A 288,358-nucleotide genomic window follows, 5' to 3' on the forward strand; every position below is an offset into this window, starting at 1 on the left:
AGAAAGAGAGAGAAATTCGTAATTTAATGTAACAGCGCCGATTTTCTTTTTTTTCCCTTTTCTTCATTTGGGGATTCCTTCGATTCATTCATTTAGGTATGTTATTTTTTATTTTTTTTTAAATAGTAGTTCGTTCTTTTTAGTCTCTTTATCATTTTTTTATATTTAGTTTTTTTTTTATCTTTTCCACCCATTTTTTTATAAAATATCATTTTCTTCCTATTTCTTTGAGCCATTTTTATATGATAAAGAGCATAATATTTAATTGTGTTTGCTTATCAATTCATTATTTTAAATCCTAAATAACTTTAGTTATGTTTAGCTAAAAATTTTATATGAATAAAATTTATATTGAAACAAATTAAACAAGATTTTTTAATTATATTTTAACTTATAAATTGAGAATAAAATACAAAAAAAAAGTGATTAATGAATAATAAGTTACTCCCTCCATTTTTTTTATTTGTCTATTTTATTTTTTGTATAGTTTTTAAAGTAAAAATTTTAAACCTTAATACCATTAAGTACGCCTCATAAGAAAATATAAAAACTAACAAGATCTAACAAGATTGTAAAAATTGAATATTATAAAAATTGTAAAAATTATATATTTAAAAAGTTTTACATTAAAATCTAACAAGATCTCACATAAATATATTTTATCTTTAATATATATTTCAAAACCCAAATTTGAAATTTTTTCTTATAAAATATAAAAACTTAAAGTGAATAAATAAAAAAAAATTATAAATTTTAATGTAAGAAATACTTTTATGAGATTTAAGTTGAATATTGTGGGTAGAATCATATAAAAATAATAATAGCCCAAATTCAATTGAACAAATAAAAGGCACAAAGGTGGGTCCCATTGGCCATTTATGTGGTGGCATGCATGTGGGACACAATTTATCTATGGAGAAGCAAGTAATATATCTAAGATTTGGTGCTTATGCTAATCATTATTTTGAGGAGTATATTTTTATTATTGATACTTTTTGTTTGTTTTTAGTAATTAGTAATACATTATTTATATTCTTCCATAATGTAGTTTGTCATGTATTGGATATACCATGTGGATTGTTCCATTGTCTATCTTCTTCTAATATTAACGTCCTTGTTTAATAATTGGAGAGGAAAAAAAGGTAAAACAAATGAGCAAAAGAGATATTAGTAATTATATGTGGAGTTATTCAAATTTAATCTGATTAGTTTAAATTAAGTACGTTTTTTCTAACTCAAAATAAATTATATATAAAATTGAAATTGGATTGACAAAATTTTTACATCAACAGTAAACATATAATCTCAAATTGAACGCATTTGAAATATCGTATTTAAGATCCACTCAAACACTTGAATGTACACCTATTTATACTGATCCGGTGTAATAACTTAGATTATGAATTTGTGTGTATAATGAAAGAAATAATATGTAATTTGTTTTTTCACATATCTCAGACTATTTTACACTTGAATCTCAATTCTTAACACTTGTCTTGTATTCTATCATATTTTCAAATAGGATGTAAGATGTGAATCATCGTTTTATTTGTAAGAAAATTCAAAAGGAACATAATTAATAAGTGAAAAATAGTAGGATTTATAAACCATATGTATTGGTGTATTTTTGATTATTTTCATCATGTACTTGCAAGTAAAGTGAAATTCTAAAAAAAATCACAAAAGTTTAAAAGTCCAATTGAAAATTAATTGTTCAAAAAAAACTCCAAAAATTTTATATAAAGAGACAAAGAAATTTACCCTAATTAAAACATTACATAACTATTTTTGTCACCTCATTTTTATTGAACTAAACTTATTTCAATCAATTCTTTTTATCCTATAATAATTACCAATAATTATTGAATTTAAAATAATTTTGTTTTAAATTTTACTTATTCACTACACTAAACTTGTTCTTTTACCTAATAACGAATTCAAATTAATTTTATCCACTAAACATTCACAATTCATCTCATGTGTGTTAAACCATTTCAGTTGTCATCCTTATGTGTTATGCTTACGTCACACAATTCAATATTAGTAGACTTTTATTTAAAGACCCGAACCTTAATTTTCTATCACAAATTATTGTATGAAACAGTCTTCCCAAGAGACGCGCCTCATAGAAGGTTAAATGACCCATTTAATACATACTATGAGAATATGAGCTTCTTGTTTGAGGTTGTCTCACCGAGAAACGGTCCTGTATTATAATTTTTACCATAATATGTGAAAATCTTCAACAATGGCTTATCATCAAAAAATAACTTTCACAAATTCATTTTGCCCTAATTTATCAGTTAGGGCTACAAGGATGAGATCAACCAAGTCATAAGAGTGTTCTCTTTTCACCTCATTGCTTTATTACTCCACATAAACATACCCATTGCCCCATATGCCCTTACTAAGCCCTAAGCACCATAAGAATAGTTGTACAAAGAACAGAACCAGCTAGAGTGTGACTTTACATGATCTACCTTTCACCCTTAAGAATTTCCTAAAAGAAATTACTGATAAAATAAGTAATAAATACGGAAAATTTTTTGAGTCGAAACGAGTACTTTTATCTTTTTGCTTTGCTCTGTCGTGACTTCCTACGTTCCCCAAAACATAGGAAGCGTCCACCTTTGCTCGCCCGAACAGGAGATCCTTGGTTTACCTATTAACACGACGAAAGAATTATGTATCTTTTTGAGTATATACAATTTGATATATACAACAAGAACAGCCAACATTGGAGTGAAATTTGAATAGCAATTTACCTTTCCTCTTGAATTTTGGGTATTCCAACATAGAAGCATGTTACAACCGGAAGTTCCAGGCCCCGACTCGTATCCCCTATGAGAGTAACCCCAAAAAACAAAAAGGAAAGCAATGAGTATTAACTTGCAAATAGCATAAAGTAAGTGGACTAATGTTAGAGGTGTCCAATCAAGTCATCAGGTTGTATTCGGGTCACGTGTTTCAGGTCGGGTCAAAATCGGATCTTGTGTCTACATTGTTTTTTATATAATTTAAAATTCATTTTGAAGTCAGGTCAAGTCGGGTTTATTATAAGATCGGGTAAATATCGGATAATCGAATGTGTTTCGAACACCAACATAATAAAAGGGGGATAAAGGAAAGATAACTCACTGATAATCCTTGCTAAGATTGGAGGTAAAGCCACTCTGATGCAGCAAGCTGGGGGATATAGGAAGAGGGTCGACCCTTTTACCAGTCTGATCGTTCTGATAAATCTTTACGTCAATTCCCTTCAAAGCATTGATTTCATGGTTGAGTTCATCATCCCAATGGCTGGAGGTCAACTCTGCAGGATCCAAAGACTCCGATTGATTTTTGCTGTAAATGCCCTCTTGAGGCAAAACCTGATTTTTCTCGGGTCTTAGACGACTTATTGACCGTGGTGTGCTTCTCTCGGCAGCCTGCAACCAAGCTGATTCAAGCCTTTGCTCACGAATGATAGACTCGATTCTCTGCGTTGGAAACTCATGTCTCCTAACATTAGCTTTGTTATCATTCGACTGGTCCAAAATGCTTGGTGACCGATTATCTAATAACAACGATGAATTTGACCCTCCATTCAAGTTTGCTCGAGGAACTATAGCAAGCTCCCGATGTGAGTCAGAATTCGCAAATCCTTCTACGTCCATATTGTTCGCAACGCTTGATTTGTTCTGCTTTTGTCCTGCCATATTTGGTGATCTAACTGTATCTGCACCACCACTGTCCGGCAACAGAATCATCCTAACCTCAACACTTCGTTCAAGAACCATTTCGATTGCGTTAGTGATACTAATAAGAAACCGTTCAGCTCTTGACTTGACGACTTTGTCCCGGAAAGCAATGTACACGATGACAACACCTAAAATAAACCCTCTAGTTAGAGGGAACTAACATAAAATTATGCATGCACAATGACAACAACCTTTCCACCAGTGGCAGATCCAAAAAAAAAAAAAAGGTGATGTTAATAAAAAAATTATATGAAACAGCAAAACGCAAGTACTGGGTTTCGAACTCTGGTGTTTCCATGAGAGAAAAATAGCACTAACCAACTTATCTAGGATATATTAAATATTACTGATTTTATTTTAAATTTAAGTGATATCAACTGACCTCCATGACCTCACATTGTTTCCGCCAATGCTTCCCACAAACCATTTACGGCCCGTTTGGTTAGTGGTACTAAATAGTGGTAATGGGAATAATTTATAGTGTAAAACTTCATCAAAAATTCCACGTCACTCCCATGGTTATGAAACTTTGATCATAAAAAGGTTTTTTTGTTACGAATTTCCATTACCACCTAATACCACCTCTCCCAATGGTAATGCATTGGAATGAATTTTATGAAGAAAATGAAGTATCCAAGAGATTTTTTAACCAAAACTACATCGGCTTTCATTCGCATAACCACTATTTAATACCACGTAACAAAAGGGCCGCAATACCTTTATGTGACTCCCACCTAGGTGGGGTTCGGGAAGTCAGATGTACGCTACTTTACCCTTATTAGTGATAACAAAGAGGTTGTTCCCGATGTACGCTACTTTACCCTTATTAGTGATAACAAAGAGGTTGTTCCCGATTATATAAGTAGTACATTAACAAAATAACCGTGGAAACATTACAAGTTATATATAGAATATAGATATCAGCAACATACCTTCAGCTTCAGCTATTGATAGTAACCTTCCATCACAATGAAGCAGCTGCCGCAGAGTCTTAGAATGGCACTTTTCAATACATTGCAGCCATAGATCATCCAGTTGATCCATGTTTGCTTGTCCCATGTTCATGCCTACGCCAATAAAATCACCGTGCGAAGCAGAGCTATCTAAACTATTTACGGAACGCTTGTGTGTGGGTTTTGGGTTCGTACTCATGCCACCAGTAAGCAAGTACGGCTCCTCAGGGTAGCCGGAGTTTTGATTACCCTCTGAAGAAAATAACGGTGGAGAAGCAGATCTTCGTATCATATACAATGAATCAGACATCTTCTTTCGCCCAGAAGCATCTCGTGAAGCAGAAGATGGATCCTCCTCGGTCGTTTTTGAGCTCTGCTTCTTGCTACTTCCAGATAGAGTAAACTCGGGTGAAGTAACAGAGCCAAGTTGTAATAATGTGGCTGTAAACCATGTTGAACGTTCACTCGAAGCTCTCAACTGCTTTTCGGATTCAGAAAGAAGCTTTAATGCATGCTTTAATTTCTCCAACTCCATTTCCGACACTGCGGATATCCACACAACCAATAATAGTGATTGTTAGTGAGACAATTTTCAGATTCGTATTGAGTTCAGAATTAGTGTAACATAATTCGCTAGCTAATTCACTTTTTGAATTCGTGATTCGCTCAAATTTGCCCAAAAATAGCCCAAAACCGACCATGATTCACGAGGAGATTAGCGAATCATGTGACAATGTTAAGAAATGATTCACTAATCTCCTTACAAATCGCGAATAAAAAAAGCGAATTATGGTCGGTTTTGGGCTATTTTAGAGCCATTTTTGGCAAATCACGAATTCAAAAGACGGTTTTGGGCTATTATAGAGTCATTTTTGGCAAATCGCGAATTCAAAAGACGATTTAACTGACGAATTATGTTACGTTGGACAAGACCGTAATCAATAACAGAACTAAAAAGATTTCCCATCAGAAGTCCAGGAGATGAAAGCTAATAAATGTCAAACAAGTCTAGAAGAACAAACATAAAAAATCATCACAATTAAAGGTTATACAAAGAAAATGGAGATTTTAAGTATTTCTAAGTTACTTGCACACCGAACCAATATCACATGATTCACTAATCTCTTTGCAAATCACGAATAAAAAAAAGCAAATTATGGTTAGTATTAGGCTCTTTTAAGGTCATTTTTAGCAAATCCCGAATTCAAAAGGCGAATTAACAAACGAATCATGTTACACTGCACCGAAGAGTAGCAAATGATGCTCTCATGTTGACACAATCCAACTAAAGTAATACAACAGACTAATAGTAAGATTGTATGATATTTACCGTCAGATAAGAAGCAAGTTCAGGTATGAAATGTCACATTCTCAATATAAAGCGAGTTAAAGCTGTACTTTGTTTACGTTAGCATGCAAGTGAAGTTCAAATTACTACGATGAGAAGCATTATAACATGAAATGACATGAAGGCACAAAATTACCATCAGAACAGATGGCACAAATTCCGTATCATCTTTCAATTTTACAATGAATTACCATAAAAATTTAATGAATTTTTTTTCCGAGATTAGAATTCAGATACAGATTAAGAAAAAGCGAGATCTAAAAACTAGGATGTAAGCACTCACAACTTCGGCAGCCAAAAGATGAGGTACTGCATTTGGCATCTGCGAGTTGGTAAGACCCGGCAATGATATCCATAATAAGACTGGCGAGTTGAGACATCAACACTAATGGATCGATTCCAGAATCCATCAACTCTCTGGCCCTGTTTACTGTCTCAGCCGTATTCGAGGACATAGCCAACTCCAATAGTTCAAGTAGTTTGTCATCTGATATAACCCCCACCTGTACCATTAAAAGTTCCATAAAAAAAAGGATCATAAAAAAAAATGGCATATAACTCGTGCAAGTAGAGCAACACTTTTGATTACTTGTTGAGCTTTTTCTATATGAATCACAGTGCAAAAACAAGACCGCATCACATAGCATCGCATTGTAAAGTTTCAAAAAAACTTAACCAATGCTTCCCGCATTGTTAAGATGTGAAAAACCGCGTCGTTTTCAAGAAAAGGACCACTTCAAGGGATATCTCACGGTTTCGCCCGATATTTTCTATTATGAACAATACCACATCACCATGCCATTACCTTGATTGCCAGCATTACCACAATTTCGTAAAAAAAAACCGCGTTTTTTTCTTAAAAAAAAAGGACCCTTCAAGGGATATCTCATGGTTTCGCCCATATTTTCTATTATGACCAATACCACATCCTCATGCCATTACCGTGATTGCGACCTTTACCGCAACTTTGCACTATATATGACGAATGATTTATAAAATTTACAACCACAAGTACACATGGAACGTATTTGTAGAGAAAGCTTTATATCCTTCATCTAAAAATGCAACTTATAGCTGCAAATTGTGCATATATATCAGTATATCACGAGACTTCTCTTTCTGACAGTTCTTTATGTGTTGTATAGAAATAAGTCATGTAAAGACCATCTCAAGCAATCAAGCGATAAACATCTACTTTACGAATAATTTAATTTAATATACATTAACTAGCAAGAAATTGCAGGAAAAAAATACTTACAAGTTCATTAACAAGAGAAGTAGTTATTCTTTTGCCAAGCAAACTCAACTGGTCTAACATAGTTTCTGCATCTCGAAGTGAACCATCAGCATTCAAAGCAATCAATTCCAAGGCATCCGAATCAACTTCAAGACTCTCTTCAGCCGCAATTTTCCTTAGTCTGCTAATAATATCGCCGTCTTTAATTTTGTTGAAGAGATACTTCTGACACCGTGATAACACTGTGCGTGGCACATTTTCAAGATCGGTAGTTATGAATATGAACACAACTTGAGGCAATGGATCTTCGAGAAACTTCAAAAATGTCGACCAAGTCTTAGACGGCAGCAAGTGGCATTCATCAATTATCAAAACTTTGTACCGAGAGAAAGCCGATGAAGGACCGGTCAATAAGCTTTTTAAGAGATACCTAACTCTATCGAACGCCTTCTTACTTGTGCCGTGAACCTCCATCAGATCCTTACTCCTGCCGGAGATAAAATCCGTGCAATCCCTACACATTCCACAAGGTTTTGTTCCCTCCGTTGCCAAACAGTTCAAAGCGGCTGCGAAAATGTTTGCAGTCGATGTTTTACCCGTGCCACGAGGACCTTGGAAGAGATAAACGGGGGCAACCCTACCCCTTGATATTGAATTCATAAGAGATTGTACAACGATATTTTGCCCAATCAGTTCGTCAAAAAAGATGGGACGGTATCTTTGACTTAAGCTCCGTATATTTTCTGATGAGCCTTCCTCTTCACCGTCCCCGCCGGCAGAAATGAGGCTCAAACCATCTTGACTCCTACAGCTAGCAGACCACCTCCTCCCATCCAAACGGCTCAACCCTTCCAAACTTAGCTCCCCGAAATTTGTAGAAAGCTCATCATCACTATTCCCTGTTCCTGGGGAAGAATCACCACCACCATCACAACTATTGTTGAGCAAGGGAAGATGTCCTTGGGCCATTTGAGAAAGGATCTTTTGTTTCTTTGCGCGTGATACAGATTCTCGATGTTTGTGACTATCTTTTTGGCTACCGCAAAGTAACCTACCGCCTTTTCTCCTCAACGTATCAGAAAGAGAAGGCGAATAGCAACTACCATAAGACCCTTTATGTTTAGGAGTCTTTTTCGACCAATAACAAGGAATCCCACAACCTTGACGACCAGGCAAATCTAAAGCATCATCCTCATTATCATCCACATCATTACAAGACATTGTCGTCCCATCCCATGATCCTACAGTACTAGGATTCCTACAATTCGCTAACATTCTGTTGAAAGAACTCGTTGACAACGCAGGGGTACTCAGACTATACGAGGAGTCATCCCTTCGACTACCTCGTAAAAACCCATGCTTCTGCCTAAGCCTTGAAAGCAACGGGGATTCAACACGACGCAATTCCTCAGACACACAATATCCCTCCGTGTCATCAGATTGATCAATCAAGCTACCATAATCATCCCGATTCAAAACAAACCCACTTGAAGGGGCACCCTTTAATGCCCATTTCGAGTTCCTATCAACTAAACCAACGGGTCTTTTCTGCTTCGGTTTTTGCAAATGTTGTCTTAGAACAATAGAAGAAGCAATTTTCCTCGATTTTTTCTTACCAATAGCCCACCTAACCATCGTGGGTGACGCCATCGATCCAACCGTCGTATCCTTACATCGAAAAGTAGTTGAATAGTGCCGGTGGTGTCTATTCCCTCGACGATGATCTCCTATACAAGTATCACTCTTGGAATCACCACCGGCATTTCGACCATCACTCAAGCTTTCACCAACACTACCACCAACAACACTCCCAGGAAGAGAAGATCCATCATCAACATAACTATTATGATTATTACTAACAAGACCAGAATCTAAATTAAACCTACCCAAACTTTTCTCACTTGAAGACCTATCACTCCTCCAATTATAAAGAAAAACCCTTCTCTCCTTTTCTCTATCTTTTTCCCTATTTTTGTCATCCTCTTTCTCTCTTTCCCTCCCATTACTGACATTCTCCTGAACTATTTGTTGCAAACTAGGACTAACATCATCATTTTTAGCAGTTAAAAATTCATGATTAGTATTATAAAGATAATGGAGATTATCATTGCTATTGAAAATAGAGGGTCCCACAGATCTAGATGAATTTAAAGGGGATTTCCAAGAAGAAGTAGTACCAGGATCACGCAATACTCTTGCTGCTTTCCGGATTTGGGTCAATTCTTTCTTCAAATGCAGCTTGCTTGGATCATGCACTCTACTATTCCCAGCCATTTTTCTGCTTTTTTTCTTCCTTTTTCTTGTTTTCAACTAAAATCCTGTGCATTTAAACAAAAATGCAAGCTTTTCTCAAGTACCCATGAAAGGGATTTGCATTTAAATCCAATTTAAACACAACCCATCTCAATCGTGATTCGTGATCAAAAAAGGAAACAAAAAAGTCCCCTTTTATGATTTTTGACTTTTTACACTCAAGATCAAAACTTTCCTAAAAAAATCCTTTATTTCTAAGAATGGAACAACATTGAGAAAGTAAGAATCATGGGAAGATACTATGAGATTATGGGGAAGTAATGGGTAAGCAGATCTATAAAGTTTTCATCTTTAAAATTAATTATTTTTGAAATTAAAAAGTTTAAACATTTTAAGTCATATGAATGAATGAATGCTGACAGATATGAAAAGGGCAATAATTTATGAAGAGGAAAGGTGATGATTGAGGAAGAAAGGGATGGTAGATTGGTACTACTCCACAAGCACTAAGGAGTAGTTTCTCTCTCTAGATTCATAGTTTTTTTCCCTTTCTCTCCCTAGGGTTTATTAAGTTGTTGGCGCTCAATTGTTAAAATTGGTTGGATTTGGAAGAATGCAAGGAGATTTGGAGGGTCTTTGTCTTGTGGGTATGTGGATTTTAACTTGTTTTGACTGAAATCAAAAAGGGTGGAAAAGGAAATGAAATTCAAAGACTGAAGAAAGAATCATACTGTAGTCCATATCCCTCCAATTTAGGGGAACTGGTCTGTAAGGATGTGATATTCACCAGAGCAGGAATCTTTCTACTAGTTTTTACCCTGCCTTTTCTTTTACTTTGACATTTTTAGGGGAGACTAACGGTAATAAAAAGTTCTTGTAATATTGATAGATAATATTTTGACATACTTCCTCCGTTCCATAATTGTTGCTACATTTGCATGGACACGAGAATTAAGAAAAGTGATTGACTTACACTGTAGCTAATTGTTTACTTTATAGAATATTGTATTTTATTATTGTTAATTGAAAAAGAAAAAGGAAAAATAAATTGTTAGGTTACTTTATAGAGTATAGTATAGTATTTTATTATAGAGTATAGAGTATAGAGTAGGATAAAAATAGGGGTAGGTAGAACTTTAAATGATTGTTTTATTACTAAAAACGGAAATGTAGCAAGTAATATGAAATTGCCAAAAATAGAAAATGTAGCAAGTATTATGAAACGGAGGAAGTATTTGAATATGTTTGTTCTGATTTGGTTTTTTTATTTGAATGCATTATTATTTATATCATTATTATCATCTTACTCAGTGTAAGTCATACCCAGTGCATTACTATTTATGTGTGTGATATTAGATGATAATAAAAATTTTGTGAATTTTTTTTTAATAATTAAAGTTTTATAATCGTATAATTAATATTGTATATTTTATGAAAATTAGCAATGAAAAACATTTTCATTATCATAATTTAGTAGAAACAATCAAACGAAACGTTAATGTACTTTTAGTATATTTACTCTGGTGAAGGAGTATTCTACTCTTGTATAATGAACTACTATCAATCTATCATGATTGATGATAAACGAATAGTACAATAATATGTTATGGTTATGTTTGTTCTATTTCAATTTAATATAGTCTTAAAAAAATTTATTTCAATGCAATGCATTACTATTCTGAGACGTGATATTAAACGGTAATAAAAAATTATTATTAAAATTTTATTACCATAAAAATAGCATATTTTATGATAATCATCACTAAAAAAATATTCCCATTGCCATGAATTTTACAAACAACCCAACATATCCTTTTTACTATATTTCTAGTGAAAAAGTATTCTACCATTTTATAATGATAGGCTCATAGTACAATAATAATATTATGATACATTAGTAAGATTTTTTCATCTTCATAGTTATCAAATTCATTTGGGGATTACAAATACAATTTAACTGTGGTTGCTAAGTGATTGATGGCTAATTAAAATGATTGATTTAAACACATAATTTTATTATCTATTTGACCTACTGATTTACGCTAATGGTGACAAACTTAAAATATGATTCAAAATAATAAGTTGTTTCAATCATCTAATTTACCAAATATTATCATTAGATGATTTGAACACCTAAATTGAAACATGATTTATTTTTATGATCTGAAGCTAAATTTGAATTTGTTAGGTCAAAAAAATAAACCCATGATCCCTTGTTGTAACACTTTTGAAGGCCATAACTTGGGCAATGAAGTTCAAAATTACGCAAAGCAGCTTATGAGTTATGACAATGCATAGTATGTACTATGTAGTATTGACATAAAAAGATTCACTTAACCTTCAAAAATTCCCTCTGAAGGAAAATACTACTTAGAAACTTTAATCATTAATCATTTTCAAATGACTATCTCTAAAACCCCAACGACTCAATTGGTTCTTAGCACGAAGAGGAGATAAGATCAATAATTTAGTAGTGCAAATTTTCATAAAACGGATCGTATTATTTCTATGGTAATAATATTTTAACCATAAAAAATATTTTTTGTTTACAATTTTAATTATCACCTAATATATCTTTTTAAATGGTAATACATTGATATTGTTTATGCGAAGAAATCGAGTCAACTTGTTTTTAGAGGGGATGGGATTGTTTACAAAAAGGATTTTGTCGCTGAAGAGTTCAAATACTCGAATTGGGTTCGGTTATTGACCTGCAAAACGAACAGTCACTTGTTCGGGGGCTGTTTCTCGAAAAGTCCCTCCGATGCTCAAGTCAGTGGTCGGAAATATGAAGCAAGAAATGAATGCAAGTAGTTTAGAGAGAAAAAAAAACGTACTATAAATGATAATAAATAAGGGTATTTATAGAGCAATAAATGACCTTGGTGGACTGATCAAGGAGCATTTTGGTAATTTCACCCCTTGCAATAGGTTTTTTGGAGATTTTGACTGACTTTCAAGATCTTTAGGTTCTTTAGCTTGACCCATCAAATTGGGACTAGTTGATATATGAAAGTTAGGAAGAAAATAAAATAATTGAAAAATAACAAATACAATCTAATAAACATTAACATTGTCAAGATATTTTCTTACCGAAATTGTTCAAACTTTTTATTATAATTTTCACAATTTCATTGTGACTTTTAAAATAATTGCTAAGGTTATAACTTGGGATATAAGGCTTAAAATAAGGAAAAGCTTGCACCCATACGACCGTATACTAAAAATAGTTGATCAATGGTTTGATAACATTTTGCCTAAAATAGATATTTGGACCTTCAAAATGAATTTCAAAGAAAAAAATCAATTATACTTGGGTTATGGAGTCAAAATTTTGTTGACATTTAAGGTGGAGAGGATAATTACTCTCCCTTTTCTTGTCAATTAGGAGCAAAGACAAAAATTGTTATCTTTTAAAAAAAGGATATTAGTAATAAATGAAAAGAAATAGCCAATTGTGTAGATAAAATTATAAAATAGTTAAAGAGCAAGAATGAGATTAAAAGAAAATAAAGATCTGTTATCTAAAAATAGAAGTAATACAAGATGAGTAGAACAGATCAAAAATGTAAAATAAGTGGGATGGAAGAAGTATTTGTTACCTCTTCTTTAGTTATTATTACATGACGCTTTTTAAATACATCAATTATTGAACGTCCAAAGAGTATAACTTGATTTATAGTTTGTTTTTTATTTTCTTTTTGAAATACAGTAGAATGAATGAAAATATAGAGTCATTTCCCAGAATAATGTTTAAAAAAAAAAATTTCCCACTTTACCTAATTTGGGAAAGTATTTCCCAGAATACCGTCCACGTGGAAAAGTTTTTTTTTTTTTTTTTTTCAGACCAAACCGCCACTTGAAATGGCGGTTTACATAAAGCACAAAAACGCCACATGAAGTGGCGGTTTGGTCAAGGCAAACCGCCATCTCATGTGGCGGTTTGATCCCTGGTAAACCGCCGCTTCATGTGGCGGTTTGCTGGTGGCTTGCAACAATTTTTTTTTTCTTTCATTTCCCCTAAATAGTGAACGTAACCTGCATTAAACTAGTTCAATATCATCTATTCCATATTAATCAATTACAAACCAGCTTGATTTGAAAAAATTAATTATGAAAATAATGCGAAGATATATTACAATCATGAACATACAAAGTTAAAATCATACAAGAATATACAAGAAGTTAAAATAATATAAGAATATACAAAGTTTGTTAAACTACAACCCCCGGCCCCTTTTGTTTTGCGCACCGGTGGATGATGATGGTATGAACTCGTCAACCTCCGCAATGACATTAAGAGTAGGAGCTCGTCGTTGACTAGCACGCTGATATGTGATAATCCTTTGCGGAGGCGATGGATGTGGCGGAGGAGTGTTGATGGAAGACGGGGGAACGAACGGCGACATAGTAGCGGATGTCGATGGCGATCTGGAAGACCGACCCTGAGCAGATGAACGCTGGTGGCCTCTTGTGGACCGAGAACTGGATCCTCCGGAAGAGCTACCTCGATGGGTTGAACTCCTTGGAGAAGGAGTGTGGAATGTGTCATCTACGTCGCCAATGACGGGTGGAGTCGGTATGAGGTACTCATAACCCGCTTGACTCAATGCATCGGTCAACGACGCATTAATGGAGCCTAAGGTCTGAGAACAAAAATTAGGGTTTTATTCATACCTTAAATGAGGATGAAAATGAACTAGTACACAAGGAGAAGATGAGAATGTAGTTGATTAGCTTAGTTGAATGAGAGGAATTGTAAATTTGAAGTAAATGAGAGTGAAGAATTTTTTTTTTTTAGCAAAACCGGCAGCAACTAAGAATGGAATGGAATGAATGAAAACTCACGACACTGTGGCTGCTTTGTACTGCTACCAAACCGCCACTTCAAGTGGCGGTTTACTTAACATATTTTTTTTTTTTTTTAAAAAAAATTTCCACTACAAAACCGCCATCTCAGATGGCGTTTTACTCCAGATGCATGAATAAAACCGCTACTTCATGTAGCGGTTATATTTAAAAAAAAAAAAATTTCTCAAAGCTATCTTACGTGGACGGTAATGTGGGAATTAGTTTTCCATTTCAAGCAAAATGGGAAATACTTTGTATAATTGCATTATTTAGGGAAATGACTCGAAAAAATAATATTAATAGAAAATTAAATTGATAGCTTTTTTAAAAAAATAATACTTATTTTCTAATCTTCAACCAAATATTGACTTGATTCTTGTGCTATGTCCGCATGCATTTGATAGATGTATTGATTATTTTTTCATGTTCTACCTTTTGAGAACATTTTTTAGGTTTGAGGTTGTTCCTTCTCTTTTCCTTTGTGATCACATCAAGACTTGCTTGTCTCTTCTAATTGCCTGGTTTCTTTGTTCTCTTCTTCTAAATTTAGAGTTGACATATAAAGATACAAAGATCGTTTGGTAAATGACTGTTGACTTTTTAGTGGGTTTATTTGATCAATTAAAAATGTTGATTGTTTTGTTAGCTTTTAAGCCAATTGTATAAGTCAACTGTTTAATGAAATATTAGGTAAAATTAGTATTCATTGTTGGGTGTTTATTAGAAAAAATGTGTCAACAAGCCATAAGCTATCAGGTCTAAAATTTTTCATTTTGATCGCCATTACCAACCAACAAACCAAAATCAAAAGACAACAAAAAACTCATTTACCAAACAACTCCATAGAATTGACTATTGACCATAAACTACACATATTTCAGGTTGAATTATTTTTGGATTGTCTTTAATTAATGTACTTTGGATAAAAGACTATTTTTAAAGACATTATATCTTAATTATCGTGTGATTAATTTGAGATTGATTTTTTATAGGGGAAAAAGTTCAGTTGGCGATTTGTTCTGTCGTAAAACCAAATCAAACCAATTTAAATTCCCTTTTTGATTTTTCAATCAAAATCCAAACCAAAATAGGTTATAATCCAAGCCAAATCAAATCTATCAAATTAGAGTTAAGCTTTTTCAGTCTAGTCTAACCTAAATTTACAACTTAAATACAAATGTAAATTGCAAATCGAATAAGAAAACCAAAATATTAGATATAAAAAAAAATTCACAAGTTGGGATGGAAAAAAGAAACTTGAGAATTAAAAAAAAAAAAGAAAAAAAAAAGAAACTTGAATTGTTGATTAAAGGCTTATTTTCGTTTCTAAGAGCGCTAAAATTTTAAATTAGTATCGCCCACTACAGTGAACATGAACTCCTATTTCAATTCAGTACGCAAACTCGATTTTCTATCTTTAGAAGACTCAAACCTATTCCAAACTAAAATTTTCAGTTTAAAATTTTTTAATCTAAATCCAAACTAAATTATGATATGTCCAAACCATATTTCATATTCATTTTGGATTGATTTGCTTTGCGGTTTTTATCCAACTAATTTTTAACATTAATTTATTACTTTATCCGTTCCATAATATTTGCCATACTTTCCTGTTTCATAATACTTACTACATTAAATTATTATATACTAGTATAAAACCCGTGCAACGCACGAGGGTTTGTAGAACGAATTTTTTTAAAAACGTAAATTTTAAGTTATTGTGCAATTGCAATTATCATTATAAAATTATAGTAAAATACATAAAATGTAATAATGTATTCAAAATGTTTACAATAATATAATAGCTCGACAAATAATTATAGAGTAAAGTAATAAAAAATAAGAAAATTTACCTAAAATAATCTAACGTTTTATTGATTTTCCTATAATAATTTAAACTTTTGATTAATCATGAATAATTTCAATTTTGACCGATTTTTGCAGGTTAATTGTTACAAAAAAGAAAAATAAAATTAAAATATTAAATATTAAATATTAAAAGTTAAAATAAAAAACTTACTTTATTTCTTTTTAATTTTATTAAATTTTTCCACTTTATAATTTAATTTTGTATTTTTTTTTATGCAAAATGACTTGTTGTGTAGATAAGAGATTACTTTGGTACATTCTTAGCAAGCACTCCTTATATTAGGGATTATTATGATTTATCAAAAGTTGAGATTATTGTAGGAAATCAGTAAAAAAATTGAATTATTCTTAGGTAATTTTTCCAAAAAATTAATAAAAAAAATATTATTTCATATTAACATTATAAAATTATAGTGATTTAAAAAATATAATAATAATATATTTAAATTAATATAACAACATAAAAAGTCAATAAATGATTAAATGATAGAGCAATAAACAAACAATAAAAATATAGTTGTATATTATCAGTTTATCACTAAGAAATTATAGTAATTTAAATAAAATGTAATAATATATTTAAATTTTTTATAACACAATCACTCAAATTCAATAACAGAGTGATAAAAAACAAAACAAAAAATAACATTGTGCATTGTTATTATGAAATTATATTAATTTAAATAAAATATTATACTCTATATGTTTAAATATAACAATAATTCGATATGGACAAAAAAATATACTCCCTTCGTTCCTATTTGTTCTTCCTATTTGGGTATTTCACAAAGATTAAGAAAAATAGAATCTTTGGTGGTAGTGGGTATTATTTTAATTATATAATAGTGGGAAGTAATGATTGTATTGGAAGTATGAGGTTGTAGTGGGTATTATTTTAATTAAATAGTAGTGTGAATGAAGTAATGATTATATTGGAAGTATGAGAGAGAAAATAATTATAAATAAAAGAAAATGGGTACATTAAAAGAAAAGGGGGATTTTAAGGGGTAAAAGTGAGATAAAAACTTTCTAAAAATAGAAAGTATTCTAAAGTGGAAGAACTTTTGAAACTACCCGTTATAGTAATGTGGAAGATCAAAAAGGAACGGAGGGAGTACTACATTAAATATTTTCATTGCAATTATCAAGAAAGTTTCATATTATTACTGAAAATATTTATTTTGACTATTTAATTTATGTTATTATGTGTTAAAGGGAAATAGTGAAATTCTACGTCTTTTATTATAGAATTATGACAATTATCTAATCATTTTGATTGTATGATTTCAATTACCAAAAAGTTTAAGAAACATTATTGGAAACTAAATTTTTATTATAGAAACAATCTAATCATTCATATTGTATAATTTTGCTGCATTTGGCAAATGGTTGTTAGACTGCCATTTGTCATTTAGCAGTAAAATTATAATATTGTATTATGTCATAAAATAACTTACAAGTTATCATATTTACCCATATTTTATTCTTACTATGTATATCTCATTTACTCTTCCACATTTATCATTATTTATGGACAGTAATTAAACTTTTTTATCAATCAATTATTTTCTTAATACTTATGTGATTTGTCAAGCTGGTTCGAGTATATTATGAAACGGAGATAGTATGTCAAATTAAACAATTGCAATTCTCCTTCCATCCCTAATATTTTGCTATATTTTACGTTTTCACATTATTAAATGCTCTGATTCAATCATTAATATATATAATTATACATAATAAAAATTATATATAGTTGATATTAATAATTTCCTACTCCACATTAAGAAGAAGTAAATAATATATTAAGTTGTTTTAACTTATAAATTAAAAATTAAAATACAATTATAAGGTTGATTAATGAACATTTTGTAATAAGTATTGTTACAAAATGTAAGGAATAAAGGGAGTATACCGTAAATGCTACTTCCTTCGTTCCTAATTGATTAATTGACACGATAATTAAGAAATGAATAAAGAATACCAAATTATGTGGGTAAAATTAAAAGTGAGAGAAAATAAGCATGAATTCTCAAATGGGGCAGTCTTACGGCGAGACTATCTCTATTGAGTTATCTCAATGTACACTTACTGTTTTAAAATGATCACTTATAATCTTAAAATGATCACTTACAAATTTAAGGTAATCACATTTATAGTATAGGGTGATTACTTATAACCTTAAAGTGATAAATTAGAGAAATTGACTAATTATATGAGACTCGTTTCATGGCGAGACGGTCTCACAGAAGACTTGCTGGAAGATGAGAGAAAATGTGTGAATAAGAATTTAAAGGGCGTGGAAACTAGGGGTGAGCAAAGTCAGATATTCGATCCAAAACATATAGTTGGATCCACTATTGGATATCCAAAAATTGGCATATATGATATTCGATATCCAATATAATCCGACTCAAATATTCGAATCCAGTATCCGATAATATTCGGATATCCGATGCCAATGAGAATAAATTAAAAAATTCAAATGGGATATCCAACATTCGAATTTAGTCAAAATATTTTTTTAAAATTTTGTTTAATTCTTATTAATATCGAACATTCAAATGTAATTGTAATATACAAATATTCGATATTAGACAACTAAATATGTTGGATATTTGAATATCCTAATCTAAAAAATTTGACCAATATTTGAATTTTCGAATATGTATTAGATCTGAATTGTAATTTCGAATCGAATATTTGATCGAATTTTCGAATCATTATATAGTTGCCTATTCCTACTAAAAACATTATAAAATTAAGGAAACAAAATAAAGTAAAAAATGTGATAATATTTAACCTGTCTTAGTTCATTTTATCATGAGATAAACTTAAAGTAATGGTCTATTTTAAAAAAAAATTGTTAATTGATTTATTTACATTTGTTTTCTAAAATTATTTAATTATCTTTTTAAATTTTATTTAGTTAAAATAATTATAATTTGGGTAGACCAATATTAACGTCTCATTGTGAAAATAGGAGTAGTAGAAAATACAAAGTGACATAGTGATGGAAATTTGTATGTATTAATGTGGGTTGGTTTTTCCTTTAAATAAAAGTCTAACAAGAATAGGATCAAACATAATACTGCTCAAATTCAAAGGGGAAACGGAAGGAAGTAGGAACACAAGAGAAGAGGTGAAACTCTTAAAAACCCTAGTTCAATTTCTACTGATCTACTCCTATCATTTTAATCCTATTTTTTTCAATTCATTTGTGCATTTTACTCTTCTAAACCCTAATTCATCTTTCGTTGTCTCGATTGCTTCATCTTTTATTGTTTTTGTCCATCATTCTGAAAACTTAGTCGGACTTTACTTGAAAATTCTACTCGCTCATATATTTTTAGTTCAATTGAGAGAAATTAGAGATTGCGATAATGGAAGGAATGCCGCAAAATACACCGAAAACGGTCGAAGAAGTCTTCATGGATTTCAGAGGAAGACGCGCTGGTTTGATCAAGGCTCTCACTATTGGTCCTTTTCTTCTCTAGCTTTCACTTAATTTTTCATTATTTTTAAGTATTTTATTATTCCTCTTATCATTTATAATTAATTTAGTAGAACGTGTTTATTTTTTCTCGCAGACGTTGAAAATTTTTATCAGCAATGCGATCCTGGTTAGTCTTCTAAGCCGCTCTGTCGCTCTGATATTTGGTTTTTTTTTTTTTTTTTTTTTTTTAGTTTTTTTAATTAGAGTATTGCTCTTTTTTGGTTTAGAATGTCTGTCTTTTTAATTTTTGTAAATCAAACAATTGCTTTTTGCTCTTAGTTTTTTTGTGTAGGCCTTCCATAAGTTATTATTGTTAGGTTTCACTTTATTGAAGTTATTAATTCTTACATTAAAGATTGATTTGTTTTTGAAAAGTGATATTTTCTAGTTGAAACTGGTTTATCGCTGTGAGATTTTGTGCAATTTTGAATTCCATGTGTTCAAGATCACGTAGTTTGAGGCTTAAGCTGTTCTGGTCTTCTGTGGTTGAAACCGATTTCCATCTGAAGTATTGGAAGTTGACATACTGATAACTCTTCCTTGTTTTTAACTGTAAAATTTCAGTGTTTTTCCCATTAATTGTATTGCCCTTGTTTGGATTATGAAGAGGAATCTAGGGAGCAGTTCCTTGTGCGTAGCAGTTGCGGTCATGCTCCATAGATAGCTTATTGCACTTAAAAATTGTTTTGCACGTGCGTTTATGTGGTTCAAGTGGATCAATGATGGTCTATGTTTACCGCGTGTGATGTTCATGCGGTCATTCTCTTTTTCCCTCTCTTTTGTAGGGCGGAGTGGGAGGTTAATAAATTGTGAGAATTTTTGTTTGGAAAAGGGACAATCAGTCTGTATGTGGCTCATTAACTTTACTTGCTTTTTTCTCGAAAACTGCTAAATTTCAACTCCAAGCCTTTCTTTTTATATCACTGGTTCAGGTGAAGGACATCACATTCCCAGAAATGGATGCAACTAGAAATAAATCATATAGGTAGAATCATTCCTAGTATTAGCCATTAGGGATACTTTACATCTGCTGATGGTAATAATATTAAGGGGTACAGACTACAGAGTCTTAATAACAGTACCAGACTTTAGTTTGACATTGCATTTGATGCTGATGCAGCTACAATGCCTACCCATATTTTGGGATTATGGCTTTTTGAAAATTGTGCATTGTTGTATTAAATTAATGAATCTTACTCTCATCCAATATTCCTATCGGCAAAGTTTTTGAAAAATACTCTAAAGAGATGTTATGTTTGTATGAAATACGAACGCATGTATATTTTAAAGCTTGAAATTGATCACACAGAAGCACATTTCAACAGTCTAGTATAGTGCCAATATTCTTGCTTTCTAGATGTCTGTTAACTTAGTGCAAAAATGCAATTTTGACCGCAATTACAAAAATGCAGTAGTCACTTAGATGTACATGTCAATGGTCTAGTATAGTGCCAACTGCACCTTGCTTAAGATTTCCTGTCAGCTTCTGTAGCTCAAGTATGACCAGGGGTTTGCATCGTGCCTTGGAAAATTTGTTTCAATTTGTTTGATTTTTGAAAATGGCATCTTTTTTAAGCTTGTGGTAAGCATATTATTGCCTCCCTCCCATACCTAGATGCACTTCGCGTGGTTATTGGTAGTTTTGAAGTGTTTATTATGAGTAAGTGAGTATTTGGGTGCTTGATACGCTGTATAAGAGACGAATGTTAGAGCTGCAATCAAATTTTAGAATATATTTTAATTTATCTTAAATTAAAGTAACATTATCAGATTTCTATATTGCTCATTGTTTCTGTTTCACTGATCAGCTTATGTTAAGTTGTTGTACATAAATATTTTTGCTAGTTGTCTAATAATTGTACTTTCATGTAACATTCGATTCCATGTAAGAGTTGGCATTGTTTTTTTCTTCAGAATCTGATGCGAATTCAAGCCAATCAAGATTTTTAGATTAGGTCTAATACGTTTTGTTCATGATACAAACTCATGGATAGAATATGTTTGTCATGCTAAAATTCCATTAAATTATGTGGTTTTGTATTGATATTTGTATTCCACGCTAAATCAAAGGCTTTTGAGGAAAAAAAAACCATTTGTAAATTAAACCACCAGAATATAAAATTTGGAATATTGATTGGTTTGCTAGGAGCTAAAGATGTGGTTTCTAACTAGAACATAATTAAAAAAGGTCCACCGTGTGTAGAAAAATGAATATCTAGACATGCTATGTTTCGTTTCTGTTTTCAAATTTCCTTATATATTAATGTATACATATTCATATTATATGTATAAATGAATTTCTCACTGTTGTTAGGTCTATTCATTGTTTACAAGGTTTATATCCTGCAAATGAGTTAGGATCCTCCTCAATGGAGAGTCCATTACCTAATTTAATGGTTGAAATTGCTTGATGGAGAAAGATATTGGGGATTTTAGGATTTTATTTTTCATTCTGAAATAGGTTTGAAAATCTTTGTGTAGAAAATGGAGAGGAAGTTATGGATTGGATCCTCATACTATATGAATAATGTGCTGCATGCCAATATACACATGAAATTTTATGTAGTACAGAAAATTGCATGTCATTCAAAAGAGATGCTGACTCTTGATTGGATTTATGTGTAAACTCTATTAGGTTTGATTTTAATATACTTCTGATGCGCTTTTGTCCTCCCATTTACTATTCATGTGTTCTTAATCTAAAATTAAGAAAAGATTGACTGTACTATCATTGATATTTGGAAAACAATTTTCGTCGGATAGCTGGGTTTTGATTTATACTTTCATAACACAACTTTTCATACTTATTCATCAAAAGTAGTAAATTATATGATCAAAGCTTTGCCTTGGAAACCTTGATTCCTTGAATAAGCTCATGGGCAGGACAAAAGAAACTGCTGTCAGTATTTTATACTATATATTTTTGAGTCTCCTTTTGATAAAAGAAGAAATTTATTTGAGTTTTCTCGACGTTCCTTGACGAAGAAATATTTTTGGGGTTGTAATATCGTATTTGGTTCTTAGTTGTACACTGGTTCCTCATGTCTGAATGAATATTCAAAATATAAGATGATACTTTACTTCATCTTATCTTAGCTTCACTCTTTCTAAGTGCTTTAAAAAAGAGTGTTGTGGGGGTAATATGAATTGGAAAGTGCTGTTTTGTGTTGTTGCCTTCTTGGTTGATAACTTCTTTTATTGTTACAATCTAGCAGTTATATGCTGGAATCTTTTTCAGTCAATCCATGAGACTTTGTCAGCTTAGTTTTTTGGGAGTTCATATGGTTGAAAACTTATCTGGTAAACTTGAGTGCTATGCACTTGATGTATGCCTGTAAATTTGTTGGATATCCAATAATATCACAGAAATAACTCTTCGATTAATTATTTGCTTCACTTATTTTTCTTAGATTCCTGATGAACTTTGGATGTTTTCATTTGTGATTAGAATTCTTTTTATTTATTTATATTTTCCCTTTCAACTTTATTGAAATGCGTTGTTGGTTTACCTTGCAGAGAAGGAAAACTTGTGTTTGTATGGACTTCCAAATGAAACATGGGAAGTTAATCTACCTGTAGAAGAGGTACCTCCTGAGCTTCCTGAGCCAGCATTAGGTATCAATTTCGCTAGGGATGGCATGCAGGAGAAAGATTGGCTATCATTGGTTGCTGTTCACAGTGATTCGTGGCTACTTGCAGTAGCATTTTACTTTGGTGCTCGTTTTGGTTTCAACAAGAGTGACAGGTATTTTTTAGAAATATTTTACCATAGATCGTATTATGTGGGGATGCTTCTTATCATTTATGTTAAACTCATGCCCTGTTCTAAGAGCTTGAAATATGCTGTAACCTCTGTTCGTGTAGCAGACTACATCTGCGTGGTTTTGATGCTTTGGTATCGTTATTGTCATGTACTGTCAGAACAGAAAGACTAGGAACTAGTTATTTGCTTGAGTTGCAAACCTAATCTTTTTGTTTTGGAAAATTTAAACGGTTCTTGATGTACATGTGATTGGCTGCTGTAACTATATAAGATTAATCACTGTGGTTAACACATTGAAAGTAGCTCTTCTCAACTTGTAGCAGATCCTTGTGGTGAATACATCTAAGTTGGGGTGTGAATATAATGGTAGTTTTGTGTTGGATGAGTCACTTTATTTGTATTATTTAAACATCATTTACCCGGTATCTTCTTTGTGGAAAGTTTGTACGTTTATCTTGTTAAATGTCACTTATCTATTAGAAAATGTTGGATCTTGTAAATATTTTCTAAGCCACAAGCCACAAGCCACAAGCCACAAGCCACAAGCCACAAGCCACAAGCCACAGCATCTTTATAAGATAAGATGCTGTACATTAACAAGTCTTCACATGTACAATATTTCTAGAAATTGTGCTTATTTATTAATTGGTTGTTGGATTGTGGCATGGAGCTCCATTTCCTATCTATCATAGTTTATTTCTATGACATTATAGCCTGGAAGATGTGTCCTCTGTATGGAATGATTACAGGAAATCAGACCTATTATTATGACAGTCTTGTTAATTTTCAAGGAAAACTAATTTCTATTTTACATATTTGTGGATAATTGAAAGTTATGTTTTTCATTAATTTATTTTTTGACGTCATGTTGTGACTTTTGACACCTTTTAAAGCTGGTCCATTTACTGTTAGATTTGTTAAATTAATTTCAAGCCTGTATTGATAGGCGATCTACTTTTGTTGTTTAACGGAAACACTATCAAACAGTATCTTAGTGAAACATCCATCAAACAGATGCTGCTGACGTGATCCATAAATGGCTTGCAGTGATACCAGATTAGCTTTATGCTTGTTGGGATTTTTTACTTATGTTTTTGCTGCTGATGGAACAGTTGAAATGTTCCTCTCTTTTTGATGAGATCTTACTTTGGTTCAAATATGCTTAAACATGTATTTGGTTATCATTGAAGATTAATTTCTTAAGCTTGTTCATTTCGTCATTGTGACTATTCATTATACTACATGCTTAAACATGTATTGCAATCTAAAAGGCTGCAACTGAATATTTTACAAGAAAAAGTAAGAAAGTGGTGATCAAGTGAATGTTCGTTTGGATTAAAAATTTCATAGAACAATTATGATGAGAGGAACTGACCAGGCACAGTTTCTTTATGCGGTTGAAGTAAGATTATCTATATGGAAAAGGATTTGGTGCTTTTGATTGTGAATTTCAAGAACTTGGAAAGTGCTCTGTTTGCTAACGTCTACTAGAACCACCAGTTTGCGTTAAATGTTGCAAACATTCAGTTCAAAGTAGAATTTCTTTGACAGTTGACTAGTCCATATACTATTTGATGCAGTGATTAGTATTATGATGCCAATATTTTTTTGAAGTTTAAGAATTCATTTATTCTAATTGTTATTTGGACTATTGTAGCTTCACAAAATGGATTAATTTTATGTCAATTTATGTATTTTTTTTTTCACTTTGACAACTTAAGGAGCCATCCCTTTGGATCAGATTAGAATACAGTAACTTGGTTTTTCTGATTTTACCTGTCTAATAGAGCTTTAGCGCTTATTCTGTACTGTTTTAAATAACATTATTTTCCTGTAGCTCTGTTTGATGGATGTGTCACCAAGTTACTGTAGCTAGCCATGATTGCATTAAGTAACTGATGGAAGGGACCTGATTTGTTTAACCTGGCTACTTGTAGATGCTTACCAGGCATTATTCTATTCCAATTTTGATGAGATGATTTATTTCTGAACATCTTCATATTGTTACTAGCATTTGGTACCCCTGGATATGTTAAACTTGTGTTCGTTTGAGTTTTGCTAGATAAAACTTGACAATGTTAAATTTCGTTTGGGAATTGGTTACAGGAAGAAGCTATTTCAGATGATAAATGATTTACCTAGTGTCTTTGAAGTTCTGAACGGGAATACTAAGCAATCAAAGGATCATCCTGGCACTCACAACAGCAGTAGCAAAATTAAATCTAGCGGAAAGGTTGCAACACACTAGTACTTACATACATTTCAACAAATTACGTGTCATGTTTCTGATCACGGCAAATTTTCTTCTCTTACTTTCATTTTTGCAGTCAAGACAGTCAGAGAACCATACTAGTAAGTCTGTGAAAATGCCTATGCCGCTGAAGGAAGATGAGAGTGGTGGGGAAGAAGAGGATGAAGACGAAGAACAAGGATTGACTCTTTGTGGAGCTTGTGGTACCAATTATGCTGCTGATGAGTTTTGGATTTGCTGTGACGTGTGTGAGAAATGGTTTCATGGTAAATGTGTAAGAATCACACCTGCAAAAGCTGAGCATATCAAGCAGTACAAGTGCCCCAGCTGCAGTAACAAGAGAACTCGAGTTTGAGGACTTGTCGGCAGGAAGAAGCAGGTTTCCGGGTTCACTTTGTCTAATCACGGTTCGTACAGCTTATTGATCGAATCTAAACTCAAGATCTTGTAGACTTATTTCCGTTCGCTGTTAAGATCAAAGGAGGTCAGCAGCAATCCATTGGGGATTGAATGAAATTTTTAGATTATGTTCCTGGATGGGAATCAAGAATTGTTTGTTTAGTTTTTTTTTTTCTTTTTTTTTTCTTTTTTTTTTTCATGAATGTTTAGAAATTGTTTCCCTGAATGGATGCTGGCGTATTGACTTACTAGAGGTTTATGTCTTATGTTTGTGTTCATTTTTTCTTAGCATGCCTTTTCTGCATTCTCAAATCATCCAGTGCATTAATCTTTACCATTTTAGAAATGCTTTGAACATCAATATTGAGTTTACACTTGAATTTTAATGCATTTAGTTTGTTCGATCTTTTGGTGTAACATAAAAACTTGAGTTTGTCTGTTTTAGATTCTTAATATCTATTTTCTGTGTTTTGGAATTAAAAGATTGTTTTTTTTTTTTTAAAAAAATAATTGTAGTGTGTGGGGAAATAGAAATGCAAAAATTAGTGGATTAATAGAAGAAATATATGGATGAGATAATGATATTGAATTATGGGGATGTGATTAGAAGAGAGAAATGCGAGATTAATGTAAAAAGAGAAGTTGTTGCAAATTGAAGGAGATGAATGAAAAAAATAAATAAATTATGAAGCAATGATTGAATTACTCAAAAGAAAGTAATCCTACAAAATCAATCAAATTTAGTAAACTTTAATTTTAAGTTTGAGATTATTATCGGTTATAAATAAATAATTTTTAATTTGTTTTAACATATATAGTTTTCAATCCATTTGTTATTACTCTTTAATTTGTTTTATATTTTTATTTGAAATTTGGGAAGAAAACGAGACTTAATACCATACATTAGATACTTAGAGATGAATCAAATGATATAAAAAAAATATTCTACAGATTAAAGTATAAATATAATAATAATGTCATTAGATTACATTGGGTATATAAAGCTTTATTTTTTTTAAAAAAATTTACATTTGGGATAAAATAAGTTTGTTTTTATACATTAAAGTGTAAGTAAATAATGTCATTAAATATTATTCATAATAAAAATAGAATAATTCAAATAGAAGTAACACTGAAATTTTTTAAATAGAAAATATGACGACAAAAGAGAACACGAGTATGAAATATTTTAGCATTTTGATCATTTTTAATAATTAATAAAAACCAATATCAACATCTAAAGCTAAAACAATATACATATATATATATATATATATATATATATATATATATATATATATATATATATATATATATATATATATATATACATAAATATATATATATATATACATAAATATATATATATATATACATAAATATATATATATATATACATAAATATATATATATATACATAAATATATATATATATATACATATATATATATATATATATATATATATATATATATATATATACATATATATATATATATATATATACATATATATATATATATATATACATATATATATATATATATATATATATATATATATATATATATATATACATAAATATATATATATATATACATAAATATATATATATATATATATACATATATATACATATATATACATATATACATACATATATACATATATATATATATATATATATATATATATACATATATATATATATATATACATATATATACATATATACATATATATATATATATATATATACATATACATATATATATATATATATACATATATATGTATATATACATATATATGTATATATACATATATATGTATATATACATATATATGTATATATATACATATATATGTATATATATACATATATATATATGTATATCGTGTATGGTATGGAAATCTATCCCGTTACTCTCCAAAAAGTTATTGTTTATATTTAAATTTTTCGATCTTACACGCTGAATGTTAACTAGCTTAGTTAATAAAACTTGACACTATTTTACAACAATTGCATCACCAATAGTCATTGCAGGTGCAAGAACCATCCTTAAAGCAATGAAATCTGTTATTATCTCTCACAATAATCTCTCTTCCCTCCAATTTTGATATAATCTTAACAACCATATGACAATCTGAACAAATTCTCAAGTTCTTGATCACCCTAATAACAGATCTTGCTTCACTCACAAGAAGAGCATAGCAAATAGCCAATTTCTCACTGTGGGCCCCAACCATTTCTTCTTTTTCTTCTTCTTCAATGTCTGTTAATGTACAACTTATATCAGGAACATACCCAAATTCTCTCATTTTCCTCCTTAGCTCAGATAATAATCTGTAAATATCAGCTGTTCTTTCATGTGATCGATCTCCTGCGATAAACTCGTGCATTTTCCCATCGTATTCGACTAAACTCCATCCTACTGCCTTCCTTACACCCTTTTGATTCATCTTTTTTCTGATTCTTTCAACATCTTTCCACCTATTTGAACCGGCATATAGATTCGATAGCAATGTATATACACCCGAGTTGTTGGGTTCAAGCACGAAAAGCTTGTTCGCAGCAAATTCGCCTATGTCAACCCTCTTGTGAATACGACTGGCGTTAAGAAGGGAACCATACACCCCTGCGTGGGGTTCCATCGGCATCCTGTTAATCAATCTTAGAGCTTCGTCTAGCTCACCTACTCGACCTAAAAGATCAACCATACAAGCATAATGATCCACCGATGGACAGTTGATTGAATCAAATATTTTTCGACCTACTTCTAACAATCCTGCATGGCTGCACGCTGTGAGTGCAGCTATGAATGTTACACGGTCTGGTTTGATCCCGTCTAACTGCATTTCACCCAGAAGTTCGATAGCTTCGATGGCACTACCCTGAGTTGCAAAACCAGCTATCATTGTATTGTAGCAAATTACATCTTTCACTTTCATTTCTTGGAAGATCTTAACAGCTTCTTTCATATTACCACATTTCGAGTACATATATATCATCGAATTGTACCCCGAAATGCTAAATCTAATGTTCATCTTGGAAACGAGACTTACTATCCAATTACCTAATTCCAAAGCCCCAAGATGCCCGCAAGCAGATATCACACTACTCGTTGTCACCTCATTCAGTTTAGGGTGTCCAATGGCGACTAATTGCTTGAAAAGTTCAATGGCTTGAAGTGATTGTCCATTTTGGGCATAACCAACGATCATAGCGTTCCATGAGACAATATCCTTGTTACTCATTCTGTCAAAGAGATCCCTCGCAGAAGCGAGATCTCCAATACGTGCATATGCAGAGATAAAAACATTCCAGGAAGCGGAGTTTGCCTGCGATCCTAATCGATCAAAGATATCTTGGGCAGCCTTAATTTGTCCACATTTGGTATACATATCAAGAAGGGCCGTTTGAAAGTAACAGTTAGTTTCGATGTTTCTATTGTCGAGCATTCCTACAAGAGTTTCTGCAAGGCAAGGATCACCCTTTGCAGAACACGACGAGAAGATTGTTATCCATGTCCTTTCGTTAGGATCGACACCAGTCTTTAACATTACATCAAACAATCTCAAAGCCTCTTCTTCAAACCCATTTTGTGCATACCCAGCTAACATTGCATTCCACGGCACAACATTTTTCTCCGGCATGTGATCGAAATACCTCCTAGCTGTATCCAAATCCTTCATCTTCGAATACCCAGTAATCATACTAGTCCAAGTAATCACATTTCTGTCAGGCATTAAATCAAATAGCTCCCGTGCTTTATCATACAAACCCCACCTCCAATACCCAGAAATCATCAAATTCCAATCCGCAAAACTTCTATCAGGCATTTCATCGAACAGTTCTCGGGCAACACCCAGATGACCAGATTTTACATACGAATTCATAACGGCATTACGAACTACATCATCATCACTAAACCCCAATTTGATGACATGAGCATGTAACACAATACCATATTTCCCAGCAGATTTAATCAAAATTGGGTACACAAAAGCATCAGGCAACATGTGATCCCTCAACATTTTTCGATAAGTTATGAAAACTTGATCATGGGCACCCAAATGGAAGAAATACTTGATCATGGAGGTGCATAGAAAGGAATTATGACATGTTGAGGAGTTGAAAATGAGGTGAGCATAAGAAATTGGGGCTCGAATTCGAGTGCATTGAGTGATGAGCAAGGAAACCCAGAAACTGGTTTGATGAAGGGAATTAAGAATGATCTGAGCATGAAGCTGTTTAAGATGGTTAAGGCAGCATAATCTACTTGCTGCAGTTGTTAAATATGTGTACATAGGAGATTAATACTATTCCAAGGTAGTGATGGTGGCCGTTAATACTTGAAACTTTTTAATTAATTGAACTTTAATTTGAATTTAAATACTACTTTCTCAGTTTGTCTCGGTTAGGATTATTTTCTATTTTGGATTATCTCTTGTATTTTGTATTATTATTTTTTGAGTAATAAATATGTTTGGGACAAATTTTTTGGAACACTAAATAAATAAATGAGGCAAATTAAGTGAAACGGAGGAGTATATAAGTATAAAATTATAGTGATATTTGGCAAACCTTTGGTAGTTGGTAGCTGATTGAAGTGATTGATTTAAACATTTGATTTTATCAATGGGTTTGACCAAAAGATTTTAAATACGTTGCTAATTTGTTTAAATCTCGACCTAAACCTACCGTAGAGTCAAATCTGAATATGAGTTGTAGTAGCTATATTCTTTTGACAAACCTATTATTAACTTTAGATCCATTTTAGACTTTCATTTGATTTTTTTTTTGGTATGGATTCAACTTATTGATTCATTTTGATGCTTATAAAATGTGTTAAAAGCATGGACACTTAGATTAAAGTCCATTTAAAATTTTTGGAGAAATTCCACATGGTAGCATCTAGTTTTCATGAAACGCCAATGGTAACACTTTTGAAAGATTTTTCCGTATGGTAGCATCCAATTTATGCACTATCTAATTGCCGTAATATTTTCCGTTAATTTCTGTTTAATTCATTATTTTGTAAGATTTTTATAAATGGTAGCATTCAATTTATACTCTCAAATGTTTAATTCACCATTTTAACGTTTGATTCACCGATTAATTTATCAACGCTCTTAAATGTTGTAAAAATTTTATTTTCATTCAAATTATTGGCATTATAAAGTTCAGATGATGTATTATAAACACTAATAAATAATTCAAAAGACGCATTTTATAAGCTCAAAAGGTGCATTTCATAAGTTCAAAAGGTGCATTCCAAGCACTAATACATGTCTACTTAATCGTTACAACATTTAAGGGCGTTGATAAATTAATCGGTGAATTAAACGTTATAATAGTGAATTAAATATTTGAGAGCAAAAAAAATCTTGCAAAATGATGCATTAAACGGAAATTAATAAGAATTTAATACGGCAGTTAGATAGTGCATAAACTGGATGCTATCATGTGGAAAAATGTTACAAAAATGTTACCACTAACGTTTTATGAAAACTGAATGCTACCATGTGGAATTTTCCAAAATTTTATGTCAACTAGACCTTGTGAACTTGAGTTTAACTCTCAATACATATAAAGTAAACGAGTTTGAGTTTGTTTCCTTAAAATTATTGTGATTTGTGATGATCGTTTTACATACCTTTGACTAAGTTGCTATGGTCTCCAAATGTATTTCTAGTTATACCATACTTATTATTCTCAATCGTTTAAACAATTTTATCATATTTGTGGTTGTAATTTAGGGGTGTTTGGCAAATTAGCTTATTGAGCAATTTTAGCTTATTTTGGTATTAATAGAGGATTGGGTGGTCAAACCAGCAAACGCTAGTGTTTGATGAAATAGCTGGTTGAAACAACTTATTGATACGAATAAGTTGTTTTTGAACAAGCTGCTTATAGCAGCGGGTTCAAAATGAGCTAGTCAAATCAGCCACTATAATCAGCTATCAACTATCAGCTATCAACGAATTACCAAACACTCTCTTAATATTCTTTGTTTTAATCTCATTTATAATTCATTATCTTTTTCATCTTATTCTATATTCACAAACTAATGACTCAAATATATTTACTGATCATCTAAAAGATACTTTTTAAAATACCATAATTGATTCAATAAAAATACTCAAACCAATTTAAAAATGTAATTGTTCCAACAAGCTTAAGGATTCAAGAAAACTTAAAAATTAGTTTGCATCAAAGTGACAATAATAAGAAATCATTAGAGTGAATTGAGTTTACTATAAATAGTAATGACCATTCTGGAACCAAGAAAAACAACTTCCAAAGAAGGAAATAAAGTAAGAATAGTGGGTGTGATTTTCAGTTAATAATTTCTAGAAAGAAAAAGAAAAATAAAAAATTGATACAGGGTTTAGTTGGCTGGCCCCCTAACATTCAGTCTTCCACCAACCAAAAATAGATACTCTTACTACCAAAAATAGATACTTCAAGAAATTTTGAGTTGGATCCAATCATTAATTACTCACTAATTACTAATTACTAATTACTAATTACCAATTACTAATCACCCCTTAATTTCACATTCTTTTACCCAAGATATTACCACAGTTGTATATTACACAAAAATTAAGAAATTATGAGACTATTTAAAAATTTAGGAATTTATTAAGAGTACTGAAATTTGAAATGATATTAACAAAATTAAAATAAGTGAACAAGATAGACTATAAAGAAAAGTGTTGCAATTTTTTCTGGACATAGGAGTACATCTTTATTACTTCCTCGATCTATATATAACATTAAATTCGTCTCTTTTTTCCAATAAAATTTGCTTTATATTTTTATTTTTGGTCATGATTAATGATTCACGTGTCTTTTTGATTAATTCTCATTTATATATCTAACTTAATTTTTTTATTTTAATTAACATATTTTCCTACTTTCCTATAAATTATACATTTTTATCACTTTTCTAAGTATGCTTACCAAATTAATGTACTTGTGAAAAATTAGTGGAACTAATCTTTGAATATCTTCAGGTAGAAATATGATGAAAATGTAAAAGTAAATCAAGAGAAAAATATACGAATAAGATCAAAACTAAAAATAAAATGTAATAAAATCAAATAAACAACGCAATAAAAGTCTAAAAAATATGACAAAAAATAGTAGTTTGTGCAAAATTAAATCATAAATTTTAGTGTCAGACGATTTCACCATGAGACATTTCTCATACATAGGTTAAATTACCCAATTAATACAATTATTAGCATATTAGCTTTCTATTTGAAGTCGTCTCAAGAAGAGACGATATCTCACAAGAGTAGCTTAAAACAAATTTATGCAAATGAGTGCTTCGATTGAAAACAAAATGCGTATTCCAGAAAAAGAATCTTGATCGAACAAATTTGGGTTATATTCATCAACAAACCCAAATTCAAATCCAAACTTATTCATCAGAAAAAGCATATCGGCTTCGTATTTGCACGCCTGTCAGGTTGCACATACATTTAAGATCAACAAGTTTAGCCTTATTTACAAGGTGAGCTTCTATTATGATTTCGATTTTTAAATTTTAGTATGTTTAAACTTATTGCAAACTAAAATATTATATAATCAAATCCAAAAAATTTATAAAAAATTCAACCCATAAATCTTAATTAAATTTAGATTTGTTCTATTTATGTTTTATATTGGAATAACCACCACCCATTAGTACAAAGTCTTTGTTTAATTAGAATACATAAATAAAAAAGTTGCTAACTAATTAAATTAAATCATGACAAAATGCATGCCTTATATAATCCTATACATAAGCCTTTAGCCATCTAGACCACATATATAGAATTAAACAACATCATAAATCTTATAATTCAACTCTTAGCAATAAATATAAACAATAAATTAGTTAAACTCCACTTAAACTATTATACAATTATCTCTCCATATAATAACCTATATAAATCATCATATTCAGTACATCTCACTCATAAAAACTAAAATCAGAGTTTGAAAAATAAGTTACGTTGTACTATGAAAAAGGTTATTTGAAGAGATTGCCGAACTGGTCTCTAGTATTTGTCTCTGAGTATGTACTCCAATCCCACAATGCACTTGCTGAAGGCAACTGCAGATTAGTCGATTCGCTACCAACTGCCATTGGTGGCGGCCCTGGCACTGGCAATGAAGTGTTATTGATTAATGCTGCTTGAGCCGGTGAAAATAGATAATTGGAGAACAAAAATGGCAAATTGCTATTGTTAGGAGACTCAAACTGAATCTGTTGTTGTTGGTGTTGTTGTTGTTGAAAATATTGGTTAAAGCATACTTGTTGATATTCAACTAATCTTTGAATATCTTCCACACTAGAGGTAGAAATGGGCAATGGGGTAATCACACCATGGCTCACTTCTACCTCTCCACTCCTGCCGCTGCCACCGACACTGACACTGCAACCACTACGTTGTTGTGGTTGTAGGTCTGATTGCGGTGGTGGGGGAGTAAGTGAGTGTTGTAGAGCTAATGGACTGATTGCAGTGGTCCCTACTTCAGTGCTACTACTAGCATCCGTCTCGCTCACTTTCTCCATTTGTTGTTGCAAATACGTGGTTTGAACTCGAAAGGCGGTGCTATACGATGTCGTTTTAGATGAATTTGATAGTTTTGATTGTAAGTTTCCATTTCTTATTGATGGATGATCTTCTACTCCGGCTCTCTTATACACCCGACATAACGATATCTCCACCTGATTTTATTAACAATTTAACATAAATAACTTTTTTTTTTTGAAAATAAGGAAATTACATAAATAAAACGCTGTAAACAAGGAAGTCAAAGACCGCCGACATAAAAAACTCTCGAAAAAGAGGAAAAATCATTGAAAATCATGTCCAAAAGACAGGTCACTCAAAATAAAAGCATAAAAGTGGACTACACATACAGACTCCAATTCATTACAAGCTTAATCAGGCCATTACGCCCTGCAAGGCTATACATACACCAGCAAATACATGAACAAAACTCTCACGAGACTATTAATTTCCATTGTTCTACACCATAAGATAAATAAATATATATTTTGTTTTTTACTCCACTTTTTATTTAGTGAGAATCTATCATTAATGATAAATATCAGAAACTGATAGAAATAACAGGAATTAATTTAAGCTTCATTCATGTCTTTCACTATATTTGCGTGACCCAACACCAGTAAATTAAATATAGTACTCATTTATTACACTTCTTACACTACTTAGATTCTGTCTTTTTTCTTTCTGTTATTTCCCAATTTAGGTATCTCAATCTCTTAAATTTTTTTAAAAATGGGTTGGGGTGGTTTAAATAAGGAGAAAAAAGGTAATTAATTCACATACAAACTCAAAGAAGATTTAATAATAAAACCAATTAATAGTTTTAGGAGAAACATATGATCATAAATTTGAGCTTGTACAAAAGACTCACACAAGAAGAGTGTTGACTGCACATAAATCTATTAAAATTTCATCCTAACACCAATTGGTAATAGGAGAAATAGTTTATAAAGCTTATTCAAACTCCCTCTAATTGTTAGACATGGGATCACATGCGAATTATTTTTCTAATAATATATTCTCTTTTCTTTTTCTGATGTAGGACAACTTACATATGGGTAATAATAACCAGTTTAACACAATTATTTTAATTCTTCACTTTTGTTTACACTTAGGTCTAATTAGGGTTTTTTTCATTTGTCCTTAACTCTTCATTTCTAATTAAAAACAATTGGAGTATCATCTAGTGATTCTCAATTTTCACCATTTATAAAAAAAAAATTAATTCACTCTTTTTATTATTTATTTGTATATAAAATTAGAGTCGGTTAGATGAATCAATATAAAGACGGATAAATTAAACATAATGAAATAAATAGTAAAAATAAAACCTTTTGATAGCGTTGAGTATCATGATGAGGAAGACGGTATTCATTCATAATCCAACTACTACGAATACCCTTGGGTGCTTTACCGGAGTAAAATACAAGTGTTTTCTTAAGCCCGATAGCCCGATTTTGGTCTCCTCGGATCATGCGATCCGCCCCGGTGGCTTTCCAATACCCGGAAGTGGTTACCCTATTGGGTCGATCTCCATTTCTATACTTCCTATCTCTTGGTACATAGAAGAACCATTCTTTTTCTCCAATTGCCGCCAAACCTGCCATTAACCCATTTTATTTATTTCTTATTAATCATACACTAATCGCTAAATGATCGAGTATATAATATATATAATATATTAACATACCGTGAGACTCAATCATTAACTAATCAAAGCTTTTGTTTTAAAACCATTTTCAATCATTAATTTGTTGAGCTATTGATTGAAATTAATCCCAATTAGGTTTTTTAACCATTGCCCACTAAATGAATGATAGAGTATATAACATATTAAAATATCTTAGAAATATCAATCATTATCTAATCAAAGCTTTGTTTTAAATCGATTTTCAATCAATAGCTTAGATTTTGTTGAAATCTTATTATTTTCAATCGTCAGACATCAACTTAAGTTTTTAATATAATGTTAAGGAACAGACTCAACTAAAACTCAAGTTGATGATTGAGGCCTCAAAATGTATCATATACTCTAATACGCCCATTTACGAGAGCCTTTTGAGCTAGAATTGCGGATGCAACAGGGTTGGTTGAGATTTTGAACTGTATCCTTTCGTCACGCTGGCTCTGATACCATATTGAGAAATCAACTCAATCAAAAATTTAAGATAATATTTGATGCAAGATATGATATACTATATACTTTAATATATACTCTATCACAAAATTGGGGTTTTCTTAAGTTTATGTATGTATATATTTATTTGAGTCTACAACCACGGCTTAATTTTTGATTGTAGTTGAAGTGTATGTTATATAATAATAATATATGTAAGGGGGGAAATAAATGAGAAGTATAAAAAGATATGTATATACCAGGGAGTTCCCAAGGGTCAAAGCGATAAAGATCAAGAAAAGTGATGAGTTCAACATTAAATTTTTTGCCCTCAATCTTACGGCGAAGGTAGAACTCAACAAGTTCTTCTTCGGTAGGGTGAAAGCGGAAGCCGGGCATGACCATGTCGTGTTCGTGCTCGTCATCCTCTTCTTGTTGTTGTCCATGATGATCTTCTTGCTTGTTGTTGTCGTTGCTAAAACTATTGTTGTTGCGACTACAATTATTAATATCAACATTTGTAAGATTCATGGTTATGGCAATTGCCATAAAATGAAGGCAAAAAATTAAAAAAAGGAGAAAACTGAGCCAATGATCAAAGATTATCTTTTTGGTTTACTAAGCTAAAGAGGGTTTTATACTTGGAGAGTTGGAGTTATTGTACTATGAGTGGTGGGCCCATGAAAAAAAATAGCGAGAGCACATATTATTAATTGATACATATTAATTCACCACTCTCACCATAATTTTCTGTCATGGGATACACTGGGTATAATAATGATATTAATTCAGCATTATATATATATTCCTTCAATTTATTACTAATGTCCCATTTGCTTCTTGAACATTGTTCATCTTTTACTTTTAATTTGTATGTTGTTATTAATTTATAAGTTAAAACATAGTCAGGTGGGATCTTGTCTCAATGCAAGAATTATTTAAATCAAATTTTTCATAATTTTTAATTATGTACAATTAGAGATATTAAAGATTGAGTAAATGTATTAAATAAAATGCATAAAACAAATGTGATATTAATAGTGAATTGAAATATATATATATATATATATATATATATATATATATAAATATACATTTTTTGAAACTTGGTGCCCTTACGTGTGGCACTGGAGTAGGACAGAGTAAAAATATACCATATTGGGAATCTTTATTTAAAATTTTGGAAATTTGAGGCTTATAAACATATGAATTAAACAAAAATACAATGTAAACTAGTGTAAATCAGTATTTGAAATTTGATCTTAATTCAAGGGATTCTATACAAACAAACATCTTACATATCAGTAGAACTATTTAGAGAAAATCTAGGTCCACCGTTTTCTATACTATAATAAGAGTAAGATTAAGTCTAGTATGAACTTGGTCCACACTAATATTTACACCCTCTTTTTTCACTCCACTTCACTCTTCCACTCTATTTCACTCCACTCTTATACTTTTATACTTCACTTCATTCAACTCTATTCTTATATTTTTATACTCCACTTTACTCTTAAAAAATTTTAAAAATTAAAAGAAATAAAAATTTTGAAAATTTAAATTTTAAAATTTAAAATTAAAATTAAAATTTTAAAAACAAAAAATTTTAAAATTAAAATTTTAAAAATTTTAAAAATTAAAATTTAAAAAAGAAAATTAAAAGAAAAAAATAAAATTAAAATTATATTTTTCAAAAAGTTTTTTTTGAGTTATTTTAAAGTATGTAATAAAAAGTGAAAAGAGTCAAAAGAGTAAAAATATAAATATTAAAACTTAATTTATACTATTTTATTGTGCACCAAATTCACACAAAAATTCGTGTAAGAGCAAATAGTTGAAACTAAAAAGATCCGTACAAAGTTAATAGTAGAGAAAAATAAAAGTCATGAAAGAAACAAGTTTGGCTGACGTATTTTCTTCTACAATCACTAGGAAGGAAGAAGAGAGAAGAAGTTAGAAAAAAAAAGTGATAAAACTGTTATCTTTTGGAGATTGTTATACTTTTGTTTTCTTATTTTGTCTTTTTTACTTTGCATTGGTTTCCTTTTATAAAATATATTATGTTTTTTTATTTCTTATCTATATATTTAAACTATTTTATATTATCCTTCTATGTTATTAGGATTCGGGTTACTGATATCGGATACTGCTATGTGCCCAAGTGTCGGATACGTCTAAATATTTAATTTGACGCCTAAAATGAAGTGTCTAAGTATCATACCAATGTCCGAGCATGAAGGATCGGACACGAATACGTGAAGCAAAATAAGGAGACCGAGTAACATATTTATCCATAAATTTTAAATAATTATGCTATTTTTTAATGTATATACAATAATTCTATAATAATTTATTTGATTGGAAAGTATAGTAAGAGAGTTAGTAAGTAGAAAGATCTACATAGCTTTGAGGGCCTACCAAAAGAAAGAGGAAGGTAATGGGTTAAGGATGTGTTTTTAAGATGAAGAAAAGGACATTACACAGGGTTGACAGGGTGGTCACAGCTTCTTATAACCATGGCTGCTCTCTATTCTCAAACACACTTGCAATTTCCTTCTTTTTCTATTTTTCTTTCTTATTGATTAAGATTTTACAATCTTGTAGCAATTTCAAATTGTGCATTAATTATCATATAGCTTTATAGTTCTTGGCTGGATCGATCTAGAATAATTTTTATAAATTAACCAACTTAATATAAAACTAAATGATAAAAAATAAATTTTGGAAAACAAGTTATAAAATTGTAAATACTTGTTTTCTTTATATTTATATGTATATTTGTTGAAAACTAACTTAAATCACAATATAAAATAGTAAAACCTAGTTTAATTAAAACACAAATATTTACCTCAAAACATGTAGATTTTGAGGAAAATTTATAATGAATATTATCGCTGATATTATTAAATGATAAATAATAGTAGGAGATTTGTAAATAATAGGACTTAAGGTCTAAATAACTCTGAAATTGAGTTACAGGCTCAAAACATCAACCCCACGTACCACACATAAAACGTTAGTATTCATCTAACAACGCATAATGTATGCGATAAGATAAAAGTTGATCATTTTAACAATGCTCGAATAGCCTCCTTAGTTATTCGCTGTTAGACATTGTTGGAGAAATGGACTGCACCATACCGACTGAAAGCATAATCTGATAGAAAACAGTCAAAACGAAAAATATAATTTCTTCATTTTTAAAAATTTCACCTTCCAATTTATTTTAAACTTTTCATTTTTTATATATGTTTGGTATCATCCATGAGTCATTATTTCATGCAAAATATCAAAACAAATGAAAACATTGATAGATATACGAGTGGGAAGTGGCCAGTGTATTTGTTTCTAATAAATAAATTAGAGTAAAAAATTTAATCCTGACAATTTGCATCGCAAACATATTTAAACATATCACATGATATATGTGCCTTTATTTTAATAATGACAAATATATTATATTTCTCATATACATGACTGCACAACTTCAATTTATCAATACGATGATTAAAATATTCCTTAGATATAATTGTTCACGTTCAAAAATTTACATACATGTATTAGATTAATTGTTATTATATTATGTGAAAATATTTTACAGTGAGAGAATTTCAAAAAAAAATTTATATGCTAATAATTTATATTAATTGAGTTGCTTAATAGATATATGGTGCATCTCACAGTAAAACTGTCTTATACAAAAAATAGTGATTACGTAAAGTTATTTCAATATATAAGATCTTGGTTGATTCACCTCAATGTAATTTTTTTAATATGAACCTTTTAATTTATATAATTTTTATTTATGCACAATTTGAGATAATTAGAATTGAATATGTTCATTGGCAAACTTCTAAAAGTCAAATGTTATTATAATCGTGTATAAAAAGGAGCAATAAATATAATATCTTAGAGCTTTAAATATATATTAATATATTAAAATTTTTAATTGAATTGATTCTTAATAACAACAAAAAAATCTAACATAAATAAAATGTACATTTTCTTGATCAATGATACAATAAAACTTACTCTTTTCGGCCATTTTGCCTGTTACTTTTAAGATGAAGATTGAAACATTAGGTATAATGGATTAAAGTTTTGAGAAACTTAAAAATAAAAAAAGATATTACAAGTAAAATTAGTGGGTTCATATTAAAAATATAAATTAGGCAAATTTATTGAGATTGTCTAAAATAAAAGGGACAAATTAATTAGGACATAGATAAAAGTGTTTATTCTGATCGATTTCAAGTCAGATGTTTCAGGTCGATCTAAACTTGAGTTTAAGTTTCTACGTTAGTTTTACATAATTATATTTTTCTTAAGTCGGATTAAAGTCAAGTTCCAAACATTTCTAGATAAGAGTACATCCGTGTACGTTGGAGTTTGTGGATAGAGGGAGGAAAAATAAAATTTCTAATCAATCACCATGATTTGTGAATCACTATAAAAAGACAAAACATATACCCATAAAGTAAATAAAATAAATTAAAATCCTAAAAGCACCATCCTATCAAATTCTTCCATATACGACTGATTTTTTAATATTACAAATCATTACTATTACTTAGACTACCTTGGGAAAAAGGATGAAAAAGTCGCAATAAATAATAAAAAATTTAAGTTAATTATGGTAATTTGTAAATTATTATAAAAAAAAGAAAAATAAAATAATCAAAACAAAAAAAAGAAAATAAAATCATTAAAGTTATAAAGCTATAAATAATTGTCATCTATATATAATTTATCAAATTCGTACATCACGATTATTTACCTAGCAAATCTTAATAAATAAGAACTAAAACAAAGAAAAAGTGTATATTCCCTGAAAAAAGGGCAACATACAGTTGAGTGACTGATGAAAAAACAAAGTAGAAAAAAGGGCGGTCATCTTTTGTACTCCTGAGTTGTGTCATTGTGTGTTTCGTTAAACACTTACGTTGCATTGGGATTTTGAAGCTCTGCTTTCTTAGGATTAGTACTTCTATCTCTAAAAGTTTACCACTAACACATTATTAAAGGGAGTTACTAAATTTCGCCACCCTTTTCATTTTATCGCCACCCCCTTCCCACGAAATTACGTATTTGCCCCTGAAGTTTAAAAAATTATAAAATTACCACTCCTTACAAATTTCTTATTTATAATAATAATAATAATAATAATAATAATAATAATTAACTTTTTATATTCTTTAAAAAAATATAAATAAAATTAATAATAATAATAATAATAATAATAATAATAATAATAATAATAATAATAAAATTAAAATTAATAATTAAAAAAAAAAAAAAAATTGAGTCGCCCAGAATTGGGCGCCTGAACCATGGTTCAGCCGCTCAAAACCGGGCGACTGGACCCCGGTTCAGGCGCCCAATTTTGGGCGACTCAATTTTTTTTTTTTTTTTTTTTGCTTTTTGGAAAATAATAATAATAATACTAATACTAAAAATAATAACTTATAGATTAATGTGGCCTATTAGCTCAGTTGGTTAGAGTGTTGTACTAATAACATAAAGGTCACAGGTTCGAGACCTGTACAAGTCATTATTTAATAATTATTAATTTTTAAAAAAGTTTAATAATTATTAAATAATAACTTGTACAGGTCTCGAACCTGTGACCTTTGACCTTTATGTTATTAGTACAACGCTCTAACCAACTAAGCTAATAGACCACATTAATTTATAAGTTATTATTATTATTATTAGTATTATTATTATTATTTTCCAAAAAGCAAAAAAAAAAAAAAAAAAAAAAAATTGAGTCGCCCAAAATTGGGCGCCTGAACCGGGGTCCAGTCGCCCGGTTCTGGGCGGCTGAACGGTTCAGGCGCCCAATTCTGGGCGACTCAAAATTTTTTTTTTTTTTTAATTATTAATTTTAATTTTATTATTATTATTATTATTATTATTATTATTATTATTATTATTATTATTATTATTATTATTATTATTATTATTACTACTGTTATTATTATTAATTTTATTTATATTTTTTTTAAGAATATAAAAAGTTAATTATTATTATTATTATTATTATTATTATTATTATTATAAATAAGAAATTTAAAATGAGTGGCAAAATTGTAATTTTTTAAAAATCAAGGGCAAATTCGTAATTTCATTTGGAGGAGGGGTGGCGATAAAATGAAATGGGTGGCGAAATTTAAGGATGCTATTAAATGGCTATTAAGAAAATAAAGTATGGATATAATCAAAAGGAAAAGTATATGTGTTGATTAAATTTTAAAAAAAGATAAAATCATTATTTAAAATAAAAATATTATAAAAAAATAGACAGACCAAAATAAAAGTTTTACTGTCATAGGACAAAGAGAGTATAAATAAATAACGCATGTTGAATGAGACCGTTTCACCATGAGATGCACCAATATGATTAGTAGTTTATTTTTTAAGTGATCAGTTTAAGATTATAAATGATTATTTTAAGATTATAAGTTATCACTCTAAGACTATAAAAAGTAATCACTTTAAATTACAAGTTCATTTTAAATTTGTGAGTGATCACTTTAACATATTTTAGGCCATTAAATTAAAATAGCCTCACAAAAAAACCGTCTTCTTTTAAGAATTTGTGATAAATATATTGCACAATATCACACAAAGGGAGATTGGGATTTAATACAAGTCTAGAATTGAGTGGCGGCCTTGTTTGGCTGGTGGTAGGAAATAGAATGAGCGGCCCCAACCCAATGCATTTCTTTAGTTGCCCCTTGCCCCTTGCTGTTGCTACTCTCCCTTTGTCCTTCCCATTTTATTACCTTTTATTTTTTTAATCTTATTCAATGCAGTTAATCAGTCATTAATATTGTAAATTATATTACATCAAAAATTATAAAAATTTAATATTTATAATTTTTTCATTGACACAAATCAAATAAAATTTCATATAACTATTATTTAGCTTATAGATTAAGAATAAAATAAAAATTAAGACCATGCAATGAATAATACTTGAAAAAATTTGTTGTAAAATGTTAGGGATAGAGAGATTACTTGCTACTTAGTTGGTCGCATGAAATTTGCTCTATTTTTCTTTTTAGTTGGTCTTATTAAATTTATTTTTTTTTTATTTTGTCCACGATACACACTCTTTATATAATTTTTATCCACATAGTTAACATACCCTTTTTAATGCATCCACACATCTCCCTAGATTTATCAAAATGATCGAAAGGGTTTCTGGTTGGATCATTTTCAATCGATTTATTTTAGGTCCACTCAACGGGTCAAGAACTATTATAACCTTTTCTTGTCATCTAATATTTTTGAAAAATATAAATAATGTTTTTTGTAGAAATTATTTTTTAAAAAGGACCAATATATCGATTTTGGGTTACAATAAAGAAAAGTTGAATCAAAATTTTAGAAAATTGACTATAAATATAGTGGTTAGAAAAGGTAACGACACTCCCAAAATTCCGCACAAGGCAGGGTTCGGGTGAGATTTTTTTCCTGAAAGACGTGAATAAATTATACCTGTTCTCCTCAATGAGGGAGTAAAGAGGACACACGCAATCAAGGAATCCCTTAGTTGATACCAACGCATAGTAAGGATCAAATCTCAAACCTTCTGCTCAACATGCATATGCAGATATGCTCTATCCTATAAATATAGTGGTTCCCGACAAATGATGATGACATGGACTAAAATTGCTGATGTAAAACTGAAAACTAGACAAAACGATCTTGTTTAGATTTCAGTCGATTTGACCTTGTTTTTTCAAATAATAATAATAATAATAATAATAATAATAATAAAATTACAAAAAATAAATAAATAAATAAACAAATAAATAAATAAAATAATAATAATAATAATAATAATAATAATAATAATAATAATATTAAAAAAATAAATAAATGATTTCCAATTAATTTTAAGTTGGGTTAAAATTTGAATATTTCTCCCCTTTTACTATAAAATACCACACGTATTCATTTTTTTAATTGATTTATCAATTATCTATATAGCAAATGGAGACAAATAAAATTTCTTTTCCTCAATAAAACTTCCTTTCGCTATCGCCTTTTTCCAACTTGCATGCGTATTGCGTGGCTATTGGCTAGTATTAACCATCTAGATAGAGATGGAAAGCCAATGTGTAGGGATGGTCATGGGGCGGGTTTGGCCAGACCCGGACCCTTTTATTTTTTATGGATCCAGACCCTTAGGGTCTAAAATTTTCAGACCCAGACCCAAACCCTACGGATCTGATAGGTCTAGGGTCCTTAATGAGTCCTTAATAGGTCTTATACAAAGCCTCTTTAATTTGTCAAAATTGTATCTTTTGCGAGTCTTTTTGTATTTTTGTGAGCAACTTATTATCGTATTGCAAACACTTGTTCGAGTCCATAAAATTCAAATACAAAATAATTACTCAAACGTAAAAACACTTGTCTAAATACATGATTAAAAATCAAATATAAAAGACTAAATGAGAAACATAGTTAATCAAGTGAATGAGAAAAAAATTAGGGACTTAGGGTTACTGGATTGAGAATGAGAACTTGAGAAGGCAATCAAGTGAATCAAGTAATCAACTGCTCAAGGGCCTAAGGCATTATATTATTATATATTAATAATAAAAAAATTAATATTAGAATTTAAAAATCAGAAATTCATAATATAAAATTTAAAAGTTTAGGGTCCGGGTCCTCACCTTAGGACCCGGACCCGGACCCGTCAAATATTTTTTAAATCCAAATTCGACCCGGATCTGATGGGTCTCAAAAATTTAGACCCAGACCCTTAAAAAAGGGGCGGGTTTGGAGCGGGTCCAACAGGGTCCTGGACCCATGACTATCCCTACCAATGGGTGCGGATATCCTTATTATACTCCTATATCCATTTAAAAATATTATAATCATCATCCAATTAATATAAAAAAAATTTCACAAATTCTTGTATAAGACGGTCTCACCGTGAGACGTGTTTCATACTTGAGTTAAATAGTCTAATAATAAAAACTTTTAGCATAATAAACTTTTTATATGGACTCATCTCACGGTGAGACAATTTCATAAAATTTTCAATCAGAGGTCTATCCAAATTGGTACATATCTAAAACCATTCTGGTACTAGGATCGTTGAGGGATATGATTGAAATTAGTAGGACCGGATTGTAAGATCGTGTGAACCTGCAAACACACATTAATATGATTTGGATACGTGATTACGAATTATATTTTTGTAAAAAGTTTTAAGGTGTAAATAAAAACATATTTGACTTTGTCTATTAATATTAATATTGAAGCAAAAAATTATTAATATTTCTCCAAAATTTAGTATCCAAATAAAGAAAATTTTAGATCGTTTTTCTTAAAATATTACTCCATTATTTTAACAAAAAAAATCCATTATCTTAAAATATATCTTTTTTTAAATCTTTTAATTTGTTAATCCAAACACATTAGTACAATTTAAATCACCTACATATCAAATAGACAATCTAAATCTCTTAAAAACGATTAGAAAGACAACTTTAGCAATCTTATTTATAATTTAGACAAAAACATTAAAAAAAATACTTTTTATATCTCTATAAAAAAAACACCATATATTAAACTAAAATATACGAGAGTATTTGTGAGGGTGTTACAGATAGTAAATGAGAAAGAATTAAAACGAAAAAGGCATCGGTGGACGGTCAAAAAAATCGCCGACCAAATTCATTTGTAAGGTTGTAAAATGTGATAAGTGGAGCCAAAATGGCCCTTTTATATGGTGTATTTGTCGTCAAATGTCATCCATGATCGACAAATTTTACAAGCAAACAAAATCCGACTTTTGACATTAAATGTCACTTCTTTGTTTTGCAGCAAAATCTTTATATAAACTTGATTGATTCTATTTTTAACTCAGGACTCTTTAACCGCACTGCACTTTTTATTATTGGTATGAGTTATTATTTTTCTTTCCTCTCCAAACTTTGACCATAGTTTTGTATGAGTGAAATACACTGGGTATGATGTTGATGATGAAATTTAATAATAGTAAGTATTTTTCAATTATTGTACTTAATTGTACTTATTAAATAAAAATACTTATTATTTTAGTACCTTTTAATATTGCTATAAATTAAAATAATATAGACCAAGTTCATACAAGATTTTCTCTTAATTGCATTTTATATATCGTAATAGGTGTATATTCAGGTGTTCAAGGATTTCATGAGTTATATGTAGAGCTGATCAATTTTTATTTTTGTGTGTGTATAAATATCTTGATAATCTATTTTAATTTTTATATCTTTAATTATTTTGGATGAAGTCAAGTAATACTTAATTTGAATTAATCAAATTACAGTAAATTTCATGTCCAATTAAAAGATATCCAAGTTGGACTTAGGATGAATTACTTTGAGAGAAAATATGTAGAGAAATGGGAAAAGTTGACTATTATATATAGTTAATGTACTTACTTTTAGAAGTAAAGTACTTTTAGAAGTGCTTTGTTTGGCTAGCATGTTTTTGGTTAGCTTTTTTTTTTTTCATTTTTTGAAATTTTTATCCCTTTAAAAAAGTTAATTTAAAATTAAAATTGAAGTTTCAATCAATTTGGCTCCACATTCCCTTCCCAACATGGTCTCCATTTTCCCTAATAAATTTTCATCTATAATATTAAGAAAACTACTTAAAATTGTGTCCATGAAAATTTATTTTCAAGATAATATTTTTTGCCAAATTAAACATCTTTATAATATTAAATAAGCTGATTGTGTTGAAAATTTTAAAAAATAAAATTATTTTAAAGGTGAAAACAAAGTCATTGTATTCAATAGAGGATCTATGTATGAGATTGGAGATACTCATACTACACCATAAAAAATAATCACACTAAATTCTCAAGAAAACTAAAAATTTTTGAATAATGCAAGTATAAATATATCGTGACAGTCCCTCTATTTTTTTTCGTGCCATTATGATCTTATTCAATCCTCCATCATTAGTGTGTGAAGATCTCCTTAAAATCTTCTAAAAGACAAAACATTAAATGAAAAGCCGTAGAGAAACAATGTCGCTACAATACCACTACTCTAATGATATTATTAATAAGTACTTTAGCCGATAAGGCATAGAGATTTTAAAAGGAGTAAAAGTTTTTCTTTGTATTTAATGTTCCTCCAAGTAGCCAATAGGAGGTCGTCACACACTCACACTCACACTCAAATGTATAATTGATTTTACAGGAAAAGTAAAAAACCACATAGGGATTAGGGAATGGTAGATAACAGTAAGATCAAAAAAGGCATCCTTGAGCATCATTAGGGTGCCTGAACTCGAAGTCAATTATGAGATATAAATACTCTTCCATTCATCACCTTCAAGATAACCAACTTTTATTGGAGACTTAATTCTCCATTATCACTTACACGAACAAATTGCTCTCAATCATTGACATTAAGTACTTCATTTATTCTTGTAAGAGAAGATACATTTACTGATGCCTCATGCCATAAACAAACTCTAGTAAAACCTCCTCCAAGCGAAGACCACAATTTGGGATTGGAATTGGGCTTGTTAGGTACCCAACTTATATTCTCATTTACTTGAGCGTTGGAGCAGGTCCCCGGAGAATAATACCTTTGGACTCTCTTAGTACGCTTAATAACTTGTGCAGATCCGATCAGTGGAGTGATCTTATTTCAAAAAATATAAGATAACAAAGACAAGCCTCTCAATTAACAATCTCTCTCCAACGAACAACCCTAGCACTAAGTTAGTCTTAATTAATAGTATCCGATCCTTAACAAATTTGAGACAAGAACATAATTAATAAAATTTGACCTAATAAATTTTGTTTGGCCCAATATTTCCAATATTTTTTAAATAAAAAGCTCATTACATGATTGGTCGTTGTTAGTCGATAGAGAATGGAGATGGTAGGGTAAGAATGAAGTAATAATCACCGACGCATTGAATAGCAGTTGGAGGGTAGTTATTATATAGTGATAGGGTGGTGCTATTGGTGTCTTTGTTTCTTGGTGCTATTCAAGTATTCATAAGTAATGTGGCTTAAATGGACTACTACATTGTTCATATATTTTTTTTTCATATTATTCGTTATATTTATAGTATTTTATATACGTAAAGATAAATTTTACATTTTATTTTTTATGAATATAAAAAAAGTTAAAAATATTTTAATGTATGTGTACAATTCAATATACATTTTTTTTAATAATTTTTTACAAAATATATATCGATATAAAGTTCAAATTATACTTGAAAAATATACAAAAAATGATCAAATGTAACCAACATTGTAAAATGAATGAAGTATAAACAATAGAAAAAATTGTCGAAATTAATGCAACATTTCACTTATTCGTTGCAAATAATTCCACATTTGGATTATTACTTAATAATCAAACATTTGATATCTATTTTTTCCCGGCGTATCTAATGATTTAAAATACCATAATAACCTCACCTCTTTCCGCCCACATTGGATACAATGAGAACAAATACATATTAAAAATAATAATATTTTAAGATAATCAATAAGTAGAATTATTCATAACAAATGAAACATTTGGATTATATTTTGTTAAAGTAGGAAATGAACTAATTTTAAAAAAAATCCCAAATAGAAGCATTTCATTCATGAAAATAACAAATTTAGATGAACGTGATTTTGACCTGACAAACAATAATTAAAGGCCCCACTTAAACTGTTGTAATGTTGTATTATGAAAATTGGGTCTCTACTCTCTAGTCTTTCCCCACAAAATTAAATAAAATGTCAAAAATCTTTGACTCCCTAACTTGACCATTTTATGGTATATGCCATTGACTACCTAATTTTTTAAAAGTAATTCAATGCGTCGCAAAATTAGTAAAGCCACATTTTCCAAAATAATTGTGTGTAACAAAAATATTTTACTTGTATAAGATGCAATTTTAATTTTATATAATTATTTACCAAAAATTGTCAAAAATAATCTTATTTTTCACTCATTGGCTATCAATAATTTTAACTATTCATTAATTTCTAATATCACCACTTTTAATACTCACTCCAATTCACATTAATTGTCCCAATTATTTTTTGACATTATTTATCGATTACTCTTAATTTTGTATTTTATTCTTAATTTAAATAAAATATAGTCAAGTGAAATCTTGTTTGATTCGTCTCAACGTAAATTTCATTAATATCAAATCTTTTTATCATTTTTAATTATGCACAATTAAAGATATTTAAAATTTAATAAATGCATTGGATAATGTACTAAAACTAAATGCAACAAGTGATGTGAATTAGAGGGAGTATGTTTTTACTCTCAGTATGTAGGAGGGGAGGGGTGAGGCTGGTGGTTCAAATCACCGGATATGTTGGGAGAAAATACAATGCAAACTGTTTAATTTTGTTGTGCTGGCCTCAAATAAAATATATAATATATTTTGTAACTTTAAGTGAAAGCTTAAGCTCATAACATGTTACAGCCTATAGGAGTATATTTATATCATTTACTTCCTAATTTTCTCATACAAGGATAACCGTTAAAATTATTTATTTATTTAAGAGCACGCTCAGGAAGGAAAATTGAATTTAAGACCTGAAAAAGGTGGGTGATATTTGCTCCAATCGAAACTACAATTTGTGAAAATAAAATTTTTAAATTTAATTAATTAGTTAATTTGTTTCCAAACTTATTGGGTTGTGAGTTAGCACAATAGCACACATTAAAGAAGGAAGACAGCAGCATGAATGCAAGTATCTCGTGAGTGTTGTTGTTTTGGTAATGTCCTGAAAGTTGACTGTGATCTGATCTGCTACTTATATCTTGTCTTTCACGGACTTTTTTTATTATTTCTGCTGCCCATCGCCTATTTCATTTCCATGTTGTCAATTGTTTCTCATGTATTCGCTAATGTCCATCATATATTAATGGAAGCTAAGATTTAAACTTAACTAAGCCCTAAGGTCAACTCTTCTCTCTATAAAATCCACAATTTTATGATCTTATGGACACTCTATTCATCATTTTTGTCTCTTTTTAAATTTATAATTATTACGCTCCTTCACTTTAGTTTAGTTGTCCTTTTTAATTTTAGCACAAATATTAAGAAAATAAAAGAACCATCTAAAATAGTAAAGTCATGAATAATATTAGGTATTTTTAATATTAAGAATTAGAGGGAGTATATAATTACTTATAATTACTTATAAATTTATTATTGGGCTTGTGCACAACAAGATTTGCATAAAAGCAGAATTAACTGCACACAAACCAGATGAAGTTTCATCTTAAAACCAATTGGCCTGGTAATTAGAGGAGTAGCCCATCAAACTTATATATTAGTCAATTTTTCTCTAATTCTTCGATGTGAAATCACATGCATGTGGATTATTATTCCAACAATTATTAATGCATGTGGGTTATTATTCCAACAATTATTAATTTTCGACCTGTATTTGTAGGAATTTAGACGTGATTAGCAGACTTTTACTCATTTAAAATATGATCATTTCAAATTCTTGAAGATTTTATAGGTGAATTCTACAATTTTCGGGTATGATTTATATTAATTGGAGATGTTGAGAACGTAAAATATTGTTATTATAATATTAATCTACAAGTTTTAAACAACACGTATACAATACGGAACAATAACTTGATAGTCATCGTATATGGATGGTTCTAATTGATGGAAGAATTAAGCTTAGCTAAGGTCAACTCTTCTCTCAACATGAACCATAATGTTATGGACACTCATATTTATCATTTTTGTCTGATTTCCAAAGTCAAAACTATCATACTGTAATCATTTTCTGAAGTGATATGTTTTAATAATAATGAGGCCAAGGGTAGGGTAAATTATATATTTGTCATCAAACAAATGGATCATTTTTTGTGTGTATAAAATGAGGTCCATATTATACATTTATGGACTTGAAAATTTGAAATCAATAAGCTAATTTATCAAAATAATGTACAAAATAAAATAAGTTTCAATTTATTTTCAAAAATAAGCGAATAGATACTTTATTTTTTAAAAAGCAAATGAGCTGTTTGCAGTTAGTAACTGCGAACAAGTGTTGACTTGTTTGACCTGCGAACAACTACTTTTCCTAATTATTGAGTTGTTTTTATTTGATATATTTGCAATAGAGACATCATCATAAGTTATTACAAATCAATGTATGTTTTAGGCGGGATGATTCATTGCCAAAAATCTGAGCATTCGTAAGTCAAAGCTTGGAAATTATGATAAACTAAATAAACATATATATATACAACTAAATATATACAAATATTTGAAATATACAACTAAATAAACATATATATATATACATACATATATATATATATATATATATATATATATATATATATATATATATATATATATATATATATATATATATATATATATATATATATATATATATATATATATATATACATACATATATATATATATAATGTACATACATATATATATATATACATACATACATACATACATACATACATATATATATATATATATATATATATATATATATATATATATATATATATATATATATATATATATATATACATATATATATATATATACATACATATATATATATATATATACATATATATATATATATATATATATATATATATATATATATATATATATATATATATATACATACATATATATATATATATATATATATATATATATATATATATATATATATATATATATATACATACATATATATATATACATACATATATATATATACATACATATATATATATACATACATATATATATATATATATATATATATATATATATATATATATATATATATATATATATATATATATATATATATATATATATATATATATATATATATATATATATATATATATATATATATATATACATACATATATATATATATATATATATATATATATATATATATATATATATATATATTTATATATATATATATACATACATATATATATATATATATATACATACATATATATATATATATATATATATATATATATATATATATATATATATATATATATATATATATATATATATATATATATATATAGTCAATCCAAATACACAAAAACCTAAAGCTCATCACCCTCATCTACCCTATCCAACTGAGTTGGTCTCCTAAGCCTCCTACGGAAGTAAGAGGTACGGAAGTAAGAGGTGTTCGTGTGTCGCTCTGGTAGAGAAGGGGACTCGTATTGTGATGGCTGGGATGGCCCAGCCTGCGAGATCCCCTCAACGTCACCGGGGTACGTAAGGTCCATCTCCTCCAAATGTAAGTCATAAGCAGGAGATGAGACGTGCACATCGGCGGTAGCCGGTGATGACTCCCAGCGACTTCCGGTATAGAGTGCTGGAACTGCGTGCCGACGAGCATGCCTTACGCAATCTCCCTCACCGGCTCCTCTTGGCTATACCGCATCACGGCTACCGCACCTTGTGCCTGCAATTAATATTTAGTTAATGTAATATTATATTATGTAATCGGCAACTTAATCATTTAAATGCAAATGAAGACTTACAAATTGGGTTATCATAGGCGCAGCAGGAGCATAATGTGACGCTGCGATGATGCCACGTGGTTTCATCCATCGGCGAGTGATGGAGAGGAACCACGACATGTAGTCTGGTGTAGTAGGTGCGCCAACAACATCGATCGGCGCACATTGGGCTAGCAACTCCAGTCTATGATCCCAACGAACGATGTGGCGTCCGTTGATCTCAGTCCAGTTCGCCATACCCCAATTCTTGCGCGAAATCAGGTGCAACTCGGGTTTAGTGTCACAAGGCGGTGGAATGCCCTGTACCAACCCATATTGGTGCAGTACGCGCTCCAATAAATATACTTCGACAATGTCGAAGCATATGAGTGACACAGAAATCCTCCACACACAGAAACTGTATATGCTTTATGGCGTATGCTATACTATCTACCAATTAAGTATAGAAAAGTTTTTTCCTAGACTAAGATAGTCCCCTTTTCTAAGTAGTCATACTTCAAGTAACCAATTGACCATATCTTCTTCAATTGTCTTAAGATACTTCATTACAAGATTCAAGATCCAAATACGAATAAAAAAATCATCTAAGCACAATGATTTGACCAAGTTGGGATGATGCTTAGAATCATCCACAAGCGTATGCTATGTGTTCTTGGTCTTGAAGCACATAGCATGAAGGAAGTGTTTGCTTGCGATAGACATGATGGAGGAGAATTTTTTTTTTTTTATTATTACAGTGTAGGCTGAGATAAGGAAAAGACAATGTGAGAATTAAACCCATAACCATTCTTAAAAAGTGTTACTTCTCTCTAGTAGCGGATCTAGATATTACATTAAGTGGGTTTAAAAGTCGGTGTCGAAGTTAATAATAAAGTCTATGTTATGTAATATAAAATTATTACCATTAGTAATGCACACCACTTAATTTGTCAATTGATGTACTGCTACCATAAATAAATATATATGATTCATATACTTTGAAACATCAAATAATTATTATTTGACTAATTAAAACTTTAAATTTTGGCCATTTTTTTTAGAAAAATAGTAATTTGTATTTGCCCACAAAACATAATTTATTCAATACAAAAAAGTTATAGCTTATGATGCATTAATAAAATTAATTGATAAATATCATTATAATTGTATACTACTTTCAATTTTAGATATTTTTTTTAATAATTTATTTGTCAATTGGTACAATAATACAATTCTTAGTTTAATTTTTATCATGCCTTAACAAATATACTCAAATTTTCAATGGTCGAAAGAATTAAATGGGGTCAAATAACCTCATAACCTACTATGTACTTTCGCCCCTGCTTCTCTCCAACTAACACAATACCAAATTTTTAGAGTAGAGTGCGTTTAAAAAAGCTTTTATACACTTGGGTGCAAGACATGGCCTGTTTCTGAATATTTGGCAACCATAAGTGATACTAAAATAAGGCCCAATTGATACAACATTTATTATCATCTAATTAACAAAATACTAATTTATTTTACAATAAGTCTTTGTATGAGATTGTCTCATTGTGAGCCGGGTCCATACAAACAGCCTAAAATTAAACTTATATAACAACTAACTAAATAAAAACAATTTTTTCATTAAATTTTAAGAATTTAAAAATTGGGCTAGTTCATATTAAGCCGTCTTACGGTGAGATAGTCTTAATAAAAAATTTGTCTTTTTATTGAAAAATGAGTTGATTCTTGTTTCCTCTAATATTTTCCTTTTTTGTTCACACTCTTTTACAGTTACACTCTTTTAAGAGATCAAAATATGAACAGTTCGTATTGTATGAAACCGTCTCACGGTGAGACGACCTCAAAACAAAAAGCTCATAAGCTAAAAGTTTTTATTATTAGACTATTTAATTCAAGTATAAGGCATATCTCATTATGAGACCGTTTAATATGAAATATTGAATAAATGTATAGTAAATATAGTAAAACAAAATCCAATAATGAAACAATAATACACAAAAAAATACCAATTAACCATTGTAAATTTAATTTAAATTACTAAGAAAGAAGCAATGAAACCAATAGTCTATCAATTTACCTTGAATGCAATGTTGTAGTAACGTCAACTTTTTAATGGACTTTTTCTTAACATCGATTATAAGTTCGGCCGGTTTGTCCAAACTTTTTAGTTTTTCTTAAATTAAATACATAATAAAATTGAGAATATCATCTATTATTCATATTTTGATCCCTTGAAATTCAAATGATAGAGGAAATTTAAAAAAAAAAACACTTTAATTCTTTAGGGTAAACCAAAAGGAAGTAAAAAAAATTAAAAAATAGTTATTCTTGGATGTTAAAAGCTATACCCATGTTTGGTTTTGAAATGTTAAATTATAATTTATAAAAATAAAAAATGAGTCTATTAGTAGTTTTTAGTTTGTTCTTATTTACTTCTTTCTTTAGTTAGTTTAATCATGTTTAAGTTCAATTTGTGCATTTTCATGAATAGTAATGGTGAATGGTTAGTTCTCTAACTAGGACTATGGGCTTTTCCATTCACTAATCATGTTAGATGACCAGTTATAATCAGACCATAAAATAAAACTTAATGATTTATAGTTAGAAGCAAGAGTTCTCTTAGAAATTCGTAGAAGGAAGACTGGGTCATGATATTGAGTTCTCTTTTGAGAGAGACTAACATCATACAAATACTTATAGCTCCTTGTGGAGGCAATCCTATACTTGTCGCTATACTAGATATTAGTTGGAGAATATGGTGAATTAATAATGTGTTTGATAAAGTTACCTAGAAAACTATCTAGGAAACTCTTATCAAATTGGAGTTTTTTCACGGAGCCATGTATGCTAATTTGCATTCGTCTAAAGATTTATCCATATTTTGATTATCTTCTTGTTAAGTTGTTGTTTGATTGTTATTGTTAATCCTTCTCTAATTTTTGTTTGATTTCTTTGCAAGAGCATTCACTACCTATTCTACCATTTACTCCATCAAATAGTGGGACCTCAATATGCCAATCCACCCTTGTTTGGACAATTTAGTTCACCTAGTGGATATAAACCATGCCATGGGATTAGACTTCCCACGACCAATACCTAATACCAAATCCACCCACATCTGCCCAAAATGAAATTTTATTTGATGGGTTGGATGAGGAATGTTCGGCCCATATATAGAGCATTTGACGGGAAATCTCGACTTTGCCAAGATGTACCTCTTTAAAAGCACATTAATCTTTAAAGCTAAAAAATTGTATAAAGTTATAGAATCCAAGAATGTAGGAAAGTCTTTGCCACATTCACCCATGACCCAAGAGAGATAAGGGAATTTAGAATTTAGAAGATGCATGAAATTGATTCAAGAAAATGTTGAGAGTCTGTCCTCACCATTAGTATGGGAAGACGAACCATTTGAATGCCTTTTTCTGCAATGGTAAGTATTAGCCAACAAATTCATGGCCTTTTTAATTCTAATATAGGTGGTCATTGATTGATTGCCAACTACTAATTTCTTTAATCAAATATGAATCAGGATTATGTTATGAAAATGTAAATGATGTGTTAATTAAATTGCAGTAATGTTAATGAGTATTGAAATATCTACCTGGTTGGGTCGCTGATAGGTCGTTTTACTACCAAAAATAATTCCTAATTCACCTAACTAGTATAGTTAGGAAAGTAGGGTCGAACCACTGTGGAAGAACAAATGAAGTTACAATTTAAATTAAGTTCACTATTGTTAACGATCAAATGTTGGATTTTTGGTTATCTAAGTAGAACGCAAAAATAAGAGATGAATAGAATTCAATAATTAAAAACCTAGGGCTAAAAGGATCCACTATGCATAGATCATGATTCATGAACAACAATTGGGATAGGAATGAATATAGGCGAAGGAAGATGTTGCTCTCGCAAACAAATTCGACAATTAAACAATAAAACAAGCTATCGCGATTAAAGCTTAATTGTTCAAAGAAGGAAATCGTTCACTCAAACTCGCAACTCTCGCTTATAGAATTGAGCGAATAAAACTTGCAAATTGGCCAAACATGCAATCAATCTAGAACCCATCAATTGAATCACCTAAACAAACCAAATTTAAATCCTAAAATCAAACAAGAATCATGACCTTTTGCATAGTTTCACCAAACCCTAGAAATAAAACTACTCACTAAGCATATTGAAACTAACAAGAGATTCAACAATGAAATTCATGCAGAAAATCAAATTTAAATTTAATAGAGAAACAAGCATTCAAAGATAACAATAATAACCAAGAACAAGAAATTAGAATTGAAATCAATACCTTCAATATAATTAAAATTACAATGTCGAAGCGTTGATTAACAATCCCTCAAAGCAAGTAATATGATAAATCTCTTTCACTACCAAACCCTCAAAACAGAGAAAAAAACTTAACCCCCTGGAAATTCTCCTCAAAAGCTATTTATATCCTCCTCCAAAGAGATCGGAGGATACGGAAGTTACTAAAAAAAAATAACTGCTTGACCCGGCCGGGTATGTGGAAACCCGGGCGGGTGCGAAGCATAACTAAATCTCAAAGGTCAAAAATTTTCTAAGTCCAGGAGTAAACCCGGCCGGGTATGTGGAAACCCGCCCGGGTACGCAGCTGAGCATTTTAATCTTCAATAGAGGCCTGGCCGGGTATGTGGGAACCCACCCGGGTATGAGAGGCTCACCCGGCCGGGTATGTGGGAACCCACCCGGGTATGAGAGGCTCACCCGGCCGGGTATGTGGAAACCCGGCCGGGTGCGTGTGGCAACTTTTTCTTCCAAATAACATCTTCAAATTCTTCTAAGTATCAAGTGCAAACCCGGTCGGGTATATGGAAACCCGGCCGGGTATATGGAAACCCGGCCGGGTATATGGAAACCCGGCCGGGTATGAGAGGCTCACCCGGCCGGGTATGAGGAAACCCACCCGGGTATGAGACCTGGTCAGCACAAAAATGACCTTTGAGTAGCTTATGACCTTCCAACTTGCAAATCTCGCTCCAAGAGTCGATTCCTAGCATAATTAGAGCTTTGTACCTACAAAATAGATAAGAAACAAACACTCCAACCAAGCATAAAAACCAATAGAAAATTGAGCAAAATACGCGAGAAATGCTATGAAAATACAATGGGGGCATGGTAGAAAATAATATATAAAATACACACATCAGTCGCAACAGGTCTAACTGATCCCGGTAGAATCGTAGACCGATCCCGGTATGTTTGCGTGTTTGGCGTGCAAAATTCCATCGTGATCCATATGCAACATCTGGTGGGGGTTGTTGCGGAGGACCAGCTTCACTACGACCAACGCTTCTGTAAAGTTGGCCGATACGAATATGCTCCCACGCCCACAGCTAACAATTGCAAATGTAATTAGTATATAATTCACCAAATGTGGATTAGAATTAAATGTTTTTGTTATTACCCGTAATATGGCTAATGGTCCTGCAATCTCCTTGACGTTCTTCTGGGCAGCACCACATAGCCTCCTGTACAAGTATCGTAGGGCTGCGGAGCCCCAACTATACTCGGCGATGCGCACCCAGGGGTCATCCAGTAATGTCAAAAATAGGAGCTGAACTTGGTTGTTTGTTTTATCAGCAAATAAGACAGCTCATATCAAATACAAGAGGTACACCTCGAAATGGTGCCCTCATCAGCACCTTCGAAAGATGTGAGAAGGTCTGAACCAACTATGTACACCACAAACCGCTCCCCCTAATGACATCCGCTGGAGGGCGCTCTCCTAAGATGCGGTGAACCATGTCATGCCAGCTTGATAGCTGGCGTCCGCCGGTAAACACGGCACGTCCCTCGATGGGAAGCCGTGTTAGTAAGGCTACATCAAGTAGTGTGATGGTAGCCTCACCGAAAGGAAGATGAAAGGTGTGCGTCTCCTGACGCCATTTCTCTACCAGTGTTGTGATAATAGCATGTTCAACTCTACTGTACACAATGAGGTGAAAGTCATACAACCTCATGTGCTCAAGGTACGGGATGATCCTCTCATTGATCACCCATGGAACGGAATTTGGATGCCTAGTGCCTAACGTGTCTGTATCGGACGCCTATGAAAATAGACATTTAAATAAGTTACTTGTATGTTATCATTAGTAAAATACCCACGTGTCTATCAGAGATAACGCATAAAGCCATCCTCTGTGTGACATGCTCACAAATACCATGAACCACGACCACGCACCTATACACTCCTTCTCAACCAAGGCAAACCCTAATGGAAAGATTTCCTTATCACCATCTTGGGCAATGACAGTCAATAAGGTATGACGATACTTACCATACAAGTGTGTGACGTCAATGATAATAAGAGGTTTACAGTGATTGAAGCCCTCAATGCAAGGTTTAAAAGCCCAAAAGACACGTTGGAAGGTTCTAACATTAGGTCGCACATATACACCCGCGCCATTGTCTTCCTTAAAAGACTACTCAACTACTAGGCCCGGGTTAGAATGTTGCAAAGCTTTTAAAAAACGTGGAAGAAGTGAGTAAGAACCTTCCCAAGTTCCATATATGGGCAACAAGGCTTGTTGCATAGCACACCACGCTCGCTTATAATTCACTTTTACACCAAAATGATCTTTAACCATCTACCGTATGATAGATACCTTAATGGATTGATCTTTAGCAATTCAATGTCTAATGACATTGTTAATGACAGAAGATGTCAAGTGAATGTGTCTAGTCGAGACAGTGTCACTACCCAAAACGCAAGACCCATGCTTACTCTTGTACGTAACAATATGCCATGAAGATGAATATGAATCGAGTGTAGCCCTAAGTCTCCACGAACAGCCCCGCTTACACTTCAAGGTAAGGATGGTTAGGTTTGAGGTCTCCGTTTTATACTCCACATTTCTACGAATATGATACACTCTAATAGCTTCCAACAACGCTTCCTTACTATCAAACATCATACCCTTCTCCAACTCCCCTTCTTCGGTGTAAGTGGTATCACAAGCCCACGTCCTCCAAGAGTTGTCCTCCACGTACTCATCTAAAGGTGGACATAGGGCACAAGGTGTAGGAGCAATAGGAATGTTGCCTAGGATCATGTCATTTGCTAGCGCATCCTCGTCGACATCCACATCATCCTCATAAGGATTTTCAATGAGCTTATTACTCTCATTTCCATCATCCCAAGGTCCCATCTCATCACTTTCTCCTAAGTTAACCATTGAATCAATTGGAACTTGATTCATAGGGGGTTGAGAAAGAGTACAAGATGGGGAAGGAACAAAAAGATTTTGAGTTTCTTGAGTTGATATAGGCAAAGGGGTAGGAGTAGGATTAGAAGCAACTACATTTCGTAAGGGTACTTCTTCTACGTATAACTCTAAAGAAGGAATTTTGGTGGACTTTGAATGCTCCCACATAGCATCTTTAGCCTCATCATCCTCAACAGGAAAGACTAGCAATTTTCCACTCATGTCATATTTAAAGCTTATATTTACGGTACTTCTAGTGGGGTTCAATCTAATCTTAGAACATATAAAACGTTTAAACTGATTCAAATCCATGTTCGAATTGCATACAAACAACCTACATCTTCCCCTAACATAATGAACTTTGCCACTACTTTCTCGAATAGAACCATTTCAAAAACATACTATAGTGACGCGAAATGATGCAATATCTATATGAATACAAATAAAATCAACATCATCATCAACTTCATGCCAATACAAGTACATTATATTCATTTGATTATAATCTTTTTGGTTTATAAATTAATAAAGTTTATAATGTAACTAAGTTCATACATATATAATGCACATAAAATTCAACTAATAAATCAATTAATAACAACATAAAATTTTCTAATAATATATAATGTACACAAAGTTCAAATAATAAATCAATTAATAAATTCATAAATGATATTTCAAATAACAATATTAAAATTTCTAATAATATATAATATTCATAAAATTCAACTAATTCAATATACTCATCAACAACAATACTTCAAAAAACAACAACATAAAGCTATGAAAACAATTAAACATTACCTTGAACAATTATGGTTGATTAAGAAGAGTGTTGATTTTAGAACTAGTAACCTACACTTGAGAAAATAACCGAACTTCATTAAAACCCTAAAAAAACGATATATATACTCAAAAAAATGCATAAAAGTTTACCTTTGTGCAAGTTAGAGTATTCCAGACTAAATTTGAAGTGCCAAATTGAAAGAGGAATGTAAGAATTGATGGATTGAAGCTAGTCTAATAGTGATTTTTGTAAGGGGAATGTTGAGTTGTTTAAGATAGGGTTTTGAATTTGGGAAAAATGAGAAAGAAGGGAGCTGCTGGTGTAATTATGGGTGATGCTGTTCGCAGTTAGTAACTGCGAACTGCGAACAGGGTCAAACAAGTCAACACCTGTTCGCAGTTACTAACTGCGAACAGCTTCTTTACTTTTTAAAAAATAAAGCATCTATTCGCAGTTAGTAACTGCGAACAGCTACGAAACACAGGTTTGGGAATAACACGCTTATTTTTGGAAATAAGTTGAAACTTATTCTATTTCATGTATTTTTTTGATAAATTAGCTTATTAATTTTAAATTTTCTATGGACTTTGGCCTGGCCAACACTATTGAGAAAAGCCCTTTAATGTTTCTATACACTCTTGCAATATACAAGTTTTCAAATGAGACGGTTTCATAGTAAAACTATACTTATTGTGTTAAGAAAATTTGAAATAGATAAGATTATTTATTAAAAAAAAGCACACAATGAGACACATATGAACTTATTTCCATTTATAAGCACTTAATTCCCAAAACTGAGGGTAGGGGGCTGTTCGCACTTACTGCGAACAAGTGTTGTGATCCAAAAAATCAAAAAGGTTGTTCGCAATTAGTAAGTGCGAATAGACTGTTGAATTTTTTTAGACCAAAAGCCCTGTTCGCAGTTACTAACTGGGAACAACATCTGCGAACAACATTGAACCCAAAATACAAAGGAGACCTGGTCAAACATGCTCTGTTCACAGTTACTAACTGCAAACAGAGGGCTGACCCTGTTTGACCAGGTCTCCTCTGTTCGCAGTTAGTAAGTGGAAACAAGTGTTTTGACTTTTTTTTACCAGTTTCTTTTTGTTCGCAGTTACTAACTGCGAACTGCTCCAAATTTGAGCTCTGGGGGTGGAGGCGCTTATAAATGGAAATAAGTTCATCCGTGTTTTATCGTGTGCTTTTTTTTTTGATAAATAATCTTCTCGATCTCAAATTTTCTAGTTTTAAAGTGATTATTTATAACCTTAAAGTGATCACTTATACAGTTTTAAAGTTATTACTTTTATAGTTTTCGAGTGATCACTTATAACCATAGAGTAATAACTTAAAGTTTTAAAGTGATCCCCTTTTATAGTCGTAGAATATTTACTAATTATAACATTAAAATGATCATTTATAATCTTAATTTAATTAATTAGAGATATATGTTAATTAAATAAGTTCGTCTTATGGTGAAACAATTTCATACAAAACTTGCTGCAATACACTATACTTTAATGTGCCTTGGTCTTTCTCTCATACTCTATCTTCATGACATCACAAATTATTTAGAGAGATGGTATTTTTTAGAGATCATTTCTTTAACCCGTCCCAATATTTACAAAAAATAAAAAAAATATAGAAAAAGATAAACACCTACTTGACTTACTATAAATACTTACTTCACATACTATAAAAAAGTAACAAAAATTTAAGTATAAATGATACAGCTATCAAACCCGACATATCTAAATCTGAATATGTGTATCAATTAGGTTCAGGTCTATTTAGACACTACTTTGACTCAACCCAAAATTATTCCTAATGGGTACAAATTTAAATGTCATAGTTCGGGATTCAGAGGTTTTGTTGTACCATCGACTCAAAACTTCTAAGTGTTTCCCATTTTTGACCAAAGCAATTTCAAGTCTATTTTTATTTTTAAAAATGCTACAAGAATATTCAGTTGGCAAGATTTAGTTGTGCATCATATTTTACCACTTTTTATATTTCATTGGTTCCTTAAAGAAGTTTTTAATTTTTATTTTGTGTGAATTATTTGTTTTTTTTATAATTTATTTTATTTATATCACAAATTTTTGCTCATTCTCATTTTAATATTTTAATAATAGTTATGGTCTCTACATATCATCCACTTAATTTATTTTAATATTTTTTATGGTTCCCACATGTTTTCAACTAACTTTATAAAAAACTTTTTTTATTAGTTGTGGTTTCTATATTTTTTCACTAATTTTTTAATATTTATGATCCCTATTTGTCCTCTATCAAATTTATTATTCAATAAAATAATATCTCCACTATCTAAAAGATTTTATTTTACATTATACATCATTAAATCTAAAATTATCAAATAAATTGTTTCTTTCAGCTAATTTACCAAATATTAATATAAACTAATTTGAGCAATTAATTTTCTATTTATATCAAAATAAATTTAAAGTATAAACTATTTTATTACTAAATCTCTCTTTTCATTAGTCAAGCTTACTTGTTCTCCTAAACATTCCATTTTCATTCCTCAATAAAAATGTCGTCAATCCCCCCCACCACCGCCAACAATACACCAGGCGTGTGCATAACAGGAGCAAATGGTTTCATAGGCACATGGCTCGTCAAAACACTCCTACAATCCGGTTACACCACCATTCACTGCTCTATCTTCCCCAATTCCTCTTCCTCTCATCTTCTCTCTCTTTCCCCTTCCTCATCCCTCAAAATCTTCCACGCTAACCTCCTCGATTACGACGCCGTTTCGAGAGCAATCGAAGGGTGTCATGGTGTCTTCCATGTCGCATCTCCTTGTACCCTTGAGGACCCTTTGGACCCGCAATCTGAGCTAGTGGACCCAGCTGTGAAGGGTACGCTTAATGTTCTAGAAGCTTCTAGAAGACATGGGGTGAAGCGTGTGGTCATTACTTCTTCAATCTCTGCTATGGTTCCTAATCCTGCTTGGCCCCCTTTTTTACCTGTCGACGAATCGTCTTGGACTGATGTTGATTACTGTCGTTCTCGTCAGGTTTCATCTCTCTTCATTTTTCTGGGTTTTTCTTTGTAGAGAAACTTATACGAAGTCTTAATTTTAATCTTTGTTTATCAATTGATTGATTTATTTGGTTGTTTGAGTTTTTTTCTTAGGCTGAATTTAACTGAATTGAGTGCTGACCGATAGTGATAGTAGTTGAATTCGACTGGGCAATGTTAGTAGCAATTAGAGGAAGAAGTTATAAAGAATGTACTTTATTTTTAATTGATTGATGCAGAACAAATCATCCCAATATCTATAAATTCAAGATAGCACGAAAGAATGTACTTTATAAGTCAGCTCTTCCTTCTATTGCCATATTTTCATATTTATTTTGAATGTCATCTTTTTGGCTAATAAAGTATGTGCAAACATCTATTTTAAGATTGATTATATGCTAGCATTGACAATAAATTCAATTTAATTTTACATTATAATAATATTAAGCATGGAAGGCAACTTAACTTAGTACTCCCATTTGTTACTATTTGATGTTCTATAAGAAATATTTTCGGAAATTTAAAAGGTTAAATCTTTTAAATAGTTGAGATATTATTTTATTATAGGATAAAGTTAATTGAGAAGAAATGATAACCATAAGCACTAAAAAAACATATGTAAAATAAAGTTAATAAAAAAAATATGGATTCACAAACATAAAAAATGTTCAAATAAAATTAGTAGAAAACATATGAAGACTATAAGCATTGTAAAAATATTAAAATATTTACGGAAAAAATATATGGGGACCTTAAGTATTAAAAAAATATTAAAATTAGACGACTAAGATTAATTATGTCCAGAAGATTATGATATAAATAGAAAAATTCTTTAAAAAATTAAACATTTTATTGAAAGGAGGGTGTAGTAGTTTTTCTTTTGGGTACATGTAGGCTAAGGGGAGGGGCAGACTAGGAGGGACTACTAGAATCGAACCCAGGTTCAACAAGTTCAGATTGCCTAAAAGTAAATTTTTTTTTTTAAAGCTTTTACTTATTTTACTAAAACTTAAATAAATTAACTACATTTACTTCGCTTATTAACTTAATTTTTGTGAAATAATTTATACGCAACCTTTTATTCAATTTAATTTGTTTTAGCTAAATTTAAATTATTTTGCCCAATTTGATTTATTTTTACTGTGTTTCTAATGGAGCCACATATTTATACTTTTTTAGCTTCAAGATAAGCTATAATAAAATGAGTCACTAAATCATACATGCTTATTGAAATAAATTATCAAATAAGGTTTTGTAATTAGGGGGAATAATAAAACAAAATCTTTTTCGTTATATAGGTTAGTTTTCTGTTTGCGTATGTCCAACGCGTAAATTCTACCCAAATGGAACATACATAATATTGAAGTAATGAAATGTTATGATGTTGTACCTTATTTATTTCTATTTGAGAACGCAACTTAAATTGAACACAATACTCCTTAGGGGTCGTTTGAGTTGAAAGTAAATATTTAAGAGGATAAAAAAGTCAAACTAATATAACAAAGGTAATTAAAGATGCAAATCAAGTAATTGAAATTATTATAATAGAGATAAAATAAGATTAAATTTAAAAAGATGAATACAAAATAAGGGTTCCCTCATTTGGAGGTAAAGAATTCTCCTACCCTTAAATTTATACCACATAATAAGGGAACTAATTGCTATGTTTTCCTTTTGTCATTACTTTCTAATGAATTCTTCCATCTCTCTAATAGTTAAATTCCTTTAATCATCCATCTAACTAACTTTATTTTCTGAGTTTGACTTTATTTACTCCTTTAAATATTAAGCGACCCCTTAATATATTAAGTTGTGCCGCGTTAGTGTCCTAGTTGGGATATGGGAGCAATGGCGGATTCTGAGTAATTGTTGTAAGTTGGCTAACTTAGTATAAAATCGTGTTGTATTGATGCGTTAGAGTCATGGTTTTTTGTGTAGTAAAAGACACAGACTTTAAAAATGTGTTTGGACGAAAGAAAATGAAGAAAAAAGGAGAAGGATTTAAAAGGAGGAAGAAATCTCTTGTTTAGATAACAAAATGGGAGGGAAGAGATTTGAAGGGGAGTGATTTCCGGTTAAACACCGAGAATTTTGTTTATTGAAGTTTCTATGTTTTTCTGATTATTGTTCCTCTTTTTTAATTCAATGATGATGATGATAATATATACAGAAAAGCTTAAGGTAACTGCTAAGGCCACTAATCCCCACTAATCTCCACTAATACAATAACTGACCTATGTAAATAACTGTAATACAATAACTGTTAATACACAATCTAACACTCCCCCTCAAGTTGGGTCGTAGGGTCACCAACACCCAACTTGCATAAAACCTCTTCAAAGAACTGAGTTCCAACTGCCATCGTAAGAATGTCTGCTAGCTGATCCTTGGACTTCACATGCGGAAGCTTGATTACTTGGGCTTCTAATTTCTCCTTTATAAAGTGCTAGTCTACTTCTACATGTTTGGTGCGATCATGTTGAACTGGATTTTCTGAAATATTGATAGCCGCTTGATTATCGCAATACAGCTCGCAACTCCTTTTAGGAGGGAATCCTAGTTCAGTTAGTAACTTTCTCAGCCACAGGACTTCTGTGATTCCCTTTGCTACACCCCTGAACTCAGCTTCTGCACTAGACATGGCAACTACCTTTTGCTTCTTGCTCCTCCACGTGACTAGATTTCCTCCCACTAAAGTAAAGTAGCCTGATGTAGACTTCCTATCATCTCTATCTCCTGCCCAATCTGCATCTGTATATGCCACAAGCTCAAGGTGTCCATTTTTCTAAAGTACTCCCTTACCAGGGCACCCTTTGAGGTATCTGAGAATCCTATAAACTGCATCCATATGCTGAACCTGAGGCTTGTGCATGAACCGGCTGACTACTCCTACTGCATACGCGATATCTGGCCTTGTGTGAGCTAAGTAGATTAACTTCCCTACCATGCGTTGATACTGCATGCGATCAGCCAACTTTCCTCCTTCAATCATCTGTAGTCCATGGTTCATCATCATTGGTGTCTCGATGGGCTTGCAGTCCAGCATCCCTGTTTCAGTTAACAGGTCTAAAACATACTTCCTTTGGGATATGAAAATTCCTTTATTTGATCTAAGAACCTCAATCCCTAGAAAGTACTTCAGCCTACCCAGATCTTTCATCTCAAATTCTTGAAACAGTTTTTCCTTCAGATTTGAAATTTCGTCTCTATCATCCCCGGTGATGATCATATCATCAACATAAATTATCAGGCATGTTGTTCTGCCTCCCCTTTGTTTAAGGAACAAGGTGTGATCTGAATTGCTTTGCCTGTAGCCAAATTTCTTCATTGCAGAGGTAAATCTTCCAAACCACGCTCTGGGGGATTGTTTCAGCTCATACAGAGCCTTCCTCAATCTGCACCCCTCATTCTCCGAGAATCCTGATGTAAACCCTGGTGGAGCTTCCATGTATACTTCCTCCTGTAGATCTCCATGTAGGAACGCATTTTTAACATCAAATTGATGAAGAGGCCAGTCTAAGTTTGCTGCAATGCTGAACAGAACTCGAATTGTATCAAGCTTAGCAACTGGAGAGAAGGTTTCTGAGTAATCAACTCCATACGTCTGCGTGTACCCTTTCGCCACAAGTCGAGCTTTGTACCTTTCAATTGTGCCATCTGACTTGTACTTGATCGTAAATACCCATCTACATCCGACGACTTTCTTTTTGTTCGGTAAGACACACTTCTCCCATGTGCCATTCTTATTGAGAGCGTTAATTTCTTCCTCCATCGCCTTTCTCCAATGTGCAGACATTAGGGCTTCTTCGACTGTGACTGGGCTCTTGGTTGTTTCTAAAGTTGCCTTAAATGCTAAGGCACTCTGTGACAAATTTCCTGATCCGGACGACTTTTCAATGGGATATCTCGATTGTTGTACTTCATATTCAGGATCATATCTTCTTGGTGGAACCCCTCGAGTGGAACGAGGAGGTAACATATATGGAACATCATGACCCCTTGTTTCAATTGTATCTGTGGCACCTTCCTCAGTCAAAGTATCAACTAACCCATTATCACTGTTGCCTGTGTCAATTTCCTCGGTCGAAGTATCAATATCAACTATCACATTATCACTGTTAGTGCTTGCTGAAACAACTTGATCAAGAAGAGCTGTATGACTTACCTGATGGTCAGACAGGATTAGTGGTGGTAGAGGAGTAGTGGAGAGACCATCTTGGTGAGGTGACTCTGTAGCATTGTCAACTTGATCTTTTGGGTGAAGGTTGGGCAACCATGGACTAACTAACCAACTGAGATCATCGTCGTCATGATGCTTCTCCCCCTGACGGCGAAGATGGGGATAGTATTACTCATTCTCGAAGAACTCACAATCCATCGTGGTAGAGATTTTCCTAGTCAAGGGATCATAGCACCGATAACCCTTTTGATTGCGACCATATCCAATAAAGACACATTTCACTGCTCTTGGTTCAAATTTGTTTCGTACCCTTGTTGGACAATGAACGAAAACCGTGCACCCAAATATACGAGGAGGGAGAATATGTGTAGAGGGTATAGGGAAATGGGTTTGGAGGGTGGCTAGGGGTGTGTGGTATTGGAGACTCTTTGTGGGAAGCCTATTCGTAAGATAATTAGCAGTAGCAACGGCTTCCGGCCAAAGATGTGTGGGAACATGAGAGTCAAGCATAATGGCACGGGTGATCTCAAGCAGTGTGCGATTTTTCCGTTCTGCCACTCCGTTTTGTTGGGGTGTGTTAGGGCAGGATGTTTGATGTATGAGGCCTTTTTGTTTAAAAAATAGGTCCATGTTAGAATTGATATATTCTCTACCATTGTCAGTTTGGAGTATGCGGGGTTGGGTTTGAAATTGGGTACAAATCATATTATAGAACTCAATAAACACACGAGAAACTTCAGATTTCTGTCTAAGAAAATAAATCCAACTCATGCGAGTACAATCATCAATAAATGTAATAAAGTACGAAAAACCATGTAGTCCTACAACTGGAGCAGGGCCCCACACATCAGAATGAACAAGCATGAAGGGCACATCAACTTTATTCAATCTGTTAAAATATGAGTGTTTGTGACTTTTTGCAAGAATACATGTTTCACACTTAAACTCAGGTTTTATTCCTACAAAATTAGGAAAAAGTTTTTCTAAGTACCCTATAGAAGGATGTCCCAGACGCCGTTGCCATAGTTGCCTTTCCTCTGGCCCGCGAACAAGTGCCGCTTTGCCTTTTTGAGTCTCCTCGTCCAAATAGTACAATCCATCTCTCTCAATACCACGCCCAATAATTCTCCCTGTCTGAGCATCCTGCACAATACAACAATCAGGTTTCATGAGAACCGTACAATCAAGATCTCTCGTAAGCTGACTTACTGACAATAATTTATGTGATAGATCAGGTACAAATAGACAATTTTTAAAAGTGAGGTTATTTGTGAAGGAAATAGTTCCGGCTCCGCTCACTTTTATCCCTTCCCCATTTGCGGTTTTAATAATATTTTTCTTGGGATTGTCATGAGTTAAAAAATCACTCGGGTCGAATGACATGGTATCTGTGGCCCCACAATCGAAAATCCAACCCTGCTCACAAAAGGATGACATATTAAGACAGGAAGAATGTGGGTGGGATTTGGGCAAAAGGGCACGTCCCTTCCCCTTTATAAAGGGTTGGGAGGCACCATTTCCACACTCCCCTCTCCTTAACCCTAATCTTCCTTCTCCTGTCTGAGCGCCGTTTCTGTCTGAGAGGAGAGCTCTTCCTCCTCCTTCGATACCTGTACTGTTCATGGCTGCCCCTTGTCTTCCTTTTTCCTCCATTGATGGGGGTTCATCAGTACTACATCCCACTGCTGCTCTACCGGTCCGGTTGTGATCGGAGAAGTGGGTTTGTCTTTTTTCCCCTTTTTTCTTCGGATCCGGCCACCATTCAGGGTAGCCAACGAGTTTGAAGCACTCACTTCGCGTGTGCCTTGTTCCTCCACAGTAGGTGCATTTGAGGTGAGATTTGTCATCTTCCCGCCGGTAAGTCTTTCCTTTGGCCGTAAAGACTCCACCGGAGCCCGATGATTCTAGATCTGATGAGGGCTCCGTTTTCATGATTCCCCGCCTTAATACCTCCCTCCTAATACTTGCATACGCTTCCTCCACTGTGGGAAGTGGATCTAACAGTAAGAGATCTCGCCTATCTTTATCAAAAGTTTGATGGATTCCGGCTAAAAATTGGTATAATCTGTTTGTTTGAATCAGTTGATTATAAACAATGATATCACCTGGGTCTTTCATTGGGTTTGGTTGTCTTCTGTCGATTTCCTTCCATACCACGAGAAGCTTGCTGTAATATGCCTCGATTGTGTCTGTTCCTTGCTGGATTTTATTTGCCTTGACTGTTAAATCGAAAATTTGCAGGCCATCTCTCCCACTGCTGTAGAGTGTCTCAATCCCTTGCCACAACGTTTTGGCTGTCGGGAAATCGAGATACTGATTAACTAGATCAGGCTCTATATTCTCCAGAATCCACGAGATAACAACCGAGTCGCTCCTGATCCATTCGTTGTACACTGGGTCAGTTGTGGACGGGGGGTCGTCGATGATGTGATTGAGACGATCTCGTCCACTAATGGCTAAGTGCATCAGCCTGGACCATTTTGTGTAATTTTGGTTTGTTAATTTCTCTGAGATTAGGAGGGTATGTGTGCTGGTTTCGGTGGGTGGTTTGTTGGGGTTTAACTGTTTAAACAGTTGCAACAACTGTCCCATTGTGACCGGTTGGTCTGGTGCTACAGTTCTTGATTCGTCTGCCATGTTTGGGTTTTAGGTATGTTAATGGTAAATCATGAAGCTGCAAAAACGATTCAGAATCGTTGCCGCTCTGATACCATGTTAAATTAGGCTGGACTTATTGTAAATGCCAAAACGTTAACGGGGAGACACAAGTGCACACACTTCATAAGCCAAGGAGATATATACCATCCCAAAACCATATGGCAATGGGAAGAAGGTCTCTATAGTTTATAAAGCGTGCACATCGTTTTCAATTTATCGATGTGGGATAACTCATCCCAACACCCTCCCTCACTTGCGAACTCCGTCAAGTTCGCATGTGGGAGTAATCAATTAGGGTAGGAACGCCATTCTTTTCGAACCTACCATTTTTAAATTGTTGATCGAACCATCGGCTCTGATACCATGATTTCCGGTTAAACACCGAGAATTTTGTTTATTGAAGTCTCTGTGTTTTTCTGATTATTGTTTCTCTTTTTTTATTCAATGATGATGATGATAATATATACAGAAAAGCTTAAGGTAACTGCTAAGGCCACTAATCCCCACTAATCTCCACTAATACAATAACTGACCTATGTAAATAACTGTAATACAATAACTGTTAATACACAATCTAACAGGGAGCAAATTGGAAGGATTTGATGGATACTTTATTAAGGTTCCAATCTCTCTAAAGTTGAAAAAATTTGAAGAAAAAACTCCTATCTCCCTTCTTTTCCCTTCCATTCCCTCTAATACAAATAAGAGATATTTTCCTTTTATTTCTCTTCCCTTTCTTTCCCTTCCCTCCCTTCTCTTTCCCTCTCTTTCCTTTCTCTCCAAAATTGTTATCCAAACCTACACCTAGAGATCTTTTGAGGTTTGGTGAAGGATTGCTTGAACGAGAGCATTGATTAGAAGTTAGAACAAGTTAGAACAAGAGATCTTGTAATGAGTTTTTGAACTCCTTATGTTTTCATCAATCAATAAAATCATTTAGGACCTAGCGAGGACGTAACTCACATGATCAAGTGGCGAGATTTCCCTTTAAGCTGATGTTCATCATCGTAAGTTTGCTCATTGCAAATTGATTTGAATTTATGTTTGAATCATACAGAAATGGTACCCGGTATCTAAAACACTGGCAGAGAAGGCAGCGTGGGAATACTCTCAAAAGCACAACTTAGATGTGATAGCCATTAATCCTGCAACATGTCTTGGTCCTATGTTGCAGCCAGGCTTGAATGCAAGTTCTGCTGTATTGCTGCAGCTGCTTCAGGGATCAGAAGATACTCAGGAATGCTATTGGCTTGGGGCTGTCCATGTTAAAGATGTGGCAAGAGCTCAAATCCTGCTGTTCGAAACTCCTGCTGCTTCTGGTAGGTACCTTTGCACTAATGGTATCTATCAGTTTGGTGCTTTCACTGCCAAAGTCGCCAAACTCTTTCCTGAATATCCAATTCACAGGTATCTTTCGACTCCCTTAGGCAGTTATGGATTCAAATGCTTACATTTTTTTTCTTTTGTTTTGCATTTGGGAACCATTATCTCTTATTTTGTCAATATTTTGTGTCCTAAATTGCTTAAGATTGCTAATGTGCTATCATGTTGCGTTTTATATATTTGGGAATCAGTCGGGTATGTGCTATTACTGTAGTCCTCTCACTTGTTCATATACATTTTTTTGGCAGCTGAAATGCCAGCGTTAGTTACCTTATTAAGTTTTGACTGTCCTAATACATTCCAGGGATGTACAGTTATCGTAATGCTTAAATATCGGCTGAAACCATAATAAATCCCTTAATATGACTCAAAATGCGAATTTTACCACCTTTACAACACGGGAAATATCAGTATATTTATTTTGAAAGCATTTATAATGCATCCGATGCAATGCGATGCGGCCTTGTTTTTACACTAATACAAGAACTGCCAGCCTAACTCTATCATATGGGAATTGGATGGAATAAGCTAGAAAGAGGCTTCAAAAGAAAAATCTTTTGATTGTTTCTTTTGTTCTACTTGCAATACGACTTCTCTTAAGTAATACCTCTTATTTCTCCTTTGTTTATATACAACTCTCCCATGTGCTAAATGCCTAGATTTTCACTTATCTTCTATCCACTTTCAAAAGGTTCTCATTTATTATTGCTCTTTTGAAATGTGTATATTTTTTAATTTAACTGTTAATATTTTGCTCATTTTCTTATAAAATTCCATAATATTGAAAATCATTGAAAGTAGAACTTGGGTACTGGACTGGCATGTTATGTCATTGTTCTACCTGTAAGGAACAAATCTTTGAAGGTAGAACTACTGAACTTGGGTATCGGACATTTGGATTTGCATGTCATGGCATTGATCCCCTTTCTGTTGGGACCCTAATGCTTGGGTGTTGGATCTTCTTAGAATAACTCTATAAATTTTGGGCTGTTCTTCTGATGTTGATGAAAGGCTATGTTCTTGTTGAAACTCATGAAAGAGGTGGAGAATATATTTATTTTGTTACTTTTCCTTTCTTGCTTTTACTTTTTGTTAAATTAGGCTGGACTTATTGTGAATGCCAACATATTAACGGGAGGACACAAGTGCACACACTTCATAAGCCAAGGAGATATATACCATCCCAAAACCATATGGCTATGGGAAGAAGGTCTCTAATAGTTTATAAAGCGTGCACACCATTTTCAATTTATCGATGTGGGATAACTCATCCCAACACTTTTAACATTATTTCTATTTTTTTTACTTCAGAAACTTGATTTGTAGAAACAATCCCTTACATGCAATAGGAGTGTTCATCTCATACATAAATCATAATATTTTATTGGTTACATGGTTATTATAGAAAAGTCATGACCGGTTTTGAGGGTGTACGGCGTGCTTAACTGCATAGGCCCCTAAAACTGAAGGCCTTATATATGAAATCTCATATTAAGATAGTAATAAGGTTAAATAGGCAGTTGAAGTTTTACTTTACATATCAATAATTATAGGATCAAATTTTATTAGTTGTAGTTGTATATTTTTTTCTCGTTCTTTCTTTTATCTCTTTTCAAATCAACCCTTTAACTCTCAAACATTTTTGGTTACATCAATTAATTCTCACCCATTGAAATATCAAGAATCACCATTTTAATTTCTAAAACTAATTAACATTTTCTTAATTTTTCTATCCTTCAAACTTTTACGCTTCTCTATTATTAACCATCAACCCGATACTTTCTTTTCTCTCCCTTAACATTAGGGATGAGAATTTAATTTTTGATATATTTTTATAAATTAATTTTAATGTAGTTAGAAATTACACTGAGTTTTTATTTAATTATAGTACTTGAAATCAAAATTTTAATGTATTTAGTTAACAACATAATTTATGAATGAAAGGTCCCGGTTCAACACTTTTTTCACTTTCAGGAAAGTTCCATTCCATGAGTTCTCTGTTATCCTTCTGCCTTGCATGTTTCTTGCCTTTTCAAACTCTCCTATTTCCTCTAAAAACAAGTAAAATTTTTGTGGTGGACAAACCTTTTTTCTAATCCGCGTGGTGACTCTAAGTTTTTAACCTTTCCACTTGGTGGACAAAAGGCTAAGGTTTTTGTCAAACTTATTTGTTATTATCCATCATAACAACTTTTTTCGTAAATACAAACGCCCTGATCATCTTTAAAGGGCACTTTTTTGAAAATCTATTCGCATTGAGTATTTAAATTAACTAAGAACTTAACATTTTGTCTGCCACATGAAATAATTGAAAGCTTGGGATCACCACGCGGATTGAAAAAATTTTGTTTACCACGTGAAAAAGTCGAAAACTTAAAATTACAATGTGAAATTTTATGTTGAGTGGCAAACATATGATCTATGCTTAATTTGTGTTTCAGCATTTGATTTATGCTTTGTTGACTCTAGGGATTCCAGAAATTTTAGGATCTTTCTATTGTGATCAACACTGTTTCGTTTCGGTAAGCCACTACTCACCAGAATTCTGCGTCTTCTGCACTACACCACCACCACCCAAAGAAAATGATTACAAAACAAACTAGCTGGAGAGCTTTTTGGGACCATGTGGAATTTTGTAAATCCCACCCCTAAGGCTCCAACCCTTCTTTCATCATCATCCCAATATTCCGCCCAAAAACAGGGTTTAGGTGAGGGAAGGTGACGGACAATCCATACCCGTACTCCTTTCAAGAGAAGACTAGAGGAATATGGTCAATTTTACCAAAAAAAAAAAGTTTAGGCTCTAACCCTTCTTTCATCATCATCATCCCAATAACCCGTTCAAAAACAGGGTCTGGGCAAGGAAAGGTGACGGACAATCTATATCCGTACTCCTTTCAATAGAGGACTAGAGAAATGTGGTCAATTTTACCCCAAAAAATTTTGACTCCAACCCTTCTTTCAACTTAGAAAAATCTAGGAAAGTAAAAAGATCTTTGAAATTGTGGTGGTTTTATGCTTTTCATCAAAAGCACTCATTTGACTTGGTAAGGAATGTTTGGACTTAATGATGAGTGATGATGCACTCAAAGTTTTTTGTTTTTCTTGTGGAAACTATTCATGAACTTTTCACCATGTATTTCTGCTTCTAATAATTTTTTATTACCTCCTATATGAAATCTTCACTGCTGTTGATTTAGTCTTCTAGCATTGTCTTTTACTTCATTGATTAGGAATATGAAAAGACCAGTAGACTTTTTTAGGTGAAGCTTCTTCCCATAGTGTTAACTTTTCCTTATGAAGTAAGAGCCAAAAGTAGTGGTCTTTTCTGGACTTTGTGAATTTCATTTTGTCTTAATCCTTTTGATTTGGTACGTATTGTGTTTTGTATCTCTCCAAAATGTCGAGGGTTTCATTGGCCGCAAGCTTATTAGATCTTTCGATAAGGATATGTTCTCCCGTCATCTAGTCCTTTTCAGTCCTGATCATAGCTTTTTATGAGCAGGATATACTGGGTATGATGATGTAGCTCTCCAAATTGGAATTAATACGAGCCTTTTTTAGTGTCAAGTTAATCTTTGTCAATCTTTGTTGAAAATCTTCATGGTTTCACAATACTCTGAATGATTATGAAAGTGCCGACAGTTTAGGATTTGTCCGAAAATTTCTTTTCATTACGAAATAACTGTGTACTTTAGAATGTGTAGCTCTTCATAATTCCTCAAAAGCTAATATTTGAGTCTTCGAACCGAGCTTTTTAACTAAAATGGTTAGGTTTACTGGAGAAACTCAACCCGGTCTAGAGGAGTGCAGAGAAGCATCCAAGAGATTGATCGACCTCGGACTAGTCTTTACACCACTCGAAGAAGCAATCCAGGAGACAGTCGATAGCTTGAAGGCTAAAGGCTTCTTGGATGATCAAAAACCAAAGGCGTAGTTCCTTTCTAAGTCGATTACCACCAAGGGTTTTAGGAGACTATGACGATAAACAAAAGCCGAACTCGGATGGTTTCAGAGAAGCAGATTATCCCTACATTCTGAGGCAGGCAACTAAGTAATTTAACTGTTCTGGCCTGCTCTCTTATTATCAGTTTTAATGTTTTAGCTATGATACATTTCATGTGCATTGGTTTGAATGCTTAATTATGACTTGTTAATATTTATGACAAGTTACTACCAATTAAAATTAAAAGAAATAAAAAGCATATATTTGAAACTTGCTTTGTTTATAAGTTATAATGGGTTGTTTGACAAACGACTGATAGTTAATTATAGTGGTTGATTTGATCCGCTGATTTTAAACCCGCTACTAGTATTGGTTGGTTTGACCGCCCAACCTTGTATTTGTATCAAAATAAGCTAAAATTACCGAATAAGTTATTTCGCCAAACATTCCCAATGTAATGGCTTGTTCTGCAAATTGGATGAGCAGTTGCAGTAAAAGATAGGGCCTTGCACATGAAATACCTGTAAGGGGATGTGAATCGGGACACAGATAGTCCAAAACCTCGAAATCTTAATGGCGTCCTTGTGTATAAAAGACATGAAATTTAATCAGAGAGCAGAAAAATAAGGTTAAGGATGATACGAGAAAGTACATGGTACTGATTAGTGATTACACTCTCTCCATTAACAAATAACAACTAACAAGGCCTTACAAAGGGATAGATTGCCTGTTTCTGTCTGTCCTTTTTTGATTTCCAAGCTTTGGCACGTGATTTTGGGACCTTTTGATGGCTTCTTTTGTTGGGTCTTTTGTCATCTTTGTACTAACAAATTAGCTTAAGAGTTTAACTTATACTACTACTACTACTGTCTTTTTTTTAATTATATGAATGATTTGAGTTTATTTCTAACACTTTCTCTTCTTTGGCTTTGCATTTATCCTTGCTTTCTCTCTCTGATGTTTCTGTTCTGAATATTAGCAGCAATCCATGTGCTCTTTTCCTCCTTATATCTTCTCATTTTTTATGCTCTTTCACTAAGAAGGAATCTTTCCCTTTTCTTTTTCTTTATTTATCTTTCTCAAGGAATCTAGTTTTGGGTCTGCCTTTGATTAACAATCCAATTAATGTTGAATTGATAAATATTGGGCATTTTTAGCTTATGTTGATACAAATAAAAGGTTGGGTGGTCAAACCATCCAATGTTAATGTTTGGTAAATTAGTTGGTTGAAACAACTTATTGTTAAAGAATAAGTTGTTTTGAACAAGTTGTTTATAGCAGCGGGTTCAAAATCAGCTAGTCGAACAAGTTAATAAAATCAACTAATCAAATTAGCAGAGTCTTCTTAAAAAATTTAAGAGCCTTGTGCAAAACTTTTATTTTGCACTTGATTTATAGTAAATATTTTTATTTTATCAATAAACTTAACATTTTTTTTTTCTTTTTTCATATACGGGAGAAAAAGGGGCCTGTGCGATCCATTACCTCGCACACCCTCAACAACCCCTATGCAATTCAACTACTATAATCAACCAAACACCACAAATAAATAGAGCTAAGTGATGTTTCTAATCTAATCATACAATAATTTTTTTCCTGAATTTTTATTTTTTGGACACTGGCAATTGCATGTGCATCAAATGATTTAGGCCCACCTCAAAGAAAAATAATATTCTAAGAAGTTGATGCCACTCAAAAACTAATCTTCAACCCCACCACCATTACCTTCCCTATCCCCCCCCAACTTGTTTCTATTTTGGTATTTATGCATCTTCTTTAACTTAAACTTAAACTCACTCATATCATGTTAAATTAAACTTCAAATATTTACTACTGAATACTCTCCTCTTTGATCATACAATGAGCAGCCCAGCACCTTACAACACTTCATGGTAACTTCCCTCGTTCTTATTTGTTCTTCACAGTTTCCCCATTTGATGATTCAATAGTTTGTTTGTTTTTCTTGTTGCTACAAGGTCTATAAGCGAAGATTCGCTACGAAGATACGTACAATATGCTAGCGAGAATTGTATACAAGAGCTTCTATCGGCATCCGATTCGAGCAGGAATGGAAATGGTAATGATGGGTGGAAAATTCTTAGTTTAGATGGTGGTATGGAAATATCTAAACGTCATTCAGGATCATTCCATATATTTCGTAGTCGTTGGATACTTCGATCAGTTTCTCCCCAACAGTTCATTTCGGTTGCTAATGCAATTGATGCTGCCAAGGTTTGTTTCTATAGCTTTCTCTTGTCCAAGCGTAGTTCTGACTTCTGAGCACGTGTAAGGTGTCCAACCGCGGACAAATTAACATTAGTTTACACTTTTGCTTTAGTTTAATGATTTGTTATCAGGCCCTAATATTTTGAAAAAAGTTTGAAGAATAAGGTAAATTTCTCGTAGTAATCCTAAGTATGACTTTTCCACGTAGTAGATAAACTTTTTTATCCATATCGTAAATCCGAGCTTTCAATTTTTCCGTCTAGTAGATAAAAAGTTAAGTTATTTGTTAAATTAAGTATTCATTTCGAACAATTTTTTGAAAAATATGTCTATAAGGGTGATCGTGACGTCTGTTTTCATTAAAAAAAGGTCGTCATAATGGCTAATAATAACGTAAATTTAACAAAAACAGTAACATTTTGCCTAAGTGGAAAAATTAAAAGCTTAGGGTCACCAAGCAAATTAAAAAAAACTTTTGTCCACCACATGAAAAAATCAAAAATTTCGGGTCATCTTATAGAATTTTTTAAAAAATAAATAGGGCCTAAAAGCTTATCGTGTATTTTTGCTCTTCTGGTGCTCTTGGCAGTTGAATTACCAACTCATTTTCCTATTTGACTACTCCTGTTTTTTAGCAATGGGATCCTGACTTGGTGGAGGCAAGATACATTAAGGATTTAGATGAAAATCTAAGCATAATACGGTTGAGATTCGGTGATGCGTCGAGAGCGATGTTCAAGAACAGAGAATTCATTGTTTATGAACGACGTGAAACAATGGATGATGGAACATTGGTTGTTGCAGTAGCTTCACTTCCAAAAAAGATAGCTGCTGGATTATATCCTAAGCAAAATAAAACCATTAGAGGTTTATTGTTGCAATCTGGCTGGGTTGTGGAGAAGCTTGATGATCATTCTTGCATGGTCACCTATGTTGTTCAGGTATACTTCCTCTGGTTTTAATAATTATTACGGTTCTGTTTTTTACGATCATGAAAATTTTTAATTTTATATCACATAATTATTTAAAAGTTAATATTATGTAAATATACATTAAGATGAATCAAACAAAATTTCATTTAACTATATTTTACATTAAACATAGAGAAATATATGTCAAATAAGATCAATTAGTGAACACTATTGCTATAGTAAACATAGCAACAATTAGAGACCAAAGGTAGTATTTCATTGTTACGCCCAATTCAAATTTTAATCTCAAAAACTCAGCAATGTGGTTTGCTTTTATGGCTTGTTTGGTACACGGTGTTAAAAAAATACTCGCTTCTATTCTTAGCATAGGTGTCACTTTTGTTATGTACACTTGTCAAAATACTAATTTGATTATAAATATTTTTAATTGTGCGTAATAAAAATCTATAAAAAGCATATTAATATAATTTACATTGAATCAAATAAGATACAAAATAACTATGTTTTAACTTATAACATTAAGTATACTCTACAATCTAAGAGTGTTCGATGAATTGTGTCAAAAAAGTGGAACACCTAAGCTGAATAAGAGGGAGTAGTATTAGTAATGAAATTTTAGCGTAATTTTGATAAGAAAACCTCGTATAAAGTTTCATGCTCATATATGTTCAACTTTATCAATTTTTTATTTATCACTAATATGATTTATGTCCATTATTTCAATGGGGTCGGGTCAATGTTTTAGTTTTTTAATCTCGGATTGTAATAGACTTAAATAAAATGAATTATTAAATTATGTATACTTATTATTTATGTGATAATTCTCATTAAATTTGCTACTAAGAGTCAGTCGAAAATAATCTCTTTGTTAGTTTTATCAACAAGAGTAATAGAATTTTTATCACTATATATTTAAATCAAAACATTAACATGAATATATTGTGATGTGTGGGGTGACATGAAACAGCTCGATCCAGCAGGATGGCTTCCAAAGTTCTTCGTGAATCGACTAAACACAAAATTAGTGATGATTATTGAAAATCTTAAAAAAATTGCACAAAGCAGTCCACTTGATGCTCATGTATCTGTTTCTATATGATATCATATCATTACATTGTATATTATATTCTTTTTTTTTAAAAAAAAAAAAAAGAAAAATGCTACGAGTAAAGTACACGAACAACATTTTATGGTGGAATTTTTTGAATTATTATAGTCTTAATTATGTGCTTATCTTTACTAGTCATTAAATTAGTGGCTAATCTTTACTTTTGAACTTCGAGTTGTTGTAATTCTAAGCACAAGATGGTCCTAATTGTAATCATTTCATTCATCACTAAAGCTAACTCCCCCATATATCATCATTATGTGTTATCATACCCTTTTTGCTTTTAATTTGTGTCAAGTTTTTACATTTAATTCAATATTCAAAATTTGGATAACATCGAGGTGTACACAAGTCTAAGGTTGAGGCCAGGTGTGATCAGGGTTTGCTTTCAGATTTGAGACGGTTGAATAAGTCAATTTAAATATAGATTGATGTTGACTCGTAACTTACACAAATAAAATTTGATTGCTTTTAGTTAGAGAGTTTGTGTTTGAATCCAACTATCGTCTATCTTGAGAATCACTCGTGCTCGATATCTACATCAAAATTTGAACATCAAATTTATTCGAGAAAACAATTCAAAGTTTTAAGTCGAGATCTCATTTGAACTAAATATAATTAACTCAATAGAACCTGATATCAAGACTTAATCCAAAATATCTCAATGCTAAATCAACTTTGAAAAAAGAAGTTATGACTAATATGAATTTGATTCATATTATCTTGACTTGTTAGACATTTAGAGTATAGTTAATACGAACTAATTCCAACTAATGATAAGTTCAAATTGAAGTTATAAGTGATGCGAACTTTATTATGTGTACTAACATTTGCTAATATGCACACCATTCGAGTAACATCACAAGTAAATAACAAAAAATATTCACTCTGTTCCTTGAAAATAGAACTATTTTACTTAAAAAAAGAGCTTTTTAAATTAAGTAGTAATACAAATTATGTTCGTGGTCACTTGCCAACTTTTAAATGGTTTCTGAAAATCTGTAACTTTATAAAGTACATAGTACTACTAAGGGGCCGTTTGGTTCGCACAAGGGAATCGGAATGGAATCAGGAAAGGGAATGAAGGAGAAAGGAATGGTTTCCCCTATTTTAGCCTAGTTGTTTGGTTGTGTTCAGGAAACGGAATGAACTGCTGAATGATTCCCTTTGTGACTGTTTGGTTCAAGCTAAGGAATCAAAATTTGATTTTTTAAATTCTTTTATATTTTCTCAAAAAATAAGTAAATTTTCTCAGAATTCATTCAATCAACAAGATCTGCATCAAACAAATGAGTAAATTTTTTCAGAAAATGAACCAAAATAAACCCAGAAATCTTAACTATGAAATCTTACAACAAAACTATGAAATCTTGAACTAATCCAACAACCCAGATATGCAATTAAATCCAGAAATCCAGAGATTAGGAACAGAGATTAGGAACAGAAATCTTCGATGCAAGTTTATTCAATCGAACAAATTAGGAAATTAGGAAAAAAAGCAGCAGAAATTTCGATGCAACTATGAAATCTTGAACAAATCCAACAACAAGAACGCAGCAGCAGATTCCGTTAATGGAAGGAGGAAATCGAACACGAAAACAGCAACAAAAAAGGAGAAAGAAGAAAAAGGAAGACTCAACTGTTAATGGAGATTCCGTTAATGAAGGCGCAGCAGCAGCAGCAAGGAGGCGCGAGGAAGGAGGCGCGAGGAAGGAGGGAGCAGCAGCAGCAGCAAGGCGCGAGGAAGGAGGAGTAATGGAAGGAGGCAGCAGCTGAATGGGGAAGGGAATGGAATGGGAAAGTGAAGGGGGAGGTGGGGAATGGGGATTACCTAATTTAGGTAAACCAAAACCTAAAATTGGGTAAACGGAATCATTCTAAATGCGAACCAAACAACATCAAAGGGAATGGGGTATTTTCATTCCCTTTCCCTTTCCTTAATACCCCCAACCAAACGCCCCCTAAATGTATACGTTAACTACTTCCTTTCAATGATGTATGTAGCTAACCACTAAGCTAAGTGACTGAAATAGCAAGGAGTTGGCTCACTAATTAGTTAGAGGTCAATTGACAATCCAATTTAAACAAGAGTAGTTAATAATTATTGGATACTCTCTTCGTCTTTGAGTATGATAATTAGGTGATTGACATACTATGTAAAATCACTTTAGTTGGAAAGATAAAAAATTAAATTAAATTATGCCAATCAATGAGAAAATTGTATAAATAAAAATTAAAAATAATAGTGATAAAAGACTATAATTTTTTTTTAAAAATGTAGCAATCTCCCTTGTATAAAGATAAATGCTTACATCAAGTCACAATCTATCAATTATTCTTATACTACAACTTTTTGCCAAAAAAAAAAACTATTAGACCTATTTATTAGTTTATGAGACCAAATATCTAATTAAAAATATGATTTATTGCTAATTAAAGAATTATGTAAAATTTAAGATTTTTGGATCTAAAAGAATTTGTTTATACTTCAATGGAACTTTAAAGACCTGCCCTTTTTATAAAATAAAGGGTCAAGCCTGTTAAAAACGACTGGGTCATGGGTTTTTAACGAGGCCCCAACCAATGAACTATTTTATAATATTCACAACAATTTGGTCATAAAAGTGTTATAAAACATGAATCACAGAGAATCGAATCTCATTTCAGTTGAATCAAATAGCACCTTTTTTGGACAAAAAACTGAGTTTGATTCTCATTTAGCACTCTCCTTTCCTCAGTCTACCCTGTAATCTAAAAAAACACAAATTACAAGCAATTGAGGACCAACTTACTATTTGTAACACCCAAAAGAGACTAAACATTTCCAATAATATGTACAAACTTTTATCAATCTAAGCTAAACAATGGCGGATTCAGGAAAAAATTAAGTGATGTCAATAGTTATTTAAAAAAATTACATTTAATAACTTTTAAAGTAAGACAACAATATTGGTTGAGATTTTACACTTTTAAAGTGGTGCATTAATCATATTTTCAAGTTGATAAAGACCAATTTATCTTTTTAACCTCATTACGATGATTTGCATTATAATTTTAAATTTGTATTAATTTGATAGATCTTATAAATCTTGATGTAGAGAATTTCGTGAATTTTCAAACCTTGAGCTAGATGCTAAATACTTTCTCTGTTTATTATTACTTGTACCAAATTAATATTTGCACTATTTATCATTCTATGGTAATTTACATATTTTGGCTATTATACGACATATATAGTCCTGTAAGATCTTGTTCTATTTGTCTCGTTGCATATTTTCATAATATTGAATTTTTATAATTTTTAGTTATGTGTAACTCTAAATATAAATGATCCAACAAACACATTAAATTGCATAAAAATGCATTTGGTGCAAGTATTTTGAAACGAACGAAGTATGACTTTTAGGCAATTGGTTTGAACTTTTGAATATATGTCAGTAATTGGGTTATTATATCCATTTCATCCAAATTGCATTATATCCATCATCTCACTAAAAATAATAAAGTAGAAAAAGCAAATTAGTAATCCATTAAAAAAAAAAAAAAAAAAAAAAAAAAAAAGCGGAATTTTAATTTGTTGATTTGATATTGAAACAACATAAGAAATAAATCAAGCAAATCAAGATTACTTAAATTAAAACCGTCCATACATAAAATATACTTCTAAAAGTTAATTTCTAATTTGAAAAAGAGAAAAGGGAGGTGGGAAGTATTTACCAAAGAAGAAGAGTTTTAGAAAATAAAAAACTAAAAAGATGCTATGGTTCTTGTTGAGTGTAGGCGTCGAACATTGGTTTGTTGTGGGGAAGATCAAAGAGTAGTATCAGATACCAACTTATCTCCAATTGACAGCAATGAATTGATATGGATCCTCCCCTGAAGCCAAACTATGTAATTTTCACATGCAATCACACAAACACAACAAATAACACATTCCATCTATATATGGAGCAGCTAGTCTTGTAACAGACCGTCTCTAAGTGAGATGATCTTAAACAAGGAGTTCATGTTCTTATAATATATTAGATGACTCATACAACCAAGTATAAGGCACGTCTCTCGGTGTCATCTTCTCATACAACAATTTGTGCTATATATTTACATGACCCTTGTAAGTTGTAACTTAACAGTCTTGGCGAAACCTATCGAAACGATAATCAACGTGGGAATTGTCCACTGTAATTGTTAAGAGATTCATCCCCATAAAGATGTCTCGAATTCCTTCGAGGAAATGTATCAGAACTCTTTGTTGAATCACTATAAGGATTCAAACCAGCCATCTGTAATATCTCCTCGAGTTGTTTAACGACCTCTCCCATGATAGGACGATCCGGTCCTGATTCTTCGACACAAGTGAGAGCTAAATCCACATACTTTTCGAACCCCTTTAACGAGGTTCCTAGACCAATACTCGGGTCCAAAAACTCATGAAGGCCATAAAGATCTTCGGCTCTATCAATGGCGTTCCTTACTTCTCTAACGATGTACCTTCCTCTGTCGATTGGTGCTTTCCCTGTGATGAGCTCTAACATCAGCACCCCGAAGCTGTATATGTCACTTTTCTCGTTTAACTTTTGAGTCATGTAATATTCTGGATCCAAGTATCCCTGCATTACAAAAGTTGGAGCTTAAATTTCCTATATGCTAGAACGAAAGCAAAAAGTTACCTATACGTTCAAAGGCTAAGGGAGAACATTATGATAAATTTGGGCATGTACACAAGACCCACACCAGAGGATAGTTGACTGCACACAAACCCGATAAGGTGACATCATAAAACGAATTGGTATTAGGAGGAGTAGTTCATCAAGTATGAATTATAGTCGACCTCTCTCTAATTCTCCGATGTGGGATCACATATGGGTTTTATAAAGTAACAAACGTCAACCAAATTGGAAAATCTAGGACTTTGTGTATCATCATACTAAACGCCCGACAACAACCCATTGCCTGATGCCAAGTGGCTCTCACCTAGACAGGGTTTGGAAGGTCGGACATACGCAACCTTACCCTTGTAATAAGTAATCACAAAGACGTTTACAATTGACCCTTGATTGCTAGTATTAGTTGAAACTTCACATAACAAGCATGAATGACTTAATAAGCCATTTTAATTTGAAACTAAAACGAGTGGAAGTTAGTTCTGAAGAATGTATACCCACCATTGTGCCCTTCACTTCAGTGGTAATATGACCCTTTCCAACATCAATCAGAGTTTTGGATAATCCAAAATCTGAAACTTTAGCATTCAAGTTTTCATCAAGCAGGATGTTGTTCGATTTGATATCCCTGTGTATAATGGGTGGGTTAGCAAGTTCATGTAAGTAAGCCAGACCTCTTGCTGCACCAACAGCTACCTTGATTCGCCTTCTCCAATCTAATCTTATTCCTGACTTTCCTGCATCAAACACACATTTGAAAACAAATTGCAACAGGATTCAGTAAGATCCTAAAATTTAGTTGCATTCTGTGTTCATTTTCTTTAAAAGGTCAAATTCCGTAAAGATTTTAGATTTGGGGTAAGATAATTCTCTACGTGCAAGACGGGTAGGGGGAATTGATCTTTCTGTAGGTAGTGAGAATCAAACCCCTATCACAAGAATGGAAGGGAGAGCCTTCAACAACTAGGCTAACCCATTTTCTCGGTATTATTGCAGATATTGAGTTACTCTAAACATTTGGTATATGGGTAAAGTATCTAAAGTTAAAATGCATTCCAACATCAAAGAATCAAACAATTGTTGACAGGCAATAAAAAGTTACTACAAAATGTTACTCCATATATTTAGAGATCCAAACTTCGGTTCAACGTAATCCTATTCTATCCAAACCTGGAATAGAGGACTTAAGATGAACATGAGGCGCCTCTATGAACCAGTCGCAAAATTTGTGATGAGGTTCCTATATGTACACAAGCACATGGCAGAAGGAAAAAGAACATGCAGCTGATATTGTGTGTAGACAACGGGTGAATAAGATATGAGTACCTGAGAGACTATCTTTCAGAGTACCATTTGGTACATACTCATAGACCAATATGAGTTCTCCTTTCTCCAAACAGAAACCAAAAAGTCTGACCAGGTTCTTGTGATGAACTCTTGAAAGAAGCTCGATTTCAGTTCTGAACTCAAGGTCGCCCTGTGATGAACCTTTTTCTGCTCTTTTAATAGCAACTAGTTGCCCATTTGTGTGTGTACCCCTGTAAACCTGCCAAGGTATGTTCAGAAACGTTTAATACTAGTATTGCATTAGTGTCTACAAGATCGTTAAATGGGACAAAGGAACAGACGAGATCAGATGACCAGACCAGAGAGAATCAAATCAGATCATACGGAAAGAATAAACTCCAAGTCCCATCAAGAAAGGGACAATGTGAATTTATTCAAGGCCATGTGGAGGACCGAACAATCCATTCGCAATAAACATACCTTCCCGTAGGTCCCAGAACCAATGACATTAAGTTCTGAGAAATTATTAGTCATCTTCTTTATCTCTTCGAGTGAAAACACCCTTGAACCTGCCAAAGGCAAACTGCTAGCAGAACTCCCAGGAGACACCCACGATGACGCTGACGTGAGGCCTACAAGATATAGTAATCATTGTCCCAACTCATAACACAGTTGTAGATATTCAAACGAGCAATGCTCGTGTATATTTTCATATCCAAGGATTATTGGTTTACGTTTGGTGCAATATTGTTCTTATAATGAATCTTTTCTTTTGAGAAACATATTATATATTGCTGAAATACATTCACGGCCCATTTGATAGGTGGTAATAAACGGTGATAATGAGAATGAAAACTAGTGTAATTTTGGTTGAAAAATATCATTTTCTTCATAAAATTCAGTCCAGTGCATTACCATTGGGGGAGGTGGTATTTGGTGGTAATGAAAATTTACAAAAAAAAAAACATTTTTGTGATTAAAGTTTCATCAGCATCAGAATGACACAGAACTTTGGATGAAATTTTACACTATAAATCATTCCCATTACGACCATTTACCACCGCTAACCAAACGGACCGTCATGACATTTATCTAAATGCATCATTATTACCTAAATTATTTGTCGCCTCCCCGGTTTTACCAGCCCTCTTCTTACGACAGAAAAAAAAAACACCAGCGCACAACAGTGTTAACAATAACGCAGCACCTCCAACCGCAATCCCAACAATAGCAGCCATGCTGAGTGTTTTCTTTTGTTCACGTATAAATTCCACTAAAATGTATAAAATAAATGTCAATGAAGAAACCGACACAAAAAAATGTGTACTACAGTTCTTATATCAAACATGAGTTACCTGCAAAGGTTGTATATATACTACCAGTGAAATAGAACGGACCAAAATAATCCGGTGGTTTAAAAGTTTGATTACTAAGTATGAAGCCGACAGCTGATACTGCTGTCCTGTTAAAGCGATCTAGACCCAGAGGGAACACCTGTAAGGTCATTTGAAGATAATTTGATGGAGTTCTGCTTATATTACTGATAGACACCGAATCAACAGGAACCTTTTCGGAGTTGAAGGTTTTCATTAGTTTGTTCTCTAAGTCTTTATAGTAAGAGGACTTTTCCAAGTCGGAGAATTTAGGGGCTCTAAATACAAGGGTTCCGGTGTATGGATAAGCACACTGGCATTTAGGGCTGGATATTTTGTTTGCATCACAAGCATCGGGTGTGCAATCTTGCGGAGTTGCATATGAGACTTTGGATTGCTGAGGTTGAGCGCAGTATTTCTCTTCGGAAACATTTTCCGAACAAATTGGATTGCCGAAAAGACTGCATGTATAAAAGAATGTTTATATTTAGAATTAGTTTTCATTCCATACAATTTTAATGTACGCATCTATGTTACTTGGACTCGGATACTAATGTTGAATACTGGTACGTGTCCAAGTGTCGGATACGTCTAAATATTCAATTTTACGCCTAAAATGAAGTGTCTAAGTGTCATACTAATGTCCGAGGCAATGTCACATGATTCACTAACTGCCTTTCGAATCGCGAATCTAAAAAAGCGAATTATGGTCGGTTTTAGGCTATTTTTGAACCATTTTGACAGAATCGTGAATCTAAAAAGAGAACTAACTAGCGAATTATGTTTCATTGGTCCGAGGATCAAGGATCGGACACGGGTACATGAAGCAAAATGAAGAGTGCAAGTAACATAGGTATGCATTGAGACTTCAAGCATTGTTTGGTTGGATAGAGTAACAAATGTACAAAATTCCATTGCACACAAATTTGCTCGTCATAAGTTTTGTAATTGGTGAAAGATTGGTGTGCCCACAAATGGAATTTAAGGCATAACCAGCTGTCCAAGAGCAGGAATCAAAATGACATGGATTCTAAGTCCTTAAACTTTTTCCTTTTTTTTACTGTCAAAGAGCATAAGTGCAGGAAACTACCCACATAACCAAACAAGCCTTGGTCTTTGAGAAATTTAATTTGTAAAAATGGAAGTAGTAAATAGAATGGGAGGTTGAGAAGAAAATTACAAAACTTACATTAGTTGGATATCATTTTTTTGTCCCGCTGTGTATAAACTGATATTGTTGTTCTGCATATCAACTGTTCGAAGTTGTGAACTAGGTTTAGTACCCATATTAAATGTGCCACTGATCCTGTTTTTCTTTAATACCCTTCATTTACATAAAAAGGAGGTGTCAAATCACAGTCACATGATTCACTAATCTCCTTGCGATTCGCGAAAAAAAACCCAAATTATAGTCTCTTTTGGAATCACGAATTAACCGGTGAATTATGTTGCACTATGTTAGAGACTCAAAATGTATACATGTTAACAAGTATTTTTCTCTTTCTTTTTTTAGTTTTATGTTATCATCAACATGAAATGATGACTAAGTCACAGACTAAATTCCCTACATTATGCTTTGTAATAGAATCGCAAACAGACTGAACTAATACTCACACTTTCTGTAACTGAGGGAGGCTAAATAATTCAACTGGAACTTCACCTTGAAGTTTAGTGTCTTCCATGATTCTGCAAGAAGTAATCAAATGAATTGCTTGCAACTAGGGGTATTCAATGGGCTAGATAAGGGCCGGGCTTTGAAGGCTTGGCCTGGTCCAACCCAGCCCATTTTTATTACTAAAAATTATTTTAATATCCATTTATCAACTTATAATAATTAAATTATCAATTATAATAATTAAAATGAAAAAATATTAATAATCACCAATGACATTGTCATTTATAATATTTAAATTATCCATTAATTATGCTACTTCCAAAGGCCCGTTTCCGGCCTTTATCGAGCCCTTTTAAAGCCCACTTCATTTTAATTATAGTAGAGCCCGTTTTTGGCCCGATCCATTTTCAGCCCAGCCTTACAAAAGCCTTCTAAAAACGGGCCGGATAAGGGCTCAAAAGGGGGGCCCGAACCATTGAACACCCCTACTTACAACCATGTCCAAAAAATGAAGTTTATTTAGGTGCAAAACATGAATAGTTTGATACACTTGCTATGCAAATTGCTTATATTGTGATTTTAATTTGCACACTCATTCAAGTAACCGATGGATATTTGATGCATTTGAGTTTTGCTAGTTTTAGAATAAAGGAGTTTGATGCCTTTTTGAGTAAGGAAGAACAATACAATGTAGTCAAAGATGGCAAGGCAGTGAACCATGACGGAACATCAGATGGATCAAAAGTGTTGTTGCTCATGTCTCTGCACGCAAAAAAACGACGATTTTCAAGCATCTATCTGTAGCTTTAAGGACAAATACATAATCCTCAACTTACAAGTAACTGGTAATGTTCATGCCAGTGAGGTCAGGCAAAGTCCCGGACAGTTCGTTGTTGGATAAAAGCCTGAAAACAAACAAGAAAAACAAGTCTGAATTTGGCACACTGTCGAAAACAGAACATTTCAAGAATCTGAGCGGACAGATTCTCTTGCGGACTTACAAATCAGTGACGTTAGTAAGATTGCTGATGTTTGAAGGGATAGACCCGGTGAACTTATTCCAATCCAATCGTCTGAAAACAACAAATTTTATAAACAAACAAGTCATTGATGCATATGACTGCATCTCTCTGCGAGAGTTTCGGGAATACATGGCAAGATACTTACAAAACCTCCATCGATTTCACTAAACCTACGGTTGGAGGGAGACTGCCTTCAAACTGATTGTTATCCAAAAGCCTACAAACAAAAACAATTACGTGGGTTACTGGATTGCATAACAATTAACTTTAGAACCTAGTTTACTGCATTGAAGAGGCTGTAGGAAGCAGGAGCTAAAAGTATTCCGATAAAGGGCAGCCTGGTGCACGAAACGTCCTCGCAGACTGGGGTGATACAATAAATCATATAATAGAAACGACAATCTCAAGTCATGACTCACAACCTACAATTTCAAATTATACATTCTTGTGACCAAACATTCAGGGCCTTTCTTGAGGGTAGTTTTGAGGTGCAACCATCTAGGGCCCAGCTTATGAAGAAGCCCAAATCGAGTAAATCCAAAAATTAGTATTTGCATAAGTAGCTTCTACCATAGATCGAAACTTGCAGTATTAGGCTTCTCAGTTAAGCGCATGCCTACTGAACTATATAGTTAGAAAAAAAATAATTGAAACTTTACTTATATAAGCGCCCTTTTTTTATTTTTTGCCTAGAGCCCAAAAATTATCAGGTACGGCACTGCAAACATTGAGCTGTTGAAATTATGAAATATATATCACAATCAGTAAATATATCTAAGTTCTTGCAGGGTACTTACAAGTGAATCAAAGTCATATTTTCATGGAGAAGCTTTGAGGGGATTGAACCAGAGAGTTGATTTCTTCCAAAGTGACTGGAGATCAAAAATTTCCCGACGTATGGGACAATAAAACATTAAGAACGAAAAGGGAGACAGCAGTGCTATCATTTTGAAAGAAAATAAATTGGGAAATTCCATGGAACTTTTTACTTTTCCACAAATATTTTTTAAATTCATGTGGTCACATTGAGCTTCCAAGTTTTCCATGTTGTAGATAAAATGGTAAGTTTTTGGTTAAATTAAATATTTATTTCAACTGAATTTTTAAATATGTGGTCAATTACGGTGATCACGACGTTTGTTTTTTTAAAAAAAATGTCATTATATTGCGTAAAACTAGCGTAAAGTTAACAAAAAAACTTCTTTTTTGTCTACAACGTGGAAAAGTTGAAAGGTCAAGGTCACTACATGAATTAAAAAAATATTTGTCTACCACGTAGAAAAGTCGAAAGTTCAAGATTACTACATAGAATTTCCCAAATAAATTTGATTGCCGATTTCAAAATAAAAGTTATCAAACTTACAAGTGCTTGCATTGATGTAACATATCAAGACCAGGTGTAGTCCCGTTAGAGACGGGTAAAGTTCCAGTAAGCTTGTTTTCAGCTAGATCAAGCCAATAGAGCTTGGAAAGCCTGCCAATTGATCTTGGTATTGTCCCACTAAAACCATTAGAATTCAAAGATCTGCAGAAACCAATGTTCAGATTTCTTATATTACTTCGAATAATGGAAAAAAAAAAAAAAAAGGCGAAGACAATATCGCGAGAAACTAAAATTTCTTACAAAAATTTCAGCTCTGTCAAAAATCCTATACCATCTGGAATTTTGCCAATGAAATTGCAGGCAACCAGGATCCTACACAGCACAAGAAAAACGGTTTTGTTGCAAAAACTTTTAACGTTTTCGAGTAAATAAATAGTTGAATAATTTTCGAATTACAGCCTTAATGTTTAGCACTTTTGCGAATTAACGCCTTAAAGTTTATTTTTTGCGAATTACAGCCACCAAAGTATCAAAGTTTGTAGATTCAGGCCAAAACACATAATTCCGACTATTTTGTTGGTCGGAATTTTAAGTTAAGTGGTCGGAGTTCAGTGTTTTGGCCTGAATCTGTAAGCTTTGATACTTTGGTGGCCGTAATTCGCAAAGTGCTAAACTTGTTATTCACAAATTATTCTAAATAGTTTGATGTACATTGAGACTTCTTACAAGTTTGTCAGTTTTGTTAATGACCCGATGGCTTCAGGAAGAGTACCAGTGAGTCCCTTGTTATAGGATAGGTCACTACACAAAAAGAAAGGAACAATCAGATTATTTTTTGGATTATATAAGTCATGTAACTACTCGAGTATGAACGACACTCGGATACAGGGAAAAAGATGAGCAAACATACAGGGTTTGTAGTTCAGTTAATCCTCCTATATCGCCTGACAGTCTGCCCTCGAGCCCCATGCTCGATAAAGTTCTGAGATACGACTTTCAAAAGCAAATAAGGAAATGATGCAAGGATAATCACAGCTGTTCTAGATTAGAAGACAAAACTTACATCGAAATCACCCGGGAACCATTGCAGGTAATTCCTTCCCAGTTACTGCCACAAGGATCGAGAAGACCGTTCCATGATGGTGGGACATTCTTCCAGAGTGTCCTTAGGGAAGTTAATACAGCAGCTGCATTCCATGCAGTAAAATTTCAGTTTCAGGCTACAATTTTCTACATGAACAGGGGCGTATCTAGACCCGGGCTGGCATGGACCATGGCCGGGTCATGAAAACTAAAGAAAAATGTTAAACTGATGTTCATTGTTCGAACACACAACCTTCTATGTGTTTTGACTAAGGCGTTTCCAGCTATTACACCATGCCAATTTATGGATTTTTAGTTATGTTCTCTCACACAATAAGGTCATAGATTATAAATATTTTCGAGATTCGCAACATGAATGTTGCCCACCCCCATCATAATGTATTGCAAACACCAGACATGGGTGCACAAACAGTCAAGCACACACACAATAGGAAAACTAAATTTAATACTGAGAGATCACAAATCACATAGATGCTTTCATTTGCAAACAATTCATACATACACATCAACAAAGAAAACACAAACTCTTGTATGAGACGGTCTCACCATGGGACATGCCTTATATTTAGGTTAAGTAGCCCAATAATAGAAACACTTAGCTTATGAGTTTCTTGTTTTGAGGTCGTCTCACCGTGAGACGGTCTCATTGCAAAGAAAACTAAATGCTAAAATGAATTGTGTACAAAATTTAGTTTTGATGAATTCAAGAATCACTACAAAAGAAATTCATTCAAATAGTATTAGAAAACATACATTCATATACAAGATCTTAAAAAAACAGGTCAACTAAAATCAAGGAGAAGATCAAATCCAGATAAATGATTTACAAAGCAAGATCAAACTAACCATCATCAGTATTTGTCTCCGAACTTATGACAGAAATTCTCAAACAAATTGAAAGCAAGAAAATTACTATCCTAAGACGCATTGATCCAACTCGATCCATTCAAATAACAAACTTCGTAAACTGTATCAGAATGCTGATAAATTCATAGTTATTAGTAACTGAGGCATCTACAGAAAGTTTGAAAAGTTTGCTAATGACTTGAAAAACTCCCTTGTTCAAACTGGCGTTAAAATGGACTACTTGTATAATTTTAAAATGCAATACATGTAGTTGAGAACAGCAAACAATTGAACTATGTACTCAGTCAACTAACGTACATTACTAAACATAAGAATAATGAAACAACCAAGCAAATGATAGTAAGCATTTGAATTGAATTGGATATTGAACCATTATTGTCACTGTCTATGAACTATTAAAATTGTTAGTTTATAGAAAGGTTGAACTATCCATGAATTAATACTTGGGTATATGAATTACACAAATTCTTGTGAGAAACGGTATCTTTAAGAGACTATCTATAATTTGGTCAACCCATTATCATCTTTTAGTTTAATTAAGCTTGAGCTGGGTCTGACACATGTCTCTCAAAAAAGTTCTCTCAATAGATCGATCAACAATCAACTTTTAATGTGTGTTGAACCAATTCAGCTGCTATTCTTTTCTTTTCATGTGTGTTGTGTCTCATTTATTTTGCATTCCATTTCTATTCTGGTTGTATCACTTATTTTATAAGATTGAAATGGTCTCGGAATTCTCTTTTAATATCATCAACAAATTCATTCTCTCCATTAATTTCATCATATTTTCAATTCACCTATTATCCATCGTATTATTTTATTATATATTAGTGCGGGCAGTCCTCTTTGCCCCTTCTTTGGAGGGGTACAGCAGTATGGGTATAATATGTCCGCAATCTTCTCCTAACAGACTACAACTTGTTCGAAATACTGAATTAATGACTATGACTATGACTATATTATAAAGCTCAATATTGATTGGGTTTTAATGAAATGATCCGGCAATACAGGCTGGAGGTTGGATTCACCCGGTTTGCAAGAACTTCTGAAGACAACTTGTGGATCAGTTTCAAAGATTAAAAAAAAATCCCAAAAAAAATAAATAAATCCCCACATATATTAATAAATAATATAACAAAGAACAAGTCTAAGTAATGCTAAAGTGCAAGAGAAATTAAATAATCTATTGACTTACAAAACACGAAAAATGAACAATAAATAATCTAATTAGAGGGTGGGTAAATAAATCAATTAGAAAGAAGCAATCAAAGTATGTAAAATAAATCATAGTTGTTGTGAAGCAATTTTAAGCTCTGAAAATTAAAAAGAAGGGGCAAAAAAGTACACAATTACTCCGATAATAAGCCATTGACTTTCTCAGTTTTCTCCATTGCTCGACTTCGTTCCTCCTACCAATTTTTTTCTCAAATTAAGGTCAAAATTGTTCCTAATTTCCACATAAATTTGTTTAAAATAAATTTCTATTATATATTTCGATAGGATTGAATTGATTTTCCATTAATTTACTTTACAAATTCTTGTATTTAGCGGTGTTATACAAGACGAAATGTATTTAGTTTTTGTTATAATGAATCTGATAGTAATTAAATCACACTAATATTCTCTCTAGAAAAAAGAAATGCAGTAAAATATGGGAAGGGATTATAGAATTAATGATTATGAGTAGTGTTTGGATAATAAAAAGTAAGGAGAATTTGAAGGATATATATTTGTCGGAGAATATGGTTAAATTTTGTTAAATTACAATTTCTTGTAAAGCAGAAAGATTTTGAGGAAATATTAAAAAAAAATATTCTTTCGATATGATTTTTGTAAGGGTTTTTTCATTTATTTTTTGGTTTGACAAAGGAATTAAAATGTAAATTTGAAATTGAATTAGTTTTCCATTACTTTGTATTAGAGTACTCCTTATTTTCTATGCGTGACTTATCCTATAATGAAAATAGAGAAGTGAGCACATTATTTTAAGAGTTTGAGAGGCAACTCTTACCGTGAAATATATATTATATTTGGATTAAATAGTCAAATATCAGAAAATTATAACTTATAAAATTCTTATTTTGAGGTATCTCATCATGAGACGGTCTCTCACAAGAATATCTAAAAGAAGATTTCTTCCCACAATGATTTGTCTTGGCAAATGGCATCAAGAAATGTGTTCAAGATAAAATGTACAATTAGAGTGATTCCATATAGAATTTTCAATTGCCATTATTAATTTGAACATTCTTAAAAAACAATTTCAACATATATAAAAATACAAAAAACCCACTAATTCAAAACCAATTCCTCACACAATCAATCAAATATACAAAAACCTAAATCTCAAAGAAAGAATAAAAAAAATTGTTCCAAAAATGGGATAAGGATGAATTAATATACATTTTATACAAGTATCATTTTCATATATCCCTGAAAAAATCATGTTCAATATCAGCAATAATTCAAGGTAGTTCAGGCCTTGTAAGTGGAATGCTTCCACTGTATTGAAAAAGTGAATTATCAGAGTAAGGATGACCATAGTTTCCTGCAATAGATACTTCATAACTTGATGAATTATCAGCATTAGGATTGATTCCTGCTAATTGCACAATGTGCTCTATTTCTTTGACGACCTCGCCCATCGTAGGCCTCTTCGCTGCTTCCTCTTGTACACATTTTAGGGCCAAATCCACGTACTTCTCGAAACCAACTAGTAAAGTCGTGTTCGATAGTAGAATCGGGTCCATTACTCTTTGAAGGCTGTATAGATCGTTCTTACCATCTTTCGCTTCTCGGATCTCTTTTACTATGTATTTTCCGTCTTGTATTGGTCTTCTTGCGGTTATTAGTTCCAACATTACTACCCCGAAGCTATATATATCACTTTTTTCGGTTAGCTGATTGGTCATGAAGTATTCGGGATCTAGGTATCCCTGCACCACAAATAAGACTAAAACTCAAAAACTAGATTGAAGATGGATTGAGTCGATTACATGTACCTAGAGCTGTCCAAAACTGACCTAGTTAAAAAAACCGAGTATGACTCAACTCGACTCGACCGGAAATAACCCACAAATAAAAATCAAATCAGATTGTCAAGAGTTAGAAACTCACCATTGTCCCTTTAACTTGTGTAGTCACATAACCCTTCTGATCCGTGTCACCAAACAACTTAGAAAGGCCAAAATCGGCAACTTTTGCATTCAGACGTTCGTCAAGAAGGATATTGCTTGATTTGATATCCCTATGGATGATTGGTGGGTCAGCAAGCTCATGCAAATATTGCAAACCCCGAGCTGAACCGAGAGTTACCATCAGTCTCTTTAGCCAATCCAGCTGAATCCCAGACTTCCCTACATGGACGAATCATAAATCGTAAAAAGACAACTCAAAATATTGAGATCTATGAGTCAAGGTTCCCTTGTATATTGGTACCAACCTATCATTTAGCAATCAAATTTAGATGAGCATTAGGTAGTCTAGCCATGCACATAAAATAAGACCCAACAAAATTCCATTACTCCAAAGCTATAAAATGGCTAAAGGGATCGGATGTGCACTACATTACTCTTGTTAGCGATAACAAATAAGAAGTGCGCATAATAGAAGACCCCACAACATCATTTAATGGTAGCATCCAACTATCCAAGCAACAAGAAGCTATTGTTTAGGGTGAGGAGAGGTACCTGAAAGACTGTCCATTAGTGTACCATTTGGAATGAATTCATAGACCAGGGTGTGCTCGCCTTTGTCAAAGCAGAATCCAACGAGTTTCACAAGATTCTTATGGTGAACCCTTGATAATAGCTCTACCTCGTTTTTGAACTCTCGACTACCCTGCATCGATCCTTGCTGAGATCTTTTGATTGCAACGATTTGTCCATCATTAAGAACTCCTCTGTAAACCTGCAAAGAAACAGAAAATATATATTTTAAGCGTTATTCAATCATAAACAATCAGTTAGCTGAAAAGGGAAGATATAATACACAAAAAGTTTATTAGTCCGGTATTTGTAAATTCATGACATTTAAAAGAATTTAAACCTTGAAAAAAGCCACAAAAAAAATGGAGTATTATCTCAAGTATTTGCAAAGACAAACGAAAAAAAGGAGTAAAAGACTAGAACAATAACAAACATGGATCCGATTTGTACTATGTTATCTCAAAAATTCTCCTCCAAATAGTTTCAAAAATTAGAGACGTTCTTGTCAGAGACAGTCTCTTGGTGAGACGATCTCAAAACAAAAAGCCCATTTGCTAATAATTTGTATTGGTTGGGCTCTTCATTCTATATATGAAACAAGTCTAACGGTGAGACCGTCTCATACAAGAATTTGAGTAAAAATTAAGATCAAGATAAAGAACGGTGAAAAAAAAATTGATGACATTATCAATTACTCATTTGTCTTAAATTTCTACATTTACATTTTCAATGTGAGAGCTTTTTATAACAAATTTAGCAATTTCAATGAGATAAAGGGAGTAAATCATGACACAAGAAAGTGAGCGTTGAAGCAACTAAAACTGGAGCCAATATAAAACTCAACCTTTCCATAGCCCCCGGAACCTATGTTGTTGGCTTCGGAAAAATTGTGGGTACTTTTCTGCAATTCTTCCAACGAGAAAAATCGGGCTCCTTTTAACTGAGGAACATCACCTCCAGCCCCATTTGAATCCCAAGATACTGCAATGCCGAACATTAATAAGCAAACTTCATATTGTTTTGATTAGTCATTCACATACTAAAATAAAGCCTTTACAACTTACCAAACGGATTAGCCTGCTGCTTCGCCTTTTCCACTCTCTTCCTTTGGTAATATGCATAGCCTCCGGCGCATACTAAGAGCAGCAATAGAACGGAACCTCCTACGGCAGCACCAACAACAATACCTGTATGTGATTTACTGTTGCTTCGCGCGCCTGTATGTGAAAGGTAGATATAAAATCGGTAAAAGGGAAACAACACTGATAATCCAACATGTTATACTACCTTCGTCTCAAAGATATGTTCCTGTTTGATTAAAATAATAGGCTCGTATGAATAACATGGTAGAACATATCTTTGGCATGGAGGGAGTCGAAAGATTTTGCGCTAATAAGGGCTATAACCTCCAAATTGTGTGTATGTACTAGCATAAAATACATATGGGCCGTATTCTTTAGGTGGCTTGTAAGTCTGGTTGCTGAATACAAATGCTAACGAGAAAACTCCGGTTCTATTGAAATGGTCTTGCACGGCAGGAAACACTGCCAGTTTCATATTAAGGTAACCGAATTGATCCACAGAAACGTCACTAAGTGAGAGCGATTCGACAGGTAGCCTAAAATTATTGAGTTTCTGCAATAGATCACGCTGAAGTTCCGTGAAAAAATTTGTGCTCCCAAATGCTGGTGGAGCTCTGAATACCAAAGTTCCAGTGAATGGATATGAACATTTGCAGGTAGGACTAGGGATTTGGTCAGAAGAACATCGTGGAGGAATACACGATACTGGAGTTGTATATGAGGAGCCAAGATCCTGTTGTTTTGTGCAGAAAGGTGATGACGCGCCAGCTTCTTGACAATATGGATTATCGGCTAGCCTACAAAATTGCGAACACTTTGCTAAGTACAGTGAGAACTGGAGACTCATTTACAAAATGGTTGTCATATCATTACCCCAATACCGTTAATGACTCCCACTTTTTGGGGTCAAATGTACGCAACATTACCCTTGTTAGTGATAACAAAGAGGTTGTTTCCAAATGACTCTTGGTAGCAAATATCATAAATAAGAAGCGCACATGATTTAATGAGCATTTTTATATAGTCCACTATAATCAAAAATTACAGGTGTTCAAAACAAACTCGATGATCCGATATTCACTCGACCTAATAACCGAATCCGATTTTCCCCGACTTATAAATGGATTTACAATTATGTAAAAACCATTGTGAACACAAGACCCGATTTTAAACCGACCCGAAAAATCTGACCCAAAATCAACCCTATGACCCCAATTAACACATCTATCCAAAATCTAAGACCTAAAAACTTTTGGTCCCATTGAAATAAGGGATGTATTTACAAAACGACTGTCAATGCAAAAATTCTTGATGCTTAAATAGCAATGTCAAGCCTTGTTATATGCAGGATGAACTTAGAAAGCTTACTTCAGTGTGAAATTGTAGTCAAGTCCCACTATGACTTGAGAGATGGAATTGTTTTGCAGATCAATGGTCTGTAATTGTCCGCTATAGCTACCTTTAAGTCCAAAGGTGCCGCTAATCCTGTTGTTCCTCAATCTCCTGTAAATGATCAAAAATATATTTCATTATCATCTCAGTAAATAGTTGGACACAAATCATGGAATCTTTTTATAGCAAGAGTCGTTTTAGAAGATCAAGATCAACACTCACACGTTCTGTAATTGAGGGATGTTAAATATTTCTGGTGGAAGCTCTCCCTCAAGTTCTGTGCCTTCCATTGTTCTGCCAAGAGAGATGATTAACATATTAAGATATACATCAAAGGAACAAGTAGGGAAAAAATGTGATACCGAGGGATTAGAGTACGTCTAAATCATCGGCACAACGACCATCCTGCTTTGAATGCTGAATTCTTCCAGCAAGCGGAACAAGCATGATCGTTGATCCAGGCAAATTAAAAATACGATATCTTAACGCTATATTCGAAGAGTAGCACAGATGCACAACATGTCAGGTCGACAAACTGAGAGAGAGAAAAGGGGCATACAATGTTGTCAGTGACTGTAATGTAGCAAGCCATTTTGGAACTTCAGCGGCATCAAAACTGTTGTTACTCAAATCCCTGCATATAAATCGGTCAATAAGAAAGTAAACATTGGTGCTTGATGAATTACAATATTTTGGTTACAATTAGGGGTGTTCCACGGGCCGGATAATGGTCGGGCCGGGCTGTGCTTACGTAAATATGGGCCGGGTTGGATAAGGGTCCTTCAAATTTAATATGGGCTTAAGTAAATATGGGCCATTTTGTAACTCAAAATGGTATCTGCATGATATCAGCTAAATGGAAAATTTTGTAGGCCGTATTGGCCATTCTCGATTCTTTATGTACTTACAAATTGTTGAGGCTGTTCATCCCGGTGAGATCAGGTATAGGACCAGTTAGATCATTGTTGGACAGGAAGCTGAAATAATAAAACCAAAAAAATTGTTAGAGGAAGATTCTTTGTGTATCAGTAAAAGAAGTTGATGAAAATCATGTATGAACACATCATTTTCTTACAGTTCGTTAACATGAGTTAGGTTGCCGAGATTGGATGGAAGATCCCCGCTCATTGAATTTCGATCAAAACGTCTACAACAACCAAAATGTATTAGCAAAATGAAGCGCAGAAGTTAAAAAGTGATATGGTTTGAGTGATACGTACACTGCCTCTAATGTGCTTACAAGACCTAGTGTGGAAGGGATGCTTCCCGAGAGCCGATTGTTGTCGAAAAGCCTGAGAAGGTTAGATATCTGATATTAGCGAAAAGTAAAGCTGTTTAAAATAGACCCGTCACCTGACTTCAAAAATGATTTACAATTATGCAAAAAGCAGCATAGACACAAAATCCGATCTCAAACCGACCCGAAACATCTAACCCGAAAACAATCCCATGACCCAAATGAACATCTCTAGTGAAAAGCGATGCATTTGAATAAAAATAAATAGTGAAACTGATTACAAAACAGAATTTGATAATTTAAGCAAACTTTTGGTACAAATGCAACGATGAAGTAGTGAACAACGGAGAAATGTGCATCAATTTGCAACATTAAACAATACTTACACATGTATCAGAGTCATCTTTGAGTGAAAAAGACGAGGGGAGATTGTACCAGAGAATCGATTCATTCCAAAGTGACTGAAAATTGTACCCCAAAAATCAGAAGTTTTTATTCAACGACTACTGAATATAAACACGGTAGTCATTGCCTTTATATAGATGAAGAATACGTACAAGTGCTTGGTATTAACCAGCAAATCGAGTCCGGGTGTATTTCCACTTGAAACGGGAATGCCCCCACTGAGCTGATTATTCGCAACGTCTAACCAATAAAGTTTTTTCAAGTTACCAATAGAAGCTGGGATTTCTCCGGAAAAATTGTTATCATTCAGAGATCTGCAATTGAAAACATTCCATATTAAGCCATCACGAACATATAATAAGCTTCATGTCAAACGACGAAGGCTAGAATTCTGAAAGGCAGCATGAAGAAATTCATAACAGACCGGAAAAATAACAGAACTAAAAGAAACGTAGTCAGTAGTTACGCAAGAGATTCTTACAGGTCTATAAGCTGCTCTAGTGATCCTACTGAGTCAGGAATTTTTCCAGAAAGTCCACAGCCGAGAAGGATTCTTGCACATTCAAAAGAAAGGCGAAAAGATGTTAGTCGTAAAGAAAACGCAGCACAAAAATTGAAAATTTTTTATTTCGAACTGTTTCTTACAATCTTCTAAGCTTTGAAAGTCTTCCAATGCTCTGAGGAAGAGAACCTGTTAAGCCTTTATTATATGATAAATCCCTGCAAAATTTACACCAGGGTAGATGAAAACAATCAATAAAAATTCTGAAAATTCATGATGTATTTTATCAGAAAAAATGTTATATAACTTCAATGGGATTTTCACCACTTCATATTTAAGTCATGTGCATGAGTCAATCGGAAACAACCTCTTTCTTTTCAGGGTAAAGTTGCGTACATCCGACTCCTACAAACCCCACCAAGGTGGAAATCACTTGACGCCATTGGGGTAAAGGCACATTGTTGTTGTGTTGTTTGAGCATATTTAGAAAGCATTGCATATAACACAAGGTAAGCAGAATATGAAAACTTACAGAATCTGGAGTTCTGATAAAGTTGCAATATCCCCGGTGAGCTGACCCCTCAATCCCATAGCTGACAACGTTCTGAAACGTAACAATTATCAGATTATTCACACAGAAATGGTAGTTTAGAAGCTCTGTCCGGAAAATACAGGCCACGACTTACATGGCAATAATACGAGAATTAGTACAGGTGATTCCTTCCCATCTATTACCACAAGGGTCTCCACTAGTCCAACTTGGTGGCAAATTCCCCCAGCCTTGTGTAAGGGCCTTCAAAGCATCAGCTACACAAATATACAAGGCTTTAGGATATCGAAAACCAAGATTCGAATTTTTATATGCAAAGAAATGTTCAACCATCTTCTGATTCAAAAAACTAACAATTAATCAAAATGCCTCACACAAATCATGTGTATTGATTGGTTGTTTTTGAACGAAACCCAAATTAAGGTTTAGCTTGAAGATTCTACACAAGTCCTCCAAGTGCATGTCATCATCACATATAATGACATTGGGTAATGAAATGTTGTTTTATACTTGTATAGGTAGTCAGGGGAGATCCTAAATACTAGTATAGGTTGAGTCCAACACTAATCTCTTGCAAGCAAACTGCACCGACTCGACAACCATTTTCTATATTATATATTACGCAATTTGATATTCATATGGTCTCCCCTGTATGTAGTCGTCACAACAATATTGTACATGTTCCAAAAAGAAACCACTAACAATAATAGAATTTGGGATCATATGAAAACTGAAAGCAGGTATACATACAAGCTTAAAAGGTGTACATATTTGGATCACGACACATTTGCTAAAAAGTGTACATACGATGTACATATTCGGTGGCATTTCGGTGACAAAACAATATGTACACCATTTACCCCAACATGTATATCTTTGTCTGGTTTTCAATTTTCACCTTTTTAGTTGTTTTCACCTACCCCAACAATAACATCCATGTATGAAGTTGTCCAAAAAGAAACCAAATTGAAGAACTAAAATTTGTAAAAGATTATGAACACATAAAAACCAATAATATGGAGATTTTACATGAAGGTTAAAAAAAAAAAAAGAAATCAAACAAACTCAAATACTTACCATCTTGACTTTGTGCTGTTATTATTAGTTGGAAGCAAATGAACGCAAGAACAAGCCCAATTCTTAGAGCCCTTAAGACACAACCCAAAACTCCCATTTTTGATTGGAATATCAAAATGAGCAACCAAAAATGTCAAGATTTGTTTTCAACAAGCAAAAAATCTTCCTCTAAGAAAATTCTTGAAATATATGTTCAACTCCAGATTATAAGAATGAAGAAGTGCTCTTCCTGAAAAGGAATCCAAATAAGTCCATGAATTTGGTTTTACACCAATGACTATTTCTAAGCTGCTTCTTCCTCCTTCACCCAACTGGGTACTTAATAAAAACATTTACTTTTAGGTTTGGCATTTCATGATTATAGAATTATAACAAAGACCCACACAAATTTTTTTTAAAAAAAAACCAGGTGTTTATCCACATAATTGATCTATTCAAGAGAAAAAAAGCAACAATTAATGTGAAAAGGTGATTAATTTAATGGGTATTTGAATAATAAAAATTTGACCAAATGGGATATGAAAATCTTTAAATCAACATCAACTTGAAACAATATAAATAGATAAGTATTAGTTATTACCTAACCATTCTGAAGAATGGAAGTATGGGAGTCTGATTTGAATGTTTCAAACAAAGAATACATCTTTGTCGTTATAGTGTGATTACCCACCAAGTTGACATTTTTAAATTTAACTGCTACTGCTTACTTATTCATGCTTATTACCTGTTCTTCACCAATCACCATTATTTTTGACCATTATTAACACCACTTCTTCACCATTATTTTTGACCATTCCTTATCCATATCAAGAATTTTCTTTTTCTTTTCCGGAACTTGAAACGATGACAGATTTTAGTTCATATGTTTAATTTCTCTTTAATTTTTTCAATTTAAAATCACAGTTATTTTTCGACATTTTTCATCACTTGTGAACCCAATTTAGTTATTTGAACGGAAACGGCAATTTTTTTCGAACCCGTATATTGTTTTCGATAGAATACTGACATTTTTCTGTTTCCAGTTGATCAAAAGTGACCTAATACCATAATAAACAAGTTTGATGAGTTTCATTATGTTTTTTAGATAAAATCTCATTTGAATTGTCTGCATTTAACTCAGTTAATTTTTCTGAAAAGTTTGACATGTATCTAAGTCAATGGTGATTTCTGAATATAATTGACTCACATAAAATATTTCACTTGTGAGAAATATCTCACATAATTAAAATACTAGGTTATTGAATTGGATATAATACTTAGTCAACACTTATTACGCGTAGCCTGTAGGTTTGTGAGCCCAAGCCCATAAGTGCCCTATAGGCTATGGGTATGTCCACACAAGTGGGTCATAGGATGATTTGTCACATCCTAATAAACTTTATCAATTGCTATTCCGTCCCCTTAAATCAGTATTAAAAAGAAAATAAATTCCTTTTAAAGAAAAAAGACATTAAATTGAATTGATAAAATTTAAAAAACATTATAATAATATGTGAATGAGATTACAAAACAGTAATTAACCCAGTTTCAAATATGAAAATCATGAAATAGAGTTTTCAAGCTACTAGTTGAATTTTCTTACATAATATTTTTTAAATTTTCTTTATAAGATTAATATATAATTAAAACTATAGTTATATTATTTGAATTTTCTTTGAACTACATTTTTTAGTTGTCCTTTTTTTGTGATTGACATTTGTATAACATTCTCCATTAAAGATGGTTGAGCATTTATAAATATTTTATTCGGATTTAAAGGAGTATATAGTTATTATTATTATTATTATATTTTTAAACTTAAGAACTAGAATTATTTTACCTTTCGATAGAGTATTAATAAAAGATTCAAATAATAGCCCTTATTTTTAAAGGAGTATATTTTTAAAGGAGTATTAATAGCCCTTATTTGTATCTTTATTGAAATAAAAGATACAAATAATATAATTTATATATTTTATTATAATAAAGGATGTAAATAAATCTTATTTGCATATTTTAATTAAACAAAAGATGTATCGTTTGTAAAATAAACACACTCTCTCATCTACAAACCTAATTTCGGCTGAAAATGGACGCGTATGATGTTGGCTTTACTGTTCCTCCCAATTTTTGCTCCCATTACTGCTTCTTCCACATGTCCATGAATCATTTCAGGTCAATTCTCTATTCTTTTACTCAAAATTTTGGATTCTTTTCTGTCATTCAATGGGAAACTAGGTTATTGATGATGAATTTTGAGCGACTTTTGCTTATTTAAGGCTTTGGAGAATTTACTAGTTTTTCAAGAAGTGACAAAATATTCAGTCTTCTTCACTCACAAAACTGCTGTTATTTGAAGAGTTTAGAAAATTTAGGGTTAGAAAATTTAGGGATAATGGTTTCATACACCTCAAAGCCTTTGAAAGTCGGTGTAATTCCCCACCCTCTAGGGATTCTATTCCATCATTATTTACAGTATGCTCATTAGAGGTTACAAGAATAATGAAAGTCAAGATATTACAATAATAAATCCTAAGATAATGAATGAGTAATAATCAGTTAGTGGAAAACGAAACATTCAAAAATTAATATCTTATCACACCCCCACAGTTGAAGCAGGAGGAGGCCGAATGCTGAGACTGGAGCGGAAGTCAACTAACAATTGTCGTGGCAAACCTTTAGTTGGGCGGTGGCGATATTACCATAGCAGTGGGGGCGGGTTCATTTTGCTGGGCCTGTCGTGACTCTTCTAGCAATAACTTAGAGCAGGCATGATAAAAATTTGGTAAAGGGTCTGATTGTTGAATCATAGTGGCTACGGTGTCATAGGCTTTTGGAAGGCCAGCAACGAGGCGCAGGACCATCTTATGAGCTGAAATGGGTTGGCCGAGGTTGGCGAGTTGATCAGCGAGAAGTTTTATTTGTTGACAGTAGCTTGATGCATTAGGGAAATCATATAGAGCAAGTTTATTAAATTGAGTTTCTAGAAAAACGGCTCGAGTGTTTTTGTTATCATGGAAGAGTTCTTCTACTCGTGTCCATACCTCGTGAGCGGTAGCGTTGGGTTTGAGAATTGTTTGTAAAAGATCAGGTGAGATTGTGGCATATAGCCATTGTTTAACCATTGCATCAAGACGCATCCACAATGGTGTGTCAATATCAGAAGGACGAGGAGCCGTAGAGTCACTATGATCAAGAACATTGTATACGATACATGTCGAACGGAAGAGTTCAACCCAGGATGAATATTGAACTGTCTCCATATCAAGTGTTAATAGGACTTGGTTCTTGATATTGGTGAAAAGAGGATGAAGAAGCCATAGTGAGAATAGAACTAGGGAATTTAAAAGTGCAGCAAGATGTTAACAAGGACAGTAGTAAAATAGGAAGAAAGGATGGGGGAAAAAAATTGATATTTGGTAGAGAAAGGAGACAAGCTTGCCAATGGCTGTGATACCATGAAAGTCGGTGTAATTCCCCACCCTCTAGGGATTACATTCCATCAATATTTATAGTATGCTCATTAGAGGTTACAAGAATAAGGAAAGTCAAAGATTACAATAATAAATCCTAAGATAATGAATGAGTAATAATCAGTTAGCGGAAAACGAAACATTCAAGTAATAATCAGTTAGCGGAAAACGAAACATTCAAGAATTAATATTCTATCAGCCTTAATATAAGGAATGACGGTGAAGTATGGGGTTAGAAATAGTTTTCTTTGTCGATTTCATTAGCACTGATATGTGTATTTTTCTGATTTATTTGTTTTTCTTTAAAAATAAATTGAATGGAATTCATACATTTTTCCCTTGCCTTTGTTGCTTTATGGGCTAATAAGCTCAACTTGTCTTTTATCAGTGTAAAATTTGCTGAAACACTTCAAGGACTTGGCGTAGAAGCTCAATCAATATTATATGAAGGCAAAACTCATACTGACGTTTTTCTCCAGGTAAATGCAATATGCAACCATATTGGTAGCTTTTCCAAAAAAATAATAATTTTAATACTCAGATCTCTGACAGAATCGAAATTATGACATCTAATGAATTCTACTTAAATTAATTGTTATTCATCATGCATAGGTTTTTACATTTAGGATTTTGGATGTTTGAATCGATTTTGAGAATGATATTTTTGATCAAGTAAATTGTGAGTATTATGTGTACTTATTCCTTAAATATCTCGTTAATCAGTTCTACACAAATATTCAGTCTTCTTTACTTAGTTGTCCAACTCCCACCAGCCATGGCTAATTATGAACTTAATTAGTATATTAAGAATAGATTATAATACTAATACTAATAGATAAAGAAATGGATTAATGATTTAAAATACTACAAATTGACTAGGTGGTGTGAAAGTACTTAAAGTTAAATGTTGAATTTATTTATTTATTTATTTATTTTTTTGTTTCAAACAGTCCATTGGGTGAAATAAACGACTACTATAAGATTAGTTAAATGCTATTAAGAGCATGGGAATCTTAATATCACTCACATTACAGCTAATATATGATTTTAATAACCATTAGTCAAGTTCAGTTGTTTAAAGAAAACTATGTGGCCTGCAACAAGCTCAAATCAAATCAAATCCGAGGCCTTGTTTCTTTTTTAAGTTAAGTTTTGATCACTCTATATTTGTGTAATTTCATAAAAGATCACAATATTTGTCTAGTTCCACAAATCATGATTATGTCTTCAGAAGATCTGATAAGTGCAGCACAAATTGGAGATGTCAAGTTTTTGAGAAACTGTGTAGCTTCTGGTAAACCCAGGGAATACTGCTTAACACAACCAGGGGAAGAAAAGAACTTCCTGCACATTGCTGTGCGTTCGAACAAAGTAGAATTCATCAGAGAAGCAATCAGTATATTACCCCTTGAAACGATATAACTCCTCCTCATTGAACAAGACACTTTATCTAGGCAGAACCCTCTTCACTTTGCAGCCTCTACCGGGATTCATGAGATTGTAAAACTATTCTTAGATGTGTACCAAGATATAGCATCATTACTTTCTGAACACGAAAAGCCTTGGCTAGCCAGTAATGCTGCTGGAGACACCCCTTGTCTTGTGGCTCTTTACTCACGAGGAATGTGCGTTGGATATATGGAAAATGGATATGGAGTTGCTTTCAAACTCATTTACTAATAGTGGCTGGACCCTGCTTTCTCTTGCTGTGTATAAAGGACACAACAAATTCGCTTTGGAGATGTTGAGGTCCCCCTTTTCTTTTAGCAGTACAAATGCTGATGGCTTTACTGACTTGCATTATGTTGCACATCGCTCATCAGGTACATATGCTCATCTTATACCCCCCCCCCCCCCCCCCCCCCCCCAAACACATTTTTTTTTCTATTACCTATTCTCATCCGTCGATCAGCAAGGATAAAGCGCTCTTTTGCCCAGAGCCCCAAATTTTTTAGGGCCCAAAATTATATATAATTTATGTTTTTTGCTATGTATTATGAGTTATTTGTTAAAACATATGAAGTCATAAGCCAATGCTTGTTATGAATGATGAACAAAATTCATTAATTGGATTTAATTATTTATGTGAAATATTTGATTTGATTTCAGATGAAGAAATTTGTAGGCAATTGCTTAAAGGAGATCCAAAATTAATAAAGCGAAATTCTCAAAACGGAATATCAGTGCTTCTACTGGGCACAACAAAATAAGCTGTGGCCATATGAATGCCTCCTAAAGAGCACCGATATTATTCCAGATGTAACGAAGATCTTGGTTGAATCACTGTTTGCAACTGATAAAAAAATGGTTTTAACCCACTTCATATATTGGCCATACATGATACCTCAAATGAGGAAGGTGTTGTGGAAATAGCAAAACTGTTGATAGAAAATTACAAACAAGAAGTAGCATCATCAAAAATGCCATTGCCAAACATCTCATAACACATGCTTCCATGGCTAATAGAGGATAAACAAGGATGTACACCTCTGTTTCATGCTATAAATCATTAAAAAAAAAAAAAAAACAATATGCAGCGTACATCTTGTCAGAAGATAACAATATACTTAAAAAAAACTCCGAATGCTCTTCTTTTTGCTATTCAGAAGAGATGTCATGAAGTTGCAGAAAAGATTGTGGATATAGTGGATGATAAAGGCTGGACAGAACTTCTTACTAATCGCCAACAAGTCAACGCATTGCGTCTTGCCCCCTTATGCAAAAGTAAGCTAAAATATCATAATTCTTGATCGATCAAATACATATTAATGTACTCCCTCTGTTTCATTTCAAATGTCCTATTTGCTTTTTGCACGTTTATCAATGCACTAATTCGATACAACGATTATTGTGTATAATTAGAAATTAAAAAAACTAGATATCAATAAATCTTATGTTGAGACGAATCAAACAAGATCTCATTTGACTATGTTTTAAAGAATAAAATACAAATTAAGAGTGATTGTTGACCTAAAAGTAAATGAGACATTTGAAAAGAAAAAATGAAGGGAGTAGTTCATTATTAGGTTGTGGCAATTCGTTACATAATCTCACTGTGGCCTACTCGTGTGTACTTGGAACACCCGTGGGCATGGGCCCACAAACCCATGGGTAAAGAGCGTTTTTTTGTACATACACTTGGTGAGGTTCATTGTTTCCCAAAACTATATGAATAATCCTACGTATCGATTAATCATGAATAATTCAAACTTGTAGATATGTTTGTTGTGAACATAACTCACTTTTTGGTAACCTGCTATTGTAGGTAATTTAGCCAAAAAAAATAATAAAAATAAAAACAAAACCCAACTGGCTGAATATTATTGTGCCCACTCAGCCCCTCTCCCCACCGTACCCACCACCATGCTCCCCATTTAAGCCTTTTCGACTACTGACTCCTCACCCAAAAGCACATTATAATAGTCTCATCATAGAAAAATAAGGGCTAAAATAAGCACAAAGTCCTCAAAATCATCACCCTAAACCAAAATCACTAGTTAGACCTTCCTGAACAAGAATTCCCTAAATTCTCTCTCCTTTACCAAAACCCATGTCACTAGCTCTGACATTTCCAAAGGGTTGAATTTTAATTATAATCCCTTTAGTTTTTAAAGATTGATTGGGTATATAGCTGATATTGACAAATTGTTTTTTTACAAAGATATACAAAGACCTTCATTTTTAGTACTTTGTGTTTGATTTCTTTTTTTTTTTTCTGATTATTATAGCGGGCTTTTGGGTGAGGGAAATGGAGTGGAGACAATGAAATACTTTAATTTGATGCTTGGTTGAGTTTTAAGAAATTTATTTGTCTGAATATTATTGTGCCTTGATTATGGTTGAATTTGATGATGAACACTTAAAGAAGATGAAGTGATGATTTGATGATTTGTTTCATAATCCAGCAGCAGTTGGGGATTGGACTGAAATTGCATGGTGACCAGAGTAAAGGTTTTTCTTTTTTTTTATTATTGGAATTTTCAACACACCCCAAAGTTTTAGATTATTCATGTTTAATTAATAGATGCGATTATTGTAGGAAAATCACACAAAGGTTGTATTATTCAAGGTGATTTTTCCTATATGAGTTTGATTCAATTGTGACATAACATGCTATCTGACCAACTTGAGCCAAAACAAATTCACGTTGCATTCACGTGTTTCCTTTATCACAATTTTCTGTGAGTTTTCAGTATCTAAGCCATGATCATTTCAGGATTATATGTGTAAAAGTATAGGATTTGATCCGAGGATAAGTACAACATACTCTATCTGTGGTGGCAGCTCTACTAGCCACCATCACATTCACTGCTGGGTTCACTCTACCAGGTGGATTCAATCAAAAAGGAGAAGCCATTTTGGCCACAAAGGCAGTTTTTATAGTGTTTTTGATATCTGATACATTGGCCATGTGTTGTTCAATGTTGGTCCTAATTTGTCTGATATGGTCCATGGTATACTATTGAGTCAAGACTCAATTCCCATAGGTTAGTGATAGGGTTCGACCACTTGATCATACATGCTCTATCTTGCACTCTTGAGAGTGAAAATGAGAGTGTTATGGGGTATGGACACATATGTTTTGGGTCACTTGATCAAGTGATAAATGATAATGAGTTGGTGTCCCTCAATGAAGGCAAGGCACGAAACTTGGGAGCTCTTGAAGAGTGGTCGAGCTTAATGGGCTTGGTCGAGCCAAGCAGGGGTAGCAAGACAGAAGCTATTGGACTATTGCTTGGGTGGTTGAGCAGCTGCTGCTCGGGTCGAGCAACGACCAGCTCCTCACAGTTGGCGTTTCTGTTTTATGTCCAATTCTTTGTGGGTTTTAAGCCCTTTTGTCCTATTTTATTCTAATGTGTTTTATGACTATATAAGTAGTCTTAGAGCATTATTAGGGTAGATGTGAGAGCCTAATACTAAGAGATTATTAGGGTTTTAGCCAAGAGAGTATTCTCCATTTGTATTAGGGTATTTGAGCGAGATTGACATCAAGGTTCAATCTTTTGCTTTGAGGGTGTGTTCTTGAAGATTGTAAGGGAGTCATTAATGTATTTTTGCTTATATTAATGATAAGACACTTATTTTGAGGGGAAGGTATCATTACCTCATATACTGTGTGTTGTTGTCATTGTTGTTGCTTACTCTGTTTTTGGTGTTTACTTTGCATTTGTTTGTTGGTTGTTTCTTCGCCATTGCCATAGCCTATTAACAACATATACAATTCTAACAAGTCATTGTTCTTGATGGATCGAAGCATGATGCTACTTATGTTAGCGCTTTACTGTACTTTGGTGGCATTTTTGACCGGCGTCTACATAGTTATATCCCCAACTCATTGTGGCCGGCTGTCCTTATTATAGTTCTCTGCTCCCTCATTGGAATTTCAGCAAATAGGAGTCTACTGTATAAAGTCCTAGACAACTTCATCCCTTCTGCAAATACGGACGTTGGAGAACTTGTTTGTGTGGAGGTGTTGGATGTTTGAAATGCAACCAAAGAACAATCAATGCAGTCAAACTTTATTAGTCCGTGACAATTCGTCAACTTACTGGCCACAACACACCTGTGGGCTCAGGCCCACAAACTTACTGGTTAAGAGTGTTAACTTGCATATACATTGGTGAGGTTTATTTTTTTTATAAAATCATATGGTAATAGGAAGATTAACTCACTCAATATGTATACAAGTCAACAACCCACTATTTTATCGATGTGTGATTTTGTCTTATATGTGAAGTATTTCCAACAAACTTCACCAACTAGTACTAGTAGATGACAGGCCACAACGTGTATATACTAATATCTCATGTTCAGTACTTAGTAATAGCGAACATATCTAATCTTAAGCTCAGACACAAAAATATTTATTTTAGGAATAATAATTTTTCGAATTTTATTTTGGGAATTTTTTTTTAATAATTAGTGTATTCTTTTCAATTTCAAATTTTGAACCATTTTGTTGTTTTGTACAACAATTTGAAAATCCCTAAAATTAAATTTGATCGATTTAGATCTTTATGGTTCATGTCTGGTTAATAATATTTTTATAGCTACTCTTATGAGAAATAATACTCATTAAGATGACCTTTAAAAAATAGTGACCAAAAAGAGTTATTTTTTACATAAAAGAAAGCTAATTTTAGGGAAAAAAAATATTACTTTTTATTTAAAAAAGGTGATAGTTTTTTGGGAGAAAAAAGGTTATTTTCACAAAATTATTTTTTTCCTTAAAAATTTTAAAAAATATATTACTTTTATACATAAAATGTCATTTTTCGACGAAACATATTATTTTTCAGAAAGTATAATTCTCTCGTCTTGATTCTTATACATAAACTGTACTTTATAATTTATATACGGCTGTAATTAAAAACAATGAAAAAGAAATAAAAATAAAAAGAAGTGAGGCCCGCGGCCCGCCCATATTCACTAATGGCTGAAATAGTACATTGAAAACACATGGGTCACCCTCAACAGAAATGTGAAATATCTCAACCACCACCATACTCGTTCTGACCTTCTTATTTTCCTTTTAAACCAAGATGCGCATGTAGTAATAAAACTAATAATGGTGTTTGCTTATTATTATTACTAGAATTTTCTACATACTTTTTCTTTCTTTCAACATTTTGACACGTTGCATTACAACAGACAACAGATTCTTACTATTTTTTATTTTTTTTAAAATAATTTATACATTACTAACTAAATTATTTTGTCTGTTGAAAATATATAACCACCTAAATTATTAACAATAATTTAATTTTCACTCATCCGTCATCCGCTACAAAAATTCCACCTCTAGATTAATTTTTAATAATCCGTCATTTACTCTGTTTTTTCTCTCAGCGTATCCATTGACCTAAACAACCATAACTCTACCCCTTTAACCATCACAACCCCACCCCTTTCATATCCCACGGGGTATGTTAGGAGCAAATACATATTAAATATGAGATTATTAAATAATAATCAATAAGTGGACTTATTCACAACATATGAATAAAAGGTTAGATAAAAACTCAAATATAAATCAAAAAAATTTAACTAAATAAAAATCAGTTTTAATAGTTCATGAGAGGTTTTTAGAAAAAAAATTATGATTAGTGTAAAATGATAAAGTTTAGAGTTTTAATAGCTTTAATAATGACTTTAAATGGAAGAAGAATTGTTTTGGTTCATGCATTTTCAGAGAATAATATAATACGTGATGCAATATCTAAAACTAATCAAAAAAAAGATTTATTTTATTTATTTATTTATTTTCTATTTTAGAAATGAAAACGACAAAAAAAGCAGTGGAAAAAAGCAAATAGACATCTTAACAAACCTTTTAATTTTCAACTTTGGACCTTTATTTTAACACCAACATTAAATGTTCCAATTTCTTTTAATTTTTCACCGTTATTATTTTGATTATTTTATTTTAGGCTACTATCTTAAATAATTAGTTTCATTTTTTTAGTCCATCGAATTGGTCTAATAATATTAATATTCTGTTTTTAAAATTTTCATTCATACATTTCTTCGGCTTTCTGGTAAAAAAAACAGTTAAATCACTTTTATTCAATTTCTAATTTCTTTTACCTTATTTGTACTTAAGAGGTGTTTGGTACGACAAGTTAAAATATATTGAAAAAGAAATATATGAATATAGGCAAGGGTAATACTAAGTGTTATTGTTATTAATTGAATTGTATGAAGAGAGCAAAGGAAATAAGGTAAGGAAATTTGTTACAACACTACTACGAGCGGTAACAAATTAGAGGATTGCATTTCTTAAAAGTAACGTAAACGATTACTTTAGAGTAGAAACAAACAATATGTGTTTCGGTTAATGACCTTCAAAATATGAATATCAAACACGTCGTTATGTGTTTCGGTTAATGACCTTCAAAATATGAATATTAAACACGTAGTTATTGTTATTTCTTTAAGATGGAGTTACTAATAAGTATTATTGTAGAATGTGGAATATGATGTAGTCATGATAAGTTATCATAATATAAGAAAATACTTTGTATATGAACTTTTTAATTTAAAATACTTCTAGTCTTCTAGATAGTATATATATAGAATATAGATGATGACTTAGGTTAATGTCAACATCATGGATAAGCAGACTAAGACATAGTAAAATAAGCGTATGGTAGATGCAAACATCAACACTTCTTGTGCTAATCTATTGGAGTACATGTCTTATGTTTGACGCAATTTATTCTCTTTTAACCTATATAAAGCTTACCAGTATCTATCTATCAGATAAAATATATACTATTAATATTAAAAAGTAGTGAAATTTAACTCATTAATAACAAATACTCCATATTATACTTGTTTATAGTACTAAGTAATTTAATCACCAAATTAACTAAGTTTTTTCTGTGTATTACTATATATTGTGAATTTTATTTTATCCATTTTAACTATTTTATATAATATTTTTTTAAACAAATGAGATAAACTCCAAGAACGGACTATTAGAGTAATGTTTCTTTTTATTATCTAATTAGCACCGATTTATACAATCATTCTCCATTATCTAATCTAAACTAATGACAAGTTTAAACATAAACCAATATGATAATTTCTATTGTGGATATATACCTTAAAACATCTTCGGCAATCTACACTCATAAAAAATTGAATAATTAATTTTTTTTTTTAAGTATTTAGTACTAGAATTTGTTAATAAATGATCTAATCAATGGTTTGTTTGATATGAGTTACTTTTAATTAATATTTCTAATGGGAGTCTTTTATGGATTTATACCGAGAAAATCCGAAAACTATGTAAGCTTTGATTCATCCTAACATCTTATATGAAAAAGTCGTACTTACTCCAACTAAGATTTAATAGTACATATTTAGCTAGTCATTACGAATAAATTAAGAAAAATTGATGTGTTAGCTATATTAATCCATATATATATAAGTGGGGAAAATTAAAATCTTATTAATATATGAGTAAAAAGAAAAGCTCTTAATCACTAGTTTAACCTATGATTTTTTGCCAGAAAACTTACTATGTTAATTAGATAAAAATCCAAGATAAAAAATCGTCAATATTAATAGAGTTGGAATATTGTCAATATTATCTAAGGAATTTAATAAAGTCCATACACAAATATTTATGATTTTTCAGTGATATATGACCTTGAAATTATATATTTATATTCATTCATGCCTCACATTTGTCTTTTAAGGGTGTATCAATGATACACTTGTCTTAAAGTCTTTGTCGTCAAATATTTTCAGAATTTTATTTAATTAGGCATTGAAACCATATTAATTAGCTTAATTTTTGTATGAAAAAAAAAGTTTCATCTACATATTTGGTTAAAATAAATAAATAAAACTAGTTGTCCTATAATAGAAGTAATAAAAGTAACTCAACGCATTTAAAAATTAATTCATTTATATAGGGAAAAATCATAAAAATGAAACTACTTAACAGTTTTAGATAAGGGCATGTTTGTCAAATAACAACTAGATGTAGTTGTTGCATGAAATGGTTGACTGATTTAACCAGCTGAAAGCATTAATTGTCATATTAGTTGTTTAAAACTACTTTTAAGGAAGTTTAATAAAAATATTATAAGTTGTTGATTGTTTATTAGAGAAATATTATGTTAAAAGTCAATGAAAAAATTATTATGAGCAGTCTTGGTTTTGACTTAAGCTTTAAAGTTATACCAATATTTCTTTTAACTATTTGATCAACTAAAATATCAAAAATCAAAAACTAAATTTTAATCAAAAAACTAATAAAAAATCAATTATCAAATACCAAATAATCAAATTTTGTCCAAAAAGAAAAAAAAAATAAAAAGCACATTTAGAATTATAAAAGGAAAAAGAAAAAGGTGGTTCACCATAGTCCACAAATACAAAATGTTGAAGACAAGAGACAAAAGAAACGTCGTCCACCTCGTTGTATTTTATGCTAAAAATGTTACAAGTGTCCTCAATAAATGTGGTGAAGAGATGCCGTGAACAAACATTAATTGAAAGGATTGGATGGATACATCATTTAATTATTATTTTCATATATTATGTTGAAACTTCTCCTTTTTCTTTTTCTTTTTTTTTTTTTAATTTTTGCAAAATGAAAGAGCAATTAATTATATGCTTTACACATAGACCTTGTGGAAAAATTTTATGACTAGTTTGAATTGTTACTTAAACTTTTAATTCAAGATTAAAAATAATTTACTACTTGTTTGATTGTTGATATTAATAATGTTAAGGAGAATAATTTACTGTTTAAATTTTCATGAAAATATTATCATTAATGGTAATGAAAAATCAGTGATAAAAGAATTTATGTATAATTTTTCATTATCACATTTTCAAATAATAACATTATTTGAAATTTGAGGAGAAAACAAATAAATTGAATATAACAAACATAACAATTAAATATGTGATTAGATTTTTTTTAACCAAAATTATATTAAATATTTATTATTATTGTTATTATTTAATACCGATTAGTCGATTACCAAATAAGCTTTTAAAAGTATTTGAATATGATAAAATTCGAATAAGACCCGACTATATAAACGGCTCCATAAGTAAAGAACCTAAATAAAACATTAAATAGTATACTTATATTCCAATTTGTACTCCGTCCTATTCGCTTTAAATGTCTCGTTTGGTTTTTCAATGTTATTCATCAATCACTCTTATTATGTATTTTGTTTGATTCGTCGAATAAGATTTTGTTTGATTCATCTTATTGTAAATATAATTACTATCAAACTCTTATAGTTTTTACTCAAGCACAATTAGAATTCTTGAAGATGGAAAACGTGCATTGACAAATGTACTAAAACTCAATGAAATATTTAACAGCTAGTCTCTTGAGAGACTGTTTCTTTGAGAGACATATCTCAAGCCCAACCCATAAAATATTAATGTCTACTTACCGTATTTTTAATGTCTACTCATATTATCCTTAATACTTACTTATCGTATCTTAAATGCATATTTTCAATATCTTAAATGTCTACTTACATTATTCTTATTGTCTACTTACTATATTTTAAAAAATATATAATAATTCGGTCCAATTAAAAATAATCTTTCAAAGAAACCGTCTTTCACAAGAATTTGTGAATATTTAAAGCGAAGAGGAGAGAATATTATTTAGAGATTATAAAGCTGACTCACGAACTTAATTTATATTTATTGAACTCATGAAAATATTGAAATATATAATATTTCACTATTATGTTTGGACTATTGTCGTGAGGGCTCCAGATAGTTATATATACGTGATCGAAGTTTGTGGACTATTAGGATTATAATTTCGAATAAGACCATAGTCTTCCAATAACAAGTGGTCATCTCGATCAAAATAGTTGTATAATATCTATTTTAATTCTAAATATGTGTAAGTTAGAGTATAAAAATGAATATTTAACATAGAGACGAATTAAGGCGATATTATACTCAATTTAATTATGTTTTTTTAAAAAATTGATTTTTATGGAAAAGATGATAGTTTGTAATAAATAAAGTGAGATAATGATATATGCAGATAAAATTAATATAGAATTAAAATACATTGATGAGATTAAACAAAGTTGTGAATTATTGTGGAAATTAAAATGAGAGGGACAAAAAAAACAATAAAAATAAATGAGACACCTAATCACAATCAGAAGGGAGACATTTAATCAAAATTAAATGTAAAAGAACCGACTCAAACAAAATATTCATTTGATGGTTAAGACGTCATGTCCCTTCACATGAAAGTCCTTTAGGATAACGCATGGATGTAACACATGCCCTAAATGAGTGGTTGTTGAGATTCAAACTCGCGATCTTTTGTCACGCTGGCTTTGATATCATGTAAATGAAATAATTCAACCAAAAAATTAAGATGATGATTGACCCAAAATATGCTATATACTCTGACACACAATAATAAGAAAACATAGTACATAAAAAAAATTAATTAAAAATAATAAAAAAAAAGGGGGGGGGGGGGGAGACAAAGAAGGTGGTGTAGTGTGACATGAAATATATAAATAGAAGAGCATAGAGCTTGTTAAGGAGTGTGGAGAACAAAATCACAAAGAGAAAAAAAAAACATAGAAGAGTTTAGAGTGGTATTATTAGTATTGTGAGATGGCATCATCAGCTTCAATGTTGATAAATTATCCAACTACTTTTTGTGGAGTTAGAAATTCATCAAATCCAAATAATGATCAATTTTCTGATCAAATTAACATTCCTTCTTCATTAAATAATAATATTAATATTAGTAAAATTACAAGTAAAACCAATAAAATAATCCCAAAAGCAGTAGCATCCCCTGTGATTCCATCTATAAATAGTAATAATATAACAACAACAACAACACCAAATATCAAAAGAATAATTCATGAATTTGATCCAAAAGTTCCAGCTGAAGATGGTTTCACTCCTCCTTCTACTTGGTACACTGACCCTTCCCTTTATTCTCATGAACTTGACCGTATCTTTTACAAAGGATGGCAAGTCGCAGGTATTTTTTTTTATTTTTATTTTCATTTATTATTATGCTTTTTAATTAATTCTGGAAAATATTATAAATTAATTATTGCTTTTTTTCTTTTTGGTGCTCATTAATATAATAATTATGTCAGATTTATTACAAATAATATACAGATTGTCTCACCGTGAGACGAGTCTATAAAAAAGCCTATTATGCTAAAAAATTGTATTATTGTACTATTTAACTCAAATATGAGACATGTGTCACAGCGAAAACATCTCATACAAGAATTTGTGTTTTTACCTTTTTACACATTTTTCATTTAAAATTTGAGTCTTAATATCTCTAAAAATATATTCTGTGAATTTTTTAAAATAATAAAAATCAAATTCTATATATTGAGAGAATCTAATAAGATCTCACTTATATATATTTTAATTTTTTTTATATATAATTGTTGAAAAATCATTAATTTTTTTTTCACTACATGGATTATTTTAAACGTAGGAGGGAGTGATATAAACAATATCCATCAAAAAAGAAATTGATAATAATATACTATGAATTATAATGAGCAAATTTTAATTCTAATCAAATGTCTGATTCATTTTTATATTATTCACAAATTTTTTAGTTTGTATTTTCTTAGTCAAGTAAAATTTTATTTTGATTCGTCTTAATATATATTTTATTAATATTTTTTTAGAATGTTTCATTAGGTGCAATTAAAGTTATTAAAAATTCATTTGGGGTATTGACATATATGAAAAAACCAAATGGACATATTAACTAGAATAGGAGGGACCAACCTATTATATATGACCCAAAACTCCTATGATTTGTAAATCATTATAAAAAAATAAAAAAATAATATTAAAATAAATAAAATAAAAAAATAAATTAAAACAGTAAAACTTTCACCCTATTACATAAGGGTAATTTACTAATCTCACAAGTAATAGAATTTATTAATCTCACAAATAACTCTTATTTATTAAAAGTGAGTTATTTACTAAGAGTTAGTTTCTCTATATGATCTCTATTATTGGACAATATGGACTCTTGATATCAGATATGCACTTGACTATTTACTTGTTGGAGTACTATCATGACATTAATCGCCTTCATCTATTTATATATGAGTACACAACTAATCAATAAGTTTTATGTGAGATCCCAATTATTTAATAGACTATAATTGATTATTTTAAGACTGTAAAATTAATTACTTTAAGATTATAAAAGTGATCAAATAATTGATCCAAAGTTCCAGTTATGAACCATCATAATTCATAATCATATTTTTCTCTATATTTTGTAGTTTTGTATTATCAAATAAAATTCCAATATTAAGAGTTATCTTATTATAAAACATCTAACCTATTAATGATCATTTCTAGAGGTAAAAATGAATACATGGCTTTATTTTATCATTTCAAAGTTAATATTTTTTTGAAGAAAATACTTAGAATTTTTAAATAATATCTTAAAGATGAAATTTTTATAATTAAATAAAACACCTAAAATTTAAATTTTCCAAGTTATTATTAGAAGTTGTAGAATTAAGAAATGTTTGAACATAGAAAAACAAAGTTAAAAGAACATTTTTAAATTTTTTTTTTTGTATTTACACATAATCATCAGTTCAATCGTAAAAATTATATGTAAAAATAATGACATATGATATATTAATTACTAAAAATAATTAAACACTCCTAATAAATTAAATTAATACACTTATAAGGGTATGCTTGACAAATGTTTTTTAGTTGGAGTTGTTGGCTGGTGTAACCACTTAAAAGTATTGTCATAAGTATTGGTTGGTGAATCAGATGTTTAAGTCAATTGTTTGATTTAGCTGTTACGAAAATGTATTATAAAGATTATTTGTTGGTTCTTGGTTGTTTATAAGAGAAAAATTAAGCTAAAATCATTTAAAAACTACTATAAATAGTTTTAAAATTTTGGCATAAAAATAGTTTTAGATGACTTAAAAGTTATTTACCAAATAATTTTTTACAAATTAACCAATTAAAAACCCAAATACCAAAAAAAAATAAAAAAGTTAAGAGAAACAATAATAACAAAAAAGCTCATGATACAAGCCAGTCCAAAAAGGAAATAACCAAAATCTAATTGTCAAGCACAAAAAACAAATAAGCTAAACGTGATCTTAGCCGTTAAAACACGAGATTGATGACGTGTTGGGAGATTGGGCAATTGTCAATTGATGAAGCAATATCTTTTGTTCTTTCTATAACAATAAACCAAGTGTCATCCATGTATGTTGTAAGTATACGAAGTAAAATAGTATGCACCAAATTTAAATAAAGGAGTATGAGTTGAAAAGTATGGGTTAATATAAGAGAGATTCAAGAGAACTATTTTCGTTTTCAGTGACTTTATCTATCCTATTTGATTTTTTTTATATTATCACGGCTTCACTTTTAATTTTTATTTTATTCCTAATCTATAAGTGAGATCTTGTTTGATTCATCTGATTCGTCCCAATATAAAAATTATTAATATCAACTTTTTATAATTTTTAGTTATGCACCATTAGAGATATTAAGACTTCAATATATGTTTTGACAAACATGTCCAAATAAAGTGAGACAAAGTCATTAAAAATACGAAAATATAAACCAATAAAAATGCAATTGATCGGGAATTTTGCGTATTATTTTAATATGAATTAAGTTTATACCAGACATATTTACTTTCAAATCTGTTCTCTTTAGTGTAATCCACACACTTAATTATTCTCTATTTCTCTTTATTATCTAATAATCCACATGTTTTAAAGTTTTAATCTTATTTTCGATTTAATAGCCTACAAGTACAACATTTATTAAGTAACAGTTTGCATTATAGTAAATCCCAAAAGGAGAAAAATATTTATATTAAATTAAATTAAAATATTTTTGGTTGGCAACAAATCGAACTAGAAATTTTAGAAAAATAAGAGTTTGCATGACTTTTAGCAATTTAATTACAAATAGACGGAGAAAATGATAAAGTAGTGATACGTAGTATAGACTTATAATAATTACAAGAATAAAATCATAGATAATAGAAGTAAAATATAATTATTAGAGTAAAAAATTAAAGAGATTTTATGGATCATTATCTCTTAATCAAAATAGATTTATGATGGATTTTTGTTCAATAATATTTGATTCATTCAAATTATATAGTGATTGTCCTTTTCACAAAAAAATGAATACTGATTGTGATTTCCACAGCCACATATCAGTCAAGGGGTTATAACTTAGTAAGTCATAACGTGACTGATTTTTCTAGAAATTACTTTGTTTTTTCTAGTCCGGCTTATTAAATTTATTATATTTTTATTTTTAATAGGACTATACTTTTTTTAATATTCATATATATATATATATATATATATATATATATAATATTTTTTTTTATCTCATCTACATATTTATAAAATTTTCAGAGTATAATTTAGATGGTGACAAATAACTATATAAGTATGCAAATAGTAATCCCCTTGGAATATTCTCTTATTTATGCCTCAATAATACCAAACAAAAATGAATTGCGTTTGCTTGGAAATACTGAAATTGTGGGATGTTTTAAGGGGTTTTAACTTCAACAATCAATTTCAGTTTGTTAGCTTAGATAATTCCTGGTATAGAATCAAAAGCTACTTAATATAGTATCAGAAGCTATTATAATAACAAATTAAGTGTTTATATATATATATATATATATATATAATAATTCATATAATATTATGTAAAAGCTAATTAAACTAGCATTTAAACTTTTGGTTTATATTACTGTTAACAAAAGTTTATTTTTATGGGGAGAAAAAATTTTGTATAGACTTAATCTATATTATTTACTGTGTACTAATTTTAAAAGATTTTACTTGACAAGTTACAATTAGTAAATATTTGTTATTATTAGACTAATGCATACTTAAATCATATGGGCCAAATTTATAAAAAAATTTTAGTTTTATGATACGGTAAAAGAGCAAGTTCTTGAAAAGAACACTAACATTTCAAGATTCAATGAATAATATACAAGATTAGGTATACTATACAAGATTTTCCTATATTTTAGGTCCACTAGAAAGGAAATTCCAATAAAATATACTTCTATATATAGGATTTTTTTAAGACTTTTCTTCCAAAGCATCAAAGTCCTCCTCATGTATATTACTCCCCCTATCCCATATAACATCTGAATTAATAAAAATTTAAATAATATATTATATAATATGACAAGTATCGTAAAATAGATAAAAAAAATATAACAAGTATTATTATGAAACAGAGAAAATAACATACAATTAGAAAGATTACAATTTAGATTTCAACAAAAAGTGAAATATAACATATAAAAAGAGACGGAGTGAGTAAAAGATTGTTAAAACATCCATGTTCCTTTCTCAAGTAAAGAAATTACAATTAAGTAAAAAGGTAGTAGAAAAAGAACTATCTTTTCCTAAAATGTAATATTTATAATATGTTGATCTATTTTATTTTTTTTATTTTTATATCTCATCATAAAATGTAAATTATATCAAATTTTTTAAAAAAAAATTGTAAAAAATATTGAATATGTAAAAAAAATATCATGATGACTTCTCAAATAATTTTTTTGATTTCTTCTAATTATCATAATTCCAATTCAAGGAGACATTGGTTAAAATTTTGGATAATATTTTTAAAGGTAAAAATAAAGGGCTAACACTGATTTTGTGTTGACAGGATATAGTGATCAAATAAAGGAGCCTAATCAATATTTCACCGGAAGGTTTGTTTATCATTAAATTACTCCTCTATTTATTAAGCACATGGACATATTTTTTATATTATTAGTACAATCTCTCTCTATATATATATATATATATATTATATTATAATATATATATATATATATATATATATATATATATATATATATATATATATATATATATATATATATATATATATATATATATATATATATATATATATAACTTTAGTAGTGATGTTTTGGTAAATTAAGTATCTAAGAATAAAAATTGTGACATTATTACAGTCTAGGAAATGTTGAATATTTGGTATGCCGAGATGGTCAGGGGAAAGTTCATGCATTCCACAATGTTTGTACTCATCGTGCATCAATTCTTGCATGTGGAACTGGCAAGAAGTCTTGTTTTGTCTGCCCTTATCATGTGAGTTCTACTTATTGGACATAGTTTTTATGTTTTATCAAATCTCAAATAAAATTGTTGTATGAGTCGATCATATATTGTAAAACGTGTTTTTTATATGAGTTAAATAGTCCAATTAATTTATATTTTGAGAATTTATACTCTTATTTTCTCATAAGTGATTGTCAAATGTATCTAACTTGGTTTTTACATATTTGGTTGTTGTAGGGATGGGTATTTGGCTTAGATGGATCACTCATGAAAGCCACTAAAACTGAAAATCAAGTATTTGACCCTCAAGTAAGTATTTGACACTCATAAAGCAACGTATACCTTTTTTTTTCCGATGTAGTACAACTTTCATGTGGATAATAAATAGACACTTTAATATAATAAAATTACTTTTTTATTTTGGTTTTACCGAAAAGATAATTGTTTGTATCGAATTGACAATTGATGATGATCATCAATATAATGTCAAAGTCTTAATCCGATTGACTATATGAACAAATATATCAGTTTTTGCCAAAAAGATTAGCAATATGATGATGCAAATTATATTATAAATGTTGTTGTGGTGGCATTGACAGGAACTTGGGCTAGTAACTCTAAAGGTAGCAATATGGGGGCCATTTGTTCTGATAAGCTTAGATAGATCAGGCTCTGAAGGAACTGAAGATGTTGGAAAAGAGTGGATTGGTTCATGTGCTGAAGAAGTTAAAAAACATGCTTTTGATGCTTCTCTTCAATTCATTAATAGGAGTGAATTCCCAATGGAATCCAATTGGAAGGTTTATTATTTTATTTACCACTCTAACCTTTAATTAATTAATTACTTCTTCCGCTCCTAACAGATTGCAACGCTAACAATAGACACAAGTATTAAGAAATTGGTAGGAACCACTAAATTACACTACCTAAAATAGAAATGTCGTAAAGTTAAAAATGTTATGGGCGTCAACCATCAGATTAAACTTTTCGTTGAATTGATTTCTTGACATGATATCAAAGCTAAAGTAACAAAGAGGTCAAGATTCGAATCTTAACCACCCATCAAATTCAAGTGGAATATTAGTAAATTGTGTTAAAGAGAGTGGTAAAGACACTACTTAAAATGAAAATATTACAATGTTAAAAGAGACAAACTAAAATGGAAAGTACGACGAATTTATGGAGTGAGTAATTACCAATTAATTTTTGCTAATTAATACTATAATAGGACTAATTGATATATATTTGTGTTATTGTGATGGAATGTAGGTATTTTGCGACAATTATTTGGACAGTGCATATCATGTTCCTTATGCTCACAAGTACTATGCTGCTGAACTCGACTTTGACACCTATAAAACTGATGTAAGCTCCTTATTATTTGCTACTATTAATTTGTATATTATATGAACTTGAAGATGGTCATGCTTATTATATACTTTCTCTGATTTTTTATAATTGTTACACTATTATTTTTTACATTATCTGATGCAAATTAATTCTTAATACTGTTAATTATATATGATCAAAAATTATAAAAAATTAACATTATGAATTAGGGGTGTTTGGAAATTGGTTGTTGGCTGTTAACTTTTTCAGTTGGTTTGTTTGACTAGCTGGAAATGTTGGCTGTTTTTGTTGGCTTATAAGTTAGTTGAAAAAGATAGTTAAAATTAATTCTTAATACCGTTAATTATATATGATCAAAAATCATAAAAAATTAACATTATGAACTAGGGGTGTTTGGAAATTGGTTGTTGGTTGTTAACTTTTTTTAATTGGCTTGTTTGACTAGCTGGAAATGTTGACTATTTTTGTTGGCTTTTAAGTTAGTTGAGAAAGATAGTTATTTATAGAGATCTTTGGTAAATTTAAGTATTGGCTGTTAGCTGTTTACTAGAGAAAAAGTGGGCCAATAAGCCAAAAGCCAAGCAAAAAAGCTAGCTGGAACATCTTATTATTTTGGCTTAAAAGTCAGCTTTTCAGCTACTTTAAAAGCTATTTACCAAACATGTTTTTTGGCTGTTTGACCAACCAACAAGTTAAAACCCAAAAGCCAACCAAAAGGCTAAGCAAAAAGTTAAGAACCAAACACCCCCAATATAAGTTGAAATGAATCAAATAAAATCCCACTTAAATATCTTTTAGATATGCAAAACAAGAACTATTGATAAATAATAGTTGCTACAGTGACTATAGCAATTATTATAGACCAGATGTAGTATAACATATAACCTTAAAGCCTCAACTATCAACTTAATTTTGATATTTTGACAATTTTTTTATTATTTCCCTAAAATATGTTAATCAATATAATAATGTAAATGTATAAAAATGCAGTTGTTGGAGAAAGTTGTGATTCAAAGAGTAGCAAGCAGTTCAAACAAGCCAAATGGGTTTGATAGACTTGGATCAGAAGCATTCTATGCTTTTATTTATCCAAACTTTGCTGTGGAAAGGTAGTGATACTATGTGTTCCTACATTCATTCACTCATCAAATATGAAGTAAATGAAAGTAAATGAAAAATTACCATGAATAATACAAATATTTATTGATGTTTTTATAATAATACCGACTTTTGATTAACTATCAATAAACTAATTTTAGAGATGTTTGCTTAAATTAATTTATAGTAAGTTATTTGACAAAAAAAAAGTAAATTAATGATTAAACAAACGTTGGTATATATTGTGTTAGCAGTCACCTCTAAAATTGATACTATTATTCAAAGTTGATGTTACTATAAAAAAAATTGGTGAAAGTTCGTATTATTTGAGTATTTCTTATTATGAAAACCCACATACCTTTTCATAAATAGGTGGAGTCACTTATATGAAGAATTGATAAAGATAGGTTTGGCTACTTATGAACAAAGTGATAGTGACAAGTTTTGATGGAATTGTGATGTTTCAGGTATGGCCCTTGGATGACCACAATGCACATTGTTCCATTAGGACCCAGGAAGTGTAAACTTGTGGTGGACTATTATCTTGATAAATCCATGATGGTAAGTTTTCATTTTGGCTTTTTTTTCACATTTTTTAATAATTAGGGGAGTTTAAAATTAAACTTGTATTTACATTGATGCAGAACGACAAACCTTACATTGAAAAAAGCATAAAGATCAACGACAACGTACAGGTACGTCAAAAAACAAACATGTCGCTAAACTAGATTTATTTTCACATTTTACCGGCATATGTTAATTGTATATGTAATATACGTCACAGCGTCACCATAAAACACATAATTTCAATAAATGTGTGGCCATATAGTTGCATAAATTTCTTAGTTTTAGTACTAATCGATTAGTTTAGAATTTCTTTTGTCTTTAGCTTAGGTTTAGAATCTTTTTTATCTTATATTTTATTGGACCCTGATCACTTTTGACTTACTTCTACGCCTTAAGCCTTGAATTGCCATTTTTTACCTTACTCGAAATTGAGTAAAAAATTAGCTTTTAATTCGAAAACGACCCAATTGGATTTTATAGGTTCATAATTCAAATTTTTTTACCCGTGATCCGAGAATATCTCGACCAAAAAATTTAAAAATACTAGGACAAACCTAAACGTAACTCAAACTCGATCATTTTGATTACTTTTCCTATGTTTGTCAATGTAATTCCACGTCATTATTTTTAGTAGTAACCCACCATATTTTTTTATTTTTTTAATTTTGAGTTAATAATTCTTTCTTTATTAAAACATCAAATATTTGTTTTGCAAATATTTTAATGATAAGAAATTTTATTTAAAAAACCCTTAATGTACCCATTGTATTAATCCAAATCCGACCTGATTTAAAACCTACTCAATCAATTATTTTGACATATCTTACTGTCTATTGAAAACGGTAGTTGCACTAATTAATAAAGTGTAAGATGTTTGATATGTGGTATCTTCCTCGAGCCGGGGACTTTTCTGGCCGCGCTCTCCTTTATGGGTATGAGTTGTCGCCGTCTTTTCTTCCTCAGATCTTGGTTTTAGTTTTCTATGAGCGGGATATACCGGGTAGGATGATGATGATGATGTTTGATATGTGGTGTTGGTTGGTTGCAGAAAGAAGATGTGGTGTTATGTGAAAGTGTGCAGAGGGGTCTAGAAACACCAGCATATAGAAGTGGAAGATATGTGATGCCAATTGAGAAAGGAATCCATCATTTCCATTGCTGGTTGCACCAAACTTTGAACTGATCCTTCTTCATCTTCCTCTTCCTCTAGTTGGGTCCAATATTAATTAAGCTTATGAGTTTCATGTTATTATTATGTATTATTATGTATGTATGTATGTCTACTTGAAGATTATGGTATGGTGCTAAATGCTAATGCATGTTATTGTAATATTTTTAATAAACACCATCAACCTTCCTTGGCCCTTGCATTAAACTTACAACTTCTAATAATTAATCTTATTAATATTTATGATTTTCATCCATATATTATGCTATGCAAGTTGTTGAGTTGTAAAATAATTAGTGTTTATGTCCTTACAATTTTTTTATGAGTTTATGGTTATTGAAATTCCGATACAATTCTATGATTTTTTTATCTAAAAATAAACAAGCGATCTAAATCATAAGTAAATTTGAGTTAGAAAAATCCTTTATTACATTCGAAATTCAAAATGTTGTTGAATGATGGGGATAAAAATATATTAATTAGAATTAATTTCTCTGATTTAGCATTTAAATATGAAAAATTAACATGGGTAATATAATATTTTAGCTTTTTATCTATAATAATATTAATGGAGTATTAATTTACTGTTGATTTTGTGAAAAATACCAATTAATAGGTGTGTTTTATGTTTTACACTTACATAGAAAATGACTTTAAACATGTTAAACAAATTATCTAAAGTAGAAAATTTAAAAACATGTTAATCCCCTTCACCACCAGATAAATTTTATTATTTAAGAAATTAAAATTTTAAGAGATAAATTTTATATTATAGTTATATCTCATTTTACTGTAAATAGTTGTATACATTACTACATGCATTGTATAATTTGTATCATACTTTATATTGTGCGTGCAGATGATTGTGAAAATTAAGTCCACGACAAATAAATCATAGAGAAAAAATTTGATTATCTACATTTAATATAATTATATTTATACTCTTATTTGTTTCTTTTATATAAAAGAGTAAATGGTTCGTACATAAAGTATACATTACAAAATTATGAGTATTTTTAATAAAAAAAATATACGATCAATTTATGCTAACAAAATAATATATTAAATGATTCATATAAAGTGTTGCAACTATTGATAACACTAACACACTTCAAAATCAAATTTAATATAAAAATAAGAAACATTATTTTATAAAAGTTTAAACAAAAAAAATATATTGTTTGTCATAAACCTAAAAAACATAAGTGACTTGCTTAAAGATCGTCACAATCTAAACCACATTAGAATAAAACATTGCATTTAAATAATCAATAGTATAAATAAAAAAGTCCTAATAAAAGTATATCACTCCTCTTTTAACCATCTCAAAATATCCAATACACTAATTATAATACTCATTTAATAAATAAAATTAATAAGATTTTATAAATAAAATAAATACATGATTTTCTAATACATTAAATGATGTTACCTAAAAAGTATAAAATTAATCAATATGGATAATAATATAGTCATAATTAGAAAGTAATAAAGTCAAAGATATAAATATTAGTCATAATAATAATGACATCATCATTAAGTTTTAGAAAAGTTTTGGAGGGAAAACTTTTGCTGAGAGTGTGACACGTAAACAATATTAATAAGTGATGATGTCAACAGTGTTTTATTTTAGTAATAATTATAAATAAGACTATAAAATGATCACTTTAAAACTGAAAGAAATTAGTTTAAGACTATACTTTATCAATTCAAGACTACTTCATAATTATAAATGAACATTTTAAAGTTATAAATAATTATCTTAAAATTATAAATATATATTAAATCAGCTTTTAACATTGGGTCGTTAAAAATGTATGATTTTGTGTTGTATGTATAACATGATAGATGGCGCCCAACTGCGTACTAAAATTTGGTTGTTTGCTTTGCTAGAACCCCCAGTTCCTCTCCTTCTCTTAAACCCTACGCCCGCTCTAATGCTCTTTCTCTTTCGCCCTGTCATTCCAGTTCAAACTCCATTCAATTCTCCTTCCCCAATTCAATTGCATTCCTGTTGTCTTCTTCGTCCTATTGATTTTTATTTGTAATATACACACGTCCAGTTTTACTCAGGTATCGATCTTTTTAGCATTTCTCTTGATTTGAATTTCATAGAAATTTGAGGTATTATACTTTTTATCTTCAAATTAGGGTTTTGAAGCCAAAATTTTTAATCTGGCATTTGCTAATTATTTCGGAACTTCATTAGCACTAAATTGGGGCGATAGAAGATGGAAAGGAAATCAAAAGTGGGAATGGAGGTGCCTTTCATTGGAAGTGATTCAATCAAGTGGATTGAGGCGTCTGTTCCGGATACGTACGCTTCTGCTTCAGATTCCCGGTCGGTTGCTCCCCCTACTAAAGATTTTGCTTCGTGCTCTATGATTGGGACTCCTCCAACTTACTTCATTTGGTATTTTCTCCTTCTTCTCCTTGCTTCCATTCTATAATATTCTTAAATTATTTTTACAAATAGGACAGATGGTGATAGTTTTTCTGCTGAATTACGAATTGGGAATGCGGAATGTACGTAGCTGGAAATCTTGGTTTTGAAAACCTACATAAATCAGGACTTGATGGTTATGTTGTTGAAGCGGAAACTAATGATGCACGCTGTTAGGTGCGTAACTAGGTGTAATAGATAAAAAGGGTGGGAACCTAATTGTGTCAACTGACAAGTTGAACTATGAAAGAGAAACTGACTGTAAAAAGAAAATAAATGAGCAGCTGTAATTAGCATTTGACCTCTAAGCAAATTCTTGTTCGTTGTTTAATTGTTTGCTTAATGGGGTTTGGATTTATATATCACGATCATGCCTTTATCAGGCGTATTTGCGAGCGAATGCCACATACTATTGAAATATTGGAGCTTAATGCTGATAAAGACATCCCAAGGGTTGGATTACGGATTTTTTTCCCCGAGGCGCTGTCTCCTTTTGCTTATATTTGCAAGAATGAGGTTCTTCAAGTTCCTTTCATCTCCGCGTCATGCTTCTTACTATGCTTTTCTGGATGTTCTTTTTATTGTATGTTTGGAATTCTAATTTTTCTGTGTAAACAGATAAATTCTGCTTACGGCAATGTGTATTTGCTGTATGTCTTGTCCATCTCCGGCATAGCTTACCTTCTCCGGCTTAAAAATATCTCTACTTATACCGGTTCTTTTATTTTCTCATCCAATGAAATGCTGCACACTGATACAAGTATCTCCCCTGAGTGTTCTCATATAACTGCTGTCACTGCCACACCTGGTTGTATTGTTATTGGGAGAAGTGATGGATCAGTTAGTTGTTTTAAACTTGGTGTGCTTGACGAAAATGCTCCAGGTAGGTCCACTTTTTCTGCGTCCTGCATTTTGTTCTGATATAGCTTCATCCTTTTTTTGTCCAATTATAATGTACATGCTATAATTTCAAGGTTTCACATATGAATTGCGGGATGAGGCACCTTTGAGTCGCTTGTGGGGTCTCATGTCCAGGTGCTTTTATTTCTCCTTGCTAATATATGTATTTACCAAGAAAGTATTGAAATATGTTTAATCTTAGGTTTTTTGTGTTCTAGCTATGCCTCTAAGGCTATTAGTAAATATTTAACATTGATGATTGAAATTAATCTTCAAAGATTTTTTGTATGACAAATGTAAAATAATTTCCTCATTGATTGAGGTTTGCAGAAGCAGGTTATCAGGGTCTGTAAGCGATTTAGTGGTCTCTGACATCAATGGGCGAAAGGTTGTTTTTGTGCTTCATTCTGATGGAACTCTACGGGTTTGGGATGTTCTTCGTCATGGAAAACTTTTTGGTCAATCTTTGAGTAGTCCAGGTACCCTATTGGATTCCATAAATTTTGTCATATGTTGGGAAATGCATCCCTAAATAGTTCCACTTTGGTATATTTATTATTCCCGATTTCATTTTTTAAGAAATATCGTGATTAGATTTTTAGGTTGAAGTTTGGGTCCAATAATTGTGGGCTTTGAAAATAGGATCTCTGATGTGTTTTGGTGTTGTGGATTGTTTTATTCAATGTTGTTTTGATGCTTCATGTCTATAGTATGGGTAGTCCAATTTGGTAGGATGAGTGTGACTTAAAGGATAGTAAGGGGTATGGACTTAACTAAACACAAATCATTCAATAAAATTTTCTTATCTTCCTTTTCCAAGTGCGGAGAACATATTTTTTTCATGTGTTTATGCTTAACTTGATAGCCTAATTGTTAATTCTAGGTTTTCCATTTAGAAAACAACTTTAGTAAAAATGTGTTGGTGCATTACGATGTGGTGGATCTTGTAATAGTCCATGAATTTCTTGTGTGTTTCCAGCAATGCTATGTTGTTTTTTTATTTGAAATTGGTGAAACAACAAAATAAGTGTAATAGGCCTTTCATACATGAAAAAACTAAGATCCTTAGGCTTGCAACACTAGATATAAAAGGAATAAGTGGATCATAGTCAAAGGACTTTTAGTCTCCTAGATTAGTTATGGGAAAGCATTGATGGAAGGTATTTGAAAGTCATCTTTTTTCTTTAAGGAAAAAGGAAAGTCCCTTTTTCAACTGGATCTCTCTGGTTGTGGATGTTTTGTCCCTATTGCTCATAGGCGTGATAAGGGCCCTGTTGTCTGTAACTTAATACTTATTAAATTTCTTATTCTTACAAGAATTGTATTAGATAAATTTGGATTGTATGAGACAATGATGGACATGTTTTTCTTAGAAGTCTTTGGAATAAGTAGCTTCCGAGCTTCCTTGACCTTCTAAGGTCATCCTGTATTAGGAGCCAATTGTTTTGTGTCGTGTTAGAAGCTATTTAATATTTTAGGAGGATGCAGAGTTGGAGCCCCGTAAGTGATATTGTTTTGTAAAATTGCATCTGCCAATTAAATAAGTTTTTTTCTTTTGTAGTACACAACATTCTATTTTGGTGTGTTCTTTTCAGGATTTACTTTCTTACGAATGTGGGTTGGACCTATTGATGTTGATGGGCGTTCAATTGCACTGGCTATATTATACACACAATCAATGGTATGCAATTGCGTTTGTGTACAACCCTTAATATTAATCAATTATTTGCAAGTTTATGGCCTTCTATTCTTTGTAGAAATTTTTTCCATATTCCGTAATCATTTCTTGTGTGTGATTCTTTACTCCATAGTTTTGTTTAATTTCTTATAATGGCATTGCAAATTTTTATACCATGAAGGAAGTGAATGCTCAGGGAATTGGCATTTGTAACCTCAATTTTTCCTCTGGAGATAGTTACAATTTATCACTTGGTTCATCAATGCAGTATATTCCTTTATCTCAGGTAATGTAGTTATCTTTTTGTCCCCTTGAGGTATATCATGCGAGGGTTGATCTCTTAACTTTTGAAAGGCTCAAAATTTCATGTTTATGGAATTAAGTTCGACTTTGATAATCATAATCATCTTCTTTATGGCTTCATTGTGATTGGCTGCTCCTGCGCCCACCCCCGCTTTCGGGAAGAAGTATTCCTGGTTGTCTTTCTGTATCTAAGTGAAAAGTGTTTACATGTTTAGGATAAATTGATTGATGTAAAACTTTCGTCAAACAAGATTTGGGTTCTAAAAGAAGATGGGTTGTTGGCACATGACTTGATATCTTCAAATTTTGAAACGTAAGTCATTTTTGAGATCTCTCAAACTTTGTGTTTAAAGTTTTCTGCTCATTTTCTTACTTTCTTGTTCCTTTCCTCGTTTTGATAGCAAACCAGTTGTGCATGTATGCATTTATAGCCACAAAATTTTCATTTCTTCCCTTCTCTTGACCTTTTTTTTTTTTTTTTTTTTTTTTTTTTTTATAATAGTAAGGCTAACCTATTTTTTTTTTTTTTTTTTTTTTTTTTTTGTAGTTTAGCAATAGTTTAGAAGATTATCTAGTGATCCCACTTGATTAAAGAAATAGTTTTGATATGTTTTTGGAGATTTATAGAATTATGATGTGACTTCCATATATGTTGCATCAATATTAATTATAGGTGTTATGAAGTATAGTATTCAACTTCTGTTATAGAAGATTAAGCTAGAGAGAAGAGAGGGTGCTTTAAGGTAATGACAAGAGTACCATAAAATTGCACAATAGTATGGAAGTTTGTTAAACAATCTCTCCCTCAAAGAGAAATGAAATAATAGAAAAAATGATGTAATACTTTTAAGATTCCCGCTTCTCGATTCTCTCTTCCTTCTTGTAAGTTTGTTACTATTTCATTTGGTTGCTTATTCTGCATCCACATAATGCAATTATTGGAGGCTTCCGTGTCAACAACTTCCTTGCTATGTACATTTTTTTTCTAGTAAATACTTTGAAACTAAGGTGTAGGAAAGTAAATCTTTTTCAATTATGATCCTCCAAGTGGACTCAAAGCAAGCCCTTTCGTCTACTTGATGAGAACCTCAATAGTCGGTGCTCCGACTCGAGTGACATTTTTTTTTTCAGCTCCTTAGCTTTCGCAAGCAATTCCTAACCTGTGGTAACTAATGTCGAAAATGTAATGCACAATCCTGCTACCTTTTTCTTGGATGAGAAACCTGGAAAAATGGGTAAATTCGTGCTAATTCTGGAAGAGCTAGCTTGTATGTGACCTTCCTAATTTTTCAATGCTGTGATAGGCTTACAAGTCATAATATTGAGATTCAAGCTTATGAATGGTCTTTTGGTCATAGACTGCTGCAATTAGGGTGTTACTTGGCTGCTCCGATGTTCTGAAATTCTTCGATAAATTCCCTATTGAATGATTATAGCTGATAATTCGAGTCTCCCAACTAGCGAAATCTCACCAATGCTAACACATAAAATAGCTGAAGCCTAACAACTCTCCTACAAAATAGCTTTTTAGCAAAACCGAATTAAACTAACTACAATTATTAAAATAGCGATTGCCCATGAAATCCGATTCACATTTAGGCTTTATTGCGATGACTCATATCCTTTCGCCCCTTTCTACTGTAGGTGTATTTTAGAGTTTGTTTGTCGCTTGTCGCTCCATGTTTAATATTATCCCCTTCCCAAAGAATCACCCTGTCCTCAAAGTGGAAGGATGAATATAGGTGTAGATGTTTTGATAATCTTCCCAAGTGGCCTCGGTGATAGGGAGCCCTTGCCACTTATTTAGCACTACCATCATATCCATGTCTCGATTTAATTGTGAGGGTAGAGTTGGTGATGCTGGAGTTGTTCCATGAGCTGAATTGAGATACATAGAAGACTAGGTGCACATTACTCGTTGGGGGCTACGCCACTTTAGCAATCTTTTCCACTATCTGAAAGGGCCCATAAAACTGAGAAATTTTTGTAGGATTGTTTAACGAGGGATTCTTGGCGGTAGGGTTGTAGCTTAAGGTAAAACCCATCCCCAATATCATATGACACATTCCTCCTCTTAGAATCGGCTATAGATTTCATATGTCGTTGAGCTTTTAGTAGCGTTAGACGTAGTTCATCTATGACAACATCTCGAACCAACAACATTTCCTCTAGGCTGTGCACGGTTGTATGCTTCTGGCTGCCATGAACGAGAGAAGGCGACATTCTTCCATATAAGGCTTGAAAGGGAGATTAGTTGGTCGATGAATTGTTTGCCGTATTGTAACAATATTCTGCCCAATGTATTGTAGCCACTGAGACCAAACATGAGGGTTTCCATTTGCTAAACATCGTAAGTATGTCTCTAAGGCTTGATTCACAATCTCCATTTGTCCATGGGTGTGCGGGTGGAAAGTTGTACTTCATAGTAACTTTGTGCCTTGTATCCTATATAATTCTTTCCAAAATATGCTCATGAAAATTTTGTCCCTATCGGAGACGATGGAGGTCGGAAAACTGTGCAACTTGACCACTTCTCTTATAAAAGTCGTGCAACTGTATGTGTCGTAAATTTTGTCCTTATCGGTGCGCGGGTGGTAAGTTGTACTTCGTAGTACTTGGTCAAGCGGTCCATCACAACCAAGATGGTGTTATAGCCTTCCGATTTTGATAGTGCTTCGACAAAATCCATCGAAATTGTTTCCCAAACCTTTTCGGGAATCGGTAGAGGTTCTAAGAGTTATAATGTTCACACATTTTTTGCTCTATTCTCTCTTGTTAATTCTAACGGGTTGACAACTTACTCCTATGGAATGATATATAACTTTTAACACATTTTTTGCTCTAATCTCACTTGTTTTTATATTTTGTGGTAGGGAGAAAGGTCAATTTTACTCCTTGCAAGAAACCTTTATTGCAGAGCAGTTGTTCCAGAGGTCTGAGCATTCCCTAGATGATCTTTATCAAACTACATGCTCAATCTTTTCTTCTAAGGTATTACTTTAACCTTTGAACGATAATTTTTTTGATACTTTTATTGGTACAAATTAGGCTCTACTTGCACTTTTTGTACATTTTGAATATTTTTTGTTACGTCTATGGCCCTATACTCAATGTGACATGAAACAAAATTCGATCCGATACAAGAAACAAAAATAGTAACAAGAAACATTAATTTTAGAGTTTCGGAAATGTAGAAACCGTAGTTACAATTATATTTTACAACAAAAATAAATTTAATAAAAGAAGGTAAGAAAAGAAAATGATTAAAAAGAAAAGATAAGGGAAATAAGTAAATAAAAGAAGGGCTTATGGTATTATATATGGTTTTGGGCTTGAAAAAAAAACTCTTGGGGGTGTAATTCAAAAATGTTTATCTAAACAGGATGCAGTGGGAAGTTTCCGGTTTCTGGTAACTACGCTTCTACGCCTATACTGTATTTGTGGTACTCTTTAGCTTATAGTCTATACTCTACTTTTTTATACTCCTTTTATGTCTCTACATACATGATGATGCAAATTCCAAAGAGTCATTCCAGACTCAACAATAAATGCCTTGGACTTGTTTACAATAAAACTCTATTGGATTTTTAGCATACTATATAGTCTTCAAACATATGTTTAGATCCCAGATAGTCTTTTGTTTTCTTTCGTAATTCATTTTCTCTCATGGAGGGTGGGTCATCTGTGTGTGCTGTAGCTTACTCCATGTTTGGATCAAATTCACTGTTCAAGGGTGATTGTGTGATGAGAAAAGAGAAGGATCTACTTTATTCACATATGTTTGGATGCTTGAGCCATGGTTCATGAATGTTCGTTTAAACTTTTTTTTCCCAATTCAATAAATTGATCAAGCTGTACCATGGAACTGGTAACTGGATATCCATAACACAGTTCTTTTGCAGCAAGTTTGTGTAGTTTGATGACAAACTTTTGCACTCAATTCTGCCAAATCATGAAACTATATTTTTTTTATTATTGCCAAGGCTTTTTCCTGACTGGAAGTCTGAAGGACCTGCGTGATCAAGTGTTGAGGAGAAGTGTCTCCTGTCCTCTCAACAGAGGGCAGAGGCTAGTATGACTGAATACAGGAGATGAATAATCGTCTGTGGCCAGTTGGTGATATGTATGGGGTTGGTGTGGAGCTTATATTGGTTACTCTGAAAGTAAGAGGGACTGGAAAGTGGAGTGAGTGATTATAAATTCATAACTGATGCCAGATAATGAGTTGGGTGAGTATATCCACTAGTACTTTTATTTTGATATGGATATCCACTAGTACCATAAAATGTGCAAGTTTTTCCCTTTTTTGCCAGTCTATATGACATTTGTGAGACTGTGACAATTTGGGGATTCTAAATCTGTTATATCATGACATGGTAAAAGAATGATAGCAGGTTGGCCTCTAATTTCTTTATTTTTTTCCCTAGTGAGGTAGCATGCGAGAATAAGGAAATAAAGATATGTGTCTATTTCCTACTTCTGAATAATATGATTTCAGAAAAAAACTATCTTTTCTGTTTTAATAAATATATGCAATTTTGCTTAGGTAGTGTTTGAAAACCAAGATTTCATTTAAATGTGGAATGTGAAATGCTACATTTCAATTGCAAATGCTTTGGAAAAAAAAAAAGAGAATTCATATCTAGAATTTGAAGTTTCTTCCATTATTTGGGAAAAAAGTGAAATTTTATAAAATAATTGGAGTCTGCCATTGAAAAATTTTAAGATATTTGCAAAATCCAAAAAAAAAAAAAAAAGAATTTTCAGAGATTTAACATGCCATTAAACTGGTTCCTCTTAAAAGTAACAAAATGGAAAAAGTTAAATTTACATTCTTCAAATCACTGTCCAATTTTACAAGTACCTTGTAATGAGATTTTGCTGGATCACTTATTTTTTTTCCCCGATCTACACGCAATCTAATGATATTTGATGGAAAAGAGTACCCCATTTCTTGATTTCTTTAACTACGTCCAATAATGGAGGAGTCAAGGGTGTTAAAGAATGGAGGAGAGAAATTTTAGGCTTTAGATTTTGGTAAAAATGCCCTTAAAAGAAAAAATGGTGGAGAAAGGAAAAAATTTTGCATTTGTAGCTTGCAAAGTATTTTGTTGAAACCTCTCATGGAAGTCTGCTCTATTGCAGCTAATACATAATGCAAATTCTAGTGAGAGCTCTAATTAGGCCGGCTCATTATGGTTTTTTATAAAATATTGTAAGTAGGCATTAAGAATGATGTAAGTAGACATTTAAGATATTAAAAGTAGGCATTAAGGATACGGTAAGTAGGCATTAAGAACACGGTAAATAGGCATTATTCTTTCATTGGCCGGACTTGAGATTTGTCTTTCAAAGAGACGGTTTCTCAAGAGACTGGCTGAATACATAATGGAATATTTGGGGGCTTTAAGGAAAGAGGTGTAACATAGTGGTTTTTAAGGCGAAGTCCTTAGTCTATCCATTACTAATTATAATTTTCCAGATTTTGAGTAGTTGGAGTTACACGCTTTAGTGTTGCTTCCTATGTTTTGTATATAAGAATATAATATCATGGTGACTTTATAGATTGCACTATGGCACACTATTGCCCATAAATGTTTATTACGGGAGACTTTTATTTTGAAGGAGTATATGGAAAATCTTGTTTCAAGTTCTTTTTCAGAAGGGATTATTATTGCCTTGATGTCCCACATTGAACTTCATGACCTACAAAGCCCCTATTACATAAAATAATTAAGTCTCTATGTTTTTCATGCTTAGCATTTGAAGTTTCGTTATAGCTCGTACTTCACAACCTTGTGTCTTTTTTATTTATGATCTCCGATTATGCTACTAACCCGGCTTTGGTGACATAGCATTAGTGTTTATGGGTGTGCAAAGGTGTTTTAGATTGACTGGGGCTGGTGGATTGAGGTAGAAGAGGAAAGGTTGCTGGAGGAGTAAAAAAATGGGAGGGAATTTGGGAGGTCAAGAAGGAAAGACATGCACATAAATGGGAGGACAGGGGGTAGTCAAATTAGAGAGTGAAGTGAGGGGGATAGGTCAGGAGGAGCACTATGACCAGAGGAGGGAGGAAAGAGAAAATCTGAATTTAAAGGAGCTGGGGTCTGGGTTGGGACTGGGTTTATTGACGGGGTTGGAGATAGATTATTTGGAAGTGGATAGTTCAGATGTTCAGGGTGGAAGTAATTAAGAGTAAAGATAGGTCATATTGGTAATTTATCTCCGGTAAAAGAGTAAAGCAAAATATGGACTACGAAAAGAAATGGAAAGGTGACGAGCAAATTTCTCCAAATTTGGGGCATCTTGAATGTCATTGTTTGTTATGAACTACTAATGATCACTGGTACTATTTTTTTATATGCAGGCGCAAATAATAGGATTTGTGTCATCTATAGTCTTACGCCGGCTGTTGCATCCAGGGGTGTATAATGGTAGTGTCTTGCGTATGACATTGCAAGATTATGACAAGCGCTGGACGGATAATGAATTTCAGGTCTTAACAATTGATGAATTGAGCAAGGAAATCCTGTTGTTAATTGAACATGAGGTTTGATGCAATCCTTTAATCTCACTTTTATTTTTATTTTTTTTTTATCGAAGAACGGACAATATATCGAGCAAAGAGCAGAACGGCACAAAAATAGGAAATCCGGATCCTTGCATATCCTATCTAGTTTCTGAGGCTGAACTGTTTCTTCTAATGAATCTTTTTGTATTAGGTTATCAATGGAAGTTCTTTTTCAGCCTTCAAATGCTGGAAAGAATTTTGTGCACGGTATTTTGATCAATGGTGCAAGAGCAATATGCCGTTCAGTTTGTATGTTGATGCAAATAATGGGGCTGTTGGATTGATCAGAGAAAATACTGTATCTCTGTTTCGTGCCTTGGAGGCTATTGAGCTGCTTGTATATGGTTGGTCTTCTGTTCTCATCTCTTATTAAATAACTGGCATGAAGTGTCTCTTGCAATTCTTTTCTTTGCTGTTTTACTATATACTATTAGTTTTTGATTACATTTTCTTGTATGCATAATCTACTGCAAGTCACTTCAATTTTCTATTCTTTACAGGCAATTTTGGAAAGCTCCAAGATTTCGCCAAGTTTGGATCTGATGTGTCCGGTGACGGCCTTGAGCATGAGATACTATTTGAAGTGCTTCGCTGCTCTAGACTTTTAAGCCTACGATTAGGCCTAGCTATATCGCCTATTGTTTATGAATCAATTGTTGGTGCATCTACGGTCTCTTCTGAAGATATAGTTCCTCGCTTGTTGAACACTATGAAATGTGGCTATAAAGCATCTGTTACGGCTTCAAATGTATCAGATCTAGGAGCTGATTTTCTTTTGAAAAAAGAGATCGCAGAGAATAAAAACTTGAGGAAATTCACCGTGGATACTCTAATTTCCATTCATGCTTTGTGTGAAAAAGCTAGTGGGTGGGGTGGAGTTTTGAATGCCATAGAGAGGTATTTGAATCTTCTGGTACCTCGAAAGCCTACAGAAAATGTGGATTCAAATATGCTCTTAGATGCCAATGTGTCCATCATAGTTCAAGCCACCTCACAAGTTGCTGAAATAATGTTCGAGTCTGCATTGAGTATACTTCTATTTTTAAATTACATTTTGGACATTAGTGGTCAGGTAAATGAAGCTGTGCATATTCATTACACTACTAGTTCATATGTAGATGTTAATTGTTCTGTTGACAACGGTATATGTTTTGTGTCTGTTGTGTATAATATGAATGATAGATTTAGTATAATGGTGAATAATCAGTGCAAATATATGAAAATACGTCACGTGTACGCCAAATTTCACCTGTACAATAGGAAAGCTCAACAATAATTGTCACAGCAAAATTATTATTAGCGTGCTTGCACTTTGGCAATACTGATTCCATTTGAAGACTGAACAGCAATATTGCTCATCTTGGTTCCTTTTATCAAATACTCTCTTCAGTTCCAGAGTAGTGTTTCCATTTTCCTTCCCTGTTCATTTCAGATTGATTACTTCACTTTGTTTGTATTATGGAAACTTATACACTTCCATGAGGATCTCACACTCTGCCATATCTCTAAAGATTTCTATCTCCCTTGTGAAAGTGCAAAGAGAACCCGCTTCCTTTTTTCTCCAATGTAGAATGTGGCTTGTTCTTCCCAACTTATTTTAATTTTTTTCATCAGATCAATTCCTTTCAATCCAGTCCAGTTTAGTTCAGTTGAGCAATATACTTCCATCCTCACATTTTCAGTATTCACTTCTGTCCAATCGCATTGACCGATTAAATCATGTGCACTTTTCATTTGTGTGATGCTGTAATGGTCAATTGAAAACCTTAGTTACTACAAGGGTAACATTTGTGTACTTTGACTCCCCAAACCTTGGTTTGGTGGGAGCCACATAAGGGAATAGGGTAATGAAATATCTTACTTCAAGTCAGTTTTCAGTTCTGGTTAGTTTTATGTCATTCAGTGAGTTCATTTTTATTAGTTCTAGCAAGAGAACAACCCTAATTTGGAACACCAATTGGCTGAGCTTTAATTAAATGTTTCAACGTCCTTCCTCTTGTTTTGTTTCAATGCCATTCTTGTTGTTTAGCTTTTTGTTTCCAAGGGACATTTTATTTACTTAAATTATCACACATGTTTATAATCCCCCATACGTCACACAATATATTTGAATAAACTTCTATTCCCATTGTTGAAGAATTTTGAAAACTCATGTTTTCGGCTGTTATAGGTTCAAATGTCCTCGGATGATAGATCTAAAATCCAGCTTGAACTTATTCCTATGATTCATGAAACAGTCACCGAGTGGCTTATCATACATTTCCTAGCTATTATGCCATCAGAATCGTATTCAGCTGAAGATTTCAGCTCTCAGTTGTCATCTCTAAAGATAGGTATGTTTAAACTCATCCTATATTATTGCATTGGGTCTGATAAACTTTGCAATAGTGTCTTGTGGTTGACTGTATCATTTGATAACTTTCAGATTGGATAGTGTAATTACTTCTTAATTTGCAATTATTCACTTGTACTTTTTTTTGTGTTATTGGATACAAATGTAATGCTTGCTTTAATTGATCTTTAAAGTTTAGTGTTTTAGTTTGTTTGCACCTAATTAACATTTTTAGATAAGTTAACATTTTGTTTCCTGAATATAGCCATATGTTTCCATGTATGTCTCAGCCTGGACATTGCATCACGAATGCATTGTTAAGGTTTTAGGGTTTTAAAGTGACCATGATATTTGGTTGCAACATGTGATAATTGTGAGCCACATGCACTGCTTGTACATGTGGTTCAATGACTTACATTATGCAGTCTTATTTGAGATATAAAACCTTATCTATATACAAGCAAAAAACACGAGGATATTGTTGTTCTGAAACCACTTACAATTATAAAAATACGCCGTTCTTTATCCTGAAGGAGTTTATGCAACTACAATCGTCCACAATACCCTCTACTTCATTCTGTTTTAATTTAACGCTGTTCACTTTTTATTTTATGTGAAGTTGCATATGACGTTTTCTACTAAGGGTCAATCGGAACCAACCTCTTTGTTAGTTTTATTATTAACAAGGGTAATGTTGACCGTCCCAAACCCCACCCTAGGTGGAAGCCCCTTAATGGCATTGGGGTGATGAAATGTTTTTGTTTTGTGCTCATAAAGGCCAATTTATAAATTTAATTCCAGACTCCCTATCTTTTCTGGGATGATTTCTTGGTATCCCCCAACTTCATGAAAATCCTTGTAGTTTCATTTCTCCTCTTTTGTCATGTATCTTGTGGTTGATGCCACTTATGGCCTAATAAAGCATGATCAAGTCTCCTTCATCTTGTTCTTCTTTTCTCCTACTCCAATCTTTTTATTTTTCTATGCCAGTTTTTATTCTTTCTATGACCTTTACCATATGCTCTACCATTTGAACCGTAAAAGAACACGAATCTAATGATTTTATTTTATAAATCTCATTTTATCCTTAGATTATCCTCAATCGAGTGCAAGACCAAAATCAAGGATTTTTGTGAAATTTTGATTGAAAACGAAAACATTTTGTTGGGGATGGATAGTGAATGCAATATACAGACATAAACATGATTTAGAACTTACAACTACTGATTCTAGATTCAGCCTTAATCAATGAGAAACCAAATATAGATTAATCAAACCCTGAGGTTCACCACAAGGATCACAAAATATTTGAATTTGTAGAAGGATCACAAAGTTCCTAATTATTGGAAAGGTTCACTTTGGACCGAGGGAAAGAAATCTAAAATTTTTTCTTGTCGCCATAAATTATGTTTACAACTTAAAAAGGGCTTCTTATATGAAGATGCACAAGTATAGATACATCATTTAATTTGAGCCATACAAATTGAAAGGATAGGGTTAATTACAGGAAAACATTAAATTTAAATTATTGGAAATATAGGCCAAGATCTATTATACTTAAGTTTTCAAATTAATTAATGGATAAAACAAAAGCTCATATCCTCCAAAGTCGTCCATGTGTTCATTCCACTTGGAAAGCGAGCGTGACACAAATAATGCATTCTCGTGCATGGTGACATGGTGGGTACTGTAAACTGTAAAGTACATGCTACTGTTACTGTCGTCCGGTAAGATGGTGTTCTGATCAGATTTCAAGTCTTTCCCTGTGACAATGGAGGGGGGAGGGACATGATTATAGTGCAAATTGAGAAGAAGATTAAGACAAATGTAGTACAACTTAAAAAAGAGAGAAAAGCTGACGGGATTTGACCCTTGGTATATATACCCATCACTCAGGAGCAAAAGGTCCCTTTTTGCTTTTGAATAGCTTTTTTTGCTTTGGCTTTATTGTTTTGGTATTTTGTGATGCTCTTTTTGTTCTTGCATTTTTGCAGAGCAGAATAGCATTTCCTTTTCTCCTAGCTGCTTCACTTCCTCTTTTCCTCTTCTTCATCCCTAATTACCTATGAATGGGCCAAGTTTTCTTTGTGAAATAGGAAGCACACATGATTAGCAGAAATAGCTTGTTTGGTTGTGGAGTTTGCAGTCTTACTTCATATACTGGTCTCACTTACTTAAAGACATTTTGTTGCTTTTTTGTGTGTAGAAGTCTTAGATGAGTCACGGTTGATAAGGAAAGATGTTCTGTCTGTTTCAGTCTCATATATATATTGTCGTGTATAATGTTTGACAACATCATGCCATGATTCCCAGTACCAAGTGGCTCCTCAGTTCGGCTGTATACAACCTTACCTTTGCAATTACAAAATTACAATTTTCAAATTCATATACATAAGAAGTACAAATGATGTAATGACCCAGTTTACTATAGTCCGTACTAACCCGAAACCAAAGAACTATAAATGTTTTGGTCCATCGAGAATGGACATGCATTTTGTTATTTTGATGGGGCCAAAGATTTATAGTTGTTTGGTTTCGGATTATAATGGACTATAGTAAAATAGCTCATCATATCATATGCACTTCTTATCTATGTGAATTGGCTTATAATGCTTGCCACCAAGAGTCAATCGGAAACCTCTTTTTAGTATTTTTCACTAACAAGGGTAAGATGGCATACATTTGATCCCCAAACCCCACCCTAGGTGGGAGCCACTTAATGGCATATGGTATGTTGTTGTATCGAGAACGGGAATTTATAAAGTTTAACTCATGAAGGGAATATTTAATTACCTATTAGTAAACTAGCCTAAATTGTCAAATGCTGAACTATGTATTTATACAACTATATATATTTATCGGGGATTGACAGGACACCGGTTATTGTTTGTTACTTTTTTCTTATTCATGCCATGTTATTCTTTTTTTTTTCGGTACAGATAGTGACTCAGGTAAAAAGTCATGGACTGCGAAACTTGGTTCAGTTGATTTCACCTTGGCCTTTGTCCTGGTTTTGGATGCTCAGGGTTCATCCCAAGGGCATGCTTATCAATCTTTGCGATGCCTTCCTAACCCAGGAAGTCTCGGTAAATTAGTACAGGATTTCAGTGGTTGGCTAGTTTGGGGCATATCAGGGGAAGTTCCTGCATATAGTTTTGCACATTCGACTGAGATTGCACTTTGCCTACTGAGACACTGCCAGTATCATGCTGTTGAGGTTCATATTTTCTTTTGTGTTTTTTATGATTTATCCGGTCGTGCTGTCACAATACCGTTGTTTACTTGGCTAACAAATTTTACCTTCTGGTGATAGAGTTTGCTCATGATCGTGGATGCACATTTGAGGAATGAGAAGTTATCAGGTAGCATTCAGAATAGTGATGGTCAATGGTGTGTGCTACATCATCTTCGAGGATGCTCACTTCTTGCTCAGGTTCAAGGTGGACTATGTGGACCTTCAAAGGAGAAAAAAGTTCGTGAAGCCATGAGATGCTTCTTTAGGTAAAACTTGCTTATGAATTGGACTCTTCCCTCTCTATTTATCATTCTGTTTCTTTCTTGTTCTTTGTCAATTGGGTGCAACAGAGATGTTTGTACTGTGTTTTCTTCGAGTATTTTCTTGTGAATCCTTCTATAAATACTTGCAAAATACTGAAACTCTTTCTGTATCTCAACCTATATTTGGAATTAAACGTTCTGAAGGTTCATTATTTTGTGTGGATTTGAGTTTCAGTAAACTAAACTCAAAATCAAGGGTCTAAAATAGAGCTTTATGTGTTAATACATATTTTGTCATTTTCGGGAATGGGAGAATGGGAACCATCTGTCTCCGCTTTGCTACTTGGCTCAGTTTTTGTGGCACAATCCGTTTGTTTTTTGGATATGGAGTGGATTTGTTCAGCTTGTCTTCGCACTTTTGTAGATTTCGAATACTGGATTTGGTAGCCATGATGATGTTCAGAAACTCATTGACATTTCGAGTTCTCACTTGTGTTTGGAAAAAGATAATTGAACTTTGCATCAACCTTACATTGTATCTTATAATGGAATTTGTGTATTCTTCTTGGATTCACTTTGGACATGGACGTCTTAAATAAGGATTTTCTTCCTTGTTTTTTCAAATTTTGATGGAGACTAGACTACTTGCCCTCTTTGCTGAGAAGCTTTTCTGATCTTCAATAATATTTGCGGTGTTGTATGTACCTAATCCCCTAATTGCGCCTTGGTGGGATCCTATGCGGAAGTTATTGGCACTGGAGTAATAAAATGTTGTTTGTAGTAGTTATAGTTAAACCTGTCAAATTTTGTCCCGACCAGAAATTGACTTGGAATCTAACTTGAAATCAGTGGGCCATGGCCTGGAATTTTTAACCCGTGACCCAAAAATACCGACCCAAAAATTGGAAAACAAGGTCAAACCCCGCCGAAATCCAAACGTCACTGATTTGACCATCATTTTTAGTCGGGACACATCTTTTAAGTACATAAAATTTCTTTGTTGTAGCCCTAAAATCGATATATTGGTCTTTAATATTTTTTTCTATGCATACAAAAAGAATGTTATAAATTTTTGAAAGAAATTATTAAGAAAAAAAGTTATATTATGGATATTACCTCTGTTTTGTTTTCTTGCAACCATGGAACATTCTCTATGTTACATAATAGTCATAAGGCTTGCAAATTTCCTTGGTTATGAGGAATGGTGGTTGATGTCTTTCTGAAATTTTCTTTGATGTAGTTTGCTTGCATTGTTGTGTGACAAAGATTTAAGAATCTGATTCTGAACTCTCAATTAGGTGATGTATTTGGATAATAGTTTATTAACAGTAATACTAATACTGGTGGAGTCTACGGAGAAGTTCTATGGTGCAACTCTTTTATCACGATTCTGTTGATTTGTTTGGACTTTGAAAATATGTGGATTTTTTTGGGAGATACATTTTGGTTAATTTTGTTTGTTGGAGTATACTATCTCAGAGAAGCGGAAAAATTGTATTTGTTTATGTTCAAGGACTTGTATGTATGATCAGTACTCTCTTTCTTCGGATATTTATATTTTTCTTTGTGCATGGGTTTCTTTTTTGACATATGCTTTTTATATTATACCCAGAGTCTCAAATATTGCAAATATGTTTTGCTGTCTTGCCGCACTTGTTGAGCTGATTTTTTTGACATATAGTGTTACATACCTGAAGCTGATGTACTCTGAAAACCTAGTAATAGTGTTATTTGTCTAATATACAACAAACAACATGCATTTATGATAGTTAAAATTATTGGAAAGCTCCTTGACTAACATCGATTTGTCTTTTATCTTTTCACCTCTGAGAGAGAGTGGAAGTGATGGCAGGATGAACTGAACACTATTCTCCAGTTTCAAGTATTAACTTTGCCATTAACTAACCTAGTTCTGTCCAATTGACCCAAAATAGTACTACTTGAAGTTATAAATTCTCATTCCTCATTTGCAACCTTTGGCGTCTAGGATGTTCTACATGATACAATGTCAAGGTCTAACTTGTTTCTAAAATTTTACTGGAGAAAGGGAAATCATAAATGGTTCATCCCTTTGTATTTGCTATTAAAATCAGTTTCTCATTATTTTATAAAAATTTAAAATGCTGTTAATTATCTGTCCACTTTTCACTTGTTCACGAGACTTGGAATTGTAACAGCGTTGACCTTGAAGACTAATCTACCAAATCCGTTGTTGTAAAAAAGGAAAGAAAACATAATGATATGTGTGCCATGATGCCACAATTATAAAGTGACGCAGCATTCACAAAAACAAAGTTTTGCACTGTCTGTTTTATACATATAGTTTTGCTTGATCTCTGACCCATAATGTAACAAGAGTGATGCGGTTATCGTTATGCCTAAATGTTGGTCATATCGTAAGATATCCTTGATACGGCCCAAAACATGGTTTTTTTTACACAACTTTACATCACGGGAAATATCGGTTCGTTTGTTTTGAAAACCTTCAGAACGCGGTCAATGCGATGCGGCCTTGTTTTTACACTATGCTCCGACCTTACCTCCTGTTGCTTGCTTGATTCATGGTTTTGTCGCTTTAGTTGGACAATAATTTTCTAAATAGTGATACTGTTTAGACGCATGTTTTGCTGTCCGTTTTGGACTTACTGTTGGCATATGGACCTGCAGTTGAAAACTTTTAGCTTTCTGTTATGGACACCATGATACAATGTCTTATAGACTAGTGTTTTGTATCCAGGGCTTCTTCAGGAGAAGGGGCTGTCCTTGCACTGCAGAAGTTGCCATATGAGGCTGGATTTTCACCTTTGGGCATTAGTACGTAAAAGCTGATTTTCCATTTCATTTTAGTGGTGTATCTCCTGTCTTATTGATTATCATTCCATCTCCTGAAATTCAGCTGGAAATGTCTCTGCTGCTGGATGGAAGCTTCACTATTATCAATGGGTTATGCAGAAATTCGAGCAATACAATGTCAGTGTTGTTGCTTGTCAGTTTGCTCTTGCAGCCCTTGAGCAGGTAGATGAAGCTGTTGCACCTGATGGTAATGCTTCCAAAGTCTTTTTTGCTGATGAATCAGCAACTTCCATAAAAGGGAGGCTCTGGGCAAATGTTTTCAAGTTTGCTTTGGATCTTGATGAGTATTACGATGCATACTGTGCTTTAGTTTCAAATCCAGATGATGAGAGCAGATTTATCTGCTTGAGGCGGTTCGTAATTGTTCTTTATGAATGTGGTGCATCGAAGGTTGGCTTCCAACTATTATATTTGTTCTTTTGACCATTTTCCTGTAGAGACACATGTTTGTACATTAATGAGTCCCAGTGTCCCGCCCAAGACCCAAGGGTACAGTGTTTTCTGGAACAAGTTCTGAGTTCTGTTTGGCTATTTAAAATCTGTTTTAGTAGGCTTTAGAAGGTAGCTTGTTTATCCATGTTTATTATCTTGCGTTCTCTTTGAATGGTAGACAGTTCTGTAGTTGTTGATCTTGAGCAGTCATTAAGGACTAAGTGGAATTGATAATGATGTATACTGAAATGCTCTTGGCAGATTCTTTGTGACAGCCAGCTTCCCTTTATTGGTTTGATTGACAAAGCTGAGCAAGAGTTAGCATGGAAGGTATTTTTGTTATAGAACATCACACTTATTGATGGTTTATGCTTTTGGGCCTGACCGTGAGTGCGTTTATTCTCATATTTGCAGGCAGCTTGTTCAGATATTTCGGCCAGGCCAAACCCTTACAAGTTGTTATATGCCTTTGAAATGCATCAACAGAATTGGCGAAAGGCAGCTACCTACATATATCTACATTCGGTGCGGTTGAAAAATGAAATGGCTTTGAGAAATTACCAGAATGTTGCACTCTTTTTCCAAGAAAGGCTGAATGGAATTTCTGCAGCTATCAATTGCCTGCACCTTGTTCATCCTATGCATGCCTGGATTGATTCTCAGATGACTGGAAATCAGTTGCAGAGTGCTTCTCATCCAAATAAGAAGGCTAGAGTGGAAGAGGAACAATGTAACAATCACGTTTGCAACTCTCCAGAACTTTTTATCTTTGTATATATTTTTGGTTGTTTTTATGCATTGAGATAAACTACACATGATTCGCTAATCTTCTCACAAATTGTGGATTGATAAAGGTGAATTATGGTCAGTTGTGGACTAATTTTGGAACATATTGAGTAAATTGCTAATTCAAAAAGTGAATTCACTAGTGAGTTATGTTTCACTAATTGAGATTCACTTGGGAAAGTGTGGTGTACCGTGTATGGGATTTGACGCTAGGTAACCACCCTTGTTTGACTTGACCAACTAAATTAGATGCTGTTCACATTGAAAACCCGGGGTTCACATCTCAATTGGTGGATCTGTGATGGTTTTTTGATATTCCATTTTGTTTTGATCAGTCAATTGTGTCAAGTATTTACCTTTTGGCGTGATTTTAAATTTATATCAACAAGCGTTCTTTATATTAGATTGTTGGTGTTTTGCTTCATTTGAACACAAGTGAGCTAGGAGTAATTATGATTTGAATATTGTGATGGAGTTTGACTGATGAAGGCATAGAAGGGTGGGCTTTGACTTCTTAAAATTGAATGTAGCAGGTAAAGTTAACGCCCAGGCTCAAAGACCGGATTTGTACATTGGTATTGATACACTTGAAGACGAATTTGTGCTGACATCAGCAGAATATTTACTTTCCCTGGCAAACCTTCGATGGACACGTAGTGGTAAGACCATTTTTATCGTTCATCTCTGTCTGCACTTACGTGATTGCGTGTTGTTGCCATATTCACGTGTTGTCATTTATCAGACTATCTCCGTATTTTCTAATGTATAGATGTTACTAACTTGTATATAATTCAGCTTTATTGTGAACTTGTAATCTGTAATTTTATCTAGTGCCACAAACTCTTGATTTAAGTTTCTCTTATTGGTTTTGCATGTCTGTTACCTAGCTTCTTTTGTTTTCAATAAAATCAGTAAGATTTTGAAAATTTTTCTTTTCATTCCTATAATAAAAAATTGTGGCGGTTTTAATTGGTTTGCTCGGTTGCGCATAAAAAATTTGTTTCTTTATTAATTCGAGGAATCCAGACACTCTGGATAAAAGGATTAAAAATTGATCAAAAAAAAAATTGACTGGTGAAGTGCTATCCCTCCCTCCACCGTCATTTTATAAGGCATCTTAAAGTCTGAAGTCGAAGCAGTTACTTCTCACTGATTGAATGGCTACACACCCGTCTATCTCTCTATGCAAATAACAACCACAACTCCCTTATTACAAACCATAGCAATGGCCAGCTCTACTAGAAGGCTTAACATTTCATCTATGTTACATGGGCATGTTGGACATGGGTACATGTCTGATGTGTCTTTGTCTAACATGGCTATTTTATGAAAATTATACATGACTTTGTCCCGAAATGAAGTGACCGAATTTCCATGCCCATGTTGGAATGTCAAAATTTTGACATGTTTAGTGAAGATGAAATGAAGAATGCTGGCTTTTGCTTCTCTTTCTTCTCTATGTGATAACCAATAATCTGTATTTGGTTTTGCCTGTGGCAAGCTTTAACGTATTCCTTGTGGACTGTTCAGGACTCAGGAGGTTTTGTTGAATTGGGTATATCTAGGTTAAAAGGCAAGTCCAGAGGACATTGGAATTTCCTTCAAATTTCCAAAATAGTTCCCTGTCGTTTTTGTGTCTGTGAAGTGTGAAACCCTTGCTTTCCATTAAGACTCGCGTGTTTTTCCTTCTGTCACTGTTTCCTAGTTACTATAATTTATTTAATACTTTTGATCTTCTCAGAAAACAGAAAATTTCCGTCAGATCTCGTTGAACTTTTGGTTGAGACCAATCTATACGATATGGCATTCACAGTTGTGTTACGGTTCTGGAAGGATTCTGGGTTGAAGAGGTTAATCTCTACTTTTTTTTAATGAATCATCAATTTGGTATTTTATGATTTGGTTTGTCTTTTCTCACTGTGTTTTTTTCGCTATGCTATGTTCTCTTGGGTTCAGGGAACTTGAAAAAGTCTTTTCTGCAATGACACTCAAATGCTGCCCAAATAAAGCAAGTACTCCAATAGTTGGGTAAGACATCTCTCGGTTTGCGCTATCACCTTTCTTCTGATGAAAATTGAAATTTCAGAAAAATGTCAGTGCGTATATATTCAGCTCTGCTGGCTTTGTTTCATGCCAAGTTACATGTCAGTCATTTATTTCTCACTGTAGATCACCTGGCCTTTTATTAACATATTCAAATGATGAAATGATGACGGAAGAATCGTTCCATGCGGATTCTCATTCCAAACAAATAAACAGTCATTGGGAAGTGCTCGAGCAATATCTAGTATGTGTCTTCTTTATCCTTCTATAGTGTCACAGTTCCTTTTCTGAAAATGAAGTTTTGGATCACTCAAAATGCACAAATAGATAATGGGGTGGATTTTAAAAGAAAAGGATCTGCTATTAGCCCAGAGGTTCTTGTTTCATGCGGACAAAAGTTTGAACTTTCAAGTACATGGGATTGGTCATTTTGAGTCTACCTTTTAGTTTTGCTTGACTAATTTTTGTGCCAAATTGTTTTAAGGACAGTCAAATTTTGCTAGGTATACAAGTTCAACTACCTGTAGGCTGTAGGAAGTAAATTTTTGATAGAACTTTTTTCTACTTAGTTCATTGTAGTACTAGTTGATCTCATTTGCTTTCTTGAAGTAGAAGGAAATTTAGACACAAAAAGCAGATATAATCAATGATGCATAACCCCAACAACTTGGCTGCATATCCCATATTTGTTATTTATGATGAATTTATAAATAGCCTGAGTTCCTAGTTGAATATTTTTTAAAAAAAACGATTATGGTTTTTGATTATGATTTATCATCGACTCATTGAAATTTTTGATCAATACAAAAGAGGGAGTGGGCATATTGTTTTCTAATGAATCATCGACATAAATGGAAAGACAAGGGGGTGTGAACTTATACAATGAAGACCAAGGAAAAGGTCATGACATCTAGGCATCTACGGATCATGATGAAGATTACCTGTCTAGAACTTTGAGTTATGTCCGATATTTTACCGTAACAACGTGATTTGTCAAGAAGGGGTTATTGAAAATTTTCGTCTAATGTCTCTCTGAATTGTAGAAAAAGTTCTAACATCTCCCTATCAAAATTTCATTAATACCCCTTAATTTCAATTATTACAAATCACATATATCAGTTACTGGTAATTTTAATTGCTAAGCTGAATAATTAACTATTAAGTTAATTAATTATCCACTAAGAGTACCTCATATTGTGCCATTATTATAGATATGTGCATATTATTGCATTATAATAGTTGTTCAACAACAAATATGCAATTCTAAGCTCAAAACTATGTGATTTTTTTTTTCAAAAAATCACACCACGTCGGCTGCAATTTGCGTTATTACTCTTAGCATCCGTTTTCCACAACACCATGATCATTTTCTACGAACGCATCCATGACTGCGTTTTTCTTCCATCACCTTCTGTCTATTTATTTGTAGAAAGTGCTAGGGACATTATGTAATAGCTTATGGAGGTCAACTATAGCTTTTGCAGCTTCTATATCACAGAAAGCATCATGCTTTATCATTTATGTGATGATATTTGTTTTTTTTTTCAAAACAAATTGTGTGTATCAGGAGAAGTATAAAGCCTTTCATGGAAGACTACCAGCAATTGTTGCAGAAACTCTTCTCCGCTCTGATCCTCAGATCGAACTGCCTCTTTGGTTAATTAATATGTTCAAGGTAATTGTACAGGCCTGTCAATCTTTACTTTCAGAATGTTTTACTTAACTTCTTTGTTGGTTGCTCGTTTTTCCTTAACATATTCAATAAAATTAACATTTTTCTTCAACTGATGATTAAGGTTGTGCAAAGTCTCAAGAACCGTACCCTTGTACTAAGGGAGCACAATGAGCAATGTGTCAGTTCCTTAAACTAGCTTATATATGTCTATTCTTTGCAACCAAATAATTCTGGACAAAATTGATCTTTACCGCGATGATAATGCCTTATAGTTTGTGCAATGTGTCTACAACTGCCCCCTGTCTTTAAGAGTGGGTGTTGAGTTATCTTCTGTTTCCTTAAATTTGTTGTTATATCTCTATTTATGCAACTGAATTATTATGGATAGTAGTGATGCCTTTGAATAAGTTGAGATTTGTAGGTAACATCTTTTCAATCACTTACTTCGTTCCAAATTACTTGCAACTAGTGTTTTTTTACGTAATTTAATGCACTAATTCAATCCTTAATGTCTCTAATTATATTTAATTAAAAATTATAAAATTTTGATATTTATAATTTTTGCTTCGAGACAAATCAAACAAGATCCCACTTGACTATGTTTTAACTTATAGATTAAGAATTAATTACAAAATAAAGATGATGAGTGAATAGTGCAAATATGCTAATGTTGCGACTAATTTGGAACGGAGGAAGTATTTACTAGTAGATACTACTCATGCTACACCCAATATTTGAATTATTTTATGAAACAATAATGTGTACTCTAAATATACAAAAAATAAAAGCATAACACAATAGTTCTCATTAATTAATGAAAGCAATAGAAATAATTAACACAGAACTCTAATGCATACTGAAGTAGATTTCAAAGACAATAAATGCAACAGCATTGATTAATGTATTAAGGAGAAAAATAGTGAGTCACAACCATTTGGAGGGAAGAAATATAGTCTTTAGACCTTACTTATAGTATTTAAAGTTTGAATACGTGAAAGATTGGTCACTTTTACCTCCTGTGGAACCTGCAGTGAAACTATCTTGAATACATGTGGGATAAGGGGATGTAATTCATTTTATGTGCTCATTATTGGTTTTGTGTAGAGTGCACAGAAAGAAAATAGGGGGATGACTGGTCAAGAATTGAATCCAGCTACTCTCTTCGGATTATATGTTGATTATGGACGATATCCAGAGGCTACAGAACTGCTAATTGAGTACATAGAGGCGTATGCTTCATTGGTAAGTTTATGTTCTTGAAGGCCTTTATGTTTTTACTTGGTCGAATACTGATTTCTTTTGAATGTCATCATGTGCATTCAATCCTAAACTCCTGCTGTCTGTTTTCAAACATTTATATCATTGTTGCCTTAATATTGTGACGCCAAATATATTATATGAGGCTTGAACATATATATGAAACAAAATCTAACAATTGCTTTATGAAATTGTTTTTAACATTGACCTATTGAGTTTAGTTCCCACTTCCCACAACTGGCCTATCCAATATATTCTCGATCACGTGCTTTAATTTAGATAAAATCATTTGGATAGTATCATAGTCAAACCACAGTATAGTGTTGGAGGTTTTGCACATCTCCCCTTTTTCTTTTTAGTCAACCTTTATTGTTTCCCTTTGGCTCATTTTGTAACTGGATAGAGGCTTTGTTATCTCCATCTAAATTCTCTTTAGCCAGTGCTTTCTACTTATTGTTATTGCTAGAAAGGTTTTGGCGTATGCTGATTGAGATTCTCAATATTTTCACTTCAGAGACCAGCTGGTGTAATCCATCGAAAAAAACCCTTTGCAACTTGGTTTCCGTACACAACTATCGAACGCTTGTGGTGTCAACTTGAAGATTCAATAAGTAAAGGTCAAATGACTAATCAGTGTGAAAAATTAAAAGTGCTTTTATATGGAGCTTTACAGAGCCACCTCACTCTGGTATATCTTTCTTTCATTTTGCTACTGAATTTAATTGCTACTTGCAGTGTATTAAAATATCAAATTTTACTGTCATTTAGTTGAAGACAGACTCGGAGGATGCTACTGCTTTTGCATGAGAAGTCATTAGCTGCTATTGACTCAACATGGGATGTTAAAATGGAATCTTTCCCGATAGAACCTCTTTTAGTTGTAGAAGTTGCCATTCTTGTTCTCATTGACGATTGTGGAACTTCGTGTACTACCTTTCTGATTCGTCTGAAGACAACGCCCTAAGCAGCATTTCCATTGCCAAATAGTGAAGTCAGCAAAAATGCAGGGAGCTTTGCATATAAAGGATCGACAAGAAGTCATAGAATTTAGATGTGTTTCTCATTTAGTTTCTGCCTTACTGGGGAGATACGATGTTTTGGTCTCTTGGCAAGCATCACAACGCGTTTCGGCAATGAGCATTACAAAGATTCACTGCGCGAAAGTATTGTTTTTACAGATAGCTCTGTAAATTCAAGTTAGTATGGAGCAACTGCCAACATGTGCCATCATTAGATCTGATGTAAGTTGCTGGCTTCTGCCCGGATTGTTTATTTCCTCGGTGTTCTCAAATGTAACTTATGTTCTTTCTTGAAGCGGAAACCTAAATTCATTATAGAGTATCTAGAGACCACAATGAAAACAATTAGCAGGAATTCTGTTCAAGCACATCTTATGCAACTGTGGTCTTGATCTTGTGTCAACATTTTGATGTGAATGCATCTTTTAGAGCCTTTCAGATCATGGGGTGTAATTGTTTGGATCATGAAATCCAATTTCCTTTTTCTATTGAATTTCACTCATTTTGCAACTGGCGCAAAATAAAACACGACAAAAAGAGTAGTTTCAACCAACATGAATGCAATAAAGGTATAATTGGACACATGAACCAAATTATATCTGAAAAACGTTCAAACTCGTCACTTGGTTGTGATGTAAAATTCACAGCAATTAAAATACATTTTTTAGCTTTGATTATGGTTGTCACATGAAGGGATTTTATGAACTACAAAAATGGGTAGAAAAAAGGTGGTCTGAGGTTGGGTCTTGCAATCCCTGTTTAAAAGCTAATAAGATGTATCAGCTTTCTGTCATGCTATGGTGTATTACGTTCTACGCCGAAATCCGTCTCTTGAGAAACAATTTCCCGTAGTTCTGGAGCCATATTCTGCATCTGAAATCTGTTCGAGGTAGATGATCCCCTTCCGTGTTCTTGGGCATCTTTACTCCATACGTTCAAGATTGCTTGGACATTTTCGGTGAAAATTCCTTCCTTGAACGCGCTTCCCATCTTCACAGAATAGTTAGCAACATACGAAACAGGTAGTTAATTAGTAGCCTAAAGTTGACAAAGAAATATGCTAGTTAAGTGCTCACCTGGGTAACAATAGTGTACAAAGGCAAGGTACTGTAACTGCACATCACTTGGACTAACAACCTGTCACATGAAGGGTAGAGAAGGCGATTAATGCAAAAGAACCAATCTTCATCTTGTAAGAAAATGGCAAAGGATATTCCTTTTTCACAGGATGGCGATTGAACTGATTGAGGTCATATAAGAAGAAATACCCTATTGGAGGCTTAAACATTTAAGAACTACCAAGAACAAAAAAGCACTTGATCAGTAGCTATTCGTACAAATGGCTTTAAAAATGTAACAAAACTAAACATTTGCAAATTTGGATAGATAGACTTTACCGCAAAATCAAAGTAATGGTCTTTATCAAATAAAATTGGCACTGATCAAAGCTCACTAAGACTAGCGTCTTGGGTTGGGTGCCTTGATAGGGCTAGACGAGGCAATTCCTTAAGGTGAATGTCTTTGAGAGCTTATAGTTAAGTGCCTAAGAGATATGTTCTAAAGCATTTAACTGGTAACAGAACTCAAAAGCACATTATAAAAAATCATAAAGTAAAATTTTCTCCATTTCATAATAACCCGACATTCACAATATTCAAATAGTACACAACTACACACTATCCATCAATAGACGTATTGATGTCCTCCCACTAAATCACGCTTGAAATCTTAAGGCTAGCAAGAAACAAAGATGAATCTTATAAACAGTAGCCAACAATCTGCTATTGAAAGGGAATAAATCTATAACGGGTTTCAAAGAGGTCAATTTGATTTTCTTAAGTTCTAAAGTTCACAAAGTCTAGCAGTTCCACAATACAAATGACTAAAATTGGCACGTCCAATGCAGAACAGATAAAGAACAGTTAAAAAACAATTAAAGGGACAAAAAGAAAGCAATAGATCGTATTTACCCGATAACAATTTTGGTGACAATGAAGCCCACTTTGTCAAGGATGCAGGAATGGATACCAAAAGTGCACTGGAATATAAATAACAAATAATTATCAGAAAATAAAATTTGCATTAGAAGAATGGAAATGATTTGTTGTTTGTTTCTCACCAAGACCCACAAGAAGAATGCAATCTCAAATGAATTCTGAAACAAAATGAAGTGGATCAAGTACAGAAATAAACTGGGACGTCCAAACCAAAAGTGCTTATCAGATGGCTTCACCCAAGGTTTTTTCGGACCCATCTCTGGACTGCTCTGGACCTTATTCTCCTTTTTTTCCTCAATTTCTTCAGCCAAACATATTATAATATGTTCCAGTTTGGCACCCACGACAAGAAGAAGCTGTTCTCAACTCAAGTCTAGTTAGAAGACAAACTGAAGCATGTATTTATGATATATATTACTGAAGTACACATATATTCTCTCCAAATTGCAGAGGTAACTCACAATGAGCGGTAGAAATGACAACCAGAAATATATATGTAGCCCTGCATTTCACAAGCATCACATTATTCCATCACACAAGTAACACCACAGTGATAGAGTGAGAGGTATTTAGAATAAGACAGTGATCTCTCCAGAGCATCGCAATTTGCCTGGGAGAATGAGGGAGTTAGCTGTTTGTGTGTGTGTGTGGGGGGGGGGGGGGGGTGGCAGATAGTTCTTAGCCCTATGCTTGAGCCTCTAAAGAGCATAGCTCAAAAAAAAGATTTTATTTATCATATCAGTCTAAGTATATAGGTTTTCAATTCTACTAACCCAATATTATCTGTATCATAAAAGTGTAAAAAAATTGCCAACCAAGACCTATCTTTGCTAGGATCAGTCCATGTGGACAAACATTAATATATGAAATGAAATAGAGCCTTGTAACTCAAGAATGATACCTTTAAGGTTGATCAACAGAAAGAGCACAACAAATAGCCATAAGTACCAACTGCACAAAGAACAGGAGCATTGTTAACAAGAATAGAACAGTCACTTCAGTGGAGTTGAGAATAAATATTTGTGCACTTACCTAATGCCAACAACTTTCTTGAAATCATATTCTAAAGTTCGTAGCATATACTTGTGAAAATTATAACGGAAATTTGCCGGGCAGTGAGTCTATAAAAAAATAAAATAAAAACATGATTCAGTCACATCAATACATCATCAAAACTCTCTTTCTCACCCACCTCCTTTCCCTCTTGAAGTAAAGAAAACCCAATTTCTGTTTAGCAAGTATAAAATTGAACTAGATTAAGATTAAGTTACCATAAGAAATCCATGCCGCAAGGTAAAGTAGTCCGACTTAGTGACAGAGCCATAAAATTGTTTGACAAATGATATCTAGCAAAGCACACAAACTTATAATAAATGATACAACCAGATTAATTGATATTAATTAGAGTCAAAGACTAAAAATACATAGGCATGTTCTTGTGTTATCACAAAGTGAGTATCTGTAGAACTGTAAACTCACAACAAAACCTATGATGGTTGAATATCCTCTGCGTTGCTTGATGAACTCATACCGATGCCGAGATTGAATCTTATTCAATCTATTTGATTCTTCACGGTAAAAGAAACATTTGTTCAAAAGAAACTTCAATAAACATCTAGAACAACGTAGGTACACAAACAAAACTTTATAAAAATTTGTTTTCTCATACCAGTTTCTGATTTTGCAATCTCATGTTGTATTGCATCCTCCCAATGTTTCCATCTTCGTACCTATATAACAAATATGAAGCAGTTAAACATGCATAATAGATTGGATCACAAAACCAAAGTCCATCGTTTTTCATATTTTCTCTGTGGAATTTTTTAGTTTATCTCTTCTCTTCCATAGTTCCATTCATATGGGCATCTTTGTATGTATTTTGTGTCTCCAAATCAATTGATGTACTTTGAAAAAATAAAAGTATTAATGTATTATTCAATTTTATATAATTTATTTTATTACATCTAACAAGAAAATGGTGTACATAGGTTGGGCAATGTGGTGCAAGCTTTGAACCCTACTTTAGAATTTATATGTTTCTATATGCAAAAGCTTTATGTAAAGCCAAACCACTAATGTATCTTTTCCTCATAATTTGGTGTTCCATTAAGGTAGCCAACTTATCTATTTAATCAAATTCAAACAAAGATGCAGAAGCCATTTCTAAAAACTAGTGAGTTTAGATTATTCTGCAAATCATTGCCTTCTGTTTACCAATTTTGCGAATTATAACAATCAAAATATTTCTTGTGAATTATACTTTTTAATTTACCACAAGTGGATTTTTTTTCCACCTTCGTTTGGGCTAGTTTATTTTGCACGTTACTACCTATTTCACTAAATGCTTCACTAGTTAGTAATACTTCTTTAATAAATTCTGAATGGGAAAAAATGACAGCAATTCCCGAGAATTCGATCGAAGGTAGTTAATCATCAAAACAATTATAAAAACGTAGCAAGTTATCAGAAAAGGAATTTAGCAGGCTGTAAATCACAAATTGAGTAATTAATAGTAGTTCTTTTCATTTCTTTAACCCAATGCCATTTAATTGGCTCCCACCTAGGATGGAGTTTGGAAGAATCGGTGTATGCAATCTTACCCTAGCTAGTGATAAAACTAACTAAGAGAATGTTTCAAATTGACGCTTGTTAGTAATTAATAAGTAATCCCCATGAATTACTAGACAATATAGACTGCCATATTCTTCGACAGCAAACCCACTGAAGAAGCAAAAAAGTTATTGAATTCACAAAACTACATAACTAAGATTACGTTTGAATTTGCCAGAAATTCTATGCAGTGACTACTTAATTTATTTAAATATCTTGATTGTATTATTGCCTGAGAATGTTCACAAAAGAACTAAAGGCATGGAATACATACCTTCAGACCTCCAAGAATCATGGTCGCTGCACAGAAGACAACATATACAAGTGCCAAGACAAAAATAAAGATGTGCAAATGATGCAACGCTTCTAATGATAAAAATTGAGCCTGTCCCTGGACAAACATAAAAAGGAAGGTTCAATTGAATTAGAACCATATATTACTCTTATAATAACCTATTTGGTAAGATATAAAGCAGTGGATTTAATACATCAAAAAAACAGAGAAGACATTAGCGTTAAAAAGAAGAGTATCAAGGAAAACCATATTTTTAGCACCTTTTCTGCACACCGATTACTACCCTCAGCAAGCAGTCGTCTTTTATTCCATGAAGTTTGAAAAGCATAATCTTTATGGGTGCCTCCTTCATGGCCAACATTTTCTCTCTTGCAAGGTAGCATATAGTATGTAAGATGTTTAGGAATGCATATGTCTTTGATAAATCCTTGAAAGACTGTAAGAAGTAGAGAAATAAATCCCAACAGCATCAACTCTGCAATATTACAAGACAGAATACCATTATGTTATGAGGAAAGGCAATGACATGTGAATGGTGCCAAGGCTCACAAAGTCAACAGAAGCAATGCCACTTTGAACTTTATACCTTTATTTTAACAATTAACATACAGACTATCGGATATGGACACATTTCATTAACACTATGTTTGGATAGTAAATTAGGAGAGAAAAGAAAGGAAGGGAAAGGGGCAAGGAGGAGAGAGCACCTTGTTTGTTTAGAATGGAAGGGAAAAGGATGGAAAATGAATCCTCCATTTTTGTTATCCAAAAAAGAAATCCTTTCATCCTTCCGAATTTATCCCCTTATTTCCCCTTCATTTCTTGCTATCCAAACAAAATGTAAGTGTTTGTCAAAACAATTGTTTCAATAATGGTTCATAAGCTTAACTAAAGAAGACCATTCTGCAACCTTATCAAAAGTAAATGTGTGTTCTGATTGAATAATCAAGTTATTGCATCCCTGTATTACAGTTATTGGATAAAATCCATAACTCAAGAGGCACCATATAGTTTTTCCATGGATTAAATTGCAAAATTTTGCAAATCACATTAAAAGACTGACACATGTAATGATATTGAAACACACTAATCCATTAATGGACCACAAATGTATATAACCTATCTCATAAAAAGGAATCCTACTGTACTAGACTACTAGTATTTCAAAATTTAAAGCAAAACCAAAATAAAGCATATAATAACTTACCTTCTTTAATCTTTTGCAAGGCACTAAATAATGATTCTTGACCGTTACTCTTTAAGCACTAGATGTCAAAAAAAGTCAGCAAACATGAATGGCTTTTAGTTTACGAAACATGACACTTTAAACAATCAAAAGAAAGAGATAGATGTTACAACTTGCAAATTCCAAATATTCACTACTATTATTTAAAAAGGAACAAATGTCAAAGGAACCTCAAAAATTAAACACATCATTTACACAACAGCAACAATAGTAGTCAAAACATCTATGAGGTACAAAGATAAGAAAAACAGAAAATACTCAAAGAAAAAAATGTGTGATTAATGGCTTTGTCATAGAACAAGAGTATAGCAAAAAAATTTAGGTACTACTCTCTTTGTTCCTTAAAGTTGTTCCCATTTGTCATTTTGGGATATTACATTTGTTGTACCCATTAATAGCTTTTCCATTTATATCACAAACTTTGCACATAATTGACCTTGTTCGTCCTCATTTTAATACTTTAATGATGCTTATGGTCTTCCCAAATTTTCCGCTAACTTATTTTTAACATTTTCATATTGTTTATGATTCCCACATGTTTCTCACTAACTTTATTCAAATAATTAAGGTCTTCAAATTTTTTTCACTAACTTTATTTTAATATTTTTATAATACTTATGGTCCGTACGTATTTTTCCTCCATCAAATTTATGATTCAATAAAATAATATATTTATAGTCTAAATGATTCTATTTTTCCTAATTCCTGTGAACATTCCTTGTGGGAACAACTTTAAGGAATGAAAGGAGTAAATAAGTGTTGCAGATCATTAACACGTCACAAGTTAATGATTGTAGATTTATAATTTTTTCTTTGTTTTATTGCTTTTAAAATTATCATATCATGAATCACGAAGCTTGACGAAAGTGCGTTTTATTTAAAGCTTCACTAAGTAGCCTAGTATGGCAATTGAATGCACCATGATTTGAGACATTCAGAGCATGATGCATAGGGGCATAGGGTAAAGATGAAAGCATTCATAATATGTTTTTCTTTTGGGGTATCCATTGTCTGTTTTACGCTGACTATGCTTGTACTCGGATATGTTGAGGATTGTGCTACATAAGTTTTATTTATATTTATATTTGATAATTATAGGCATGTAATAACTTAGACTTCAATATAAATTTTGCAAAAATAACCCCTACCCTTCCTCTTCGTGCGGAATATTGCCATATTGGGTTGATGATGATGAACCTCTACTACCCTACCCTTCCCTCACTTATTTATGAGGGTGTGCTACATAACTTAATTCACAGAGATATTGCTAGTAGCTTTGATATATATCTTATATCTTATATCTTACTATTATTCATATCAATATTATGTCTTAATTCCATAAAAAGGTATATCAAGTTCACAACAGATACTAAGAAATGTCAATTAACTCAAACATCTATGGCAATATTGGTGTTGGTAATCTAAAATGGTGGAAGTAGAATGATACCTTGCCTAGACGATGAAGGCCTCGTTCAGCAATAAGGGAAATGAGAACGATAATGAAGCAAACAGCTGCAATTATCCAAGTGGGAGTCAACTCGAAACTGGAATCTTCTTCGGCCATTAAAATTGAATAGTGGTATTAAACAAGTAATCCAATTTAAAACAATTTCTGAAAATGGCAAATTCTGAAACGATCCCATTTGAAGATAATTGAATAATAAATACGAGTATAGCAAAGATAGAGTAATGGAGAATATCTGGAGTAGAAGAAAAATCGAGAAGATGGTATCTACAGAATGTGCATGGATGAAGCAAAGAATTAAAATAAAATTAGGGTTCCATGAGTTGAAGATTTGGAAATCCCAAAGATCAAGCAAAGCATACATCCTCTTTTACTTTGGGGGTGTGAAATTCACGATAATTCCCTTGATGCAAACTTAATCTTCAATTTTGAGCAGCAAACTTCAACTATGAAAATTAAAATATATCCCCACCCAAATTGTGACAAACAAGTACTTTTTTTGTCCAGACCAAGAAATAGAAAAATGACAAAAAGTTACTTTTTCATATTCTACCATTACTCTCATTTATCTATTTAATTATTATTTTTAAATTATATTTTATTCTTAATTTATAAGTTCAATATAGTTATACTATATGAGATCTTATTTGATTTGTCTCAATATAAGGATTATTAATATCAACTTTTCATAATTTTTAATTAAGAATCAATTAGAGATACCGTGAAAAATTAAATGTGATTGATAAATTGAATAAGACATAATATTAGAAATAAGGTGTGTATATATATATATATATATATATATATATATATGGAAAAGGTGAAATTATAATAAATTATATAAATGTTAATGTAGTCTTCTTTCTGAGGTGGTTGTTGACATAGGATTATTTTTGTTGACGTGACAACATATACGACAAGCAAATGACCTAATTTTTCATGTCAATTACCAGTAAAAGCATGTCGAATATAAAAACTAAGTTTAAATTTCAGCTTAGCGAACAATAGTTGAAGTTGACAAAAATTCAGCATATTGTGATCTTCTTTTCTTATATCAGAAAATTCATTCCATATTTTTTTCTTGCATACTTGGAGCATGAATACGATGCAAACATAAACATAAAGGATTGTTCATATTTTAGGCACCGTGACAAGACAATAACATATTGCCGGAAGGGTGTCATGTTCAAGCTGATGGCTGAAAAAACACGTCTTCAATGTTTCGATGACAAAAATAAATAAAATTGGCAGACTCTACACTAAGAAAAATACGTATATTGAAGTCTTAAAAAGACATTGAGACATACTTCAAACTTCAAACTTCAAAGCGTGCGTAAGGAAGCCAACTAAAAATTCGGATCATGAACTGGACCAAAAAGGCAACGGTTCAAGCATATCCAATTTTAGTTCGTTCTCATCAGTCATGACGACATAAAACGCTGACCATTTTACTGTCGTAACGAGAACAGCTAATGAAACAATAAATTACATTACATGATCAATTTTCTATCTCAACATGCACAAAATCTAGGCAGCTAAAACCCGTTTACAAATCATCTATAACAATGAAAGCTTGCCACTAGGAAATGAAGTAATGTCCAAAACTGTAAATGACCGAGCATTCACTCTGCTACATGTTTTCATCTAACAAAATCTCTATTCATCATTTTGGCTTTCGTCCTTGACAAGCTTGATCATGTCATCTATTCTAAGAATTGTAATCGCAGCCTCCGTTGCAAACTACAACACAAACCATATCAAATTAAACCAGACCAAATATTTAATTCGTTTTTCAATAATACAGTTTAAATTTGCTAGAACAAAATGAGAACTGATTCTTATAGCCCAACACAGTTATGAGGCAGTTGTTTTAAGAATAAGAAGTCTCTTTTTGAATATTTGAAGGCTGTAAATTTTACCTGAATTATCTTCACTTTGCTCATTGCTGGCTCAATGACTCCAGCTTCCAGATTGTTACGAACAGTGCCCTTGTACAAATCTAATCCCATGCTGCAGACAAAAGGTTTACCGAAGTAAGCCAATTACTCAAGGATTAAACTCAATTAAGTGTGCATATCTTAGCTAATCCTTTCGTGTGATTTGTTTTATGATAGATTGGTAGTTCTAATAGCTTTCAAGGTGCATAACAGATTGGCGTCAAAACAAGTTTCGTCTAAGAGAATATAATTTCCTCGAGAAAAAACTTGAAATACTCCAACCATAACTAGCTCAATTATAGCCAATGCAATTTTAGCCTACAATACTAGACAGGCCAAAACTAACACGCATAACAAGACAATTGAACCCACCAAAAATGAAAAATATGCGATAAAACCTCCTAAATCCATTATTGAAAGCTATAGAAATCTATCACCTTGTTGGCAACCGAATCCTTAATTTTGATATGGTCATTTGAAAGTACATCACTCTAAAGATAACCCATCAAACTCACCAACCTTTATCATATGACATCACCTAACACTCAAAAAAGGGCTATTTTCACCTCAAGAACGCATATATCAAATGCTTGTAGCTGTAGGTGGTAAAGCTCTCTCCAGATAGGTGATGATAGTCTACTTATCAGAGTTCAGTCTGTCTGAAGGCTACCACTAAAAAGCAATTTCCTGTTGGTGCAACTTTTTAACCAATAATCATAAAACAGGTACTTCAGGAATCGGCCATTTTATCTAAAATAAGATTCTTCATTCCACGACATGCAGGGATACACATTCATGCAAGAATAAAAAGCAAAATGTACCTCGAAAATGGAGGTTAGAAAAGTGGGCACACAAATAATACCTTGACAAATGCTGCTTGTCAGCCTTGGTCTGTGCAGCATGATGGTAAGCTCGCAGCTTAGCAACAAGCTCAGTTGCATCCTTCGCAGCATTTACAGCAAGAACCTGTAGAAAAAGAACACACAAGAATCTAAGCTAGAGCTCACAAGTTCACAACCCAAAAAAAATTTTAAGGGTCACAAATAACTTCTTTTTAAAAAGTAGGACACCTTAGGTATGATAAGCAAGGCTTCAGCAAATTCTGCAATTGCCAATTGCTCCCTGGATCCTAATGTTGTAGCCAGGTACTCCAAGTACACAGACAATGCAGCCTCAACCGCCCCACCACCTGCTACTACCTGAGTCATTAGAAATGAAAGGAATATTATTATACACAACAGTTATTCCCTATTTTCGAAGGCGGTATAAGAAACTACCAATTTAATTCCCTTTTAGAATGCATCACAAAATATAAAACAGTCCAATCATGGATCTACATATTTTACAATGTACCATAAAGGTGTTGAAGAGTACTCACTCTATGCTCAAAAGTCTATATTTACCAAATATGAAGTTATGATAATTAAAATGTTTCCCAAACAACATCTTTTACTTTCAACATTACATGTTCAACAATATGGCATACTGAACACTATAGACTCGAGCAAATTTTCGCCAAGAGTTGTAACCTAAACGGCTACAACAGTCCTTTATGGTCAATTTAAGAATTAAAACACCCAAATTGCTATTTTATCAGCATCAATCAGGATACATAGGAAGTTCAACTTATAAATACATGGTAAATAACTTCCTAAAAAGCATTTCCAACAAATATGAATTAAAAGGATTTCATCAAAATAAACATCAAATTTGGCAAAACACCTAAGCAGATCCCCCAAAAATCTTCAGTGTTTTGACATTAGCATGCAAGAGATAAAGAGAATCTCCGTCACAGAAGTTCATTGTTCCCGAAGGGTCAGCAGGAGCTGCCCATAACTCTACCCAAGATCCAGTAAAGGTAAAATATCACTGATGTCTCGTATGAGAGAATATTCTGAATTATATAACTAACATCTATTAAACAAAGTTACACTAATGAATGATTGAATTATAGTTGCAACATAGGCCAAAATGCAAATCAAAAGCAAAAAATTTTCTGAAAAAGTCTCTGTTGATATAAATATACATAAATAAAAGACCTAACATACAACTTTCACTTCCGAAGCGATGAATTACAATGCTCTATTTCAAGTTCTATAAAACGTAACTAAATTTCCTTTGCCAATAACTTCAAAAGACAATCACAAGAACACAGTGAAACAGAAAATTTTAAAATGAAGTTGACAAGAATGCATCTACGCTGGCAAACAAAGAGACCACTTGCTTTATCAAAAAATTGAACTCCAAACGTATGACTCTGCAGGAGACTTACTGTATTAGACTCCAGAGTTCTCTTTACAATGCACAAAGCATCATGCAAAGCTCTTTCCATCTCATCAAGCATGTAGTCATTTGCACCTCTGAGGACCAAAGAAACCTGAGGCAAAGAGGAATGAAATCGTCTTAAATTGAAGTCACAACCTCATTAATAAAATTCTACATATCTAACACAATCAACTTTATAATAAGCTACCCACCGCACTAGTTGTTTTTGTTCCTTTGATCATAATAACATCATCATCTGCAACACGCTCTTCTACAACTTCTTCTGCTTGTCCAAGAAATGATGAATCAAAAGTTTCCTCACCTTCCATATCAGCAAAAGTAGAAACCTGTAGCCATTCACAGAAAATGATAAATGAATAACACGTCAAGGTATTTCAAGACTTCATATAGAATGCAAGATATAAGTTCAATATTAGTCAAATCTACATCAAGAACAACAGAATTAACTAAAAAAAGGGAAGCAATAAGTTCACATAGACTCGTTTCACTAGGAACACTCCACACATTGAATTCAGCATCAGCCACCAACTAATCATCCCAACGAGCATTTTATATATAAAGGAACATGTGACAAATGCACAACAATGCCAAAGACTAAATCCCAAGTTCCCAACATATGGGATGGGCTCCATGATCCAAAACAAATCAACATGAGAGATCGTCCATAACAAATTTCCAAAAGTAATGTCATCACTCACAGAATAACACCAAAAAAGAGGCAAAAAAGAACGAAAGAAAGAACATAAAAACATATCAAGTCAATCAGGGGAAAGCTATGTTGGAACCTGAAAAGGCAAAGAAGCATCAGCTCATTATTCAATGGTTATTAGATGTATATGCACAGCACAGTATGTACTAGCTGAGAAGGTCCACAGCGAGCAGTGTAATTGTGCCAAGAGTCTTGGATAATGCAAACTTCCCGCGTGGAAAGTTGCTATTATTTAAACTTACCTTCCCACATCAATAACTCTCCATTTGCTCAAAATTTTATTATAGTTTGCGTTCTTTTAAGGGTTATAGCATGTAATGAATCAGATGCTAACCAAATTTAGTTGCAGTCATCGCTACAAACCTTTAACTTTAAGGAATGAAGTAATCTGTTACATTAGCCGTAAGCGCCTTCTAAGTATTGATTTCGAAAATGCCCAAGAAGTGGATAATAATTGTTTGAAGTTTAAACGAAGCAATAAACTGGAAGCAGAAACTATGATCTTGTTACATTTCAAAACATCAGACCGACAACTACAAAAATAAGACCTATGAAGACACTGGATGTTGTAAGTGGGGAACATTACACATGCAGATAAGCCAAAATTCTCATCAAATCACAACTTACAAAGAAGAAAGCAAGAGAAAAGGAACAAAATCAATAATGCAGAAAGTCATCAAAGCCTCTTTCCGAAACAGCTTAGCAGTGTATTCAAACACATCAATAGAATAGAACATATTTACTCAACTGTACCTATTCATTTTGAGGGAAAAAGGGTGTTCACTTATCCAATATTGTACAGAATGGGACTGACAAAATTACATCAGAACAACAGCCAATTAAAGAGCTGATATTGTTACATATGCATTCACATACCATTGTTGCACCAGTGGCCTTGGCTACATGGCGCATATCCTCTTTCCGAACACGTCTAACAGCAATGGCACCAGCCTCAACAAAGTACTGATAAAAAGAACATCAAAAAGATCAATAAGTAGTTGCTGAAATCAACAAGTCTTAACAATTATTACTAATTATTTAATTGAAAACATGCACCCAACTAATAAGTTAATTTCAAAGGGTCATGACTTAATACATCAAGCATCCAAGACTCAAAAAATATTAGTTTAGTCGTGGATCAATTTAAGTTTTTAAACAATACCAAGGAAGGGGGAAAATCATTTTCACTAGAGTAAATTACCAATTAGCAAGTTACAATAATCATTAAGGTAGTATACAAAGAACCAAATTTAAACAGAAGGAGAGAGTAACGACACAAAGGATAATTAGTCCAAATCAACAATATATTAGGTCCAACTTTGCATTGCACATGTGGTATTTGACCAAGCTCATTTATCAATAGGGGGAACAAATAGCATAAACCTATGAGGATAATCAAAGTAGTCAACAACAAAACTTCGGTAGAGATTTGAGAAAGAACAAAATCTTACCTTGAGTGCCATATCATCAATGCCTTTAGTGGTCAAAATAACATTTGCTCCGGCTTTTAATAGCTTTTCAATACGCTCTTTGGTCATGTCCGCTTCTCTGTAGAAAAAAAATATACACATGATGACAGCTAAAATAAATTTTTTTTTTGACCAAAAGTTACAAGGAGATGGTAAAAGATAAAACAAGATATTATAGAACATAAAATGCCAATTAAAAGCTTTTTTCTTTAGTATCATTATTTATCCTTCTTGATCAAGCGAAAACAGATTACCTACACCCAATAACAGATAAGTAACAACTGTATAAACCCAATATAATTCAAAACTAGCTAAGTACAAATTAGAACAGATACCTTTGACGAATTTTCTCAAGTTCTCTAGGATCATTGACTAAAACTTGAACACCTAATTGCATTTTTGTTTTCTGGAGGTTGAAGTCGAGACAAGCAATCTTTGCTGGAGCAACACGAGTGGGCATCCCTTGAGCAGCACGGCCGGTGTTAAGAGCATATCCTCTCAACAAATAGCTTTCCTTAGAACTTTTTCCGTGAGCTTTAAGAATATTGATGCTCTGGAACATAAGAAACGTCAGATTTGCATGCCATAGGCGCAGATAAAATAAAATAATATGCGAGAGAAAGGGAAGTAATATGTTACAGAACAAACAATAGAACTCACTTAGAAGACTAGCCTAGTAGGTGATAGAGCCCATTTACTCTATAAACCCCCACATTAGTTGCCCATACAAATGACGTGGGACAATGTTCCATAACTTTGTAATGAGGCCCAATGTCCTCATAGGTCACGATTGGCTTAAACCAAGCCACTAATCCGAGTTGACTCTGAAACCATTTTAAATGAGAGAACTCACCCAAAAGACTAGCCTAGTAAGTGAGAGTGCTCATTTACTCTATAAAACCCACATCAGTTGCCCATATGTAGGACCAAGTCCCATAACTTTGTAATGGCCACAAATTATTTTCATCACAAAATCGTGTTGCATAAACATGGAAATGACCAAAGTGATGACAAACCTTGATAGGGTACTTGACTTCACCACGAGCATTTGTCATTTTTACAGACTGAACCGCATCTACTACCTGCTCCAAAAATTATCACAAATTAAATTATATCCATGCATAAGACACATATAGAGAAACTACTAACTACACTTGAGGGAAGAAAAATTGCTAGATTAACATATACAATCACGAGGAAAATTTGTCTTAAAATAAAGGAAGAAGACTTCAAGAGCACAGAGAGCGCAACTTAGGCTTGATAAGTCAAAAATTACTGCAAAGGACAGTTTTGAATATGAAAGGTGAAACTTATTACAAAAGTAATATTTTAAGGTTTTTAAATCAAAGTGTAAGAATGGTAGCATACTAATATGCATCAAGTATCAAGATGGGAAGAAACACTGCCAAGATAAATGTGTGTACAACTAGACATTGCCACTTGGAATCGAATATTATAGAACACAAAAGACAAGCGTGTGATTAACAAAATTATTGAGCATAAATTGGCAAATTAAGCTAACATTATTTCAGCAAGCTTGAGGCCCCCATATCCACTTAAATACGAAAGATATAGCGAAAGACCAACTTCAAAGAGTTTAAAAGGCACAAAAATAGTTCTATTTCAAGCATCAAAATTCGAAAGGAGAGACAGCACGAGCGCTAAGTTACGTTTTAACCTTTACAAATTAGCTAATGGCCCGATACAATACAATGTGGTCTTGCTTTTGGCCTATGGTCTCGTAGCCCCTTGTTTCTTAATTCTTAGTGTGTCTCATGCTTATTGAACTAAGGGTACTATACGCTTATAAAACCCTAGTTTAACAATGTTTTAACACTATATAAAAACAAATGTATGCATGTCAAACTTTGTTGAATTGGTATGAATTTATTTTCAATATATCAACTTTCAATATGAAAATCAAGTGCTTAAACCCCCTAGAAAACCCATAAAAAGCTGAAGGTAGTATCAAACAAATTTCAATACGAAGATCAATAATACACATAAAGAACAAGAAAGCATACCAGGCTTGCAAAGAAGTCACTATCCGCTGCTAACAACTTTGATGACATGCATGTCTTCGCACAATTCACAAGCGAATCTTTGCCAAGCTTTTCAACCTATAAATTCATTACAATAATGTAAAGAGTGAATTAGTAACAGACAAAATGGCAAAGGGACTTCAAGTCACAAAGAGAGTTGGTAAACAATCACAAACAGTGAAAAGAAAGAACCATTCTTATCTCTTCTTCAATGTCACAAGGACATTACAAGAAAGCAATATTGATTTAAACTCAAGCATCTGATTAAGCATTTCTCATCTCACAACTTTCAATTCCTTTTAGGGTAAATTTTGCATTAAAAATTTGTCCTAAAAAAGTGATATCTAATAAATTTTCTGCACTTTCACAAAAAAACATGCAAAATAAACCTCAAACAAACCAAACAAGGGCAACCATTGAAATCATCAAAAATCCAAAAAAATAGAAGACAAGGGCAACCATTGAGATCATCAAAAATCCAAAAGCATAGCATTACTCAAAATTCGAGCCTCACAACTCACAAGTCACAACTCTTGAACAAAATAGTTACCAAAAACCGAGAAACGTGGTTAAATGAATGAAGTCGAACAGGATGATAAAATTCTGGCAAAAGAAAATTCTACATGAAAGAATCTAGTTCTTCCAAGACACACAATCAAATTTGAAACCACATCAATCAAAATAAAAACAGGTTCATACCTTAACGGAAAGTTTCTCATTCACATATTTGCATGCTTCCCTCATAGCAAGCTAAAAAAGGCCATTGTGCAACATATTAGATTGCCAGAAGTTTATATATACACCTAAAAACTTTAACTTATTTGAAAACTCAACGATTAAGTCAAATGACAAGCCAAAGAATGCTCTTGTACTAACCCTAAATCCACTTATTATAGATGTTGCGTGAATCTTATTCCTCACCAATTCATTCGCTTTCTGCAACAAAAACCATATAAATTCATTGAAGCTTCAATAAAACCAAAACTATACTGATTTATCAAAGTAGTAAGGTATAGCAATAATATGATTGGAGAGACAACAAGTTGCAACTTACCTTAAGTAACTCGGCAGCAAAAATAACGACAGAAGTTGTTCCATCTCCAACCTCTTTATCTTGAAGTTCAGCCAACTCCACAAGCACCTAGAGGTAAATGGAAACATCAGCTACAATTAAATACTCAAGGAACGTAGCAATCCAACACTAGTAAGCACATTCAAGTACCTTAGCAGCAGCATGCTCAACTTCAAGCATCTTAAGAATAGTAGCACCATCATTTGTGATAGTGACATCTCCAATATCATCCACCAGCATCTGCATTAAAAATACTGAAATTAGATAATCTTTGCCAAATAACAAAAACCTGAAGGAGTAATATGAATCAGAATAATTAAAATGTGGACACCGGAAGATCCAGAAGTTCACATGTGGAATTGTAGATGCAGCCTTCTAAATACAAAAGGAAATAATCGCTAGCAGACAAACGTTTAATGTAGCATTACTGCATCAGACTATTGATTCAAAAGCTTACATGTGCGTCCAGCCTTCTAGATACAACAGGCAAAAAATGGCCTGTAGATAATAGGTAAATGCAGCATACTTTCTGGAGCTTCTACCTCTTGAACATTGATAATGCTAACAAGTATTCTTACAATACCAAAAATTAGCATTTTAATTATTTTTGATGGTATGTAATCGAAGGTAATTAATAGGGTATCTGTATCTTCTTAGGGACCAAGTCAATAATAACCAGCAGTGTGTTTCATAACAATTAGCAAATAGATCAACCACAATCATTGTGTAAAAATGTGGTAACGAAACGTGGTGCAGTAACTATAGTAATTTGGTTATCGTAACACCAAAATATCAGTCAGAAGCATGAGATATCACTTGATACGACCCAAAATGCCTTTTTTTTTATTAACTCATAAATGTTGGTTCTTTTTTTGAAAACCTTTACAACGTTTTTTACAATACAGCCAATGCAATGCGATGCGACCTTGTTTTTAAACTATAACCACAATTCACGACTGATTTTAGTTCGAGTTGTCTCAAAATCTATGTTATCTAGACAAGACACATGTAGTTGTCATTTCTGTGTCAACATTATAGGACACACCCACAAGACACATGTCGGACAAGCTTGGTCTAAAAAAGATTGCCTAGGAACGCCTAAGCCTAGCCCCTTGGACAGAAGATGAGTTAGGCAATAGGCGCCTTGAAAGGGCTAGGCTAAGTGAGGCAATTCCTTATGGCAAACGCTTTAGAGTGCCTTGTGGTCTTAGCCTCGGAAGCACATTTAATGTGCACAAACCACACTCATCTTGTTTGTTTTATCTTATTCTTGTTTTTTTTCTACTCAACATTTTATGTCATTATTTCATTTGTGCTTCTATTTTCTTTTGGTTAAACTAAAATAATAATGTGCAGGTTTTAGGGCGCCTCATACTCAAAGGCTAGCACTTCCGCTTAGTGCCTAGAGGTATATAAAAGCTTAGCGTCTTAGGACACCTCACTTTTTTTTTCAGAACTAAGAGGACAACTAACTTGTTATCATTACCTTTTACCTTGTATTTTGATGTAAAATGACTGGTAGCACTTGTTATCTATGGGCTTTGTTCTTTCAAGTTTCAAAGTAACACAACTAAGTAGATTAAAAATTAGCTTAAAATCCAATTTTCCAATTCTTTTTAATTAATACCTATTAGTTCATAATACGCTAAAATTTCAGGTATTGAGTCAGACTATCGGACACATATCGAAGGCCAATACTTAGATCTATGTACAAGTAACACAGCTCAAAACAACTCATTAAGGACTAAAGGAGTAACATTTAAGCAGTATTATCGCAACGCAATCCTTAACAGTGTCACACGTACTTTATTCATTTCATTTATGAATAATTCATCGATAGACTCCAAAAATAATGCCAAAATTCCAAATTCGACAGATACAATAACACAAACGAAAATAAAAACCCTAGTTACCAAAATCTGAGCATTTTGAAAAAACGCAAATTAAAATTCAATCAAGTTGAATACAACATCACCAACGCTTTAAATACAAGGATTAAATAAGATTAATGAAAAACCCACCAATATTAACAAGAAAAAAAAAAAAGACGAACAAAGCTATACCTTGTCGAGACCGACAGGACCCAAGGAGGATTTAACTATATTGGCGATTGCTTGACATGCAACCACTGCAAAAACAACGAACACAGAAAAAATCCCAGATTCAGAAAATTTAAGCAAAGAGATGCAATTAGGGAAAATAATAGCAGTAAGAGAAAAACCGTTCTGGGTGCGGACGTCTTGGCCAGATTGGCGGTCACCTAAGATATCAGGGGCCGGCATTGCTGATAAATTAACAGAAGAAATGGGATTTGAGGAGAAATATATCAAGATTGGAAAGTTAGGGCAGTGAGGAGAGAAGAGCAAAGTTAGACTGGTAGTAGTATGTCTATATGTAATGTAAATGTAGAACAGTAGCAATAGGCGAGTACTTAGTTCGGAAAACACATTCAATTGAAGCTCAAGATGAAAAATGACTAATAGAAATTACGAGTACTATGTAAGGGTTTCTTTGGCCCAAAATAGCTATTGTCTTTGTATGTGTGCTTGAGATTGCTCTTTGAGGAATAATACAAAATTAGTTTTGTAGTGGATTATTGTAAATAAGATTGTTTTAATAGTGCAATAATTATGGATTTTGATTTGGAAATAAAAAAATATATATATAATTTATTTGTCAGGTTTAAAATTAGTTCAAGTTTAATGGAATTGAATAAAATTATATATAAGGGCAAAACAAAGGGCTAGGGAAGTTTTTTTGAGTTCGAGTATGTTTATTTGGGGTTGTATAACTATAATTGATGCGTAACATATCGACAGATTGGCTGGTGAAGCATCATTCAGTCATTATGTCATTCACCCACCACCGTAGTCATTTAGTATACCTCTAGTAAACATTTAATTAATTTTAAGTTTGATTTTATAGGGTAAGGGGAGGGGATGGTGAAGTACGGTGGTGGTGGTGGTGGTGGTGGTGGTGGTGGGTGACCGAGGTTGTACAGTGAATAGGAGGAGATCTATTTTTTTTTCTCTTATTTATTTATGTATGTATTTATTTTTAAAATTTTGTTTATTAACACATCATGCTCCGGATGAAGTAACACCATTTCTAAGAAAACCAAGCTAATTTCAATTACAAAGAGTGACTGTAAAGCTAGAGTCAGACTAAAATTAGACAGAGAAAGCGGCTTATACTACGTGAAGCAACATATTACTCTACACACACATGAATTGACAAGGATAGAATGGCAACATCTCCATAGATCGGAGAGGCATAACTCCATTATACACAAGATAGAAACGATCAAAGCATTTGAGGATGCAAATATCAAACCTACCATAACATATCGATATTTTTCAAAGGATGCTGGAGGTGACGAATTTGTGGGCCACACCCTACATGATCACATCAATTGTGTCAACACGTATGTGTGACGGAATTAGACCCTGTAGAATTTGGCATTAGTATAAAATAAATTGGAACTGTGTGTTATGTAAGTTGGTATTATCTAAATGGTTGAATGCTTAATATAGTTAATACAAATATGAACTATGATGTAAGTTGGTATTAAGAATATGTAAAATGGATTTATGATCACATGAAGTGGGCATTACACTTAAATAATTTGGCATTATTTTTAACGTGCATTTTTTTTCTCCATGATAACAGGATACGGATGAAAGCGATAGAGGGTAAAGATGCTCAAAGTGTAATCGATCAATTAATATTCGAGGGAGAGAAGGATCCCCAATTTTTTTACCGGGTGAGGTTAAATGAACAAGAACAACTCTCGGCACTATTTTGGTGTGATGGAATGATGAGAAACGATTATAAAATATATGGTGATGTCGTCATTTTTGACACAACATATCGGACTAATCGATACAATTTGATATGTGGTCCTATCGTCGGGATAAATAATCATTGGAACATTGTCATGTTCAGTTGTGCTTTTATAGTAGATGAGAAGGTTGAATCATTTGAGTGGGTCTTGTCTAATTTAAAAAAAAGTAATGAACGACAAATCACCGACATCAATATTCACAGATCAGGATGTTGTAATGTTGAAGGCAATAATTCCTTTTCTACATTTAAATGCCAGTATATTGTATACTAAATACCAACTTACTATATTTTAATGCCTAATTAAAAAAAAAAAAAAACAAAATGATGACTATACTTTATATTCAACTTACTATATTTTAATACCAGTATATTGTATATTAAATACCAACTTACTGTATTTTAATGTCAATTTATGATATACCTATACAAACTAATATGAGTTGAAATGATTAGGTTTTTCCAAGTTCAAAGCATAGACTGTGTTTGTAGCACCTCCTTAAAAATGTTGTGGCACGATTCGGTACTTTAAAGTCAAATGCCAACTTCAAGCATGCTTTCCACTAGTGCTTAATGGGTTGTAATAGTGAAGGTTGAGTTCGAAGATTGCTGGAAAAACATGGTCAGCACGTATAAATTGCAAGAAAATGAAGACTTCTACAAATGGTTCAATCGATTGTACAACATAAGACACAAATGGTGTACTGGGTGGAGTAGGGACTTTTTCTCAGCTAGAATCTTATCTTCCCAACGTAGTGAATTGACAAACCACGCACTGAGATTTAATGCAACAAAAACAACCAGTCTAATGTATTTTTACAAGATATTTAAGGAAACAGTGGAAAGATGGAGGAAACAGGAGATCGAAGCTGAGTTTTACTGTTCTCGCACAAGACCAACCTCTAACTTACGGCTAACTGGTTTGTTAAAGCATGCGTCCGAAATCTTACACTGCAAGCTTGTTTAGAGATTTCGAAGAGGACTTTAAAACAACAATAGCATGTTCGATATGTGAGGTCAATCAAATTAACGGGATACAAAACTATAGGTAATGCTTTTGATTATATACTAAATACCAACTTCTTGCATTTTAATGCCAACTTATATGATACGTAAGGCCAATTTATGGTACACTAAAAGCCAACATAATGAGAAATTGCAGAGTTTGAGTAGATGAAGATTCATCTTGTGTTGAAATGGTTGCTTATCTTGATCTTCAAGGAGATATTAGTGTAATTTGCAGTTGCAAGAACTTTAAGGCAAGCGGTTGGTTGTGTTGCCATTGCTTAAGGGTATTAAAGAAATCATTCCGTATCTAAGATTGCTGAGAAGTATATACTAACTCGCTAGACGAAACATGCTAAAAAGGAAGTGTGGGAGAGAATGTTTAGCGACACTACGAGAACATTTGATGAAGAGGACGGTGCATGGAAGCTAAAGACGATAACCTTACAGTGGAGGCATGATATGAGTCGTAAGTTTTACAATCTTGTTCTTAAGATAGAAAGCGATAAAGGTGCACGAAAGATTGTTGAGGACCTCTATGCAAAGGGGAATGAAGTTGTGAAAAACCATACAATGCAAGAAAACCCAGCTCAGCAATGTTGGTAACAAACAAATGGTGTTATGGAACAGTGTGATGTGCTTGACCCTGAAAAATTAGTGACAAAGGGGAGGAGAAAAGGAGTTAAAGGACACTTTGAAAAAAGAAAATATTCTTCGTCTAAAAGGGAATTTGGTTCAATAACACCAAATACACATATAATATAATGTATCGTGGTGGGATCATGATTTTATGTGTATGTCTAATTTAGATTTTATTAAACACTAATTTGCACAATCATAATTCTAATTTATCATGTTATAATCCCAATTTCAATATATTTAAGGCCAAATTTCAAAATATTTAATCCCAGCTTACATATACTATAATGTATAATATTAATACCAACTTATCAAGATATATTTCCAATTTAAACAATCTTACAACTAGGGATGGTCATGGGGCGGGTCTGGAGCGGGTCTGGCCAGACCCGGACCCAAACCCTATTTTTTTTTGGATCCAGACCCGGATCCGGACCCTAAGGGTCCAAAACTTTCAGACCCGGACCCGGACCCTACAGGTCTGACAGGGTCTAGGGTCCTTAATGGGTCTTATACAAAGCCTCTTTGATTTGTCAAAATTGAACCTTTTTCGAGTTTTTTTGTATTTTTGTAAGCAACTTATTATCGTATTACTAATACTTGTTCGAGTCCATGAAATTCAAATACAAAATATATCGTATTACAAAATAATTAGATTATATCCCGTCAACAAAATTGTTTGAAAAAGTTACCATATCTTGAACATTTCTGAACAAGAAGGATATGAAAATAGAGCAAAGTAGTCAGTGGAAGACCAACACTGTAATCTCAGTAAGAGGAGGCAACGCAAGGCTTATAAAAGTAAATAATTGAGAATGAGAATGGCCCACTCCCACGCCCATCCATTCATAATATCATAATTCAAAAATATAAAATTTAAAATTTAAAAGTTTAGGGTCCGGGTCTTCACCTTAGGACCCGGACCTGGACCCGTCAAAAAAAAATTGGATCCAGACCCGGACCCGGATCCGACGGGTCTCAAAAATTAAGACCCAGACTCTTATAAAAGGGGCGGGTCCGGGGCGGGTCCTACAGGGTTCTGGACCCATGACCATCCCTACTTACAATCCAACTTATCATGTTATAATATCGATTTCATTTTATTTAATGTCAATTTTCAATATATGTAATCCCAACTTATATATATATATATATTATATGTTGCAATTAATTCAAATTTATCATGATATAATACCAATTTATCATGACATAATTCCAATTTTAAACAACTTAATTCCAACTTATTATTATATATTTAATTTGCATTATCATAAAAATTCCATTTATATAACTTAATCCCAATATAAAATAAGTATTTGTTCAACTTGCTTTCATATAACAGTTATCTATACCATATCCAATACCAATTTCAAGGTATTTAAACACAAAATATATAATCCCTAATTGAAATGTTGATGAACTTGGTGCAAAAATAAAACACAAGTTCTATGAATAATAAGTGTTTCAATCAGAAAATGTACATCAATTGTTAGTAGGGGTCGTTATTTTCTAATAACAAGTTGCTTTGGCCTACTCTTCTTAGCTTGCTCCATCTGCTCTTTTTTCTCGAGCTTTGCCTTTCCCATTTGTTCCTTCTTTGCAAGCTTGGCCCTTTCCAATTGCTCTTTGTTTTTTTGCTTCTCCATTTCCATGTGCTCCTTTTCTCTTGCACGGATGGAATTGATCAACGGTAAACGTTTTTTCTTGTCTTTATTAGCAAAGTATTCAGCATTGCGTATTAGATCGTCTCTACTCTTGCTCAAATCACTCAGCAAAATCCTCGCGCATACCATAGCACGGTACAATCTACGATCACATAGCCATCAAGAAAACAAAAAAACATATCACATCTAAATGCTAATTTATAATAGTATAATATCAATTTATATCTATCCTAATGCCAAATCCCATTCGTGCCAATATCGCAACAGAACATCAATTCATATGAAAAATTAAAGATGTACTTGTATTAAAAAGTAAAAGGGAATGTTCTAACCTCGAACAATGGTTCTATATCAGCATTTCCTTGATACTACTCCATAAAGTACGCAAGATATAGCCAACAATCAAGGCTACCATTGCATACAGTCCACGACAACTTAACATCTTGATCTTGTAATTTAGAACTGCATCAGCCTCCAGATGCTCTACACACTCAAGAAAAAACTGAAAAAAATACCACGCTACAAGAAAAACAAAACAAAAGGTCATAATATTTACCAAATTTTTCAATGGGATTAATAAATAAGAAATACATAAATAGTAATTCGTCCACTAATAAGGAATAACATACGAATGTCGTTGTCACTTGAATTACTTGCTCACTGTCAGGTCAATGAACATTATCGAAATAGCAAACCTCTTGTTTTAAGCAGTCAATAACAACCAGCACGTAGTGACCTACCCGTTGATAGGGTATGAAAAATTGAATTAAAACAAAAAATGTGTTCAAAATTCAAGAAATAACAATTTACCCTACTCCTGAATTACATTTATATAGTGCTTACCATATTTTATTTTTTAATTTCCACGGGAGAATGTATTTCAAACCATTCCCTGAATGACCCAATGATCTCATCATAAACGGAGCTTTGAGATAGGCCCTCTGCAGTCCCTTTTATATAACGTGCAAGAGAGAACTACAACGCAATAATAAATAGCATATGTAATCTCAATTTACTATAATATAATATGCATCTCTAATTTTTTAATGTCAATTTCAATGTATTTAATCCCAATTTATATATTTTATAATGCATAATATTAATACCAACTTATCATAATATAATCCCAATTTGCACAATCTTAATCCCAATTTTAATATATTTAAATGTCAATTTCAATATATGTACTCCCAACTTATTTATATTATATTGCATATTATTAAAACCAACTTATCATGATATAATCCCAATATAAATATATTTAAATACCAATTTCAATGTATTAAATCCCAACTTACTTATATTATATTGCATATTATCAATACCAACTTATCATGATATAATCTCAATTTCGAACAATCTTAATTCTAACTTATCATGATATAATTCCAATTTCAATGTATTAAATCCCAACTTACATATATTATATTGCATATTATTAATACCAACTTATCATGATATAATCTAAATTTTGAACAATCTTAATTCCAATTTATCATGATATAATCCCAATATCAATATCTTTAATCCCAAGTTATAAATTAGGTCATCTTTTTACTGTTCTTAATACAAAACATAGTATGATGTAATCCCAAATAGCAAATTCTTAATCCCAATATATCATCAACATTCTAAATATTGTGTAACCAGAAAAGCTTACACATTGGCTGCATCCAAGTAGGTAGATTTGTATCCTCTTGTTTGGCTTCGCTTCCTTCTATATATGCTCGACAGCAATTAGATACAAAGCCCAACAATCGATAATATTCGAGGCGATCTCACCGTTATTGTGCATCGACAGGACATCCCTCCGGTCCATAAATAGCAATGTGGCATATGTACATAAGACCTCTCTATAAACGACATAACGTAATATTAAAATCACAACAAAAAAAATAAAATTGGAAATGAAAGTACCATTAAACCCATACCCTGGATTCATAGTTTCTTTGCACATTGCGTAATCAGAACCATAAGCTCAATCTCCTTTAAGTTTTTTGGGAATGGTAGATTCTTCTTACAAAATTCACTGGAGGGGACAAACTTCGCCACAGTGGAGCCTAAGTCCAAACTACATATCTCCTTTAAAGCTGACGGCACTGGAGTTTCAACCTCATGACACTTCCCTTTGGAAGGCATCGGTGTTATATCCTTCTCCCTAGTCTCATCCTCCTGCACCGTGTCACCTTGTTGTACCCCCACATCAACAACACCCTTTCCCTTATCCACAGCGAGTGGTGCAACGTCTCTCACTGGTTCAACGACCAGATTTGAAATTTTCTCCCTCATAGTCACCTCCTCATGCACCTCCCTCGGAAACACCTCTCCCCCCACATGCTTCTTCGTCATTATTGCACATAACGCATCAACAGATGCAAGCCATTCACTGTTGTTAAAAATTTCTTTCAGATTGGGTCAAAACGGCGTCATCACTTGTCGGCACATCAATGCCTTTTTTCCCCTTTGCATCAACAACCCTTTCACAATAAGCGTAAGTGATGACCTCAATGTCTCTCTTTAAAACCAGCTCGGCAAACTCAAAATCCTAAAAAACCAAGTGAATCTTATAACAACTTACAATAACATAATCCCAATTTGTACAAGTAAAAACATCGCTTACAATAACCTAATTCCAACTTATGACATACATAATCGCAAGTTACACAGATAAAAACATAATCACAATTTACAATAATATAATCCCAATTTGCAATAACATAATCTCAATTTGCACAGATAAAAATATCACTTGCAATAACCTAATTTTAACTTATGATATACATAATCGCAATTTACACAAATAAAAAACATCACTTAGAATAACATAATCTAATGTCAACTTATATTGGATTAAATGCCAAATAATACAAGTTAAACACCAACTTAAACACCAATTATTAAAACAAAAACATTTAAATATTTATTGCCAACTTATTTATCACATGCACAGTTTTTCTGACGATTTATGTTCTTAATGCCTAATTACATGGTATCTAATGTCTATTACTAATAATTTAATGCCTGTTTGAACCTTAAATATGTATTTATGTACAACAACAAAAATGACAAAAAAACTTACATCCATTGCCTTCTTCCTGATTTCTTCGTCAGTTTCCCATCACTTGTTGAGTTGGTAACTCAACAACCTTGTCGAAATCAGTTCATTTACTGGAAACTCCTGGACATGCTCTTCTTGTTCATCATTTTCCACTGCCCTGTATCTCTTCAACTAACGGGCTAACACCCTCTGCATCATCAACCCCTTGCGCAATCCCCTTGCACCAGTCAATGTACTGGTACGTGATTGGCAGTCCCTTGAGCACCATTATCGCCAAAACCAACAGCCATTTCAGCCTCAAAACTAGTTTAGAGGAGCTTCTCGCTCAGATGCTGAACTAGGGGCAAAGACCTAGGATACGGTCTCCTCTGAAAAGAAAATCTATAACAGTAGCAGACAAGTAATACAAGCACACATCCATTAACAAAATTAATGCGTTTGCCTCCGTTCACACGACGTACAATGTCACCCAAACTCTCTAAGGTGAAAGAACACCAATCAAAGGAATTAATCAAAACGAGATTAGAAATAGCAGAATACACTGTCTTTCTAATCTTGAAATCAGAAAGAGGAGCTAACAAAATAGAGACGACATACAACACAAATAGTTTTTTAAATTCATCCCCTCCATCAGGGAACCTCGTAAATAGGTAAGGAAGATGTTTCGCCCTCATCGCGTCTGGATTAGAAAACCTAGAGTCTTAACCCATGCATCACACCCGTTTTCATGGGTGGGGGCTTTTATTTTGATTTGATTGGTTGGATTTAGCGGTAAACCAAATATATCAAATACATTATCAGCGTTTATGACGTATCCTCTGTTGTTGGATATATTCTAGATTCGGTTAACATGGTCAAAGTGAGCAACAAGGAGGTATAATGCCGGAAGGCATTTTACCGCGCTTGACCTTTAGTAATCCAGAAAATCCGATGGCATTCACATCACAAATTTGAATCAGAGTGAGAGTAAATTCTTCTTTACCATTACTAAGGAAAATATATGATTTGCAATTTGTGTAAATAGCTCTGTCAACACTACATAGAAAATGGCAACGAATATCAATTTACATCAATTTACAATAAAAACTTGTATCATACTAAATCTTAATTTACAATAACCTAATCCCAAATAATACATATTAAATGTCAACTTACACAGATTAAAAACATCGCTTAGAATAACATGATCTATTGCCAACTTACAATAACCTAATCCCAACTTACAATAATGCAACAAAAACCTAATTCTAATAATCTAATACCATTTACACTGATAACCTAATCCCAACTTACAATGATGCAACAAAAATCTAATTCCAATAATCTAATGCCATTTACACTGATAACCTAATCTCAACTTACAATAACCTCATCCCAATTTACACAGATTAAAACATCACTTAGAGTAACATGATCAAATGCCAACTTATATTGTATTAAATGCCAACTTATATTAATGAATACTTATATAATATTAAGAGCAAACTTTTATCATATTATTTCGAATTAAATGCCAACTTACAAAACACTAAAGCCAATTTCCAACATATACATATTAAATGTTTTATTTTTTTTATTATATTTTCTCTTACAACTTACAATACATTCGCCATATAATTGCTTTTATTTTTTATATTTTCTCTATTATTTTTAAAATTTTAGTTTTCGTGCTAAACACAAATTTATCTGCATATAAGAGTATTATAGTAAGTAGTAACGTATGGTTTAGATTAATTCAAGTATATCAATGGTGATGCTTGAAACTTGTAGTGATTGTCTTTCCAACAATACTTGAAACAATCCATTCTGGTTCTAGACTTCAATTCATTCTTCCATTGTAGCAAAGAAGTGTCTTATCCCCTCAATTTGAAACAAAAATGGCAGCCAATCTATTCTCTCCATCTCATCCACTATCCTCCATTTCCAAATACAAATATAGAGAGTTTTATCAGCCAAACCTTAGTCCCCATCAACAAACAACAACAATATCAAAACCCAGAAAAGCATCAAAATTATCAGTTTCTGCATCCGTGCAAGAAATCTCAATTAGTTCAGAAATAGCATCAGATTTAGCTCATAATCTCATTCAAAATCCTTCTTCTTACGTTTTAATGGCGGAAAGTGTTGGATATTCCGTTGCTAGCTATTACACTTCTTTAGGTCTTTTTGTTATCTCTGTTCCTGGTCTTTGGTCTCTAATTAAACGTTCGGTGAAATCTAAGGTATGTTAATTGAACTTTTCGATTCGTTTCTCGCTCTAGTTTGATTAGGTTGGGTTTTGATTTGGGATTTAATGGTGGATTAGGTCGTGAAGAAGACATTCGTACAAGGAGAGGAGTCGAAGAAGGCTCCGAATCAGGTTGCTGGAGAAATTTTATCCTTTTTCACTCGTAACAATTTTGCGGTGTCTGATAGAGGAGAGACAATTACGTAAGTTGCTTTTTTTTTCTGTGCTCTCACATTCTTCATTATCTGTTTCATAGTGAGGGAGTATTTTGCTTAGAATTACTTGCCAACTAAATCGAATCGAATCGAATCATCTCTCACTTAAGCATATATACCACTTTTCTCGGGTATGAACTATGTTCAATTCTTGCTATTTTTTCCTTCTCCCAACCTTTTACCTTGTACTCAAATAAAAAAAATTAACACAATGCAACTTCACTATTAATAGAGTATTTGTTGCCACAATTTACTCTATTAGTCTACTTTTATGAGAGACCGTCTGACACCACCTTAAAACAAGAGTCAATATGCTAATATTGTATTAGTTGGACTATTCAACACATACAAAAAATGTTAAATTAGGCTGGACTTATTGTGAATGCCAGCATATTAACGGGGGGACACAAGTGCACACACTTCATATGCCAAGGAGATATATACCATCCCAAAACCATATGGCAATGGGAAGAAGGTCTCTAATAGCTTATAAAGCGTGCACACAATTTTCAATTTATCGATGTGGGATAACTCATCCCAACAAAAAACGTATTACGGTGAGACAGTTTGACGAAAAAAATTTGTGTGTTCTATTCACTATTTGGTAGACATTTTAGTTGGTGGGTTGGCTGAAATTGGAATTGCAATTGATGATACTTGTGTGATAAGAAATTCAGTTAAAAATTGGAAAGTTAGTTACAGAATTAAATTACTTTCATTAAGGTAGTGTTTAATTGGGTCAAAATTGAACCGACCCAAAATTGACATGAAACAACTTAAATTCCTAGCTAAGTCCAAATCAGTAGATCATTGAGTATTAGACAAAGATCAATGTTTTCTTAGCCAAGAATTATCCAAAATTAAAAATAACTAATGGTGTGAAAAGTAATATAGCTTTATATAAAAGGGAATGTATCACATATGTGCAGTTTTGAGGGGATGATGGTACCAAGCAGAGGGCAAGCAGCATTACTGACATTTTGCACTTGCATAAGCCTAGCAAGCGTGGCTCTAGTGCTTACAATTACCTATCCTGATGTGGGCAACAATTGGTTTGCGATCACCGCCCTTAGTCCTTTGGCGTAAGTTGCTTCTAATTCTTATCATTCTTGCGAAATAAAATATCAAGCTAGACTTAAAATTTTAAACTGTATACACTTAAAACAGTGGCGCATATTACTGGAAACGAGCCACAAGAAAGGAACAGATCAAGGTGAAAATGATAGTAGAAGAAGATGGGGCACTCTCAGAAGTCATAGTTCAAGGAGATGATGTGCAAGTCGAGCAATTGAGAAAAGAACTGCAGCTAAACGAGAAGGGGATGGTCTATGTAAAGGGAATTTTGGAAAGATAACTATATAGCACAGCACCTTCAGAGCCGATTTCTTATTTACTTCTATTTTCGATACTACCAATTACCGATGTACTTCATATAGATGTAATAAACAGATAGTCACGGCATCTATTTTTCTGCAGAGATTTTTTCCGGCAAATAGTTATGTAAATTGTAAATCATCTAGAGAATTACAACACAGTAACAACTTCAATCTTCTGTGTCTCATGTATATATGTAGGCCAGTGGAAACTGGAAACTCTCGCCAATGGCGGCAAAAATCCATACTAAGCAAGATGCCCATCAATTTATTTCATACAAATGACAACTCCACCAGTAAAAAGTTGCAAACTTAAAATTACACGAGCAATTCTAGGTATTGCTTAAACCAAAATAAAATTATCTTCAAGTGTCAACAGAAAATTTCTGAAATCCAAATTCAGACTAACGAGTACAAAAAGGAAGTCTTATATCACTGGGAAATAAGCCCAATCAACCTGTTTCTTAACCAATCAGTAACTTGTTCTCTTCCAAGAAAGTGTAAGTGGGTACCTCAAGATTATAAGGTGCAGGACCCTTCCGAATTCGACCAGATATGTCATAGTGAGAACCATGGCAAGGGCAAAACCATCCACCATAGTCCCCGGCATTAGGCAAAGGAATGCATCCCAGGTGAGTGCATACGCCAATCACAATAAGCCATTCAGGATTCTTAACTCTTTCTTCATCTTTTTGTGGGTCACGGAGCGACAAGAGATCAACACTGTTCGCCAGCTTCACGTCATCTTCAGTTCGGCGTCTGATGAAGACGGGCTTTCCACGCCACTTTACAGTCACAGTAGAGCCTGGCTCAATGCTAGAAAGATCAACCTCAATCGATGCAAGTGCAAGAACATCTTTACTGGCGGACATGCTTAGCACAAACTTAAGGACAAGCAGACGAATGAGGGAAGCATAGACAAATCTTCCACCAGTGAGAACGAAATAAGCAAATGCTCTCTTGCTGGGGTCACCAGGTGGATATCGTTCATGATTGTATTCATCATAGGTTATCTTTGATGAGGGGTTCTTGATAGCTGCCACAGTAGCAGGAATATCAGGAACCATGGCGTGTTCAGCTCTCGGAATAATATGCTCAGTAGCAAATCCTGCAATTCAACAATCAAGTAGAGAAGATCAATAACTCACCAACAAGATCTCAATAAACAGGAATCCCAAACAACAATACAACCAGCCATTTTAGAATACAATTGTTCTTACCCACTTTACCACTCAAAACTCAAAAGAATTGGTAGGCTGTCCAGACATCAAGGAATGTTATCTAAGAATGGTAAAAGTTTTATAACACAACAGAAAGCACTATCGAATAGTACATAAACATAAAAAAATTGTATTAAAACAAAAAAATGGAGCATATTGAAAAACCAAATCCAGCAACACATGCTGCCCCTTTATTCAAAAAACGATAATCATCCTTTACAATTAACAAAGATAATAACTCAATAAGATAACTCGAAAAATATGTATAATAAGTTAATAACCAACCACAACTATGAACCCATAGAATAAAAGAACACTATTCACCAAGCAAATAATCACACAAAAAAGCGGAAATTTACAAATTTAGTACTCTTGCACAAGCGACAAGAGAGCAAGAAGAAGCGTGTTTGCAAGTATATCCAACCAGTCAAGTACAATTCAAATGTGAACCCATAGGATAAAGTAAAGCAAAAAAAAAAAAACAAAATGGTAGAATACACATTTAGTACTATTGTACAAGAAACATGAGAGCAAGAAGTGTGTTTGCAAGATATTCAACCAATCAAGAAAGATGCAATTCATAAGATATATCTTCCCTCATCCTACTCACATTGTTACTGCAAGTATCAAATCATTTATGTGGGTAAGGTGATGACTCGATGACTCAAAACAAGGCACATCGTGTTGTGAGCAACGATGAGGTGCAAAGGAATTGAATGCATTGATGGTGGGGCTTTGAGGGAGCAACACAAGAGGGTCTTCTGTGTGGCTTGATGATAGGGCAACGAAGAACAAGAATTTGGTGCAAAAGGGTTGCGTCAGGCAAGGCAAGAGAGGCCTTGATCAATGCAAGAAGGTGCACCAAATAAGTTTTGGAACATGCCTTGAACGAGGCGAGGCATGGGGGATGGTTGCCTCGGACAAGGCAATAGCATGCATCATCTAGTGAGTGACTGGAGCAAGGTAATCGTTCGAGCATGGGCCTTGCTTGTTTGAGCACCCAGTCAGCAAGCGGGCAGGTCAGGTACTCGTTCGAGCATGCGTTTCAAAAGACCAACAGTTGCTTTTATGTTTCGTTTTCTTTATGGCTGCAATGAAGGCTAATGAAAGCTACATATAATTGTTGTATTATTGCTAAGTTAAGTATGGTTCTAGAATGTTGTATGCTCTATTTAAAAGACTTAGAACTTCATAGAATATACAGCACAAGTTGAAATCACTAATTGATAGTGAGGGGGCTAGGGTGATACCTAGAGAACTTTTCTATGTATTAATATTGAAAGTGATCTCCATAGATAGATGAGATCTTTATCTTGAGAGCTTAATCTCAAGTGTGAGAGTTTATTCATTGATGTATTGTTGAATCCGTTAATAAAAGTAAACATTTGTTGAGTGGGAGGTATTCAAGAATACCTCATAATGTTGTTGTATGTGTAGTTTGTCATCTCTATCGTTTATATTCTGTTTTTCATCATTTTCTAAATTCCTTCTTACCATTGTTGGGTCCAAGTGTCTTCTCTTACACACATCTATCACAATTCTTTGTATATTTTGACCTTAGTTTTAAAAGTGGCAAGGTACATCGAGGTGAGCCCAAGCGCAAGGAAAACTCTCAGCTTGGACTAGTTGAAAAAAGTCAAAACAAAACTATATTTGCCGACTTTTCCTAAGCACAGTTTGTACTACATAAAACATTGATCCTTAAAATTCACACCATGAAAGCTGTAAGGCCATCTTCAACAATCAGATAAAAATACAATAACTTGAGCACATCTCAATTTTCTATCTTCCTCAGCCAAAAATTCTAAACCCATTATCTACAACGGAGGCTTCAAAAAACGAGTCTCCAACCCAGCCTAAATCGAAATTGATTCTAACACAGTTCTCTCCCCCAATTTTTTTCAAAAAAATCCTAAAATCGAGGGAAATCATAAAACAAAACTATATTTGCCGCTTTTCCCAATAAAAGCACAGTTTATACTACATAATAGAGTAATACATTGATCCTTTCACACCATCAGAGCTGTTAACTTAAGGCCAATCTTCAACAATCAGATGAATAAAATCAACAATCAAAACATTGACGCTTCCAGAAAATTGAATAATATCACCAACAACGCCATTTAAATCATCTAAGAGTACGGAACAATCAAAAGCGATATCGAAATCCAATTAAACAAGCAACAAGTCAACAAAACCCTAATTATAAAAGTAATCAAAAAAATCCAATAAAAAGGGAAAACCTGACCTCGACTGGGGGAATAGAAATAAGAGGCGAATCTGAAGGAGTCAGAGAAGGAACTAGATCTGTTGTCGTCATCCCTGGAAGAAGGGGACTTAGAGAAGACGCAGGAAGACGAGGCAGCAGGACGCCATGAAGATGAGGAGAGAGAAGAGAGCCGCCTTGTCGCCACTCTCAACATCTTTGAAGCTCTGCGATGGATTTCGATTTCTTCCTTAGGCAGTGTTTGGGGAAAAGAAGGGCAAAAAAAAGAGGGATAGTAAGTTGGTAAATAGAAATTGAATCACTAGACTTGCGAAAGTTTAGGAGGAGGCTATTGACGGCAACATTCACAACCGGTATAAATGAGGTTAAAATTAAAAAATTGCGTAAAAGTGATGAAACAAGTTAAATATTTGGTTGAAAATAAAAAAGAATATGAATAATTACCAATAATAGAAATAAAATTATTATAATATATAATACGCTTGCTTATACAAGAGTTATTTGGGATAAAACTGTTGCATTATAGACCCTCATTAAATCTGGTGCGTAGAGATTTGAACTTGTTACCCACTTTTCATGTTGGCAGCTGATATCATATTAAGGAACCAATTCAACCAACAACTTAAGCTGATGATTGAGGCCCCATAATATGTTATATATTCTAATAACAATGAATTACCACACAACTCTAAATATCTTATTATTAGAGCATATAACATATCATGAAATCTATTTTAAATTAAATTACTAGAAGATCGATTTTGTTGGTATTGTTTTTGTTGCAAGAAAAAGGATAGGATTTTGGAGCATTAGCAATGGGCTACCCAAATAACCCAAAATGAAATGAGTAACCAATTGGGAAAGCTCACCATGGCCAAGTGGTGACCCAAAATATGGAGAAGCAAGTAATATGAAGAGTGGGCCCTCAAAAGTCAAAACATAACAAGCAAACCGAAATTAACACGTGGCATGAGATTACATGAATTTTTATTTTTTGGCGACCAAAAATGAGTGAGAAAGTTTTGGGGTTATTAAGGTGGATGTAATTCTAACAAACACTAACATTTATTTTTCAAGTAATCTTCAAGTTATTGGGGTAAGTTGTAAATTGGCATAGAGTTATTTGAAGTAATATAATGTTGATAAAGTAAATTTTACTGGCATCTGGCATATGAGTAATGAAATGTTTAATTATTGATAAAATAAGTTATAATGAATTACCAAAGTCCAACTTCACATATATTTATCTTCGAGCACCCTTGTATTTGTTTTTTTCAAAGCTACAAAGTAAAATTATAGTAGCAAATAAATTTTATCATTTTACATACACAAACAATCAGTTTTGACTATTTACTTCATATTAGCATAGAAATCTGTGCAATACATGGATTTTAGCAAACATTAATTTTAATTTTAATTAATAATCCATATTAATTTAAAAAAATTGTCACAAATAATGGACAAGGCTGTTTAGATACAACTTAAATGGTGTTGGTGCATTTAACATAAATTGTTATTTCCCCGTCCAGAAAAAATATTGCCGTTATTTGAGACCTTGTCTTGCAGAGATGAACATGATTATATTCAAATCCAATCTAGAAGGTTGTAGCCGTAAGGCGTAACTGCTCCAAATAATGTACGACTTTTGGCAATTTTTTTTATAAAGTAAACAGTAATCTCTCCGTTGTTTAAAGAAATTCTCATTTGTCGTATTAGAGTTCTTATTTTATATGGTGGGGTGTTTTATGGGATGTTTTATTTTTTGTTTTTATAAAGAATTTTTCTATTTATATCACGAAATTAAACAAGAATAACTTTATTCATCCATATTTTAATATTTTAATCGTAATTATTGTCTTCACATATCTTTTATTAACTTCATTTTAACATTTTTATATTTCTTATGATTCCCACATATTTCTATTAACTTTACAAAATATTTTTTTATTAGTTGTGATTCCTATATTTTTTCCACTAATTTTTTTTAATATTTTTCTAATGGTTATATATGGTCTCTACTTTTTTCCATCAAAATGATTATTTAATAAAGTTATATATCCACTATCTAAAATATTCTATTTTCTTAATACTTTGAATATTTAATAATATTTATTGTGGGAACTTTATTAAATAACGGAAAAACTATAATAAAATAAGGATATCTTATCTAGTACATCCCGTCCCTTCACATGAGAATACTTTGACTTTAAATTAGAAGAGTGGATTCGGCACAAATCTCCCTCATACTTGACATTACTAATTTCTCTTCAAATGAGGGGTGAACAGGATTCCAACCCGTGACCAAGTCTTCTTATATAATGTAAACAGATCAATTCAACCAAAAACTTAAGCTGATGATTAGATATTATGGTGCATTTAGAGATCCATATGAAGGTTTGTGGGTTCAGCTTCACACAATTATTTTCGTTGCAAGAATTAATCTATCTTCTAAAGGTCTTTCTCAAGCAGAGGTATTTCTTCATGGGTATGAGTTGCCGTCTTATTTCCCTCTTCAGTCTCTGATCATTGTTCCTATAAGCGGGTACACTATTAAGAAGATGATGATAGTCATGATACATTGATACATTCTTATATAGTGATTATAGTGTTTGTTTGTTCTTGAGTTTCAGTTTGTTCTCGTCTTGTTCCTTCAAATGTCTGTTTTTCCATCAGGATTTCTTTTCTTTTGATCGATTTGCATTTGTTTATTGTTTATGATCATTCTTTTTTGGGTTGTTTACTGTTGGAGGGTAGTCATTTGTTTCTCATTTCTATGCTTCGCGCAGCAAAAAAAAGTCAAAAAAAAAAAAAATGAAAGTTCTAAATTGAAGCTGAAAAGGTCAGGTTTGATTTACTAGAAAATGATCTTGCCATTGACTAATTCTTGGTCTTTAATTATTTCCTAATATTCCACGTAATTAACTCAATAATTAATTCAGACCATTCGTTTTTGTCGCATTAAAATAAATATTATTTTTAATGAACATTTTAGCTAGGTTCGATTTTCACCTATCTAGTCTTCGTTTTTCCTATAAATAAAATAAAAATAAAAGATTAACTCAACAATGTCAATTTAAAAGTATACTAGATGATTGCTCGTGCTAAGCACGGGTTATTTTAATACTTTTACATAAATAAATAATAAATATAAAAAGAGATGAATAAGATAATAAAATTAATATTGGTACGCAATTAGAAATATAAGTTTGTGTAACATAATATACATTATGACGTAAAATAAAGTTAAATGACATATAAACTTAGTGAAATGGATACGTTTATAAGAACTTTTATCAACTATAAATATTAAACCACTTTTTTTGTATAAATATTGTATGTTAAAGTATAAATGTTATTATAACCATCACATATTAAAATCTTTATTTTTTGCCTTCTTTTGACCCATAAAAGAACTACATATATGATCGATCACGCATTAATACGTATTAGATATTGCCCATCCCTAAGCACGACTTATTTCGCCTCAATTTGAATAAAGAAATCAATTTTACCAGCTAAATAAATCATCAGTAATAAAAAAATATACATCAATCAAAACCTCCAATAAACCAAATCCAAGCAATTCATATCCATAATTTAAATTTAATTATAACAATTAATAAAATTTAAACTTAGTATAAAACCCATACAAAAATATAAATTAAATATATTGGTGTTGTTACTTGAAATTTAGTGTCTAAAATGCCCTTCTTTCATTGTTAATTAACTTGCATTAATTTAAGATTTTTATTGGAATAAGTGATATTTAATATTTATAAAGAATGTAATATATGTGATACTTTATATTTCCTTACATGCATATATTATTATTCGATTTAAATAAGACAATAATATATTTATTATACAATATATGTATAAATTTAATAAAACGATGATAAAAGTTTAAAAAATTTGCCACAACAATCAATTTTCCCAAAAGATTTAATGTAAGAAAATTATAATAAACAAAGACACTCCTTTTATATCAATATATCTGCATCCAGTGTCGGTCTTAAAAGGGGATGAGGGAATTGTGCCTCGGGCCCATAAAAAGTTAGAAAAACGATGTTTTTAGTATTTAATAGTTAGAGGCCTATAATAGTATTTTTAGTAATTAGGGGTCCATAACAAATATTTTACTCCCCTTCAAATCTCAAGTTCAGCCCTAGTTACTCTCACAAATTTGTCCCAAAAACACAAAAGTTTGTATTAAGAGTATATATTGTAAAAAAATTTATTTGAAATATTTTGTCTTTTTGTAGCTAAATTCTTTTGCCACATGTCTATGGTATCACCTAACTTTCGCTCTAAGTTCTATTTGGGAGATGACTAATCTATTAATCTAATTAACTTCATTCTCAGTTTTCACCTACTCTTTCAATCTTATTATAATTCACTTATTTGAAAATCACAAAATAGAAAAATCATTACAAATGTAACGCAATTATACCAATTTGTAAGAAAATAAAAATATTTTATATGATGCAATTAAATAAATAAAGACAGTGGGAGTAACAGTACGAAAACTTTGAAGTTTCATTAATAATAAGAAACGCATTCTAATGACAGTGGAAGTACATTTAGAAAACATAACACAATTATATCAAATTTATGTCTTTCCTCACTACAACCAATACTGATATTAGATAAGCCCATCAAATATTCTATAGAAAATTTCAAAAAATTGAACTCTATATTAAAAGAGCAGACTCATAAACCCTAAAATAAAATAGAAAAAAAAATTATAAGATTTAAAAATATATCAAAAAGACTTCAATTTAAATGAAAAAGGGTTCTAAATTTTTTAAGACTTATTGGATATCTCATATCTTCCACAAATAGTAGTGTCTCCTTTCTTGACTTCTTGTAATCAACTTGAACAAATTTGCTAAATTAGAAGAAGAAAGAGATCCATGTTTGATCAATCAAAATAATACCAATAAAAAGCAATTCAAATCTAAATTTCTAAATAAATCATTTACATGCATAGAAGAAAATATGATATCAAAAATTAATAAATAAAAAAATTTAAGAAAACGAAAGAGATAAAATGTACTAATGCTTATGGCTCATCATCAAGATTGGTTACATACTTTACTTCTCTCTTTCGTTCGAACTAACTAAACCAAAAAAATCTACAAAGAGATAATTAAGAATAAAAAACTTAATTTTTAGATATGAAAATTGAAGAAATATAGAAAAATTTTATTAGAAAAAAATAGAAGTAATCTTCGACCACAAGCTACAATGATCTTCAAAAAATGTGAGAAATAGTTTAATGAGATAGAGAAAGTCAATAATGTTACAGTAATTAATGCCTTAAATGTAGTGTTTATTATAGTCGATAATCTAGTATTAAAGGCTATTTGAGATAATAGCGTATTTAGTACTCTAATTATTAGGCGAGAACTAAATTCATGAGTAAATGACATGTGTCCTTAGGTGGTCTCTGTTTTAGTATTAGATATAGATAGATTATTTATAAGACTTAATTAAATGGGGAAAATGAGTCGAGGAATATATATAATATACTTAAATAATAAGCTGTACGATTTCATAAGATCATTTGTAACACCCATTAATTTTCGACCCCTTATACGAAACCAAAACCGTAAAGGACGGGAGAAAATTTGAGTACTACAATAAAATAAAATAAATAAAATAATAACAAACTTTTGAAATATCAGTGGAAATTTCGACGACATTTACCCTAAAACTGTGCGCCTTTATAGAAAAACAAAAGTTTATTAGAATCTAATAAAGTAAAGGCATCAACGACCTATCAAAACTATATCACGGAGGAATGATTCGTCGCCGGCTTCTCAAATCAACATGCCAAGCATGGATTGTGGTTCTAGTGTCAACGATTGCGTTAAAACCATACAAAGTTATAATCTACGCAGCGGAAATACAAATATACAAGGAGGACACAAGGCCTCATAACAAAACATATACAACCAAAGTTTACAAAAGATAAACAAGAGCTACAAAATTAAAAGATAACGGTACAATACAGGTTATGCTTCGCCCTAATTATTCTCCCCCAATGCAAGGCAATGCAAAAGAAACTCCAATACCTGCTACGCCTATCTATGATCCTCCTGCTGCTCGACATTAGACCAAAGGCCAATGTGTCATAGCAGGACAATCATAGAAAATCACTAACAATCAAACAAAAACACAAACATGTACACGTCAGTAATTAGCATCAAATATAATAAGGCCAACTACTAGATAAATTATATTACACAACAACATAAGATGATTTCATAAGACACAAGCACAGATAGTAACCGTTTATCGTTACTTCTTAATCTCATTACGTTTCTTTCCAACTCGAACCATGTGTTCTTGGGGTAGAATGCGGGTCTCCACACTCCTCTTCTCAAAACATAAATGTAACACCCCGGCCCCTCGGACTGTTGGTGACTACTCATGGAGACTATAGACTGGCCCCACAAACCAACACAAGTCTTTCCATCGCACTTTGGCCTCACACGTGCGCACCCGGGAACACTTCCCAGGAGGTCACCCATCCTAAAATTGCTCCCCACCAAGCACGCTTAACTGTGGAGTTCTTAGCAAATGGGCTCCCTAGAAAAGAAGATGCACCTTGTTGATATGAATAGTCTGTCAATCCTTTTTCAAGCTAAATCTGGGGTATTACAATAAACTCTTGCAAAACACGCGTAGTATCAACTCAACCAAGGCGTTAACAGACTACCTAACAAATGACCTTATAGAGCTTGTCTATCTTAGAGTAAGTGTGATCATAGTCCATCTTTGGGACTGGTAACTCCCTTGAGGTAACTTAACTTAGACGCCCTTCTCACTAGTATAAACTACTCTATCATTGAATAAATTTTCTATCAATGAGTAAACGTTCTATCAATGTGTAAGCTTTCTATGAATGAATAAACTATCTATTGATGAGTAACATTCTATTTGTGGATCTTTTCTTCACCTCATGGCATAGTGAACGGCCAAGGGCGTTATCGGCCATCTGGCGCCCATGGCAAAGTATGAGCTCATACCCCCTCCAACTGACCCTCTCGGGTCTTACATTCAGGAAAAACTAACACATTGGGATACTAAACCAGTGAAGAGGCCACCATATTAGGGTTTGCAAGGCCCGCATGGTAACACCTCGGTTAAGGGGCGGTATCGGCCATCCGGCGCCCAATGACAAAAGTATGCTCATACCCCTCTTACAGTGATCCTGTCGGATCTCACTTAGAGGACTACTAAATGAACCGGACATAATCCAGTTGAGTCACGCCAACTAATCATAATCTAATACTTTCAAATGGGAATAACTCCCGCTTTCGATTGTTAATGAGTGCCCTGGGATAGCAGAACACCGAAACCCACTGAGCAACTCAAACAAAATATGAAATTCACCTATAAAGGAGTTATTCTAACTCCAAGTATGGCATAATCCAACTCTTAAATAAATAAGGGGTGGTCCCCGCCTTCTACTAACACTCTCATTCTCTAAACTATTCTAAGCGCAAGGATTTCATAGTTGATAACTCTTCATATACAGTGTATTCATTATTACCTCATAGTTTCGATACAATGCATATTATCACAATAAACAATAATATTTTAGAGCAATTTGCATATAAGGGTTAGTTACTGCGTGTACGTACCTGTAAGCGTCACTGCACGACCAAAGTCACAAAAGTCACCCAACTAAAGTTCTACCTTCCTCTTATGAATTGAGCGCCTATATAAGTTAGGAGTAGAACTAATAAATCCACTTATCTACTTTGTCATACCAGCTAAAAGCCGAAGTAACCACTATCATCCATTCACGATAAGTTTTCAATTATTTCTAGCACGTACCCAACTCATTCAACATCAATTATAATTGTTAATTCAACAATAACACAAGTCTTTCTATCAACAACAAAATAAAAGAATTATGTGAATAGTTTCCTTACATTATTTAACTTTGAGTTAACGATTCACATTATCTTAAAATAAAACAACCATTCACACTTAAGTCTCACAATGTTAAAATATAACACTAATATGACATAATGACAATTCTTAAAGCGGTCGGATCGCGACATCTTTCGCTACATTCTCCAGAGCTAGGAAGACTACAATTGAGCATCACCGCAAGTCTACAATAAGGTTATATTATTCCCATGGCCTTACTAAAATTATGCATTATAACTTCAATAACAACCTAATATGAGCACTTGTAATTCACAACAATCAAACCACACAATTAGCAATTATTATTCCCAATTTAACAACCAAAATCACTTTCATAGTCAACTAAAATTATCACCATTACTAATTATCACAACAATAACCAATCAACTTAGTCTTATTAAAGTTATTTAATCAATCATCGCACCACCAAAATATAGCATAAACACACATTATTAGCGATTTCATCTCTAAATTCTAACCCTAGTCCTTTCATGTTCAAAGATAACACTTTTAACCATTATTCATAGCAAGAATCAATAAAACTAATTCCCCACCAAAATGTAACATGAAAGCCCACACAATTTCTGATTTCAAAGATAACACCTTCAATTATTACTCATCGTAAGATTCAAAGAAACTAGCACACAACCAACATACAACTCATAATTTCTAATCGTACTTCAAACCCTAAATCATAAATATGTTTCATTCATCAATCACACTCTTAGCCATAAAAAGATTCAATGAAAATAACGCAAAAATCAACATCCCACTCATAAACTTCATAAAACTTCAAATAAAACTAGAAATTAATTAGAGAAAAGAGAAGAGATGACTCACAATGGGGAAACTAGAAAAGGGTGAGGGTATAGGTGGTTGTTGTGGTGGTGTGGAGCACAAAAATGACGGAGAAAAGGCCGCGTGGTGCTGCTGCCTTGGCGTCACAGCAGCTTGCTGCTGTTGGGAGAGGGAGACGTAGTTGTGGAGGGTGGATGTTGGTTGTTGCTGCCGGTTACGGGGGGCGTGGTCTGGTGGTGTTCGTGGGTAGGTAGTGAGGGAGAAAGGAGAGTAAGGTGTGCTACTTGCTTTTGTTTGAAAATGAGGGAGTAATGGGTGTCTACTACTTCAAACCCTAACACTCCTTTTTATTTAATTAGTTAATTAATTAATTTTTATTTATTTATTTATTTCTAGATTATCTTCTTGGGTGTCCAACTAAGAAGCTCACTTATGTGTGCTCACAAATTCTAATAAATAGAATGATTTCGATTCGAACCTCTTTATTTTTAGTAATCGCAATTTTTTTTAATATATGTATGTTAATGTTTAAATACATATATGAAAGAAATTTATTAAACTAATTCAAAAATAACTAAATATAATTATAAAATTTTTAAAAGTCATTAAAATATTAAATAATTACGTCATTAGAATCTTAAGATGCTGCATCATTTCTAATATGAGGATACTTTAGAATAGAAACAATGGGTTCCACCATTTGTTATCATTTTTTCATCTCATTTTCCACTCTTCCCTCTAATCATTTACCCCATTTTCTCCCCTGCACTAATTATTAGGTTCCATAAACACAATTTCTTCATGGGTTGGAGAGTAATTATTTGATTTTTTGAGAATTTTTCTAGAATTTTCACGGGTGAAAAATTCTCGCCTTACTTTCTTTCTCCACCTTTCACTCTAATTTATCACTCCCTCTTCGGTAGATTACCTCTATTTTTATATTGACAATTTATCATCCTATATTTTATAACTCCACCATAATTGCTCTAAGAAACGTTCATCATATTTATAGCGATTGGTTATGACCCGTTAAATTATGTGCATATTTAATATTTATGTTAATTTATACATGATTCTCTATCAAAAGGTGAATCGAAAATAACATCTTTGTTAATTTTTATTATTAATAAGGATAATATTGGTTATATTTGACTTCTCAAATTCTGCTATAAGTGAAAGTCACTTAATGACATTGAGGTAATTAAATGTTGTTGTTATAGAAATTAGAAAAATTTCACGTGGTAATCCTGAGATTTTGGGTTTTCCACGTGATAACCAAAACTTTTAAAAAATCCACACGGTAACCTTAAGGTTTACTAAATTGTTTCACCGTGACCTTTTTGCACATAAAACGTTAGCAAACGCTAATTTCGAAGCTTTAAGGATGTGTATGCCTGTTTATACAACTCACCATTTTAAATATCATTAATTTCAACATTTTCCCCCAAAACATAAACCCTAACTCTACCATCTTTCATCCAAATCATATTTTCCCCCAAATCTAAATATGGTAGCGTAAGAGTTTATGTTTTGGCGGAAAACGTTGAAACTGATGGCATTAGAAATGGTGGGTCGCATAAATAAGCGTACAACAGCCTTAACACTTCGAAATTAACGTTTGCTAACTTTTTATGTTTAAAAAGGTCACGGTGGAACAATGTGGTAAAACTCAAGGTTACTAAATAAATTTTTTAATAGTTTTGATTGCCATGTGAAAAATCTCAAACCTTAAAATTACTATGTGGAATTTGCCTACGAAATATGAATGCATTGTCTTGGAGCCCTAAATTCTCGTCAACAAAAGCGGCGGTTTTGTATAAACGCCACAAATACATGTGAACATCAACATGTTACCTACTTGACTTTCGTCATTCATAAATCAATGTCTCCAACTACATCTACATGTGTTTAAAAAGTTGTTGCCCAATTTAATTCTTTCTATTTCCTTCTTTATTTCACGACAATCTTGCATATGTATTGAAGTCCATCACGAGCTACTTAGCGCTTAATCATAAGCAAGATGCAATCACAATAACTCCGTAACGATTAGGGATTTTTTATCTATATTTTAGTAGGCGGAGATTGAATCGAGTTTTGAAAGAGGTGTTCACTACAAAAAATAGGTTCTTTTTCATACATCTTTTAGGAGAATTTCTCTCTCTATTGTAATTGAATTAGGCTCAATCAAAACTTACCAGACTTTACTTGTTAAAACTAAAGATGGAAACTTTTCGGACTCGATTTAGAATTTGCACAATTTAATTGTGCTTCGAATAAAAGTTTAACTTTTTTCAACTTGAATTTGGACTCCGATTTGACTTGAATTCTCGGATCTTCGGTGAAATCAGATTATAATATTTATTTTCGAGCATTTGATATGTTTAACAGTAGACAAACCCACAAGCATAATGTCTTTTAAAGAGACTAATATGATATGCCTAAATTCTACATAACAATGGAAAATAGTACAACCATCCTACTTAATATCTCTAAATTCTACAAGCTAGTTGGAGTGGAGATGCATAAGAATTTATTTTAAATTGTTAGGTTGTTAGTAGGAGTTTTATTCTGTCTATAATCATAGCTAGACAAAATTGAAATTTCAATAAAGTTTTGTTCTCTTAGGTAGCACAACTAGGTGATGCCATTTACTAGAACGGTCCATGTATGCAATAGATTCATATTCTTAGTCTATAATCTCCTTTTGCGCCCTACTATTTAAAGTTTTGAACTACAAAATAAGTTCTTTTTTCTTGCTTTAAAGTCTTATTAACATGAATGAAACTTTTATTTTGCGCCTTATTTAATATTTCTAGATTTATGTTAGTAACAGCGACATACTTCAAGGCTAGATTTGAATGTATGGACGTTTATTTTGGGAATTAAGTTTTCACGAAGTTTATTTTTAAAATTAAGTTGTTAAAACATCTTATTTTATTCAAATTTTCGTAGATAGTAGTATCTTTTTTGTTGGGCTACTTATTTTAAGCATTGAAAGTTGATTGTTGGCCTACATATTTTAGACAAAGCCCAAACATTGTATACATTTGTCCACAATTGTTATATTGATTCGTAAGATGACTTTATGCAATTAGCTTATTTTCCTAATTGATCGCTTTAAGATTGTAAGTGATCATTTTAAGGTTATTAGTAGTCATTTTAAGATTATAAAATGTGATCACTTAAGATTATAATTGATTAGTTTATTGTAAATAATCACTTTAACAGTGTATGTATACATGATTCAATCCAATAGAAATTGTTTCACCATAAAATTGTCTCATTTGAGAATTTGTGTTTTATGTTACTTTGTCTCATTTTGATATTGCTACTCCATCCTTTTTATTTTTTTATGTTTTTATTTTGGCTTTGGACCCACAGTTACTTATCAAATCTCATATACTAATTTATATTCTTTGCTTATCATTCATTAATTCATCTATAACCTTAAAATACTTAAAATTAACATGGTCCTTATTTATAAAGTTCTTAAATTGCTCATCTGATCTCATATTTTTAATAAAGTACTTAAAATATCTAAAATAAAAAATATAAAATATAAAACATTATCTTATACTCCAAGATGTAGTATATTACATCTTTTAAGTTTTAGGAGTCTTTTTTTTATTTTTTTATGCTACACTGGAATAAATGAGATGGTTCTAAATGAGGTTAGGTTACATTCTAAAATAATTGTGAATTGACCATTTTCATAACAAAATTCTCAAATGTGATAGTCTCAAAGTTTTATTGACTGATTCAATGTACACTTGTTGTATAAGAGTAATCACTCCACTTATAACCTTAAATTTAAAGTGATCACTTACGGTTTTAATGTAATAATTATTATAGTTTTAAAGTAAACATGTATAGTCTTAAACTAATCGCTTATAATCTTACAACAATCAATTAGAAATATAGACTAATTTTATAAGTATGTTTCATGATGAGACGGTCTCATATGACAATTTACATAAAAAAGAAAAGATAAGTTGGCTAGTAGAGCATTGATAGAATACTCCCCTTCTGGATGGCCTAACAATGACGCCTACCCATACATCACTACGTCTAGATCACATTAAACATTAACCCATCTACCGCTATACAACGGGCTACGGTCTTTAGCCGGCGACTTCAACACTAATATTCTTTTTTTGGATTCTTAATAACTTCCAATATTTTCTATTGAAAATTCGATTATAGGAAATTACGGCCCGTTTGGTACATGGTATTAGAGGGTGGTAATGGTAATAAAATTAAGTAATGAAAATTTTGGTTGTTTGGATGCCTTCAATGGTAATGGATGGTAATAAAATAAGGTAATGAAATTATCAAAAAGGGCCATTTTCATTACCATCAAACAACATGGTATTAGGCGGTAATGGTAATGAAGTATTACTGTGGTAATAAAATAAGGTAATGTTGTTTCGAGCTGAAGAAAAAAAATAATGAAGAAAAAAAAGGTAATGTATGTAATTATCCAAAAAAATATTATTATTAAAAAAAAATCATTAGATAGAATAATTTAGATACAATAATGCTTTTAGATACAAATATACAATAATGAAACTAAGAGTCATTACCATTTTTTATTACTAACAACCAAATGCAATCAATGGAATATCATCTTCCATTATCATTCTTTAGTCATGCATACCAAACAAAAGAATCTTCATTACCAATTCTCATATCCATTCCTTCATTACTATTGCCATTACAAAATTTCATTCCCATTACTTCATTACCATCAACCAAACGGGCCGTTAAAGTTATCAATAATAATCCTAAAAACTAAATAATAACCAAAATTTTAATAATATATTCAATAATAATGGCTGATTTAGTGTTAAAATTAATACTCTCTCCAATTACCTATTAATGTCTCAATTGCTTTTTAAACCTTATTCATCTCTTATTCTTAATTTGTATTTTATTATTAATCTATAAGTTAAAATATAGTTAAGTGAGATCTTGTTTGATTCGTCTCAATACAAGGATTATTTATATCAACTTTTCGTAATTTTTAATATTGTACAATTAGAGATATTAAAGATTGAATAAGTGCATTAAATAGAGTATATAAAGTAAATAGGACATTAGTAGTAAATTGGAGGTCCTATTATTATGACTAAAATGTACGTTTTTAGTTCAAATTTTCTTCTTATTATATTTAATCGTTTTTTTTTTTTTTTGAAACGGTCCTATCATATTTAATCTAAGTTTACCGTCAAAATCTTTTGATTATATTGATTTTTTTAAATGTCTATATGTTTTTTATAAATAATAACAATAAATTTCGGTGAATTTGTTGCATGGTCGTAAATTTATTTGTTAAAGTTTATTAATAATGAGAAAAGAAATGTGTAGTTAAGAATTAAAGAAAATAATGATAAATCTTCTTTAAAAGTAGATATAGCAAAATTACTAAGATTAAAAATTTAATTTAAACAAATCAAATAGAAAGGAATAAAGATACTATGATCGAGATGTTTGGTGTAGCAATTTAAATAAATGTCAGTGGTTTAATAAAATTAAAATGCTACTTTCATAAACGTCTTACGGTTCTGTAAAGTAGGACTTTAAGTTACATATAATAGTGCACGTAGTTGTTTTTAGAACGTTACAACATGTAGCGTTTCATAATCAAAAGTAGTAGTTTAAGTTTTCTCAATATTTTCTCAACAAATTCATATTCCAGCAGCCATCATAACCACCACTTTTAACGAACATAGTTAAATTTTCAACAATATTTATATTGATTATTGATATAGCTAGCCGTAACTACTGCTACTGCCTACTTATACGGTTATACCATTAATAACTACCCACGTAATACCTTTGCGCTAAACATAGCCTAAATAATAATACTATTTATTGGTCTGATAAAAAGGTCGTGGGTATAAAATAGACCGGGCTGATGAGCTCTTGTACCTTTGTACTCATCTATTGTTCCAGCCATTTAGTCACAATGAGAATCAAAAATTAAGTATAATAGATAAATATAGTGAAATACAAAAATATAAAGAATAAAATTAATTATTCGTATTCAACTATACAAAGTGAACAATTTATTAGAATTGACAAAAATAAAAATTATGAAAAATAGAATATGACGTACTTATATACTTGGAACACTCAAGATGGGCAAACCTTTCCTTGCACTATTTATCAAATTCATATTTATAACGGCAAAATTCACCGTGTCTAATGAATATGATGCATATGATGCAAAATAGCACTAATTTTCTTCATGTTATCTCTATAATAATCCAATAGTGATTACTTCCAGAAAAAATAAAGAAAAAAGCGTGGACCCCATGTGGTGCGTCTTTCAATTTTATACTTGTTGAAATATTATAAGGCACGGATATTAAGAGTGGTGTGGAGTCCATTAGAAAGGTAGTAGTTGGGTAAGTAATGAAGGGTAATTAGTGAAGGGTAAGTAGTGAAGGGTAGTTGGGTAAGTAAGGTATATGGGGGTATATTCGTAATTACTTGTGTGAACTAAGGATATTTAGGTAAAAAAAAGATTGACAAAAATAAAAATGTGACAATTGATATGGTTTTGCCAATACTAATTATATTTTGTTTATAGTTCCTAGTTCTCCATTTACTAATAGAAAAATGATTCGGAATAATTCCATTTATTGTTTATCTGTTGTGAATAATTTATATCATTAATTATTTTTAAATAATTCAATCTTTGTATATTATTTGCTGACAGCACCCTTTTTCACATTTTAATCGGCTATATAGGTGTCTACCACTAAAGAGGAGTAGCATAAGACCAACGAAAAACCTTAAGGGGGAAGAAGAAGAGAGTGTAACGGCTAGTAGGTATCTACAGTAGGCGGTTAAAATATGAAAATAGGTGCTGTTTGCAAATAATATACAAAGGTTGAATTATTTAAAAATAATTAATAGTAGGAATTATTCACAGTAAATGAGCAATAGATAGATTATTCAAAGAAAAATTTTCCTTTATTAACTCACACTTCTTATTTTTTGTTTACATACTTTTTACTCATCACTCCTCTTAAGATTAATAATGCTCATTATTTAAGAATTTGCAACGGTTTCAAATAGAATTAAACTCATATTCATATTATTATTATTATTATTATTATTATTATTATTATAAGGTAGATTGAGAGAAGAATTAGGTAAAAATGGAATCTAAAATATATTCATACTTTAGGGGTGAAATTTGATAATTAGTTTTTTTTATTATCTTTTTTGTCTTTTGACTGTTAGCTTTTTAGTTGGTAGCAAGAAAAATTATTAGGTAAATGACTTTTAGACCAACCGAAAAACTAACTTTTAAACTAAAATCAAAAAGTTACTCATAGTTGCTTTTATTAGCCTTTTGGTTTTCCGAACTGCTTTTTCCCTAATTAAACAACAACACCCAACATCCAATACATATTCTTTTACTCCCTCTGTCCCAATAAATTTAAAGCAAAGAGAAATTAAGATTTTTAAGAAATTGATGATAAATGAAAAGATAAAATAAATTGTGAAGATAAAAGTAAAAGAGAATTAAAAAATTTGGATAAAATGGAAAGAAAGTGGTATACCATTGTCCAAAATATAAATAATGCAAAATGAATTTGACATACCAAAATGACAATTGATGCAAAATGAGTGAACCAAAATAACAATTGAAGCAAAATGAGTAGGATGGAGAGGTACCAAACATCTCCGTAACATCTATCTAATTTTTCAGTTAATACTTCCAACTAGTCAAATTGCGAACAACTCTAATTAATAGTCATTTTCAAAATAGCCTCTCTTAGGGGCTGTTTGGTTGGGTGTAATAATCAAAGGGAAAGGAAATGGACAAACCCAATTCTCTTTGTTGTTGTTTATTTGCCACTTTCTATCATTCCCTTTTCCCATTTTTTTTTTGTGTTTACCCAAAAGTATTCCACACTCATTACTCACCCTCCCCAAGACTTTTCCATTCCCATTCCCCACTTCATTACCCATCACTTAAAATTTGAACTTTGATTTATGGGTATTGTTATAATTTGCCACTCTTCTCATTTTATCACCACCCCTAATTAAATTACGAATTTGCCCCTGAACTTTAACATTAGACTTAATAACACTATTATCAACTAAATTAATAAAAAATTATTAATAAAAAATTAAAAATTAATTAACAACTAAATTTTAATTAATATATTATTATTATATTAAAAAATAATTAAACATTCAAATAAATTATTTAAATTCAAAACTAATTATTATAATAACATTATCATAATATAATATTATATTAAAATAAAATAATTTATTACAACATTTATTTAAATAACAACAAGTTAAAAAATAAATTAATTAAACAAAAAAATTTCATATTTCGAAATTAAAAAAATAAATTAAAAAAAAAATACCAGTCGCACAAAAAGTACGACAGTGCGACTCGACCTAGGTACAGTCGCACTGGTAATTTTTTTTTAATTGTTATTAATTTTATTTATATTATTATTGCTATTATTATTATTATTATTATTATTATTATTATTATTATTATTATTATTATTATTATTATTATTATTATTATTATTACTGTTGTTGTTGTTGATGATGGTATTATTATTATTATTATTATTATTATTATTATTATTATTTGTAATCAATGGAGCTAGAAAGATATTATTTAGAGTTATGTTTTTTTTTCTTCATATTACAGGAAAAGATGATAAAAATAAAATTTTCAAGTTTATCATATAATAACTAGTTATTTTTGAAAAAAATATAAAAGAATTTAAAAACTCATAATTTGATTTATTAACTTGAACCAAACAGTCACAAAGGGATTTAATGAGCATTTCATTCCGTTTCCTGAACATAGCCAAACGACTAGGCTAAATTAGGGGAATTCATTCTTTTATCCTTCATTACCTTTCCTCGTTCCATTCCGATTCGCCGATTCTCTTGTGCGAATCAAACGGCCCCTTAGCAGTAATCTTACTAAATAACCATGATAGTGGTTTCCTTGAAACTCCTCTACACACTATTCGTGGATTCCCATGTGTATATATATATATATATATATATATGTATATATATATATATATATTATCATCTATCATAAATGTAGAGTGGATGTCTATATCATCTCTCATCTCCTCCCAAGCTAGTTTGTTAGGTAGTAATCATAATTTTGTAAGTACGACATTATTAATCTTTCAATAGTAACAAAAACTACTTGTATAATCAAATTAGAGCCTTGTTTGGTCCTTCCTGAGATCATCTGGTTCATGGCAACGGTACTAGTAGCTAGACAAGGCCGTCATCGGCAGCTTTACATCGACAATCGTCGCCTTGTTTCCGGGTATGCTTCCGCCTTCCTACCCTTTTCTCCCGATCGGTTTGTTTTTTCAGCTTTTAACTTTATTAATTCTATCATTTACCATTTTGGATTTTTTGGGGCATATATTCTCATGGCCAAACAAGGTTATAGTAACCGCTCATTTCATTAAACAGTTATTCTCGATTGAGACGACCTATGTCGTGCAACTGACTCAAGCTTAATAATTTTTTAAAAATATTTGACATACTAATTTTAAAATTTAAATGGACAATTTTAAGACTTAAAAATCTAATTTTAATACTTCAAATGTCTATTTTAAAGTTTTTAATATCAATTTTAATGTTTAGGTTATTCTATTTAAGAGTTGAAATGAGAATTTAATATCCTGGAATTGGACTTTTAAGTCTTAAAATTGGTTTTTTAAATATTAAAATTGATCTTTTAAGTTTTAAAACTGTCAAATTTCATGACTTAAAATGTCAAATTTAAATCCTTGAAGTTGGTCTTTTAAGTCTTTAAATTGGTCTTTTAAGTCTTTAAATTGATCTTTTAACTTTTAAAATTGACATTTTAATTTGTGAATTTGGTAAAAAAATATACAATTGGGTCGGCCCAATAAGATGCGTCTCGCAAATGAGACGGTCTCACCCAAGTTTTTGTGTTCGTTAAAATTTATATTAATTTATACTTTCTCCATTCTATGATTTACGCAATTTAATGCATTATTTTGATTATTTATATATTGAATTATGTACATCTAAATATTATAAATTTTAATATTATGAAAGTATGCAATTAGACGATTTAAATAAGATTCCACTTAATTATATTTTTTCTTATAAATTAGCCAGAATATATATAATAAGCTTGAACGATAAATAGTGTCAATAATCATAATGTAGCAACTAATATTGTCTAATGTATAGGGTAATATACTGCTACTTTCTTTGTTTTTTTATTTTGTATCTAGTGGAAAATGGCTGAAATTTAGTTAAAATGAGTTTGAGTTAGAGAATAAGACAAAAATAAAATAGAGAGTATAAGTGAGCCGTTAAAATGGAAGTAAAGTATAAATTTGTATATGAAATTTAAACAAGAATGAGATTATTAAAAAAAAAAGAAAAAGTGTAAAATTAATATTACAAATGTAATATAAAAGATGGCGTAAAATAAGAGGGATAAGAAAATAACACCAACGCGAATTCAACACATATCTTTAGAGAAGTATGTTTAGCTATGTACAATCCCGTTCTACTCAATTTGTCTTATTTTTTCATTCGTGTATTTATTTTTTGATTCGTGTCAAAAGCGGTAATTGCGAGCATGGGAGGTTCTACGCATGTTAAATAAGTTTGACAGCACAGGGCCCTTAATATTAAATTACGTAGTTTATGTTTAGTGTTTTAAGAAATAAAGTCGTTAGAAAAATATGATAATTTTAGTTATACAAAATTTTCAAAAAATTTATCAATTTTTAGTCTATCTTTGATTACAAGGTGTTTAATTTTAGCGCGTATCTCCGGTGTTTGATTGTTGAATTAGATACTCAATTAGAGAAGGAAAAGAAAAGATAATATTTCCTTCCATGTCGTTTCTTTTTGCCTCACTCATTGACCTTTTCCAATTTGTTATTCCCTCGGTCTTTTTTTTTTTTTTTTTTAATAATTACACTTTCTCTATTATATTGAAATTACATTATTTGGCTCAGTTATATGAATATTTTTAAAGTTAAATAATACTATTTCAGTGATACCGAGGAAGTATTTTCTATGAAAGATTCTCACGTCAAATTGAAAAATGCAACCGTTATAAAATACTAAAACATAAAAAGTATTATAGGGGCACATTTTTATAGAGGTGTAAATATTAATTAGTAGTTACTGAATAAGATAAATAGGATAATTGATAAATGAGAATAAAAGAAAAAAATTATAAATGAGATAAAAAATGTTTTATGGAACCATAATTAAAGAAGAAAAGAGTGTAAAATAAGTAGAATAACCTAAAATAGAAATAATAAAGTGCTAATTAGATAGGAGTGTCAATTTGCTATGGATAATAACATGTATACATGTTATAGACGTAAATGTTATTAAATGAAACACTTCAAAACGTTTATTATTAATAAAGATTTATATTAATTTTAAATAATAACTAATATTGATTAATAATAATAAAACAAAAGAAAGATAGTATTAAGTTGGTGATAGGTTCTTAAGTAAAGAAATATAAGCAATAGACATATTCTATCAAATGTCTTAATCTTTTTTTTGGTTTTATTATAACCAATTAACCACCATTCATGTTTTGGTCTTGTCATCTTGTGCTTAGATTTAACATTTCAAAACTATATAGTAGGAGCACGTCACTTTAAAACAATTTGATATTTATCCGATCTTGTATAACTTAATTCATCTATAACTCAACTTCGAAATTAATTTACAATATTATCCTATTTACTTGGGCACGGTTATTAAGGGTGGTGTATGGTTCATTAAAAAGGTAGTAGTTGGGTAAATAGTGAAGGGTAAATAGTGAAGGTTAGTTGGGTAAATAAGGTATACGGGGGTATATTCGTAATTACTTGTGTGAACTAAAAGATATTTAGGTAAAGAAAAAATTGACAAAAATAAAAATGTGACAATTGATATGGTTTTGCCAAAATGGTGTGGAGGGAATATAAACATAAATACAAAATCAATCTGATAACTCAAATAAAGACGTATATAAAAAGAAGAATAAAATTTTGAAAAAAATAAAATTCCAAAAAATAGAGCCCACCATGAAAGAGGAATCGCTAGGTGTCTCCATATCTCTCTCAAGGGTCTACTCATTAAAGTTCAAGACTATTCATCTCTGCAAAAATTCTGATTCTGTACTGCATTTTAATTTTACTTAATGAGGTTCTATAAATGAACAAGTTTCCAATTAATTAGACTTAATTAATATGTTGCATTAATAAACAAAAAACAGGATAAAGCTGTCTAATATAAGGCTGTATTTTTTCATTGAAAAAAAAAATCTTCTTCAAAATTAATTATCAAGAAAATCTTGTAAAATTATTGTTAGTTTTGTAAAACTAGTTCTGTTTGTAAATTGTTTATGACTTTAATTTTTTTTTTAGCATGATTATAGGTTCTTTGTTAAGTAGTTGTTGGTTGGTTTAGATGGTTTGTTTAACCAATTTTATATTATTAATTGCTTTTTTTGTTGTTGATATGGTTATTAATAAAGATGTTCGGTAAACTTAAATCATATACTTATTGGTGGTTTATAAGAGATTTTATAGTCAATAAGCCAATAGCTATTGAAAAAAAAAATTCAAGTGCAAATTGATTCGTTATCATTTACCAAATAATATTTAAAATATTTAAGATGAAATTGATACTTTTTATACTTGATTTAAAATTTATACTCTATTTATATAGTACTTCTTCCTTTTTTAGTTGCTTTCATATAGTATTATTTTATATATTGCGACTAGTATATAAAAAAATAGCATAATCATGTGTGAGATTTTATTTATTTGTCTCACTGCATATTTTCATCATATATTTTCATAATATGAAGTTTTTATAATTTTTAGTTATGTATAATTTAAATATAAATGACATAACAGCCAGATTGGACTGTTAAGCTAAAAGAAGAAATATAAAATAATAATCTATTTGATGCTTACATAAAGTGTTGAGAAGTTCTTGATTATCTGCGTGGATAATAATATGTAGCTCTAGAGGCCGATTATTCTTAATAATAATATATGATAGGATAATTACTAGTTGATGATTAAAAGAAGATGACTAAACATTTTTGTCGTTTAGGGTAGTTTAAAGGACGGAAGTAGTAAATGTCAAAAAGGTGCATAGTGTTTAAATAAAAAAAAATGTCTAGAAGGCGAGATAAATATAAAAGGTTTTAGAGAATTTATAAAGTAATTATCACTTTTTAGAAAATGTTTTGAATTTTCTCACCTACTTCACCCTATCAGTCATTCCTCAATATACCCAAGAGTGAAAACAATTTACAATTTACGATTTTTATTAAAACCATTATTAAATAAAATGATCGCGTTATTAAAAAAAATTGAAACTAAAATATATTCTTATAATTTATATTTTTTTATTAATAATTAAATATTTTATTATTTTTAGAGCTATTTTTGTGAGAAACTATCTTTCGATGAAATCACTTTAAACAAAAATTTTATGTTCTCATAATATATATGAGATGAACTATTTAATTTATACTCATATATATATATATATATATATATATAAAAGTTATTTATATATATATATATATATATATATATATATAAAGGTTATGAGACTAACTCATACAACAAGTTGCGTTATAATAACAATGGACAAGAAATGGGAGGAAATAGTGTTTGATGACAAATAATATGGACGTACTTGCCGCATGCTACATAGGTCATGAAATGGTCCCTTAAATTATATGGGTAATAACTCCAATTTGATAAGGATTCACTTTAAACCATACGTTCCTTTCGTGGCCTTCTCTTCTCCACAACATAAAAAAATATAATGTAGATATTCTTTTCATTCTTTTCCTACACGTATATTTAAAAATCTTATTTTGTTTAGGACCCTTTATTAGTGTTTATCTCAATATGAAATTAAAACTATTAAAATTTTCTATTATAATTATTAAAATATGTAATTTATCCCCATAAAATAAATATATTTATTTAAGGTATAATATTAATTTGTAGCTGAAAAATAAGATAAAATATACTTTTATGAGATTAGAGGAAATGAGTTAATAAGATGAAAATGAAATAGTTTAATGATGAGATCAATTGAAAAAATTGAAATTATTGTCAAGTAAAAAATGTATGTATATAAATAAAAACAAATTTACATATGAATAGACTAATAGGTGCAATTTTATTGAAATAGTGAGTATTTTGGAGTATTAAGGTATGGTCCCTTTCCTCATTAAACCCACATGCATACTTTTAGTGTCCTTCACAACGTAAAAAGCATCATAATCATTTCCTTCACTTGACGATGTGCAATTTTCCCCTAAAAAAAAAAGCTAATTGTCAAATATTCTCTACATTTGAAATATTTTTTATAAAATTATTAAAAATTGTATATTAAATATTATCTTTAAGATAAATTTAATTAAGAAAAATTGAAATCCATGTCATCTCCATAATGAAAACAATATTTCAAACAAATGTTGTGTCACCGCACAATTAGCAATGATGTGGTATCATATTTATTTATGATTTGCAAAGTTTACTGGTGTTTTTAAAATTAATTTTACAAAGAATAAACAGTTGCTTGTACTAATCATTATGAGTTGTTATTTTGATGTCGTCGAAGATATAGTTTTTTGTTTCAGATTATAACAAACTATAATAAAATAACTTATTAAATCATATCTTCTTATTTATGTAAAGTTACATATGACATTTGTTATTAAGAGTCAATCGAAAATAATCCTTTTACTAGTTTTATCACTTAATGACATCGAGATAATAGGACGAAACTAATCAATATATGCCACTTGATGTGTAAATGTAATGTGTGAAACCATCATTTTCATTGAAATCAATTTTAGTGTACTCATATTGATATAGACTTCTATAGTTTTTTTTTTTTTTTTTTTTTATGTGAATTATTTGAACCACTTGACACGCTACTATGAATCACTCCATCTTTTTGTAATAAACTATTTTTCCTCATATGTAGGCAATGTAGCAAATATCCATTACTTGATCCTTTAAATCTAAATATTATGGTTAGAATCGAAAATTAGGTATTAGTATAGTGGTTGAGAGATTTTCGTATAAGAATAATTCTCACCACCTAAAAAAAATTAATCTATTTTACATTGCCTGTGCCCTTAAATTCCAAAAAAAAGTATAGAAAATATATAAAAATACTTCGAAATTCATAGCCATGAGAATTTTATTGGTTAACGTGATTTAATGATAAACCTTCAACATGTTTTAAGTAATTTAATTAATATTTATAAATATTTCTTAATCTATATATTATTAATTAAATTATAATTTAACAACTTATTCCCTCTTATTCCAATTAAATGTCCGATTTGTTCTTTTAACACTATTGACCGATCACTCTTATTGTATTTTATCCTCAAGCTATAAGTCAAAACATGGCAAAATGAAATCTTATTTAATTTATCTCATTGTAAAATATATTAATATCAAATTTTAACAATTTTTAAACAAATACAATTAAAATATTTAAGAACGGTTGTTTAATTAGAATATGAGGTATTAAAAACACTCTATACCCCTTTAACTTACAAATAACTCTCACTTTAATTTCTGTAATGTAGCAAAATTATAAATACTTAAATAATAAGTGGAATCATAAATTTTGTTGACGAAATGAAGAGTTGACAACATGGGATTTGTAAATGGGTGATTCATGTCGGAAAATGATTAAATAGAGGTAGAGGCTTAAGTGGGAAGGGGTCGTTAAAGATTAATAATAGTATAATTAGTAGAGTACCTCTTTAATTAGTGCATGTGGGTTGACGTGGTCTCTCCACTCCATTATTATCACTAAATAATAATAACGCAATGTACATCATAATTTATAAGTCCTCTCAAACCTCAAGTACCTTTTTTTTTCTTTATTAAGATATCACAATCGTCTACCTTCTTTTTTCAAAATATTTTTTTAGTATTGTCAAGGATTAGTTAAGATACGACTAACCGAGTTGATTCGAATCTTTTATTTGTCTTTTTTGTTTTATAATTTATTATTTATTTAGAAAAACTACATTGTTCAATTGAAATTGTAATATTTAGTTATCCTAAAAAATTCTAACATAGATATGTATGATATAGCAATCTCATTCCCAATTGAAATTGCAATAGTTCAGTTGTGTCATGTGTGTTACTTGGTTCGTGTATAAGGATTTTTTGAGTTTCATTGACATTAGTATGATATGGGTTGAACAGGTGTATTCCATATAGATTGAAAGAGGAATGCAAGGATTGTAACCGTAGCTTAGAACACTGTATACAAGTTCTTATGATAACTTCACCGAAACGCCATGATCTCGTCTTTCCTAAGGTAGAATCTTTTCCTGACGTTTCCTTAGTTCTTGAATCATAGCAAAGTCGCGTTAGTTTGCTATTTGAAATAGTGAAATTTCCAAATTACGAGAAAGGAAAATAAGGGAGCTGATAAATTGCATTATATGGTTGTTTGGTGTAGGGAGGATGGGAAAATGATGAGACTGTTCATGAAGCTGCACGACGCGAAGCTTACGAAGAAGCTGGAGTTATCGGAGAGCTTGATGTAAGCTTCTACAATCTACACAAATCATAGCTAGGAACATAGAGAGCTACTCTTGTGAGAGACCGTCCCTCGGTGAGACAACCTCAAAACAAGGAGTCCATATACTAATAATTGTATTAGTTAGGTTATTCTACTCATATATGAGAAACGTCACTGTCTCACACTAGAATTTGAGAGGAACGTGTAGTTAACTCAAAAGCATTTTGCTCAACTATCTATTGACGCAATTATTTGCAGCCAACAGAATTAGGTGTTTGGGAATTCAGAAGCAAAAGCAGGCAGGCTATTAGCAGCCTTGAAGGCGGATGCAGGGGATACATGTATGCTCTCAAGGTAACCGAGGAACTCGATACTTGGCCGGAACAAGAAAACCATGATCGAAAATGGGTAAGTAGTTGAATATTACTGGATTGACTTACCAACATAGTTATGTTCAAGTTCTAATCATTGTCTTCGTCATGGTATGAAAACAGTTGAGCATACGAGAAGCATTTGACCTCTGCCGCTATGATTGGATGAGGGACGCTCTAAAAGCATTTCTGAAACACTTGAAAAGCATAACACCACAGAATCAACTCCAACTAGATAGGGACTTACCTGTTAATACAAGCAAGGGAGAATCGAAAATCAGCGTTTCTCCAAGTATAATCTCGGAATGTCAAGTTGTGAAGTGGAATCCTACAAACCACCCTCAATTAGGGTTTCATGACCCATCTTTCAGTAAATCCTTTGTAACTGGTTCCTTGAAGATGGGGGAAATCACAATAACTGTACAAATCAAGGAGTTAGTTTAGATTTTGTAGGAAAAAATAAAATTAAAAAAAAAAAAGTTCTTAGTTCTGTCACATAAGGTCAACTTTGTACTTGCATAGTTAGCATTCCTCTTAGAATCGAATCGCAAGCCCGATGATACATTTTATATGCTTCTTTAGCATCCTTGACGTGGATTGTTGACAATTATTTTCATCGATTGCAATCCATCATGCCTTCATCTTTCAAACAGATTCAAAATGCACAAGAATTATGATGTAAAAGATAAGGGGAATGATTTGGATACATACAGTCATTATGTATGCCATGGTCTGTAATTCACTTGAACATTGTAAAAGGAAAATAAAATGTCAATAAATTATGCCTATCAAAATTTGGATCCGAAGGGAAAATCAGCTAAAAAAATGTACATATCTCAAGAAACTATTAAGCAAATTGTAAATTCCTAGCTTCAAAATCCAAGACTTTTGAACTATACCCAATATTCTCTCTCAAATCCGTATAGATTTAAGGGGATATTCCTGGAACATGCGGAACACTAGGTTTGGGCTCCCGAACTTTGTCAACCATTATAGCTTGAGTGGTAAGAACAAGCCCTGCAATAGAAACTGAGTACTGTAAACCACATCTTGTGACACGGCAAGGGTCAATAATACCTGAATCTATGAGATCTTCGAATCGGCCAGCCATTGCATTGTATCCGATCCGCCATTCTGAACTACGTATTCTATCTACCACTACTTCTCCGTCAACCCCTGCATTCTCAGCTATCAATTTGGCCGGTGCCAAAAGCGCCTGTAACTCAAAATTAACCAATTTTAGAACCAATATGAATTTCACAATACCTTGAATCAAAACAAGCATTGTACAACCCTTGATAGCATGCCAAGCTCACCAAGTATTACCGACAGTGTAAGCAGATTTTAGTAACCCAACAAAATATTTGAGATAAACACAATATAAAGCTCGAGTCTGCAACTATTCACTATGCTAAAATTAAGTAAAAGCAAATGAAACGAAGCAGAATTAGGAATTTAACTGCAGCATCCAATGAGGTCAAACAAACAATCAAAGGGTTCTCAAATATGGGATGTAGGGACTAGATAAAGCAAACAAGCTTGACCAGCATTTCAAACCTTAACGAGGAACATCAAAAGCTCAAATAAAATGATGGTAATTTATGATACATCATACATGATAAACAGCTGCTACAAAGCCCACAGGCAAAGAAAGACAAAAAGTAGAGTGGTACTTCTTTTATCGAATGTAGACAAACAGAAAGAGGGCACACTAGGAGTGGAAACTATCTCCATGTTAGAACCCGTACCCCGAATCAAAATTCTAAAGGCTTATTGAGATAATGAATATCTCCCTACCAAACAATTTGGTCTACAGACCTCCTTGACGTGAGCAATATATTTCAACCGAGATAACTGAAGTGAAGCCGTTTTCTTGGAAGTGCTAGGATTTATAGAAAACAGGTAAAGAATGATAAGGAGCAGGACTTGCAAGCACATACAGGAGCAAAGAGGAAGATAAAGATGACGAAATACATAAAGACTATCATTGTAATTTAAATTTTAGAGAACACAGCATTTTTTATTACCATCACTTACAAAGTTCGTGTTGGTTCACATAGCAACACCATCTTCAGTTAAGGCTTTTAACATTGTTGTAGGATTCATAGAAAAAAATTGCCGCGGACATAAATTTCAATGAAGACACTCAAGAAAAATGAATACCCAGACTCCAGATTCCAGAAATACTGGTGTCCAAAGATAACATCGTCCAAGGATTCATAAAAGTACTGCAGATAGTAAAAGACACCCTCGACCCCCTAAATTTTGTGAAGATGAAGTACTGCCAGTCTGCCACTTGTGATCAGTTATGGTCCGCTCAAAATAATCCAAAACCAGGCCTGAGGTTCTCAATCTATTCATAGCCATACACCGGGATCGACATCAGAACCTAATACAATTGGGCCCTGTTTGGTACTAAGTCATACATGGTGGTAATGAGAACAAGTTTTTAGATAATTTTAGGTCTTGTAACGGAATAGAAAAACTCTTTCCATTTCCTTGTGTTTGGTTATTGCTTATTTTTCTATTACCGTTACAAGATGATATCCGATTCCCCCATTTTGTATCTGCTCAAGTAACAGCGGAAACCAACAGTTAAACGGAAAACACGTGCATGTCATTTCCTTCTGCCACAAACACTAGTAACTCCTGCACCATCACCATACTCATCAAACACCATCATTCTTACGCATGTCATATACAAACAATCCATTCTCCATAAGAGAGAGATAAAGCCCAATTTCTTTTAATACAAAAAAATCCAACTTCATCATCATAACTTTAAGAATAGAGAACTATCAACGCATGCCGAATTTCATTACCGTGGTCCATGGCTTGATTTCAAATGAGAAAGAAAGCTCCTTCAAGTTTTGATGACCGATTTTAGAGAGGGAATGCTCAAATGTGATCCCGTTAGTTTATGGTCATACCAGACACTTAATAACATTAACCTTAACACTACCCTTTCCCTTCCTTAACTATTCTATTCCGTTACAAGTGCAATCTCTATACCAAAAGACCCCTATATGTTAATTTTTTTTTAAAAAAAAACGTGATTTGTCATTCCTTTGAGTAAAACGTATGTTTTTTGTTCAATTTTAAAAAAATGATTAGCGTAGAACAAGCATGATCATAAATCTTGCCAATTGGATTTTGTAGCTAAATGACATTAAATTTTTCATTATCATTTTCACCATTTAATACCAACAACCAAAAAAATTGTTAAGCTAGGGTGTAACCAAATAGCTATACTAACTCCAAGCTCCAATGTCAAAGGTATTTTGTCAGGGTGGCCACAAACAAGAATAGCCATCAACCTTTTTATATTCTAGATATTTCCTTTGCACACTTTGTCTTGGAAGAATGCAACTGCAGTAGAAAGTTGCCCAGGTCCCTCATAGTTTCTATGATGACCAAGTCCATATAACAAGTTTCCTTGATGAATCAGACATACGAATGTCATGCAAATATACAGGGGGTTTGTTAAAGAGACATCACATAACAGTAAGAGCTACAGATGAAATTGATGTCCAAACATGGAAAATGGGATAAATTACAGATTAATGGTTCCCCTTAGAAAGGCTTCAATTTAACCCTTTTATTTAGAGAGAGGGGAGGATCCTTTTTCCATGAATCCCATAGATATTACTAAATTACATTTTATAGGTGTCCTTCAGCATCCTGGTTCATTGCAAAAATTTCCATTGATACTTAAGGATGTTATTTGTTAACCAGTAATGACGCATAATTTAAGGCACTGGTGAAACAGGGTCACAAACTACATAGCAGCAAGCTGTTTGAAAATTTTAAACTTAATTCCGGCACCCACAATAAAAAAGGAAATGTATTTGAAAGGTAAATGGTAAACTGAAGATAACACTAGACGGAAGGTGAACCATCTTAATATGCTCTAACACTGTATACTAGTCAAATGAAACTAAAAGAAAATGATATAATTGGTAGAATACCTTTCTTATTATGTCAGCTCCAATTATTTCATCATTATCTCCCCAGGTAGAAGTAATCGAGGCAATCTCTTTGGATAAATGGATATAAGTAGCACCACCACCAGGAACTATTCCTTCATCCATGGCAGCAAAAGTGGCACATTTCGCATCTTCAATTCTAAGTTTACGATCCTCAAGTTCTGTCTCGGTGTGAGCTCCAACCTGAACTTGCCACAAATTACATGATCAACATGAGTATTTACTTGTAGTTGCTTCATATTTGCTTATCCTATCCTCGCATTCAAAAGAAACATCTAGATTTAACATACAACAACCATGCCAAAGCCTAAATCCCGAAAATATTACGGTCGGCAACATGAAGCAATAAATTGGTTCCAGTGATCGTCCACGTGAATTTTTTTTTCATTTATTTCGATTTCTACCATTTCAACCTATAAGTCTAAATTCTTCATATAATTTTTCATTCCTTCCCTCCAATTATCTTTGGTCTTCATCCGAGTTCTAACTTCCTAATTCACTAATACCCCGTTTTTACACATGCCCAAAACATCTTAAATGATTATGTTTCATCTTCTCGTCATATTTGAGATTCCAAACCCTTTTCTATCTTAAACATCCAAACTTAACATGCCAACTCAAAAATTGGGGAAAAAAAATCCATGTATCTAAGATGATAGATACTCAAACAAGATCAAAGGATTGAAGTTTACTTCATGAAAATCACATATTACAAATTATAAGTTGCTAATGCAAAAGCACGAGCTTCTTCTTTCACGTTTCACTCAAAAGATCCAATGATACCTCAATTACAAGCTTACAACTAAGTAAATCTTAATTGCCACAATGCTTAAGCCCCCTCTTCATTAAGCCCTCCCACATTTCCACTAAACAAAAGAAGCAATATAATATAGAAAGAGATGATAGACGAATCTCTCTCAAGGGAGATGTTGAAGCTTAAAATCAACAAGATGTCCTCTTATAACCCATTTATTATTGTTGGGATCCAATACAAAGATTATGTATGCCTATTCTTCAGAAAAAGTCCACAAAATATTATAATAAGTTGAACTAGTGATCACAACAGCTGAAATCATTTGCATGAAAATTGGAAGTGGCAAGTGGCCTCTATTAATTATGATCTCACAACTCATAAGCACTCCCTTCGTTCCACAAGATTTATCCGGTTACTAAAACGATCAGTTTCAAAGGTTCTTTCATACTATTTATATAATACTAGTATTAGTAAGGTCAAATTAACCTTGGTCGTTTTATTATAACACTTCTTAATGCTTATAATCCTCATATATTGTCCACCAACTAATTTAACATTATTCCCACCAACTTCATATTAACATTTTTTCATGCTTATGGCCCCTCACATATTTTGCACCGACGTTATTGCAATATTTTTTGTGCTTATGATCACTAATTCCAATAAACTTTTTTTCAAAAAAAAAATGATATCCCCACTATCTATCTCATTGTTTCTCATATATAGATCTCTTCATTAATTTCATTAAAGATTCAATATGAGAAAATCAAAACCGAAACGAAAAAAAAAAAACTATAGATTTCTTTGTCTTGCAAGTTGCAGCCTCTTACAGGTTAGATCTCAAATTTTCATAATGGGTAGCACCATCAGAAAGAAATACTAACATTTACTTTCTAACCTTGATCACAGCCACACCACCAGACAGCTTTGCAATTCTTTCTGCAAGCTTCCTGGAGAGATGAGAGCTGTCAGTCTCAGCTAAATCCTTCTTTATCTGCAAAATTCTTGCTCGGATTTCAGCTTTTGTAGAATCATCAGAAATGATGGTAGTGGTGCTGTTCGTTATGGTCACTTTGCGGGCTATACCAAGTTGGTCTGAAGTCGCATCTCCAATGTTCAAACCCAGATCCCCCGACAAAAAGTCACCACCTAAAATAACAAGACAAGGTAATGCATCAGATACAAGACTAGCATAACCAAGAAGATTCCCCAATGATTCTACATGAAAAATTATACTTGCATAATCATACTTTCACACTTGTCAAACTCACGGCAGGGTGGCATTTTTGCGGTTATACCGAAACTACTGCTATCTTCTACAAGACTAATTGAAAGTACAAGTAATTAAATATTAGACATGATTTCCCCCCAATCTCGAAGCCATCATCCAAAATAAATGTTCACATTGTTTTTTTGTTACCAAACAATTTCCAGATAGATGCTGCAGAAGGCCAATAAATAACTTAAAGTTTAAGTGGACTTGTGTGAGTTTGACAGATTCCCATATCTTGATAGGAATTAAGCAATTGTCTACTGGTAACAATCCATAGTAAATAGTAGTACTAAAAAAGATAACAAAGATTCTATTTACTGGCACCTGTCATCAGAGCAATATCTTGCAGCAACGATTTTTTAGCATCCCCAAATCCAGGACATTTGACAACAGCAGCTCTAACAAGTCCTTTGCTTTTGTTGACAATCAATGTTTCCAAGACTTGCTTTGAGATATCCTCAGCAATGATCAACAACGGTACACTTAATTGAGCAGTCTTTTCTAGCAAGGGAACGATTTCTTGCACTGTCGATATTTTCTGATCAGTCACTAGAACTTTGGCATTATCGAACTCTACTGTTGATTTATTCTGATTTGTAATAAAATAAGGCGACATATATCCCTTGTCAATCTGTTAAAGAAAAAGTTATTTGATAATTATTACAATAGCCATACAGATACACAGCACTTATTAAGAAATTTAGGATCTCTTTGAAACTGATTTTGATCAGCTTTGTTGCAGCTACAATAGGCCAAACCAGATCCTTGCTGGTGAGATTAAAAAAGTTCAATTCAAATTAGAAATTTAGCAGACGTGAGACGAGTAATTGGTGGCCGAAATTCCCAAGGAAGATAGAAAACATAGAATATAATACCATGCAATTGCCCGGGTATTAGTTTTATGGCTGGAAGTGGCAAGTCTAATAGAACGAGCAGTGTACCAGCGTCATATGGATCAGAATGTCCGGCTTTCAGAATGAATCATAGCCGGACAATTAGAGTAACGAAAATGTAAACGCTTTCGAGGAATGAGTGGACATACTTTGAGGGATAAAATTCAAAATGAAGACATAACAGATAGTTTAGTTATCACAAATATTAAGGAAAAAATGCAAGAGAATCGTTTGAGATGATTGGGCATTTACAACAACAGAGTATTAGCGAACCTGTAAAGAAGATAAAAAGTTGGATGGAAAGGCATGTCAAAGTGTTCAAGACCAAAAGAGTTAAACTTACAGATTGAAATGGTAGAAAAACAAAATAAATAAAGAATCCTTGTAAACGATCATTTGAACTAATGTATTGCTTAATGTAATTGATCCCAATATTTTGGGATTAACGCTATGACATTGATGTTGTGGTCTCACCTTTTAGATTTTTTGAACCATGCTTTTTGAGAAAAACACATACAATGATTTTTAACCTCTGAAACGACGTTTTTAAAAATACAAACATTGCACTATGCCAGTGGCTTAGTACAATCATTAAGAATGTTTTAAGATATTTTATGCACCAATAAGATGAATCTCATATTGTTTACATATCAAATATACTTTAATAAGCCTTTGGGCAAAAATGTTCACCTTATTGTAAAAGCTCATACTTTTGTCGTGCATTACGTTGCGGTACCCATAGTGCAAAATGTGGTCGTGATTGCGATAACGGAATGGTGATAACATAACGCAAAATATTGACTGGAAGCATGAGAAATCCTTCAAAATGGCCCAAAATGCAGTCTTTTTACAACATTACCCAGCAGGTAATATTGATACAAATTTATTGAGAACCATTACATTACATCTGATTTGATGGCATCGATGCGATGCAGCCTCATTTTTGCACTATGTTGGTACCTTTTGCGTCTAGTGTGACCTTTAAAAACTAAGCGTAAATTAATATTTGAGAGTTCTCAATTTAAGGGTTCCAGTGCTCCCTCGAACACCTAGTAGATGCCCAACTCTACACCCCTCAGGCACCAGAAGAAGTTGCACTTTTGAAGTTACATCTAACGGAATAGCATCTCTAAGGGTATTGATAGATGGTTAGAAAATTTACGCTAGATCTGCTGTTAGGATCCATGATGGAAAGTAAAAAGCCAGCCACAAACACATGCCACAAAGATGTCAATTATAAATATAAAATACAAAATACTTTGCATCATGAACAACAGTTGCACAAAAAAATTGATTTTGAGGGAAGGGCAGCAAGAATAGCACCAAAAATACAAGGGAAAAATAAGAAAGTAGATAAATGAAGAAACAACACAGACCTTCATTCCTTCTTCAACAATTACGGAAGTTTCAGATGTTGAGGAAGACTCTATAGAGATCACACCATCTGCCCCAATTTTATCAATGGCTTCGGCAAGGATACTCCCAACAAAGTCATCATTTCCAGCAGAAATGGAAGCCACAGCTGAACAAACATCAACAAATCTTTTAAAAAATTCATATTGTACATATATTCGTACAACATTAAAAGACTTTTTACCTCTTATATCATTTCGCCCCTGAACGAGGATGCTGCGCTTCCTTAATATTCTTATTAGTTCTGTTACAGTTTTTTCCATTCCTCGTCTCAAACCATTAGGGTTAGCACCAAATGAAATAGCTAAGAGCCCAGATTTGATCATTTCTCGAGCTAATATAATTGCAGTTGTAGTACCATCACCAGCTGCATCATTCACCTTAGACGCAACCTGTATGCGCACTAGAACACATGCCAAAAATTATAACCAACCCAGATATAACTGCTGAAAAATAAGAAATAAACTAAGCAGCTATATGTGACCTCTTGAATAAGCATTGCCCCTGCATTTTCAATTGCATCAGAAAGTTCTATGGCCCTTGCAATGGTAACACCATCATTAATTACTTTCAAACTTTTAGAATCTGCAACAATCACATTGCGCCCTGCAAACGCAAACTATGACACTATAGGAATCAACTATATTAAGACTAGGCTACAATAAGGTAGGATGGAACATCTCACAACAAATAATCAGTGAGATTAGAGTCACTCGTTCAAAAGAAAAAACAATGAAAGTAAAGGTGATGGGAATCCAAGAATGAAGCTAGTTGAAAAGTATACCTTTGGGTCCTAATGTCACAGAAACAGCATCAGCAAGCTTGTTTATACCAGCTTGTAGTGTTTCTCTACACTTTGTATCAAAATGGATTTTCTTTGGGCCAGCTCTTACAAACAATGTATTTCCGATACATAGATTTTTAGGCAATCTAGAAGATGACAACTGTCCATATAGTTTCTGTAATAGAACTCATAATGAAATAGGTTAAGATCAATCTAATTCCAAGTTACAATACAATTCTTTCACTATATCAAACATATGCTAACTAGAATAATTTAACATTAACCCTACATGAATAGAATCATAGACGTAAAAAAAGTCCATTTGAAGCATAAAACGACTCTATCCTCTATATGGAAATGATTCGCATTTCTTTTCCTAGAAAGCCCCTTTTCTAGTATTTTGTCTCCACATTTGTAGATGAAAATCTAAGATACTAGATTGCAAGGCCATATCTTTTTCATGGTGCCTATAACTAAAATCCTGTTTGTAGAAAGATCCTTGTTTCTGGTACTGATGTTCACCGCAATACCTGATTCCCATTGGCAACTATTCTAAATGGCTAAACAGAAGTCATAGAATTTCCCAATAAGATGAAGCTTCAAAACTTAAATACTCGTATAGTAACTTAAATGATCTTAGACTGCATTCGATAGGTTTAGTGCAAAAACATAATATAAAAGTAGCAACTCCAACTCAAAATGTTATATAAACAAATTCAGCTCTCATTGACAAACTACCAAGGTAACTTATAAATGAGCATTAGACAGTCAGGATATTAGGGTTTAAGCCAAGTATTTTCAAACTCAACCACCTATAAAATTGTTGTTCTTCATATAAAGCTCACCCACCATTAAACCATGCACTTCACAATATCAATACTACAAATTGAACAAAAAAAAAAAAAAGAATTGAAGTAATCATGATTGAAAAAGACAGAGAAATTGTGGAATTGAAAACACTAACCTAAATTATCTACGAATTTTGACCTCAAAATATACAAAATCAACCATCAAACAATTAATTCTATCAAACAATACAATTGATATAGAGAAAATGAAACTGTACATCTTAGACAATACCATCAAATGATTGGCAAATATTGCCAATAAAGTATATAACGAACTTCACACTGGAGAAGATAAAAAGAATTTGTCTAAGCCAATGTGTTAGGTACCTATTACTTCTTCTTAACCTAAAAGTTCCGATCACAGTGGTACTATGCATACATCATAACAAGCAATGGCGAATTATAGTGGTGGGCGAGAGTGGCTAGGCAACCCTAATACATAAAATTGCATTAATCATTTGGTTTTATGTCAAATCAGTACTCTACGAAATAATGTTCATAATCCGTCACTGAATAAATAATAAGCTCACTTTCAAGCATTATCTACACAAACCCCATTGTTTCTCAAATTTAAGCAGTTTGCATAATCCAGAACCAAAAACAACAAATTTTTCCTGGAAACATAGTTTCACGAAAACCAGAAAACTAAAAAAGAAAAAATCGAAAGGCACAAAGAATATCCAGAATTAAAAACAACACTTACATATTTAGAAAGATTGTAGCAAGAAAAACAAGGTGTATGTGTTTTTGCTTCCAAAAATCGTGGTTGCAATGCAAAGATAGTCCCATTGGAAACTCCCAACGCCATGGAAATGGAAGAAACGAACTTTGTTTGAAGAAATGAAAATCGACGTCAACAAGACTACAAAATCGAACAGAGTAATTTAATCGACAACCATAGCTGATGTTAGCTTCGCTTTTCCAGATTCGGGCACAGGGTTTCAATTGAGGGTTTGAAAATTCACCGCCATCGACAAAGTTTGGGTTGGCTCAAAACAATAATAATCTTGACAAGGCCCAAAAGCCCTAACTTGAATAACTTTTCAAAATAATAAGCCTTTACCGCAAATAAATTTTCAAAACACCATAATATTTTCTTCATTGTTACTAATAGTAAATATAAAATTGGCAAGTTAAAAATGTCAATCAAATTGTTGTTTGCAGTTATTAGTAGCAAGCATATAAAAACTGGTCACACAAAATTGTATTTCCTTTTAACTTTCTTTGCTAACAATAGACAAAAATTGGCAGACTTTATTTGATCAGATTTTCTTTGTTCCCTATCAAACAACCATATATTATTTCCTCATTAATTATTTCATGCTTAAATAAGGGTGGATAAGGCAATTTATTATCCATTAATGTAATTATTATACTTCTATATATGTAATTACAAGAAAAAAAAACAAAAATCAATAAAAATAAGTAAAATCTATGAATTGACCTAATACTATATTCATTATTAATATTGATATTAATTAAAATAATAAAAAGTTGATGAGGATATTTGAAGTAGTTCTTCACACTTGAGATATTTGAAGATATCCTTAATTAAAATTGCTTTGATTTAGACTCAATTTAGATCTTCTCTGGACTTATGTGGGACTTAGACCCATCAGATTAGCCTGGACCCGATCTAATACACGACCCAAAGTAGATTTTACATTCGATACAAACCTATTTCTATATTTAAGACTCAACTTAGACTTATATACATCTTATAGACCTAATTTAATGCCAAAATCTTTACAATCTAAAAAACTTTATCAAATTCTTGTATGAGACGGTTTCACCATGAGACATATCTCATACTTGGGTTAAATATCCTAATAATAGAAACTTTTAGCTTATAGTATCTTGTTTTAAGGTCGTCTCATCGTGAGATGGCCTCATACCAGACGGGTTGAAAAAACTTTATGTGTGAATAATTAAATCAATACTCATTTAAAACCCATCAAGTGTGAATCCGAATTTAAAATTTCCAAATTAAATATGAGTCTATCAAAAATTAATAATTCTAAATCGAAATCGTATTCATATCAATCCAAACTCAACTCAACTCACAACCATTTCTAATAGTAAGTTGCATACAAATCTTTGATCAACATCCTTAATACACATTTTCGAGAAATATTGACTTTTATGCATTTGGACAAATCTCAAAAGACTAAAAATATTAGTTAAAATGAAGTAGATAAAATTGTCTAGACATTCACACATTTAAAAGAAGATACAAATGTTGACTTATTTGAAAAGGTCAAGCTTTTTCTTGAGATTAAGATTATTTCATCTAGTTTTGCTACAAAAGAGATTCCTACTACATTTGATTATAACAATTGGTTACTCATCACTATTCCTTAAAGCTTAAAGTCTTCTTAGTCTGTGGACTGTTGACCTAATACTTCTTGGGCTCATCAAAAATGGCTGCTTCCTACTTGCTATAGACTAACATACCTCTTGTGTACGTATAATATCCTTATAATGATATAAACCCATTTTATTATGGACTAGAAATTATATATACTCCACTTGTCCTTGTGAATTTAATGGTGGAAATAAGGTTGGTTTATCAAGTTTTAGTTGGAAGATAAAATAAAATAAAATTATATTTATGTTGATGGTTGAAGCCTTAAAATATTTTTTATATTTCGTTATATAAGAGCATTTTAAGTTAAAAACGTGGATGCAACACATGTCATTTTTATACATAATACTAAATATTCCACTTGAATTGAATGAGCGAATGAGATAAAACATGTAAATATGTAACAATTATATTATGTTAACTCTGATACTATATTAAAGAACCAATTTAACCAAAAATTTAAACTAATGGTTAAAGTTCAAAATATCTTACACTTTTTAAACAAGTAACCAGAAGAAAATAGTTGGAACGAATTAAGAAGTAATTGATAAGAATAGACTTATTTTAATAGGCTGAAATAATTACACATTTTGAAATAAATTCGATTCTCACAAACCTCACCCATACAATAATTAAAATTTGCTAATTGCTACGTAGGCATCAGTCAAAATCTGCCCAAGATGCGCATGGCTTGGTCGCTCGTGATCAGGGTGTACGCAAATCCAACAGGATCTTTTGCTTTAAATACTACATTACTGATGAAATAATTTATTTCGAATAAGATTAATGAGTAGTACTATTTTAAATTTAAAATTATTTTTATAAATGTTGTCTACTTAAAATGAATTAACTTTGCTATTTTGTTAATTTAATGTTAAAATTCAAAATTAGCAAAAACAAAACAAAGTATTCTAGTTTTGGTACTGAATAAGCCAATTATTCATATAGATAATACATTTGACTATTTTATATCAAATAAAAAATAAGTTAAAAGTCAAAAGTCAATCAAAACACGTTAACCAAACAAGCAAGGTTAGAGTTTGGATTGCAAACCAATGATTATGTTGATTTAAAATAAACTATTTGAAGAGATTCGAGACTTACTTTAGAGGTGGTAACATATTTTATAGGTGAAATCCAAATTTAATTATGATTAACTTCATTTTTCATCCTACAATTTATAAAACCAAAAAAACTTGGTATATTAGGAATTTAGAACAACTTTAGCATTATTATTCATTATACTGCCTCTCCATTCTGTTGTATTCGCTATATAAGATTCACACAAAAATTAAAAAATTAATATCTCTATGACACAAACACCATTATAACTTCTAAAGATGAAGATAAGAAAGATAATAAGTAATAACGTTTGAGGTAGGAAAAAAGCATAGGCAAAATATGTAATTACGTAATTATATTTTCCCAATAAGTATAATATTACGCAAGCAGCTTAAACAATTAAGAAGGAAAATATAACAAATATAATAAAACAGAGAAAATATTATATTTCATCATCATCATATCCAGTATATTCCCGCCCATAGAAAAACTATAGATAAAGTCTAAAAAAGAAAAAAAAAACAACAACTTATACCCATAAAAAAAAAGCGCTATTAAAAAATCTGTCACGGAATGGAAATAAAAATGTTGATTGTTAATAGTCAATCATGTAGAATAGCTGAGTAGGCATAGTTAGTCAATAATTTGGAGTCACCGTTTGCTAAAAACAGTCCCCACCGATTGATTATCAAATGTACCCTCCGAAGAGAGCTAAACTTCCTTTTTTCTTAAAAATTACTTAATACACTACCAGCTACCTCTTTTTTTTCTCACATGTAAATACCTAACATGACTTATAGGAGTACTGCATTGACTGTTTTAATAAAATTCTATTATATTTTAATTTTTTAATACAGGATAAGACGATAAAGAAAAAATGCTAAGAGAGCAGTGAATTTAAAATTTTACACTATAAAAGTGATACTTATTCTTAAATTGAGATAAAATTTTATTTTTTTATTCTTCTTTAATCTTAAAATACTTAGAGTAGTATAGATTAAAATAGATTTATTCAATTAAATTAAGTAATCAATAGACCAGCAAAATAAAAATAAATTTAATTCACCAATTTAAAAATATTTTTGATTCAAAAAAAAAATAGTGAGAGGATAAAAAATTCTGACTCATTTAGTTTTATTTATTAAAAATAAATGTAAATTAACAAAAATAAGGTTAGGAGGTTGTTTTGTTTTAACTTCAGTATAATCTTTGAGTAAGGGCGGAGTAAAAACTGAAAAATTTTTTAAAGACCTTGCGAAATTTCAAAAGTTATGATATTTTTTCTAAAAACATCTTAAACACATAATATATATTGTTTAATTTAATATTGAGGCTCCTAATTTTTTTAAGGTTTTATACAGTCAAACATCTTAAACATACTTAAAACCTCCCCGGTCCACAAACTCATATATGGGTCTGAACACAAAGACATGACTATAATAGTGGTGCTTATGAAGTGGCAAAACATAATAGAAGCGGGAGGGAGTTTTACCACCCTAAAGAGACGGTCTTACTAAGAGATATGCTTCATGCATGGATTAGATAGTCCATACATAAGAATATTGACTTTTTGTTTGAGGTCGTCTCATTGAGAGTTCAAGAGATGATCTCTTACAAGAATAGCTCCTCTTTGTAATGTAATATAGGTATCATGATACTTTTAAAAGTAATAAGTATAATAACAATTGGTGTAGTGATAAATTTAATATTTTTTAATCAAAATTTCAAAAATTCAAATCTTTTCATCCATATTTTTTAACAAGTTTATAATTTAAACATTTATTGCCCCTTATATTTTTTAAAAGTTTCGCCACCAATTATAAAGAATCAAAATGTAATTGAATTATTATTTGAAAAATCTAAGAGAATAAAAAGTAGGTTTGATTGGTTATTTTAAATAAATAGGATTTGTGAGACTTATTATGAACTTTGTGGTCTCCCTTCTTTTATGCCCATAAGGATTGAAGAATAAGGATGACTCGCACATGGGACGGGAACGAACGATGACATACTTCTATTATGTAACATGAATACATGATAGAATATAATTAATATTAGAACTCCTAATCAAAGAATTATCTATTCGTCGATTAGAGATAGCAAAATGGGCAGGTGGGTGTAAATACCGATTACTACTATATTTTAATACTGAAGAAAATATATCTTAAAACATTTATAATAAAATAATAAAATATAATAGAAATTTATTTTAATATCAAAAGAAAACATAAACACTAATCTAACACTCTAGATTTGGCCTTCTCTAAAAGTAAAAAATTGAATCATTTATTGTTCTTGTATTAGTATATGTGAGACCAATTAAGTGTAAAATCTTTGATTGAAGTATTAATTGGTGATATATGACGAGATTAACAAACACGACCATACTTTGAAGTGTGCGTTTATTACTTACTTCAAGCACTCACTAAAAGATCACAAATTCTCATGAAAGACCATCTTTAACTAGACCGGCCTATTATATATTTTTTTAAATATTGTAAGAAAACATTAAGAATAATGTAAATAGACGTTTAAGATATTGAAAGTAAGCATTAAGAATATGATAAGTAAGCATTAAAGATAATGTAAGTAGGCATTAAAAATACAATAAATATACATTAATCTTAAATGGGTTGGGCTTGAGATACGTCTCTCAAAAAAACGTTCTTTCAAGATCAAAATAATACGTTTAATTAGATGAAAAAAGTCGAATATAACATGTACTATTATTATACCCAATTAGTATCCCTAATCCACCCTTATAATTTTACAATTAGTCTCTTCTTCCATACAAAACATTGAATTTGGACCTCTTTATTATTGAGGAGCTTAAATTAATTCATTCTAATGAATAAAAAGTTGATGCATGTGAATCGAAATCCCAAGATCATGATTGGTACAAATGCAATCTATTGCCATAATTGTCATCCTTTTTGCACATATGGCTACCAAATTAAAGATCAAGCTTTCCTCTTAATTCGTTTATTAAGAAAATCCCCTACGTAGAACACCACCATAACCCACACCAATAATACCATCCAACATTGCTTCCCTAATAAACACGAACTTATACTAATAACGTAACAAACACTGTCGATTGATCAAACAAGACAATCAAACCATATTAGGGAGGGGCCCGAGAATATCAAAGCTTCTTTTACCACCAAACTGTCAACTTTATACTCCTTTTAATACGTATCTAATGCCCCATACTGGTTTGACACATATATTAAGAAAGGGTAGGGACCACTCTAAATAAGTAGGTGACATGTGATTTTAAGGGTAAATTGGTAAAAAAATAAATTCTATAAATAAAAATTAGACATTTAAGGTGTACTTACGCAAAAAGAAAATAAAAACATTTCTCTGAATTGGAGGGAGTACTACTCTTGTAACATTACTAGTAGTATACAATTAAAATAATTGTAGGAGCCAAAAACTAAAAATTAAAGCCAAAATAGTGAACCACGAGAGTGGGCAACAAGGGTGGGCCGCGTTGTAACTTCGCCATTGAAACCAACCAACATTCATATATAAAAAACAGTATATTTCATTTATAAAACTAAAGTGTGGGAAATTAGATTAAGGCATGACATATTTCTATCAAAAGCGATAAAGAGATTGCAATTAATAATACCATCAGCTCGAAAATGAGATACAAACATGTGAACTCTTATTGTTCTCTTTCTAACAAAACTAGCTTGGATATTCAAATAAAGATAATGATAATGAAGCATCAAATATAATGATGCATATAGTTGCTGACTTGTTGAAATAATGATCCTTCTATGGTCAAATCTTCTTTCTTAAACCTTTTTGTTTTCAATTAATGATCTGCTAATACATAAAAAAGGATGAATTAAAAGAACTTCCTACCCATTTATATTTAATTAATAAATAATGATTAAGCTAAAGTAAATTAATTAAATTTCATATATTTGTTAGATTCTATAATTAGCTTCTCATTCAAGAACATGGATTCACATGTAAAGTGGAATTTATAAAAATTTAAAAAATTGAAAGTAAAGCACTTGGTTGGCCCAATTAAATAATTATGTAAAATTAAAAATAGAAGTATAATTCTACGTTGTGATTAGTGATTAAGTCTAATAATAATAAGTATCTAAGAGAACATGATCATGTTAACCCACTAGCTAGTCCCTTTCTTAACTTTCTTTGTCGTTTTTTTTTTTTTTTTTTCTTTTATTAATTAACATGTTAAATTAAATGAATTTCTAAATTAGATTATCATTGCACCACTCATGACCAAACATTGTTTGTTATAAGGTTTTTTCTTCGGTAGTTTGGTATACAAAGCGTTTTTATAAAGTAAGAGTTTAGAAAAAAAAAATTCCACACAACAATGATATAAAAGTAACACAAACTGTCATATGAGATGTATTTTACAGTAAGACAATCTCCATTAAACTGTTATATTGTTTACTTTTAGTCTTAAATTGAATATTTATAATTATAAAGTGATCACTTACGCTCTTAAAGGAACCAATCATTACCTTAAAGCTAGTGATCACGTTATAGTTTTAGATTGATCATTTATAACCATAAAGTAATTGAGCACTTACAATTTTAGAGTGTTCATTTAGAGAAATAAATTAATTATATAAATCTATCTCATGATAAAACGATTTCATATAAAACTAACTAGGTTTGATATTTGAAAATTTGAATTATATGGTTAAGATACTTAATTTTCCAAAATGTCTCATTTGTAATTAGAATTTTATCACCCTTTTCTTTTTAGTATATTCTTTTTTATTTTTGTTATAATTTTTTTTATGAAAATATCTTTATCATCTTTTTTTATTTTCATCCGCACAATTTAAATATACCCATTATTTCTTAATCTTTATGCATAATTTCTTTGTTACAATCTAAAAAAACTAATATAATAATATTCTTTGACAAAAAAAACTTAAACAACATCTAACTTCAATAGAGAAACATGTATACTCAATTTGTCTTTTTCTTTTTAGTAATATACTAAATTATTTTATTCTTTCAATCAACTTATATAAGTAGGTAATATACCAATTAATGTCTAACAAAAGGTCACAACCCCAATTATTAGTCATGCTTAAAAAATGAATTAAAATATATGTAAAAGTTACATTAAAAAATACATAAAATAAAAAAGCCTCAAGAGTATAATTGACTATATATACCAAGGAACATGCATCAACATCAAACCCAACAAGTAAAACAACCACATTATTCTTATCTTCCTTTTCCTTAAACTCAAAACTTCATCATTTAGCTAATAATCCTTCAATTAACACACACCTTAAACATGTTTAAAACCAAGACTACTAAAACCACCCATCAACAACAACAACAACCTGAAAACCCACCTGCCGTCAAATTTTTGGGCGTCCGTCGGCGCCCATGGGGTCGCTACGCAGCTGAAATACGAGACCCGTCAACTAAAGAGCGACACTGGCTCGGCACCTTTGACACGGCCGAAGAGGCAGCACTAGCTTACGACAAAGCTGCTCGGTCCATGCGCGGTCCTCGCGCACGGACCAACTTTGTCTATTCAGACATGCCTCCTGGCTCGTCCGTTACATCTATTCCGTGCCCCGATGAACCACACGTAATAAATCATTCTAAAAAAAGTACCCATCTACAAATACACGTACAACCAGAATTTTCTATATCTTCTATCAATCAATTTGATTGTGCAGTACCAACCGCGCAAGTCTGGTCTTCATCTTCATCGTACCAGAATAATAATAATAATAATGATAATAATAATAATAATTATTCTTACATGTATTCTAATTATAATGCTTGTAATGATGAGGGTTTTAGTTATAACAATAATAATAATAATAATAATAATAATAATGGGGGTTTAAATGGAAATGATGAAAGTAAGGAGATAGAACTTCCTCCATTACCCGATGAGTATACGGGTGAATTGAATCAGGGTTCATGGGTTGACCCGTTTGATGGTGGAGCTACGTCAGATTACATGGGATTTGACTCTACAATGGCAGGTTATGTACATAGTCCATTGTTTAGTTCAATGCCTCCCGTTGAACATGGGCTTGACCCCTTTAATTTGGGTTCCTCTTCTTATTTCTTTTAATATTTTTTTTTATTTTTATTTGGTAGGTTAGTAAATTCCTAAACACAGAAAAAATAATTATTTTTTTATAGGCAGTAAGAATCAAATTACAACGTCATTTTAAATAATTTTTTTCTTATAATCTCATTTTCAAATTTATTATGCCTTTTTATTTTAACCGTTTATTTCTATTATCATTTATTTTTTATCTTATTTTTCAATTTAATTTTCTTTTACACAAAATTTCACTTATTTTACTACGAGTACAATATAATAGGGAGAGAGGGAGTACTTCTCTAAATTGCTACTATATGTTTCACCATTATGACTTTATCATTTTTTCAAATTTTAGGTTATTTATGTTTTTTGGCGGGGATTTGGGTTGCTTATTTGAAATCTTGGATTTCGAATATGTGTAATTATATATGTGTGTTGTGTACTTTTTGAAGTTTTGTTGTTTGGGCTTGGGCCAAATGATGCCTCTCAGGGCCCATACTGTATTTGGTCCTGAAGTAGTGCATTTCAACTTTATATAATAATAGTAGTTCTTTTGTATTTTCTAGTTGCTCCTCCTATCTTTTACATTTTACCATCTCTTTAAATTTACTATTTTACATAATTATTGTAGGAGACGGATTAGATATATAGGCTAAATAATCCAATTAATACAAATTAAAGAGAAAAAAATATATAAACTTCTTATTTTAAGATCGTCTCTTCGAGGACGGTCTCTCACAATAATAGTTGTACTATTTTATACAAATCAAAATAAGAATTGTTTTGATATAATGTTGTAAATTGAAAAAGTTTGAGGGAGTGCTCCCAAAATCAATGCAACTACAAGTTTACATAACCTAAACATTGTCCTTAGTCGGAGAGACATATTAGAAAAAATTGCAAATTGTATATATGTTTTTATGAACATTTAGAAATTTAGCAACGGTTCAATTAACTCACTACATCCATATTTAAAATTGTCCTAGCAAATAATATGAGTAAAATTTGTTTTTCTGTTTAAAAAATAATATTGAGTAAAAATAAAATTAATTCATAAAAAATGTTTTCGATTAAGAGTAATGATAGATGATCAATAAAATTAATATGTTTAAATTGTCGCGGTCTTCATCATCTTACCTAGTGTATGGCACTCATAGGAATTATGATCAGGGTCTGGAGATGGAAGGAAGAAGACGACTCATCATATCCATAAAGAAAAGTGTGACAAAAGTTCTTCAATTTGAGAAAGAAAATTAATATGTTTAAGTAACTTCACAAAATTTTTCTATTAATCTTTTCAACATAGCAATTTAAATAGTTTTTACTTTTTAAGTGTTTAAATAGTTTACAATCTATTGCTGCCTACAAAAAAATTCTAGCGTTGGCCGAAGAATTAGTTTAAGAAGCATTAGTACATATAGTTATTTCAAACATTAGAAGGCTTATATATTTTCTTACTTTTTATACAGTTTTCAAAGCAAAATTTTTATCCTTAATATCTCTAAATCTACATCATAACAATTATAGAAACATATGATAAAATGTTGATTATTTAGAGCATGTAGAACACTATTTAAAGGCTTAACGCATGTACTAAGACATAGATTAAGCAAAGACATAACAACGAGGCAAAAACAAGGCTGCTCGAGCTCATGCTCGTCCGAGCATAGGTGTGCTCGTTTGAGCATGCTTTGTTTCGTCAGACAATTTGCTTGAAAACTTTCTGTTTGATGTTTTTAGCATTTGCTCGTTCGAGCATTTAGGAATTTTCACGTCATAATATTTCTGGAAGTTGTTTTGGCTCATGCTCGTTCGAGCATCTTGAAACAGAATATATGTTCATGATACGAAACTTTGTTTCATGGAGTAATATGTTGTTATGAACAAATATTTTACGTTATAATTAACTGATAATCATCAGTTATATTTGATGTATGGTTTTAGATGAATTCATGTCACTTCAACTCTATAAATAAGAGTGAGTACATGAAAATCATTTACATCTTGAACATCAATTTCTGTCTCAATCTCTTAAAACATAAAAGAGAGTAATTAACTCATTTATTGTTAATCTGGTTTTGGTTTCCACATAATCACATAATCATTTAGTTCAATCGGTTCATACTAATTGGTTGATGTGATCGATTGTATTTCATTGTGAATTTCCATTCTCATAACCCAATGTAACAACCTGAAACTAACCAGTTGATTAAACAAGATTAATTTAAACTAATGTGGAAGCTTAATACTTATATCGAGCTATTATGTTGATAATATAATCAATTACTCAACTGACCATATTATCTACTAGACATTTATCAAAGAATTTAAATATCAGAGTTTACAACCTTTAAAAGATGTAAAAACATTACATAATAAGAATCATTTGAAACAATTTAAAATATGTAAAACTCTGCAGAAAATCCGGCAGAATTTCATTTGTAAATGAGATAAACCAAAAAAAAATATCCTTTCGACTCAAAAGTCACCCTGCAAATACAAAATCAACATTTCAAAATAACTAGTGAGTGGAACATGCACCAAATATTTCAAAATCACATCACCTCGTAGGATGGAATCTTTTCTCCAATAATCCAAAATAAGTACTAAAATAATTTTAAATAAAAGATTTGCTTTACTTACATTATTTTATATAACTGATTGAGATTACTTTGTTGATTACTAATCTTTACGCTTTCAATTATCGTTGACTTCATCAATCCTAATCTTCTCAAAATCTATCCCCCACCAGGACAGGTTAAAAAAAAAAAAACCATATAGTCAGCTTATGTTGAGTACATATTTATCATTCCTCTCACAACCCAATCAAAAATACTAATTATACATAATATATATAGCGAAAAGGAAAACTTATAACTATATCTACACAAGGTGATTGGGCATTGCTTTCTGATTGTACGCATACTCTAACCTTCATGTAGGTCATATATCGACATGTAGTATTAGCCAAACCAACTGAGCTAGATACTATAATTCCAAATACATATGCAAGTAGGATTCGTTAATCACATCCTTCAAAACATTTATATTTTTTTTCAACCACAACACTATATACATAAATACATTATAAAACCTTTTTCAATATTCTTTATTTTCTGTTTTTATAAATCAAAAAATCTTTCCACTTTCTTTGCCAAAACATTACTTTCAAAGTCTAGAAATCATTAATCTATAAATAAAACTTTCTTTTCTATTATCTTTACTAAAACTTACCCTTTCAAAATCTTTAAATCATAAATCTATGGAATGGAACGAACTGTCTTTTCCATCGGGCTAGCTAGACCCTCCGAATGACTATTAGACAAAGATCCCTAGTGTGCACACCCCACAAACGGGAAAACCATAGCAGAAGATCTAAGTCCGAGGTACTGATCAATGTACCCCAACTATTATGTAGTGTTGAGACAATCCCGACGAAGTTCCAATTCCTTGAGACACCATTGAGATAGTCCCAAACGTTCCAAAGCATAAAACTATCTATAAAGCTTTTTTGTAACTATTCTACAATTTCGAGATTCAAGAACAAACTTTATATATTAGGAAGAATATCTTCCTATATTCAAATCAATCTTAAATAAAGTTAAGATACACACCTTTGAAATCCTTAAAGATTTTAGTAAGAAATCCAACCTTTTCAATTATAGCAACACGACAAGCTTAGTCAATACGGTTTCTCAATGAATTCCAAATCTTCGATGTGAACATATATGTGCTTAGTAATAATTAACAATAGATTTGACTTAACTACTTAATAAGCTTTGTTTAACTTTGATTTTATGAGGCGAAAACTTCTTATTTAAAATTTAATAAAACTAATTCCTATATATTTTTTACTTAAACCACCAACTATTCTTGATCACCAAATTAATTTATATTAACAATACTAAAACACTCACTTAGCATACTAAAATCAATATTAAGATCCATAATCAAATACGCAAACACCCAAAACTTGAAATTTCACTAGGAACTTAAAATAGGCATAACTTCTCACATATCAATTTGTAATATAATTACACATCATTCTACTAAGTCATAATCATGTTCTACTTATTAATTTCATGTACAACTTACCCATATCAATTTTACATTCTCAACTCGTATGCATATTTCGAAGAATATACTCAAATACTAAATCAATCTCCAATTGACCAACATTAACCCAAGAGCTTTTCTAAATGTCACTTTATAACAATTTCGAATCAAACACTGAACAACTCAATTAATATCTAAAATAAATATCCCATCAAATGATGTGTTTCAAGATTCAATAACTATAGCAGGGTCAAGTAATCTCAATGTTATTCCTCATTTAAAACCCCAATTAAAAACAAGATTAACAAAAATCTCATCTTTCAATTCCTATCATCAATTCCCTAGTTTAATGTCAACAATATCAAACTAGCTTCCAACCCTTTAACAATTTCTACCAACACATACAATTTAAGCTCAATAAAGTTTACTTTGAATATCAATTTCTTCACTTTAAATTCAATTTACTAATTGCTAATTTAATTCATGTCTTCGTCTTCAATCTAATCAATTAAGACCCAACAATTACTGATCAATGATTGTCTATCAAACTAAACCATCAAAGAAAAAGTATCAGCTAATGGCCAACATGGAATTCAACCCGAGAGTAACCGTAAACAACTCTAACAATTTCACTAATTTACTATCTTCTCCTTCTCAAAATTCCATATCACAAAGTACCTCCAAACTCTAAATAAAACGACAATTTAAGAAAAACCTATCCCAAAGTTTATACATTTAAGTTTTCATAAAATTCCAAGATTCATCAACAATATCATTCACTCTAATTCAAGATTAGAAAACTACAAACTTGCTAAATTAATCTCATCACAATTCCATAACAACACCATTAAGCTTTAGTTCTTCTAATTTATAATTCTCTTAATTATAGAATATAAAGTAATAACTACTCATCCCACAATTCAATTTAAGCTCAATTAAATTCATTTTGGTGAGAGTGTACCTTAAGTGTTCAATCTTTTCATTTTCCATGGCAAATTTCTTCACACAATCTTCTTCCCTTATCAATGGAGAAGAGGACTAACAATTGATGGTAAGTAAGGTCAGCCACAGCTAGGGATAACCGACGGTGTAGCTGGCGGCAGATGGACTGTTGCAGTTGACTGGTGTGGCGATGGCTTGGTGGCTCGCAAGTGACAGAAGAACCAGAAGAAGGGAAGTTTAGGATTGAAAAGGAAAAAATAAAGAAGAATTTCATTATTTTGGGTTCCTTCCTATTCTAGAATACTTTAGTTTTTAGTAGTAAAAGATAAGAATGTCACTTGTGTTTCTCACGTGAGCTTGATGACTATATTTTTTTTTTCTTTTTTCTTTTTTTTTTACTTAAGCTTAAATAAATTTTATACTATATTATATTTTAATAATATTTATTTTTTATTTACTATTTTTTTATTTACTTTTATAGCTTTATAAATAAACATTATATGACTTTACCAAAATAACTCCAACCAAATAAGCCTTTATTCAATCTAATAATTTAAATATTAAATAAAACCTTAAAACATTAACGAAATTTCAAATGTTCATAATCTTAATTAGTTATAATAATCTTAGTTAAAAACGATAATTAAGGAGCTTAAAAATCACACGTTTTACACCTAAACCTTTGTGGGGGAAAATATCACAATAGGAAAGCTTGTAATCACCTTCAATCTATATCAAGATTTTCGAGTGATGTTTATCGTTGAAAACATATCTTCTCTACGGTGTTATTCAATTCGTGGTTCATTCAAGCAAGGAGTCCATTGCCATACAGAAAGGGAATACTACAAACATCATCTTATATTTGTAGTTTCATTTCCGCATTGTTATTTATAATATAAAAAAGTATACATTAAAACGAATCCAATAAAATCTTACATGAATGTGTTTTATTTTCTATACATCTCTCATAAACTTTAATCAAAATTTACTCACCTTAAAGTGAGATGTTATAAATGGAAAGAGCGTTTAAGAAAAGAGGAAGTAGATGCCTCAGATAATTTTTCTAAAAAATTGATTTGGCTAATGAAAAAAAATTAATGGAATTACGATTCCCTAAATTGCTATACATTTTCTAGCTCCCAATTTTGCATTATATTTATAACAAGCTAATTATTGTTAAAATTAATCTTAGAATAGTTTGTATTAAATTTTGTCAATACTTTGATAAAATTTAAATTAGTAAATTTATTCAATTTAATAATTAAATATTTGTTAATAACTAAAATGATAAATTATATTTTATCAGTTATCATAACAGCTATTTCTATCGAACAATAATACTTTGAACAACTACAAGTTGCTTCTACATTTGTACAACTAACACTATCAATAGCTAACAACTATTTATACGGTTATCAGATAGCTAATTTGCGTCGGATATGTCCAAAATATAACACAAAGATTCACAGAGCCAAATGAAGAGAGAAATCTTAGATTTGAATACCAACCAAACAGTTTATATGAGGTCAGTTTGTGGAAAACGACGAAATTATATACAAATTATTTTTACAAACCTAAAAATTAGAGGGGAGTTTGGCAAAAAAGTTTCTTTATACATCATGTTAGCTTATTTTGATGTATATAGATAGTTGAAGATTAAACCATCTAGTTAGTGTTTGGTAAATTAGCCGGTTGAAACAATTTATTGCTATAACAGTGTTTTTAAAATCAGCTAGTCAACCCAACTTATAAAATCAATTGGTCAAATTAGTTACTTTAATCAGCTATCAGCTATCAATTCTCGTATTAACCAGTTGCTAAACATCCTCTTGTTAAATAGAGATAAAAAAAATTCTAAAGAACACAATAAATGAAGACTCTAGATCAAGTAACAGGCCTAACTCACTGGGCCAAACAAAATAAGAAAATTTGAAAAAAATAAGATTTTTTAATAACTTTAATAAAAAAATAAGCTTCTGCCAAACTTTATTCCCAAATAAGCGTCTTTTGCCCCAAAGTTAGGCTCGGTATGTAATCGTTGTTACTAAAAACGAGTGTAAAGAAATGGTCAAAATTTTAGTCAAGCTATATGTCGCTATTACCAACAGCAAAATAAGGCTTTGACCGGTCAATGGTAACTAACAGCGACTTTGAGCTGGACCTGATTTGACTTTTATTGACTTTTTTGTATGATTTAAACTAGCCGTTGTAAAATTAAAAACTAACCGTTATGAAGTTGAAAATAGTCGTTGTTATTATGTTCTATAAATAACTCCATCATTTTCCTACTTCATTGTATCCATACTCCATCATTCTTGTTCTAGTTAATCGATTTTAAAGGTAATTTGATATGTATTCATTGAACAAGAATGAAATTGTGTTGAATTTTCGAGAGCATTTTCTCTATTTGAATATAAGTGTCTGTTTGATTTTGATTTAATTCACACCTAATTCTTGGCGGAATGATTCATCGCCGAAAACTTTGAGTAATTAACACCATTTTATTCATAATAAACATGTGATAATAGGATAAACATATATACACATCTACATATATATTACAAAATATACACAACAGTACACATGTTACAAATATTCAATATATACAAAACGTTACTAATGTTTAATATATAAAAACATCATACAAATATTTCCTGGGTTAGGTCTCTTATACAAAATCGGGTGAAAATGACAAAGGAGGAAGAAGGCTGCTATATTTAGGGTCGCCTAAAGTCGCTGTTACTAACAGCGACTTGACCATTGACCAGTCAAGTCACTTTTTTTCTCTAGTCACTTTTTTTGTTGAATAAAGAGGAATGAATTTAATAAATAAGTTCAAATTGTTATTAATTCATGTAATGTATATGATTAAGATAGATCTTAATTATTAGCATTCTAATATTCGAGAAAACGCTATTTAATTACGATAAACTCTTTTAACAATAAGATCATAATTTTTATAAATTTATTGTACTTCTACTTCATTATTTTGAGAAATAAAAAATTAATTGTTAATTTTACAAAGAAAACGCTGCTAAAATTTCATTCATCAATTATTACTTCTGAAACTCCAAATTCGGAATTGGCCAGTGTTCTCAAAAATACTCCATTTGATTCTGTTCCACTCTAATATACAGCTCATTAATGCGTTTCGCGATAATGTGATATGGTGAGTTGGTGATAATGGTCATCCATTGTATGTCATATACTTTCTATATACTATTTATAGTGTACAATAATGTACAGTAGCTACGATAGCATCCCATACTTTTTTTTTTCAGAATATATACTCTTTGTAAATTTGTAATCCCTCGTTATTCAGCGGATAATCTTTTGTATATAAGTTAGAATATATTTCACCTATTCATCACAAGTGCCTATTTCTTTATCTAGTTAAGTCATCTTAAATACTTTTTTCGTTATAATTTACTTGCAACATTTGCTTTTTCACGCAGTCCAATGCACTAATTCAATCTTTAATATCTCTGATTATGAATAATAAAAAATTATAAAAATTTGATATTAATAATCCTTACAATGAGACGAATCAAACAAGATTTCACTTGGCTATATTTTAACCTATAGATTAAAAATTAATCACAAATTAAAAGTGATGAATGAATAGTGTAATTTTTGCCCATGTAGTAACTAATTTGGAACGAAGGAAGTATATCATTTCTATTTTTGATATGTTAATTTTACCAATTTATCCTTACAAAACCTAATTTTTCACACATTTACACCTATTAACCTCACTCTATCTCTATTAAAATATAAAAATACTATACTTTTTTTCTTTTACATGTAATCCCATTTGACTATCTAAAATATAATAAAAAATTAAATAGCACACATTAAATAAATAGATGGAAGTATAATATATTACTTGCCGTCAACCATCAGCTTTGTAATCCCTTGACCAATAACTTTATATGCTCGTTTTGCATGTCCTTACCCATCCTATTGCTCTTGCACGTTTGATATCATTTTCATTATGTTGCTTTTTTTTTTGAAATGATATGTTAAACTCAATTTTCATCTGTTTTTATTTTTTTTCACTCAATTTACATTGAATAAAATGCTACTATTATTTTGATAAGTTAACAACTAACAATAATCAACAAAAATAGAATTAATTATTAGAGTACTTCAAATTGTAACTAAAAAAATATTAGTCAATGGAGGAGAATGGTGTAACAACATACATCATTCAATCAATATAGTACTCAATTCAAAAGATCGTACAATCCACCTAATAATTCCCATTGACAAAAAATAATGCACTATAGATTGGTGAATGAATCTAGAGTTTAAACAAAAAATATTTATTCTTGTCATTAAATTAATTTTACGTTTATTTAAAATTAATTTTAATCGAATTTTATATTCACATTAATTTTTATATGATTTTAAATTTATTTTAAAGTTAATTTAAAATCGAATTCAGTTACAATGTTAGATAAATATTAAATTGTAAGACTTATTTCTAAATTTATTAAATTCACCATCATTTTCAAAGTAGCATTATTTCATTATTTGTTAAGTGGTAGACATGACAAGATAAATATCACCTTAACTTGTTTGAGGATAATAATAAATATTCCAATTTATTAAAATAAAAAAAATAATAATAATTTACAATGCTATACCTTACAACGCTATTTGTTCTCATCCTTCTTTTTAATAATTGCTGAATAGAATAAATTTAAATTAGTGGAAAATTTCAACACAACAGAGTGGGACCCAACACTAACAGACACGACGTCGTATTCATCGTACGCTACCACGCGTAAGACTAGCGTTGGTAAATAATTTGGTTTATGCAACTGCTTTTCGACAAAATACTCCCTTACATTCGTCCGATCGGTTCCGCTCAAAGGTTATCGAACCTAGAGGTCATTGGCAAGTGGAAATATGTTAAGAAATATCGAGATCTGATCTCATATCGATGATTTACTGAGATGTTGATTAGTAATTAATATATAAGTTTGATGAGCTGCTCTTTCTATAACCAATTAGTTTTTGAAAGGAATATTATTTTTTATGTAGACTTTGACTATACAAGCGTAAAGCGCATTGCGGTTTGTCTGAACTCAAAACAAGATAAAAAATTCTTGTGATAGACACCCTCTTTGATAGACCATCTCTGATTGGATTGACCCATAAAAGAAAATATAGGGTAATATAGACATTAAGCTCTAATGGGTTGAGCTTGAGAGGCGTCTATCAAAAAGACGATCTCTAGCAAACTCATGGAAGCAAGATCAATCAAAAGACTTTAGGTGAAACTTAAGATGAAATAACATATTGATAAGTTTTAAAAATAAAAGTCTCATGTTTTAACAAGTGATAAAAATAGATAAAGTATTTATATTTCATAAAGGATATTTTCATTAGCTTTTAGAATGACTAATGACTTTAGTTTTTTGACTAGTCAAACAGTTAAAAAAATATATGGTAAATTAAATTTTAAGCTAATAAAAAAAACTAATGATCGTTGCTAAAAGTGTTAGCTTTTTTGATTGATACTAGGCGGATAAACATAACTTTTGAGAGATGAGTTAGTAAGACTAAGCATTAATTGTTGGATATTTATTTGAGATAATGAGAGTAAACAAAACAATGAAAAAAGTTAACAAAACTATTCTTTTTATTTTGACTTAAAAATAGTTTTTAACCAACTAAAAATCGCTAACTAAATATTTTTTTAAAGTTTTTTGACCTACCAATAAGCTTAAAAGGCTTTGTCAACAATGACTTGGTTTTTATTTTTTTTTTATTTTTGAAAATCAAAAGGGAAGGCTAGCATTAAGAAGATCAATCAGAAAATACAATGTGAGAGATCCACGAAGGACCCTCATCTAGCCAAACCCTGGAGTAAACACTAATCGAAGCCCACCTAGCTAAACGATGAGCTACATCTCAAAGTCTCAAACCCCTCAAACAAATAAAAAGCTGTAAAATTTTCCATCTTAAAGTCCCAATTCATGACTTTATTTTCGTTCAATCAAACACTTCTTTATCGACCCTCCCAACAAACACCTCCTGGCCTTTCTTTTAATAAGTTTCATAGTTTTAATAGTGTTTTTTTTTCACATGGACTATTTTTACTTCTAATTTTTAGATGCATAATATTAAAAATCAAAAAAAATTTAAATTATAAAAATTTAAATTGAGATACATCAAACAATTACATTTAACTAAGTTTTTTCTTATAAAAAAAATTCATAAGATAATTCCTATTTGATGAATATTGACTACTCATATGTTACTTTGATATTAATATATATATTGAAATTTTTCCTCACAATATGTTACTATCAATAGCAATCTCAAGGGGACATTATATTCGATTACGGTGTATCAAGTATTAAAAAACAAAGATAATGAGAATAAAACTTTAAATTGTTCTATAACATAAAATTTGAAAATTCAACATAATTGAAAAATTAATTTTTGAAATTTACATAACTACTTTAGTACCATATTAAATATTAGTAGTCGTTTGATTTGCACTAAAATTAAATTAATGTGAAAATTTATAAACACCAAAAGTAACCTCACTTGCTAATTTCCTAAGAGCGAACACTATTATTTAGTAATCCAGAATGTATTTACCTATGAGACATGATTATTAAATTATTATATTTCATAGAAATTTTACATTTCTAGAATTATAATTTTATCACGAATTATTGTATGAGACGGTTTCACCAAAGAGACGACCTTATAAGTTATAATGGGTTAAATCGTCCATCTAATACATAATATGAAAATATATATTTCTTGTTTAAGGTCATTCACCGAGAAATGGTCTATAAAATAACTCTAATTTTATATGTTGCCAACTTTTTTTCCAACCACAAGCCCCTTTAGCTATTAATTGCAAATTTGTAATTTCAACGATTATCAAATAATCTCTGAGCATATAATTAAGCAAAAAAAGAGAAAACTAATGATCAATTCGTTCTCTTTTATTTATCTATTTTTAAAATTTTCATTTAGGAGAGAAAAATTTTGATGAAAATTAATGATCAATTTGTTCTCTTTTATTTATCTATTTTACAAATTTTAAGGAGTATTAAAAATAAAATACATTTATGTGAAATCTTGTTATATCCGTTTTAATGTATAGTTTTTATCATATCTTTTTTTACACATTTTTATGATGTTTTAGAGATATTAAGATTCAAAATTTATTTTAAAAATTAAAAAATAAATAATAAAAAGGTACTGAGAGTAATTAGTAATTAATTTATTTATTAAAATAATTAAAATTAACGGCTAAAATTCCACAATACTATTAAAAATTTAAAGCATAATATATTTAAATACTATTTTATAATTTATAATATAATGTACTGTTTTTATAAAATTCATATAAATATATAATGGTTTATGAGACAAGTCAAGCAACCCAAAGTCGTAGAAAAGTTCATTACTTTATTTATTTGGTTGTAGTTTGTCCATTAAAAATTTCACTACTTGGTAGTTGCTTGAAGGTGAGAGAAAGAAGAGCGAGACAATGGAGCCGGAGCCTGGAATCTCTTCTTCTCGAAGTTCATCTAAGGTTGTTCTTCCTTCTTCTTGCTTTACGTTACACCATTCAATTTTGATTTTTAAACAAATTCGGATTGATTTTTTGGATTGAATTTTAGTGGATAACATCGTTTGTTGCGAAATTGAAAGGTCCTGTGCCGTAGAAATAGTTTACTGGTGAGAGTGTGAGACTGGAATTGGTAGATTAGAATTTTATTTTTTTGTGCTATTTAGAAGAATTCGATCCTGAATTCAATCAGGATTGACTTCTTGTGATGCTGTTTTTGATCCAATACGATGTGAGTTGATCAATTTATCTATATAATGTGGTTCTGAATCACAATAATGTTTTTTAATTCTCTTGATGAATTTGATGTTGAATTGGTCCGTGAACTGGTTTCATTTCCAATAGTTGTTTTTCATGTTAAAAGACCATTGATATAAACGGTAATATCATGGTTACTTGATTTGGAACAACGTAGTGGAAGTGATTTAAAAAACTGAGATCACTATTAATGCACTTTTGTTGAACAATGAATACTAGAATGCAAATATGAGGTAATAAACATGTGCAAGGAAATAAAGAAAGCTTTAAAGAACACAAAAAGTTATCGTGGTTTATCCAACTAGGGCTACGTCGTCCTTGGTGGCCTTCATAAATAAGTTGATGATCAAATCATGAAATTCTTCACTCAAAACATTCATGAAAGGCAAGATATACAATAGAGAAGTAGAAATAATCAGGAGTGAGGTGTTTGAGGATTTGGTGTCTGGGCTTCCAACTTGGATCTTCAGCTTTTCCCAATTTGGATGAAATAATCTTGGCTCCCTGAGCTTCTACATCTTGTAGTTTTCGGTACAAATAATTTGATGGGTAATGAGGGCCCTGTATAGAAAGTAACTCTAATTAGATTAAGATGAATATATTCTAATAGGAATCTAGAAGATTGAAAAGAATCTAATTGAATTTCAAAAGCATTTTTTGTTTTTCTCATAATAGAATTCTAAACAACTCTTCCATATCATCTTATACTTGTTTTTCAATCTTGACCTTGAAACATAACATGGCTTCTTGAGTCTCAATGCCCACACAATATCCATATTTAAAAAAATTAGATTATGATCAATCTGCAGTTTGATGTCTGTCTTTGCATCCTATGTCAATTTGAATTATGGTCGTTTTTTCTTAAGTTGTGGTTTTTTCACTTGTGAAATTCTAAAATTGGCTGAGATGATGATGGTGACAGAGTGTTTTTCCTTGTCTCGACTCTACTGCTTTGTTTACAAATCTTTTGTTGATTAATAGACAGGGTAGGCCCTTTTCCGACGATTGATTTGCTTTGGTAGGAGTATTTAACAATTGATGATGAATGCTCTGATGACATTAGACCTCAATCTGAACATACATTAGTGTGGACTATGGAGGGGTTATTGGTTATGTTATGCTTCCAATAAATGACCGTTACATGAACCTAACTCTCAAAATTAAGGATTCTATATTAGGGAGTCTGTAAATTTTTTTATATTCCTATCCTTTGTCCACTCCTTTTAGTATGTTTGGGTAAATTAAAAAAAATAGGCAAGGAACAAGCAATGGTGAGGCCAGTTATTTAGGTTAGAAAGGACCAGACAGTCAAATTATAATTGTATGTATAAAATTTTACGACAATGACTTTTTTCTTATTAAGTCACTAATGAAAAATAAGAAAAAATGTTGTTATTGATATACTTACAGAGAATATGAGGATCCTAAGACAAGAAACACTTATCAAGTACTATTCCATTCAAAATTCCATTATTCTGGACATAGAATCTAATCTATTCATGTAAGCAATACTCCATGTAGAGATTTCAGTATGAGTTATAGGAGAACATATTGAACTCTCCCAAGGTTTGTACTTTATGAACTACTTCAACTATTTTTTTATTATGCTATAAAAGAGAGTCGCTGACTTTCTGTTGGTAGAATATGCAGGGTTACAAATTTACAATTATTGGTGTATTTTGGGTGAAACTTGATGTGTTGGACTGGGACTCTATATAACATGTTAAATTGTAAGGCACCTGCCATGGGTACTTAAGATTAATCAAGGAGTCAAAATAACTACGCTAAGAATAATGAGCTCTAGAGTATTGTTGTTCGATATTTCTTGAATAAAAAGCATATATTATAGTGACAACTTTTTGCAGTATGTCAGAGAATAAGTTGCGGGATGGTTTCTTTGGTGAAAGGCTAAGCATAGGGCAGTCCGGGAATTTATTGGTGAATATGTGAAAAATAAGTATATTCTTTATGTGGTTTTCTAACTTATGAACTAGGTGCATAGGTTTAACAATCTCATTTTCCCCTTTCACGACAAACATAATAAATTAAAGAAGATTAATTGTGGTATTTGATATAATGTCGTACAAAAGAATGAAAATAAAATAAATCAAGGAAAAAAATGGATATGAATAATTTATAGAGATGATTAACATAATATATTTCGAGTAGATTTGTTGCGAGATAAAAAAAATAATTAAACCTATGCACTCGTTGCATCGGATAGAAAAACCCATTCTTTATTAGCAACGATCTCTTATGTTGATTTATTTTGGCCCATGTAACTCCATCTTATAGTTGGGAATTGAAATTAAGGCTTTGACATTGTTGTTGATGAGAAAAAATAAGTAGGAGTACTAAGTCCTTATTGAACTTGTTTGAACTTTATTGACCAAAATGTTAAAAGAATAAATGATGATGAGTGTTGTATTATACATTTGTACTTATTGATACTAAACTAAATTTAATAGTACTCAACTGAACTTTCAAGTCCTAGCAAGTTGAAGAGATCAAGCTCACGTAATCCCTATTGATTTCAGCTTCAGTTCTCTTGTAAATGATTATAGCTCACCAATATCTAAAATAAGTGTAGAAATTTTGAAGTCACTAGCTTTGTTAAAGAAAGAAAGTGTTCTTTCTATGGAATACCCAAAATAATAATGTGGAAAGCATCATTATGTTTTTACTCTAGTGTTGTATTGAATTCTAAGGGTGTTTTTGTTGATAAATGTTCATGCAGCTTTCATGGGTAAATTTATCCAAGACCCTGCTATTAGCATACCAAAGTGTCGGTGTTGTTTATGGGGACTTGAGTACATCGCCACTATATGTCTATACAAGTACATTTAAGGGGAGGCGACAGATGCATCTCAATGAGGAAACAGTATTTGGTGCATTTTCCTTAATTTTCTGGACTTTAACTCTGATTCCGTTGCTCAAGTATGTCTTCTTTGTATTAAGTGCTGATGATAATGGGGAAGGTTAGCTACTCCTGTAATTGTCGTATATTGTATCTAATTTACACGATTCTCTTTTTTGGAGTTTACTTTATATTTGTTTTTATAGGTGGAACATTTGCTCTTTACTCCCTGCTTTGCAGACATGCAAAGTTCAGCTTACTTCCAAATCAACAAGCTGCGGATGAGGAGCTCTCTGCCTATAAATATGGCCCCTCAGCTCCAGTAACTATAAACTCTCCCCTAAAGAGGTTCCTTGATAAACACAAGAAGCTGCGCATAGCCTTACTTGTTTTTGTGTTGATTGGTGCTGGGATGGTCATTGGTGATGGTGTGCTGACTCCTGCTATTTCAGGTGCCTGGAAAATTCTTTTTCGCTGTTATTAGATTCCTATGTTTGTTATTAGATTAGATGGACGTCTAAATTATTCATTTATTAATCATTTTTGCAATGTACATTTAAAAAAGGACTCAACTTCAAATTTCTTAACATACTTCTATTATAGTTTCTATTATAGTATTATGATCTTTTTTTTTGCGACAACATGACTATCCCATTACCTCCTTTTTATGTTATTGAAGTTTTTTACAGTGCAAATTGGCAATGAAGCGACTTTAACTTTCTCATCCAGATGAAATTTTATTGTAGTCTTGGGTCCTTGACACTCATACTATGTTGCCCAAACTCTTGTATCCATGGCTGATTTGGATAAGTGTTTAAGTGTTTGACTTGATTATTTTACGAATAAATCTCAATATTTTGAACTAAATTGAGGTCTCAAAACAGTCAGAGCACCTATGTCCGGTTGTGATAGTTCCCACATGGGTAGTTGAGCTAAAGTGAAGAGTATGACATGGTTGCCCCCTATGATGGAGCTTTGAAAACACTCCTCCATCAAGGTTTTAATAATTTTCATCTTTCTTGAGATTCAATCTAGTTTTCATGGAGTTGTAATATATTATTCCTAATTGTACATGTATATTTCTTGACTTGTTAGTTTTGGGCTTTTGCTTTCCAATCACTCCTCTCTTCTCAGTTGTGAAAAGAATCCTTCAAGGAACTAATATTCTGAATTTTAATCTATGTAGTGGAGTAAAAGCTATTTTTTTTTTCTTCCTTTGCAGTTGTGTCATCAGTTTCAGGCCTTCAAGTTGCTGAAAAGAAACTGAACGAGGGTTAGTCATTACACTCATCTCTCTTCTTTTGTCAAATTATATAATTATAATTTTAAATGATTGGTTCACTATCATTTCTTAATCCTTATATATGCAGCTCTTATTGGAGTATTTGAAGAATATAACGCTTGATCATTTATTTGTTAAACTTTTGTTGTTGAGATTGATCCTTCTTCCTTATTTTGAACATGTATACTTGTAGGTGAACTCATGCTGCTTGCCTCTGTCATACTGGTGGGCCTGTTTGCACTGCAACATTGTGGTACCCACAAAGTGGCTTTTTTGTTTGCTCCAATTGTCTGTATTTGGCTGTTCTCAATTTTTGGAGTTGGTCTATACAACGTAATATATTGGAACCCCAAAATAGTCTATGCATTTTCTCCATATTATATTGTCAAATACTTCAAGGAAACTGGGAAAGATGGATGGATTTCTCTGGGAGGAATACTTCTTTGCACTACAGGTATTTAGGGCTTTGAAATTTTCTTTCTTTTTTCTAAAATTCTTGTTTGGCACTTTCTTGTGGAAACTGAACCTATTAATTTGTTTCAAATATCATTTCTTCGTTACTTAACTTAGCTTATTCAAGGAGCATTATCTGAGTCATAAGGCCATGTTCTCTTCATTTGATTACAATATTTAAAAAATTATATTGTTAGAATCGGGGACTCAAAATTTGCTAACTTGGGATCACACTAGAAAAGTTTGGGTACACACCTACACAAGTTCATTCCAGAAAGATTTAAAGCCTTGCAGGTCATTTGCTCTTGGCCTCATAAGTGAAGAGCAAAAGATAAACAAGTTAAAGGAAAGAAGTGGTTGAAGAAGACTCTAAAACCTGTTTGTCTTTCGAAGAAGAAATGTTTCTCATCAGTTTATGAACAATATCAACTAGTTTTTAAGTCAAAGGGTTCCTGAATTTTAATGTTCACACATCATGTTCTCAAAATCATTGCTTATATAAACTGTTAAATTTCCTAATTGTAATGGAATTTCTAGCATTTACACTTTGCAGCATACAGAAGCTATTTGCATTTTGATTTAACTACTTCAGAGGACTAGTATAGGGTCCTGAAACTTAGGAGCGATGGCATTAGAAAGAAGGGATAGAAGTCGGATATGGTTATTCCTGAAGTTTCCATTTAAATTGTCTCTTAAATAGAGATGGTTGAAATAACCATATTCTTTTAGAGGTAGCAGATGGCTATAGTTACCACAGTGCAATCCTGGACGTGGTTGCTTTAACTGTCGCAAAACCACTTTTACGGTTAATGCGAATGGTTTTGAGGTTATCACAGCCTATATTGCGGTCGTTGTGATGCAGCCGGTATTTTGCAGTATGCTTGTTATTCAACTGGATGTCTTTTCCCGGAAGTTAAGCATATTTTTAGTGTTATCTTAAGTTGACTGTTAGTGTCCCCTTTCATCTTACAATTTTGGTAACATTTTCTCTAATGAGTACCTAAGGCCGAGTTGACAGAAAAATGGAGTAAAGATAGAGAACTGAATACAAAAACTAGAATGCTTTCGCTTGTGCATGATTGGTCTTTTAGTCTATCCACGTCAATGACAGCGATGACTTTGGGGGCTTGTTGCAGGTACAGAAGCTATGTTTGCAGATATCGGTCACTTTACAGCCTTTTCTATTAAGGTATGTCCGTACGATTTGGACATATTTCGTTAAGTTGCATCCTCTTTCTGTTGACATTTCATCAGTCTAAGACCATTGGATATTGTGGTTTCTGTGAGGCAAAGATAGATTACAAGCTAATCATTAGATAGCTGGTCTAGGATCTGAACTTTTCTCATGTTTAGCTGTCATGGTGGAGCTACATCTTACCTCTGCATTTTTTATTCTACATATCATGTGATCTTATCCAGTCTATCTGTTGTTGCAGCTTGCTTTCGCGTGTGTCATATATCCTTGCCTCGTGGTACAGTACTTGGGCCAAGCTGCATTTTTGTCTAAGAATACCTCCCATATCGATCACAGTTTCTATGACTCTATACCTGGTTAGTTTTCAAACTGCCATTAGAACTATTTACTTTTATTCGATAGAACAGCTGAATTTCAGCTCATAAGATTTTTTCCTTGCTTTGTTTTTTGTCGCATAGAACCGGTATATTGGCCTGTGTTCATCATTGCGACTCTTGCTGCAATTGTTGGAAGTCAGGCAGTCATCACTGCAACATTCTCCATCGTTAAACAATGCCAATCTCTTGGATGCTTCCCAAGAGTAAAAGTTGTCCATACTTCAAAACATATATACGGCCAGATATACATCCCAGAAATAAACTGGATCCTCATGATTCTTACACTTGCAGTAACAATTGGTTTTCGCGATACCACTATGATAGGAAATGCATATGGTAAGTTCATTTTGTTTTCTCGCTTTTTATTGACGTCATTTGTCTATATGTGTTTAACCTTTGCTGCAGGTTCTGATCTGATCTTATTGTTCTAAAATTTTGATACAATGTTGTTAGAATCAGGTCAAAGAACTGAGAAGGACTTATGGTGTCTAGTGGTTTGGGTTTCTCTACTCTGTTGCATCTTCTGTGCTCTTAGTAGCAAGTAGAAAGAGTATAAAATAAAAATTCATTTAAACAATTGCAACTCTTTTCTATCAATAATTTATAACCTCATATATCTATCAATTGATAGCGTCCTTAAGGTGAATCGGACTTTAAAAGTTAAACATGGTGGGAGTGTTTTTAAAAGTTGACTGACATTTATGATGTTAGTTACTTATGTTCATCATTTTTATGGGCCAAAGATTTTTAGTTCTTTGGTTTCAGATTATAATGGACTAAAGTGAAATTTTTCATCAATTCTTGTGCACGTCATATTATGTGAAGTTGCACATGACGTTTGCTACCAAGGTCAATCGAGAACATCTATCTTAGTTTTATCATTAACAGAGATAAGGTTGTAGACTTGTCCATCCGACCCTTCCAAACCCCACCCTAGGTGGGAGCTACTTAATGGCATTGGGGTAATGGAATGTTTTGTTGTAGTCATTGTTAGTTACTGTTGAGATTTTGGGTGGATCATACTGACTCCTAGTACTAATTTTTCCAGGGCTGGCTTGTATCTCAGTCATGCTGATAACTACTTGCCTCATGGCACTCGTATTTACCTTTGTGTGGCAAAGAGGTGCTCTTGCTATTCCATTTATCCTGTTCTTTGGTTTTATTGAGGGAGTGTATTTGTCTTCCGCATTTATCAAAGTACCTCAAGGAGGCTGGGTTCCCATTATGTTGTCTCTTGTAATTGTACTTGTAATGTATGTTTGGCACTATGGAACCCGCAAGAAGTACAATTTTGACCTTCATAACAAGGTTGCACTGAAATGGATTCTTGGCCTGGGTCCCAGTCTCGGTATAGTACGTGTGCCGGGCATCGGTCTGATCTACTCTGAACTGGCTGTGGGAGTTCCTGCTATCTTCTCTCATTTTGTGACTAATCTGCCTGCCTTTCACAAAGTCTTGGTGTTTGTCTGTGTAAAGTCAGTACCAGTCCCATTTGTTTCACCAGAAGAACGTTTTCTCATCGGCCGCATCTGTCCAAGACCATATCGCATGTATCGTTGTATAGTTAGGTACGGGTACAAAGATATTCCACGAGATGATGGTGAGTTTGAAGACTTGCTTATCAAAAGTGTAGCAGAATTCATTCAGATGGAAGCCGTTGAGCCTCAGTTTACCGGTTCAGACAGTTCCTCGTATGAAGGTAGAATGGCTGTGATAAGCACCCGAACCATTCAATTGAATTCAAGCTTAATCGTTTCAGAGCATGACGATCTCGACATCAATGAAATTACCCAAAGTAGCAGGGCTCTGACACTTCAGAGTTTAAGATCTGTTTATGAAGACGAGAGTGTGCAAATAAGGAGACGCTGTGTCAGATTTCAGTTGCCACAAAGTCCTGCTATGGACTCAGATGTAAGAGATGAGCTGTTGGACTTGATCGAGGCGAAGGAGGCCGGAGTTGCGTATATAATGGGTCATTCCTATGTCAAGGCTAGAAGATCCTCGTCGTTCTTGAAAAAGCTTGCTATCGATATTGGATATTCTTTTTTAAGGAAGAATTGCCGAGGTCCGTCAGTAGCTCTCAATATTCCTCACATAAGTCTCATTGAGGTTGGGATGATATACTATGTCTAGTTTTGTTTTCTGAATTTTTTTTGTAATTATTTCCTTCTTTCTTGAACAGGGAATAGAAATTGGGAGGGGGGAAAGGAAAAAATGTTATGTAGTGTAGATTCCAATTAGTATAGGGGTAGTTTAATCCCCTTCTTATTTTTGCTTGTGTACAGATATGATTATCATTTGAAAAGTTTTATAGGTCTTTCTATTTGAGACTACATAATTTAATTTACAAACTACAGTCTATTTGAGTCTTGTTTGTTTCAGATTTCTGTTTAATTTGATATTACATTATATTTGTGTAAGAGATCTTTCATTAGGGAGTTTGACATGCTATCCTTGTTTCGGGATGGTAGCAAATTAATGAAATTTTAGACAAGCCCCCGAAGGTTTCAAATGGGGACTCAAGTTCGAGTTCGTCTAATGTCGATTTTTTTTACACTAGCTTAAAAGTAAGAGGTATATTAATGACGTTTTTATCCTTGTTGAATCACACGAAGGAGAATATAATTTAAATAGGTTTTTATAAGAGTAGAGTAGTTTTATAATGAGAAATTTATATGAACTTTTCAATAGTGTTATTTTAGATTATATTTTTCATTGAATATTTAAACATTAAATAAATTTATTAGTATTTTCTTTTCTTTATCTCAGCTTTAATCTTGCATTATTGAACAACTACAAGTTATAATAAAGGTAAAATGCAAGAAACACAATGAATATTCCTTCTTGAAAGAAGAAACACAATGAATATTAATCTTGTAAAGTACTAGCATTTTGATGTTCTGTGTATACACGTACATGTCTTCCAATGAAGTATGTGTGGTGCGAGCATAAGTGAAAACCACGTCCTTTTCTATATATTCAATGCACGTTAAGCTTTTCCCCTAATTGGGAGGATAAAAGTTTTTTTAGGTCGTGGTCTAATCTCAACTGTGATTAACACTATAATTTGACTTTAGTCAAGTCTCTTAGTCTTAGGTACTACTAGTGATGACAACGAAGCGGGTTATCCGAAATCAAATTGATTCCGAACTATTTCAAACTGGTGACAGGTTTTGAAACGATTTGACCTGCAGGTCTTGGTCCGTTAAGGTTCGAAAAAATTATGACCAACTATATTGTTAGAAACTGACTTATGAAACTCTAAACCGGTTCACCCGTCCTGCCAGTTCCATGAAACTGTCTCAAAATTGCAAACCGAAACCATCCGATTCATCCGCCCCAATGATTCTATAAAACCGCCCCAAAACCGCAAACCGAAACCGACCCTTTCTCCAATGGCTCCATAGAACCGGCCAAACTAGCCTTTTAAGATGTTTTGAGAATGAACTCTATATGGTGAGACACTTAAACTCACTCACCTTAGATATTTTTAATAGCTATAATTTCTTCTCCACAAATCCTTGACATTATCAGTTACCTATAACTACCTCTTAAACCCTCTCAAAACCCACCATTTTTCATCCCTCCATTTCTCACTGAATCACCAATCCTTTCATCTTCTCCTTCAAAATGCCAAAATCCATTAACAATTCTTCATTATAATCACTCTTTGCTAAACAAAATTCCATCTTTTCTTGTAAAAATGGCTGCCATAAAACTGTCTTTACTTCCAATTCCAGATTTCTGCTTCAAATTGGGTTCTTACCCTCAATCATCTACCATCTCCATCAACTTCAAATGCCCATGTCGTCACCAATCTCAAAAACCCCAATTTTCAATCTCTAGTGCTGTTTACACTGAAGGGCCTTCACCCACCAAATCATTCTTAAGCAAGGAGAAGAATTTCGATTCAGACTCCGACCCAATTTCGGCATTGAACAAGAGGATAAGGAGGGATCACGGGACTCGAGATGTTGCAAAACCCACCATGGATTCTAAGGAAGCTGAGAAGTATATTCAGCTTGTGAAGCAGCAGCAACAAAGAGGATTGGAGAAGCTTAAAGGGGTAAACAAAGATGGGAAGGTTGGAGAAAATGGCGAAATTAGTTATAAAGTTGATCCTTATACACTAAAATCTGGAGATTATGTGGTTCATAAAAAAGTTGGTGTTGGAAGATTTGTGGGGATTAAATTTGATGTTCCAAAAGATGGTACAGAGCCTATTGAGTATGTTTTTATTGAGTTTGCTGATGGTATGGCCAAGCTTCCTGTTAAGCAGGCGGCGAAAATGCTTTACAGATATAATCTGTATGTTTTCTGTGATCCTTTCTACTTGGCATTCATCATATGTTGTTATTTGTTATGTTCTCTTTTATTTTTTTTTGGTGCCACATTCATACATATTTGCTAGAGGAAAATTTATGCAATTATTAATCAAATAGGGAAGAATTGCATATTTTTGAACTATTTTGACATGGGTAACCTTGAAATTTTGTGCATAGTTATTTAATTCATTGATAGTACACTACAATGTATGTGTCTTTCGAATTTCATTGCAAACATGGCTTCTTAGTATGTATGCATAACTTTGAAAACATAGTCCTATTCAGATTGCTACATATGACTAAGCTGTCACATTGATACAAGTAATGTAGCAATCTCGTGTTTTGGAATGGAAGTTGTTTCACATTAACACTGTATTTGGATAGGATGAAATGGAGGGAATGGAAGGGGAGGGTAATGAAGGGATTGCAATTCCCTTATACCCAATAGGGGAACAACAAGTCTTATATGAGACCGTCTCACCATGAGACGAGCCCATATAATTAGCCTATTTCTCTAATTAATCACTTTAAGTCACTAAGTGTATATTGGATCAGCCCAACAAAGATAGTCTCAACATAAGTCCATCTCATTTGAGAATTTGTGATAGGGGAATGGAGGGAAGGGAATTGCAAAGAAGAACTTTATCACAATTTTAAAATCCTTCCAACAATGGAGAGATTTGGAAGGAAAACACACCAATCGCCCCTCCCTTCCCCTCCCCTCCCCTTCCCTTCCCTTCCCTTCCAAAATGTTATCCAAATAATGTGTAAATGACACCTTATTACTAGTGTACTACGCTACTAGCTATACACACAGTTCCTCATTCCTATTTTTCTTGCTGCAATCCTGATCTGGTGCCATCAACATTCTCTTATCTATGAGCAATTTGATAGTGAAATGTGGTAATTGCCAATTGGACTTGAGAAGTAGTTGTCACCAAATTTCAAGCAACATATTTAGCCTTCATTCATGCCAATGTATAATATGGAATTTAGAGGAGGCAAAGACATAATTGCTGGATTTAGACTGCCATGCTTAATATTAGTGACAATTATAGTAATTGATAAGCTCTTCAATATTTTTGAGCTGCAAAAATTTTTGAATTTATGACCTTGGATTTACTGAAGAAAATCAGCTACCTTATTGTTAATTGTATTTCTAGACTTCCAATTTCCAGCAAATGACTTTTGAGCATTCTATTTTGCTTTTGTTTTCAGTCCAAATGAAACAAAAAAGCCACCAACACTTAGTAAGATAAGTGACACGACGGCATGGCAAAAGAGGAGGACCAAAGGAAAGGTTGCTGTCCAGAAAATGGTAGTTGACTTGATGGAATTGTATTTGCATAGGCTAAAGCAGAAAAGAACATCGTATCCTAAATGTCCTGCCATGGTAGGGTTTGCTGCTCAGTTTCTTTATGAGCCCACACCAGATCAGAAACAGGTAAACCATCTTCTGTTTGTAGAAAACCCTTTTTTCTTATAACAATATCATTACTAATGAATGGAAACTCTTAATTGTCTGTTTGATTGTTGGTATTAAATGGTGGGAACAGATGAATAGTAATGAAATTTTGTGCAATTTAACTATAAAATTATTTGACAAGGTTCATGATAATGTATCCCTACTCGAATCATTTTTTTCTTCACAAAATTCATTTCCATCTATTACCACTTGGAATGATGGTATTTGATGTTAATGGAAATTGTGAAGTAAAACATGTTTGAGGATGAGAGCCTCATTACAATGGGAATGACATAACACATTTAGTGAAAAATAGCAAAAAAAAAAAAAATTCTCGCTATTACCATTTAATGTCACTAGCCAAATGGCACCGCATCGCATCGGCTGCGTTGTAAAGGATTTTAAAAACAATGAACCAAAATTTCCCGCATTGTAAAGTTGTTAAAAACCGCGTTCTGGGCCGTATCAAGGGATATCGTTGGTTTTGATCGATATTTAGGCGCTACGATAAACGCATAACTCCCCCTACTGTATCACTGTTCTATTACCGCGATCGCGACCGTTACTGCATTTTTACTCTACGCAGCTATTACCATATTGTGTTTAGATGATGAACTCTTGATTGTCACAACTCACAATTCAGCGACTAAGTTATCTATCTTGATGCTTTCCTGAATACATAAGTGATGTCACTACTCACAAAATCTTGACTTGTTTAGAGCATTGGGCACTCAAGTGCTTGAACATTAGAATTCTTATCTAGAGTTATTAGCATGAAATATGAATGTATAAGCCTTCACTTTTACTTTTTTTTTCTTCCCCTTTCTTGTGAGTTGACAGAACTCCTTGTGGGATGTCCTTTCAGCCAGATCAGAGGGAAAGAGGCCATTGGAAAAATATGTATTTAAAAGGGTGTGCTCTATATATGCTGTCTGATAATAACCATGTCAAAAACATATATTTTCAAATTGTGAGTTGATACCTCTTGTTAGAGTCATTGACGTTTTCTGCAGGCATTTATTGATGTAGAGAAGGATTTGACAGAAAGAGAAACACCAATGGACAGATTGATATGTGGAGATGTTGGATTTGGCAAGACCGAAGTTGCATTACGTGCAATCTTTTGTGTTGTTTCAGCAGGAAAGCAGGCTATGGTTCTAGCACCAACAATTGTGCTTGCCAAACAGCATTTTGATGTTATTTCAGAACGTTTTTCAAAGTATCCCGATGTCAAGGTTGGACTACTGAGTAGGTTTCAGGTAAATCAAGTTGTAGTCGGCTTAATATAATTCTATCGGTGAAGCCGTGGACATAGTTTACTATAAAGATATATCAGCAGTATGTATTTTTCCAATAGTGTGGGATGGTTGTATCTTCACATAGACCATTATAATAAATGTCTTGTGGAAATGAAACCTGAGTATGGATGGTGGACACCCGCCCTAGACAGAACCTTAATTTAAGGGTTTGAGTCTCAGTTTTAGACCCAATGGGTCTGTCTCCAATAAAAAATAAACTGGTCTAGGTTTGGGTCTAATGTTTATAGATTCAGGCCGTTAGACCTAGGCCCACCCAAACCTACATAGACCCAAATTCAAACCCACTTTAGAGTAGCCTCATGCAAAACTCATGACCAATTTTTGATCCCTATGAATCCATTTGAGACCTGGATCCAACTCATGGAACCATTTTTAACTTAGTTAGACCCTAAAGTTGTAAAAATGGTAGGTTAAGAACAATAAGGTCAAGACCCATTTAGTACTCTAAGCCATTAAACTTCATATCATTCCTAGACCTGAGTTATTGGCTTACGTCTCTTATTCCTTTGGAGACTGGTTTCTTTTCTGGTCATTGATGTCCACCATTTGATAGTATACATACCTCAAAATCATCATCATTTATTTCTAAGGGTAATGTACTAATATGTATTTTGTACATGAAGTTTTATGCCAATGTTCATGATAATGGAACTCCATCTCTGAGCGAATGTTTTTCCTGATAGACTTCCGTTACCATTCAACAGCCCCCTTTAACATGGCAGTGTATGGTAATAATAATTGCATATGACTTCCATTATAAAATTACAGAGTTATTGCCAATCCCACTAATGCCCCCTCTCTTCCAGCAGGAAAAAACTTCATTCCTGGGTCCTTATAGGAAACAAGCTTGTAAAAGTTAATTGAGTTTCATGAAGCTGAATGTGATACTTGTTATTGGGAATTTTATGATTGATGTTTGCCAAATTCTCATGTTTACCTAGAAACTTCTTCAAAATGAGTAATAAACTTGTCAAGTTGCTTAAATTTAGCTACGTCAAGGAACTTAAGCATGCTGTACTATTTGCAGACCAGAGGAGAGAAAGAGGAATACTTGCGCATGATTAAAAAAGGTGAACTGGACATTATCGTGGGAACTCATTCGCTTCTCGGAAATCGTGTTGTTTATAACAACCTGGGTCTCCTTGTAGTTGATGAGGAGCAGGTTTGTCTCTTTTCTTCATTCCATTTTGTAAATGAATATGTGTTTCTTTTATCTTTTCTCGGTTTGCTTTCATGGTTCTTTCCTTTTTTCTTTCTACACAATGCCCGTTACATAACGTAAAGGGCATGTTTTTATTGAATGGTAGTAGTTGAATTATTACTCAATGATGCTATCTTTTATCCAAGATGATCGTGCAATCTCCAATGCCTGCATAGCTTCTGATATTTGAATTCTTTGCTGCACCATTGCATATGATTGGAATTCGGAGAGGATTCAAATGTACACAACTATGAACTATAGATCTGAGAGGATATAAAACAGCATTTAAGATATATAGGGGAGCTTATTGACATATCCATTGTCATGCAAAGCTGATATTCCATTTTAGTATGATATAATTGTCTTTAGTTTATTACTTCCACATTAATGTTCCCAAGATTTACTTGCAATGGAAGACACTTCCTTATGAGGATCTGCCACTCGTAAATTTCAATAATGCAAGTTGTCCTTTCTTTGTAGAGGTTTGGTGTGAAGCAGAAGGAAAAAATTGCGTCTTTCAAAACTTCGATTGATGTTCTCACACTTTCAGCTACACCAATACCTCGGACGCTCTATCTGGCTTTGACTGGTTTCCGTGATGCTAGGTAATTTTTTATTCCTCATTGTATTGTAAGCATACCAGGAGAATGACCCGTTATTCAAATGTCGAAGAAGCTTGTTGGAAGCACTTCAATTCGAAACTTCTTTTACGGCTGTGTCTGAAATATGCACAAGTCAGCAATTATAATCATCCTTTTCATGTGGCTTTTTAGGAAGAAATAAAAAACATGTGTTATATGTAGTGTTTGTAACTTCCATGGTTTTTTTCACAGTTTAATCTCCACGCCTCCTCCAGAAAGAGTCCCCATTAAGACTCAGCTTTCAGCATTCAGTAAAGACAAAGTAAAATCGGCGATCAAATATGAGCTGGATAGAGGTGGCCAAGTGTTCTACGTTCTTCCTCGTATAAAAGGTGAAACAGATAGTAGTAGATTTTACTGGGACTATGCCTATAATCTAGAGTGATTATGACTTAGTGGATAGTCAATTTTAAACCACTGATACTCTGCTAATTTGCAGGACTTGATGAAGTGATGGGTTTTCTTGAACAGTCCTTTCCGGATGTTGAAATAGCCATTGCTCATGGAAAGGTGTTTTACCTTTCTTACTTTTCCCTTAATTTTTAAGCTATTTGAAGACTTACACTATTGTTTGGATAGCAAATTAGGAGAGAAAAGAAAGGGAAGGAAGGGAAAGGAAGAGAGGGAGAGAGGAAGAGAGGGAAAATACTCCATTGTTTGTATAGGAAGGAAATGGAGGGGAGAGAAAGGAATTTTATTTTCCTTCCAAATCTTTCCTCTTATGGAGAGATTTGGACGTTTACAAATTAAAGAACACTATGTTTGGATAATAAATTTGCAGAGAAAAGAAAGGGAGGGAAGGGGAGGGAAGGGAAGGGAAGGGAAGGGAAGAGAAATGAAAGGGAATTAACTCTTGTTTGTATAGGAAGGAATGGAAGGGAGATGAAAGTTATCCCTTCAAATCTTTCCAACTTTGGAGAGATTAGAACCTTAACAAAAAGTATCAATCAAATCCTTTCAATTCCCTCCCTCCAAATCCCTTCCCTCTCAATTTGCTATCCAAACAAGGGATTCTATCTCCCTCCAAATCCCTCCCCTTCCTTTCCCTCCATTTCCATCCATCCAAACACACCCTTAATCCCTCCAAATCCTCTCCCTCTCTTTTTGCTATCCAAACAAGGGGATCTCCATCCCTCCAAATCCTTCCTTTCTTTTCCCTCCATTTCCCTCCATCCAAATAAGGCCTTAAAGTCTATTTCTCAGGTAAATTGTTCTGTATGAAGGTAACTTTGTAATTTACGGCAATAGTGAACCTTCAATAATTTTTATGGGGGAGGTATTACAAATAATAATGCGGAAGTAAAATTACAAATACAAGATGATGTTTGTAGTGTCTCCTTTGTGAATGGCAATGGACTCCTTGCTTGAATGAACTACGAATTGAACAACACCGTAGAGAAGATATGTTTGCAACGATGAACGTCACTCAGAAATCTTGATATAGATTGAAGGCTACTACAAGCTTTCCTATTGTGATATTTCCCCCACAAAGGTACTTGGGTTATGAGATCGGAAATTCACAATGAGATACAATCAATCACATCAACCGATTAGTACGAACCGATTAAACTAAATGATTATGTGTTTTTGTTGAGATTAAAATTAGAAAACAATAAAAGAGTTAATTACTCTCTTCTATGTTCCAAGAGATTGAGAGAAAGATGACAGACATTGATGTTTTAAAGATGTAAATGATTTTCATGTACTCACTCTTATTTATAGAGTTGAAGTGAATTCATCCAAAACAATACATCAATAATAACTGATGATTATCAGTTAATTATGACGTAAAACATTCGTTCATAATAATAACACATTACTCCATGAAACAAAGTTTCGTATCACGAATTGATGTTCCATTTCAATGTGCTCGAACGAGCATAAGCCAAAACACTTTCCAGAAACTTTATGACGCGAAAATTTCTAAGTGCTCAAACGAGCAAATACCAAAAACATCAAACAGAAAGTTTCAAAGCAAACTGCCTGACGGACGAGCCAGTGCTCGAACGAGCAGGCCATCCGAGCTCCATGTTTTTGGTTCCGTTGTTACGTTATTGCTTAGTCTATGCCTTAGTACATGTCTTAAGCCTTTGGATATGTCCTACATGCTCTAAATACTCAACAGGAGGCCAACTTAATATGTAACTAAATGATTAATATACATTCTGGGGGCCAAGTGAAATTCTAAATCCTATAAAAAAAATTAATTTGATGAAACTCCTCCTCTGTTTACGAGATCCCAAGTATGGACAAATAAAATTGTTAACAAAGATATGGAAGTTATAAAGAAGCAATATGGTGTTTCAAAACTTGTGAGCTTGTGCTCAACAAGTAGCTGAAAGCTTTACTTTCTCCCATGTTAATTCAACTAGACACCTGAACTCATATTTTTTTTCTGTTACTTCAACTAAATCACCCACGATATAGAATAGAAGTTTATGAACTCATTACTTTGTGAACTTTGCAGTTTGCACTCAGTAAGGTCTGAGGATCACATAATGCATGTCCCTCTTAATATTTTGGTTAAAGATGGCAGCATGCCAATTTTTAAATACTGTGTAGTTCACATGAATAGCTCTATTACGATTTATTCATAACACGTTTTCTTAAAGCTATTGTGGTGTATTCATGGTCTTAAGGCTTTGGTATTGTTGTTGTTTCTGTGTATCCCTGGTATTTTCATACACACTTTAACCACCACTTCCCCTAAAGCTCAGCACTAGTCACACTAAGCTGTTCAACCACGAACAATGTTTACCGTTTCTCTTTGACTTCACCTATGCCTCCTTTTAAAATACCGCCAATGGAGCTCAGACCACCACCCACTACTAAAAATCATTACCCTTGCCTCTCTCCTTCCAATCGAGCTGCTATTTGAGGTGGCTCTTTTTTTTCAAAAAAATTCAAAAAAAAGAAGAAAGCATAGAATCTGCGTTTGGGCCATGGCCAAATGCAAGCAGATTGCATAGGGCCATGGCTCAAAGTCTCCAACGCAAAATGCCGCCTTTATGTAGGGCCTCGTTTGGCCATGGTCAAACATAACCTATTTGCATTTGGGTCATAGATGAACATACTCCGCCAGAATTTGGCCATGGACTAAATGTAGATCCACCACATTTTTTCTTTTTTAATGAAAACAAGTCACTCCGGTGGACAGCTCAGTTGGAAGGGGCAGAGTTGCAGTGGTCTCCTACACATGCAAGTGTGGTGTGAGTTTAAATGAGTTAGATGACGAGGGAGATGGGAGATTTGGGTTGGAGGAAGGAGGGCCAAAAAGGAGAAAAGGGGCGGTTGAACGGATTTTTTTTTGGTGGGGAGGGGCAAATAATAATAACCTTTGAGAAATTGTCAATTAAGTGTATAGACTACAGACTGCAGTTTACGATTAAAAGTGTCTCTGCATCTGCATGGTTATAATGATTTGCATGCTCTGTCCATTGTTCATAATAATCTCTGATTTTATATTTTGCATTCATTTTGGATTACAGCAATACTCTAAACAGCTTGAGGAGACAATGGAAAACTTTTCTCTTGGAAAAATCAAAATTCTTATATGTACAAATATTGTGGAAAGTGGATTGGACATTCAGAATGCAAATACTATCATAATTCAGGATGTTCAGCAATTCGGACTTGCACAGCTCTATCAGGCATGTTATTTTTTCCCCAGTTGTAACTGAGTTGTCTCCTGTGCTTTTTCATTCGTTATCCTAGCATATAAAATATTTAGAATTAACGAGCTGCTATCAGATATTTGTGGGTTTTGCAATCATGCTTTTTTTTCTTTCGTTGAATGCTCTTTCATTTGTGAGTTTGATAGAGTAATTGAGGGTTATTGTTCAGTGTCCTTTTAAAGTACTTTACTATCTTTGGCCATTTACAATGGACTCTAGAATTTCACTGAAGCAGAATAATGACATAATAAAATCAAGACTTGTAGCATCTGAAGTTAATGCTAAGGAACGGGCTTATGGGTTATGATCTATACCTCAATTTGGATGGTAGGGTTTTCTTTATTCTATTAAAGGAAATTCCACTTTTTTTTGGAAGGAGAACAATGACAATAAACTGAACATTTTAAGCTTTAGTATATACAACTGAGAAGCATCTAGGACCTTTGAAAGTAAGTTCTAGATTTCAGAATGCACTAATGCACTAATTTCCGATTAAAGTGAGGTTTGGACTTTGGATAGTAGTCATCAATGCACTTATAGAATAACCATAGGTGACTATTGAAAGGCGGTCGGAAAATTCAAAAGTCGAGTTTATACCCGGTGCTAAGTTTTTTGAAGTTCAATAAAAAAATTTAGACATAAATATAACTACGGATTCTCATATTTGTTTAATGTTTGTTTCCATTTGTTCCAATTCAAACTCAACAGCTGCGAGGAAGAGTGGGTAGAGCAGATAAGGAGGCTTACGCACACTTGTTTTACCCTGATAAATCTCTGCTATCAGATCAAGCACTGGTGTGTCTTGTCACATTCTTAATTCCTTAATAAAGATATCCTCGGATTTATTTCAGATTTGAGTTAATTTAGATGATTTTGTTTTTCAAATGTAGGAGAGACTTCAAGCCCTTGAAGAATGTCGCGAACTTGGCCAAGGTTTTCAACTTGCTGAAAGAGACATGGCTATTAGAGGGTTCGGTAATATATTCGGTGAGCAGCAAACAGGTGATGTAGGGAATGTGGGCATTGATCTTTTTTTCGAGATGCTGTTTGAGAGCTTGTCCAAGGTAATTTGTTGAATAACCTTTATTCATACCTTAGGATTATGTATCGTTGTTCTATGTTACTTGGACTCTTCATTTTGCTTCACATACCAGTGTCTGATCCTTGATGCTCAAACATTTTATGGCACTTAGACGCTTCATTTTAGGCATAAAATTGAATATTAGGCGTATCCGATACTTGGACACGTACCAGTATCCGACATCGGTATCCGAGTCCAAGTAACATAGCCTGCATTTATAAGCTATCTTGTGTCCTTAGCAAAGATTGAACGGTCAGTCTTTCATTTATTCCATGAAGAGTTTTTGACTTCACTTATTAATTATGATTCTTGTTATGTTTCACAGGTGGAGGAACACCGTATAAAATCTATTTCTTACCACAAAGTTCAGGTACATCTAAATTTGTTCATGCCGTTAATTAAGTCACTTTAGTAATACGAACAAGTGATTTTGAGTTATGAATCAGATTTGCTTTTGAAGAACAATCATAATTAACGCAACCAAGGAATTCTAGTTCTATAAGACCTTTGAAGATTACTTGTTAAGTCAATTCGTGATTTCTTCTTTATCATTTGTTTTGGATAAATCTCATAAATGGTTCGACGATCTCCGACAAGGTCACTTCATTACTCGTTAGAACTTTATAATTAAAATGTTATTCATAATAGATAGTATTCTGAGTGAAATAGAATGGGTAGGATGATCATGATCATGATGATGGTGTAAATAGTATTGTTTTAGAAAAAAAAACTGGCCATGTTGTGCTTTCTTATCACGGAAGATTTTTGACTACTAGAAATACATGTATAAATATTTTAAAATTGCGCTCTTTTCTTACTTTTAATATGCTTATCTTAATCTTTTTCCAGTTTGATATAAATTTCAATCCTCATCTCTCTTCTGAGTACATCAATTATCTGGATAATCCGATGGAATTAATAAACAATGCTGAGAATGCAGCGGAGAAGGATATCTTGAGTTTGGTTGAATTTACGGAGGATCTAAGGAGACAATACGGAAGAGAGCCTTACTCGATGGAGATTCTATTAAAGAAACTCTATGTGAAAAGAATGGCTGCAGATCTCGGAATTAATCGTATTTATGCCGCTGGAAGGATGGTTGTCATGGAAACAAATATGACTAAAAGTGTCTTCAGACTGATCAAGGATTCGATGGTTTCCGATGTACTGCGTAGTGTGCTGATATATGAAGATGGACAAATAAAGGTAATCGTTCTTCTCATACCCGTAAGCATTGTCCTAGACAGATCGTTGAGCCTTCGACTTTCCTTTTTTATTTAATCTTGCACATCTTTCCATGATCTCTTATAAGTACACTTATATATCCATGTACATAGACTAGATCAGTCATAGGAAATTATCTACAACGTGTCTCATATGCGGCCGTCTCAATAGTAGGACGCCGTATATGAGACAGCCCACTATAACCACATACTGCTTAAAAGCGCTCACATGTAGCTTAAAATTCTGAACACATACATTTAAAATCATATATAGCTTAAAATCAGCACTATTGACCTCTTCCATGCTTCTTTAATTAAATAAGAATAATAATCTATTGGAAAATTTATATAATAATAATGATCACTTACACTTTAATAATGATTACATATGCCATAAATTTACACGTAGATGATAAAATGAAACATATAGTGTAAACGTACATCTACAAAACCAATCGCATATAGCTTAAAATCAATTACTTATATATAAAAACCAGTCATATACAACTTGGACTCGTCTTATTAATGGGACGATCCTAAACAAGAATTTGTGAACTATCTATTGAATGGGCTAAATGTCAAGAACTTATCTTCCAAACCATGTTTTCTTCGACCATGTCGTTCTGTCTCGCAGTCCGAATTACTTCTGGAGCTACCAAGGGAGCAACTCCTTAATTGGATCTTTCAGTGCTTAGCAGAACTTCATGCTTCTTTGCCATCACTTATCAAGTATTAATCGCCTCTTGCGCTGCGATTAATTTCAAAACTCGGCTTCTTCATCCATCGAGAGACAATTCCAATGTGGCTTCTTTGTCGTTCATCAACCTTCTCTCGGATGATTTTATAAATCAAAGCATGATATATATAACAAACCATGACTCGGAAAGCTGCACAGTTACTACCCACATGTGCCACGATTATGTGACCAGGTAAAACATCTTCGAGTTACTTGTATTTATTCGGGTTTATCTCTGATGCTGATGTATCCTCCTGCGTGTTGCAGACTAACAGACTGGCCTAGTCTAGCAGCGTTCTTGATATTAAGCTGCTAGCTGTAAAGTTGAATAAAGGCTCATCAGCCTGCTCTTTGGGCAAGCATCTTTCACCTGAACATGATTTCTGAACTTGATGATCAGATGATCTCTCGAGTCGCAAATCAAAGAATGCTTCTTATCTCAATGCCATTGCACAAGAAGCTTAAGGATATGTTAATGGACTTATTAGGAAATTAATGGATGGAAATCAATGAATGTCTAAGACTGATAACTGATTCTTTGTGCAATCATATGATGATTTGTAAATTATAGCTGCTTGATTGTATATAATGACATAGATATCAATACAATTTACTATCAAATGCCTATTTCAATATATTTTTTGTGTTAGGTTTGAGCAAATATGCCTTTAAATTAGAGGTTGTTTTGAACATGTGTAAGCTGCTCGATCAGACAAGTTCTGAAAAATAAGGGTTTCAAATATTAATTTACTTTAGTTTACGTTAATGTTGCTTTAGTTTAATTACTTATTTACTGGGTCTCAATAATAATTAGAAAAATATAAAATTAAAGGGACTTTAACTATTATTGCTTATATTCACTCTTGTGATTCTTGAACTTGGCTATTTTTTAGCAATTCTGAAAATACTTTTCCCTAATAAACATCTAATGATCAAAAATTAAGTTTTTTTCATAGCAAATCATCAACTAACAACTCTAACTGACAGTATAAAAATGTCCATAACGCTCCTTAATCTTTTGGAGTATGTCAACTCCCCTACATTCTACTTGCAAGTAAAGATAAAAATTAAACTTTTGAGTGGTGAAAATTAAATGTCGTATAAGACTAAAATGAAAATGAAATTCTTGTCACAAGTGAAAAGATAATATTCAACCATAAAATCTACCAATTGTTTTAAAAAAGTTGAATATATGTAACTGGACTTAAAACGTAACTTTTTTAGTTAGAATTGGTTGCTTGTTTTCCTCGTGATCTATTATATATTATTTTAATTTTTAATATCTCTAATTTCATGTAATGACTAGTGGTTAACACAACAATATATTTTCAGTTGAGAAAATAAATGCTCTCTCCAATTTTTACTAATTATGTCATTTGATTTTACACTTTATCTAATGTACAACTTCTAATTCAATTTTAAATTTCTTTAATCAAGCATAATTAACAATTATAAAAAATTAATATTAATAAAATTATAAGACAAATCAAACAAAATTTCACTTGGCAAATTTTAATATCTCAATTAAAATAATACAAATTAAAAATAGTCAATAAATAGTATCAAAAAATTAAATAGGACAATTGGTGTGAACCGGAAAGTAATTTATGAAGTACTACTTCCTCTGTTCCGCTATTCGTGCTACATTTGACTTTTTAGGCAATTTAATATATTATTTTGATTATTTATATATTAAATTATACACATTTAAAAATTATAAAAAATCATGAAAATATGCGGTTCGGCGATTCAGACAAGATGGCACGTGACCATAATTTTTCTTAAATATTAGTCACAATATATATTAAGCTTAAACGATAAATAACGTCAATAAGTGTTAGCGAGTATTTCAAAACGGAGGAATTAATAAATAACTATAAACATGGGTCCCCCTCCCCTTCCAAAAGGATCATACTCTCCACTTGGAAGTAGAAAATCCCCCGTCTTTTCTCTCTCTTTCTCTTTACCTGTCCTCCCCGCGGACCAGCTGTCTTGCCGGCCATTGATCCATCAAATTTCTCTGACCGGTTTCAACGATCGCCATTGACGAACGAAAATGAGCTTCCAAGATATCAGGAATGGCGGAGGACGACCTGCTTCTTCTTCTCGTTCTTCAACTCAATCCCCATCGCAAGCCGTTGCTGCCGGCATTTTTCAGATCAACACCGCTATCTCTGCTTTCCGCCGTCTCGTTGAAGCCATAGGCACCTCCAAAGACACTCCTGATCACCGCCAAAAGCTGTCAGTTTTTCTTTTGCCTTGTGAATTATGGGGTTTTATGAATTGCTGTGGTAGATTAATGGTTGTTCTTTTTAAAATTTGTTGATGATGTAGGCATAATACGAGGCAGCGTATATTGCAGTTGGTTAAGGACACTTCTGCCAAGCTTAAATCTCTAAGTGATTCTGATCATGCTGCTGATGTCTCTGTAATTCCTTTCTATCTTTTTGTTGAATTGTTATTTTAATTGAATTGATTGTAAATTTATTTGATGAATTTCTACAAAGATGCTTTGATTTTAAGGTTGTAATTCTGGTCTAAGACAAATATGTTACTTACATTGCTATCCAAGCTGATTTGATTATTTAATTCTTTGTGCTTGTACTTTTTCATCTTTATTTCGAAGTACCTCAGTTCTATTTCTTCTGATATAACAACAAAAAATATTTTCATTGCCTCAATACCATTATATGCTGTCACCTAGGCAGGGTTTTGGGGGTCGGATGTACTTAAGAATTTTGTTAGAGGTTGTGTCGATTGACCCTTGTATAAAACATCACATGATTTAACTGTAAAATTTTGGCTTCATCGAATAAAGAACATAATTCTAGTCCTCATAATCAAATAAACTAAGGTCTAAGGGTAAGGTTTAAGTGAAGGGATTTTGAAAAATGCGACCTATCTTTTTTGGGATGTATAAATGTGGAAATGTTGAATACACTTTTGGAAGTTATTCCCCTATTGACTATTGTGTTATAAATGGGACTTTTTATTGAAGCTTAATTTTTTAAAATTAAGCTTTAACAATTCCCTGGAATGTAAATGTTGTTTAATATGGCTACATGATGTAGCCAATGTGTGATCAAGCACTAAGAATGGATTGCTTTATCTCCTGTCCACTTGTACCCACAGTCAATTTTCTGTTTATTCTGATGTCTTGTTGAATAATTGTTGTTGAATTGTTGCCTATCTATGATCAGTATTCTTTTGAAATTTTCTATTTGTCATCATTTATTAGAAATTTTCCTTGTTCGGTGTGAATTCTGTCACTTTTGTTTATTATTTATTCTTGGACCTCGGCGATGTGGAACCCTGTGCGATGTAGAAGTCCCTTTGTTTGATGTTCATGATCTTGTATAGTTTTATGTATTACTATGTACATCTTTTGTAATGTATTCTAAAGGAAACATATCTTTGAAGAGGTTTAAGATTATTGTATTTTTTTCCAGCAAAGCAAAAAAATTGAAGACGCTAAACTTGCTAGAGATTTCCAAGCTACTTTACAAGAATTCCAGAAAGTTCAACAGCTTGCCTCTGAGCGTGAATCTACTTACATGCCTTCAGGGGCTCCTAATTCTGCTGTAGTCGAGTATGTTGGAGCACATTGTTTGTCTAACAATATTTCTTTGAATGGAATATGCTTTTAGTTTTTATTATGTACTCCTATTAAATTCAAGTAAATGATAGTTTGCATTTTTCTGGATTCCAACAGCTCAACTGTCGAAGAAGGAAAACAAGATCTTGAGAGCCAACCTTTCTTGTTAGAGCAAAAGAGGTTAGACTTCAAAGATGTGATTGAATCTTGTCCAACTTACGTCATTATTGTCATTTCAGTTGTACAGGCAATATTGTGGTCGATTTTGTGATATTTAGGGTTGTATGAGGAATAGGACCCTTTATACGAGGTCTGAGTCTCTAATTATTTGATAGATGATGGAACATAGGAAAAGTTCCTAACCCCTACTCTGTTGGTGCAAAAATTGGAATGAGGTTTGGACTAAATTCTATTTTTTTTCTCTTGATCCATTACATGAACTGATTTAGTGGTTGAGTGTTAAACTTACTAATTCTTGTATTGTACCATTGTCCTACTTGTGGAACTCTTTGTGAAATATATCTTTTGTTGATTGTTTAATGTGTTTTATGGAAGAACGGAGAGTTTGTAGGTTTGTTATCATCGTCATTGGGAATGAAATTTGATTGTGAGGAGGTTCATTCTTATATTATAATACATTCTACTAAAGCCATATTTGGTACCCTTTGAATAGTTGTTTGATTATGCTATGAAAGGTCAATCAAAATCAACCTCTGTGTTATTACAAGGGTGAGGTTGTGTACAACCAACCCCCTAAATCGTGCCTAAGTGGGAGCCACTAAATGGCAATAGGGTAGTGCACCATTGTTGGTGAGTATGAAAATTTTTGTATGCGAAGAAGAATGTTTTTTGCATGCGAAGAAGTATGTATTACTATGTACATCTTTTGTAATGCATTCTAAAGAGCTAAAGAGCTCATACTTAAATTGCCACTTGATTGAATTATAAGACAGTTTTACATGAGACCCTTGGTAATGGTTGATGAGCCATTTGGTTTACTATTGAGATGTAGTTAGTTGGCATCGCACAAAGGCTTTGAGAACTTCTAAGCATATCTTTTAGTATTCCTTTAACAAAGGAGAGCTTCTGGGCAAAATATAGCCTATAGGGATAAGATATCACTCGGTATGTTACAGTCTACACATGTGATTTATAAATTAAACTTATTTTGTTAATCATAATTATTTGAATGTTGATTTACTCAAATACTAAACGTAAGGATGCTTTTTAGAAGATGATCTTATTTTCTTATGTGTTTTCTTGAGCTGTCCGTATAAATATGTTATTTGTTCTTCCTGTTTCTTCTTTTATCATCTTTGCCCTCTAAAATATTTAGGATTGACAAACAAGATTTGTATGCTCCGTATTTTACTTTTAAACTTGCTCAAACAGACAAAGTTTCCTGTTTCTTTTGTAAATGGATCCTATATACTTTTAATAATGAAGCTGTGATTTTTATTACGAAGATTCATGTATGTACAGGCAAGAATTGGTACTTTTGGATAATGAGATTTCCTTTAATGAAGCCATCATTGAGGAGAGAGAACAGGGGATTAAGGAGATCCAAAGCCAAATTGGGCAAGCTAATGAAATCTTCAAAGACCTTGCTGTTCTAGTGCATGAGCAGGGCGTTGTCATTGGTAAAATTCTATAGCCCACATGAATATGCTTTATCAGCTTTAGCAACTTCTACTTTGTATATCTGCGTGCAGATTTGCTTCATTCACCAATGCCCATGTTATTACTTATTTTGCATTTGCAGATGATATTCATTCTAATGTTGAGGCTTCTGCTGCTGTGACAACCCAAGCAAAACAGCAAATATCCAAGGCTTCTAAAAATGAAAGATCTGGTTCAACTTGGGTAACATTCTTAATTTCTTAGTGAAGTTTCACAAAGATCTTGTTCAAACGCTGCAAGTCCGGTTATTTCATAAAGATCTAGTTCAAACATTGTTAGGCTAATGTTTTCCTTCCTTGGAAAAACTTCTGTTGGAGGTTTAAAGAGCACTAGAATTTTTGGAAGTATTACTTTTTGACCTCATATGGTTAGATTCAATGTTGCTGAATTTAAAGGAGTCACTGCCATTGTGTCCATTATGGCATGCAGATTTAACTCAGGGTATCACTAGAATTGAAAGTAAAACAACTAGAAGGAGACATTCTACTTCCAACTTTCAACCATTTTAGTATTGTATCTTACTACTCCCTAAATCCCAAATTGGTTATTGACAAGGGATTGGGAATTGAAGGATTCTAGTGGTCTTTCTACCTCCACTGATACATGATTAATTGATTAGTACTTGTGTAGATGAATGTTGAAATACAACTAAAAATAAAACATCTAATCAGAAAACATAACAAGTTTGATTTGTAGTAATAAGCTCATTGAACATTTATGTAAAAAGAAGACAAGCTTGAGAACAGTTTCAATGAAAAATTTTCATCTGACTGCGGCTTAAAGTAAATAAATGAATGGAAAAGAAGAATTCATGTGGAGGGCCACTGGAACGGATGTATTGGTTTATGTGGTCAACCCCAATATTTTGGGATTAAGGCTTTTGTTGTTATGTGTGTTGTTGCAGCTTATAGAAAAGTTATAATCACTCAAAATTTCACCTACATATTACTTATCAGTTTAAGTAAAAATAAATTCTAACTATTGTGATTTATTCTACTTTAAACGTAAAACTCGCTTCAATTCCGTAGATTATCTATATTTCTAATTTGTGCTCTATTATGTCTGAATATTATTTTTTATCATTGTTATTATTATTGGTAATTATTTTATTGTTTACCTGTGACATTTGACAGTGTTGGTGGTTACTAGCCTTGTTTGCGATGATTATTATTATCTTCTTGCTTATATTAATCATATAAGCTGCAATTGATGATTCTGAAGTTGATGCAAATGCCAGTGTTTTCTGGAGGCTGATGATTCTTTTCTCATTGATAATTTGAGGTTGTAGGAGCATTTTTCTATAAAATGTGTGTGCTTGTGTTATCGTGATGGCGTTTTCCGAGCTTTGCTTATTTGACATATTTATTCTCCATCAAGGTCTATGTATTTTTTTTATTTTATTTACATAGGCATTTTCATCTTAGCTTGATTTTTTGAGTGAGTGGTGTAGTCCACTCCAATGTAAATTGGCTTGGCTATACCAGATCTTTGTGAGTGCATTTAGTGAGGTTTTGGCTTTATATTTGTCTGGTTGAGTTTTCTTTGTATTTCTTCTTCAACTAGTTTGTTTGAATGTAGTAATGTCAATGGCGATACAAAAGTGAGTTGTGTAATGTAATTGTTTGTAATCTCTGTTCGAAGCATAGGAAGCAACTCTTCTTTCTCGGGTTGTCGTTCTACGGAGAGCTAACTCCAATTTGAAAGTTAACATCCTCCTCATTTGATGTCGAAAGTAGAGAGAGGTAAGCTCATCCTAAAGTAGGCTAAAAGAGCAATCGCTCAAGACTCTGGCATGATCAGGGCCTAAAGTTATAACCCTTTTGCCTTTAGCTTCTAAACTAAAGAAGAGTTGAAGTTTGAAAATCTTAAATGCACAAGGACAAAAGGAAAGAAAGAACAACATTGAGAAAGCAGTCAATACCATCAATTTTGTGCTCTGTTATGCGATTTCACCTTTGATATATTTTGACTTTATCAGTTATTAATTATTATCCGGTTTTAAGTTGATATGTATGAGATTGTATAATTAGCTTATTTTTTTAATTAATCACGTCAAGATTCTACGTGATCGCTTTAAGACTTTATAAAGTTATAATTGGTCATTTGAAGTTATAAGTGATCAAATTAAGCTTATAAATAATTACTTTAATACTCTAAATGTACATTGAGTCAGCTTAATAGAGATATTCAACCTGCGAAACTGTCTCATTTGAAAATTTATCTAATTAAAATTTTTTACTCTATTCAACCCTAACCGAAAAAAGTTAACAACGTGATACCTTTTGACATAAATGGGGACAGTGATTGAAAATTTGAAATGAATAAGATTAATTATAAAAAAAGCACCAAATAAGAGTAAATTCAACTTATTTCTAAATGTAAGCGCCTAAATTCCAAACCTGAAGTATGGGTTTATTCGCACTTACTAATTGCGAACAAGTGATTTGATTCAAAAAAAAAAGACAAAGAAGTTGTTTGCACTAATTAACTGCAAACAGGGTTGTTGATTTATTTTTTTACCAAATCACCTTTTCGCAGTTAGTAAGTGCGAACACGTGTCCCTAAATACAGCAGCTTCTTTCTAAGTGCGAACAGAGGAGCCTGGTCAAACAGAGTCAACCTTATGTTCGCAGTTACAGGGAGTTGATCCTGTTTGACCAGGTTTTTCTCTGTTCGCACTTAGTAAGTGGGAACAGTTTGGTTGACTTTTTTTGACCAATTTGTCGCTATTCACAGTTACTAACTTGGATAGCACCGAACCTGAGCTCTGGAGCTGGAAATAAGTTGATTTTGCTCTTATTTTATGCTTTTTTATAATTAATCTTATCTATTTCAAATTTTCACAATGATTCATCACTTAATTTATTTGAAGAAAAACAAATACTAACATATGTTTATCAATGTTTTAAGCCACTACTTATACGTTTTTTTTGTTCTTTTCATTTTATTTTGCACAGTTTTCAATGCAAAGTTTAAACTTTAAGATCTTTAAATACACATAATAAAATATACATAATAAAAAAGCATACATTAAAACGAATCTAACGATATCTCACATGAATATATTTTATTTTTAAAAAATGTGTCACAAAATTTCTCTCTCCTTAAGATGGAATATTCCAAATGAGAAGAACATTAGAGAACGGAAGAAGTACCATTTATAAGAAGAATAAAAACAATAAAAAATTTGTATTCCTCCGAAGTTCTTTTAGTGATTCTTTTTCCAAAATATTGTAATTTAGGAAAATAATTCCCACTTTAAGTCAAAGGGAAAAATAATTCCCTATCTACCATTCACGTCAGACAGATTTTTCAAAAAAAAAATATTCATAGCAAACCGCCATCCTAGATGGCGATTTGGTAATTTTACGAAAGATAGCAGTTTGCTTTATTCTATAATTTAAAAAACCAACAAAAATGCTGAAAATGTGGGGCGCAAATTTTAATCACACAACCTCAACTTAGCAACTTAAGTGCTAACTACTAAAGCAAAGGAACTTCTATAAAGAAATAATACCTACGCACTAATTTAACTTTGTAATTTGAAATGAGGTAAATCTCAAAATTATTCAAAATTATTACACGAAGCAAAAAGAATTATACTAAAGCAAACCACCATCTCAGATGGCAGCTTGGTGTTTTCATAACCAACTAAAACCGCCACCTTAGATGGCGGTTTAGTAATATTGTAATTTTTTTTAAAGTATTGTTTTAAATAAAACGCCAAGTGAGGTAGCGTTTTATATTAGATGTTGCACCAAAACCGCTGTTTTAAGTGGCGGTTCTAGCAAAAAAAAAAGGCAAAAAAAAAAATTCTCTCACCAGTTCTACGTGGACGGTAAATAGGGAATTATTTTTCCCTTTAACGTAAAGTAGGAATTATTTTTCTAAATTACAATATTTTAGGAAAAGATTTTCTTTTAATTTAAGTTGCTATATGTACTTCTATGAATGTTTTAAAGCCACTACTTATACGTTTGTCAAACTTTTACTTCTATTTAGTACTCTCTATATTTTCAAATGCTCTTTTTATTTATATTTTTCACAAATTTCAATGCAAATTTTAAAATCAAATAATTTAAATTGTAAGTTTTTAAAAAATTTTAAAAGTTGATATTTAGAAAGTATACATTGAGGCGAACCTAACAAGATTCCACATGAATATGTTTTCTCTTATACATCGATGCAAAGTTAAAGTTTGACACTAAAATTCGTAAATTCTATTTGAAAAAAACATATGAAAACAAAGGGAGTAAAATTTAACAAGTTTTACATTATTTTCGCCTAACTTTTTGGCAAATAGTAGTATGATACAGGTGGATGGCTAGAGGTATAAAACATTTTATTGATCTTTTACAATAAATATATGGAAAAATTATTTTTAAAAAGCCAACATTTTGGCCATCTGCAAATAAAGTATCAACGTTTCAATTATTTAATAAAAATACAACCTTTGGCTTATTTTTGCAAATAAAGAGATTTCAGGTAAAGCAAACCTACAGTGACCGGTAAACTCTAGTAATTTGAAAAAAATAAATTAATTTCTTAACCTAATAAATTCTTCATCTTCCTTGTAATCTTCATCTTCCTTGTAATCTTCATTCAATCTCTTTTCCTACTTCTCTCTCTCTTCAATCTCCCTATTCCTTGAAGCTCAAATGAGTAGGTGTGGTTCTTCTTCTCGTGTACACAGTGCAAACTCAGGTAATGTTAAATGTTATCACAAATTGGAAGCTAAATTGAAAACTGTTTGTAAGGGACCAAACACATGTTAGAAATTCTATGCTTGCCCAAATTGGCCAGTAAGTTAATTAATTATATTTGTATTTTTAGTTGTTGTTCATGCATTTTCAAGTGGTCCTTTATTAAGATTAGTTACAGAGAGTGCTGGAATTGGATATTTATGAAGCACATACACATTCATTGTCCTCATATAAATTACTGCATTATGTAACTCAACAACAACATTTTCCCCATCTATCTTCCTTAAGCCATCCTTTAAAGTGTAACCTAGAAGCAAGTAAAAAAGCCCTTGTATCCCTCTATCTCCATTGCAATTATTAGCTAAACTCATCAAGTAATCCATAGACAAATCATCTGGATCTACCTCCATTATTCTACTAAAACCTCCAACATAACTAATACCACTTGGGCTTCCTTAAATTTACCCCGATACCAAATTCTAATAGACACCTTTTCATTCATTATGTTCACAATTACAAACAAATCCTAATCTCTAATGTGTTGAACCAAATTCCACCATAAAAGAGTAAAACCTAATTTCTAAGCAAATTTCAACAATTATCAATAATGAGACATCAATTGCAAAAATTTAGAGTCAAAAACTTACTTGTATTGTGATGTTTTACTGGAAATCAAATTTGCCCTAAAATTTAATTTGTTCCGCCATTGAAGAATGTGAAATGGTGCAAAAAATTTAGGTTGAAACAGAAAGTTCAATGGTCTTGTATTTGCAAATAGAAGTTGAAGAAGATGGTGAATTTTGAAATAAAGTAATGACAGAGACAGCTATGAATGAGTTGGTATACGAAATAAATGCTAAATTGATTACTAGTAAAATATCTTTTTATTTGCAAAAATGAGACAAAGATTGTATTTTTATTGAATAAATGAAACATTAATCCTTTATTTACAGATAGCCAAAATATTAGCTTTTTAGAAACAATTTTTTCAATATATGAAAATATATAGTAACTTTAAAATTTAATACTTCTCATATCAACTCATAGTACGCTCATATTCTTATATATAGACTTTTCATTTAAAAAAAAAAATTGAATTAGCTCAATGACTAATGATTTTTCTTAGATTCAATTTTGACCGCCCATAAAAAATTACTCTATTCAACATACTTCCGAATAAAAAAATTAAAAATATAACGATGTGAAATCCTCCTTTTTCAACAAAGACTCTGACCAAATTTCAAAAACCAAAAACACAAAATTGGTGGAGCCTCCGACCAAAAAGTAAACACCACCACCGTCAATCCGCCAATTCTCTCGGTCAAACCTCTTCGATCATCCCTTCCTCTAACCTCCATTAATATTCACTAGAAGCTTTGAATCCATAAAAACCCTAACAATGGCGGCCTTAATTTACCAGATATTCACCTCTTCATCTCTACTATCTCTAGGTCTTTACCATCTTATCTCCACCATTCGCAACTTTCTCAAATCCCCTCAATCCTTCTCCGCTAAACCTTTTCATCCCCTTTCTTCTCGCCTCCGTCTTCTTCCCTTATACCTCACTATCGTCGCCATTTTGATCTCCTTCATCCACCATTCTCTCTCCTCCAACATTGCCGATCCTCTCGTCAAAGGTCATTCTCCTGTCCACCATTTCACCTCCCTTCAATCCGCCGCTGTTTCTTTCCTCTTCTTTCTCCTTTCTCTCATTCTTCTTCTCTCTGAATGTACTTCCGTGTTCTCTATGCTCCCTTCCGATCTTTTCTTTGCGTTTGCATCATCGGCTTTTTTCCTTCATTCCACCGTTTATTCATCTCGTGCGAGTTTACAGACTTCCGATCTTCAATCCCGGTGTGATTCCTTATCCTCATCGATTTCTCTTGTTTCTTCTATTCTTTGTCTCGGTCTTGCCCTTTTTCCTCGATTGTTTGTGTTCGATGTTGGTCTTGCTGGTTCGCTTTGTTTGAACGGGTTATGGGATTTGCAAACTGGGCTTTCTCTTTATGTTGATGCCTTTATTCCTGAAGGTTGTCATCGACTTCTTGATGTTGTTAGTGGCGTTGAAGGTTCTACTAAATGTGAGCTCGAAGAATCTAAGCTTCGAGCTGTTGCCATTCTTGATCTTGCATTTGTTGTTCATGTTGGGATTGTTATGATTTTGATATTTGTAGTTTATGCTGTGGTTTCTAAGGCTTTGGGTGTCTCAAGGAGATTTGGGTCTTATGAAGCTTTGTCTACTACTGCTGATACTAATCATGTGCAGTTGAAGACTTTGACGGGAACTCAAGCTTAACCGAATTCATCTTGTAAGGTACATTTTCCTTTTTAAAGGTATTTTCTATCTTGTTTTACAAGCTTTAATGATTCAATGTTGGTATATTCTCTTCTCCCTCACCACATCTTACCTTTATTGCTAAGCATTGTTTTAATTAGTTGGTTCTATTGATTGATTTTTGCTTTTAAAGTTTCTTTTTGATGGAATTTTTTCAATGGATTTTGAGTCAATTGTGATGAGTATACTGAAATGTTACCAGAAAGGAAATACCATATCTACTGCCATTGGAAACAGAAACTAAAAACATAATGTTGAGATTTGGGGATGAAGAGTTCTTATGATGTGGTCCTTTTTCGTATGATGTACTGCCATCAATCCAAAACGTTAATATTTCAATCAGTTGTAGATTGAAGCATTTTTTCATTAGAACATTAATATCGAGTTTGGGCCACAAAGTATCTGGAACCTTAATCTAGTCTTTTGGGGACCAAGTTTTCCAGAAGGGATTTGATGGGAAGTTTCAGGTTTTTGTAGGTGTTGAGCTAATAAACGTAGTTGTTGGACTAGATGAATTGAAAGGATAGTGAGCATGACTACTTGTACATCCTTGAAAAGTTTGATCTTGAAAATGAAGTAGCATTATGCTACTGTAAGTGGTGTGGCAAATCTTGATGTTGTCTTCTCTTAATTCATGTAACGGCAAGAAACTGTCATAAAGTTGCTTAATCTTGTGTGCTTTTTGCTTGGGCATTGTTCAGTTTTCTCAAGACTAATTAAGCTGCCAAACACTTAATAGAGTCTTAACATATGTGATTAGAAATCAAATAATATGCTCCTGAAAGTGGGAAAGGATATGTGGTTATGTTATGTTGGAAGCCACAACCTTTTGCATCAGTTTGAATCACATGAGATTGTCAGTCACTGACTATTCTATTGCATTTGAAGAAAAAGTGTTGCAGAACAACAGAAAGTTCGACTTCAAGTTGACTTCTTGCTTGCATAATATCAAAGTTCATTTGAATTTCTTTGTTGCATTTCTGGGTAGTTTGGACTGATATAAGAAAACCCATCAAATAACTCACAGGCACAGGTAGAAAAAATTTACCAAGAGTCTGTTCAATTTTTATTACAAAACAATTATATAAAATAGATATTATTGGATGAATTTTTTATAAAAATAAACAGTTACTGTAACACTCCTTTTATTAAGTAAGGTGGGTAATACAAAAAAGGAATTTAAAATCGTGCTCGTTGTAGTTTAGAATCTTCACTGTTACCTTGATGCTCCATATATAAGTTTAGTCTATTGCACCATGTTAGAACATGGTTCTAATTCTTAAGCTCTCATACATGGTGTTCATGCAAGAAGAATGTGCTAGGTAAAGATCTTCTAGCAAAGTGGATGGATTTTTAATCTACAAAGTTGAGTTGGATTAGAAAATTCATCAAGTTCGAGTCCCAGTAAAATTATTAATATTCATTCCTCGTTTACTAGGGATAGGTCATTACACAGTGCTAGAGTCCATCTACAATTCTACATTCATAAGTTGAGGTAGAGTTGTATACTTGTATCATGATTATTTTAGCATAATGAAATAAGAAAAAGGTCTTATGATTTTGTTTTACTCGCTGATGTAGAATTCAACTATGTTTAATGTTCCCTGATTTCATTAGAAATTCCAAATTAACTAGGATTAGGGAAGGTTCTAAGATTTTGTTTAGTATGAATAGGAATTTTTGCTTACTTTGTTTAGAATTTGAAAATTTAATATTGGAAAAACTTTTTAGCTTGGTGTTAAAGCTGACGTGCGGTGTTCTTGCCCATTTAAGTTGTGAGATAAACTTGCAAATGTTCATCCGACTTGAAAGAGTGTTTTACTATTACCGTTTCTAGATGATTGAGCAGAACAGACTCAATTTGCTATCTTTAACCATACTCCAGCTTTATGCATGCCACCTTTGCTCATATACATGCACACACGCCATTTGTTTGGATGAACTCCATCAGAATATTGACTTTATTTATTAGGGAATTAAGACTGCTATTTTAGCTGAACTTATGTAGTACTGCTGGGGATCCAGCATGTATTTTTTTTAGTGCCTGCTGATTTTTAAATGTTATCTCGGAACATTGCAATCTACCATGTCACCATAGCTGAAAGTGCACGATACAATCAATTCCTTCTGCTGCGGCGTTCCTTTCTTTTTTTCTTGTCCGAGTTCTAAGCAATTGTATTATTTGAATTTGTGATTCAGGTTGGTAATCCTATGCAATAGTTCAGATAAGGACTACTTGGTGCGATGAATTTGATTAATGTGTATACTATGAAGTCCCGTAGATGTGAGAGTATTGCAACACATTCTACACTTGTTGAATAGGAATTGAAGCACCTCAATCAGTCAATGAGAAGTAAAAAAGAAAGAGATTGTGTTGTGCTGGTGTATCCTCAAGAGAATTTTTAACTGCTTCCTTTGTGCTAACTTGGAGCAAGTCTGCTAATTACAGCAAAGCTATGTAGCCTGCTTGGCAAATGAATAATTGTTGAGACTCTGAACTTTTGATAGTGTTGACGACTGGCGAGCTTAAAGTTTAGATGTTTATTTCTTAATATCCGGGCTACGAAGCCCTTAGTTTCTCGACCTAGTGCAAATTTGTGTTTGTAATAGACGAAAATTTTCTTTTTCTTATTCGGCTCTCTTATTCCCATTCACATAAGTATGATTTATAGTTTTACCCGTGAATCTGTTAAATTTTACCCCTTTTGTTATGAAGTTGTCATGCTTTGGTCTTTTCGTCAACTTGTTATAAGTTTGACCATTTTAATAGAAATACATTTAGTTATATTTATTCGGGAGAGATTAAAGCATTTCTATAGCAAATCATTTTATTTTATTTTATTGTTATAAAGTATTTAAACAAAAACCATATAAATTTTTTGTATTTCTTTTTATGAGTTAAAATGAGTTTTAATTGTGAAATGTGATATGAAAAATAATGTCTTATCTCAAAAGTATTAAGATCAAAATGTAAAATTTACTAAATTTCATGGAAGAAAACAAGTCTAGTCAATATAGGTCTCAATTGGATTGAGTTTGATTGGAGATCAAAAACTAACCGATATGTTAGTGCAGTCATGCTTCATAAGAGCATGTACATAAAATTGCAGAATGTTGCAATTGATTTGACAATTTATGAATGCATTGAGTTGTGTGTGTTTTTATCCTCTTTAATAGTAACACATTTGTTTTTACTTGTATATCTTGCGCTATATATATGTGCATCTTCTTGTAATACTGAGGAGCACAATAGGAGATAGATCTATATAAGTTAATCAATCTATTATACTACTTTTATCCTTATATTCTCACCACCTTTTAACATGTTATCAGCACCAGTTTTTCGCTCTCAAAATCCAAGAAGGTACTCCCTCCGTTCTTTTTTGATCTTCCACATTACTATAATGGGTAGTTTCAAAAGTTTTTTCACTTTAGAATACAGTCTATTTTTAGAAAGTTTTTATTCCACTTTTACCCTTTAAAACCCCCTTTTCTTTTAATGTACCTCTTTTCTTTTATTTATAATTATTTTCTCTCTCATATTTTCAATACAATCATTACTTCACACTACTATTTAATTAAAATAATACCAACTACAACCTCATACTTCCAATACAATCATTACTTCACACTACTATTTAATTAAAATAATACCCACTACAAACTAAAGATTCTATCTTCCTTAATATGTATGAAAAACCCAAAGTAGAAGATCAAAAAAGAACGGAGGGAATAATGTTTTTTTTAAAACATTATAACACATTTTTTTTAGCCACAATATGCACCAATAATATTCTCAATAATAATAAGTTGTCTTAATTTACCAATAACACAGATTATTAGCACATATGGTTACATTAGCTCTACATAACATAAAATCCTTTTTAATTGTAAAAATATCACCTTGGGATGAATGTCAGAGTGGTCCGAAAATTATAATTTAAGTAAATCGTTAAGGGTTCGATTCTAGACCAAAAAATATAAAATAAAATAAAATAAAATAAAAATAAATAAAATAAATTTTTACCACATATTTATAAAACTTGGAGATCAATTATGAAAATGGTATTTCACCCCTATAAATAGGGTCTTCTACCCGTCACAAACACACACACCACTCACACCTTATCCAAAACACAAAAAAAAAAAATAATTTTTTAACCCATAAATTCTTTCTCCATCTTCTTCTTCCTTCAAACCATCCATGGGAAACAATACATCTACAAACACCCACATCAATCCAATTGCCGACAATGTAAGTAAAATACTAGAAGCATTCACATTATGGGCTTAATTATATTACTCGTATTGCTTATGCTCTACCTGATTATCCAAAAAAATTTATAAATCT

General features: G+C 32.2%; 21 protein-coding genes and 1 pseudogene across 52 annotated transcripts in view; 12 read left to right on the forward strand and 10 right to left on the reverse strand.

The window, feature by feature from the left end:
* The window catches only part of LOC130808171 (uncharacterized), a 9,258-nt gene extending 9,161 nt beyond the window's left edge, over window positions 1-97 (reverse strand). For all 3 annotated transcript variants that reach the window (XM_057673633.1, XM_057673632.1, XM_057673634.1), the window contains exon 1: window positions 1-97. This exon is cut by the window's left edge. The gene's annotated coding sequence lies outside the window, so the exon portion shown is untranslated.
* Window positions 98-2,054: 1,957 nt separating this feature from the next.
* LOC130808172 (protein STICHEL) lies at window positions 2,055-10,309 on the reverse strand. Its single transcript, XM_057673635.1, has 6 exons — window positions 7,300-10,309; window positions 6,325-6,544; window positions 4,673-5,236; window positions 3,139-3,868; window positions 2,766-2,841; window positions 2,055-2,662 (listed from the first exon to the last, which is right to left on the reverse strand). The coding sequence occupies exons 1-6, from the start codon at window positions 9,550-9,552 to the stop codon at window positions 2,567-2,569; spliced, it is 3,939 nt and encodes a 1,312-aa protein (XP_057529618.1). The 5' UTR covers window positions 9,553-10,309; the 3' UTR covers window positions 2,055-2,566.
* An 8,948-nt stretch (window positions 10,310-19,257) lies between these two features.
* On the forward strand, window positions 19,258-26,426 carry LOC130808231 (PHD finger protein Alfin1-like). 3 transcript variants are annotated; one of them, XM_057673713.1, is made up of 6 exons: window positions 19,258-19,393; window positions 19,605-19,731; window positions 19,842-19,874; window positions 23,264-23,492; window positions 25,617-25,743; window positions 25,838-26,426. In XM_057673713.1, exons 2-6 carry the CDS (start codon window positions 19,635-19,637, stop codon window positions 26,114-26,116), a joined length of 765 nt encoding a protein of 254 aa, XP_057529696.1. In that variant the 5' UTR covers window positions 19,258-19,393; window positions 19,605-19,634; the 3' UTR covers window positions 26,117-26,426. The 3 variants fall into 3 exon arrangements, with proteins under 3 accessions (XP_057529696.1, XP_057529697.1, XP_057529695.1); XM_057673714.1 differs by having other exon boundaries at window positions 19,322-19,393; window positions 19,624-19,731; XM_057673712.1 differs by having other exon boundaries at window positions 19,329-19,731.
* Window positions 26,427-28,075: 1,649 nt separating this feature from the next.
* Window positions 28,076-30,533, reverse strand: LOC130808859 (pentatricopeptide repeat-containing protein At1g14470). Its single transcript, XM_057674378.1, has one exon. The coding sequence runs from the start codon at window positions 30,469-30,471 to the stop codon at window positions 28,189-28,191; it is 2,283 nt and encodes a 760-aa protein (XP_057530361.1). The 5' UTR covers window positions 30,472-30,533; the 3' UTR covers window positions 28,076-28,188.
* A 3,524-nt stretch (window positions 30,534-34,057) lies between these two features.
* Window positions 34,058-37,457, reverse strand: LOC130808851 (NAC domain-containing protein 35-like). 2 transcript variants are annotated; one of them, XM_057674367.1, is made up of 3 exons: window positions 37,111-37,457; window positions 36,066-36,334; window positions 34,058-34,889 (listed from the first exon to the last, which is right to left on the reverse strand). In XM_057674367.1, exons 1-3 carry the CDS (start codon window positions 37,397-37,399, stop codon window positions 34,188-34,190), a joined length of 1,260 nt encoding a protein of 419 aa, XP_057530350.1. In that variant the 5' UTR covers window positions 37,400-37,457; the 3' UTR covers window positions 34,058-34,187. The 2 variants fall into 2 exon arrangements, with proteins under 2 accessions (XP_057530350.1, XP_057530351.1); XM_057674368.1 differs by lacking the exon at window positions 37,111-37,457 and adding an exon at window positions 36,722-37,087.
* Window positions 37,458-63,941: 26,484 nt separating this feature from the next.
* On the forward strand, window positions 63,942-81,183 carry LOC130807660 (cinnamoyl-CoA reductase CAD2-like). Of its 7 annotated transcripts, XM_057672957.1 has the most exons (5): window positions 63,944-64,489; window positions 72,390-72,739; window positions 78,638-78,893; window positions 79,523-79,828; window positions 80,787-81,183. In XM_057672957.1, the coding sequence occupies exons 1-5, from the start codon at window positions 64,001-64,003 to the stop codon at window positions 80,916-80,918; spliced, it is 1,533 nt and encodes a 510-aa protein (XP_057528940.1). In that variant the 5' UTR covers window positions 63,944-64,000; the 3' UTR covers window positions 80,919-81,183. The 7 variants fall into 7 exon arrangements, 5 of the variants coding, with proteins under 5 accessions (XP_057528941.1, XP_057528940.1, XP_057528945.1 ...); XR_009040641.1 differs by lacking the exons at window positions 78,638-78,893; window positions 79,523-79,828; window positions 80,787-81,183 and adding exons at window positions 76,490-76,769; window positions 78,611-78,626 and having other exon boundaries at window positions 63,942-64,489; XR_009040640.1 differs by lacking the exons at window positions 79,523-79,828; window positions 80,787-81,183 and adding an exon at window positions 76,490-76,769 and having other exon boundaries at window positions 63,943-64,489; window positions 78,638-78,777.
* Window positions 81,184-84,567: 3,384 nt separating this feature from the next.
* On the reverse strand, window positions 84,568-95,778 carry LOC130807914 (leucine-rich repeat receptor protein kinase HPCA1-like). Of its 2 annotated transcripts, none has more exons than XM_057673315.1 (19): window positions 94,160-94,383; window positions 93,273-93,396; window positions 93,120-93,191; window positions 92,936-93,010; window positions 92,510-92,581; window positions 92,249-92,410; window positions 91,683-91,757; window positions 91,031-91,102; window positions 90,865-90,936; window positions 90,700-90,768; window positions 90,551-90,625; window positions 89,863-89,934; window positions 89,438-89,572; window positions 88,231-88,709; window positions 87,987-88,148; window positions 87,356-87,507; window positions 86,915-87,134; window positions 86,090-86,325; window positions 84,568-85,534 (listed from the first exon to the last, which is right to left on the reverse strand). In XM_057673315.1, exons 1-19 carry the CDS (start codon window positions 94,257-94,259, stop codon window positions 85,085-85,087), a joined length of 2,874 nt encoding a protein of 957 aa, XP_057529298.1. In that variant the 5' UTR covers window positions 94,260-94,383; the 3' UTR covers window positions 84,568-85,084. The 2 variants fall into 2 exon arrangements, with proteins under 2 accessions (XP_057529298.1, XP_057529299.1); XM_057673316.1 differs by lacking the exon at window positions 94,160-94,383 and adding an exon at window positions 95,526-95,778 and having other exon boundaries at window positions 84,574-85,534.
* A 615-nt stretch (window positions 95,779-96,393) lies between these two features.
* LOC130807915 (leucine-rich repeat receptor protein kinase HPCA1-like) lies at window positions 96,394-105,101 on the reverse strand. 2 transcript variants are annotated; one of them, XM_057673317.1, is made up of 20 exons: window positions 104,713-105,100; window positions 104,133-104,361; window positions 103,192-103,312; window positions 103,038-103,109; window positions 102,649-102,723; window positions 102,485-102,556; window positions 102,156-102,317; window positions 101,985-102,059; window positions 101,582-101,653; window positions 101,437-101,508; window positions 101,270-101,338; window positions 100,921-100,995; window positions 100,584-100,655; window positions 100,338-100,472; window positions 99,294-99,766; window positions 98,952-99,104; window positions 98,732-98,868; window positions 97,870-98,089; window positions 97,298-97,536; window positions 96,394-97,116 (listed from the first exon to the last, which is right to left on the reverse strand). In XM_057673317.1, the coding sequence occupies exons 2-20, from the start codon at window positions 104,227-104,229 to the stop codon at window positions 96,646-96,648; spliced, it is 2,862 nt and encodes a 953-aa protein (XP_057529300.1). In that variant the 5' UTR covers window positions 104,230-104,361; window positions 104,713-105,100; the 3' UTR covers window positions 96,394-96,645. The 2 variants fall into 2 exon arrangements, with proteins under 2 accessions (XP_057529300.1, XP_057529301.1); XM_057673318.1 differs by lacking the exon at window positions 104,133-104,361 and having other exon boundaries at window positions 104,713-105,101.
* A 5,014-nt stretch (window positions 105,102-110,115) lies between these two features.
* On the forward strand, window positions 110,116-113,565 carry LOC130808539 (protein ACCELERATED CELL DEATH 6-like; annotated as a pseudogene).
* Window positions 113,566-119,603: 6,038 nt separating this feature from the next.
* Window positions 119,604-129,628, forward strand: LOC130808159 (choline monooxygenase, chloroplastic). The gene is made up of 10 exons (XM_057673618.1): window positions 119,604-120,101; window positions 124,817-124,862; window positions 125,133-125,268; window positions 125,476-125,547; window positions 125,838-126,038; window positions 126,508-126,603; window positions 127,579-127,697; window positions 128,154-128,247; window positions 128,331-128,381; window positions 129,302-129,628. The coding sequence occupies exons 1-10, from the start codon at window positions 119,723-119,725 to the stop codon at window positions 129,434-129,436; spliced, it is 1,329 nt and encodes a 442-aa protein (XP_057529601.1). The 5' UTR covers window positions 119,604-119,722; the 3' UTR covers window positions 129,437-129,628.
* Window positions 129,629-131,262: 1,634 nt separating this feature from the next.
* On the forward strand, window positions 131,263-157,704 carry LOC130808789 (nuclear pore complex protein NUP160). Of its 11 annotated transcripts, none has more exons than XM_057674279.1 (30): window positions 131,264-131,494; window positions 131,573-131,834; window positions 132,248-132,380; window positions 132,483-132,747; window positions 132,839-132,899; window positions 133,095-133,243; window positions 134,360-134,445; window positions 134,624-134,728; window positions 134,961-135,058; window positions 137,619-137,736; window positions 138,128-138,154; window positions 141,113-141,295; window positions 141,468-141,660; window positions 141,817-142,388; window positions 143,487-143,649; window positions 146,588-146,865; window positions 146,962-147,149; window positions 149,884-149,960; window positions 150,043-150,389; window positions 150,693-150,761; window positions 150,846-151,161; window positions 151,748-151,876; window positions 152,959-153,067; window positions 153,174-153,245; window positions 153,387-153,504; window positions 154,828-154,935; window positions 155,057-155,113; window positions 156,040-156,177; window positions 156,707-156,880; window positions 156,961-157,654. In XM_057674279.1, exons 2-30 carry the CDS (start codon window positions 131,653-131,655, stop codon window positions 156,997-156,999), a joined length of 4,554 nt encoding a protein of 1,517 aa, XP_057530262.1. In that variant the 5' UTR covers window positions 131,264-131,494; window positions 131,573-131,652; the 3' UTR covers window positions 157,000-157,654. The 11 variants fall into 11 exon arrangements, with proteins under 11 accessions (XP_057530272.1, XP_057530262.1, XP_057530261.1 ...); XM_057674278.1 differs by having other exon boundaries at window positions 131,631-131,834; XM_057674283.1 differs by having other exon boundaries at window positions 131,631-131,834; window positions 156,049-156,177.
* A 134-nt stretch (window positions 157,705-157,838) lies between these two features.
* LOC130808790 (MLO-like protein 13) lies at window positions 157,839-165,313 on the reverse strand. Of its 6 annotated transcripts, XM_057674292.1 has the most exons (15): window positions 164,807-164,863; window positions 163,321-163,378; window positions 162,821-162,938; window positions 162,374-162,588; window positions 162,093-162,209; window positions 160,878-160,938; window positions 160,688-160,776; window positions 160,480-160,554; window positions 160,241-160,329; window positions 160,110-160,159; window positions 159,670-159,710; window positions 159,331-159,564; window positions 159,182-159,249; window positions 158,288-158,348; window positions 157,839-158,201 (listed from the first exon to the last, which is right to left on the reverse strand). In XM_057674292.1, exons 3-15 carry the CDS (start codon window positions 162,897-162,899, stop codon window positions 158,007-158,009), a joined length of 1,374 nt encoding a protein of 457 aa, XP_057530275.1. In that variant the 5' UTR covers window positions 162,900-162,938; window positions 163,321-163,378; window positions 164,807-164,863; the 3' UTR covers window positions 157,839-158,006. The 6 variants fall into 6 exon arrangements, with proteins under 6 accessions (XP_057530275.1, XP_057530273.1, XP_057530276.1 ...); XM_057674290.1 differs by lacking the exon at window positions 162,821-162,938 and having other exon boundaries at window positions 164,807-165,313; XM_057674293.1 differs by lacking the exons at window positions 162,821-162,938; window positions 163,321-163,378 and having other exon boundaries at window positions 164,807-165,313.
* Window positions 165,314-166,158: 845 nt separating this feature from the next.
* On the reverse strand, window positions 166,159-176,866 carry LOC130808210 (T-complex protein 1 subunit alpha-like). The gene is made up of 17 exons (XM_057673682.1): window positions 176,561-176,866; window positions 176,403-176,467; window positions 174,490-174,579; window positions 174,322-174,408; window positions 174,144-174,203; window positions 173,967-174,017; window positions 173,250-173,345; window positions 172,242-172,307; window positions 171,561-171,778; window positions 171,208-171,304; window positions 170,633-170,719; window positions 169,239-169,373; window positions 169,034-169,138; window positions 167,832-167,960; window positions 167,624-167,727; window positions 166,744-166,834; window positions 166,159-166,564 (listed from the first exon to the last, which is right to left on the reverse strand). Exons 1-17 carry the CDS (start codon window positions 176,619-176,621, stop codon window positions 166,481-166,483), a joined length of 1,626 nt encoding a protein of 541 aa, XP_057529665.1. The 5' UTR covers window positions 176,622-176,866; the 3' UTR covers window positions 166,159-166,480.
* Window positions 176,867-186,293: 9,427 nt separating this feature from the next.
* On the forward strand, window positions 186,294-188,483 carry LOC130808554 (protein COFACTOR ASSEMBLY OF COMPLEX C SUBUNIT B CCB1, chloroplastic). Its single transcript, XM_057674013.1, has 4 exons — window positions 186,294-186,770; window positions 186,854-186,978; window positions 187,920-188,072; window positions 188,158-188,483. The coding sequence occupies exons 1-4, from the start codon at window positions 186,426-186,428 to the stop codon at window positions 188,342-188,344; spliced, it is 810 nt and encodes a 269-aa protein (XP_057529996.1). The 5' UTR covers window positions 186,294-186,425; the 3' UTR covers window positions 188,345-188,483.
* Window positions 188,484-188,546: 63 nt separating this feature from the next.
* Window positions 188,547-192,131, reverse strand: LOC130808553 (cytochrome b-c1 complex subunit Rieske-4, mitochondrial-like). The gene is made up of 2 exons (XM_057674012.1): window positions 191,832-192,131; window positions 188,547-189,471 (listed from the first exon to the last, which is right to left on the reverse strand). The coding sequence occupies exons 1-2, from the start codon at window positions 192,004-192,006 to the stop codon at window positions 188,828-188,830; spliced, it is 819 nt and encodes a 272-aa protein (XP_057529995.1). The 5' UTR covers window positions 192,007-192,131; the 3' UTR covers window positions 188,547-188,827.
* Window positions 192,132-209,631: 17,500 nt separating this feature from the next.
* Window positions 209,632-218,346, forward strand: LOC130809171 (nudix hydrolase 12, mitochondrial-like). The gene is made up of 5 exons (XM_057674833.1): window positions 209,632-209,898; window positions 216,848-216,962; window positions 217,107-217,190; window positions 217,428-217,577; window positions 217,664-218,346. The coding sequence occupies exons 1-5, from the start codon at window positions 209,825-209,827 to the stop codon at window positions 217,982-217,984; spliced, it is 744 nt and encodes a 247-aa protein (XP_057530816.1). The 5' UTR covers window positions 209,632-209,824; the 3' UTR covers window positions 217,985-218,346.
* A 122-nt stretch (window positions 218,347-218,468) lies between these two features.
* LOC130809170 (chaperonin 60 subunit alpha 2, chloroplastic-like) lies at window positions 218,469-228,485 on the reverse strand. Of its 3 annotated transcripts, none has more exons than XM_057674830.1 (9): window positions 228,195-228,485; window positions 226,644-226,818; window positions 226,344-226,465; window positions 226,044-226,251; window positions 225,823-225,968; window positions 223,878-224,184; window positions 223,179-223,429; window positions 221,509-221,709; window positions 218,469-218,756 (listed from the first exon to the last, which is right to left on the reverse strand). In XM_057674830.1, exons 1-9 carry the CDS (start codon window positions 228,297-228,299, stop codon window positions 218,469-218,471), a joined length of 1,803 nt encoding a protein of 600 aa, XP_057530813.1. In that variant the 5' UTR covers window positions 228,300-228,485. The 3 variants fall into 3 exon arrangements, with proteins under 3 accessions (XP_057530813.1, XP_057530814.1, XP_057530815.1); XM_057674831.1 differs by lacking the exon at window positions 218,469-218,756 and adding an exon at window positions 218,787-220,189; XM_057674832.1 differs by lacking the exon at window positions 218,469-218,756 and having other exon boundaries at window positions 221,572-221,709; window positions 223,165-223,429.
* A 7,660-nt stretch (window positions 228,486-236,145) lies between these two features.
* LOC130809173 (ethylene-responsive transcription factor LEP-like) lies at window positions 236,146-237,866 on the forward strand. The gene has a single exon (XM_057674834.1). It carries the CDS (start codon window positions 236,227-236,229, stop codon window positions 237,025-237,027), a length of 801 nt encoding a protein of 266 aa, XP_057530817.1. The 5' UTR covers window positions 236,146-236,226; the 3' UTR covers window positions 237,028-237,866.
* An 11,541-nt stretch (window positions 237,867-249,407) lies between these two features.
* Window positions 249,408-258,410, forward strand: LOC130809174 (potassium transporter 4-like). The gene is made up of 9 exons (XM_057674835.1): window positions 249,408-249,571; window positions 252,603-252,843; window positions 252,929-253,174; window positions 253,945-253,995; window positions 254,198-254,458; window positions 255,594-255,646; window positions 255,894-256,008; window positions 256,111-256,365; window positions 257,078-258,410. The coding sequence occupies exons 1-9, from the start codon at window positions 249,527-249,529 to the stop codon at window positions 258,160-258,162; spliced, it is 2,352 nt and encodes a 783-aa protein (XP_057530818.1). The 5' UTR covers window positions 249,408-249,526; the 3' UTR covers window positions 258,163-258,410.
* Window positions 258,411-259,483: 1,073 nt separating this feature from the next.
* LOC130809175 (ATP-dependent DNA helicase At3g02060, chloroplastic) lies at window positions 259,484-272,444 on the forward strand. The gene is made up of 14 exons (XM_057674836.1): window positions 259,484-260,337; window positions 261,573-261,798; window positions 262,833-263,078; window positions 264,166-264,300; window positions 264,820-264,944; window positions 265,173-265,312; window positions 265,420-265,490; window positions 268,469-268,630; window positions 269,363-269,449; window positions 269,545-269,718; window positions 270,061-270,105; window positions 270,585-270,941; window positions 271,593-271,887; window positions 271,962-272,444. The coding sequence occupies exons 1-13, from the start codon at window positions 259,733-259,735 to the stop codon at window positions 271,692-271,694; spliced, it is 2,475 nt and encodes an 824-aa protein (XP_057530819.1). The 5' UTR covers window positions 259,484-259,732; the 3' UTR covers window positions 271,695-271,887; window positions 271,962-272,444.
* A 1,152-nt stretch (window positions 272,445-273,596) lies between these two features.
* LOC130809176 (syntaxin-22-like) lies at window positions 273,597-279,030 on the forward strand. The gene is made up of 7 exons (XM_057674838.1): window positions 273,597-273,935; window positions 274,029-274,122; window positions 275,144-275,283; window positions 275,407-275,469; window positions 276,772-276,929; window positions 277,052-277,152; window positions 278,103-279,030. Exons 1-7 carry the CDS (start codon window positions 273,751-273,753, stop codon window positions 278,166-278,168), a joined length of 807 nt encoding a protein of 268 aa, XP_057530821.1. The 5' UTR covers window positions 273,597-273,750; the 3' UTR covers window positions 278,169-279,030.
* Window positions 279,031-282,783: 3,753 nt separating this feature from the next.
* On the forward strand, window positions 282,784-286,661 carry LOC130809177 (uncharacterized). 2 transcript variants are annotated; one of them, XM_057674839.1, is made up of 2 exons: window positions 282,784-283,986; window positions 286,207-286,661. In XM_057674839.1, exon 1 carries the CDS (start codon window positions 283,072-283,074, stop codon window positions 283,966-283,968), a length of 897 nt encoding a protein of 298 aa, XP_057530822.1. In that variant the 5' UTR covers window positions 282,784-283,071; the 3' UTR covers window positions 283,969-283,986; window positions 286,207-286,661. The 2 variants fall into 2 exon arrangements, with proteins under 2 accessions (XP_057530822.1, XP_057530823.1); XM_057674840.1 differs by having other exon boundaries at window positions 282,794-283,981.
* Window positions 286,662-288,358: the final 1,697 nt, after the last annotated feature.

This window comes from Amaranthus tricolor, chromosome 3 (assembly GCF_026212465.1).
Source record: "Amaranthus tricolor cultivar Red isolate AtriRed21 chromosome 3, ASM2621246v1, whole genome shotgun sequence".
NCBI classification, from domain to species: domain Eukaryota; kingdom Viridiplantae; phylum Streptophyta; class Magnoliopsida; order Caryophyllales; family Amaranthaceae; genus Amaranthus; species Amaranthus tricolor.

Coding starts and splice junctions, on each gene's coding strand:
- LOC130808554 (XM_057674013.1), top strand. CDS start 186,426: ATGGCAGCCAATCTATTCTCTCCATCTCATCCACTATCCTCCATTTCC. Junction 186,979..187,919: donor GATAGAGGAGAGACAATTAC/GTAAGTTGCTTT, acceptor ACATATGTGCAG/TTTTGAGGGGATGATGGTAC. Junction 188,073..188,157: donor ACCGCCCTTAGTCCTTTGGC/GTAAGTTGCTTC, acceptor CACTTAAAACAG/TGGCGCATATTACTGGAAAC.
- LOC130808851 (XM_057674367.1), bottom strand. CDS start 37,399: ATGGCAATTGCCATAACCATGAATCTTACAAATGTTGATATTAATAAT. Junction 36,335..37,110: donor TGACCCTTGGGAACTCCCTG/GTATATACATAT, acceptor GGTTAATGGCAG/GTTTGGCGGCAATTGGAGAA. Junction 34,890..36,065: donor ATACTCAACGCTATCAAAAG/GTTTTATTTTTA, acceptor TAATAAAATCAG/GTGGAGATATCGTTATGTCG.
- LOC130809177 (XM_057674839.1), top strand. CDS start 283,072: ATGGCGGCCTTAATTTACCAGATATTCACCTCTTCATCTCTACTATCT.
- LOC130809174 (XM_057674835.1), top strand. CDS start 249,527: ATGGAGCCGGAGCCTGGAATCTCTTCTTCTCGAAGTTCATCTAAG. Junction 253,175..253,944: donor GCTGACTCCTGCTATTTCAG/GTGCCTGGAAAA, acceptor CTTCCTTTGCAG/TTGTGTCATCAGTTTCAGGC. Junction 256,009..256,110: donor TTTCTATGACTCTATACCTG/GTTAGTTTTCAA, acceptor TTTGTCGCATAG/AACCGGTATATTGGCCTGTG.
- LOC130807915 (XM_057673317.1), bottom strand. CDS start 104,229: ATGGGAGTTTTGGGTTGTGTCTTAAGGGCTCTAAGAATTGGGCTTGTT. Junction 100,656..100,920: donor TTACAGTCACTGACAACATT/GTATGCCCCTTT, acceptor CTCTCTTGGCAG/AACAATGGAAGGCACAGAAC. Junction 98,090..98,731: donor GTTCCGGGGGCTATGGAAAG/GTTGAGTTTTAT, acceptor GTTTCTTTGCAG/GTTTACAGAGGAGTTCTTAA.
- LOC130807660 (XM_057672957.1), top strand. CDS start 64,001: ATGTCGTCAATCCCCCCCACCACCGCCAACAATACACCAGGCGTGTGC. Junction 78,894..79,522: donor ATGCAATTGATGCTGCCAAG/GTTTGTTTCTAT, acceptor CCTGTTTTTTAG/CAATGGGATCCTGACTTGGT. Junction 79,829..80,786: donor TGGTCACCTATGTTGTTCAG/GTATACTTCCTC, acceptor GACATGAAACAG/CTCGATCCAGCAGGATGGCT.
- LOC130809176 (XM_057674838.1), top strand. CDS start 273,751: ATGAGCTTCCAAGATATCAGGAATGGCGGAGGACGACCTGCTTCTTCT. Junction 274,123..275,143: donor ATCATGCTGCTGATGTCTCT/GTAATTCCTTTC, acceptor ATTTTTTTCCAG/CAAAGCAAAAAAATTGAAGA. Junction 277,153..278,102: donor AAAGATCTGGTTCAACTTGG/GTAACATTCTTA, acceptor GACATTTGACAG/TGTTGGTGGTTACTAGCCTT.
- LOC130809171 (XM_057674833.1), top strand. CDS start 209,825: ATGGCAACGGTACTAGTAGCTAGACAAGGCCGTCATCGGCAGCTTTAC. Junction 216,963..217,106: donor ATGATCTCGTCTTTCCTAAG/GTAGAATCTTTT, acceptor TGTTTGGTGTAG/GGAGGATGGGAAAATGATGA. Junction 217,191..217,427: donor GAGTTATCGGAGAGCTTGAT/GTAAGCTTCTAC, acceptor AATTATTTGCAG/CCAACAGAATTAGGTGTTTG.
- LOC130808790 (XM_057674290.1), bottom strand. CDS start 164,923: ATGGCCGAAGAAGATTCCAGTTTCGAGTTGACTCCCACTTGGATAATT. Junction 160,939..162,092: donor TGATTCTTGGAGGTCTGAAG/GTATGTATTCCA, acceptor TTTGTTATATAG/GTACGAAGATGGAAACATTG. Junction 159,711..160,109: donor TCTGTTGATCAACCTTAAAG/GTATCATTCTTG, acceptor TGTGAAATGCAG/GGCTACATATATATTTCTGG.
- LOC130808231 (XM_057673713.1), top strand. CDS start 19,635: ATGGAAGGAATGCCGCAAAATACACCGAAAACGGTCGAAGAAGTCTTC. Junction 19,732..19,841: donor GATCAAGGCTCTCACTATTG/GTCCTTTTCTTC, acceptor TTTTTCTCGCAG/ACGTTGAAAATTTTTATCAG. Junction 23,493..25,616: donor GGTTTCAACAAGAGTGACAG/GTATTTTTTAGA, acceptor AATTGGTTACAG/GAAGAAGCTATTTCAGATGA.
- LOC130808859 (XM_057674378.1), bottom strand. CDS start 30,471: ATGTACACATATTTAACAACTGCAGCAAGTAGATTATGCTGCCTTAAC.
- LOC130808553 (XM_057674012.1), bottom strand. CDS start 192,006: ATGTTGAGAGTGGCGACAAGGCGGCTCTCTTCTCTCTCCTCATCTTCA. Junction 189,472..191,831: donor TTTCTATTCCCCCAGTCGAG/GTCAGGTTTTCC, acceptor GTTGAATTGCAG/GATTTGCTACTGAGCATATT.
- LOC130808789 (XM_057674279.1), top strand. CDS start 131,653: ATGGAAAGGAAATCAAAAGTGGGAATGGAGGTGCCTTTCATTGGAAGT. Junction 153,246..153,386: donor GCAAGTACTCCAATAGTTGG/GTAAGACATCTC, acceptor TTCTCACTGTAG/ATCACCTGGCCTTTTATTAA. Junction 154,936..155,056: donor GGTTAATTAATATGTTCAAG/GTAATTGTACAG, acceptor CTGATGATTAAG/GTTGTGCAAAGTCTCAAGAA.
- LOC130808210 (XM_057673682.1), bottom strand. CDS start 176,621: ATGCCGGCCCCTGATATCTTAGGTGACCGCCAATCTGGCCAAGACGTC. Junction 174,580..176,402: donor GTCCTGTCGGTCTCGACAAG/GTATAGCTTTGT, acceptor TTTTTAATGCAG/ATGCTGGTGGATGATATTGG. Junction 167,728..167,831: donor CCTTGCTTATCATACCTAAG/GTGTCCTACTTT, acceptor CTTTTTCTACAG/GTTCTTGCTGTAAATGCTGC.
- LOC130809170 (XM_057674830.1), bottom strand. CDS start 228,299: ATGGCGTTGGGAGTTTCCAATGGGACTATCTTTGCATTGCAACCACGA. Junction 225,969..226,043: donor GGGGCGAAATGATATAAGAG/GTAAAAAGTCTT, acceptor ATGTTTGTTCAG/CTGTGGCTTCCATTTCTGCT. Junction 221,710..223,178: donor GTGGTGTGGCTGTGATCAAG/GTTAGAAAGTAA, acceptor TGGCAAGTTCAG/GTTGGAGCTCACACCGAGAC.
- LOC130809173 (XM_057674834.1), top strand. CDS start 236,227: ATGTTTAAAACCAAGACTACTAAAACCACCCATCAACAACAACAACAA.
- LOC130809175 (XM_057674836.1), top strand. CDS start 259,733: ATGGCTGCCATAAAACTGTCTTTACTTCCAATTCCAGATTTCTGCTTC. Junction 264,301..264,819: donor TTGTAGTTGATGAGGAGCAG/GTTTGTCTCTTT, acceptor CTTTCTTTGTAG/AGGTTTGGTGTGAAGCAGAA. Junction 265,491..268,468: donor TAGCCATTGCTCATGGAAAG/GTGTTTTACCTT, acceptor TTTGGATTACAG/CAATACTCTAAACAGCTTGA.
- LOC130808172 (XM_057673635.1), bottom strand. CDS start 9,552: ATGGCTGGGAATAGTAGAGTGCATGATCCAAGCAAGCTGCATTTGAAG. Junction 2,842..3,138: donor AATCTTAGCAAGGATTATCA/GTGAGTTATCTT, acceptor TTACTCTCATAG/GGGATACGAGTCGGGGCCTG. Junction 2,663..2,765: donor CCCAAAATTCAAGAGGAAAG/GTAAATTGCTAT, acceptor TCGTGTTAATAG/GTAAACCAAGGATCTCCTGT.
- LOC130807914 (XM_057673315.1), bottom strand. CDS start 94,259: ATGGATCGAGTTGGATCAATGCGTCTTAGGATAGTAATTTTCTTGCTT. Junction 93,011..93,119: donor TTAACTGAACTACAAACCCT/GTATGTTTGCTC, acceptor CTTTTTGTGTAG/TGACCTATCCTATAACAAGG. Junction 85,535..86,089: donor CTGAAGTGAAGGGCACAATG/GTGGGTATACAT, acceptor TTTGTAATGCAG/GGATACTTGGATCCAGAATA.
- LOC130808159 (XM_057673618.1), top strand. CDS start 119,723: ATGGCATCATCAGCTTCAATGTTGATAAATTATCCAACTACTTTTTGT. Junction 124,863..125,132: donor AATCAATATTTCACCGGAAG/GTTTGTTTATCA, acceptor ACATTATTACAG/TCTAGGAAATGTTGAATATT. Junction 125,269..125,475: donor GTTTTGTCTGCCCTTATCAT/GTGAGTTCTACT, acceptor TGGTTGTTGTAG/GGATGGGTATTTGGCTTAGA.